The 259,812-nt window shown below is 46.6% G+C and overlaps 6 protein-coding genes and 1 long non-coding RNA gene across 25 annotated transcripts in view; 3 read left to right on the top strand and 4 right to left on the bottom strand.

Annotated features, from left to right (window-relative positions):
- Positions 1-4,033: 4,033 nt before the first annotated feature.
- Positions 4,034-27,433, top strand: MAPK8IP1 (mitogen-activated protein kinase 8 interacting protein 1). Its single transcript, XM_030481691.1, has 12 exons — positions 4,034-4,158; positions 10,953-11,058; positions 18,757-18,990; positions 21,746-21,827; positions 22,021-22,896; positions 23,372-23,447; positions 23,855-24,027; positions 24,284-24,393; positions 24,528-24,647; positions 25,573-25,643; positions 25,902-26,000; positions 26,421-27,433. The coding sequence occupies exons 1-12, from the start codon at positions 4,073-4,075 to the stop codon at positions 26,491-26,493; spliced, it is 2,106 nt and encodes a 701-aa protein (XP_030337551.1). The 5' UTR covers positions 4,034-4,072; the 3' UTR covers positions 26,494-27,433.
- On the bottom strand, positions 26,696-29,311 carry C4H11orf94 (chromosome 4 C11orf94 homolog). Of its 2 annotated transcripts, XM_030481699.1 has the most exons (4): positions 28,259-29,311; positions 27,971-28,044; positions 27,670-27,858; positions 26,696-26,884 (listed from the first exon to the last, which is right to left on the bottom strand). In XM_030481699.1, exons 1-3 carry the CDS (start codon positions 28,510-28,512, stop codon positions 27,722-27,724), a joined length of 465 nt encoding a protein of 154 aa, XP_030337559.1. In that variant the 5' UTR covers positions 28,513-29,311; the 3' UTR covers positions 26,696-26,884; positions 27,670-27,721. The 2 variants fall into 2 exon arrangements, with proteins under 2 accessions (XP_030337559.1, XP_030337558.1); XM_030481698.1 differs by having other exon boundaries at positions 27,971-29,311.
- An 84-nt stretch (positions 29,312-29,395) lies between these two features.
- Positions 29,396-35,642, bottom strand: PEX16 (peroxisomal biogenesis factor 16). Of its 2 annotated transcripts, XM_030481696.1 has the most exons (11): positions 35,474-35,642; positions 35,313-35,348; positions 35,052-35,128; positions 33,689-33,822; positions 33,280-33,383; positions 32,714-32,794; positions 32,112-32,264; positions 31,704-31,776; positions 31,290-31,409; positions 31,016-31,080; positions 29,396-29,945 (listed from the first exon to the last, which is right to left on the bottom strand). In XM_030481696.1, exons 1-11 carry the CDS (start codon positions 35,619-35,621, stop codon positions 29,887-29,889), a joined length of 1,050 nt encoding a protein of 349 aa, XP_030337556.1. In that variant the 5' UTR covers positions 35,622-35,642; the 3' UTR covers positions 29,396-29,886. The 2 variants fall into 2 exon arrangements, with proteins under 2 accessions (XP_030337556.1, XP_030337557.1); XM_030481697.1 differs by lacking the exons at positions 31,016-31,080; positions 31,290-31,409 and having other exon boundaries at positions 35,474-35,641.
- A 30-nt stretch (positions 35,643-35,672) lies between these two features.
- Positions 35,673-59,279, top strand: LARGE2 (LARGE xylosyl- and glucuronyltransferase 2). 4 transcript variants are annotated; one of them, XM_030481687.1, is made up of 16 exons: positions 35,673-35,752; positions 41,175-41,327; positions 52,703-52,876; positions 53,154-53,410; positions 53,798-53,880; positions 54,154-54,277; positions 54,732-54,903; positions 55,032-55,136; positions 55,346-55,458; positions 55,569-55,694; positions 55,823-55,978; positions 56,080-56,243; positions 56,461-56,739; positions 57,049-57,195; positions 57,330-57,525; positions 57,613-59,279. In XM_030481687.1, exons 3-16 carry the CDS (start codon positions 52,777-52,779, stop codon positions 57,808-57,810), a joined length of 2,220 nt encoding a protein of 739 aa, XP_030337547.1. In that variant the 5' UTR covers positions 35,673-35,752; positions 41,175-41,327; positions 52,703-52,776; the 3' UTR covers positions 57,811-59,279. The 4 variants fall into 4 exon arrangements, with proteins under 4 accessions (XP_030337547.1, XP_030337548.1, XP_030337549.1 ...); XM_030481688.1 differs by having other exon boundaries at positions 35,729-35,852; XM_030481689.1 differs by lacking the exons at positions 35,673-35,752; positions 41,175-41,327 and adding an exon at positions 50,331-50,680.
- Positions 59,280-66,489: 7,210 nt separating this feature from the next.
- On the bottom strand, positions 66,490-196,599 carry PHF21A (PHD finger protein 21A). 13 transcript variants are annotated; one of them, XM_030482158.1, is made up of 18 exons: positions 196,159-196,569; positions 166,166-166,206; positions 162,324-162,459; positions 157,747-157,779; positions 155,630-155,716; positions 94,802-95,002; positions 91,080-91,334; positions 89,227-89,313; positions 86,713-87,009; positions 84,738-84,836; positions 83,852-83,903; positions 82,996-83,075; positions 82,452-82,512; positions 79,849-80,012; positions 73,134-73,289; positions 71,499-71,574; positions 71,064-71,167; positions 66,490-69,183 (listed from the first exon to the last, which is right to left on the bottom strand). In XM_030482158.1, the coding sequence occupies exons 3-18, from the start codon at positions 162,375-162,377 to the stop codon at positions 68,929-68,931; spliced, it is 2,061 nt and encodes a 686-aa protein (XP_030338018.1). In that variant the 5' UTR covers positions 162,378-162,459; positions 166,166-166,206; positions 196,159-196,569; the 3' UTR covers positions 66,490-68,928. The 13 variants fall into 13 exon arrangements, with proteins under 13 accessions (XP_030338018.1, XP_030338028.1, XP_030338029.1 ...); XM_030482168.1 differs by lacking the exon at positions 79,849-80,012 and adding an exon at positions 80,090-80,112 and having other exon boundaries at positions 67,578-69,183; positions 155,630-155,695; positions 196,159-196,599; XM_030482169.1 differs by lacking the exon at positions 79,849-80,012 and adding an exon at positions 80,090-80,112 and having other exon boundaries at positions 67,578-69,183; positions 89,227-89,310; positions 155,630-155,695; positions 196,159-196,595.
- Positions 92,153-94,426, bottom strand: LOC115606362. The gene is made up of 3 exons (XR_003990885.1): positions 94,229-94,426; positions 92,612-92,615; positions 92,153-92,163 (listed from the first exon to the last, which is right to left on the bottom strand). It is a non-coding gene; the product is annotated as an uncharacterized LOC115606362 (long non-coding RNA).
- Positions 196,600-238,659: 42,060 nt separating the features above from the next.
- CREB3L1 (cAMP responsive element binding protein 3 like 1) overlaps positions 238,660-259,812 on the top strand; it is a 42,453-nt gene continuing 21,300 nt past the window's right edge. The window contains exon 1 of one of the 2 annotated variants that reach the window (XM_030483481.1): positions 238,660-239,000. In XM_030483481.1, the coding sequence (XP_030339341.1) occupies positions 238,893-239,000 (108 nt within the window). In that variant the 5' untranslated portion in view covers positions 238,660-238,892. The remainder of the gene's footprint in view (positions 239,001-259,812) is intronic. The other variant, XM_030483482.1, reaches the window with a different exon arrangement.

Below are 259,812 nucleotides of genomic sequence, written 5' to 3'. Positions count from 1 at the left end.
TTTTCTGTGATATTTAGGTTTGAATTACAAGCTGGCAGATTGAACACGGCTGCACCTTCCTTAGTTTTCGTGGTAAGCTCTTCCTTAGTTGTGGCTGCTGACAGTTTGAGTTGAAAATCATGGGGAGAGAAAAAGCCATCAGGGACCATTAGCGAAGATACCATCTTAGTTTCAGGAAGGAGCAGAGGATTGCTGCAGGCTGAGATGGAGGAAGCATCATGAAATGGATGCCAGTTTGGGGCTTCCCATTTTCTGGGATAATGGCCTTTTTCTGTGTCTCAGGGCTAGGTGGCAATACCTGACCTGAAGCAGGCACCGTGTGAGCTCTCTGCCTGGGAAGGAGAGGCAGTGGTGAGTGTAACGGCTTTCAAGATGTTCCCCAGGGTGGTGTTGGAGGCTCCTTTCAACTGAGAGGGTGAGCACTGGAGCAGAGAAGTGCTATGGAGCTATGGGTTGTGTCTGGTGTAACCCCAGCCAGCCACTGAGTACCACACAGCTGCTCACTCCCCTCCACTCCCCAGTGAGATGGGGAGGAGAATCGGAACAAATGTAAAACACACATGGGTTAAGATAGGAACAGGTTAACAATGGAAATAAAAGTAAAATATAATAATACAATAATAATAATTAGAAATACAGAGAGGAAGGAATAAACATCACCCACCCCCTAAGAACAAAACAAGCGGTGCCTAGTAGAGTTGCTCACAACCCACTGACTGATGCCCTTCCCAAGCAGCAAACGGTGGCTCCCAGCCAGCTCCCCCCAGTCTCTGTACTGGGCATGACGTGCTGTGGTATGGAATACCCCTTTGGCTAGTTCAGGTCAGGTGTCCTGTCTGCTTCCTCCCGGCTTCCCGTGCCCCTCTTCACTGGCAGAGCATGGGAGACTGAAAAGTCCTTGATTGGGGTAAGTGCTACAGAGCAACAACTAAACCATCGGTGTCTTATTAGCACTGTTCTCAGACTAAAGCCAAAACACAGCACTGTGCCAGCTACTAGGAAGAAGATTAGCTGCAGCCTGGCTGAAACCAGGACGGGTCTGTCAGTGATTGAGCTTTTTCTCTTGCAGTTCTTAAGCTAGCTCATGAGCTGATACTAAAAACACCATTACTTAGCAGTGTAGTAACTAGCTAGGGCACAGCTGGAGTGAAGTTCTGCTTGTGCCTTATGCCATCCTCCTTGGTACTCCTGTGTAGACCCAGTTACTGGATCCTATTTTTTTCCTCTTCGGAGAACTACGGGAGGTACATCACTTTCTTAGCACCCAGCAAGACTTTAGGAAGCGCAAGTAGCCATGCAGTTTCTTTTCCAGGTTTGGCAATGGGTCTGATCCAGAACAGCAGCACAAGAGCCTCAGCTGGGTATGTTCAGGTAGCGCCAGTCAAAACACCAGCTGAGCAGTTACTGCAAACATCTAACGAAGCTAAGACACAGTTCAAAAGTATTCCACGTACATAAGCATTTAAAATTTGGAGTCTTTTTTGCTGGGCAAGTTTGAGGTGCAAAAGGGAGGTTTTGGAGATGCAAATTCAGGTGTTTCGAAGAGGTGCTGGAGATAAAAGGGTACATCTGGTCTGCGAGGAGGGCAACATGTACAGTGCGTTGATTAACTGAGTGGGGCTGTGGTCAAGGCTCATGGTGTTGCTGAGTTGTCAATGGCAAGGCCCTTGTGGGCTTGAGGAAGTAACACTTCAGTGCTCGAAGTGGCTCGTGCTTGACAAAAACCCTTTTGAAATTAGCAGCCTGTGCTTTAGAAGATGAAGAGCCGAGGTGACAGCAAACTCTGCCCAGCTTTCCCTACCCGGAGTGTAATAACGTCAAATAGACCTGGAGAGGTTGGGTTTGAGGCGCCTTCTCTGCACTGGCCAGAACATCTGTTCTCCCTGTCAAAGGAACGACGGTGATGCGGTTAAGGATGGAAACTGGCTAACCTTGGATTGCTAGCAGAGAGAGATGGCCTGCTCCATGTGCTGGTGGTTGGGGAAATTCCCCCTTGTTCTCGTCTGTCTGCACAAAGAAGGAGCTGCAGCAGCTTCAGGAGGGGCTCCTGAAAGGCTGGGAAGTAGAAAACACACCTGGATTGAAGAGATGGAAACTGGAGCAGTGAGCAGGATGGCTGATGGAGAAAGCAGAGTGCTAGTCTGGTGTCACAGCTGCATCTAGGGTGAGATCAGGGGGTTCAACTGGTGGGGAGAAGCAAGGAAACCTCTCTCAGCACATAACCTCTCCTCTCAGCTCTTAAGGCTGAGAACAGTTTCTCTGAAGTGAACCTGATGGTCAGTTGGACAGTTTGAAAGAGACAAAAAGACAGGAGATGTCTTAAAGACAGGACATGCCTTGTGAGCAGAGACACGGGCTAGGACAGAAGTGTGGTCTATGTTTGCAGGAGATGGATGTGCACTCTCACAGAGCCCATAGGCTCTGCCATGCATGTAGAGAGATGGATGTGACTGTCAGTAGTGTAGCCAGAGAGGCCAAAGTAGGTCTCCAGCCAGGCCAGCCTGAGCCAGGGCTGCGATGAGAGGCCTGATGACCAGGCTGGGGGGAGCTTTTGGTGTCCCAGCAGAGGGTGAGATGTGCTGGTGGTGATGCGGCTGCAGGAGGAGGAGGCAGCCTTACCTTCTGCCCCAGCCCAGAGGCTAAATGACAGGAGAGGCTGCAGAGGAATCATGTGGTAGCTGCGTTTATGCTTCAAGACGGAGCTGTGTCAGAGCCCTGAAGGAACGCTGGTGAGTCCTGCATGCAAGACAGTTCAGTCTGTGCATCCAGACGGTGCAGGGGACACCTCATCCCCTTCAGGATGCTGCCCTGGGGTACTGTGTGTGGTGACCCTGTGCGTGTGTGCTTGTTTCCATGCTGGCCCAGGAGTAACGTCTCTTTCAAGCTAGTCTGGTAGGAGACCAAGGCTCCAGAGAGAGAGCAGGGCTGTGTGCCTTGGAGGGCTCTGCTTGCTCTCCTCTGGAGGGCCAGCTGACGGCCTGGGTCTTGGCCAAGAACTAATACGATTGCCTCAATGACAGCTCCGTGCTTTGAGAAGCACTGATATGATCTGCTGTATCGTTAAACTGTGAACTGCTGAAACAGTGCCCCCCTCCCTATCCAGAACTGCCACAGGTGGTAACCAGGAGCATGGTGGGCATGGAGGGAATACAAAACGTTCTCCTGTTCAGGTACAAGAAGTGGCCTTGGCACCTAAAATACCAGCGTTATCTACTTCTGTGCACAGCACAGCCTGCACGCTTTTCTGCCTGCAAAGGATGTGGAGAAGAGGCAGGGGAGGGAAACCTGCTGCTTGGGCTGGTGGGGAAGGGTAGCAGCAGAGAGCATTCACCCAAGATGAGATGCTCCCTGGGACATAGCTGGATGCACGAGTGCATCTGCCTATTCTGGGGAGAGACCTGCAACCTCAAGATATGTTTTTCGTTGCCTTGTGCCCGTGGAACGTGTGTTTAAGCTGCTTTTCACGTCCTCTCTCTGTACTCGCAGCCCCAACAAGCTTCACCAGCGGCAGGGTCTGTGCTGGGGCTGCAGACCTGTTGCCAGCGGGGTGCTGCCAACCCGCGATGGTGGGAGAGCACAGCCCGGGTGTCGCTGCTGCTCCTCCTGCCCCGGGCACGTCCCCGCTGCGGAGACCCTCGATAGCGGCCCCGAGTGTCCAGCCCGGGCCTGGGGGAGACCCGGGCTCCCCCCGCACCGGCGGCTGTGGTGCTGCTGCGGCACATCTGCCTGCGGGGATGTGCCTCCAGCTGCGGTCACAGCTGGGGAGGGGGTCGTTCCAGCTGTGGGCACATCTGCCCCGCCGGCCCCGGCGTTTCTCATCGCTCGGGCGGTGCGGGGGGGGGGGGGGGGTGCGGGGTGTCGCCTCCAGCTGCGGCCACATCTGTCCTGCAGCTGCCGCCGGGGGCCGCGGAAGGAGCCCCCCGGCCGCGCCCCGCGCTCCCCCTTCTCCCCCCACCCCCGGCGGCAGGTATGTCCCTCCCCGCCGGCACCACAGCATCCCCCTCCCTCCATCCCTCCTTCCCTGCCTCCCTCCCTCCCGCCCGCCCTCCGCCTGCATGGAGAGAGCCACAGAATGGCGGAGCGAGAGAAAGGAGCCGCATCCCCGCCCGCCTCCTCCCCGTTCCTGGGGCTGCACCTCGCTTCGCCCCCCAATTTCAGGTACCGGCCGCATCCCCCCACACCCCTCCCGGGACCCCCGCGGGGCTGCCCCTGCTCCACCTCCCCAAGCATCGCTCCCTATCTGCTGCAGCCCCACACCGCCCCACACCGCCGCGCCGGGCCCCCGCCGCCTCCCCGCGCATCCTTCGGTCCCCCCCCCCCCATCCCTGTGCCCCCCACCCCGGGCACCGCTGGACCCCACCGCATGCATCGCTCCAGCCCCCCCCCCCCCCATGTTGCTTCAGTGTTCCCTCCCCCGTTGCCCTCACCCCACATACCACTGCAGGTCCCACCAGCCCCCTGCTTGTCCCCCTCTACCTCCCCGGCCTCCTCACCTGGCTGATCTGCTGTTTAAACACCTTTTCCTCATGTAAAAACCCTTCGTCTCTTTCCCCACCCCCAGAAAAGCCTTTTTCTAGCCCTTTCCTAGAAATCTCAGGTGTTCCCCCTTCCTCCCCACCCCTGCGAAACCAGAATCCTGAGTGAGACGGTGGGAGAGTGCCAGAATTGATCCTTTTGGCAATGCTAAGCACTCCCATCGATTTGGGAGGCAGGGGGCTGTGTCTCCTCCAAAACCCAGCAGGGCTGGTCACAGGGACTTCCGATGGCAGGAGCCAGGCCAGGGATGACCTGGGGCTTTGGAGCCTCCGGCTCTGGGACAGGGATGCACTGGGTGGGAAAGGGGATGCGGTGCCCGGGGTTGTTCACTTGTCATCAGTGGGATGCTCACTGCTTCTGGTGGCCATGGCATCATCCATTGCTCTCTGCTTGCCTCTGGCACCCAGGGGTGCTGCAGGGGAGCTGGCTGAGATGGGGAGATCAGTACCGGCTGCTTAATGTGGTGAGATTTTGGGGAGGGAAAGGAGGGGCTGGTCCGCACTTGGGGCCACAGATAAGCTTACCCTCACCTCTAGCAGGCCCCAGCCCCTGCGGTGTGGTGACCACTGGGTCTCTGTGAGGAAGCAGGAAGGTGCAGTCAAGCTGTGGTGGCTTTCAGACCATTTACCTCTGAAGGGGTCTGCTCCTGGAGCCCTTTTGCTGTGGCTCCGGGGCTTCAGCATCTGCCTCCTCTTGCAGCGCTGCCTGCGAATGCTGCTGGGAGCTGCTACAACATGGCTGGTACATCCTGCAAACCCAGCGATTAAACGCTGCCTCTGGCAACGTCCACCGTGGAGAAGGGGCTTGGCCACCGAGCCAGGGGCTGCAGCCTGAGGGCTGCACCAAACAGCAGCTCCGGGCCTGTGAGAGCATCAGGCTCATCACACAGCACTGTCCTGGATGCAGCGGCTGTCCCCAGGGCACCCTCCTGCTCCCCAGCAAACAGTGATGCTCTGGGAGGAGAATGAGATGCTGCTTCCTGTTGTGTCTCAGACCTTCGGGAAAGAAGCCTCAGGGAAGAACTGACCTCAACTACCCAGAGAGCTGGGTTCTTGAGGCAGGAGCGCAAGAGCTTTCCCATGCGCCAAGCTCAGGGTGTCAGCCTTGAAGTGGAAGGAGATGCTGATGATATCCCTCAGCCTGGGGCAGGGTCTGGCAGAGCAGAGGCAGCGCTGTGGCAGGGAGAATGGTGCGAGGAGGGAGCTCTGTTTGTGACCTGTTTGTGGGCTGGGTTACATGGGTTGTGCCTGACCCAGGTCCTGGGTTCCTGCTCAGCAAGGGGCCATTCCCCATGGACAGCAGTGACGAGCGTGGCTCAGAGTGAAGGCTCAGCCCGTGGCTGGTGGTGAGGTCCTGGCTGAGCCCTGCGCTCTGCCCCAGCTTACTGCCTGCGGGACGAGGTGTTTCAGGTTTAATGCTCTCTGGTACGTTCGCCTGCTCTTTCAGCGCCCTGAGTGGTGATGCGCTGGCACAAGCATTAGATAGCTTGAATCAAGAGAGGACTTGGTCCTGGCGAGCAAGCAGACCAATGGGGTCTGAAGCTCTGAGGATGCCAGGGATGGTGGCCTGGCAGGTCCTCATTTCTAGTGATGGTTTGGTGTTGTCTGAGAAGAGGCAAAGTCTTGGATCCTGCTGCATTCAGAAGGTGCAAGAGTGAGCGGCAGGAAAATCTCCAAATCTATACCAGACAAGCTGTGGGTTTATGTTGTTTATGGCCAGGTTGGACGAGGCTTGGAGCAACCTGCTCTAGTGGAAGGTGTCCCTGCCCATGGCACGGGGTTGGAACTGGATGAGCTTTAAGGTCCCTTCCAACCCAAACCATTCTGTGATTGTATGAGGCGGGAGGAGAAGGATGGTGAGGTGAGCTCTCCTTTAGCCAGGAGGACCTCCAGGGGTGGCTGCTCACCATGACAAGAACGGCATTTTAGTAGACAGCAACAAAAATGTTCATCTCATTCAGCCTTCCTCTTGTCCGTAAACTCCCAAAGGCTCACGTTGGGGGCTGACCCCCACTGGGACTCCTTAGCATCTTCCTCTGGGACACTGTTGCATCTTCTCACCCTGCCAAGAAGCTTTGCCCGTGCTTTGGGTCCAGGCTTTCCTGCGAGGGGCTCTCCGGGGCTGGAGGTCTCTCTGCCCAGCACAAGAGGGGCACAAGTGGGGTTGTGCCTGGTGCCTCCAGGAGTGCAGCTCTGGTGTAGCTGGGACCTGTGTGTTCTGCTGGTTTCCCTAATAAAAGCAAAGAGCATCCATGGAGCTGCTGAGGCAGGAAGCCTCCTCAGGAAGGAAACGCTGAGGGAGCTATTTGCATGGGTCAGGAGAGGGGGAATTACCTCGCTCCTCTGGGAGCACTGTGGGAAATCACAGCCCTTTCCAAGCCATTGCTGGGGCCTCAGGAGGGGAAGAGGTCTTTAGGGGAAGGAGAGGCCTCCAGCTCCTCGGGAAGTTCAAAGCAGCACCTTCAGGCTGAGGCAGAAATCAATCCTAGCACTACGGGTTGTTTTGTGTGTCTGCTGTGCTCATCTGGAGCCATCAGAAGAACCTGTTTGGAGGCGATGAGCTGGGTTTTGGAGTGGGGCTACCTGTCTTCCTGTGAGGGGAGATGAAAGGGCTGTCTTCTTCTGATGGAGATGGAGGCACCTTCTGCTTGGTTCAATTAAAAGAGTCTTTGGGCTCTCCCCCAGGGCCAGCCCAATGTAGGGTAGTACTATTCCTCCCACTGATGCTGGTGACAGCACTTGCACACAGCGCTGCTGGGAGCAGAGGATTGGAGCGCTGCCCGGGCACCCAGGCTTGCTGGAGCCCCAGCTCCATCGCGCATGTTGCCATGGCCAAGTCCCTGTGTGGGAATCCCACGCAGCGGCAGTGGGCTGGGGACACGATGCTGCAGGTCCCCTTTTCCCTGGCAGGGGATGGAGCCAAGCAGCAGCCAGGCTTGGTGCTAAGGCTGTTATTAGGCCTGTGATGAAGCTGCTCCTGCTACAGGCAGGTAACGGCTGCCTCTGCTCACACACCCATGTGTGCTCCATTGCTTGCCCCAAGTTTATCAGTTCTCCTGTGTTCAGCGGGGCTGACAGCCTCTGGATACCTCTTGGCACATCCTTCAGCAGAGCACCCATAACCACCGCAGATAGAGGGCTTATCCATCCTTGCATCTGGGGGCAACCTCCCATGTACCTAAGATGCCATGGTGCCCACTTACAGCAGCACCATGCCTCCACTGCTGCTGCTGGTGAGGGATGTTGGCCAAAATACCCACGTAGGTCCTGCTCAGAGTTTTTCTGGCAGTGAAGGAGCTGAGGGGAGTCAGAGCTGTTTCATTTTGCTGGTATTTTTAGCCTCTTTGAGAAGCAAGAGAGAAAAGCAGGGGTGTTTCCAGCACAGGGAGCGGGGGGGGCTAAGAGAGAGCCTTCCTTGTATCTCCTGGGAAGTCCTGGAGCATCCATGTGAGAGGAGAAAAGGGCGGGAGTAATACGGAGATAGAGATTTCTTTATTCATCGCATTAAGCGAGGAGGTTTCAAGCAGACGAGGTGCCTCCAGGCAGAGCTGATAGGGAAGATGGAGCCCTGGATACCGTTATCGGGGAGCTGAGAGACAATGAACACAGTATCATGAGTGATGGTGATGGAGGATGATAGTCCACTGTGCCAACAGTTTGTTGGCAACACTTGGCAGCCTCTCCTGGGAAAGGTCCCGATCTCCTTCGGCAGCAGGAGAGGGGTGGGAGCTGGCAGAGCAGCTCACCAGGTATTTCTCTGCCTCTTAACAGGGAGTAGAGGCTGGGGAAGCTCCTGAAGCAGGAGCAGATGGGGAAGGGGCAGCACTCCCAGCACTGCTCTCTGCCAGCCAGGCTTGCTCCTTGGTGAAGGTGCTCCTCTTGCTTCCTTTTGCTCAGGGAATGCAGCCAGACACGATGCCGGTTCCGCTGCTGGAATCACTGCGGCCCTTGCGTTGTGAGCATCCCTGCTCTGCCTGGCGGGAAGCTGGACAGATGCTCCCATCTCCCTCAGGAACTCGTCCCATCCCTGCAGCGGGGCAGAGAGGGGCAGAGCCCCTTGTCCCTGGCTTGGCCAGCGATGCTGAAAGGGCAGGAGGAGGCCGGGCGGCATGGGCGCCCGTGCTGGGGTAAGCAGATCCCGCTGCGGGTGCTGGGGAGCGGTGCTGGAGCAGGACCAGGAGCCGGGCTGGCTGGCTGGCAGGGAGGCAGTCAGCATCCCCAGCAGAGAGCAGGGACTTGGCACTGCCTCAGTGGTGAGGTTATGGTTTTTTTCCCCTCCAGGACAGCTGATTCCATCTATTTTTAATGAGCTTCCCCAGGTTGCGCAGTGAGGAGACAGAGCAGTGCCGGCAGCCACAGACTGCGACGGGGCAGGCGGACAGGCAGCAGGCACCCATCGTCTCTTCACTCCTCCCTGCCCCAGGCACGGGGGGTTGTTTATAGGGTGGGAGCGTGTCCCCCAGGGAAGGGGGTTCCTCCTCAATGCAGCTGCCCTTGAAAATGGAGTCGAGCACCGAGGAGGAGAGCTGGCTGGAAGATCAGTGGGAGAAATGGTAGGGCACCGGCCGGGGGCTTGGGGATGGGGAGGGCTGTCCTGTGGGTGTGCAGGGTGATGAGGAGCAGCCCCTGGGCACATCACCCTTCCCGGAGCGATGGCCACAGGACAGGAGCAAACTTGGCACACAGCAGAGCCCAAAGTTTTGCCTGGCTTCACAGGGAGCTGCGTGGCAAAGGTGGTCCGGCAGCATCTGCAGGCAGGACCAGTGCTGGAGACCTGCGCATCCCTGGAAGCAGAGGCAGGGCTGCCGGTCCCCATTCTGGAGTGGGGGGCTCTGTGCTTGCACATCAAGGCAGGTGGAGGCCCTGAGCATCATCGGCGGATAATGTCCCACCCTGGTGACCCGTGTAACCGGAGAAGAAATCGATCTGTGCTTTGCAGGCTCATCATGAGCCTCCTGCTCTGCAGCAGCAGGAGATGGGCAAGGGGGGGTCAGCACATCCCACCCTGTGCTGAAGGCTCTATTCCTGCCCCTCATGGGAGTTGGACCCATGGCCACAGTGGTTCCTGCCCACCTTCAGCCCAGGAGCCCACCGCTGATGGGGTGCTTGGAAACATCAAGCGGTGATGCTGCTCCTCCAATGGGCTTCTCCTGCTCCTTCCCCACCTCTGAGGGGCAGGACAAGGGAGGTGTTACCCCTCCATGACACTGCTTGGTGCCACTGCAGCGGGGGAGCCCCAAGGTGTGCAAGCAATGCTTAAAGTGACGGTGGGAGCTCTGCAGGTCACAAAATACCCTTCTCTTTCCTTCCCTGCTGGTGAAGGCAAGGCTGGAGAGGGGTTATGGGCTCCACATGGTGCTTTCACCCAAGCATCTCCCAGCCCAAGGAGCTGGGAGCAATGGAAGTGGTGGCACACAACACAGGTTAGCAGGGGACTTTTGAGCTGGGCTCTTTTATTTACCCGCCATGGTAATGAATAAGCAAGAGGAACATTGTGGTACCACCATGGAGAAATGCTTTAATGCACAGAAGCCAGGAGCTCCCTGCTGTTCCCCCAGGGATGCGATCAAGGATCAAGCACAAAAGGAACTCGCCCATCAGCACATTTCCAGCTGCAAAAAGGATATCTCTAAACTTTTTGAAGGGATGTAATGAGCCTGTGGTGCTGCCAGCCCTGACGGACCCCAAGCGGGCAGGCTTGGCAGCACCCATGGCCATGGGGATGCCCACAGGCAACCCAGGGAGTGATTTTGGCACAGAGGGAAATCTCTGGCCTCTCCTACTGCAGGCATCTGAGCTGGGACATCCCTCCCAGCCGCTGCTTGGAGGCTGGTGGTGCCTCCTGCTCCTGGATGTTATGGCCAGGGAAGGACAGGGAGAGCCTGGGCTCATGGGCTGTGTATGCTGAAGGAAGGAGGGATAACTGGAGGCAGAACCAAAGGTAGGTTTGTGGTGCTTGCAGGGTCTTGATGAGGTGACCCTGTCCCAGCGCGTCCATCCTCCAGCTGTGCCCTCACAGGACCCCCAACCCTTCCCTGTAACACTGGTCTTTGTCCCACCAGGTGTCTGTGCCCCACTGGAGCAACCCCAGAGCCTCCCTGGGATGGTGGGAGCCAAACCTCCTGGGACAGGGCTTGGCTCTGCTGCCTGTCCTATGCTCTTCCAACCTGCACATCCCTGCTGCCTTTGGGACCTGGGGCTGGCTTGGGGCACATTCCTCCTGCCTCCCCATAGCTGTAGACCATGCCAAGCTCAGCCATTCGGTGGGGACAGACCCATCCCCTCTGGAAGGGGCCTCCTTCCCAATTTTTCTTCACATTAAAGACCAGGAGAGCCTCTCCCCAGTCAGCATGCCACCCTGCACATCCTGCCTGTGCCCTGTGCAGTGGGTGATGGCACCATCTCCTCTCCCTCCAGGCTCACCCACGACATCAGCCTTGAGGAGTTTGAGGATGAAGACCTCTCCGAGATCACCGACGAGTGTGGAATCAGCCTGCACTGCAAGGAGAGCCTGGCCACCCGGGTGAGTGCAATGGGGATGGGGACAGGGTGGGGATGGGGTGGGCAGAGCGTGCTGGTGGGGATGGCTGGACCATCAGGTCCTCAGGCCAGCGATGCTTCCTCAAGGTACCCATTGTCACAACCCCAATGTCCTCTGCTTGGCAGAGCCTTCTCCTCACTGTGGCACAGCACAGACCCTTTCTGAGCCAGCCAAACTCAAGGCACTAAAAAAGCATCTCAAAGCCAGTGCCTTTTAGTTCCCATTGCTCTGGAAGGGTTTGAGTCTGTTCTTCAGGGATGAACCCAAGCGTCTGAGCATGCTCCCGTTTGAGAGGGATGACCAGTGAGCTTATGACACTTGATGAGCATCGTTGGGAAGTGAGGACATGTGTGAGGTGTCACCAAAAGGCCCACATGGGCCTTCTGCTCCCCACATGCATCTCTGGGCCTGGAGGTGCAGCTTGTCTTGTATGGTGAGAGCTCTCCTCTGCTCACCCAAGACATTCCTTCTCGCTTGCTAGCTGCCTTTAGCCCGAGCTAAAGGAAACTGGCCTTTAGGAGGTGTTGAGGAGGCGCGAAACCTGGAGGCTGCTGAAATAGGGATGGAGGAGGTGGCTCTGGCCCCAGCAGGTGGAATAAAAATGGGACGTGGGAAGCCTGTGCGGATGCTGCAGGAGGGTCTCCCATCCACATTAAGCACCCTGGGGCACACTGTGGAGACCCCAGCAGGGATCACACCACTATTTGAACTGCCCAAGAAGGGCATAGAAACGTGGAGATAAACTAGACTTGTAAATATGCAGGATTCTGTGTTTTGCCAGTGTGTTTCATGCTAAAGGGATGCAAATGCTGGCAGAGCAGCCAAATGGTTTGAAAGTAATTTCATCCCTCAGGAGAAGTGTTTCCTCTACAGAAGTGATAAAGGCCCAGAGAGGAGGGGAAAGGCAGAGGAATTTGAAGGCAGATTTAAAATTAGAAAGTGAATTTGTGGTGTTTGGAATCCCTCGTTGCCGGCAGGAGGGTACAGGCAGACCTCATCCATGGAGGTGAAGGTGTCCTGCTGTATCCTGGTCTAATTCGGGACCTTCCCAGCTGAAATCCGGCTGCTCCCAGAGATGCGGCTGCTGCTCCACATCTCTCCTGTGGCCACAACCTCCTCCTGCTCCTGCCCCTGCCCCTCTGCTCTGCTCTCATGAGACCTCACTTGGAGCACTGTGTGCAGTTCTGGTGTCCTCAACATAAGACAGACATGGAGCTGTTGGAGCAAGTCCAGAGGAGGCCACGAGGATGATCAGGGGCTGGAGCACCTCCCATATGGAGACAGGCAGAGAGAGTTGGGGCTGTTCAGCCTGGAGAAGAGAAGCTGCGTGGAGACCTCAGAGCAGCTTCCAGTGTCTGAAGGGGGCTACAAGGATGCTGGGGAGGGACTCTTCATCAGGGACTGTAGTGACAGGACAAGGTGCGATGGGTTTAAACTGAAATAGGGAAGTTCAGGCTAGATATAAGGAAGACGTTCTTTACTGTGAGGGTGCTGAGGTGATGGCACAGGGTGCCCAGAGAAGCTGTGGCTGCCCCATCCCTGGCAGTGTTCAAGGCCAGGTTGGACACAGGGGCTTGGAGCAACCTGCTCTAGTGGAAGGTGTCCCTGCCCATGGCAGGGGGTTGGAACTGGATGAGCTTTAAGGTCCCTTCCAACCCAAACCATTCTGTGATTCTATGACTTTATGGCCAGGGAAGGACAGGGAGAGCCTGGGCTCGTGGTCTGTGTATGCCAAAGGAAGGAGGGATATCCGGAGGCAAAACCAAAGGCAAACCCAGTGCTGAGTGTCCATGTGAAGGCAGGGCAGTGGGAAGATCCTCCTGCCTGCAGCAGGCGAGGGAGCAGGGGCTGTGGGTGCATTGCTGGACTCTTCCCTTTAGCCATCCTAGCTATCTGCTGCTGATAGCACCACTAGGCTCTTAGGACAGGATTTCTTCTTTATGGACCACCAGCCCTTGGCTGAGGTTTGGTGATGAAGGTAAGAGTGGAGGAGATAACTTGCAGCTCAACTGCTGCAGCCTTTAATAGATGGTGAGGACAAATAGACTGTTTTGCCTATTTAAAGCAATTTACTGAGGGGTTTCTGCGTTGCCGCGAATGCAGAGACCTGACCCTCAGTAGACACAGGAGACAGCCCCGAGCTGCTCTGCTCGAACGCCTGGGTGCACTGAGAGCGTGCTGGTGTGGAAGGGGGATGCGCGGCTGCCCCCGGGGGAAGCAGCGAGTTATTCATAAACACAGCAAAGGAAGAAGCCTACCACTCTCAGGGAAAAAAATGCCTGCTAAAAATATGTCTGAATGGTTTATATGGGACATGGAGGATTGCCCGAGGAGCAGGAATGAGAGTGGTGACAGCAACGGCGAAGAGAGGGGGTTTCGGTCCCTAACACTGCAAGAACCAGGGAGCTTTCCAACCCGATTGATGTCTGGAGCGAGCTGGAGGCGACGGGAGTGCAGGATCTGCCTGATGGATGCAGCCAGGCCCAGAGGGAGCAGTTGGCTGGGTCTGTGCACAGCGCAGGGGCCAGTAAATCCGTCCTGACCTGTGGCCAGCGTCAGCAGCTAATTGCATCACGTGGGGATGGATGGCTTGGCAAAGGGAGGCCAGAGCTGGGGGGCCCCATGCTGGTGTCCTGCCTGTCGTGAGCTCCGGTGCCAGTGCTGCAGAGCACCCATGGTGGGTAAGGGTTGGTCCTGGTCACCCCCACAGTGATGGGTAGCTGGTGAGAGCCCTGCGATGGAGCGAGGGATGCAGGGTGAGAGCGAGCTGATGGCTGCTGGGTCATAGCGGAGCAGGGAGCGATGGGGAAAGGGGAAGCATGGGCTCTGGGGAACATGGTGAGCTGCTCCAAGCTTCCTGATCCAGCAGCAAGTCTCCAGAGAGATGGGCAGAGCCAGCAGCAAGCAGGAAAGCAGCAGGAAGGAGCAAAGAGACAAATCCTGGTGGAGGGATGGGAAGGAAGCTGCTGGATGGGGACAGCTTCCAGGATCCAGGCAGAGCTGCTCGGCAACAGAACCCTGTGCCAGGAATGGGTGGCTGGTGCAGAGGTCAACACCCAAACAGAGGTGGGGTTTGGGTTTTATTTGGCCCTGGAAAAACAAAGATGATTTCGTCATGGGCTATTTTAGCAGCTTTCCAGAAATAGTGGCTTAGACACACAGAAACTGCAAGGAGGCGTAGACTGATGTTTGTGCAAGAGGGAACTATCCACGGATGAGGACCACACCTCATGGATAGGAGACCCTGTAGTAAGAATGAGGAATAATTGGAAGTGTGCCTGAAGAACACCTTAAATACAACAGGAAGTCCTGGGTGAATGAAAACCAGGAGTGAAGTGAATGAGAGGGCTCGGGGGAGGAGCAGAGCTGCTGTTGAATGGCAGGGGAGGACGATGGCTGGGGGCTGCTGTGGGAAGGGATGTCACCTCCACCTCTCAAATGGCAGTGGTCAAGCATATTGAAAGGGACAGTAACAACAGAAGCTTTGGGTTTGGCCTCAGTTTGGTGGCTTGGAAGTCTGGGGTGACAATCCCTGGTTCCAGCAAGTTGGATCCCGGCAGACAGCCAGGCTGAGGTTGGTAAAGGCTCGGTGGTGCCTCTTCTCTACTGCAGGAGCTGTGGGAAATGGTTAATGCAGGAATGAAAAAAAAATCAAAGAAAAATAAGCAATACCCTTCCTGGGAATACCTGAGAGCACGAGAACAAGTGCCCAAAGGGAAAGAGCCGATATAGGGCTGTGCTGAGCTTTTGTGGTCCTCTGTGAGGGTGCTGAGGTGCTGGCAGAGGGTGCCCAGAGAAGCTGTGGCTGCTCCATCCCTGGCACTGTTCAAGGCCAGGTTGGACACGGGGGCTTGGAGCAACCTGCTCTAGTGGAAGGTGTCCCTGCCTGTGGCAGGGGGTTGGGACTGGGTGAGCTTTAAGGTCCCTTCCAACACAAACCATTCTATAATTCTATGACTCTATAAAAAGGCCTGAACCAGCCGTGAAGATACAGATATGTGGAGAAAAAACGCAAACCACTCTGTTTTCCCAGCATAAGATGACTGCTGGGAATGCCAGGCTTTCTCTTGATGTTCATTATCACTGATCCAGTGTGCTGCTGGCAGCAGATGCCCTCGGAAGGCCGGCAGGTCCCACTGCAAAGAGGGAAGCAGCTGCCATGAGCCATTCCAACCTACTGATCCAGGGACTGGCGGGGAGCTGGCTGCATGGATTGCGAGCAAAGGATACAGCAGCGAGGTGGCTGCTTATTCCGGGCTTATTTCAAAGGCTGTCCCATGAAGCTGCCTCTGTGACCCATCACCAGCTGTGGCTGTGCCAGGCTGGGGGCAGAGAGGCTTCTCCTGGTGCTTTGGAGCTGGGAGGAAGCAATCACAGGCGGGTGGTAGGAAGAGGGGACACAGTCCCTCTGCTCGGCAAGTCCCCGTTGCTTGCCCATGCTCCTAAAGTGCTTTTCCCAGATGAAGGTTTTGTCACTCCTTGACAGGGGGAGCAGGGAAGAGCCTTTTGCCTGCTTGATCACAATGGGTAGAGATTGGGGTCACCCAAGCAACATCTTGTATATCATCCCCCTCCTCTTGCAAGAGCCTTTCATTCCTAGGGAAGCAGCAGCATCCGTCCCTTCCTGTGGTTAGATCAGCCCGCATGCAGACAGTTCCCTTGTCTAAACCATTGCTCCCATGGGTGCTCCCACCACCTCTCAATTGCAGCAGGGCTCATCCTCTTCTAACCCTCCTTGGGCCCACGGACCACAGCGCTGGGACCATCAGAGACCAGCTGCTGGACACTGGGAATTTTTGCCATTGGGATGGCACCATGTGAGTTGGAGGTAGCATCAGCAGGAGCACACCAGCATCACATCTGTCCCAGGGATGGCTCTGCGATGGAGGTGTGAGCCTCCCCATGACTTGCTCCTAGAGAGCTCCTGAGGCTGTTCTGCTGGGGCAGCATCCTTCCAGTTAGAAAGGCTTCCCAAAGTCCAGACCCTGCCCTCACTTTGCAGATCACTGCAGGTCCCACTCAGATGGTAAGGTGATCTATTGCTGTGTGGCTTCAAAAGGACTTTGTTGTGCTACAGGCCATTAGTAAGTACCTGCAGTGGCTGTAGTTTCCTTCTAGCTATTGAACCAGGAATGGTGCATCCCTCCTAGGGTGTGCGCTTTTCTTCAAAGCAGGGACTATTTTGCTTTTCTGAATCCTTCTGGGACTTTCCCTTTCTCTGCGAGTTTTCCAAGTGATTGCTGCAGCTACAGGATTACTGAGGCAGCATCATTAGCAGCCTAGGTTGAACGTTACCAGCTGACTCAGGTATACCTTGCTTAGGTATAATGTGGTATTTCCACCCAGTTCTTTTCCTGTGGCTCTGTTTCCTTGTTAAAATCCGTGTGATTTGCCACAGGCAACTGGTGCCACAGAAACACAGAACTTGTTATATGATGGCTGATGGTAAAAGCAAGGGAGTTAAATGTTTAAAGCCTCAAGAGGATGGGTGATGGGGTTTGGTGGCAGTGCTCCTCCAGGTGCTCACCAGGACTGCAGAAGGGACACTGAGGTGAAACATCCCCCTGAGAGGGTTCATCCTCTGCCTGCAGCGGGCAGAGCCCTTGTGCTGGCTTTAGTCTGACAGTTTAGGAGCTGGTAGCAGCGGGAGCTCTTGGAGGGGCTGCCAGAGCTGCTGGAGCTGTTTATTTTCTCATGGTTCAAGGAGCATCCTCCGTGCAGCTGGAGACACGGATAGCATCAGCTGCAAAAAAACTCCCTTCTCCACCTCTGCCCGCTGACGAGCTTTCCAGTCACCACAAACAGCTGATAACATGGGAATTCAAGTGACTAATGCCAAGTCACAGCCATTAGTGCTGGCTGCAGCAACTCGTGCATGTGCAAGCTCTGGTTGTGCAAGGAAGGAGGCTGGGGAAGGAAACCACTGACCTTTAAACACCTGGAGATGCAGGGGGATATCGATGCCTCTTCACACAGCAGCACATAGTGTGGTGGCTCAGCGCTGGGATCCAGCCTTGGTGGCGCAATGGGGCATCCTGCTCACAGCCCTCACAGGCCATGGTGGCCACGCTGCTCCAAGAGTGAAGGGTGGAAAGGGAAAGAGTGGAGCTGCGCCTCCCAGAGCACAGCCACCATCAGCTGGTGGATGGAGAGATAGTGCCAGGCTACTGGCTTGTCGGGCATCCCTTCTGCATGGCTTCAGGTCCCAATAGGTGCAAAGGCAGGTGTATGAGAAATGGCTTGTTCAAGATTTCTTCACCAAGAGGGTGCTCAGGCACTGGAACAGGCTGCCCAGGGCAGTGGTGGAATCACCATCCCTGGAAGTGTTCACAAACTGTGTAGATGAAGCCCTCAATGACATGGGTTAGTGGTGGCCTTGGCAGTGCTGGGGTAATGGTTGGACTTGATGATCTTAAAGGTCTTTTCCAACCTGGTTGATTCTGTGATTCTAAGGTGAAGAGGCCAAGGGGGATGTAGCTGCTGTCTTTGGCTGCTCAACAAGCGTTATGGGGAAAAAAGGGCCTGACTCCTCTCAGAGGTGTGCAGTGAAAGCTTCAAACCCTTCGAAGAGAAGTAGTAGCAGTGCAGCACTGGTGCCAGTACCCAGCGTAGTGGTGGGTTCTCCATCCATGGGGGTATTCAGGTGTGATGGGCAAGGCCCTGAGTGACCTGCTTCAGGCAGGGGTTGGACCAAACATCCAACCAAAATATGTGCTTGTGTGAGTCCCGGTTGCCAGGACAGGAACCATAGGACACAGTCTGCCTTGGGAGGGGAGCCCAGTTGTAGGGCAGCCCGGGCTGGAAGGAACCTCAAAAGATCACCTGGCCAAACCTTTTGTGGGAAAAGGAGCCTAGGTGAGATTATCTAGCACCCTGTCCAGTCACATCTTGAGAACCTCCAGTGACAGGGGCTGTACCATGTCCCTGAGAGGTTGTTCTGCCAAATGAGAAGGCAGCTATGAGGTCTCCACGCAAACCTCATAGCAGCCTTCCAATATCTGAAGGGGGCCTACAAGAATGCCAAAGAGGGACTCTTCATCAGAAACTGTAGTGATAGAACATGGGGAAATGGGTTTAAATTTGAACAGGGGAGATTTACGTTGGGTATAAGGAAGAAGTTCTTCCCTGTGAGGGTGCTGAGGCGCTGGCACAGGGTGCCCAGAGAAGCTGTGGCTGCCCCATCCCTGGCAGTGTTCAAGGCCAGGTTGGACACAGGGGCTTGGAGCAACCTGCTCTAGTGGAAGGTGTTCCTGCCCGTGGCAGGAGGTTGGAGCTGGATGAGCTTTAAGGTCCCTTCCAACCCAAACCAGTCTATGCATCTATGATTGTTTGTTCTCACTGTAAAAAATGTCCCCATTATGTCGAGATGAAACCTGGCTGCGCGCACCTCATGGTGAATGTGATGGTCGCATGTACCTACAGCCACCTGCCGGGAATGGGGAGCTGGGGATGCCCCATCACCCAGGGGCCACCAAGCACAGATCCCTGCGCTGGGCTGCGGGAGCGGGGTGCGGAGCTCCCCAGCCTCGGGAATAACATCCCTGCCCCTTTAAAAGGAAGAGGCCGCCGGGTGCTGATGCGGCTGCCCCGGCGCCGGCCCCCCCCTCCCCTTTCCCGGTCGGGAGGCGCGGAGCGGCGGCTGCCGTCCCGGCGCGCTGACCGCGGGCGCTGCTCCCGCAGGGCCATGTGAGCCGGGCGGGCGGCGGGGCCCGGGCGGCGGGCGGCGGGGAGGCCGCAAGGCTGCAGGCCGAGATGCTCCAGCTCGACCTCATCGACGCGGCGGGGGACGCGCCGGCCGAGGAGCAGACGGCGCCCGAGCCGCTGAAGAAGGACCCCCCGGCCGGCACCACCGATGTCTACCGGCCCAAGAGACCCACAACGCTCAACCTCTTCCCGCAGGTGCCTCGCAGCCAGGTAAGAACGGGGCGGGGGTATTCGGGATGCTCCCGCCGCCGGGGGCTTTTTGTCTCGGAGGGATGAAGGGATGGGTGGATGGCGGGGCTCGGATGGAGGGTGGCTGGGACCCCCCTGCCCGCCGCTGCCCGCGTCCCCTGCTGCAGAGCCAGGCCCAGAGCCACCGGGATGTGCTCGCTCCCTGCCGGGCTGCCCCTTCGAGCCGCCGAGCCTGCCAGGGCACTGTGCTTGGATGGGGGCTTGAAGGGCTGGATGGGTCCTTCTTCCATCCCTACTGCCGAGGTGGGGAGGAAACAGGCCGGGAAGTGTGGTGGGACCGAGCTGTGCCCCCAGCAGAGCCCGTAGGGCAAGGAAGGGACCCCATGGGGATGGAGAGCAAATGAGGCATGGTGAATGAACGCGTGAATGAGCCATCACGGGACGGGGCACTGCGCCACGGGGCTGGCGAGGCCAGGGCCAACATCTGGCTGGGTTTCAGCTGCCCCAGGGCAGGATGGTGACACTGGGTACCCCGAGCCTGGCGGTGGGGACTTGGTGGGCTCCACTCCAGAGCAGCAGCGTCTGGCTAAAGAAGCATTAATGTCAGCACCCCGTGCTAAATCTGAGAGACAGAACAGCAACGCCCAAAATGGTGGCCAGGAGGACAAGGGAGATCTGTTGTCTTCTTCACGCCCGGGTTTTGGGCGGCTTTCTCCAAGACTACCCACCCCACCAGCCATGGGGTTGCTGTCATTCCAGGGTAGGCAGTATTTCAGTGCCCCACATGCTGACCCTCTGAGCAGCATCCAGAGTCCTTTTGCCCCATCTCTATGGCAAACTTCCCGAAGCCAGGCAGGCTGCGCGGCGCGCGGGGCTATTTTTGCCACCCTCCTGCGTTCAGCCGTGCCTGCTGCCAAGTAGGAGGATTGTCGTCGCAGTGACGCTGAGCTGAGGAGCACTGAAGCGAGAGGCAGGTGTCCCTGTGGGTGACAGATGGGGAGTAGTCAGAGCTGGGTGTCACCAGCCCGGCACCCGCAGCTGATGCCAGCTCTCTGCCTCAGGCCACGGCTGGGAGGAGGAGGAGGAGGAGGAGGAGGAGGAAGGCACAGAGCCAGGATGGGTGCCCGCAGGGCAGCTGGCACCGGGGACAAAGGCAGCAGGGCTGGAGAGGCGGGGGGAGCCCCACCGAGTATAATGGACAAGGGGACGGCAGCAGCCTGGTCCCACCCTGCGCAGGGACCCCAAGGAGCAAACGGCACGTGGCAGGCACATCCAGCTGTGGGGATGGGGACAGTAAGAGCCCCCTTCTTGGGCAGCTGGTCCTAACAGTGTCCAGGCGTGGCTGCAGGTCTGTGGAGAGGGGTTTGCATAGATGGAGGGCTGGAGCTGATTGTTCCCTTGCAGGGCAATGGTGGAGGCTGTGGGGTGGCACTGGGACCCATGGGCATGGCTGAGCTGAGGACATGGGGAATGGGAGACAGAAGATTTGCCATAACTGGCAGCAGGGATGGGGGCTCCAGACTGGGGCATGGCCAGCCAGGGAGGGCAGTGCTGTTGGTGGCATCTAGTGTGAGGCAGACTGGTTGTGAGGTGCGTGGGGTGCCTGTTCTGGATGCCTACCTACCTAAAGGCAGTTTCTCCATGCCCATGTATGGTGCCCCAAGATGAAGATAGGGTGAGGGGTATCCCTTGGAGATCAGCCTGAGATCTGCCTTTACCTGCGCCAGACCATCCTGGCCTGCTCAGCTCCCTCCTCCTGCAGGTGGTCACAAGAGGGACCATGCCATTTGGCTTCTTTTGAATGCCTAGGCAGATGGCCTGGAAACTGTGAGAGGAACATCCCCAGCTTCCCAAAGGGGAAGAAACAGCTGCTGTGACTGGCTAGGTTCATCTTCTAAGACCCTGTGAATGCCTCTCCACCTTGGCTGGGCATTACAGACCCCTGGCCCTGTGGGATGGATGGGCTTAGTGGGATCTGCCTGCAGCATTGCTGCCTCCTGGTCCAGGCAGCCAGGCTGGCTGGTGTGCTGGCCCTTTGGCACGCAGAGGCTGTCGCTGTGGCAGCTTGCCTGACTGCATCCTGGCCCATCCTTGCACTGGGAAAGGCAAGCAGGGATGCACTGTTATTTGCCTTGGCACAGGAGGGGCTTTGCTGGGATGTCACCAAAGGCCCATGTTGTGGGTCTCTGCCCTCCCTGCACAGAGGCAGGGATCTGGCAGCCATGGTTCAGCAACATGCAACATGATGGAATTTCAGGGCAAAAGCTTGCTTCATGTTGGTGGGGAAGCAAAGTAAGGATGGGGCAGCTCCTGCACTGCTGGTTGTAGCTGCCGGCTGGTGATAAGGCTGTGAGAAAATCCAGGGAGTCCCAGAAGGGCTCAGTAGTTGAGTGAAAACCATGGAAAATGCCATGGTTGTAGCTGGGGGAGAAACACCCGGTGCCCTGCAGGAGGGACCAGAGAGAACTTAGGGGTGCAGGAGAGGATGGGCTGAGGCAGGCAGGGAGGACTTGTCCCCTACAGGGAACCTGGTGGCCTTTGGTCCCTGGGTGTCACGGTGAAGCTGAGCACGTTCCCCCATGCACACACATGTGTGCACATGCATGACCAGCCACCCAGGGCACAGCACCCACAAAAGCTCCAGCTGATCAGGATTGATGTCTGCTGGTGAACTATGTATGTGTGTGTGCATCCCGGGGAGGGATGGGTGCTGCTGCTGCTGCACCACGTGCTGTTTACTGTTCGGGCTACAAAGCAGCTTTGTTCTTCTCCTCAGGACACCCTGAATAACAACTCTCTGGCGAAAAAGCACAGTTGGCAGGAGCGGGTGTCCCGGTCATCATCGCCTCTGAAAACGGGTGAGTTCTAGAGCTGCTGGCCAGGGGCAGCTCCTTGCACCTTTCTGTGGCTCTCAGGAGTCTGAGCAAGTGATGCTGGTGCAGGAGGTTGGGAAAACCATCCCACACGGATGCAGGGTGGGTCTGGGTGGCATCCCCAGCAGGGAGCATCACCCTCTGTGGGGCTGCCAACACTGCTTTTCTCCCCCTCCAGGTGAGCAGACCCCTCCCCACGACCACGTTTGCCTGAGTGATGAGGTCAATCACCAAAACAGCACAACCTCCACCAAAGACCGGGGCACATCCACGGAGAGCCCGTGCCGGCGCACGGCGGCCACCCAGATGGCACCCGCCTGCATCGCCACATCCCGGCCACCCGAGAAGCACCAGGCCACCAGCCGGCCCCCACCACACGGTGCCAGCGTGGTGGTGGTGACATCGAGGGTCCCCGAGGCCCATCGGGACCGCATCCACTACCAGACGGACGTAAGGCTGGAGGCCACGGAGGAGATCTACCTGACGCCCGTGCAGAAGAACTCGGATCCTCTGGAGACTGACAAGCCGTTCCTGTCCCAGTCCAGCGAGAACCGCATGTCCATCAGCTCCGACATCGACACCTCTGGCTACTCGGCCCTAGCAGGGAAAACCAACCCCTCCATCAGCGAGGAGGATGAGGTGCTGGACTACATGTCCTCTCCCGACAAGACGAACCTGCCCAGGGCCTCCTGTGGTGGTGGGAGCAGCAGCTCCCGGCCAGGGCACAACCTCCAGAGAGCCTCGGTGAGCTCGGACACCAGCGCCCTGTCCTACGACTCAGTCAAATACACGCTGGTGGTGGACGAGAACGTGCAGCTGGAGCTGGTCAGCCTCAAGCAGTGCTACTCGGGCTACAGCGATGAGAGCGACTCAGCCACCGTCTATGACAACTGCATCTCCTCGCCCTACGAGTCAGCCATCGGCGAGGAGTACGAGGAGGACGCGCTGAAGCGTGACTCGGTGTGCCTCTCCGAGGACTCCACTCCTGAGGCGGACATCCACTTCTCCAAGAAGTTCCTCAATGTCTTCATGAGTGGCCGGGCACGCTCCTCCAGTGAGTGCTGGGTGCTGGGGGGACCTGGGCAGTGGGCACTCAGCACAAGGCTGAGGGCACACTCAGGAGGTGGAAAGCCACCAGCAGACACAAGCCCCAGTTCTGCTTGCTGCAGCCTGTGGCTTTGTTCCTGGTGGCTGGGGAGCCAGGGGTGGGCTTGGAAAAGCCTTGTGAGCTGCAGGTGGGGTGGCCAGAGGTGTTTCAGGATGCTTTTTTGCCTAGCCCAAGGTATGGCCATGCTGAGGGGGAGAGGTTAAGTGGTCTTGCAGGGGGACAGCATCTCTTCTGGAGTGCCACCCTTCTCCCCAACTCCAGAGGAGCACTGGTGGTGGTGGCATGCCCCAGAGGCAGGGCTTCCTGTAGTTCAGCTGGTCCCACGGTGCTGGTGGCACCGCACAGCTTTGTCTCTTCTGCCTGGGCCATGTCCATCCCTTGGCTGTGGTGCTGAGACATCCCCCTCTGCCTTCATCCCCAGGTGCAGAGTCCTTCGGGTTGTTCTCCTGCATGATCAACGGGGAGGAGCAGGAGCAGACCCACCGCGCTGTCTTTAGGTGAGCTTGCAGGCGTGAGCAATGCCCCCAGCCTCTCGCAGGGGAAAGCCAGTGCTGCCCTTCCACTGCAGTGGGGCCAGACCAAACCCCAGTGTTTCCACCATGGGAAGACCCAAACCACTGCCTGTAGTTCATGCCCTGCTCAGGAGCAACATCAGCCCAGGCTGCTGCAGGGGCAAGACTTCCGAGGGCAGCCAGGACCTCTGGGGAGCAGCAGGGGTGGTGCAGTAGGGGTTATCCTTGCCTTAGGTGCCAGGATGTTGCTGCCTTTTGAGTCTAAACCTGCTCCAATGCTTTATTTAGCATCTCAGGCGCTGCCTGCCTAGGCCAGTGGTGGGTTTGTGTTGGCACCAGTGAGAAGGCCACCATGCTGCTGGCCAGCCAGGCACCAGTGCCTCTCTACCCAGGTTTGTGCCTCGCCACGCGGATGAGCTGGAGCTGGAGGTGGATGACCCTTTGCTGGTGGAGGTGCAGGCAGAAGATTATTGGTATGAGGCCTACAACATGCGGACAGGAGACCGGGGCATTTTTCCTGCTTACTATGCTATCGAAGTCACCAAGGACCCAGACCATATAACAGGTACCAAGCTTCTGCTGATGTCCCCATCTTGTGTCCACCTCCTCTCCACTGAGCAGAGGCTGGTGCTGAGCAGGGGGATGGAGGGAGGATCAAGGGCACCCAGCAGAGAGCAATGGGCAGCTTCTGGTGTGATGCTGGAAGCTGGTACCTGGATGTTACAGGAAGCTTTCCCTGTGCAGGGGTGGGCATATGGAGAGCGGAGGTGGAGTTCAGCCTGGTCATTGGCGATGACCCCCCTGTGTGTTCTCTCTTGCAGCTCTGGCCAAGAGCAGTGACTGGGTGGACCAGTTTCGGGTGAAGTTCCTTGGCTCGGTGCAGGTTCCCTATCACAAGGGCAATGATGTGCTATGCGCGGCCATGCAGAAGGTAATGTCCCACCCCATCAATAGAAGCAGGAGCTCCTGCTGGCAGCAGAACAGAACCTCAATGGGGAAGGAAAGGGGCGAGCCATCACCACTGTTTATGAGTCCCAGGCCTTTTTCTCTCTGTCCTTCCCCCAGATTGCCACCACGCGCCGCCTCACTGTGCACTTTAACCCACCCTCCAGCTGCGTCCTGGAGATCAGCGTCCGTGGGGTCAAGATTGCTGTGAAAGCTGATGACTCCAAGGAGCACAGCAAGGTAGTGCCCCGCTCCCCATTCACCTCATCCCTTCCCCAGCTGCTGCTCTGAGCTGGCTCCTGCCCCCTGTGCTATAGGTCATGTTTGCATATGAAGATTGAGGTTGTGAGAACACCATCATTGGGGTGGTAGGCCCATCATCAGGGTCCTCTGTGTCTCACAGAATCCCAGCTTTGGGCGTACTGCTGGTTGATGCCCTTGTAGCTCCCAAACACGTTGCTGCGCTGGGATGCTGCAAGCTGAGCTGTACCGGTAATCTGCCAGTTGCTCCTAAACCTTTCTGCTACTATTTTGAGTGGTGTCCTCCAGATCTGCCCTGTAATCTCTTTAGCTGGCCAGGGCAGGCTGCTGATTAGCATTTTGCATAAGCAGCCTTAGCAAAGTACGGTGATGGGCAGAGGGCTTTTGCAGCAAGCTGTTGGGAAACCTCCCCTACTGCTGTGGATAGGAGTCGTTCATGGCTCTGAGTGCTGTGATAGAGAGCTAGGCTGGGGTTTCTACAAGCTTTGCCTGTATCTAGAGGATGCCATCAACTTGGTTGCTCTTTAAACTCCCGTAAGTAAGTTCTTATTTCTGCCTGGGCCCTTTGAACACCCAAGCTTGAACGGCTTAGTTCTTAGTTATCCATTCACCTTATATCCACTGGTATTTAGTCAGGGAGCACTGTGTGTGCTGGGTGGACAGCCACACAGACTCTTGCCTGAGTACAGCCTAACCCAGGGCCTCCAGGGAAACCTGGCAAGAGGCAGAGGCAGCTGGGATGGGTGCTTGGGGCCATCCTGAAGCTGCTGCTGGCACCAGCCCTGGATTGGGCTCTAATTCATTTCACTGTTCAATCCAAGCACATATTTCCAGGTCCAGAGCCCTGCTGCCCCGCAGGGTGGTGGGGAGGGAAGCTTTGACAGTTCATTTCTCTCTCCCCCAGGTAAACAAGTGTAGCCATTTTTTCCAGCTGAAGAACATTTCCTTTTGTGGGTACCATCCAAAGAACAACAAGTGAGTACTAAGGAGGCGTGGGGTAGCTCTCAATGCCACGAGCTCAGCACAGAGGCTTTGCTGCTTTCCTGCTACCTGAGAGCAGCACTGGGCTGGGAAGGGAATTACATCCCAGCAATGATCATGGGCCATGGCAGTTGGTGGCCACTGGGATTTGAGGGGGGTCGCAGGTCCCAAACTCCTATATTCAAAGGGATGCTGGGGTACCTGTGCCTATTTGTCTGCTAGTCCAGTCACACCCACTCTCTCTGCCCTCAGGTATTTTGGGTTCATCACCAAGCACCCTGCGGACCACAGATTTGCCTGTCATGTCTTCGTCTCGGAGGAGTCCACGAAGCCACTGGCAGAGTCTGTAGGGTGAGTCCTGGCTGGGCAGGGAAGGTGTGAACCCAAAGGGCAGGAGGAACGAGGCAGCCAGGCTGAATCCTGCCATCTCCCCATACATGTGGGGCTTGGACCCGGCCCCAGGCTGGCACCTCTTCCTTCAAGCGCGAGGCTTGGGGCAAGAGCCAGGGCTAACAGGGCTACAGGCAGCGTATTCCCAACAGCACTGGGACAAGTCCCAGTGCAAGGCTTTGCAGGCAGATGGCTGAAAGTCATGTGGATGTGCAGGGATCAGGGCAAGGTTGATCTGATGGCAGCTCTGGGTGCTAACACAGGGGCTGGGGGACTGGAGGGTCAAACTGGCTGCAGGACCAAGGGTGAGAATGGAAGGGGGGCTCTGTAAATGCCTTGTGGGGAGGACACTGCTCAGCTCTGCCCCGTGCTGTGTTGCAGGAGGGCTTTTCAGCAGTTCTACAAGGAGTATGTGGAGTACACGTGCCCCACGGAGGACATCTACCTGGAGTAGGGGCTGGCACAGGCACCTCCTGCACAGCCAGGGCTGCAGTGTCGCCCCTTCCCCGTGTCGTGCATGGACAAGAGCTGCTTTGAGCCTGGAGGAGGAGCAGGCCCGGGGCAGGGCTCCCCGGGGCATGGGGTGCAGCCTCTTTTCGTGACTCCCCTTCCTTGGGCTGGGGGGGACGGGAGGGGGGAGGGCTGGACAAATTGTGTTTATTGTACAAAATACTCTTAGTTTATTCTATTGGAGAAGTACCTGCTGGGTGCCCTGCCTGTGAGCAGTGGAGCGTGCTCAGGCCCTTTCCTGCTGCCGGCTGGGGTGACAGCATCTCCTCCTTGTGGCCATGGCCCAGCTTCCCGTCACATCCCTCTGGGGTGACTTTTAATGCAGAGTCGGACTCCTGCAGTATGAAGACACAGCAGCTACAGCAAATGAGACCCATAATGCTGGCTTCTGCCTGGGAGATGGGCTTGCCCTGAGCAGGCATCACCTCCCTGCCATGCCCTGGGGATATAAAGGCTGCTGGGCAGGAATGACAGAAGGAACCTCACTGTCCTCTCTGCCAGAAACAGCACCAGGATGAGCTGAGGCAGCTCACCCCTGCCTCTGCCCCCATCCCTCTCCTCTTGTATCCATGCCTTGGGGGGAGAGAGAAATACCCCTCTATAGCTCCCTGCAGTAACTACACCCTCAGGAGGGGAGCCTTTCTCTGCTCCTTTCCCCCTCTCCCCCTGGCTGCAGGTAGCAGAGGCAGTGGCAGGGCTGGGCCACCCCAGGGCAGAACTTGGTGCCTGCCAGATGTGGGGCAGGGAAGGGCTAAAGCCTGCAGGGAGCCGAGCAAAGCACCAGGGAGGTAGAACAGCCCTCCCAGTCCCTGCAGCCAGAGAGCTCTCTGCTTCAGCTGGATCTGCTGTGAGGGCAACAACTATTAAATATGATGGTTCATGGAGCAGGGCTCCTGTGCTGTTTGTGTCCCACTGCAGTGGGTTTGGGCCCTGCTTTCCTTCCCTTGGGGCCCCAAGAGGAGCTGGAACTTCTCGGGTTTGGCCTGAGATCCCTGCTGCAATCCCTGAAGGCCAGAAGTTGTATGATGATCAGAAGGGAGAGCTAGAGGTGACCTGCTCCAGCCTCCTCCCAAAGCAGGGTATACCCTTAATCCCCCCCATTCCTACACGCCACACCTACGCTGTCCTGCAGTGAGGGGTCCCTGAGGCTGGGCTGTGGTGGGCACATTGGTTCACAGACGGGCATCATCGTAGTACTCCTGCAGGTCAAGCTCATCTCTCTTGCTTTTGCCAGCTCTTTGCAGCCACTCCGGCCGCTTCCGTCCCACCTGGGTCCTGAGGCGCGGCTGCTTGGGCTTGATGCCATAATCTGCAGGTACAGGGGAGAGGTTGGGCTCAGCCCTGGGCTGCTCACAGCGCTGGGGACAAGCGCCCACCTGGATGGTGAGTGCAGGGAAAGCGGGTTAGGGAGTGCACTGTACCATCCACCAAGCCAAAGTGCTGCTGCGGAAGCTCCAGGAGAGCAGAGAAGTCCTCAGGGACCGAGTAGCTGGCCCTGTGGAGGAAAAGCAGGGGTGAGAGTGAGCCAAGACCCTACAGCACTCACCCACACTGCAACAAGAGCTCCCAGCACTGCTTATCTTAACCCAGACGAGCCAGCTCTTGAGGCCTTGGTGCCGTGAGCGGCAGCACCCACCAGGAGCCCTGGGGCACCTCTGCAGGTACGAGGGCAGCAGGGAGGAAGGGAAGGAGGAGGGAAATGCCATCACCTCTCATCCAAGGGCCGCGGGAGGGCAGCCCCCAGCAGCAGGGCGAGCAGTAGGAGCCACCAGCGCATGGTGCACCCCGACTCTGGCTCTGCAGCGAGGTCACAAAGGATGCCCCGGGACACCAGCTGGGTTGGCAGGGGACAGACCCCCCCCAGGTGCTGCTGCCTACCCCCTCCTGCTGCATCAGCTTCTGGTCCTGGGCTGTGTGGTCCTGCCCAGGTTCTGCTCATAGTCCTCCCTGCCCTGGTGCACATCCCTCCCGTGCAGCCACAGCTTCAGGGCTGTTTCCCTTCCCTGTCCCTCACCACCACCATGTTCCTCCCTTGCGATCCCTCCAAAACCAAATCTCTTCATCTCATCTCAGTGCCTCCATGTCTCCAGGAGTGATGCCATGCAATACCCTAATGAAGGGAGCACAGTCCCTCACTCATGGCTTTTCTACACTGTCACATTACAGGGAGGTGCCAACACAGAACCCACTGCACTGTTGTCACCAACAGGCCCATAAGGGGCGGGGGGTGGGCTATACCCCCCTATTTCTGAGGCAAGAAGGCTGTGACCCTGCAGGCCAGCGGCCCTCAAGGATGGTTCATGTAGGAATGCTCCCGTCACCCACTTGTGGCCACGGCATCTGGCACTTCGCAGCTCTGCACAGTGCCACCAGCTGGCTGCCCCTTTGTCCTGGCCAAGGCAGCCTCCACAGCAGCACGATGCCTCAACCGGCCCCTAGTTAGCAGAGCTGATACAAAAATATGGCCATGGCTGCCCAAGCCTCTCTTTGGCCCTTTATTTAGTGTGGAATAGCAGCATTTGCTGAATTAATGTCTTCATTTCTCCTCTTCTGTGCCCTTGGCCAAGCCCCTGAGCACTGGCAGGCAGGCAGCCAGCCGGCAAACCCTTTTAGCACACTATTAGGTGCTAGGAACACAGCCTGCAAACCGAAGCTCTGTACTCCTAGGGGAAGCCCAGGAAACTGAGGACTGAACCAGGCACCTGGAGTTAGAGAGGCTACCACAAAGGCTTCTAAAGGACAGCATAACCCAGGGTAGACAACTGCAAAAGCCACTCTTTCTGAGGCAGACCTGCTGGCATGCAGACACGAGGGGATCTCACACAAAGAGGGAGAGGTCCTTCACCTCAGTTCTTTCCATTCAGTCAGTTTATTGACAGACAAGCCCGCTCCAAGCAGATTGACCAGGCAGGGCCAACACAAGCAGATTGACCAGGCAGGGCCAACACAAGCAGGCTGCAGGTCAACCTCAGCGCCATGAGGTGGGAGACAGTGCTCTCCAAAAAACCGCTGTGCTGCCTGGCTTTATGATAGTGCAGCTGTACAAAAGGAGAAGAAAATCAAGTGCTTAAAAAAAGAGGTTGTCCCATCACCATCACTGTAGCCACAGAATGGTCCAGAGAAAGAGGTGGCCAGGGTCCTTCCACACATGTAGTGTCCATCATTCACAGCTAGATCTGTAAAAAAAATTACATACACCCCCCTCCCCACCCTGCAGAATGGGAGCTTCTCATTCACGGTTTGAAAATTAGACATTATCAACATCCCTCCCAGCCTGCTTGCCCTCCTTAGAAATGTCCAGTCACAATCTTCACAGAAAACAATCATCATCTTCTCATCAGCCCCAGTTATAGAAATAGATTTTCTGCCAAGCAGGCAAGTAATCCATCAGTGGCCCTGAAACAAGAGAGCAGAGGAATCACACATAGAAAGGCAAGAATTTCAAGCTATATATACAAGCTGTATATATATCCCCCCCTCTCATGATACCAAACAATCCCAAACCTCCAGATGAACCCAAGAATAGAACAGTTACTTTTGTCAAGATGGGAGACAACTTTGGGCTGTGGTGGCAGAGATGAGAGCAGGACCAAGTGGGGTGTGAAACAGGGCCATGGTGTGGGACACCATTCCCTCAGAGCTGACACATCCAAGATTGAGTGGGAAGTGGGGTCTGCAATGTGCAAGGGGAAAACCTGGATGCAGTGAGTCAGGAGGACACTGCTGTGGCACAGGGAAGACAACTCAGCAATAACAAGCAGGTGCAGACACAGAAGCAACTGCTGTAGAGTGAAAATGCTTATGTAGCACGTGGCTTAATGCAGGCTCCAAAGCCTCCCTGAAAGCACTAACTAGAAGGAAGCAGCCCCTGAGCTAGCCAGCTTTGTGACCTCCCCAAAGAAAGGACAATGCCACGATGCCAGGCTGATCTAACACCGCATCACTGCCATGAATCCCTCCACAAAAGGCTTCACATCAGCAGGGAAGAGGGGGAGGTGGAATTGTGGCCCATGATAAAGGGATCCTCTGGTAAAGGACGAGAAGACAGACCTAGTTCACCCCTTTGATCAGTTCCTGCCTGGGTCAATACCTCGAGGCACCCATTTCCCCCTTGTGTGTGCACTGCAGACTGGGGATCAAGGGTTCAGAAAAAGGGCTGCAAAGCAGGGCTCTGGTGAGGTGCAGAAAGGGAGCCCAGGAGAACAGGCCTAGGTGGCAGAGACCAGGCTCTGCAGCCTGGGAGGGCACACAGAAGTCTACCACTGTGGTCGAGCCAGGAAGCAATTCATCCTTTCCTGTTCCAGTTTAAAACACACACACCAACACAGGGTGCACCCGTGCTAACCATTTGAGGGACTTCCCAATTCCTTCGTCAGGTTGGAAACCAATTAACAAATGTTCTGCACAACTCCCCTGATTCTTCTCCACCCAACAGAGGCAGGGATGTAGCAGTGGGGCCCACTTACGTGTGACAAAGCCAACTCCAGGCACATAATCAGCCAGCAAGCGCAGGAGGAGAAGGATCCTGCCCCTAGGAAGGGAAAGAGTATGAACGAGTCCAGCAGGACACCTCCTGCCCTGGCTGTTGAATGCACAAACAGCAATGGCAGCTGTTACACAAGGGCTCAGATTAACCTGGTCACAGGCACCCAGACCTCTTCAGATCTACTCACCCTGTCCCCTGATGCTATTTCTGTTAAAAGGGAAATTTTCAGCTAAAGCCCAGCAGGGGCCCCTTACTCTGAGTATCGGTCATAGAAAGGAGATCTCAGCAGGTAATACAGCAGTAGGATGGTTCGTCGTCTCAGCTCCGCTCGCTCTCGCCTGTTCAGGTCTTTCAGATCACTCAGCAAGCTCAGACTGGAAGGAGAAGGGCACAGAGCTAACTCACAGCAACAGCAGCCAGCAAGAAGAAAGTGTGTTTCTAAATGCTCTCCCTTCTCAGCTCCATGCAGAGCAGGCTGCACCAGCTCAAAGCAGAGAGCACTAAGTGTTGCAGAAGATATCTGAATGTGTCAATCTCCCAGCTAAAGACTAAAGCCCATGTGTGTATTTCTCTCAGTGGCGCCTGCCCAGGATTGGAGAACAGGGGAAAGTGTGATGCTCGGCTACCACTAACCTCAAGCACCCACAAAGCCTCTTCCTGAGACTGACCTTGAGATGTCCAGGACTGCTGAGAGGAGCCAGGGTTTCCACGATCTCTGGCCCCACACTCCTAAACTCAAGACTAGGAACATATAGTCAAGGAATGGAAAGAACCAGAGACACTTAACAGGAGTCATGCAGATAAGCATCCCCCTGGGTACCAGCAAAGCTCTGCAGAGCACAGAATATACTCTATGGCAGTGCTGGGGGGGCCAAGGAAGGGGCTGGAGGACTTGCACCCACAACTCCAGCAGCTGAGGCAAGCCTCCAAGACGGAAGAGAAGGCAGGAGTTCCGAGGCCCTGCCTATACAGAGCAGGACAGGGAGAGAGGAGCCTGGCACCAGGGCTGAGCCCAAAGCACCCTCTGCAGGCACCCAAGGCATGGCCTGAGCCTGCCCGCAGCCAGGGCAGGATACGGTGGAGCAGAGGGCGGGCAATGTAGAGAGATTCTGCGATGGTTTCTTGAAGACCCAGAGGGGTGGGAGGCTGGTTCATCTCCTCTGCTCTTCGGCTCTGCGACTCCTCCCTCTGCTGGGGGGATCCCCAGTGCCGGGACTGCAGGGATGGGGCTGAAACAAGCACATCAGGTCACTAACACAAATAGAACCTTCCTCCTGTGCCTCCCTGCACCACCACCCTGCTGCTTTCTGCACTGTGAAAGTGTGAAACGGGAAAGCTTAAAGAACTGAGCACACAGCAACTGCTGTGGCTGACCTGCACCCTCACAGCTTGCCTCCAGCAGGCACAGAGCAGGGAGAGGTACTTGTAAGGTCTGTGCTTCCCAAAGCATAACCGAGCTGAAGGGCTGTTTCCATCACACAGCTCACTTGGGAAAATACAATTTAAGTGCTAGCTTTGCAGGGATCCCTGTTGCTTTGATATCCCCCCACCCACAGTGACTGACAAGATAAGTCCCAATAGAAGGTTCTGCTCTTTACTGCCCACACCCAGGTCACACATAAAGGGTGCAGAGCAGAAACAGCTCAGGCAAGGACAGAAAACAGGCTCAGCTACTTACTGCTCTGGAGAGAGCGCACGACACGGCTGGAACGCTTGCCAACATAGGTCTGATCCTTCCCTGAGGAGTTGTCTTCCATGTCTGCAGGAGAAAAGAGGCACAGGGGTGAGGCTTTGAAGGAACATGCCTGACCCCAGAGCTGGAAGCACCCTGCCCTACGCTGCCATCAAGAAGACAAAGCCAAAAGTTTGATCTAGTGCAAACCAGACCATGCTAACACTATACATAGGATGAAAAGCTAAATCTGCCTGGCATCACCTAGGCACAGGATCTCTTTCCTCACTGCCAGACCAGGGGACACACAGCTTGACTCAGTTCAGCCAGTGACTCACAGTTCCAGGCTTAGACTCCTCAACCCCCTCCTTCCTGATGGTAGGCCAACCCTGTCACTATGCTAATTCATGTTCTGCAGACGGTGGAAAGTTCAGTGCAGCTCAGCCTCGTGTACTGAACTCTTAAGAGTTCCCTGTGCCACCCAAACTGCTGCTTTGAGGAGTAATTCCCAGCAGGACAAGACACGTGGCCCAGCGAGGCACCAAGCCAATGATGGAGCTCCAAGGGCTCACCTTGGGGGTGGAGAGGCTGCTGCTCCCTGTTCAGCGGCACGATGGGAGGAGACATCTGGATGCCAGCTTTGTACCACAGCAGGAGCAGGAGGCGAAGGATGGCTCTGTGAGCAGACACGTGGAAGCCTTCAATACCAGGCTACGGAGGTGGGTTCCTGGTGCGCTGGAAAGGTGGCTTCCACAGAAGAGGGAAACATTCAGGTCTGCTCAGGACAACTGGCAAGGTGAGAGGGGGAAATGTCCCCTTCTGTGGCACAGTACCCACCAAACTGTGGGGCTCCAAATTCCCCCAGCCTCAGGGACTGGCAGCTCAGTCCTGCTTGGGCTTTTTCCAGGGGTACTGCTGAGTCCCCTCCAGATCCCCTTTCCGAGCACACGCTGCCCCTTCCCCTCCGCCCGCAGCACTTACTTAGCCAGCTGGATGAGGACAATGATGGTCCACCGGCCCATCTCCCCCCACACCCTGGCTGTCCCCATCTCTGCAAAGACCTCCACGCATTCTAGCACACTCAGCCAGGTCAGCAGCTTCTGCTGGGGCAGCGACTGCAAAACACAGAGGGGAGGAAGGGGACAGGATGCAGGTTCTGCTTTGGAGTTAAACAGGGCAGAAGTACAGCCCAGTCTGGTGGGACCCTCAGAAGTAAGCACAGGACGGGCTTGGAAGTCACAGCCCCAGAAACAAGAAGTGGTGCCTCCACTGCAGCAGGAGTCTATGAACAAGGCCACTTCTCCCAGAGCAGACTGAGACATCACAGTACCACACAGAGCCACTATCCCAGAAACAGGGAAAACATCACGGCTGTATCTTGGATTGGACAGCAGGACTGTCTGTTGTGCCGTGACACTGTGCCCAAACTCCACACCAAAACTCTTTCCTTCTCCTTGTCCCAGAGCTGGATTACACAATGAACCTCCTCCCTTGTTAGAGTTGATGAGGGTGCATGCTCAGAGCAGAGGGAAGGGGACCCAGAGTCACACCAGAGTGGATGCCTGCTGAATACAGCATCAGTCTAGATTCCAGGCATCCCAAGACAGCGGATGCTTTTCCAGTCTGGTCCCTGCTTCCCATGCAGGAACTTGCTGGCACCATCAACCACAGGACTAACTCATCGAAAAGCACCAATAAAGACAATGCAGCTGAAATTCACATCAGCCTTTCACAACCAGGGAAGGAAATCTTCCACATTACTATTTGTTACACACCTGTGGGTCCAGCCAGACAGCTGCCTACATCCAAACCCACACAGCAGGCAGGCTTGCAACACAAGAGGCCTGACTGGAAAAAAATGCCCTCCTCCTCATTCCCCAAAGGGTCTAACAAGGGCTGGGAGCCAGCCTGGGGCTCTTGGAAGAGAGACACAGAAGCAAGGTGCTTACATTTGGTTTGCTTAACAGCATATGCTAAAGAAAAGTCTAAGGGATGGAATCAGAGCTTCAGTTCTCCAGAGCCCCTGCTCTGGCACAGCGACAGTTATTTGGCAACACCTTTGCCCAGCTCAAGTTCTGAGCTTCTCAAACAAAACCAGCAGAGCTCCTAGTGCAAGTCAGAGGCTGATTTTTGTGGTCCAGGGAGTGTTCTGGCCACTCCTCCAAGCCAGGAGCTTGGGCAGGGCTGTTGTTTACCTGCATTCAAATGTTGCCTCCGGCCTCTACATACCTGACAGCAGAGAGACCACAGCAAAACCTATTAATTTCTACAGACACTCCCTGAACTCCTCTGCAAGGAAGAAACCATGTGGCCCAAATCCTCTTCCTACACACTGCCGCCTTACCACGGGCAAGCTCTGCTGCAGCTCCTTTCGGAGAATCCAGTCGTTTAATAGCACCAGGAGGTTGGAAGCAGAGTACACTAGAAAGGGAAGAGAAGAACACCGCAGTTACGCGATGCACAGAACGCAAACCAGCCCGGCACTGCTGCCTCTTCCCTGGGCGAGGCGGGGAGGACGAGGGCAGAAGGGCACCGAGATGCACAGATCCCTCCCGCACGCTGCGGGAGGACAACACACGGGGTCGGGGGCACGGCTGCCACCTACCCAGCTCCGACAGCGCGTGTGAGTCCGAGAACCGACCTGCGAAGGGAGGACAGCGGCTACCAGCCAGCGCCCGGCCCCAGCGCCCCGCACCCCCGGGAGGGGGGGGGGCAGGCGCCTCAGCGGGGCCCGGGCCCGGCCCATCCCCACCCCGCATCCCGCACCTGGCAGCAGGTAGGACAGGCCCCGCACGGTGCCCTCCAGCTGCGCCGTGGCGGCCGGGTGCCGCCGCACGTACTCCTGGTAGCGCTGGCACAGCAGGCGCAGCCGCCACACCGGACCGCGGCCACCCACCGGCTCCGCCGCCGCCATGGCTCCCTCAGCCCCGCGCTTCCGGGCGCCGGCTCCGCCCCAGCCGAGCGGAGACAGCGAGCCAGGCGCCGCGGCCGAGAGCCGAGCGGCCGATGGGCCGGGTTAAAGGAGCCGGAGAGGCCGGTGGGCAGGTACGGGGCGGGCTGCGGGTCACCGGTCCCCGTGAGGAGCCTGTGGGGGGCCCGGCTCCGGCGCTGTGGGGCGTCCTGAGTGGGGACGTGATACCGCAGGGTGAGGAGCCGGGGTGCGGGTCAGCGCTGGGGGCCCCGGAGGGACCCGTGGTTCGGGCGCTGCAGCGGGGCGGGGGTCGGTCCGTGCGTGGAGCCGCCGCTCCGTGGGTCTGGGAGGCGGTAGTGCCGTGCCCGGGGTGTCCGCGGCCGGCGGTGCGGTGAGTGCTGGCTGCCCCGGGGGGTCGAGGGAGGTGGGCTTGGGGGGGGGTGTCTCATGGGCATGGGAGGTCCCGATCGGGTGGCCCCGGCACCGTGTCCCTGCACCTTCGTGTCGGGAAGCGTCTGGTGGGACGGAGCGGGCAGCGCAGCCCCGCTGTTGACCGGGCGGAACGCTCCGTGCTCGCTGGGTGCGAGGGGGAGAGGGGAAGCTGCCCCCGGGGCCGCAAGCTGCGGGCAGGGCATGGAAAAGGATCGGGAGGGGACGGACGCGACACTTGGGGACGGGGCTGGCAACGTCGCTTTCGCCTTCTGTGGTGTGTGGCGGTGCGTGTCCCCCCGCCCGCGACCCGGGGCTGGAGGAAGCTTCGGAGGGCAGGGAAGGGAAAAGGAAGGAAGGAGGGAGCACTGAACGGGAGCAGGGAGGCAGCCAGGACCGTGCTGTCAGCGCTTCCCGGATCTTTCCCGGAGCCCAGCCGTAGCCATTCTATCCCTTAGAGCACTTAAGCCCTAATCCCCATTTTCCAGGCAGGGGGCAGAGGTGTGGGACCAGCCTGGCTGCAGCGTGGTGCAGGTGAGGGCTCAGACCTGTGTTCAGGCCCTCCATTCCTCTGCTATGCCCGGCGGTGCTGGGCTGCATGGATTGTGCTCCATCCAGCTCTGTCTCCTGCTCACCCGAGGAGAGTCATCCTGGTGCCCTCGCTGCCGTGCACTGCTCCCCTGAGCTGGGCCTGGCCCTCGGCACATCTTGCAGTGCAAAGATCAGCAGCGGTTGGTGCACATGGACACAGCTCTGTGCCTCCCCGCTGCACCTTTGAGGGTGAGGAGGGTGTTTTGTGGCCTCTCACAGAGCACAAAAAGCTCTGCCAAGCTGCCCCTCCTTCCTCCTGTCCGGTTACCTCCACACAATAGACACAGTGTGCGCCTGCAGCTTCCTCTGCAAGAATTACAGTTGCATGGGCAGGCACTTTATCCCTTCTGATCTCTCCTCTTCTCCCCCCTTCCCCTGAGGGTTTGTTTTCCAGCAGGCTGGGTTCAAAAAGGGCACGAGATACTGCTGGCAAACAGTCTGGCGCTAAACAAACCTTTCTAGTCAGAATCACATGGATTACACCCAACTTTCCATTCACATGCAGTGCTACCTGTGAGCTCCTCTGAATGTCTCAGTGGCAGAGCTGCTAGTGGAAGTACCGAGGTGGGTGAGACAGCATCTGAAGCCTGTGACAGAAGTGTGAGCACAGCTTGCTGGGGGTAGGTGTGTGCTACCAGTGACTCTAGGGGCATATCCAGTGCAGACTGCTGGAGCTGCTCTCCTTCAAGGAGGAGCTCTGACTCTGCCAGACAGCAATCTGAGAGCCGGCCGCCTAGGAGACTGCCAAAGACACCTTGTCTTCAGCCAGAGGTGAAGCCTGATGCACAAAGTCCTTGGGCTGCTCTCAACAGCATAGCCAGATAGTGCAGTTCTGGCCCTGAGTGAGAAGCTTTTTGGCAGATGTTTCCTCTTCGTCCCTTGCCCACAGCTTCCCTCACACCCACTGTCTGCCCTGTCCTCCTTTCTGCCCATCTTCCTCCTGCAGTGAGTGAGTTTGGAGGACAATCTGGGTAGCATCAAGCTGCCTTTTTATGGTAAATAGGTTGTGAGGGAGCTCTGTAGGAAGGGTGATGTCTCAGAGCAGCAGCGAGCCCATGAGACTGGGTGAGACTTAAATCTTCTTGGCTTATGGTGCCAGCGGGGGGGGGGGGCGGGCAGGAGGTGAAAGGCTGGGATGAGAGGCTAGTTTCTCTCTTCACTGTACCCAGGAAGGTCTCTGAGCAGCTCTTTTCTTAGCCCTTACTGTCAGTCTGGGTGCCAGGGGCTCGTGCTTACTGGAAATCCACTGGCTGTAACCGAGGCCAAATAGTTCCTGTGCTCTGATGACGAGGGGTGCAGGCTCAGCACTAATGGTAGGAGAAAGAAGCAAACCAAAAAAAGCAAACACTGTGCCAGCCCATCGCTGGGTACAGTGCTTCAGTCCAGCTTGCTTGGCTGCCAGCATCTTGCTCTGAGCTGAGATCTGCGAGATCACGCTGTTTCTGGGGAGCCTGATTCCAGACCCAGCTGCCATGGGTCTGAGGCAGCTCATCCTAAGGAAGCCTTGCTCCAAACATGCCTTGCAGGGTGCTGGGATAGGTGATGGTGTGTTAGAGCTGGGGAGCGGGATGCGGAAGAATAGACTCAGTATATTGATGCTCGGCTCCGTCTTGGGAGGTTGGTAGTTGTGGGGGAAGTGGATGCTCTCCCCAGCCATGTCCTTCCACTGCTGGAGGGAAGGAGCCTGGCAGTGTGAGGTGAGGGATGTGGATCTTTCCAGCTGTGGTTGGAAGGGAGCATGCTGTGGGATGCGATGGCCTTTCTGGCCCTGTCTCCTTGGGGTATCCCTTTCTGCACTGTTCAGCTCCCACACCATGCTGTGGCCGTCTATTTTCTTGCTTCTGGATGAGCTCAGCCAATACTTTGAGATAGCTAGGGATAAATTGTGACTCGCTCCAAATAACCTGTAGACAAGGCATATCCAGGGAGTATTTTAGTCCCTGACACATGAGCCCTGCCTAGAATGGAAGGCCTGAATCATTCACGGTGCTGGAGGCCAGCACCTTTCAGGAGAGCTCCAAATCTCTGTCCAAATGAGGAGACAAGGGCGATGCAGCACACCAGGCTCTGTGCATGGCATTGCTGGTGGTGGCAGCTTGTGCCTCTGATCTTCGACAGCTCTCCTGGGGCCTGGAAAGGCAGCAGCTGGCTGAGGATGTTGGTGGTGTAGTCCTTGAGTTCCTGAAGTGTTGCTGACAGGTCTATTGCTTGAAGCGGTAGTCTGAGGGGAAGGGAAACCCAGGTCAAACAAGGCTAAGGGGCCTTTTAATGTGTGTTTTGACTTGGAGGGGTTTTGTTGCTGTTCTCTGTCAGGGTGCCCCTGCCCTTCCCAACTTAGCTGAGACTTGACATCTCAGGATAGAAGCTGTTTTTGGCTTCCCAGGAAGAACAGCACGTCTGGCAATGTGTGCAGAGCCCTGCTGCGAGATGGTGACTGCCTCCTGCCTCCCGATGCCTTTTCCAGAAAGCCATTTAGAGTCCCAGGCTGTTATTTGGATAACTCCCTTCCCTGATTCATGAGCAATGTGCAGTCTCTCCTGTAACATCCCAAATCTGCCTGTGCTAAAGGCTGAGAGGGCGAGGCCATATCTTTTAATAACCATGTGATGCACTTGGAAAAAACTTCTGGACATGCAGTTCTCTGGTGGCTTAAGTTAATGGAAGCACTCCAAGGGAGAGATGCAGCTTGGCCCTGAAGGAGAGGCAACTGCTTTTGGGTGAGGGGGGCAACTGCTTGTGGTTTCTCATCTCACCTTAGCTCCTCTGACTCCACGTGGAGAAGGCAGCAGACTTGGAGGTTGGTCCCACTGTGCTGCAGGTCTTGCAGGTCCTATGTGTGATTCTGTGTCAGTAGCTGGTGGCTGGGTTGCAGCCACTGAAGGTGAGCTCTCCGCTCTGGACGTGAGGCTCTTGCCATGTGCCCACGGGAAGTCTGCTTTCCAGTGATGCTGGTGGCTGTGCTGTGTGGCACAGCTCTATGTGTGGCAGGGACATGCCTGGCTCTTCTCACTCAGTATTAGCAATGCTGAAGGTGCTTTTGCTTTTCCAGCTCTTTACTACTGAAACTACTCAGCCTTGTTGCCGGCAGCTTCTGCTTCCTGTCTCAGGTGGGTGCCAGGGGCTTGGCTCTTACCTGCTGAACTGCCCCCTGGAAATGCAGAGCTCTAGTGGCACCAGAGGGAGGGCTGTGACTGCAAAAGGGATGTGTGCCAGGTGGGTGCAGCACCCTGGTTCATATCCCGTTTGTCCTGCTCCAGAGGTATCCATTGTTTGAGGTTCCCCCTTAGACTTCTTTGGTCTGAGGTGGGAGCTGACAAATCAGGACAAGCAGAGCGGGGAAGATGGAGGGGATAGATGTCTCTTTACTGAAGTGTGCTGTAGTATCCATACGTGTCCACCTTTTAGCCAGATACTGAGGGAGACTCACAAAGCAGAAGTAGTGTCAGGCTTTGTTGCTGGAGGAGGGTTTTGCTGTGCAGTTGTGGTGCTCTACTACTTTGTTGGAGTTGCTGGGTTTCGCTATTCAGGTAGCAGCTTTGTAAATGATTTCTTATTTCCAGCCCTTGTTGGGATTGATGTTGTCTCCCTTGTTTCGTGTTGTGCTGTACCAGGCTGACCCGGGTTTGCTGTGGCTAGAGGCCTGAAATAGAGCTGGTGCCCAGCACACTGCATGCATACTTCTCTGTTTGGGGTTTTAAAACAGGTGGGGCAGACCAGAAAGATGGTTTTGGTTGGTTTGACCTGCTTTGAAAGTCCTGTTCCTCCTGCATCTTGGAGCAATGATGTGTGGAGAGAGGGGCTTCAAAGCAAAACTCCCAATTCTTTGATTCCTTTGCCCAGCTTATTTGTGTGGCTCTGTCCTTCTGGTTTGGGCTTTCTCTCCATAAGGAGGTGATAATCCTTGTAGCCTCCTGTGAGAAGGGATCATCCATTCCAGCCTGCATGTGCAGGGTGCAGCGCAAGTTGCATTGTGGTTTTTGCCTGCCTTCTCTCTCCTCTGCCTTTATCCTTCCCCTCTCCTTGTTGTGCATCTATCTGGATAGACTCTCTTGATGCCCCTTTTGGGACTGCCCATAGTATTTCACAGAGGCTCAGGTTACTGGACACGATAGTTAATCCCTTCATTGCCTCACAAGCTAAACACTTGCTACTGCTGTCATGTTTGGGAGGGGGCCAATCCCTGCCCCAGCTTCTTGTCCTGCTGCAGTCAGCGTTAGGACTCGTGTGTTGTGATGGACTGTGTGTGTTGCACACTGGTTGTGGCTTTGCCAGCGCTTCTGGGGACACGTGTACAAGTCCTTGCATGGCTGGGGAACGTGCTACAGTGATCTGGGAGTAGGAACATGCAGCACACAGATATTCTCCCATGAGGTAGCCCTGGGTGATGCTGAGCTGTGCATTGTAACAGGCTGGAGGAAAAGGACAAACCCAAGGTGCTGGGTGCTGCTGATCTATGACATTCTTGGCTGTGCAAGGGCTTGTCCCCAGAGCTCTCTTATGCAGTAGCTCTTCATGTGACTGTCTTTTGGGTTTCAGGTGACAGCAAGCTCCCTCAAGTACAGCTGAGATGTGCTATCTGCCCTTCAAGTTGAGAATCCCAGGTTAAAGGGTGGTCCTCAGCCACCACCAGGCCCTGCCAGCTTCTCCAGCTATTCCCAGCCACCCCTGCAACATTGGCAGCCTCCAAAGGTTAGTTGTCTTGCTTGTTAAATAGATGGTTTACATGTACTTGCTCCTTTTCTGTCTTAGTGTTGCTGTTCCCAAATTGGTAAACTAGGGATAATTGCAGGGCAGAAGGTCTCGACTCTGTGGGTCTCCTCTCTACTGGGTATGTGGGTATTTGGGACCTCTGGGGAGGTTGTGCAGACAACACTGGCAGTTGTAAGCCCCTGTGGCCCAGTTCTCTGTTGGGAAAGGCCAGATTCACTGCATGAATCCTTGGAACAAAGTGTGGTCCCATCTCTGTGGCTGTTTCAGTTGAACTTCCCTTGAACATGCACGTCTGGATCCTTCTCTCCAAACACTACTATGGTCTATTGCTCGTTTCTAGTGTAGTGGGCAGTAGGTGACTGGGACCTGAGCTGAGAAGCTGGAGCAAGCTCCCTGGGCCAGGGGAAGTGGGAGCTTGTGCTGACATTGTTCTGCCCTAGAAGCTTCTTTTCTCTCTGTCCCTTACACTGAGTGTTTCTCTGGGGCCGCCGCTCACAGCAGCCACCTCTCTTTCTCCTCTACCCCTCATTAGTGCAGGGCTTGGCATGCCAGCAGGAGGGGGCCTCAGCGTGTCTGCGCCTTGATCGGATTTGTCAAGGCTCCTTCCCTTTTCTTCCTGTTCATTGAAGGCTGAAACAAAGCAAACAGAAGAGAGGAATGCCAAAGAATAGGAGCGAGGGAAGAGAGTGATGCTGGAGTGACAGGCTGCCCCTGCACACACGCACCCCCCTTGGTCTGGTGCGTTAGAGCTAGAGGCAGAGCATTTTGGGAGGAGAGGCCATTCCCCTGCACTCCTGTTCCTGGCTATGCCTTGCTCCTTGTGCTGCAGCCCAGAGAGCTCCTGTCCCCACTGCTCAGGTAATTTCCCTGGTGAGCACTGTCCTGAAGCAGTGAGGAATGGAGGTTCAGGCTTGCTGCCTCCTCCGCAGAGGCACGTGGGGCTGAGCACGGCTTGAGGGAAGCGGGCCATTATTTGAACTGCTTTGTTTGTCATGGGCTGTGGTTAAAGGTTTCCCTCTTTACCTGTGCCAGGAAACCTTCCCCTGCCAGGCAGCCCTGAACGAGCCTGGCAGAGCTGAACATCCTGCCTGGGTGCCAGGGCAGCGAGGCACCAGCTCCTCCCCAGCCTGGAGCCAGATAAGCGCTTGAACAAGGCTCTTCTGTGCAGACAGGTCTGTGAAGTGGAGACAAGCTTGTTCTTGGTGCTCGTATTGTTTCCCAGGAGGCAGGGGACCCAGGAAGGGGAGTCATAACCAGCCAGACAAGGCTGCCACAGGTAAAGCTTTGTCTGGCCTTATGGAGCCCCTTGCTCCCTCCTCTACCATGCCCAGGCCATCACGCAGGTTCCCCTTCATCCTTCTATGGATTGGACTGGGGAGGCAATAGGTTGCTCAGCAGCTCTTGCATAAAGTACTTGAGGTGAAATACATCCCTACCGGTGCCCGCCACCCCCCGCCTTGCATATAAGCCACTAGGAATAGCCTTTAAGCCACAGCCTCAGTTTCCTTTCCTTCTTCCTCCTTGTTCTCTGCCTTCTGGCAATCTCTGCGCTCTGTGGTTTAATTAGAGAGCACAGTAAAGTGCTTAGACTCCAAAATGTGCAGATTAGGGGGTTACTAATCCTCTTCCTAAACGGGTGCTCACATCCTGCCCAGTCTGTTATCGAGCTTCTGTCCCCAGAGTGGAAACTCAGCCAAACTCAAAACCTCTTCCTCTCCTCTTGCTCGCTGTGCAGAGGAGGAAGGATGAGGGGTGACAGGAGAGCTGTGGGGAAGGAGGGAAGTGAGCTGTGGGCTTCCAAAATTCACAAGGTGGGTTTGTAGTTTGCACTGGTCATCTTTGCATCTTGTGTCCTGGCTGGATTTGATGCTCCAGGAGCAACAAAGCGAGGGTTTGGTGTTCTGGTTTGGTCTTTTTTTGAGTGCTGTCTTCCTGTTCTGATGGAAAAACCTTTTCTGGCAGAGGAAGTAACTGCTTCCTTCTGTGTGCGTTTGCATGTGTTGATATGCTGGGTGATTCAGTTCAGGTCTTGTGCCTTCCCGGTGTATATACACCTCTCCCTATGTTCTCAACTGTCTCTCCTGCACTCTTATTCCCAGTGTACTCCCAAGTGAGCTGTGCTGCAGCACTGCTGAATGTGCAGGGCTCCCTGCTGAGAGCAGGAGGCTGGTGCCTGGCAGTGCTGTGTGAGGCTGGTCGTATCCTCATCTTTGAGGCTTAGATCCCTTTACGGGACATATGCTGTCAGTGTGAAGGGGAAGGTGGAGTATTTGCTGTTCCAGATGGAAGCACCAGCAGGGAAGAGGGAGTAGGTAGCATGAGTGTGGTGGGAAGGGCAAGACTCTTCCTGGAGGTTAGGAGGGAAACTTGACCCTGATGGTCACAGGATGGGCTGAGCTCTTATGCCTCTGTCCCACTGCTGATGCAGGCAGGGCACTGCACAAAGGTTGCTGTGGATTGCAGAAGACGTGAGCTTTTGTCCTGAGCCACTCATCTGTTGCTTGGCTGAGCTGGAGGATGATGTTTCTTCCCTGCCTTTGTCCTTTGGTGTGTGAGTTCAGGGTTTAGCTCAGCAGCGTGAGAAGCCACAAGGATGAGAACACAAGGAGCAGCAGGAGGGGAGCGTGCTGGGAATGGCCAGTACGGAGTTTGGGTGTTGGGAGCATTCCCCTTTCCGCTGTCCGGCTTTGGGAAATGCCTCGCCTCTGGAATCCACTTCCCCTCTCTTTTTTGCCCCTATCACTTGCAACTTCATTCCCAGTTTGCAAAATGCCCCGTATGTTTTTTTGCAGGTAAGTTTGCAGTCCCTTAGCCTGGCCAGCAGCTCTTCCTCCACACTGTTGTCAGAGCCTGTCTGCAATGTAAGGCTCTCTGTAGCTCAGGTATCACTTCAGGCCTTAGAAAATGCTCAGGGCACCCTGAGTGGACAGCACTATCACTGCCTGAGTCTTTCAGAGCCTGCCCCGAGCCATCCTCCTTTGCTATTTATAGTGCAGTTGTTCCATTCCTCTGTGGATGAGCTCTGCTTTCAGCCTTGCTTGGGCACTGAGGGCACCAGTGCCAGGAATAGCTCTGGGCAAGGAAGACACGGGAGTGGCTGCTTGAGCACAGGTCCCAGTTTGGGCCAGTCCAGGCTGCATCCATGAGCTCTGGCTCTCAGTGAGCATCAGCCTCCTCTGTGGCACAGCTGCTTTTCATGCAGGGGAAGTGAGGGGCTTGCCTTTCCTTGCCTGTGTGCGTGCCTGGCTCCTCTGAGATGCTGAGTAGAGTTCAGCACTGCAAGAGATGGCATCTGGAAGAGTTGCTCCAGTGCCAGGTACCAGCGGGACTAGAGAGGGACCTTGGTGTGGTGTGCTTCCATTGTGGAGGACAGTTGGCATGGAAAGCCCTGCTCCTAGCATGTCCTTCAAGCAGTGGCTATGACCTCTTGTGCATCCTGAACTGCTGCCCACTAGGGCAGTTGCCTTGGGTGGTTACCCATCAGGGTGATGTCTTTTTGGTAGGGCACCGAAAAGGTCTTGCTCTGTTTCCCCTTGGGCTTGCTGGCCTTGAGGGAGCTCCAGCTAAGGTCTGAAAGGGGCTTGTAGCACAGAAAACACCAACAGCCTCCTCAGCACTGCTGCCTGGGCAGAGCTGCTCTGGCCCTTTGGCTCGTGATGCTCAGGAGCTTATCTGGAGAGCAGAGCTGAACAAATAATTAATTGCTTGATTTAGTGCCCAAAATGAAAAGCTGGAGGGGAAAAAACCAAAACTCAACCCAGCCAAGTCTGAGAGACCCTTCAGCTTTTCTTTTAAATGTAACACAGTTCAGTTTCAAACAAAACAATGCAAAATGAGACGACTTCTGCTTGGAAAACAAAGCCTTTTGTTCCTGTCCAAAACTTGTCGGGAAGTAGCAAATAACTCTTGAGCTGTGTGTAAACTGCAGTTTTCAATTAGTAACTGTTCACCCAAAACCACTCGCCCAGCTCAGGGTGACCATGCGTGGCAGGCACCTGAAGGCCTGGATCACAGCCATGTCCTTGGCACCTTCCCAGAGGTGGTGGGGAGGATGGTGTCCTGCCTCTTGTGGACTTTTCCAGGCAGAGCACTGGTCTGGGGTGGTTGGAGTCCCTTTGCCTCCTTTATTTTGCTGTAATTAACCTGGTTAATTTTGCATGAGATGATGCAGACTCCACAAGCATATATAGGGGTTAGGTCTGGTCCAGGTGTGCTAGGATATGGTCTCCCTTGTCCCACCAGGGGCTGGATCCTGGTGCAGGTTGTTCAAGAGTGTTTCAAGGGAGCAGGGAGATCTTTGGGAGGCTCTGCTGTCAGTCCCTACCTGTGGGCTCTGCTAGCTGGAAACTAAGACATCAGGAGTTCACAGGGTGGAATTCCCACCCCTTTGCTGTATGGGGCATGATGCCTGCTGGGTGCTCCAGCTGTGCCAATGGCAGAGGAGCATGTCTTGCTCCAGACTGGGTTGGATAGAAGAGGGAGCTGCTGACCCTTCTCAGCTCTGACCCCAGAACTGTGTCTGCTGCAAGCCCACGGCAGTGGAAGCATCGGGAAATGGCAGGGGTGAACAGGTATTGATGCCCGGAGCACATCCGGAGACCGGGACACAGTGAACCTAATGGATTCAGAGCTGGCCATTAGCTGCAGCACAGGCGTCAGCAAAAATGCAGATATTAGAAACCTAACCCCAGCAAGAGGGAAGTGAGCTGGAGATCAGCCCAAATGCTGTTCCTTTTCTGTTTCAAGAGGCAGGTGGGTCCCTTGTGGTGCTCCTGCAGAGTGCTCAGGCTTGGTCCCTCCTGTGCCTAGCTGTGCTGGCTGGGGGGCATGTAGAAGAGATTTGATCCAGGATGCTGCAGCCTCTGTATTAGTGTCAGAGCAGCTGTCCTGAGTCAGGCTTATGCTCCATCAGGCCCAGAAAAAGGCCAGTCAGTGTCAATACTTCACCTGCTGAGCATCCACTTGGCATCACACAACTTGTAGTCCAGGGAGGTAAAGCTGGAAGCAGTGTATTGGACAGGTATATCCTCCATCAGCTTGTTGGAGGGGTCTCAGCAGCACATTGCAGTGCGACCCATCCAGTGGCGTTGGCATGTCTGGGTGGGTGTCCTGGGCATTGCATCCGGCGTGCTGCAGCTCTGCTCACACACAAGCTTTCAGGGTCTATCCTGCTGGTCCCCTGCTGCAGTGAGGGTCCAGTGCAGCACATGGAGAGGAGTGCAGATCAGCACCCTGCTTTCTGCTGCTCTGGTGTCCCCACAGATGTCATTGAAGGCTATTGCCACCTGCATCCTTCCAGCTTCCTCTTGGACCTAACAGGAGTGAGAGCATTTAGGGACTGTGCTGCTAGCTGGGTGGCCTGAGAGCTGTGGCAAAATGCAGCTGCCCAACTTGTAAGCACTGCAAGATGTCTGGTAGAGTTAAGCCTCCTACACAACACTTGCATGGTCTTCTGTGGCCCTGGACTCCCACATTGCTCTGCACAGCCCTTCTCCATCTGGGTTGTGGACAGAGAGACTGGCTGCAGTGCTGCTCTGCAAAAGCAGCCTGTGTCTAGCAGGACCTCGTGATCAGAGTCCCTGCCAAGAGGAGTTGCTCCCTGGTGCATTCCTGGGGTTTCAGACATGGAGAGGTAAGCAGTGAGGCATGTTCCTGTGTCAGATCCAGCCTGAACTTGCTTGTTTCCTCTGGAAATAAGGAATCAGTCTGGTGACGGAAGTCCCTGCTTCAGCCAAGCTCAAAGCTTCAACCAACACCCTTCAGAGCCTGGTAGCTCCTTTCCCCAAGTGCTGTGCTTCTGTCAGAGATGGTGGTTATTGAGTGTGACCTTTGCAGAATGAAAAGCTGAACCCTTAGAGCAGCAGAACTGCCTGTGGAGATAATCTTACAGGAGAGCTCGGTGCACAAGAATGAGCCATACCTGAGGCACAGCTAACTGCTGTCCCAGGAAGGTCTTCACCTTTCTGGGATTTTCTCTGCAGCTTGATGGTGTTGGGGGCACTGGGGAGTTGGGGACATCTTTTCTTTCACAGCTCATGTGCTGGTAGGCAACTCCATGGCTGCTGCTCAATCTCATCTCTAGAACATGGTGCCTGTTTTGCCACAGGTTGCTCTTTCCAGGGAAATACAAAGGTGGAATTCTCACTGAAGCTTTGCTTATCATGAGACTGGGGAGGGAGGTATGGTAATCCGGAGCATGGGGTTTTCATCTGCTCTCCTGGCTGAATTCCATTCCGCCTCTGTGCATTCCAGCGGCTGCCCTGCTCTGCGCTGCCTGTGTGGTATCTGCTGGCTGGCATGGCCCCCTTCAAGTGGCAGCAGTTCAGAGGGGGACAGAGAAGTGACTCTGAATCATAAGGCACTTTGTCAGATGTGTGCTGTGCTACATGCTTTAAAGATGATCTGCTGAAGGAGGAACTAGCCTGAACCCTCCTTGCTCTTTGTAAGAGCAAAAGAGAGTGTTCCCAGTTGCCTTTCTCAGTTCTTGCTGTGCAGCTCTCACCATGGCTGTCAGGCCCCTTCTCGCCTCCTGCGAGCCTATGAAGCTGGTGTGTTGTGCTCCTGCTGTGCCCCAGTCTAAGCAGGTCAGCTAAACTGTTACTGCTCCAAAAGTGAGATCTGGGAGAAGATTTGCAGTTTCTGTTGCCTACAGCGAGGTAAGACAACAGGCATGGCTCTGAAATCACTCCTCTCCTGGCTGCCCTGCAGCTCTTCACTGGGAAGAAGCCAGGCCATCCCATCATGTGTAATGGGGGGGACGTGTCATATGTCCCTGGGAGGACACAGTAAGGGGCAGCAAGACCTGTAGACAGTCCTGCTGTGCCTCAGCATCACCTCTGCAGGTGCACATTAGCTCTAGGGGAGACAAGAGGTTAAGATGCCCACCCTGCTGTGAGCCTTGCTGCCAGATCTGGTGCCGTGGGAAAACAGGGCTGCTCACCTCTGTGCTTGCAGGGCTGGGGGAAACCTGCTGATGCAATGGAAAGCTCCCACTGCCAGCTCTCCCTAAACATTAACTGCTCACCCGATAGTTACAGAGCCAGGGAGAGCGAAGGCCAGCTAAGCTGTGCTCCTGGAAAAAGCAGGGGTCTTGGAGGAGCAGAGCATCAGCACATGGGCAGCTCAGGCAGGGAGCCTGGGGCTGGAGCGAGAGAGGGGACCTGGGTACCTTTCTGGTCTGTTTGCCATGTCCCTGATCCCTGCCAAAGCAGGAGCTGACCTCCTCACAGGAGAACGTGGGGGAGGAAGGAGAACCTGCTGCCAACAGCACTTCTGCCCTGCACTCCTGTGCTGGGGTTGGGAGCCGGCAGTATTGGGAAACCTCTCATCTTACTGCTGGCTGCGCTCATCTGGCGTGAGCAAGGAGACAGAGCATGGAGGGCAGAGAGTGCCGTGGCTGCAGGGATGGGTATGGAATCATAGAGTGGTTGGGTTGGAAGGGAACTTAAGGATCATCTAATTCCAGCCCCCTGCCATGGCCCTGTCCAACCTGGCCTTGAACACTGCCAGGGATGGGGCAGCTGAAGCTTCTCTGGGCAACCTGTGCCAACACCTTAGCACCCTCATAGTGAAGAATTTTTTCCTAATGTCTAGTCAAAATTTCCACTCTGTCAATTTAGAGCCATTCCCCCCTGTCCTGTCCCTACAGGCCCTTGTCCAAAGCCCCTCTCCAGGTTTCTTGTAGCCCCTTTAGGCACCGGAAGCTGCTCTAAGGTCTCCCTGGAGCCTTCCCTTCTTCAGGCTGAACAAGCCCAGCTCTCTCAGTCTGTCTCCATAAAGAAAGGTGATCCAGCCCTTGCAGCATCCCCGTGGCCTCCTCTGGGTTCACTCTGGCAGCTCCGTGTCCCTCTTGTGTTTCGGGTACCAGAGCTGAACACAGGACTGCAGGGGGGGATCTCACCAGGGCAGAGTAAAGGGGGAGCAGAGCTGGGACACTTGCTGCTGTACCTCAGCTGCTGGTACTCACTGCACCGCTTGCCTGGGAGCTGCTTCCAGCCTTGCCCTCCACTTGCTGTGCCTTTAACATTTCACGGGGGAGGAGAGGCTGTAGCTGCCTTCTTGCTTGTCATCTCCTCCCTACTGCCATAAACATCCTAAAGCAAACACCTCCACCTCACCTGGGCTCCCCAGCAGCCTACCTGCTCCTGCCCTGGGTGGGTCTCACTGCACTGGGCCTTCCTGTGGGAGTGGGCAAGATAGGGAAGCCAGGAAAAGTATATGGAGAGGCAGTGGTGGTCAGCCAGAGCAAGAGGCAGTTTCCTCCCCCAGGCAGTGCTGTTGGCAGGTCTGGGCTTCCCCAGGAGCATGGGCAAGCCCATAGCTCAGCTGGAGCACTTGGTTGGTTCAGGATACCACGGGACAGTCCCGAGCTGAGCTCCATGAGCAGGGGAGCAAAAGGAGAGCTCTTTGGGAGCTGCTGGCTCAGGGGATCAGTGGGGCAGCCCCGGGGTTCCCTCTCCCTGCTGGGGCTGCGCTGGGCAGGAAGGTGCTGCTGCGGAGCGAGTGCCTGTTGTAGGCACAGCTCTGCGAGGGCAAGGAGGAGCTGCCCGAGCGGGAGGTCGATGCCTCGGAAGGCAGTGATTTCAGCGCAGACCCAGCCCTCCCCTGCAGCTCGCCGGGTGCCTTTGCAAGCGCTGCGCTGGCGTTGCCAGGCAGGCTGGGGCTTGCTGCCGCAGCTCGCCCTTGGGTTATGGGGTGGAGGGGCAATTTACATTGCATCTAAATTGCTATGCAGGCAGCTTGCATCCTAATCCCTCTGCGTGCTGTCGGTGGCAGCGTCCTCCCATCACACTGTGCCTTCTCCAGGCACCCTCCAGCGGGATCCCACCAAGGCTGACGCAGGCAGAGGGCTTCTCCTGCCACTCACTCAGGGACGGAGCCTGTTGCCTTTCCCCAGTCCGGGGGCCAGGCGTGGGGGAGCTGCAGGTAGAGCCCGTCTCCACATAGTTAACATTCCCAGCCTCCCGCTCCTCCTGCTGCCATCCTGCTTGCTCCCGCTGCGCTGGGCAGGTCCGGGGGACGCTGTGCTTTTGGGGGAGCACTGCTCTCCTGGGTAATTGGGGGCAGCTCTTTCCTTTTCAAACCTTCAGTGGCATTTGCACCCTGTCCGTGTGAGGGGATAGTGCTTGGATGATGATGGCTGATACCTCCTCTCTGGGCAGCAAGGACTGTACCCCAGCCCTGCCATACGTGCAGCCTCTCTCTGTTTTGAAGAGAATCATAGAATCAACCAGGTTGGAAAAGACCTTTAAGATCATCAAGTCCAACCTTTACCCCGGGACTTACACACTAAACCTGCCAGCGAAGTCTTTGCTGCCCTCCAAGTCTCCCCCGTAAGTGTCTTTCCATATGGACAAAGCCCGGGGAAAGGAGAATGCAGGTGCTGGGTGGGGGGTAAATAATCCCGATGCTTCCCTTATCTCAGCAAAGGAGGGGTATTTGAGTCCTGGGAGCGGGAAGGGGGCTCGGAGGGACGGCGGATTCCTCCCCGACTTACTTCGGGCAACTCCGTGCCCCTGGCGCTGGGGGCTCTTGAGTAGAAAGCGAATTTAATCTCTTGTTTTGTTTGTTCTTTCCTCCTCCCAAAGGGGGGCCGGTGCGGGGGGAGCTTGGGTTTGAGAGCGGGGAGGAAAGGGGGGGAGAAGTGTCAGATCCGAAAGGGAGGAGTAACGGGAGGACGGGAACGGCAGCCCCGGAGGGAGCGGGAGCAGCAGCGGGAGGAGGAGGAGAAGGAGAAGGGGAAAGGGAAAGGCAGGTAAGGAAATGGCCTCCTGGGGGGCAGGTGAGGAGGGGGAGAAGGCATGGCAGTAGGGGTGAGGGTGCTGAGGGGGTGCATGGAGTCCTTGGGTGCTGAGGGGAGGGTCTTTGGCAACTGGCCTGCTGCTGGCTCCCCAAAACTCCTGTCCGGTAGCGTGCTCACATACAGGCTGGGGACAGAGTGCTGTTATTTTGGTGAGGCCCACCCCGAGGGGTCCCGGGGGAGCAGGAGGGGTGCTGCTGTGTGCCACCACCTTCTCCTTGTCCATGCTGAAGTCCCTTTCCTGTCCCTTGGCTTCCCAGCCTGCTCGGTGCTGGCTGAACCTTCCTCATCCCGCCTCACCCCAGCCCCTCATGCTGTGAGCTCCACACAGAGTTTGGGGGATGCCCGGGAGCGGGGCAGAGCAGCCTGTGGGATGGAGCCAGGCTGGCAGCAGCGGGCAGACACCTCGCCAGGGCCAGCACGGCTCATGGCGGGGAAAGTGTGCCTGGGCCTGGCGTGCTCCACGCGTCAGCTCCCTCTTCCCCGCCATGCCTGTGCTCTATGGAGCGGAAGAGCAGGAAAAGCAGGGCAGCGTTGGGCCCCGTTGCAGGGAGCTGTGGTGCTGGCAGGACCCCTGCTCCACAGGGAAAAGGGGTGCAGCCCTACAGTGCTGTGCCTCCTGCCACAGGGGCATCCCCCAGTGTTTGAGGGTGACCATGCTCCCCTGGCTGGCCTTACAGGACCTGTTGCTGCGTATCCTTTGCTCCTAGAGCACTTCCCATCAGGCGATCCCTATGAGGGTGGTTGCACCCTGGCCCTGGGGGCTGCTCCGGGTGGTCTCCCTATCCCAGCCCCCAAGCCTGGCGGCCCCAGGGGCATCTGCACATCAATGGGCTCCAGCGGGTGTGTGTAGGGGGAGCAGACCCTAATCCGGCCCATTCATCCCGGAGGCAGCTTTTGTTGAGCCTCCAGATGTTGTGCGGAGGGCAGGGGCTGTGTGATGAGGCCAGCCTGCCGTGGGGAGGCTGGTGTTGCCTTGCTTTGGGGGGGTCATTGTCTCCTGGGGCAGGGCTCCCTATGGACGGACTGTTCCGCTGCTGAGGCACGTTTCACTGGAGCGTGTGGGGTTTTTCCACCACACTTTATCAGGGCAGGTGGCTGTGAATGGAGGAGGAGGAGGTGTTGGGCCTGCGGCAGAGCTGGGCTCGGGAGTTCCCCCTGGAAAGAGCTAGGAACCACCCCAGGACTGGCCACCCAGTGTGAGGGGGACCCTCTAGCACAGCCTCCTTGCTCCCCCAGGGGCCCTTCACCCTTTCCCCTTCGCTTGTGGGATAGCAAGGAGCAGAGCTGGAGTGATATCGCTCGGAGGACTTCTTTCCTTCAGTGTTTGAGGTCCCCCCCTTAGGGCTCTATAGCTGTGGCAGGGTGGTGTGGAAGCCTGGGGTGGTCCAGATGCCCCAGCACAATGCAGGAGGGTGCCTGCCAGGAGAGGCTGTTGCTGAAGAGGTGAAAGGCATCTCTCACCACTGGAGATGGGGAATGTGCTGCTGGGGGATGTGGAGGCACCTGCAGCGCTGCTGGTGACCCCACTCTCTGCTCCCCTTGTCCCTCGCAGGCTCTAGGATGCTGGGGCCAGCCGGGCTGGGGCTGCCCACCTGATCCTCACCGCCCGTGTCCCACCGGCACACCATGTTTCGCTCCTGGCGCATGAAGCTGAAGGTGCTGCTCGCCACGGTGACCCTGGCCGTCCTCCTCTGCTGGCTCTACCTCTTCGTGGGCCGCCTCGAATGTGAGTGGGACCTTCTCTTCTTCTTCATATCAAGGGACAGTCCGTGACAGAGGGTGGCGGCGGCCTTGGAGTGGTTGCTCTGTGGCTACGCAAGTCGCTGCGGGTGTATCCGAGCTCTGCATTCCCGGGGGCATCCCTGGGGATCAGAGCTGTGCCGTTGGCTGGGTGCACGTGGGGTGTGCACGGGCCTTTCCGCTGGGGCTCTGTCCCACCATCCACACATTATCCCTCCCTGCCGAGCTCTGTGCCCATCGCATGCCCCATGTCCCCTCCGCAGACGGCCGGTTCCTGCTGCTGCCGCCCTGCCTGAGCGAGCAGCCGAGCCGGGACGTGGAGCGGGAGGCGCTGGCATCGCGGGTGCGCCGGGTGGAGGAGGAGAACCAGCAGCTCCGCCTGCAGCTCAGCCAGGCCCAGGCCGAGGGCAGCGATGGCAGCCCGCAGTGGGGGGTCTCCGCCGAGGATGGGGACGCCCCCGGGGCCGACAGGAGCAACCGCACGGCCTGCCGCAAGCAGCGGACGGTGCACAAGTGTGAGGTGGGTGATGGCACTGGCTCCCTGCATAGGGGATATTGGATGGGAGGCTGGGATCTTGGCTCAGCGTGGATGTGCAGCCTGCTTGGCACTGCTCACACTGTGATCTGTGGCCATGCTGGGGGCTCATCCGGCTCTCCATGGTGCTCAGTGAGCCACAGTCGGTGGGTGAGGGTGCCTTGCTTCTCCAGAGAGGAAGGCCAAGCAGCCAGATCCTTAGTCCCCTCTTCTGAGCCATAGGGATTCCCACCTCCCTCTGGGGCTCCTTCCCCAGGGGAAGGGCTGGGTTATGGAGTCTCTCCCCATAGCACAGCCCCAGCGAAGAGCTGATGGCTCCCTGTGAGGTGCAGGTTGTCCAGGCTCAAAAAGGCACCATTTGTCTCTGGGCAGCTCCTGCACATTGCGATCGTGTGCGCTGGGCACAACGCAAGCCGGGATGTGGTCACCCTGGTGAAATCCATCCTCTTCCACAGGTAATGGGGAGGTTCTGTGCCAGAGGCCCGGCTTGGGGTTCATGGATGAGCTGCTGCAGGGGGGGCGGTGCTGCAGGAGAGGGGCTCTGTGGCCTCTCTCTACCCCATGTGCCACTGCTTAGAGAGCCAGAGGGGGATTTCTTTCCCCCACATGGCTGGTTCTTCTCTATCTGCCCCCTCAGCTGATGTCTGTCCCCTGGCAGGGGTGGGAGGGATGGGGACCATGTCCTGTTCTGCAGTGTGCTGAGTGCTGCTGTGCTTTGTCCTTGGCAGGAAAAACCCTCTCCACTTTCACTTCATCACGGACTCAGTGGCTCACCGGATCCTCCAGACACTCTTCCAGTCCTGGAGGGTGCCTTCCGTCCATGTCAGCTTCTACAACGCTGATGACTTGAAGGCAGGCACTTGTACTCTCTTTGCCTTGTCTTAGCCTAGTGCTCAGAGGGCCAAGGGGAGCAGGAGGGGGGTTTATTAACTCTGTTCCTGATGGTCCCTCACTCACCTCCTCCTTTCTGGACTTGTTGCTGGTCCAGCTGAGAAGGGGGGCACAGGGCTGCTGCTGGAGGGGTGGCTCTGTGGTGGAGCTTGGGTTCCCCACTGAGCATTGAAACACTGGGGTTCAGGTGAGGGTTCTGCTGCTGGAGGAAGAGCCAGGCCAGGGTGAGAGCAAAGGAGAAGGGGATGCAGTCCACATGCACCTCAAGGCTGCCAGTGGTGCCACTAGAGATGCTCCAGGCTGGGCTGGCTCCACAGCTCTGTTTGTGCCCCTCTGCTTGCCTCTAGGCAAGCATCCTACCTAGGCAGGGGAAGGGCATGGCTGTGCCCAGCCCTGAGGCCATGTCACCTTGCAGCCGGAGGTATCCTGGATCCCCAACAAGCACTACTCCGGCATCTACGGGCTGATGAAGCTGACACTTACCAAGGCACTGCCCTCCAACCTCTCCAAGGTCATCGTCTTGGACACCGACATCACCTTTGCCACTGACATTGCTGAGCTCTGGGCTGTCTTTGGGAAGTTTTCTGGTGAGGACAGGACCCTGGGTGCTGGGCTCAGGGTGGCAGTACCCATCTGCCACAGCACCAGCGCAGTGGGTTTTCTTGGGCCCTCTGAACCTACAGCAAGACAACATCACATCCCTCTGTTTCCTCAGACAAGCAGGTGATTGGGCTGGTGGAGAACCAAAGCGACTGGTATTTGGGCAACCTGTGGAAAAACCACAAACCCTGGCCAGCCCTGGGACGTGGCTTCAACACGGGTGAGTGTGGGCTGCCGGGGTGGGATGGTGCATCCAGCTGAGGCAGCACTTGGCATGGGGAGGCTGGGGAAGCCTGAGGCGAGGCAGGAGAGTCTGCTGGGCATGAGGGGCATGTCCCAGTGGCTGAGGGCATGCAGGCTGCTGTGCTCCAGCTGTGCAGTGGCTGGGTGCTCCCTTGGTAACCCAGTGTCCTCCTCCCTGGCACCCAGGGGTGATCCTGCTCCTGCTCGACCGCCTGCGTCGCCTGGGCTGGGAGCAGATGTGGCGGCTGACGGCGGAGCGGGAGCTCATGAGCATGCTCTCCACCTCGCTGGCCGATCAGGTAATGGTCCTTCCTCTGGGATGGTCGGCCCTGCTGTGTTCCCACTGCTGACACAGGGAGGTCATGCTGTCTTCTTCATCCCTCTGTGCACTCACCTTTCTCCCTCCCAGGACATCTTTAATGCAGTGATCAAGCAGGACCCGTCCCTGGTGTACCGGCTCCCCTGCTTCTGGAACGTGCAGCTCTCTGATCACACCCGCTCAGAGCAGTGCTACACCGAGCTCTCGGATCTCAAGGTATGTGGGTTTCCTGCCTTTGAGTCTGGAGAGGGTCTGAAGGACAGTGCAGGCACTGGGATGGGGTCTTGGGGAGCACTGGATGCTGCTGACTTCCCCCCTCCATGGGGTCACACCACTGCCCTCAGGTGATCCACTGGAACTCGCCCAAGAAGCTGCGGGTGAAGAACAAGCACGTGGAGTTCTTCCGCAACCTCTACCTGACCTTCCTGGAGTACGACGGGAACCTGCTGCGCAGGGAGCTCTTCGGCTGCGCCAGTCTGCCCAGCGCACCCAGCGACCAGGTGAGGGGATGGCAGCTCTGCATGAGATGGGCACAGACCCCATGTAGCTGCCCCAGCTCCCCGTGGGTCTCCGGATCCCCCTCACCTTTATGGCATTGCAGCTGCAGCAGGCGCTGGAGGAGCTGGATGAGGACGATCCCTGCTATGATTTCCGGCAGCAGTACCTCACGCAGCACCGCGTCCACCTCTTCTTCCTGCAGTATGATTTCCTGGCCCTTCTCAACCCCACCGATGTCACCCTCGTGGCACAGCTCTCCATGGACAGGTACTTGCTGGTGGGAGGGTAGATCCCAACTCCACTGCTCTGGGGAGGCTCAACAACTTGAGAGCTACCAAGGTTCTCAAAACATGGGTTCCTCACCCTCCACAGAAGCAGCAATTCCTCCTGCTTTCCCTTGAGCTGCCTGGCATGCATGTCACTGGCAGACACTCTGGAGACACAGGGCAAGTCTCCTGCTCACGCAGTGCCCTCTGCTTCGCAGGTTACAGATGCTGGAGGCCATCTGCAAGCACTGGGCCGGCCCCATCAGCCTGGCGCTGTACATGTCGGACGCGGAGGCTCAGCAGTTCCTGCGCTATGCCCAGGCCTCGGAGGTGCTGAGCGCCCGCCGCAACGTGGCCTACCACATCGTCTACAAGGAGGGACAGTTCTACCCCATCAACCTCCTGCGCAACGTGGCCTTGGCCAACACGCAGACGCCATACGTCTTCCTCACGGACATTGACTTCCTGCCTATGTATGGCCTCTACGAATACCTCAGGTAAGGCTTTCTCAAGACGGTTCTTGCTCAGCCTGCTGGGCTCCCCAAGCACCAGGAAATGCCCTTGGTAGCAGTTCTCAACATGCAGAAACTCTTTCCTTTGTATTCAACCCTGGGATCCTGCCCTTCCTTTCGTCAGACACCAGTGGATGGGGAAGCAGCTGTAGGTGTGAGGGTTGCCTCGTTCCTCCTGCTTTACAGTACAAAGTGTCCAAACCCATTAATACCCTTCTGGAGGGGCTGAGGAAAGGGGCTGTGGCCATGTCTTGCAGCCAGGGAGACCTCATACCTTTCCTACTACCACCACAGGAACTCCATCCAGCAGCTGGAGCTGCCCCAGAGGAAGGCAGCTCTCATCGTGCCGGCGTTTGAGACCCTGCACTACCGCCTAACCTTCCCCAAATCCAAAGCAGAGCTGCTCTCCATGCTGGACATGGGCTCCCTCTACACCTTCAGGTAGGGACTGGAGCTGCCCTGCTGTCCAGCAGGGCTGTCACACCCAGCACAAGCCACTTTTGTACCCTTGTGCCTGTGGGGCAGCTGGTTCAGAGGATCCTCTGCTTGTCTCTCATTCCCATCTCTCCCCACAGGTACCACGTGTGGCCAAAAGGCCATGCCCCAACGGACTATGCCAAGTGGCGGACGGCCACCGTGCCGTACCGCGTGGCATGGCAGCCGGACTTCGAGCCTTACGTTGTAGTGAGGCGAGACTGCCCCAAGTACGACCAGAGGTTCGTGGGCTTCGGCTGGAACAAGGTGTCGCACATCATGGAGCTGGATGCGCAGGTGGGTGATGCTGGGTGTTGAGGGGTGGCAGAGATATGTTGGTACCACCAACCCAATGCTGACCCGATGGTGCTGCTCTGCCCCCAGGAGTATGAACTGCTGGTCCTGCCCAACGCCTTCATGATCCACATGCCCCATGCCCCCAGCTTCGACATCTCCAAGTTCCGCCTGAGCGCAGGATACCGGGGCTGCCTCCAGACGCTGCGGGAGGAGTTCCACCAGGACCTGTCGCGGCGCTACGGGGCTGCTGCGCTCAAATACCTCACCGCCGAGAGGAGCCTGTGACGCCCGGGGACAGCGGGCATGGGGTGACAGCAGCACGCTGGAGATGGGAAGGTGCAGGGCTTCCCTCTGCTCTGGCCCACCGCAGCCCGGCCCAAGGAACCGAGCTGCTGCACAGCCTCGTCAGCCTGGCAAAGGGGTGCCTGTAGATGAGATGGAAGATGCCAGCTGAGAACAGGCAGTGCCTGCAGGTCATGCTGCTGCGGTGTGGCCACGGGGTTTCTGGAGCAGCAGCAGCAACCTCCCCATGTCAGGGGCCAGGGGAACAATGGGTGTCCTCCCTTCGCTGTTGGTAGCAGATGTGGATTCTCAGCCTTCATTAGTTCACCTCACCTTGAGGCCTGGGAGCTTTACCTTACCCTGCGCTGCCTCTGATCTGTGGTTCCAGGTCCCGGTCCTCTGCACACCCCTCCAGGGCTTTGACAAGGGGGAGACAAGGTTGTAGAGCATCATTTTGCATCCTTTGCGGAGCAGGCTCAGAGGTGAAGCATTGGCACAGGTTGCCCAGAGAAGCTGTGGCTGCCCCATCCCTGGTAGTGTTCAAGGCCAGGTTGGACACAGGGGCTTGGAGCAACCTGCTCTAGTGGAAGGTGTCCCTGCCCGTGGCAGGGGGTTGGAACTGGATGAGCTTTAAGGTCCCTTCCACCCCAAACTATTTTAAGTCCTCCCAAATCCATGGGAGGTGGGGCCAGGGAGAACCAGGAATTGTGGAGACCTGGTTCAAGCCCGGATCAAGGCTGGCTGGTTAACAGGGCAAAATAGTGTTACCCCCCATCTGTATGGATGTGAAGTCTCCAGTGGAGCTGGCCCAGCACTGGTGGTGCGGCAGTCACACAGAGCAGGACGGGCTCTCTGCGGTCCTCAGCAGTGGAAGCAGCCATGCCGGTGAGTGGCCCCGTGCTGGGGCTGGCAGCGCCCCGCAGGGCAGGGCTGTGAAACAGCCTCATGGGCCAGCTCACGTTGGAGACATCCATGGCAGGGCCCCCCCCCGCTCCTCCCCAGCTCTGGGCAGCGCAGACGTTGCCATCGACAATCAGGGATGTGGTTGACACTGGACACGACCGTGGCTGAGCGCTGTGGCGGATCCCCGTGCCGGGGGCACTGTTCCACTGCTGTCACACACTGGAGCACAGAGGATGCGTCGCTTTCCTCACGCTATTTAAATTATTTAATACTTTCCTCCTAAGAATTAACTGATTTGGGGTGTCCGGGGTTGGTTTTAATCCTTTCTTCCTCCTGGATGATTCTGTTGGTGGCCCTGGAGGCTCTCCAGGCCCGTTGCTGCTGCAGTCTCTGCTCTTCTCTCCTTAGCGTTGCTCTGGGCTGCAGGAGCCAGCTCTGTGCAGGGATGAGGATTTCCGTCCACAGTGGGAGCCATACCAAGTGCGGGCTATGGGAAGGGCACAGGCGCCTCTTGCTTAGTCTCTCTTTTTAATTTAATTTTTAAATTAAAGCTTTTTTATTCTTTTTCATGTCCTTGTTAGAACTGCCTGGTTATTTGGTTCTAATGCTGGGAGCCTGCGCATGTCCGGCAGGAGGAGAGCAATGCAGGGGCATCCTGAACCTCAGCTGAGGAAAAGCATCCCTGGGCTTGCTCTGCCTGGTGTGGTTGAAGCCTTTTCCCTGTCTGGCTCACACCTCATGGCTGAGGCATGTAGTCAGTTTAATCACATCCAAGTAGAAGGGATGTAGTTTCTTCTCCTGGTGGTGCTGTGGCTCATCCCCAAGGCCATCATGCCAAGCAGGGATCTTCCCCTTGCCCACCAGTGGGGACAGGCACCCAGCTCCATCCGCTATGTAGGCAGCAGGACCAGGGCTCACACACTGCAAGACTTGGGAATCAAAACTGGCTCTTACACCACACGAGCTGCCAGCCTCACATCTGCAGGGAGGAAGGACAAGGGTAGCGTGCCAGGAACAAGTTGTTGAGGCTTTATTTGGGAAAGGGCTGGGAAGACATTGCTCATCACTGTGAAGCTGGGCGCAGCTCCACCCGAGCAGTCCCTAGGAGACAGCTTTTAACACAGCCAACGCTCACCAGAATGGCTTTGCTTCTGCACTGAGCAACAAGACGGGTTTAGATCAGTTCTAAAACTGAGCCTGCTCACGGCTCGAGGCGTGCTGGTGGATCAGTGCTGGGATGGAGCAGGCTTATTCTGTCTGTTTCTTCGATGGTTGATGACAGCTACAGAACCGCTGTCTCTGCAGGCGTTTTGGAAGGTGCACTGCTGTGCCTGCAGCAGGAGGACTGCGTGCCACCCTTTTCAGCTAATCCTTCCCAGCCTGGACAGTCCTGAGCCCAAAACGTGCCCACGAGGACGTAGGTACAAGGACCAGACCCCGCTCAGTGTCGGTCTCTATGTGCCCTCTGCCGGGCAGCATCAGTGGGAGGCAAACACCGAGTCAGAGCCTGTGATGTTCTTCACCCAGCACAGCCTCTGCTAGAGCTAAAATGCATTTCTACCACCGCAGCACCCTTCTCCCTGCCCAGAGAGCAAGGCTGGAGCCAGAGGTGCTGCAGCCACTGCACAGAGACACGCTCTGAAACGTCCTATGGGCACCATCCCCTGTGCCCGTGGCCCCACTGTCCCCGCCTGGTACATAGAGCTGAGGAGACAAGAGATTTGATTGTGATTTATTTAGTAAAATGTTAAAATAAATAAATACAAATTGATCAGGTGCTCTGTAATCCCCCCACACACACACCTCGATTTACTAAAATCTAAACACATCTGTACCAAAACTGAAACCACAAAGGACTCAAAGGCAGCAAAGAGACTGCAGAGCACTATGAGCATCAGGCTTAAAAAAAATAGAGATATTTAGAACCCTCAAACCAGCTCATGAATCGGTGTTCTCATGGTGTGAGTCTGTGACAGCACCGCAGTACCAGTCAGACAGGGCATTTTACACCAGGGCCTGCAAGGACAGAGGTTGGCAGAGCCACGGAACCCAGCAGGGAGAAGCTGCCACTTGTCCCCTCGCAGCACCAGGCCTGTGGCTGCTGGGGCTAGGAGCTCCCCACCTAAAGCACCCAGAGGGGTCAGGCAGGCTGGGGAGGGACCAGGGCTTGGATATGATGCTCTTCAGCACCAGCTCCTGGTCCCACCCTGAGCTGTGATTCCCACTTTACAGCTCAGTTTTGGGGTGTGGGGGGACAGGAGGAAGCACATGGGGTGGTGATGGTATCAACGAGTCTACTGAGATGGTGTCACCACGAGGTGAAACAGTGATTGAGGCCTGTTTTCTCTATACAAGGAGAGCTGCTGTCACAACCCTCAGCTGAGGACAGAGAGGGTGGTTGTAGGTTAGACCCAGTCAGCCCCCAAAACACAACACACTGCATGGGGACCTGCGCCAGACCTACCAGTGCACCACCGTCACTGCACCACCGCTGCTGATGCAGCACTGTTGTTCCCTTCCTCCGCAGGAGCCTCAATAGCAGTGTCATCCCCCCCAGACCCCAATTACCTTGCTTTATCCTTTAATGGAGCTTACAACCTGTGCTTTGCTTCTGTGGGGCTGTGAGAGGTGGCCAGGACACCTCTGCCAGTGTTGGAGGGTGCCTGCAGGGCCCTGCAGCTCTAACTGCTGTGAAGCAGCTCCTGGGACATGCTGCCTGTTGGCTCTGGTTGTGTGGGGCTGCAGAGGCTTATGTGGTACAAACTCTTCTTTAACGAGGGTCTTGGCTGCTCAGCACACTTGGCATTGGGGATGACTTGGAGACAACGTACCTGCTGTAAGGGGGCTGCTGGGTAAGACACTACTCCTGGCTCTAGAGTCGATCACTGTTTTGATGCCAGGGATGGAGAAACACACGAGACTGTGGTTAGCAAGTATACATCAGCCCAGGGCAAGCAGGAACATGCAGCCTCCTGCCGCACCCAGCACGGAGCACGGCTGTGCCTCTGCCTTGTGTCTGCTCCCACTGCCTGCCAGCCCATGAGCAGCTCTTACAGTGTCAACACTGCCAGTATCTGCTCTGTGGAGGGGAATGGGAGGCACAGAGGGATTTCTGTCTGTCGTTGTTCAATAAGCACCTTCCCCCTTAGCTTTGGGATGTCCCACCTGATCCAAGGAGCAAGGGGAGCCCCTGCCCTTGCTTGTTCCATGCACTTCCTCAAGTGCTGGAGATCCCAAATCCAAGCTGGCCACTGAACACAGCCTTGTGCCAGTGCTGGACCTGCTTAAGCTCAGCCTCAGGCACCCCAAGGGCATCCTGGTTGCTTGCTAAGAAAAGGGCTTTCTCAAAGCACAGAGGCAACAATCTCGGTTTCTTTTCCAACAACATGGCTAGAAGGCGGCAGGCGACCAGAGGGGCAGGGATGGGTCAAAGTCTGTATTTGACAGTGTAAATTTAGGGAAAAGAAAAAAGATGCAAATTCCCCAGAGTGAAAACTCTGCTGGCACCAGCAGATCAACACAGCTCCCTGCTCCCTGCTGCTGCTGCCTTTCCCCGCCACCTCTCCACCCAGGACAGAGCGAGCCAAGCTTACAAGGCCTTTGAATGCTCCAGGCACTCCTGATAGTAAACATGCCCTTAAGTACTTTTCCTTCCTAGACAAGGAATCGGGCTGTTTGTTTGAAGCACTTGACATCTGCTTGGATAGCACAGGGTGAAGAAGAACAGACACCGAGCTTGCTCCCTGGTTACACATGAGAGATGGGACAGGCACTCTCCCAGGAGGGCTGCAGGCCCTCAGCTCCTCAAGGGCTACATTAAACTTACCACATGCCCATGTCTGGCTGCACTGCGAGGTGCCTCTCTGCATGTGTCCCTAAAGAAACCAGATCCTATGTAAACAGGGAGGCATTGCTGCATGGAGCAGGTTTGGGACAGAACTACTGGATGTGGCAGCCCAAAGGGCAGGAATCTCCATGGACAGATACTCCATGGGATGGCCGAGGAGTACCCGAGCCACAGGTCCTGCCCAGCATCACCTCCTCCACTCACCCGGACCCAGGACCTCTGGAAGCTGACACTGGCTTCAACCAGGCTGATGATGGCACTTGAACCAGAGAGGTGCAGCCACGCTGGTGAGTGGAACCTTCAGCAAGTCTGGGGAGTATTTCCAGCCAAGACCATTGTTAATGTGGTTCAGATCTGAGCAGGCCCCAAGATCTGCTCAATCTGCCTTATTCCATGCTGCAGGATAGAAAACCACTGTCAGGATGGGATGGCTCGGCAGCAGCAGCAGTGTGAGGGATGACTTGGTGTCTGCTCCTTCACCAAGTAGCTCTTTTCTCCCACCACACTTGGTGCTTTAGGAATACAAACCAACCCTGGTCAGAAATCCAGGCAGGACAGAGACCTTTTTGTTCTGGTCTTCCCACTGTGTTTCCAAGCCCTGTGACTGCAGGAATACCTGTCTCCTCACAATGGACCCTTGTTTCACTCCCCGATTTTTCCGACCCTCACTTCCCCTCCTTCTCATCTCTTTCCATTTCTTCTCTCTGCTCTGCTTTACCCCATGTAATCTTCGTGTCCTTTGATCCTCCTGCTTCCTTTCTTCCTTTTCCCTGTCTCCAGCCCTGTTCTCTATCTCGCTGCTCTTGCTTCTCAGGCTTGTCCTTTCCTTTATCCCTGCAGCACCCACCTCTGGCCTGGGGAGAGGAGAAGCCCTGTCCTGGCTGTTCTCATTGATACACCAGGGCCTGGCACAGCACCGATGCTCTCAATGAGCCTCTTTACCACTCACTACTCAGTAGTTCAGTAATACTGACAGGGGATACAGACAGACTCTCACACAGGTAAGGTCTTGGTTTTCTGAGACAAGCCCACATCTTAAATGAACCTCCAGGAGAGGTGTTTGTCTTTTCATGGCTCTGTAATTACCAAGCTTACCAGTGCATGGTATAAATAATTCTCTTTATTGGCAAGTTTCAACTATGTGCTCAGCCTATACAAGACACAATGATGCAGAAAGTTCTTGTCCCAGATAAAAGAGAAACATGGAGGGAAATGGGAGCTAAAGGTAAAGGATAGAGAGAGTCATATTTTTCAAGTATTACATTCCATTCTGTAGGTGTTACAAACAGGACGGAGGCTTAAAGGAGGATCTGAGTAAGACGGCAATAACCTGGAGACAAGATGTCTGCAGCTCTGGTGTTCTCCTGATCCCACCTGGGTCTTAGGGCATTCCCTGGCCCAGGTCTGACCATTGACAACAAGGATCCAACAGTGTGTCACTGTGAGGCCCTCAGAGCCCAGAACCCTGTTGGCAGGGTTCTCTGGAGACCTTTTGCCTTCTGAATGCCATAAACTACAGGATCCACAGAGCGCTCGGGAATGGCCTTTGCTGAGGTAGTTTGTTGGCCAGGCAAGCCTAAGTGCCAAATGAATTAGCTGCACGACAGAGCATCCTCCTCTTTCTCCAGGTTCCTGACTCTTGCACATACTCTCTGCAGTAACCCAGCAAGGCTGAACTTCCGAATCCCAAAGGGAGGACAAACAGAGGTGAAGAAGGGTCAAAACAGTTCTGAAAAGACACAACAGATTCTGCCCAAAGGGGCACGGTCCACAACGAAGTGTAATACCAGTGTTTCAGTGGTTATCTGAGCAGCTCGCTGAGGGAAGCCCCAGTAAAAGAGTGAGTTTTGGTTTGACATCTCAATATGGTACCTTAAAAACATGTGTCATTAAAAAACACGCATTCACCATCAGTGCTTCAGAAGCAAAGAGGGCAGGGTGCAACCCAGCTGGGGGAAATGAGAAACATGTGCACTGCAAATTCACCACTATTATTTTCTACTGGATCCACATGGGAAGGGAATTCCAGAGTTTACTCCCTGTATTGTGGTGGGCTGCCACAGCTTGGTGGGGCTAAGAGGGAGGTTTCACTCTGGGTCCTCCTGGTCATGCTGCTTTTCAGGGCTGTCTCTGCAATGGTACAGGGAAGAAGATGATTTGAAGCCAAAGAGGTCAGAATTGGGGTTCACGTTTCTAGACAGCTGGAATACAGATTTGCTTTCTTAAGCCTGGTCAGTTAGGAAGGATCACATACAATACTGTGCTTCCTACCAACAGCAAAACCAACAGATCTGCCCATAAATTACCACCTCTTTAGTTTCTAAGTTAGCAGCTTTTTATTCATATCCCCACTGACACAAACTTGCTTGCAACAAAGTCCTTGTTTTGCTCACGCAAACCATTAGCTCATCCTACTAATGTGGTAACTCTTGGCTAATGATGTCCTCACAGAATCGCCCGTGCTGCTCACCCTACCTGCCAATCATCCCTGGAAGCTCTGCCTCTGCTGTGCTTTGTACAGCACTAAAACCACTGCTGGCTCCGGACGAAGGTCATGAGCTTACTAATGATAACGCTAATTCTTTTAGCCAGGTCCCATGCTCCCTTTCCCACTCTGACCACAACACACCTTTCCAGCTGGTTAAAGAAGAGGTTTGCAAGGAGAAGGGAAGAAACTACTTCTGCAATCCTTACTCTATTTCTGAGCAAAGCAGGGTGACTTCTTAAAGCTCTTAGCACTGGGCTGAGAGCCACGAGTGGCTCCGATACAAGCTTCCTCTGTGGTCTCATCTCCTCCTTTATAACAGAGATTTAAAAGCTACTTATTTCCCACCAATGACAAGCAATGACATAAGAATTAGTTAATATATTGATGGTGACTTGGAAATGCAAAATGCCAGAAGTTTTAGTACGAACTCACTCTGTGTCAGATATTACAGGAGAAAAAACAAACCAATCCAAACCCAAGAGACAAGCTCGAGCTTTAAGCTGTCAAAGGGTTTAGATTTCTTCCTTGATTGGAACCTCTTAGAGGTGCCAGAAAACCCCCATTTTCTTCTGTATTTAGCAAATGCCAATTCCCTGACCACCCCATTGCTGCTAATTGGGCAGAGAGAACCCCAAATTACTCCTGTCTATGTGGCAGCATCATTGCCAGTGGCAATGCTGGGAATGCTCCTTGCCTATTGACTGATACAGCTGCAGAGCCAGGAGGGAAAGCATCCAAACAGCCAGAGAGAGATGAAACTAGCTAGCAGCATCAAAAAGTCTAAGTTAAAATCATTTCTCTGCCTGGTAATGATTAACTAAAGGCAACCTTTAAAAGTCTGGAACACAAATGCTGTAACAAAACGGACATAAAAGTCTATACTTATCTACTCTGATGCTGGAGACAAGCAGATGCCTCAGAAAAGCAGTAATACCCGTTTCAACATCTCCTGGCTGGTTAACTGCACTCACATTTACATATGAATTTTGCTTCTATCCCCTCTTGAACTGGCAAATAAAACAGAAGGACTTTCAAGTCTCCAGGCATAGCTGCTACCCCCAAATAGTGCAAGTGCTTCCAAGTGAGCTCAGAAGGTAACACCTGAAATAAGAACATGAGAACCATGAAGACTCAGTGCACCTATCCCTAGAGACTGTCTCTTACCAGGAACATACTCGATGCTTCAGAAAATGATGTTAAGAGGTACCCAAGTGACCAACTACAGAGAACAACCTGGCCAAACAGGCAGTTTCTCCTGTATCTGGCCATTAGTCGCTGGCTTCCTAAAGAAAGAAGGCTCACATTCAGTTTGGTTTTTCTCTTCATGCCTTGAAATGATCAGCCCTTTGTTTCAATGCTATGGGTTGCTGGCCCAGTGCTGCCCTATGGTAATGCCCCCCCACTGGTAACTGAGTTGATGCAAGGCCATTTTTAGTTTGATCAGTTTTGACATCGTCTGCCTGTCTCCCTGCCACTCAAGCTAACTTTGCCTTCCAGCTCTGCCAGCTCCAGAACAGAACTCAAACATCAAAAGACAGAGTCAAGGTTATCACAAGCTCAGCTGAGAAGTGCTCGTAAGAGTCACTTTCCCAACTACAGACAAATGTGAGAACTCGGGATATCAGTTCTGAGCTCAGAGCTGAAAATAGCACACACTCCTACAGGAGGAATAACAGTCCTTAAGGAGCAGAAGGGCATCCTAAAGGAGAGTGAAGAAAACGGCTCCAAGGATCCCACAGAAGCATACTTGGCTGTGGCAGTAAAGAGACTCTCTCAGGCTCTGTAGTGCCTGGAGTATTCACTCCTTCTTGCTCAGAAATGCATCCTTGAAATCCAAAGCTCTTCTATCTTCCACTAGGAACAGCCCTGCCTCGCCACCCAGCGCATGCTCTCAAGGGCACTACACCAGGGACTCACGTTGTGTCTGTAGTGGCTCAACTCTGCTCCTACTGGAAGTCAAGGGAGTTTTCCCAGTCCTTCCAGTGGAAACAGGGTTTGCCCAAGTGTTTAAATGCTGTAGTGAAACGAGGCAGCTCTGGGACACAACCCTAAGCGACCAGAACCTGCACTCTAAACTGAGACAGAGCCCACAATAACAGGGAGCACAAGGCAAGCTCTTGCTATCCAGAGTGAAAAGATTATACGTAAGAGATGAACTTAAACAACAGGATGTGACAGAAGGTGATTTCAGTCCAACCAACTTGCTGTCTTTCATTCTCAAGCTCTGATCAGTCCGTATCACAGAACTATAAAAGCCTTACCCGAGCACACTACCAAATGCTTTTCTCTGGGTTACAAACACAGGAAAGAATGGGGGAGATATGGCAACAGCAGAGACAAGCCTGACAGATCCTCCAGGTGGGGTGAGATCCAGCACTGCAGGATCGGATCCTCTTTAGAGTTTAGCCAGTGGCACGTATGGTATAAGCTATGGAAACTGTCCCATTGGATTTTAAAACACAAACACAGCAGAATGTCATCATAAAGAAGCAAAGTCTGTGTTAAAAAATTCTAAGGACACAGCATTTTCTCCAGTTCTGACACCTTTTTAATAGAAATCACTTGTTTAGGAAACAAATAGCACTTTTCGTAGGTTTTTTTTTTTTTTACAATGTTTCTTACCTTGATCTTATTTGAAGTAACACTAGGAAGACCTCAATAGCTTTTATTTTCCTTTTTAATTTAAAAAAGTTGTTTGTTTTTTTTTTTCCCCCAGATACAAAGATTTTGCCCTTGCATAAAAAAACAGTGCCCAAAACGATGACACAAGGACTCACAAAGACTCACTGTATCTCACTGACACTATTACTTCTAATCTATACCATGCAAGGTCCCATCTACCTCTTTAATTAGACTGTCAGCCTGAAAAACAGCTTTTCTATTCCTTATTTAGTTCTTGTTACCAAAAGAAGAGAAAGGAAGTGAAAGAAAAGGACATTTCTCTGTTCAGTTCACACATCTGGGTCATGTGCTACTTTGTTCAGGATACCTTTGTTGTTTATAAATATAGAAAAGGGTTGGAATCTCATTTTCAAGTAATCGATGCACATTTTCTCTTGGGACACCTCCGTCCAATGCTCCAAGCTGACCCTGGATTCTGGCCCTCTTGTCTTCCCATTCCCAACATAGGCTTTCTGGATGAGTGTGAGGACCCAAACCAATTCTGCAAAGCGTGTCTTGTTGTTTAATGTGATGAAATAGGATTAACCCAAAGCTGTTGGGACAGTAGATCCTCAGCCTGTACATGTGCTGGTTACTAAGTGAAAAGTCCATCTCCTTTCCTTTTGTATATCTCCTGTCTAAACAATAGTAAATACTGCTTATTTGATAGACTTGTCCCTTCTGGGCACTGGGATTTGATAATTTATATTTCTGGTTTTTTTTGGTTTAATAGTACTGAGAGTTTAGAAACAGGAAAAGCCCACAGGCTCTTTGGATTTGTTTTTGTTTTCCCCTAGCTAAACAAACTGTTCTGCAAATAAGGATTTGAAACCTGCTCTCCTCCCTCATCCCTGCTCCTCACCCCGAACAAAAATAAAACAAACCTATAGTGGCTGTGGAGGCTGCTGCAGGCACACACTGGTGTAAAATATAGAGAGAGTAAATATATTATTTCACTTGGCATGGTGCTGGCAAAGAACCCCCAGCTGGCACTATTCATGTAACATGATCCAAACTTTGCATGTACACACAGAATAAGAAGGATCAATTGGCAAACTCCGGTGCCGCCTGGCACAAGCATCTTCACGCTCTCTCTGGAACCAAAGAACTAAAGAATTCTGCACTTTCCAGAAGAAATCCAGTTTTGCTTTACTAGAGTTTTCGTTATTTTGCTCTTCCTCCTCGCCGCCACCTCCCTTGGCTCCTTCTTAACTTCACTGTGTTATTTAGTCTCATCGCCCTTGTTACAGTTCACCATGCAGCTCTGGGAAGGGGAGGGGGCTAAGGTGGAGGTGGCAGCATTAGTATTGTTAGTGGAGTCCATGCCGTTGGAGATGGCTACTGAATTGACCTCAGAGTTTATGGGTTTTGAAAGGTCGATGCCTTGGATGAGGCGGATCAGCTGTTTTACCTTCTCCAAGGAGCTGTGCATCTCCTTTTGTTTTGCAAGGATGGTATTCTTCATTTCCATGCATTTCTGCAGTGAGACAGAAAAGCAGTAATAAGTTCAAGCTTATGAACAAAAGAAGGCAAAAGAAGGAATATGAGATTCAAAGATCTAAATCCTAAGTACAGAGAAAAGGCTGCAGCTACACTTCCACTTTCCCAGCCCAGAAGAAAAAGAATCTTAGGGCTGTGTTCACAAGAGAATTGATATTTGCAGGCTGCTGTCACCTGGTATGGCCCCCTTTCATCCCAAGGTGTTCTGCAAATGAACACAGACAGCTCCATCCTTTTGTGTTCCTTCTGAAGGGAAACTTCCAATTATATGTTCTTATTATTTTTTTCTATTAGTATTACATTGCTGAAATTTCTTTAGCTCAGATCTGCAAACTCAGGCATCCTACTGCAGCTGACTGCTGACAGTGTGTGTGCATGCTGCTAATGGATACAGCCTTCGCTTTCACATGCATTTTAGCAGGAACATCACTTCCTCCTCTCAACAAATAAAGGGGCACTTGAAAAGAAAAACAAGCCCTTCCTCACTTGAAAACCTTATTTTGTGGCCACTTCTTTCTCTTAGAAGGGGTAGTAACCTAGCCAGCTTATCAGTGACGAGCCAGGGTAAGGTAACTTTTAAAAAAGCCCACAAATGATGTTTCAAGGGTGAAAAACTGCTTATATCTGAATTTGAAACTCTCACGAAGGAGGAGATGGTAGCTATGTCTGTAACATTCAGGTTCTTACATAAAGATGGCAACCTTCCTGCATTTTTTAAACCTCTTCATGCTGATCTCCAGACCCTGTTGGTTTCAGCTTTACTATTTTCACCCACAGCTCATGGCTTCATAAAAACACCACAAAATGTAGAACTAATGTGTCTTTTTTGGACAGTTCCAGTGAAAGTATAACCAATTGACTTGATCATAGAAAATAAACCACTCTCCTTATCTATTGTCAATCCCTCATGTTAAGGGCTTGCATCTGCCTGGGTACATCACTGAGAAACAGTGTTGGTGCTCTAGAGCTGCTCAGGTTATGTCCAGCCACTGCTAACCAGAAGATGACAATCTCCAGAACTTCTACCCAACACCTCTCACCACTTTTTTGCTCATGGTAATTTTATTTGTATCCTCAGCATTTATAACGGGTATATAAACATGGGACACTTACTTTTGTTCTAATAGGTAAAGACAGGCAGACCAGCAAGTGCATCTGTATTTAAAAAGTCTCTACTTATGCATCCAGCCTTACGGATGCTGCCACATGAGAGACTGAAATGAATGGCTCCAACTTTACACTGGCAACTCAAGAGGTTGATTTGCATATTAAGGTGAGAAGAGAGAGCGATTTAAGATGTATACTCCAACTACTGTGATAAACTAAGGTGGAAACTACAACTTCTGGTTCAAATATGACATTATCTAGTAAATATTATGCAGAGGCATGCACAGTGTCCAGCTGCTGACTGCCAAGGCAACATGTCAAGAGCCTGAGAGTCAGTCATGAGGAAATGGTCACCTCTGTATTAGCAAGGTCTGGAAAGCACACACCAAGACCGTAAATCTTATTACACATCGAGGCCCAACCATTCTTATTGAACTAAGCCACTGGAGAATTTGACTTAATCTACTGCCCACACATCATAGTGCTCTGGGTCATGCTGCTGATATTATAGGTCACTGTATGTACAATATATGGTCAGCATGGATCAGGTATAAGTGCCTTAATGTAAGTGTATGTGCCTGTATTTCATTCCTGCTCCTGGAAGTCCTAAAAAGCACAGGAAAGAGCTCACTCAACTCTCAGTAAATCCAGTGGAAGACAGGTCTAGTACATGGAGTCACTCTACAGTTTTCCCTCTGCATTCTGGCACCAGAATTCAGGTGCAGAATTATTTGGGAGGGCAATACTCACCGTTATAGAATTGCTGAGCTGTTTGACCTTCTGCTCTAGTTGTTCTCTTTCCTGTTTTAAATCTGAACTCCATTTAAGTAGTTTCTGTTTTTCCTCTTCTTTTGCTGCAAAATGGAATATGAATCAGAGTATTTAAAATGTTCCTGATACAACAGTGGGTAGAGGGTCTAAACTGCTTCATGTAAAGAGGGTAATTGAAGTCAATTCAATAACTTGTGCACAACTTGAATCACCCCAAAAATTTCACTTGCATACACAAACATCATTTGTTAAGAAGGCTTAACAAATATTTAGGCTGCTATTTTCACTTTACTAGTGATTAAGGTTCTTTCCCTTCAATTTCCTTTTGTAAAGAAAGCACCATTCTATCCCATTCCTGAAATAACATCTTCCATTATTAAAAGTGAAACAAAGTGTTGTTCTCCATTTTCCTACCTGCTTTATATGCAATATATGAATGAACAATTGCTAAAGTTCCTGGCCATGGGATTGCTTCTTCCTTCTTTAGCATCTGAAAGAAAAGTATTTAGAGATTTAGCTGGTACCTCTAAGAAAGCAAAAAGGAAAAAGATGCAAAGACTGAGGATTTTCTTTTATGGCTATCATTAGCCTCAGCCCTGTTGACATGAAGCTTCGCAGACCTGTTTTGAGATTTAACAGAGGGAATTATTCACAACTGTATTGTGGCTCCCACAAAGCAGGCCTGTTTCTTACAAATGTCAGCGTTTTCTCAAATTCCCTCCATAGCCACGGATAAAGTCTACTAATGAAACTGAACAACTTAAAAGAGGGATGAAAAGATAATGTATCTGAACTCAAACTTGCCAGGAGACATGAACATTATTTCATAGTTCAGACAAATTGCTGATCTTAGGTGTTCTGGGAGAAAAGTTTCCATGGCACTGAACAGTCTCCACACCATACATTCAAACGTCACGCTTCCTGGCTAGTAAAACACGAAACCTTCCTATCTTTCCCTTCTTATCAGAATCATCTTAATAGAGTTGTCAAACCCTCTTTGTAAGGGTAAGCACCATCCTAACAAACTTTATTTTGAGAGGAAGGACACGTATTTTTAATGAGTGAATCAGAAGATAGAGGACTCGGTCACTTTACAGTGAAATTACTCAGATTTCCCCCACTAATTTTGTGGGAACCTATCGCAGAAATATGAAGAGGAGGGATAAGGTGAGAGCAGGCAAGAGCAGGAGTGGCAACACTCCCTCCTCTCTTGTAACTACTGACCAAGTCACTTGAGTTTTGCGATTTCATGCTGCTGAACAGCAGGTCAGGCTGTTTTCTTACACTACCATCTGGCTAACTGAAGGTCACATGAGTGATGAAGCAATATGCTCTATTAGACAGAACACCAACAGCTTCAGGCTGCTGATTATCAGCAATCCTTTGCAACTTCTGCAGCTCCACTTAAGGGTTAGGAGTATAATAGTTTACTTCTCTGTCTTGCAATCTCAATGCAATTATAAACAGAAGGTTAAAATATAATCTGTTCACTTCAACTGTGTACTTTCAGCGAGGGAGCTGGAAGGAAGAACCACCAAACTGTTCATATATCCTCATTATACTGATGCTGGATGATATTATCAAAGACATCACTGAAGACAACCTCTCTAATATTTGATTTATATAAGCAAACAGGGGCTTGTATTTGCTCTATCTACTGAGGTAGGATGATACAAATGTTTTGTTTATTTGTCCAGAAGAATATACTAACAACTTTTGAAGAAACAACAAGCTTCACATGAACAGCAACAATTCTATGGACCATAGAGGACCTTCCCCAAAAGTTTGCATGCTTTAGGCCAGAAAAAACACGAGTAACATATAAAGACCCCAAATCTGGGAGCAAGACCAAAGAGTTTTGTATTTACATGCATTCCAAGAGAGGTAATTTGATGAAATTCACACAAGCCTTATTACAGATCAAATTGATCTGCCCAGTGTCAGGCTGTCCTGATCTAAGTAAGCCAAGTGATCTCCTTATTTTCTTTAACACCCCAAAATCTTTAGAGTGCATTGTATATAACTCTCCCTTTGTCTGTCAAACAATACCTGGTCTTGACATTTGGGACAGATCCACATGCCCTTGGGAATGGTTTTCAGAGGTGGGTCCAGACAGTCCAGGTGATAAACACGTGAACATGTATCACACATCAGCAACTGCCCGCTTTTTCTGCAAACACTGCAGAAATCCTCATGGATATCGCCCTGTGAAATTGAGGGGAAAGGGTGTGGGGGAGAGAAAGAGACAGAAAGCAAAAAATGAACTTTCACCTTTGACATCTACAACCCAGTTGAATGCAAAGTTTACAGCACAAACTATTTCTAAGGGGATTCCAAATGGTCAAGCCCTTTTTAGGCTGTGAAACAGGAAAACCAGGCAGGATGTCAGAAACGCTGACATCTGTGCTCCCAAACACTCCCTCTGTCCTCCCAAGGCAAAATGTTACAGCAAACACTTATTACTATAGCTTCTCTTAACAGCTGCTACCCCATAGCTTTTCTTCTTTAAGATTCCCTCCTTACCCTGCCTTTTTTCTTTGCCTAAAGTGATGAGCTACCCACTTTCTTAACCCTTCTTATTTCTGGATGTAAGCCCAACTCCACTTCAGGAATGCTGATGAGGCTGTCGCTTGCCAGTAATACTATGTAAGAAACCCCAACTGAGTGACTTAAAAGAACACTGTCAAATATTTAGGTCACCTTTAAAAAACTGGAAGGAAAAGGTGTTGTGCTTGTAAATGAAAAAGAGCAGCAGGAATTATGCTCTGAGACAATTCTTTTTACTTCACTTGGGTTACCTCAACTTGCACCAAAAAAGCTGTGACTCGAAATTTTCTCATAAACTACTATAGAGTTGTTTATTTCATCACTAACAAAGGCTGAGAGCCAGGATGAAGGAATACCAAGAGAGATTTTCTAAAGAGGTTTTTAAAAGGAAGAATTGAAAACATTACTGGCAGTGTCTCTTAAAAATAATAGATTTTGTTATTACTGCATCACCCTTGGAGAGAATTTTTTTATACAGCCATTAACTTCCCAGAAAGGCAAGTCTGGTTTTTGTCACTTTTTCTTCTCTCTCTCTCCTCCTGTTACTCCCACCTCATGTTTGGAGCAGTGGTGGTGTTTCTGTTTGCTTTTCAGATATTGGAACACAGAGGCATGAAAGAAAGAGCTCAGCATGCACAGAGGAGGAGAGGGGCACCTCAGTCCTCTCCTCAGACTGCCTGTGGGCTGTCCTGGCAATATTCAAGGCTCCACTTGGTCACTGACTTTGGTTGAAGTTTCACACAGACACCAGATCTGCAAGATTGCGACCGTAAGATGTGTGTGTGAGTCAAATTGCATATATATAGAATCACTGAATCACAGAATAGTTTAGGTTTGAAGGGACCTCAAAGCTCATCCAATTCCAAACCCCTGCCACAGGCAGGGACACCTTCCACTAGAGCAGGTTGCTCCAAGCCCTTATGTCCAACCTGGCCTTGAACACTGCCAGGGATGGGGCAGCCACAACTTCTGTACTCCCCCTGTATGAATTATCAACGTGTGCAAGGTTTCATTTTGCCCTGTACAGTCTTTCCACGTATGTGAATAAGTTTTATCAATTTGGAGGGATAGCAGATTTGGCTGTGCGCTTACATATTAAGATGCCAGGCAAGAAAAATGACACTAATCTCTGCTATGGATAAAATATTAAACATATTAGAAGAATGACACACAAGCAATCTGCTCAGGTTTCTACTTCCCAGCTCTATTGCTGATGAGGCCTTTCTTCAAAGGGAAGGCTATTCTTCTCTTAATTCCCAAGGTTAGCACTGATGTCATGTTTTGTAAAGGATTAATCTTCAGTGAATTTTCAGTGCCATGTTTTGGTTCCCTAACTCCCAGGGATCATTGAGAGCTGGGTTAGGGTATTACTTCATCCTCTAACACAAAAGAGTACCTCATTGTTAAATGAAGAATTAAATGAGTGACATTTCATGCCTCTTCCGAAGTGATCTGTGTATCCAGGCTGGGAAGAACTACTTTTCCTCTATCATGCATTCTGCGAGTATAAGGAAAAGGTGGCAGCAGGAGATGTTGTGTAAGCTAAAACAAAATCCTCTGCAATCTAAGGACAAAATGAAGAGGCAAATTCTGACATTTTAGAAGAAAATCCTTGTTCTAGAGAATGACGTGTTAAGGTGATTTGGTTGCCACAGACTACACGATGGCACTTGGTGAGTGGCTCAGGTGCAAAACTATTGATGTGTTGAAAACCAAACCTGTTTTGTCTAATACCCTGCAGAAGAGACTGACACAAGTGACACCTGCAGTTGCTTCTTGAGGGAATACATTTACAAATTTAGACCTGGAACCTTCTAAATTCAACTGACGGCTGCAAAAGCTGGTCAGCATGCAGTGTGGCTGAACGTGTTGAGATGACCACACACAGGCACAAAATCCACAGTCCTATTTCTGGTAATGCAAAATTCAGGGCATCTCCTCAGAATTAATAACTGGCCTTACTAAAACCCCAGCCACTGTTTCGATTCCAAAGAAATGTCCCAGGTTTTATGGGTAGTTAATAAATACATGCATAAAGGGGGGCTGGATTTGATGTTGTGACATGCACCCCACTAATCCCCATGGCAGAGGGGTTGGAACTAGATGATGTTAAGGTCCCTTCCATCCCTAACCATTCTATGATTCTATGAATCTCAGGTTCTGGACAAGCTCTGTGAAGGCTATAGGCAGCCAACTTATGCTAGAGCAGAGCTCACTGAAGCTGCTCTATCGCATGCTACAGGCTGAAGAGTCTGAAGAGTAATTTCAGAACAGAGACTGCAAAAGGTGATTTAACGTCACTTTTTGCTCTACTTCCTCTGCACCAACAGACCAGGAAAATAAATGAAAGCTTTCTGGACAGCTAACAGTTTTCTTCATTTTTATAAATGCCTAGAGCAGCAGGGCCTAGCTTTAAGCAGTAGAATTGAATAATACAGTATCAAATCAGAAGTATATCCAGTTTGTGTGCTTGAATATGTATTATCTATACTTATATGTACATTTCACTGGAACAACAAGGGAAAACTAAATATTCTGCAACAGGAATTGTTCATGACCATATAAATAAAGATGATCACAATGATGTAAGTGAATTAAGTTATGAGTAGCAATAATAATTCTGGCATTTCCTAACTTCTATGGGCTTGACTTTTCAATCTGAATGTTCTCTAGTGCTCCTCTCAATTAAAACATTGCTTTGATAGAAAAAGTTTACTAATAAAAAGGTATTCTGTGACCACAGACTTGAATCATCACTAGAATAGAGGTTTTTGCACTATTACTACTGCTAAGTAATTGACCTTCAAAGGCAATCCCTATCTTCCAGGTGAATATACCACTACTGCATGAGGGAGAATCACACATAACCAAGGGGGGAGAGGAAAGAGAAGTCCTGCTCATTACTTCCCCGGTTTTATTCCCACTTTCTACCCCTCTATCCTTATCACCAATCCAATCTCGAGTTCCTGTTTTATCCTCCCTTCAAAATTTATCCCTGTCATTCAGAGAATGACAATTGAGGAGAAAGGCAAGAAGGCTGTTCTGGGCCATGGTGCCAAGTGCTTGGCCTGATTTGTTATTTTCATAGGCTTGCTAAAGACAAAGATTACTCAAGAGCTAAACAGCAAATGTCCATTCAAAAGCCTCTGTGAATTAGACCTTCCCAGCAAATTAATGCAAAAATACTTTGAAGATGGGTAAACTGCAGTTTTCTTCTGCATCTGTGAGGAACTGCTCAACTATTTTAACTGAGACTTCTGAAATAGCCAACTTAGACATGCACTTGTCATGTTTTCATTTTTAAGTCTCCAAAAGCTGGAGGCTGTAACTACAGAAATTGTCTGTCCCATCTAGAATAAATAGATCTTTCTATATTCACATCATCTGCTAACAGTGTGCAGCCTCTTCAACATGACACAGAATGGCCTCACCACTGAAAGAAACAATCCTGCCGCCTCTATATGCCCAGACATTCATTTCTGCTCCTGCATGAGGCTGGTACAAGAACCTGTGTGTCTATAAAATTAACTGTATTAGGGCATGATCTTGGCTAAGACTAACAATTTTTAGCTATGCCAGTTCCCTTATGCAGATCACAATGAGGCCTCAGATAAATCTGTGCTGGAACAACATAGAAGACACTTAAGGGATAAGAACAGGCTGATGGTGACAGTCAGGACAGTTCTTCTCAGTGATAGCACCAGCCATAAACTGTGGCATGAGCCTTTCAGTGTATTCTGTATCTAATTAAGCTGCAAGATCCTTAAATGCCAAGACCTAATTCTCCTTTTTGTCTTCACCTCCAGCACAACTTGTACTGTTGGTGTTCAAATATACAGTCCTTTCCCAGCATTATATAGCACTTTTCCAGCCACGGATGCTAAAGGTTTTTACAAGTCTTGCTAAGTTCTCAAAACTCAGCTGGGAAAAGGAAGAATCATGCCAAATGTGTAAGTAGGGGAAGCCAAGTCACAAAAAAGGGATGTGACTGCACAAGCTTGTACAGCAATTTTATGACAACATATTAAGAGAAAGCTACCTTCCAGTTCATGATGGCAATGGGAAACTATTCCTCTATGATGAGCAAGTAAAACTTATAACATGTAATGACAGAAGATCTCATATTTACATCCTTTCCAATATTTTTGCTCTTTCTGCAGGTTCAAATTTTAATGGTCCATTTGTAATTAAAAATATTTTAATGAGCACTTTGAAATATATCTTCTACTTTTACATGTATTTTACATGGAATTCAGTATCAAATATTTCTGAAAAGTCTACCAAATTAGGCCAACTGATAGAAAATACGCACTGAATGTGACTTTGGGATAAAACTCTTTCAAAAAATTAAACCCACAAAAATGGTAGCGCTGTTGCATCTTTATAAACTACATGACTTGTCTAAACGTCAGAGATTTATATGTGATTCTAAAGGGGAAAGAGTGCTACTGTGCTACATTATAATATCCTCAAGTAACAGAGAATGTTAATTACCTGCTGTTTAATCTTTCATTGTCTCCTTTAAAAGACTTCTATTGTCATTAATTAATGACTATTAGAGCAAACCAGAGCCTAGGCCTAAATACTATCCAAATTCAGAAAATTCAGCGCATTCACAACTAGATTTGAATGTTAGAGAAATACACTATTCTTTATTTAGCTTGCTGCTATCAAGCGCTGCAGAAAACAGGGCAACAACTCATTATAGTGTTTTGATTGCTCTTGCACAGTGGGAGAAGACTCCCAAGTCAGAGATGGAAAAGACCCCCACCACATTATCCAGTCCTTCTCTTGGGGCCTATGTAAAAAATGTGCTCTCCAGCATGTTTGCCAGTTGTTTGTGCTGCTTACTCTCATCCCCAGAGCTGGAGCTGCCCAACCTTCTCCCTGAGGGGCTGTTCCACAGCCCCATTCATTTGACTGTCAAGAAAGGGTTTTTACAGTGCTATTCTGCTCTCAAAAATGACTATATAAAAGAGAACCTTTTAATTTCACATACATATTCCCTGGGTATCAGAATTGCATCTATTTATTTCAGTGACTCAGACACACTTGTACAATTTCTATTCCTGTTACCTCTGCAGAACAAATACAGTCCAAAAGAAGCTGGCTTTTATTCCCTAATGTGCGTGGCCAGCAGAGCTGGTGTCTCAGTCTGTGTATTTACAGTGGTGCAACTGCATAGATAAAAATAGAGGGAGTAGCCCATCTCTTTCTTAAAGCCCATTTCAAATGGTTTGGCCTCAGTTATATGTGATAATATGTTTAAAAAAGGGGAGAGGGGGATACGACTCTGACTCAGATTGCAGAAGGAGTTTGGAGCACTGGTATGAAGAAATATGCAATCACCTTTTTATTTTTAAACTGTGCCCACAAGCACTTTACTGGAAGTACACAACTCCAGAGAATGTGTGTGCAATGAATCCTTTCACCCATACTGAACAGCCACAATACACTTCCAGACAAACCATAGTGTCTGTCCCTCCATAATGTCATTTTGGACCTACAGAGTGACTCAGTCCAATTCTTCCCACACTAGTTTATCTTCTAAAGTTTATGACCTTTAATCTTTTACATCATGTTTTTGCAAGACACAGGAACAATGAAGTAACTGGATAGTTCTCAGCAACTTAAAAAATGTTGTGCTTTGAGTAGCAAATCTTATCTTTGAATTAACTTAAGGACACTCACTTCCTTATGAATTGTAATGATACAACCAGATTGCACTCCAGACAAATTCTGTGATCTGACCAAGGGGTGATATATTCAGCTACACCAGTACACAAGAACTGCCAAGCCAGTGCTGCTCCTGGCTGTTGTGCATGACCCAAGCAGTTTCCCTCCTTCTCTTGTTACAGAAACATCACAACTTTTGTTATTATGGTCTATAAGCAATACTTTTCATTCTCTCCTTCCCCCTTTTTCATGGATGACAGATTCAATTCAGTCCGACAAGATCTCACACACTGCACAAAGGAAATGAACTCATCTAGCATGCCTGGTGTCTCCCAATGTTTCAATCCACTGGAGGAGTTATAAATACAGGACAAGAACATAGGCGCAGGAGAAGGGAACGGTGTTAAAGGAACGCTGGCCTGTTTCACTATGCTGAATAAGGACAAATGCTGAGTGAGACTATAGAAACAAAATCTGTGACCATTTTCCTTGTGGCTGTTTCTACTGTCTAAAAGTAACCCCCTTCCCAAGAGTTACTTACGTCTGTGGAGCTGGGGCTAGGCAGGGACACAGGCTGAACAGCTGCGGGAAAGGTAAATGTGGTCTCTGTCTTTTCATTTTCGGGGGAGTCAGGATAACTGGACAGAGGGGACGTGGGGGTCAAAGCCCCGAACCCCAGCACCGTGTTGTATTTGGGTGGACGACCTACATATTAACAACAGGGAACACACAAAAAAAAAAGAAAAAAAGAAAAAAAAGAAAGGAAAAATGATCTTACATACCTTTGGCCAGTGGTCCTCATTGGCTAGCATGAAAAAGGAAATGATGTAGCACAGAGAGGAAGTTAATATAAAGGTTACAAGTGGAAGGACAGAAGCAAAGATTTAAACATTTCTTTTTTAGAAATCTTTAAGTAGATTTTGCAAGGAAAGAACACTTAAAAGATGTATTTCAGAAGGAAATAGAAATAAGCTCTGCAGAGGGTCAAAGAATCACTGCCACAAAAGCAGCGTGGGGATGCTTGCCACTCCTAGAAATGAGGCTATTCAGTTTTTAGGGGAAACATGTTGGCATCAAAGCTGGAGAGAAGCTACAATAACTACTGCTAAATCCCTTCTACTGTTATCCCACACCTCCCTATCCTTCTAGTGCCAGCATAAATCTACACAAAGGTTAAGTCCTTTATCCGAGGCCAGCACGCACCAACTCTCATTTTCCACCCCTTTTCTTAAACCCACTCACCCACGGATCAGCACTTTCTACTCTACTGCACCTTTTCTTAAATTAGGCTACCTCAAGGACAGGTCCTGTTGTCTGACGTGTAACTACTACCAGCTGTAACCTACCATTAGTCTTCCACTGTAAACCCCCGCATATTATCTATCTTTCTGATACTTTCTCAGTTCAAGTATGTTTGATTATGCACAACTCCTATGTAGTCCTTTAGACCAGCAGAAGTGCAAAATGTGTTTCTAACCACTTTCATAAAACTATGTCTGCAAAGCAGCACAGCAAAAAACCCAGTATGTAACCATCAGTTCTGCCTCCCTTCTCCAGGGTAATTTATGGACATGTAAACATAAAGGAGTTAGAATCTAGGAATAATTCCCCAGACCTTATGTTTACAGATTGTCAGTCTATACCTATTAACATGCTAAACCTTGCATTTAAGGCCTGGATATGTTCCAGAACTAAGTACGTCCTTGGAAACGGATTTCTGATAGTGATGTCCATGGCTGAAATTTCTGACATGCTCAGCACCATCTAGAATCAAACTAAAGCTCTCAAGGGCACATGCTTGCATTAGCTTTTCACCTAATACACTGCTATCCTAAATCACAAAACAAACGTATACATCCAAATCTTCTGTCAACTGAAAATGTGTGCTACTAATTTGGTGCCAATGCAAGGTACAGGCTCACAACAGGGTGTGAAGAAAAAAAAGAAAGTATAATAGCAGTCAGTATGCAAAAACAGGCTAAGAGAATATTGAGTACAAAAGCATGCAATTGTTTTCATTGATATAGTAATTGTTCACAATGATTTATAAAACAGAATTAAGAAATCATTACTAGAAGAAGGAACATTTACTTATGCACAGAGTAAATGCAAACCTCTCTCTCTCAAATCTACATCACATCATTTAAAAAAATACATTTAATGTTTTTAGAGGATGGCAGTAGAGACTGATGTCTTTTATTTAAAAACAGCAGAGCTGCACAAGTGTCAGCTTTGCCACATTGCCTGCTGGACTGAGGAGGTGTATCAAGGAGAGCATGTGTCAAATGAATATTCGACCTTGCAGCCAAAACCCAAAGATAATGGAACTGGTCAGTGTTAGGTAGGACTGTGGGGCTTTTAATCTGATTGATGACTTTTTTTTAGGCAGCAAACTCAAGAGCAGAGAATGTATTATGAGTCTTTAAGGACTGTAGAAAATCATCAATACCAGGGAAAGACTGTCATACGTGTGTGGTTGATGCCATGCGCAAAAAATGGTACATTCTCCTCTATGCTGTTCTGACTCATTTGTTTCACCATAATCTAAGCCTTAAAATTTCACGTGTTCTACAGAAGAATTTCTACCCAATAGTAGTGCACACCTATATGAAAGATCATCTCTCATTTTAGGATAAGTGGCACTCTGGTTGCAGAAAAGTGCTCTGTATAAGCACAATAGCCTTTCTTGATCAAGATAAATTCTTTTGAAGGACCCACCTCTACTCCCATTAGGGAACAAGGCTTTTGTCACACTAAGTTTCCTCTTCACAGACACTTTTTCCATAACCACCTTCTTCTTGACAGTAACAATACAATCTAGTTATTAACAAGAGGATCTTGACAGCAGCTTTATACCACTAAATGATGTTCAAACATCTCACCTTTCACTTTGCGCTATTGTCTTGGTTTTTTGGGTTGGTTTTTTTTTTTGAGAGAGAAACTGAAATGAAACCTTGAGCTGCCTAATAAAACCAGCTATGCTAATGCCTAGAAGCCATGATCTTTGTCTACCATAGAAATTTACAGTACAAAAAAGTACTAGAGGGTCCTTCTTTGTTTCGCTCTTCAAATCAACAAGAGCACTGCAAATGTAAGATGGAAGAAGAGGCATTCAACAGGAAGGCAGGTCTAAGTATACCTCACCTCTTTTACGTGTCCCAGGATGCATTGTGCTGTTCAGGTACGTGACTGCACTCTTCTTGCGCTGCAGGGAAGAATATGACAATTTATGTTGGCTACCATTTTTGGCAACGACTCTATGCAATAGCTGACGAACAGCACAGTAGTACTAGGTGAGATTACAGGCTGTTCTGTTTTCTGAAGCTGTGCTTCAGAAAGGTTAGCTTTTTTACACTGCTTCTGACATCTGGATTGCTTCAGGCTTATACGCAAGCTGACCTAATGGTAAGAGTAACACACACTACCATTTAACATCAGCTTTACATAGGAGAAGGCAGAAAAAGAACATCCCAATGCATTCACTATTTTAAAATCTGAGGGTTATATCATTGCAATGGCCTTCTGAATTATAAATGGTAGCTTGCCTGTCTTGTTAGAACTGAGAAAACTTAGGAGGTAGTGTCCTGGTTTCAGCTGGGATAGAGTTAATTTTCTTCCCAGCAACATGGCAAAAAGACACATAAACTCAGAATGAAAATACTAGCTTCCCCCAGCAAAAAATTAATACCTCAGGCTCAAAAACTGCTCCACTGTACACTGGATTTGCTGTTGTTCTTCTTTTCCTCTCTTGTCGCTTACTTTGGATTTCTTGTAAAACAAAGCATTCAGGTTAGAAAACAATGGGTCTCTGAAATATATAAAGTCCTCAGAGTTCAGTTTGCATGTGAGGAGAGCTGTGAAGGTTTCTACAGAACACCGGTCATGCTGAATATAGGTAACTTTGGTTTACTTCTAATTTCTAAAGGTTTGAAAACTAAGAGCTGACAAGGAACACAAATACAGTGCTCAACAAAGTAATGAAATGATTGCCACCTTCTCACCAAATACTCCATGACTAAGACATTTTAAACTCATGGTCAGTGTAATTGTGGTCTAAATTCAAAAGCCTCTGGCAACATTGTTGATACTTGAGAATAAAAAACACGCAAGCCATTGTAATGTTAGGCTGTATTTCACTGTATAGGATTAAGGAATTTAAATTCTAAACCAAAGTATAACCTATTAACTCATTCATTACAGATTTACAGTCCCATAAAATTGTGAAATAAAAAATCCAGATGTGAGTTATAGTAAAATTATCCCTGGTGTAACTCTGCAGCTGCAGGGGTTGCCCAGAAACCAATGGGATTGTTACAAATCTCTTTCCTACCATCAGAGGATACACCTTCCTCCCAACCACTGATCTCTGCTGCATAAGAAACTGCTTTGTTTCAATGTAATAAGAGGAATAAAAAGGTATGCACAACAAACTAAGTTAGACTCAGACTACAGACATCCCAAATGGACTATATACTGCAGTTAATCCAATTCAGAACGGCCAGGAAACAGGGAGTTCAAGAACCAACTTCAGACATTTTCCCTACCTTCCAGATGGTCATGAGTAACTAGTCCCAGAGACACCATGAAGGCAAGTTTCTGTGAGGGGGGAGAAGAAAAGATTATGACAAGTCCAACCATTAGGATGAGCTATGTCACCTAGTCCCTCTAAAGTCAGTTGACAGGTATCTAAACAGCAACAATGTAATTAGGAATACTTTGTTTCTATAAATCACTGTTTATTCATATGTCAAACTGCTTCAGAAAGGACAGACAACAGTCCTATTTTCTAGATGGGAACCTAGGCTGAGATACAGGGAAATGCCAATAGGTCATGATCACCGTGTTGGCAGAGCTGGGAACAAGAAAGCTGGTCCTTTACTTCATGCTCACACAGTAGTCTGAGTCCATCTACAAAACCAAATGTAGTACAGCACTTAGCTGTAATCCATTCCAAAGCCCTGCATTCTGGAAAGGCTTTAAGAAACAGCCATTCTGGCCACTCTTTCCCCCCAAAACAACGGGATCCAAACTAGAATAAAACCCAGGCAGAACGAGAACATACATGACTCTTTCCGTCTTGCTCACCAAAGCAGAAGCATTTTATAAAGCAAAACAAACACATTTCAGCAGCATTAAAAATAACTCCAGAAGTCTAAAATCTCGAGGAATAGAAATCAACACTTTAAACTAAGCCTCCTGGTTGAAGGAAGTACCAGAAGTCAAATGCATTCCAGGACTGAAAAATGCAACACATTACATATGTATTTAGATTTCTTAGTCTGCAGCCTTATCAATTACTGCTGTCCAACAGGAATGTATGGAATGTTGAAGTTAAGGAGTCTTGAGGGAACAGAGGGGGAAAAATGTTTTCTGAAGGACAGAGTGTTTCCTTTATTTTCTTAAAAGAAAGCTCTGGGTGTGTTCTGATACCTGTGGATTTTCTTCTCGTTTTGGCTTCGGTGCAGCAGGTGGAGTAACTGTACGACTTTCTGTTTGCTTCTCTTCTGCTTCCACATGTGGTTTAATAGTCTGAAAAGAAAGTGTTTATCTCATTCAGTGATAAAAATGACTTCTTTGACTAGTAAAGAAAAACAAATACTTTTGCAGACAGAGGAGAAAATCAGTTTAAAGCTGGTGGTGTACTAACAAAGACTTAACTGAAGAACCTGACGTGAGAGGAATGTTAAATAAGGTGTTTTCTTTCAACACGGGATAAAACACCCTTCCCTAGACTCATGCAGCCAGACAAGCAATAAAAGTCATCTTAAGAGTTAACTCCACTACTATATAGTATGGAAAACTACCAAACACTTGCAGAGGAATCATCCCATGGAAGACTCCTAGGTAGAAACCATTCTGCATGGCACATGCATTTGCTAGTTCTCACTCCTCAGTCTTCGTATTTCATAGAGTTATGAATGGCTCCAAACCTCGCTCTCTGACTCCTACGATCTCAGATGTTTCTGAAGCTTTTTTCTTTTCTGAAGTCTGCAATGGTATCACCAACCCTGCATGACAATCAATCCTCAGCCCACGGCACAGCTGCTGAGGCTGCAAACTGAGTGAGGTAAGCTACAAACTTTTCTCCTTTAGGATATGGAGAAAATATAAAGGAAAAACTGATGTATTATTAAGCCACCACCGTTCTTCTGTATGTTTTTCAACAGTTGAATTGCCAGTAATTATTTGAAGAGCAAATGAATATTGCTGACATCAAAAGGAATAGGCATCAAAAGTACAGTACTGTAGAAGTACAACTTTAGATCACAGAAAAAGGGCACACATTGCCGAGTGACTTGTGGAACAGCCTGGGGGTATGCAAGAACCTACTCAGGAGAATTCATAAGCAGAACTGAACATGAGCGTATCTTTCATGCCCATGATTATCACAGTCTCCAAAGGTGACTTCAAAAGCAGAAGGTAACTTCAAGGCACATTAGTCTATGAAAAGAGTTATAACTGAAATATATACTATTATTATTTATCTAAGTTACACAAATGTTGTATGTTATAATGTGTTATATAGTATACAATATTATAGTATTACTAACAGGCCACATTGGATGGGGCTTTGAGCAACCTGGTCTAGTGGACAGTGTCCCTGCCTGTGGCAGAGGGTTAGAACTAAATGAGCTTTAAGGTCCCTTTCAACCGAAACTGATTTATGATTTGTTCTATGATTCTATGATATTATATATGAAAGAGTTAAAAGTGAAACAGAATATTGCTTTACTTGAACTGAATGGCAAGGACTGTCAGTTGCAATCCATACTGACTTAAGTAATGTCTAAGTTTATAAAAGTCTTTTCTGGAGAGAGACTTTAAAACTAAACATCTAGAATTCTCCATTTCTGAGGGTCTCATTTCCACTCAATCAATCCAATTTAGCCACAGGGAACTATCAGTCTCCAGAAGCTGAGTGAGCCTGTTTTGTCTTCAGTCACAAGACTACAAGATCAAGGAAGAAATTACTACATTTATTGTATTAAATGCCCCTACAGTTCTGTGGAATTTTTGCCTTTCACATAGTCACCCTTTGATAAAACAGAAACACAGAAAATATTTTCCCAGTGTTTTTTAAAGGCTTGATACGAACATAGTGTTCAGTTTGTACTTGGTCTCCAAGATACCAGTACAGCCCTGCAATGTAGCTTATCAACTACTGAAGTTAAGACAGTAGGGGGAGCATAAAAACACTGAAGCATGAGAAAAGAATCTAATGGCCCATATTAAAGAAAATGGTAACTTCTACCCCAACAGTTGCAAGTCATACCATAATTTGCACTATTGTTGGAACGTGAATATCTCCACTACACAACCATGGTTGTCAGTCCTCTCCAAACCAACACAGCAAAGCAATAAAGCAAAAGGTGTGTTGCATCAATAGACACTTTCTGATCTGTACCTGTTTTTCAACGTTTGGTTTGCTGATCTGTACAGTCTGAGGTCCAGCGAGCCTGGTACCCGGTGCTGCTATCACGATGCTGGTGAGCTGTGCCATAGGGAAAGTTTTGGCTATGGTTGCTGTCTGCCCGTTAACTACACGAACGGGATGTATGGAGTTCTGAGAGTTGGGTAAAGAGGTGGGTGTGAACTTTGTTGTTAACATCACAGGCCTCTGAATAAGCTGGGGAGCTGCAAGCATTGGAGGAGGTGCTGGGGCAATAGGAATGTTATTCTGGGCAACTGGTTTAGGTCGAACCTACAAAAAAAAAGAGAGAAAAAAGAGAGATTTTAATATATCAGTATTTCAAATGAACTTTTTTAGTAAGTCTTTCAATTCAGCCTGTATAATCTGCAGAATGTTGCTTGATTTTTTTACTGAATGTAATTTTCAGCATAGTGTCCTAAGGATGTTATGAGAAGGAAAAGCCACATTTTCAAACCTACTTGCATAAACGCATCTGTAACATCTGCATAGGCAGTCACTGTCCCTGAAATGGTATTTGGATGCACAGACACTTATATTGTATGTTTATTGCCAAGTGCCTTATCTATATGTAAATCTACATATTGGTTCTGCAAGCCAAAACATTCATGTCATATTTACAGGCACAACTGAGGCTTTCATGTTCGAAGTGTGTCTCAGGGCTTTATACTGAGCCTCCAAGAAATCATGAACAGTTGATTGTGCCCTGAAAGAAATAGTAATTTTTTTCAGCAAATACCTGTTACCTTTGTCAACTCTATATATTATTTAGACACCTGCACAACCAATCTTGCTAAGCAACAAAATTGTCAAGATTATACATTAATCCATCACTGAAAGTGCTAAAAGCTACAGGTAAATGCAGTCATTGCACTTTTCTTCTTTCAGAAGAAAGAAAAGAGCCACAAGAATCTTCCAATACTCCACCACTAATACTTCCTTATTTCTTGCCCATTGTTAAGTTTGCATTTATCACATCATTACAGAGAGCAGAAATAGAATACGTTACTCTGAAAAGAAAGTCCTTTTCCTTATTTGATTCCTGTTGTCCTATCCACCTTTAATACTCCATGATGTATTTTATCATGGAAAACTAGGTCACATTTCAACAGATCTTACCACCCCCAAATCTTCATCAGATACCAGCCTATATTTTTGTAAAAGAATTAGACTTTTATTCACAGCACCATGTATTTCTTACAAATTCAATAGTTCCTCTATATGTTTTTTTCAATGAAGAAGCAATTTTTGTCTTTCCCAAACCATGAAAAACAAGTAAACCACAAGTTTCACTGCTCAGCTGCAAACAGAAGTTGCTCTCTGTTGCAATATAGAAATATTTGAGAACAATCTAGAGACATCTTCTTTTTCCTTCTTTACTCATGAGCTGCAAGCAACAATTAGAGCAATTTAAGGCCTTGGATGATGCTTTGATTTTGATGACACCAGTTCCGTGGGTTCATTTCATTTGGTGCAAACAGGATCATATATGATCACCATACATGAATTTCATAATCACAGACTCATGCAGGTTGGGAGGCAGCCCAGGAGGTCTCCAATTTGACCTCTTGCTCAGATCAGGGCCAACACTAAATGTCGACAAGGTTTTGGTGAGGGTTTTGTTCAGGCAGGTCTTGTAAAACTCCAAAGATGGAGCTTCCACAAAGTCTCTGGGAAGCCTCTTCCACTTCTGATTGTCATAAAAGAGAGAAATGTTTCCTTATACACAGGCTAAACCTTCCCCATTCCAATTTATGATCATTGTCTGTAACTCTGCCAAGCACCTATGTCTCCATCTTCTTGTTAACTTCCTTGTTGATACTGAAAATAAGTCTGCTGTTAGGGTGCCTCCAAAATCTCTTCTCTAAACTGAACAAGCCTAGATCCTTCAGCCTTCCCTTGCAGGTCTTATATTCCAGTTGTGTCCCCATCCCATGTGTTCTCCCCAGCTATTTTAGTGGCTTCCCTCACTCAAATTTTTCAACTAGGGAGTCCAAAATTACATGCTACATATCAGATCCAGTTTTATGATTGCTGAGGAAAGATGAATAATCTCTTCCCTTAACCTACTGGCTGTGGTCCTGTCTTTACAGCCTAATATGCTGCTATGCTGCTTTGTTGCCAGGGCACACCTCTCACTTAGCTACTGTCAACAAAGACCTTTGAAGCAGTGCTGCTCCCCAGCCAGCCAGTCTATGCAGGGGGTTAGTCCATTACAGATGTAAGACTGCCCTTTTCCATGTTGAAGCTCAAGAGATTCCTGCTGGTCCATTCCTCTGTCGTGTTTAGAGGCCTCTGAATGTCAGCACTGCTCTCAAAAGTATTGACTGCAACCGCAAATGTGGCATCATCTGCAAACCTGTTGAGGATGACTTGTCTCCTTCACCAGGTCACCAAGACACACTGACAGAAATCATATTCACAGAATGCATCTCCCATCTATGCTGTAATTAAATTCCTTCTTCTATTGCTTATTCTCTTTACACTCACCTGTGGAAGAAAATTTGGACGAGGAGTAAGTCTGGGAGGAGGGATGAACTGCGGCACTTTTATGGGCTGAGGCGTAGCCTGAACCTGCTAGAAGAACATAAGAGAGTTCAGAACGCAAAAGAGCTTTGAAGCTGTTCATCAAAATCAACATCCTGAACGTATTTTCAGACCTGACATCCCTGGTTTTCCACTCTGTAAATAATTTTTTCATAGTAACAGGTTCCTCACTAGAAATATGTTAAAGACAGAGCTAATTTTACTTAAACCTTGCTTCACAAATTGCAGATATCTTCCCTTTTAGTTCAACTGTACTAGCTACCGTGCTCTGCAATCTAAAACCATTTTGTTTGAAGATAATGAAAACTCCAATTTGTTTTAATAGTTAAAAAATGGCTTTACAACAGGTGGAAAATCATAACAGACTTCGATGTCCAGCTATATGAACCACTGTCCTTTTATATTGAACAGCATACAGAAGAATGAAAGAGCATCTCATGCAAACAGAAAAGATCTGGAAGTTCCAACTCTTTTAGCAATATTAATGACACTCTGAGTGGCTCTAAATACACAACTTGAATTTTTCAGAATTAGGCCATTTATATGAAACACTAAGATCTGATTTTAAGGCATCCCTTAAAATCAGTACTAGACTACCTAAGTACTTCCCTGTCTAACTGAAATCAGTTGGATGGAGTTGCCACATGATTAACCACTGAATAGCAATATTAGGTACCCTAAATTGAGCAGCCGGTGAGATTCTCTGAAATGAATGTCCATGTTAGTTTTCATCCTTCTCTACTTCTGTCCACCCAGGTAAGATTGCAATTTACTTCAAAAAGGTCTTGTACTGATTAATACTGGGGAAAATATTCTGAGATTTTGGATGAAATTTGCTACAGAAACATAAATCATGGACTGTTATTAAAACAGATTCACCTCCCCAAACTTAAGTTATTCAGCAAAGAAATGAAGCACAGACACAAAGGACAGATGAGAGTGGTGCAAGGGATGACATGGGAAAAGAGAACAGTAGAAAAAACTCCACTCAAATAGTCTCTTCTATTCTGATTGCAAACATATGCCTCACTAGGAAGCAAAATTCCTTCCATATGTATTATTAAACTGTATTTTTTAATAAAGATAAGTTGGATTTATGTTTAGTGAAGCCTTAGCCTTTACTCCAGAAGTAAAATCTCCCCGTCATGATGCTATACAATGTCTGGTTTCCAGACCAAGAAGCCTATATAACCCAATCCTAAAACATTGCTTCTTTTATTTCTAGTTGGCCAACTATTCTGGAAAAAAACTGTGTAGTGTTAATCAAAGCACTTTCCAAAATACATGCTTAAAGAAGCAGGATCTGTGTATGTGTATGGAAAAGCGGTGAGTGAAGACACGGTAGTGGGCAGAGTTGTTTAATATCAGAGACTTTATCATGCAAAGGGAATGAGAGAGATTGTCTCAAAAAAATCTAAGATGAAAACCCCAACTGATCAAATGAAGAAAGCCTGACATCTCCTTTACCAAAGAAAAGAGTAGGAATTCCACATAGGTTAGGTAGGGGTGAAACAATCATTATTTCCCCATGCCTAACAATTACTAACAGGGGAAACTTTACACAGGGGTGAGGATAGCACTGATGTAATTCTATAAAGCAAAATAGTAATAACAACCCATCTAGATAGTAAATACTTTTCTCGTAGACTATCATATTAACAATGTCAATTAGTGAAGACTCACAACATGTCCCTACTATCCTCCTTTCTGTGCAAAAACCTGACTGTTTTTTCCCAATAGCCCTCTGGTAAACCAAACCCACACATTGCTGCAGGGCAAACACACGAAACGCTTACCAAAGTTACTGTGTTTTTTGCCACTATTTGGACTGCCTCAGCTCCTGGCCCAGTGACCTTATTTGTTGTCTGGAGGTTGACTGGTGCATTCTGCGCATCAGTGCTGAGGACTGCTTTCTGATTGTTGTTGATAGCAGTAACCATGGCAATGGTAGGTCTCTGACCCACAACAGAGGCAGGCATGGTCGCAGTTGCTGCTTTCAAGACGAGAGGTAGTGTCTTAGTGGTGATCATAGAAGCTGTAGTTACAGTTTTCTAAGGAAAACAGAAAATACACTGTAAGAGACAGAGACACTTCGTATCAGACAGGACGTGGGTTGGTTAGTCAGAAACAATAGACAGTAAGAGAAAGAAAAGGCAGCACTGAGTCTATCTACCTGCTGTTCAGACAAGCACATTATCTTCTGCTTCTGAAAACTGAATAGCTAGAAAGGATTCTCATTTGAGGCACCTGTTGGGTCTATTTTAATCATCTGCAGCATTACAGATGGATTCAAAGCAAATTCCCAAGAAAATTATAACTAAGCATTAGTAGTGGCATATGCAGTTTCGGATCTTTTAGTTTCATATTACTACCAAACACATACTGTCAATATCAAACCTATAAGGTGGAGGTTTATGAAACATACCAGCAAACTGGCTTCTCACCAATTAAAACTCAAATTTCAAGTGGAAACTCTATTTACAGAGATCCTCACAATCAGAGGAAGAGGGAAAAAACACATTCATGGTTTCTTTAAGAACAAAAGCACATTTTGATTTTGGGTATCTCAAATTTCAGTTTTAGCCGTACACACAGTTATTAAGCCCTTACTTTCTTTCTTAAAACTCTGAGTAGGACTATCCTGAAGTTCTAAGAGCTGGCTATTAGTCTGTCAGCTGCAGCAACTAAGTTTACCTTCTGTGAAATGGGCTGGGTTTGGAACATATATGTGATGCCATGATTGCTCTTGGCCTCTTTTAAAGAGAGTGGTTTTGAATCAGTTAATGCCAGCATTTATCTGAAATGCCTGAATACACTATGCCCACAAATCCCGAACTTAAAACAACTATGATTTCATAGTTCTATTTTAAAATTCACTGTCTTCTACGATGGTAAGGGAAATGGACAATTACAAATCTTACTCAAAAAGCAACAAAGCAAGACAGTCTCCATATAAACCAGAACACAACGTGCACAGAAAACTCATGGTAAGTGACACTCAACAGAATGGCAGGTGAGCTTATTTCTTTTTGGTGTAAAAAACCCCATTGTACCAATGGCACTGCATCTTCAAAACAGTTACTGGCATAATCAAATGCTCTTAGCATGAAATAACCACCATTCCCTCCTGATGTCAGCGCTAGGCTCTATAATGGAACAAAAAAGGAGAACCAGGGATGAGGCAGTCTTTTCCATGTTCTGAACATGCCTGATTGAGACTGCTTGATTTTAATCACACAAGACCTTTCTCTTCTTTGTAATAAAATAATGTATTTCCAGTTGGATTCTTCATATTATTTCCTTAAACAAAACCGCACTTTACCTTCACACCTCTAATTTCGTAATGCTTAAACTATACCTCCTAACTTAATTATGCACAAGTGTGAAAATAATTCACTGTATAATGCCGAATCAAAGGATAATTCATGCTTCAACTTTATACATTTATACAAAATCCAGACATAATTAACTTTTCCTTGTTGCAACATGAACAACTTTCTTCTATGAACTTTTGATCTGAGATTCAAGAGCTTCCTATCAACCTCTGCTGCACCTTCTCCAAAGCAAGAGGATCCCTTCACCTAATGCAGTAACATTAGTCAAGCTTTCCCAATGAGATGTAACGTGGTATCATTTTCATAAGCACTACATTCATCCATAAACATTTTAAAGAAAAGTATAATCAATCATGTAATACAAGACTATGACTCTTCCAAGGGGTTCTATTAAGTGTGTAAGTACTAAGAGTATGGTTTCAGTCAGCAGATCACAGAGCTTGAATATCCGTGTTACTCTGCTGAGCATTAATTACCTTGGTTATTCTAAAAATGTTCAATGCATGAATTCATACTGAAATGGCATTTATAGTAAGTCTGCATTTATTTCACATAATAACATTGCAATAATATGACCTTTTAGCAGGGCTGGTGCTTTATGAAGATTTCAAAAGCCCTTCTTATTGGGCTATATTAAGTATATTAAAATGTCACTATTAAGGCAGCACATATACCTTGATTCTTCAATTGAATTACTCTGAAAATAACCATTGAAAGCACTCTCTTTACTGACACAGCCTTCAAAGGTGTATTCATTACAAAAGCAGGCACCAAAAAACTTTCTAGAGACAAAAAGTATTTGACTTTTCTTTGCTGAAAGGGATTGAGGGGCAACAGGACAGAGGCACAACCTCAGATGCAAAATGAGGTTATGTCAGAATTATACCAACATAAGTAAAAATAGAAAAGCGTTAAGAATAAAAGCTGGTTTATTTATTCAAGTAAGAGGATGACCTGCCTTTCAGTTTGCACTTTCCAAGTTCAGCTGTATCAATGATACTCAGAAGGGTGTAGCAGTTTTTGACTGTTTCACTAGAGGGCTCTTTAACTTTGAACAAAACCTCAGCTTTTACAACCCAGGAGATGACCTGGAAGTTAATGGATGAATGCAAAGTGTGGAATTCAGAGAAACATACGACACTGCTCTTGCAGTCATGTTTCCTGACTGAAAATAGTGATACAGCAAAGAATGATCCATTGTTTGCCTGTTAAGTATCTTAGGACACAGTAATATTAACTTATTTGTTCTGATTTAGCTTTGATATTAATGTTGCTGCTCAGAAATGTCTTTTCCTTCGTTGAGTTTCCTCTGTTTCTGCAATATTCTTTTCTCAAAAATACAATTACCTAAGCCTCACAAATACATTTTTAGAGCACATCCAACACAACTTGCTGCATTAATGAGAGAACTAACAGCTCAACCATTTCTCCCTCCTCTACTTCCAGGAAAAGGGAGTACAGGAATCACAATCGGTCAAAGCTGTGGTTGTGATTCACTGAAGTGTGCATAAAGTAAACTCCATGGGTAAACTCTGCCATCTGCCTGTCCAAAATCCCAAAACTCTGGTGAATTTGGGGATTATATCTCTAATCCTATACTATACTGAAACTCCCAATAAAGACACTAGTTACTAAAACTCGAACTTTACAATCAACATTGTACACTTCTAGATGAATCCTTGCAAACTCTGGTATGATTTGATATGAGTTACATCTGTTTAAAACGAACCAAGCAGAAAGAAGAGGGAGCTGTTTTCTGACATTCTGTTCACAGATACAGTGGGCACTCTGTCAGTCTTTTAAAAATAAAGTATTTTAATCATACGCCTCATACAGCGTGTGCAATGTCTTTACCGGTTCAAGATCTACTGGCTGTGGACGATCATTCCTGCACATATAGAAAAGACAGGTTCATTTGGTAACTTTCACTTATGTTAAAGAAAGGTGATACTGCCACCCTTCTTTTCTGTGAGGTTATGATTTGAATTTTAGACACTACATAATTTGACTCAGATAGGAAGTTATTGCCAAAAAAACCCCCACAGGACCCATACCTACATATGCACAGAAGGAGAAATTCATATTGGTACATTAATGGGCATAAGTGAAAGTTTGCAATTTCTCTCTGCACTTTTGGTTTTTTCACCTTTAGCAAAGAAAAGAATTATTGTAGAGATTTTTACCTGTGATCCAATCACGTTTGGAGAGGGTGCAGTAGACTGCTGCTGCTGTTGATGGTGATGCTGCTGGAGCTGTTGTAGTGGTTGCGGCTGCGGTGTCTGTAGTTTGTTTTCTGACTGTGCCAATGGCTGAATTTGAAACTTACTGTCTGGCTGTTCCTGCTTCACTATCAAATTCTTTCGAAGCTGTTCCACCACTCTTTTCTACCAGATAAACAAAAGCACAAACATAAATGATGGCAGTTATTTAGCTGCAAAGATTAGAGGAGATAAGAACTCCTAAAGTTACATTTATTTAATGGAAATAAAGAACTGCTCAGAAGCTTAATGGGATTTCTCTGTTTGGAATTTTAAATACTGGTGTTATCTAATAGGCACAGTGTCAAAACAGGCCCCAGAGGAGTTCTGCTGCCCAGCAGGCTGACCCTGCTGTTCTTGCAGAAACCTACCCCCCAAAATTCAGCCTGTTCACAAACCACTACAAGACCTCATTAACCTATATTCACTTGAGACGCATTAGCATTCACATTGGAAAGCTTCTGACTCCTTCAAACATACACCATTCCTAAACAGTGATGAAAAAGGACTTCAGGTTGAAGCTTCAAGGCTGACTTCAGGGCAATGGGGATGCCTTTTTGTACCAGGCATCGAAACGGAGTGGAATGCAAAGTGGGGAATAGGAAGGCATGAACATGCAGTAATCTGTTCAATATTACTGTCACCTTAAAGAAACCAGACAGGGCTACCTATGTGGGAAGGAAATGGCACAGATTTATTTCTCCTGGCTTAAAGGCTTCCTATTATGTTATAGGTTCCATGAAAGTTTGAAATTAATTAAGAAATAAGTTTCTTCTCCTGGTAGGCATTGTGTATCTTTTCCTATAATCCAACTACCCCCAAGTTAGGACAGCTTTAAAAAGATATAGATATATGCTTAAGTCCTTTGAATCAAGAGCATATGCATACTCCAAAACAATTATACCACATGGCTGGCTTCAGAAGAGGACAAGGAAGTCACAGATGCGGTAGGGACTCAACTGAGAAAGTTGCAGTGGAAACAGAGATGGTCAGGATACCTCTAACAGAGCCAGGTGCCAACACTGGGCTGCCCAAACCAGTTCCACTTACACAGAAAGGGAGAGAAAAGACCCACATTCTGACAACATCAAATGTTTTGATTTTTGTTTTGAAGCATTAGCATTAAGACAACACAAAACAGAGAGATGGAGGGAAAAAATAGTATATCCAGCTATTTACAACCAACTGAAATAATTTTTTCCCTCAAATTCCTTTCACATGGGATTATGAAACTCTGAGCTAACAAAATATCTGCTCTCTGCATAGTTCTTGTGGACATACTGTAGAATTTTGATTCCAAGTATCTTGCTTATGGTGAGTTAAAACTATATGGTGCTTCACACACTGTGTACCTCTAAGCCCAGAAGATGACAAAAGGCGTAGAGTCCCAAATCAGCAGATTCGAGAACTGGAACTTTAAAAAGCCAAATAAACCCCACAAGCAACCACACCACCCCTGTTTCATAAGATTGAAATGTGTAAGCTCACATGACTGACCTTTCTGCAAGAGACTGCATTCAGAGACTCAGAAGTGTGCACAAGGAAGACTGACTGGCTTCTACAAAACCTTCTGCCCTGGCTGGGAATACACACTCAGCTCCAATGACAGGAACAGTCAGGGAGCTGGTAATGGACGGCAGCATGAAGGAGCTATTTTACATTGCATCCAGAAAAGTGCTAAAAGCTCTAAATTGTTTGTTCCCTTCTACAACAAGGCAAATTATAACAGGAGTGTAGAAGGCATTTTTCTAATTCAGATATTTTACATAGTTTTAGATGGCCTGTGTCTATCAGCTCGTTTGTATACGTAGTAACTGAACGAGCATTTAAAGCTGCTTTCTGCAAAGATCCACCGTGTTAACATGCAAACCAAAGTGCCGTGTCAGCAAGCAGATACAAGAGCTGAAAAAAACATTTCCAGAGAGTAACCCAAGGGGGGGGGAGAGGAAATAATGCAACATGCCTATGGAATACCTGCCAAAAAATGGACTGCACATACACTGTACACAGGAGGCTAAAGAATTACTGTAACCGGCACGAACAGGAAAGGAGGTTTTGTCTTCCACAGCTGCCTGCATGGATTTCAGTGATAATGGTGCTGCTTCTACTGATTCCCTGACTGGAGGAAATCAGCAGCAACGGCCCAAGAATTCGTTTCGATCTTCTTTACAATGGGATGAACATTAGTGAAAGGATTTTTAAAAGAATAAAAAGAGGGAGAGAAGAGAGGAAGAGGCAAACTGAAGGACTTCCTTGCCATAGTGCTACGGCAGGGTGAGTGCCAGCGAGGAGCAGGAGGGAGGTGAGTCACATCACACTCACATTGCTGCCTGTTCCACTCCCTGGGCCCAAACCACAGCCCGCAAAGCTGGGCAAAAACAGGACCAAAGCACAACTTTTGTTAGTGCCTTGTGCACAAACGGAGGCTCAGCACATTTGGCACAAGATGGATAACGTGGGTGGAAGAACGCTGTTGCTCTGGAAGTCTACGCTAGCCTGTTAGAGGCTGCTGAGAGCTGCCTGGCAGCAGCGTATCCTGCCATGCATATCCATTATGCAGATATTAAATTGGAAGAAACATCTAATGCTTTTAAGATTCAGAGAGTAAAACTGAAGTTTGCAGTGCATGCCAATTGCTTACGCGGTTTATTAAGCTGCTTCTACCAACTGTCAGTAAAAACACCACGCTGCAACTCCAGAAATCATTTCATGACCTGCAAGCCTGTTGGGATTATGTTTGTAAGTAGTTACCAGGAGGGAGACTCTAAACAACATATTCCGAAGTTGCTTAGCTTAATTAGCAAAACCAGATGAGACTCCTAAGTGTGGCACCTACACAAGAACTAAGAGTAGATCTACACCTATTTTCAGCACTACTCTCTGCTGCGTCCTTCTCACCCCACACCGTTGGTCTGACACCATACAGGGCTCCTCCACAGTATCCTGCTGGAACCAGCATCCTGCTGGAACCGCTGCTCTGCAGCTGCACTAGAGCCCTGGCACGTGTCTGCCTGCAGCAATGTTAGCAGAGCCTCACGTTGTAGGGGATGAAACAGGAGGGCAGCATGAAAGAAACTCTTGTCTACTGTCAGACTTGATACGTCATGAAAACTGCATTTTAAAATTGCTCTTCAGTTATTTGACTGTTCTTCATCAATTTTGAGGGCGGTTTGTGCTGCAGAAAGTACAGTCTGTATGACTGAAATTTGCCAAGGCTGGTAAAAAGTCCTACTTACGTGCCTTAGAGATCGAGTGTCAATGAGATTGAGGTTATCCAGAACTACCACAGAACTCTAAGAAAAATTCCTACTTCTTTAAATGTAATCATTGCCATTTTCCCTTCCTACTCTCATTTACGAATATTTAATTAAACTCTTACTGACAACTTCAAACTTTTAAATTGAGATTAACTCGATCATAAACACAACATGTTAGTTTTCTACATGTCAGAAAGCTCTAACTCTCCCCGTAGTCCTAAAATAGTTTTGTTTCCTGCCACACCACAAATGTATGAAAAGCACTTGCCTTTCAAGTTCACTGAATTTCCCTCCAAGCTGAATGCCAATCCTCTCTTTACAGTCAGAATGTGAAAGAAATTAATAACCACGTCCTTTCTTTCAAACTGTATTCTACCCAGAAAGTAACTGCTAGTCCTCTGCAGGGGTTACTATCAGACTACTTCAACATCCACTGTTGAACAGTGCCCAGTAAGCACACTACATGATCTCATAGCTCTTGCTGTCTTGACATCTTTATCACTAATCTCATCAAGAACTGTTCACACCACCAAGTTCACAGAGCCCCAGACATCCTACATGACCCGTTCTTAATGGTAATAATTCGAATCAATATTGTGACATTTAGTGATACCACTTGCTCATTCATGCCACAGGCCAGATCCTAACACAGCATTAGAAGATTATTTTGGTTTGATTAAGCAGAAAATCTGCCTCTGTGTCTTGTGGGCCATGTATCTGTGCCAAAAGGTGTCTTCTCTGTGCTCATATAAAAAACTATCACGAATATGTTGCTGTAAGATAAGAAAAGTCCTTGGAGCAAACTTAAAGCTTAGTAAGGTTTCAGTATAACATTATTAGCTAAGCATTATTTCCATTTTAATCAATCAATCAATATCAAAGTAGTTCTCTGAGTACAGCAATTTTTTATATCCTAGATCAACTGTTATATTTGGTGACACATTTTCTTCTTCACCCAGGAAACTCATTCAGAAACGCATACATATCTAAAGGAGGGTCTGGTTTTAAACTTCAAAAATCTGTAGAAACTAAAATATAAATATCTTCCAAAAATGAGAGAGACACGTAAGTACTAAACAGCTTTGTAACACATACACTTCATATCACAAAAACAAAGCTGATGTGGCTTGAATTGCTCAATTGCTCACTTAGTGACCTGCTTTCCTGCTCCACCAATTCCAGGAAGTCAGCTATTATGGATCCTCTGCTACCTGTTCCCTCCAATGACCAAGAAATGTTCTCTGGGATGTAAAAGTTGCCAATTGCTGCTAATGAAATAGTAGGAGAAAGTACGGATTCCAAATAAGCTCCAGTTAAGAGTGGGGAGAATGGCGGGGATTTCACTGCTTTGCAATCTTCCTTCCCATCTCCCTTCTGCATTCCTTGCCAGCCCCATTCGCTGTTGGTACCCAAAGAGAAGCGAAATACCTCTGCTTTTTGACAGAACAGAAAGATACCAAAACTTCTGTGGTGGGAAGAAGCTAAAAGATTTTGGAGCCCTGACACAGTTAGTCTTTAAACCGCAAAGAGCATGCATTTTGGGAGTGGAATTTGGGAGTGGAAAGATTACCAGCAAGGAGAATAATTGCACACTCCTCTGCTTCTTTAAGATAGTATCTAAAATTCAAAATAGTGAAATCCAATTATAGAAATTGATGATGCAGAATCTACACCAGTGAGGAAAGAAAACCTGTTGTACAAAACAACTTGAATTGAATTCCATTGAAAGAATGATCAAAGGACTATAGAAGTATTTTCAGCTGTTTCTGTGGTTATACTGTGTTTTTATGGAATTTTGCACTTCTGGCTGTGCTTCACTCATACCCAGATCTTTTAATCAACAAAAAATCGAAGCCAACAAAATTAGAAAGAATTTTATTCCAAGAAAAATAGTGTGGTACAATTTCCTGCTTCAGAAAGTGATCAAACTGGCACCTGTATCTTTCAGTCATAAAAGACTCTCTTGGGGCAGGAGCTTTTGTGTGCTGAATGGGAACGTAGCAGTGCGACTGGGAGACCACCTGCACCTCATACCTGAATGCTTTAGCTTCTGTTAATACACAGGTATCTAACCATACCCAGCCCCTGGCTGCACTGCCAACACTCCACGAGCTGTTCCAAAGGGCACTTGCTGCATTCAGCCCACAGAAAACACAGCTAAAAGCTGCACAAAGATACAACTTCTGCATGTCTAACAGGAGTTGCAGTGCATGTTAGGCCAACTGAATGCTTCTCCTCCTTCTGACACGATGGTCCTATGGGATTAACTGAGCAATACACATGATGCTGATGAGCACTAGAGATGGGGACCAAGACAGTACAGTTGATTTTGCTATGACTCGCTTTGCAGTCCTAATATGTTTAATACAATTAAGAATTAGTGGTAGGACAAGGAGTAATGGGTTCAAACTTAAACAGGGGAAGTTCAGGTTAGATATAAGGAAGAAGTTCTTTACAGTGAGGGTGGTGAGGCACTGGAATGGGTTGACCAAGGAAGTTGTGAATGCTCCATCCCTGGCAGTGCTCAAGGCCAGGCTGGATGGAGTCTCGGGTGACATGGTTTAGTGTGTGGTGTCCCTGCCCATGGCAGGGGGTTGGAACTGGATGATCTTGAGGTCTTTTCCAACCCAAACCAGTCTTTGATTCTATGATTCTAATTACTGAATACAGCACGGGGTACTTTATGTAAACTTGTGTAAATAAATCTTCATTCCATAAAAATCTACTTTGACATTTTTTCAGATGAATACTGTTACATAGTGCTGGCATGGTGTGAAAAGTATTTTTGTCATTAAAAATGCTGGTAAACTTATTACACCTCATTATATTTTAGACTATTTTAAATAATTACTGCAGGTGTGACTCAAACAAATACACAGTTCACACATGAACATACATATTTTGAAGAAGAATGTGAGATTTTTCCGTTATGATACAAAAACTACTTCAAGTTGCTAGAAATCATTCAGAAGTGAGTTATCTAAGTTCCGAAAATAATGTTCCTTCATTCTTAACAGGGAGAATGCTGATAATTTTTTTTATTTAAGAATATAGCAAAAATTATAAATGAAAATGACCAAAAATAGCTGCTGTGCCATTCTGCTTTATGTGACTTCTTGATTGCTTTATTTTCAGTACCGTGTCTTTTACCATTTGCAGCATCACAAGACCAATAAATTTTTGGACGGGAACGTTGTACTGTGAAACGCCTTATGCATCACTGTCTTCTCGCTTTGGAATTGTTACTCTTACACAAAGTAGGGGATAGAGACTGAACTATTAGGAGCAGCACACAGACAATGCCTTCCTGCAGCTTGTATATGAAATAAATGTAATATCTACCTTCTTATCCCAGTACTTATGTTAACGGAAAGAAACTTGCAAGAACAGCTACAATAATTAAACAATGAAGCAATTAATGAATGGAGAATTAAGTGTATGAAAACAGGCAAAACAGAACAGGAAAACCAGTTAAGTGCTGTACTTTGAATGCAATTAAGGAGGAATGGAATGAAAGGAATTAAATTAATTTTTTTTAGACTTGACAAGGTTTGTTTTGCTTTGGGTTTTTCTGCTTCCCAGAAATTCTTCTGAGTACAAATACAAAGGTAAAAGGATGTGGGGATCACCTCAACACGAAGAGTCTGAAGAAATGAAAAAGTAAACTGCTGACTACCATGGGAAAGGTGCTCATTTTAATTATATCTTGCCCATCTCTGTATTGTTGCACCCCCATTTGTCTGTTTTAGGGAAAAAATATCTCCTTAGGGGAAAAAAAAGCCACCCAAATTGTGCAGAAATGAAACAAGGGTTCTTTTCTACTTCAACGTAAAGTATGTTTCTATGATCTCTGACTTAACCTACTATTCCAGAAGCTTGTAACGTGGTCTTGTAAAATCTGTCATGGACCAAAGCTTGGGACATAAAATCTCAGCACAAAAAATACTGTGGGTTATTATTCCTATGCTGGAGAACACACAAGAACAAACACCCCCATGGGAAATCCATTCGCATCTATACACAGTAGCCAATTGCCTGAACTAAACATCTCTACCAGGAAAGTCCTGATGCTTCTCTCCTCCTACCTCTGGTTTACCTCATAATGTGACATAGAATCACAGACTGGTTTGGGTTGAAGGGACCTTAGAGCTCATGCAGTTCCAACCCCCTGCCACGGGCAGGGACACCTTCCACTAGAGCAGGTTGCTCCAAGCCCTTATGTCCAACCTGGCCTTGAACACTGCCAGGGATGGGGCAGCCACAGCTTCTCTGGGCACCCTGTGCCAGCGCCTCAGCACCCTCACAGGGAAGAACTTTCTAATATCTAATCTAAATCTCTCCTCTGTCGTCTTAAAGCCATTCTCCCTTGTGCTGTCACTACAAGCCCTTGTAAAAAGTCCCTCTCCAGGTTTCTTGTAGACCCCTTTAGGTTCTGGAAGGCTGTTATAAGGTCTCCCCTGAGCCTCCTCTTCAGAGTGGATTTGTCTGAATTAAGTAAGCACAGTAGAGCAATCTAAATTAGTAAACTTACTTCATGTTTCAGAAATGATCAACCTAAATAGAAGTCTACTTTCTAATCTGGTAACTCCTCATATTTTTTAATAACCCAAGTGAAAGGATAGTCATCAACTAATTTTACAGCATACTACTGCACAGTCACACAGTCCCTTGACTAAAAATGGACCAGCTTCAGCATGATTCTTGTGCATCCTACAGCTATTCTCACAACTGAGTCACACCTCCTCTCCTCTTCATGAAGGGAAACACACACAGGTCATGCTCATGCGCTTCATGCACGATCAGAAGTACCAAGCAAGATGATCAGTTTTATTGCACCACAGAATGCAAAACTTGTTCTTTTGTGAACAGAAAGATCTGGATGCTCAAACTATATTGTACAACCACCTGTTGAGTACTCTGATGTTGTCAACAGCATCTAATACTTAAGCTCCACAGTTGCTTTACACACATCACAAACTAGCAGCAGCAGACAGGCTTTTTCCCTATGTTGTTAACTAAATACTGTTTAGAGCCACTTGAATTAAAGCCCATCACTAACAACATCACATTGGAATTCACTGTTGATCTGCACTTCGTAGCCAGAATGAGTTATCAGAGCAAAAATTCAGTTTCACTTCACTCAAATGAGATTTGCTCTTCCTAGTCATTTGAGCAGTAGATCAAATACAGGTATTCTGTCCACCTAAAGATACCTGCTGTATTATTCTCTTTAGCTAACTGAGCACGATCAAACCCAAGAAAAATGCCTGCTTCACAGAGAAGACATCAAATTAAATCGCTGCAGAAGACTGAAATTGCTGGTCTTCAACTGTATCAAGGTCTGTGGATCAGTCAACACTGACTCTGAGAAACAAAGCAATGGTTCTTCCTTAGCCTCCCCATTTGAAGGCCATGGTGAGGGGGACTTTGTCCCTGTGCTTATTTATCCCAGCACAAAAAGCGCCTTCACTAAGTAAGGCTGAAACTACTCGTCAACTGCAGATATAGTGAACTTCCACCTCTCTTAAAAATGCCCAAGAACAGGCATTTTGCCAAAAGAATGGAAAGTGACTCTCTTCGTGAGGGCTGCAGAGATACTGGAGGCAGTTCAAAGGAAAACCACAAACATAATCAAGGACCCAGCAAACAACACTGTGTAATGTGAGGCTTACTGAGCCTCAGCATATCCAGTTTTTTGAGGTGACTTTTGAGTATAGATATTTATACACGGAAAAGAAATCTGATGCTGGGAGGGTTTTTAGTTTCTTTGAGGAATGTAAAATGATGATTCTGTGGCTGCAAGTTGAAGGTAGACCAACTCGACCTTGAAATAAGACTCAGAGATGGTTAAAAGCTAAAACAAACTATGAGAGGCAATGGCCTACCATGGTTTCAAGTCTTTAAGACAAGGTTATACAGCTTTCTAAAGGAAATACTTCATCTAAGTTTTGGAAGAGACTGTACAGTACATGTGAGGGGGAGAGGGATCTGGGAAGCCTTTGCTCATTCTTACCAAGGCCAGTGCAAGTGCCAGCACTGATGCCAGCATGCGTCTCCAGCATAACTGTGTAAAGACAGCCCTACTCTTCAGAACACGTACATATCCAGAGCATAAACAACCAGATATACTCAAGGTTGTTTGTTCACCTTCCTCTGAAACACAAGATATTTGCCATAGCCAGACAAAAGAAGCTAGCAAAGCTTATTTTCTTCCTTTGTTGCCTTTCATTGTGTGCCTTCTTTACATATTTAGATTTTTATTGATTTTAGACTTGGAATGGAAAAAAAAAATTTCCCCAGGTCAAACTTGCTGGGATGTTTTTCCCCTTCCACTGCAATGCAGGATTGTGGACTACCTGCTAGGATTAGCTGGGCAAACTTCCCCTAATCAGCCTGCTGACATTGCAAGGGCCTTCAGAATAACTGGCAGCCCAATCCACCTCCTGCTTCTGGAACACAAGGATGTGGAAGAGAAAAACTTAGTACCCTAATAACCAAACTGTCCTTGTCTCCCTGAAGCTAGAAGACGTCACACAGGAGTAGCAGGGTAGAACACAATGGCCTCTAACATGCAGGAAGTTAAACTGATTAATCTCCTTATCCTTTTTGGATTTGATGTGTGATGTCTTTCCTCTACTAAAGTTTATTAGTGTTCTTTTAAAAGAAAAAGTAATTTTCATGCTAGATGAACAACAAAAAAGCATTTTACAAACATGGTAGTTTTCAATACATGTACACAGTACCTAAGTTAAGAGACAGGATCAGGCATTAGTATCTAATCTCTACTGACATATGTAATCTCAAATTCTGGTTAGTTCCTGGAATGTAAACCCCAGGAGCTGTTCTTGCTCCCACCAGAACTCTTCTCTATGAAAGCTTAATTCTTTTGCATCAAAATGTCTTAGGATAGTGCCATCACTACTTCCTGCAAGGTAACAGTTATGTGAGGCACAGACACGAAGAAGTTACGCATAGAACACAAAGATCTTCCTGGCTTTGATGGACATCTCCCAGGAAAATGCATTTGAGACCTGCTATATCAATATGGACAATAACCAGCATGAAAAACAGTATTAAGAGAGACCACATAAGGGAATGTAAACATTCCTATCCATAAGGTCATACTACTTCTTCACAGTGTGCTTGCTTGTTTGACAGCTATACTGTCATAATTTTACACTGTTAAGCCTCTGCTCTAGGGTTTATAAAAGATCAGAGCACTTGTCACTCTCAGTGCAGGTAGAGTGAGATAGAGTGGTTGAGCAGTTCATTCTTCTTTCTAATTACACTCCATTAACCTTCCACATGAGAGCCCCCCTGTGCTTTCATACCAGCAGCACCAACTGGCTGTATTTGATAAGGCTCAGCAGAGGCTGCAAGACCAGCACGTGTAACTAAAGGAACACTTCAGCACTGTAGACGTAGCAGAAGCTGGGCTGAAGCTGCAGTCATATGCAGCTAAATTACACACAGATGGACACCAGCTTCAACCTACCCACTTCCCTCACAGCTCTACTCCTTGAACTTGATAGAGACGTATCTGAAAGCCAAATGAAGAACTGGGGAATTATTCTCTATAGGGCACTGAATGGTTACCATGCTTTCACCTCACTGTGGAGACCTGCCAAGAGAAATGCATTTAGAGCATTAAAGCATGCAGGGCGATAGAAAAGAAGTTGTCGTTACATTATAATTAGATCATGTTAGTGTATGCAGCCAGAGTGCAGAAAAAGAAAATGACTTTGGAAATTTAAATCTTTTTTAAATGCACTTTCAGTATCTGGGGTTGGTTGTTGTATGTTCTGAAGACCATGCTGTTAACAAACAGCATTATGTTTATCTATACCCTTCTCAACGGTGACCACATAAATGATAGGCTTTTCTAAAAAGAGAGACTTCTTCGATTAATAATGTATTCTATGGGAGTTTTCAACTCAGTGCCAGGAAAGCTATTTTCCATGTGCACGAAGGTAGATTAGCATTTGTGTATACTGAGTAACAGAGTCGGCACATGCTTACACAGATAAAAGGGAAACAAATTTGGAAGGAGGGATTGTAAACAATCTGGAACAGAATCCAAATTATTTTTAAAATAAATGAAACACTACAAAATCTGCACTTTCAAGTGACATTTTATACTATCCATCAGAATTTTTAACTGTTTCAAATGACTTTGCAGCATAAAGTTGTACCTGGAACTGGCCTATATAAGTGAGTGATGGTGATACTGCTTTTGCTATTACCTCCATTATCCTCTCCCACCCCTCTCCTGTTTGTTTAATGTATTGTGATACTCGCATCTGCATGCATTTCCATAAATAAATATAACTTCTTTTCTATGGTAAGTTTCCAACCTTCAGCTAATATTTTGAAATGAGCTGCTCTTTTCTAAGTCTTGGTAACTTTGAAGTGTCTGAAACAAAATCTGTTTGCGCTACAAGCCAAGCTATGAATCCAGCACCATCCTTGTCCAGAATGGTACAGAGTTCTGGCAAAGATCCCCTCCAGTGCAAAGGAAACAGAGGTGGCCCTTCTGAAAGGTAAATGCTGCTACTGAACCCACCTAAAGTACCCTGAGGACACTTGGTTTTCAGTGTGATCATTGAAGACCTTTAATGTAAGACCTGTTTTCTACATCTAAGTAATTTCCTAGCAGATTTCGGACCACCTTTCCCAAATTTTCTTAAGTTTAATGTAAAGATGACAATTCAGTCTTTAATGCAATTTAACTTGTGCCATCTAAACCTATAACAATTCAGAATTCACGGATGTGACTGAACACAGTAATTCCCAGTCAAGCTGCTGAGGTTGCCTCAGGAAAGCTGAACAGTCAGAGGGCAGATAGTTCTTCCCTCTAAGGCAGGCTTGCTCAAAGTGCACACTCAAGTACCTTTGTAACAATAATTCCTTGGATGAACAATGAACGCTGTTGTTGGGATGCATCTGATATCAACTAAGATGCAGGATGAATTTTGCCAGATATAATTCCTCTCCTAAAAATCATGTTCACTCTCAAACCTAATAAATTTGAAACAAATGTGATCAGGGGGTTGAACAGAATTACCTAAAACATCCATATCTCTTGTTTTGGAAAAGCATATCTATAGTGCTCCAAGGCAATGAAATCTTGTTTGAGCTGGGATTAAAATTTGTCAGGACAGTGCTGTGAAGGAAGGCAGAACCACATTTTTATGCCATACTTAGCTCTTCTGTAAGAAAGAAAGTACGTAATAGAATTGTGACTGAAAGCTCCAAAATTCCTGGCTGTAAGCATCTAGTGTTGAAACTGCTTTCAGAGTAAAGCATTGCAGAGGGGCTTCCACTTCCCTGAGCAGCCAGCCATCACTGCTAACACCATTTGGAATATTGTTTTCTGTCAAGTGGGCCAACTCACCTCTAAAGAGTGCAACACTGGAGTTGATGGGACCTTTTTGCAACTAATCACCTGAGAAATGTGCCTCTTCAGAACTTTCTGTTTGTTCTTTTCCCAACACCCTCTTAGGAAATATTTTAGAAGGAAATATTTTGCTCTACGGTGGCTCCTCATTCTTTTTTTACATAAGACCTGTCAAAAGTAATGCAAGTACTTTCCTTTTTTATTACGTCAATAAAGAAGATCTCTTGAGGGTTTCTGGAGGGCCATGAGGTGGGTGAACAGATCTTTTAACCTAGCACATCCAGAAGCATGCAGTCTGGTCAAGGACTCCTGGAACAGAACTGCTGAGGCTTTTTAACCCGTTTTTGTAATAATCCTTGAAGACTGAGGGACTGTTGACATCACAAATATAAATGTGAGAACCCCATTTTAAATGGTGGGAAAAGAGCCCGCATACAACTAGCTAAATCTGTCTGTATTTTGGAGGTTTTTTTGGAGGGGCTATTTTTGTTACTAGTGTTTTGTTAAAACTTTTAAAGATAGTGAATCCTACAGATGTAAAATGAACTCTGAGGAAGCCTTTGATGAATTCCTGTAATTCTCCAAGGAGTTCTCTGTCAAAGAGATGTAAGAAATAGAAAATAAGCCCTCTTGTAATTCCTCCTTATGCAATACTAAGCATACATAACAAGTATGCTTTTAGGGGAGAGCGAGATTTCTTGACCTCTGCAGGCCTATGTTAGATTTGACAGGCAAATTAACTATTTTTTTTTTAAGGATTAAACAAAAACTACTGTGTATTTTCATCACATAATGAAGTACAAGTTCTTTTTTTCACACCATATGCTTGACTTGCTCCTTATTGCAGAGAACATGCAATATATTGCCAGATGAACACATTTCATGCTACAAACCGGTCTGACCAGCTAAACCTGCACTCAGAGGTATCAGACAGTGTTAGTGAAACTCAGAAGTATTATTCCATTGGCCCTCACTCAGCATGTGTTGCGTGACAGTTCAGCTGTGAATATGTTTGGAAGCGTTAGCTCCGAACACAGGGACTTCTAAAGCCAGCACCAGAGGGTCTCTCTCAGGTGTCTCCATCAGACCTGTCTCTAAGAGCTGTACATCACAAAACAGTAGTTTTCCTCCGCATGGTTTCACACTGATGGGTTTATTTTATTTCTTTTTAAAGAAAAGACATGTTGCACTGTTGAGAAAGGCTGAAAGATTACAGAAACCTAGCAACTGAAACCCAGGCTGGTACAGCAAAGCCATCTTGCTTTGTGTCCTCAGGACTGTTAACTCCACTCATACTGGGATCTCTAGCTCTGTTATTAACCTAAAGAACCACCTTAAAGCTGCACTGTCTTTGCAACCAGAGTCTAATTAAATTTCATACACATAATGTCATAGAATGATAGAATGGTTTGGGTTGGAAAGGACCTTAAGATCATCTAGTTCCCTTTTAAATTCCAGTCCATAAAAATAAGCCTCTTTCTCAGCAAACCTCCACAAAATGAGAAGCAGAAGGGGAGCTTCAGCATAAGGGAGCAGGTTCTGTGGGCTCTGAGGTAGGGGGGCCATTAGAGGAAAGAAGCAGCTGAGGTAACATTTTCCCTCCTATTACCTCTGAATAAACCAAAGTGACACAGAAATGCAGGGGGCTTTGGGGAAAAAAGCTTCAGGGTTTCTTTCTGTTTTCTAACAAATATGACAGGGCACATATTCAAGAAAATAGGGCACGTTTGTTTGTTTTGATAAAGCTATCCTCTGTTGTATTTGATCTGCAGCTGGGGCAGGATGTAAGCAGAGGAAAAAGGCTTTTAAAAGATCTATACTGCAGACACACACATACTTACATCAGTAAATATACACAAGGGCATGTAAGTAAGTAGTGATCTAACTTTACTTCAAAAAAAGAAACACCGTGAGCAAAGGCTGAGAAAATATGAACCAACAGTAATAAAAACGTCAGTGTGTGATAGGTGTTGCAGAAATAAAACACACCAACAATGTAAAGATTTTAATGTGCAAACAGGAATACTTGACTGTGCTCTCTATAGGCAGTATTCATGACAAGCAGAGTAGGATTTTCATGGTAATTGTCTGGAGGATCATATAAATGTTGTTCGTATCAAAAGCACACTTAATCCAAAACACGTTTGTCAGTTTGCATAGGAAGACAGTCAAGCTGTCATCGATTGTGAGGAAGCTCAGAGGAAAATAAAAAACAAGCTCAAAAAGCCCCATCAGGAAACATAGAAGAGGAGTAAGAAGAAACAGGTTCACACAAGCAAAGGGCACTCACAGACAATATAAAGCTGAACCAAAAAGTAATGAAGTCTGACAAGCAAAAATTAGTCCTTTCTCACTGGCAGGAAAAAGCATTGTGTTTTATCAGATTGCCTTGGAAAACAGGACACACTTCTGGTCACACGAACCCCTTTTAAAGCCCCTTCTCACTGACACATCAGGCCTATGCCCAGAGGGATGTCTGAGGTGACATGAGTATTGCAAGGCCCATGGTATTAGAAATAACTATCTCATTGGAGAAATGAAGCCCACGCTTCATACATACACATGCAAATAGTGACCAGCAAACCATGCTCGATTTAACCCCACAAACCCACATTCTTAACTGCACAAGTGGCTTGTAGGCTCTGCAGGCCAGCCTGCAAAAACCTTCTGAAATATTTACTACATACTAGTACTATGTAAATAGTAATAATAATTCAGTGACCTTTTCCTGCTCTGCATTTCGAATGTATTTATTAGGAGCTAGACAAATACTGCAGGCTTGCAGCATTCTGCCTCCACATTCCTCATCTTCCTCTTCCAGTTTACCAGAGCAATGAGGAAAGAAGTTTTTGCTCCAAGCTTTTAACACTTCCAGCATAGATTCTCACTCTCTCTCTCCAAACTGGAGGATCCATCTTTTAGCACAGGGCCAGACAGTGATTTCCTTAACCAATTTAAAGCAGATCAGTGACCCACATTGCTGGAGAAACCACACTAGCAGCGGAGGCTACAGAGGCAGCTGCTTTCAGGCCAGCAACAGCATGCTCAGCATGAACAGACTGTACTAAGATTTTTCTCCCACACACAAAACCAAACTGTTCCTGTGCCCCCTTTGTGCTGACGGAGCCTGTCTCTTGCTTGATGAGCAAGTCGCTATTTAGGAAACCATTTCTCAACCGATTTTGGAGATCCACAGTCGTGCAGAATGGGCAGCGTTGGTTCGTATTCAGCGGCGATTTCAAAGGTTCTTTGTCCTGGGGAGGAGATAGGACCATTCACCAGCACACAGAAGTGCTGAGTACACAGCTGGAGCGCGCATGGGGGAAGGGAAACAGTGCATGATTCTGCAATTCTATCTGTTAAATCCATGCAGTTTTGAACAGTGACCACTTGGCTTTTCCACTGTTTTGCAAGTGAAACTTTTTAATGTGTTTGCCAGGATTATTTGGCTGTTTTTCTGAGAAAGGATGCATGCAGGGAAATGTGAAGCCACGCATACGTGCTACATAATTGGTTCTTTCAGCCCTTTGCAGCGCATATGATTTGCAGTAACATGCTCTGCACCTCCTTACTAGTTAGCAGCCCAATCCAAGACAAATACATCAAGAAGAAAGAGAGAGGAAAAAGCTGTGGACACGATTAACCACACAAGCTTGGCTTTTTTGTTCTCCACGATGCTCACATTTTTGCTACTACCTAGCTGCTAGATATTCAAGAGAAAATAGGGTGTGCTATAACAACTGTTATGACAGGCCACAAAGCATAAAACCAGTAAGAAACCTTTCTGCTTGGCTCTTCGCAGGGCTCACACTTGTACTAGGAAAACGTCACTTTGATGCCCTGTTTGCATTCCATTTCCAACAACAAGGAGGAGGATGGAGGTCTCTGGTTTCTATGACAACCCAGATGGGCCACAATACAAGATACTTACAAACGTTCCACCGCGGGGATGCCAGATCAAATTAAGCCTGAGTTTACACTACTTCAGAGAAACTAAAATGAAAGAAAAAACCCAAACAAAACATGAATGTCAGAGGAAGGATGACATTTCCTCAGCACACTGCGAAAGATTTCTGAAAGTAGATGATAAAGAAAGGAGGGATTTTTCCCTACTAAAATAAATAATAATGTCAACGCAAACAAACCAAACCCCTCATTTACATGAGTAAATGTTTTCATTAAAACTAGGCTACTGGGAAATCACCATCAGACGTTAAAAGCAAAAAGCAGGCCCCCAAAATAACATGATTTTATTAATTTACTTAACTCATTATAAACTGGCAAATTTGGCATCCCACTGTTTCGTAGGGCTTGTTTAAAGCCCTGAGTTATATTCTGTGACATGGTTTTTCTGTTATTTATCCCTGATTTGGTCTTCTATGACATTTTGCAGGTGGAGAAAACACTCCATATTCTACCTGAAGATGTGAAATTAGTGAGATATTTCAGTAACACAAATGCAAAAAGATTTACTGTGTGCTCTTAGTATCCCAACTGGTCACCGTTAAAAGGGTGAGGTGAGGTGACTTCTCGAAGGCACTGACTCAGTGTGCTGGGTAACTGCAACAGGGAAGCCACTTTAGGCAACAGCAGCAAAATGCCTTCTGAAGAAGCACCTGTAAAAGCTTTTTGTAAGCTTTTCAGATGTGACACACATAGATGTGGTTCCCAAAACAAATCAAGTTAATGAATTTCTTAATAAATGTGTATTTTAAGGCACATTATTTTGGTTTTTAAATCTTCTGATATAAGCTAGGTATTGTCTTTTCTTTTTAGTCACTGCCCTATTTCAAGTTACTTGCCTTTCTTTCTTTCAACTTAATCACCAGGTAGTTAATAACCTTCATTAAATATGTGACAGGCAGCAAGGCTCACAGTAAGACAGATAACCATGGACTTTTAGAGGCTTATGTTCTTTGGGAGAGGAGAGGCAGAAGAGGAGAGAAAGGCTTAACAGCTGTGCCTAGTCAAAATAATCCAAAATTAGAGGGACTGTAACATTTAAAATTGGAACAGAGAGCCTTGAAATCCGGGTCTGTGCAGATATCTTTAAACACTTTATTAAAAACTGCAGACACTCACTCTTCATAAATCAGCACTGCTAACCAGTACTATTTACACAAGGACTAGCCAGCCTGCCTTGCAAGTGCCTCCTCATCACCCAGGAGAACAGCACCCCTCACACCATCAGCTGTGCCTCAGCCTATTCCCCTATTTAATACATAACCTGGGGACTGTGGATTTTGGGAATGTGCCCAGGGTGGGCAGAGACCCAGGTTGGCACCTGCCTGCCCCCCTGCTCCTCAGCACTCCTCTTCCTTCCCCTTCCACCCCAAGCCCTCCTGTTTAAACCTGTCTACCTTGTGAACATCACAGCACGATGCATGGGGCGAAGGAACTCAGCAGAGCGGGCAGCTTGTGTTCCTGCCATGCCACATGCCACCAGTGCTCCTGTCAGCAGCAGTGAGAGGAGCCAGAGAGACACACTGCAGTGATGGTATCAGCAGAAGTGCTTTGGGGATTTGTGAGGAGCTCCTGCAGGATGACCAGAGTGCTGAGGGATTAAATCACACATCTGTAATACATGTTAAAATACCTGGTGACTCCTCAGCTAGTGGGCATTAACTGGAAGTGATGAATCAGGATGGAGAAGTGTGACTAAGGACACAAACTGGGCATGACTGGCTTAAACTCGGACTACATTGCTTAAACCTTGGCTATAGTCATATCATATATTCAGCCTAAAGAGAAGCTGAGTGGGGACCTCACAGTAGCCTTCCACTATCTGAAGGGGGCCTACAAGGATGCTGGAGAGGGACTCTTCATCAGGGACTGTAGCGATAGGACAAGGGAGGATGGGTTCAAACTTAAACAGGGGAAGTTCAGGTTAGATATAAGGAAGAAGTTCTTTACTGTGAGGGTGGTGAGACACTGGCACAGGTTGCCCAAAGAAGTGGTGAATGCTCCATCCCTGGCAGTGTTCAAGGCCAGGTTGGACAGAACCTTGAGCAACATGGTCTAGTGTGAGGTGTCCCTGCCCATAGCCCGGGGGTTGGAACTGGATGATCTTAAGGCCCTTTCCAACATAAACCATTCTATGATAACTGCTACATGTGTTTCACATATAAAACAAAAGACAAGGAATGGCATGATGAAAAAGAGAATTTGCAAAGTGCTAATGCTTACTAGAATTGTAACAGTATAATGGGAAGAACAGAATGAACCAGAAATAACAGCAGGAAGGAGCTGTAAGTTGTAAGGGAAGGTAGTATGCCAGTGCAGAGGCTGCTTGATGTCACACAGTTAAAGTTACTCTATTCATAATGTGGTGTACGTATCAAGAGACCGGGTCAAAAAGCCAGGCCAGTGGATTCCTCTCACAGACTCTATTGCCAATCACATAGCCCAGACATTTCAAAGCATGAACTTCCACTCTGCAGCAATACAGCACAGAAGAAAGTTGTACTCACAAATTGCACAGCATCCGCTATTCCACCACATCTTTCAACTATCAATTCCATGCAACTACAGCACCATAACTCATTACTGACCCCTACAAGGAATACTTTCTTAAAAAGAAAAACAAAACCCAAAACCAAACAGAAAAACCCACAGGCAAAAAAAAAACCTGATCCAAACCCCACAAAAACCATGGATGAACACTAAAGTTTTAAGGAAGTTCAGCAATATAAATCTTCATATAACAAGGAGTTATAGCTGCCTGGTGCTCCTGCTGACTATGAAACTCAGTGAATCCCAACATCTGAAACTAAGAAAGTGTTCAGGGTATATATCCATGCAGATTCATTTTGTCCTCTTGAGATCCTGATGCCCTGGATATCATCAACACTAAGTAGCTGGGAATGTATTTGCAGTCCTCCAGCACCTTAGCTTACCACAGCACGGGTACCTTCAGAAAAGCCATCTACACTTGTAGTGTAGATCATCCTGTGTACCCAGTTGTAGTGTGTCATCCTGTGTACCCAGGATGATAGTCAACTCTTTTAATACTGTAATTAGAAAAATAAACCAACCTTTGGTTCCATGTGTAGTCATCAGAAACAGGCAGTTGAGTGGCTGGATGAGTGATGCTCAGCCTGTGCCCTGTCTTCACTAATTCTGGACAGTTTAGACTACTTTTTACACAGATGATACCAAAAACCCTGAGCTGACTTTCTAGAACATCTCTTCCTCAACTCCACAGACCCCTCTTTTACTGCCCCATTACTTTATGCATATACTGCTGTTTGATAGTATAATTTCGTCTGTCCATCATTAAAACCAGCCGCCACACTTACCCTGCACCTTGCTGCTGAGAGCAGCAGTCACTTACAGCTGCATCTCCCGATGCTAACGCAGGCGCTACAGCGCAGCACCTCTGCCCTTGCTGACATCCACTCTGTTTCACAAATACCACCCACATCTTCCTCTCCGACTGACAGTTTTCAATTAGAACTGAGTGACTGTTCTCAGCGTGTTCATCGCTCAAAATGTGCTTTTTCCACTTTGCAGCTATAAAAGGCTTGTGCTCCTGATTTGGCATAATTTCTCTGAATCAAAGAATATTGCCGCTTCCTACCAACTTCGCCACAGTGAAATGACTCAGAGCAGATCTCCCTGGGGATATCTGCATCTTGCTTGTTTGATTCTGAACACAATGGAGAAACAAAGGGGTTATCTCATAAAATGTCTAGGAAATCCCCTTAAAACAGCTCTGCCATATGATCCAGCTCAATATTAACCACTTAGAATTCTGTTTTTACTTACTTCAGGTTAAGGAGCCTACAAGAAATCTGGAGGACTTTTTACAAGAGCATGAAGTGATAGGACTAGGGGGAACGGCTTTAAACTGAAAGAGGGGAGATTTAGACTAAACATTGGGAAGGAGTTCTTCCCTGTGAGGGTGCTGAGGCGCTGGCACAGGGTGCCCAGAGAAGCTGTGGCTGCCCCATCCCTGGCAGTGTTCAAGGCCAGGTTGGACACAGGGGCTTGGAGCAACCTGCTCTAGTGGAAGGTGTCCCTGCCCGTGGCAGGGGGATTCTATGATAATACTAAAGCATTTGCAAGTAATTCCTACACAGTCGCTCCAGCATCAGAGGAGCCCTAAAAGGGAAATTTGCTAAACTTCCACATTCTGCAAGGACCCAAAATACTATTGGGAAACTTGTGCTAAAATTTCTAACACTGTTTTTATTTTCAGTACATGTACCAGAACATATTGTCAATTCAGCCAGAATTGACTCACTTTGGGGGGAAGGGGAGAAGAACCAAAAAAAGTAGATAATCTCTCCTGGATTATTAAAGTACATGAGACTAGAGAACTAAAAATCACCAGAATTAAAGCTCTTCCATTGCCTTGACATTATGACTATACTGAAATAAAGAAAATCACCTGCACAAGAAACTAAAGCAACATGTTGTTTAGCAGCTGGTAAATGATAATTTTAGAACTGAACTAGTATTATCAGTCTTGAAGATAACAGAAGCAATGAAATAAGAAGACCTCTGCTAAATTCACATCCAATAAAATCACATGAAATACATCGAAGTTTGCTGAACAGAATAAGATGAAGCGGATGAAAAGCAGCTAACTTCCCCGCTTCTAACAGGCTTTCTACAAACAGATTAAAGCCAAAATATATTAACATTTATAAAACCAAAAATAGTTAAAAGTAAGCTTTTACATGCCAAAACATTTAAGTGGTTGCGTCTATAAAATGCATCCTTCCTTTAGATTTGACATTTCAAAGGTATCAACTCAATGTTCGTGTTTTCAGCTATGTGAAATCTTAACACTGATACCAGATTGATGTTCCTGTTTGCAGCTATGCAAAGTCTTAACAACATTGAGCAAATAAGTATTGTTCGAGGACAGGTCAATACTTTTGCTGCTGTATGTTGTTCAAAACCCAATTATAGTACCAAGCTCTTCTGCCTATTGTGTTCTGCTGTTGTACTTTTCTTTCATATCTACTCAACTATACCAAGTCTGCGCACAGAGGAAAAACACATGATCTCAAAAACTTCACTCCACAAATGTTTCTGTATTAATTTTCAATTAATTAGGGTCGGAATGGTCTTTAAAAGTAAGAAAGCTGAACATAACAATCTGTCAGTGCAAAACAAGCCCTAAAGATAAGCTCATGCTGTTCAAAGCACTGGTTGTTCTGTGCATCTGGAAGAATTCGCACTCATCAAGCGTGTTTGAACAATCACTCAAAATTACTTTAACAGAAGAACATGGAAGTTAGCAGCGGGAACCCTGACATCCTCAAAACCTGGTCTTCCAAGAAATGACCCACTTCATCCACATAAATAGGTATTTTACATTAAACCCTCCCAAAAGAACCCCCTCCACCCCCCAAAAAACCCTTGCACTAAGTTTTGCATTGTTTAAAATGAGCTGAAACAGCCACAAAACCCAAAACACCACCTCGCAAATTTACCTGTCTTACACAGAATTAGAAGTAATAGTGAAAAAACAAGGCAAAATAAGAAAACCCCAAACAAAACCAACCAAAAAACCCCAAAACCATACTAGAATAAGTAAGAAGCATCTCTTCCACTTCACTTTTCTAGTGGCCAAGCCACCAAAAGTGCTAACAAATAACTTAGTTGTTAATTCAGTTAGTATAAAACTTTCTTTTTCTCGAAAGACACTTGAGAAAATTGCTATTTCAACAGCAAAAGGCCATATTCCACCTTCAATTTCTAAACCCATAACAAATCAGAGATTACCACTGATATACATCACTGAAAGCTGCTACCACCGTGACAAGCGTTTCCCCCCACCCGTGTCAGTAGGTACGATGCGTGCCGCGGCGCTGGTGTCCTTCAGCGGTACGGGATGCTGAGGATGCAGAATTCCACCTTTATCCCGGTGGATAAAGGAGGCAGGACCCGGCCCGCGGCCCGATGCCACGGTGGGGGCCGGTGATCCCGGTACCCCCCTCCCGGCTGAGCCCGCCGTGGCGGGAGTGATCGGGCGCCACCTTGCGGGGCTGGTAGGTACCGCTCCGCGCTCTCCCTGTCGGTTCTCACCCCGCATCAGCGGAGATGGCAATTTGCAGCAATGTATTAATAAAAACAAGCCACCGCCGTTAAATTCTTCAGAGATTTCCAGCTCTCAAAGGCCATCTAAATCTGCCCCTAGTGAAATCGAAGCGCTACGGTTACGCCGTAAAGTTTTCATTCACTAAGTCTCCTACCGAAGCTGTTCCCAGGCTGAGCTCTGTGCCAGCACTAAACCTTTAGAGCGTGGTGTTATTGTTACTTACTCCTCATGCACGCATTGCAAAGGCTCTGGCTGAAGACCCAACAAGACTTTAGAGATTTCCATTGCCAATCCCACTCCAGCTGCTCTGCGCTGCTCCAGTGGCTCCAAACAGCTGGAAAGCCAGTGGGAACAGCAGCTCAAGCACTCCATCCACCAAGGCGGGGGGCCCTCCCCAGATGTGGCACAGCTGGCACACCAGCTCAGGCACTGCTCACTGCCAGACACAAGCAAACCAGAACTTTACACCTGCTCTCAGACTTAACCATGAGCTCTTGTGGCCAAAGGAGCCACAGGCAAGCAGAATGTCTGGCAAAAGGCTTTCAGGCTCCTCTAACTCAGAGCAAAGACCAGCCTATTTAGATCTGTCCTCAAACGAGAACATAACCAAGACATACACACACATACATGTATTTACAAGAAATCTGGTTCTTCATTTCTGTGAGTTATGGCAGAGGATGACTTAAACATGCTCTGCATTACGTACAAGGTCTGAGATGCCTGAAAACAAATACCAATTCCACATGGTCTGTCTAGCCACATTCATGTGACAAAAAGGTTTTCATGTTCAAGTCCAGCAGACCTCTGACAAGTGCTGTTCAGAGCTGGGTACCAGTGGTCCAAAAGGTACTCCAGACCTCTCAAGCATCACAGATTCCAATGTTTCAAGAGCTTGAGTCAATCAATCACCTCAACATGGATCTCTGCTAGACAGAAATTGTGAAAAAGGGTATTGTACAAAATGCATGCCTTAAAGGAAAGCACAGTGAACTATAAGGCAAGGAACACTCACTGCTATACATGCCTTTCATAGAATCATAGAATGGTTTGGGTTGAAGGGACCTTAAAGCTCATCCAGTCCCAACCCTCTGCCACGGGCAGGGACACCTTCCACTAGAGCAGGTTGCTCCAAGCCCCTGTGTCCAACCTGGCCTTGAACACTGCCAGGGACGGGGCAGCCACAGCTTCTCTGGGCAACCTGTGCCAGTGCCTCAGCACCCTCATAGTGAAGAACTTTTGCCTTAGGTCTAATCTAAATCTCCCCTCTTTCAGTTTAAAGCCATTCTCCCTTGTCCTGTCCCTTGTAAAAAGCCCCTCTCCAGATTTCTTGTAGCCCTTTTAGGCACTGGGACCTGCTCTAAGGTCTCCCTGAAGCCTTCTCTTCTCCAGGCCAAACAAGTCCAGCTCTCTCAGCCTGTCTCCATAGCAGAGGTGCTCCTGCCCTCAGAGCATCTTTGTGGCCTCCTCTGGACTCACTTGAGGAGATCCATGTCCCTCTTGTGTTGTCTTTGCTCAGTTCTAACATTTTATGATTGAACCTGGCCACAAACCACTCAACAGTTTATTCTGCCTTATAAATGAATAAACATAGATTGCACAAGAATATCTCTGCAATATTAGAACTGAAACACAGTCCTAATACAAAAGAAATACCCAGTCCAGCCTTCAAGACGACGTGCCAAATCCATATATTTGACTATCTTGCATAAAACCACAGCTCTGATCAGGTCCCTCTCCTCAAAATAGGAGGAGATTCTGGGAAATCCAATGCACATTTAAATGTTACTTCAAAAATAGCTGTGTTTTTGGCAAAAACACCAAGACATCACTTTTGTTACTTCTCCTTCTATCTCATTAACTCCATCAACACAGAGCCATGCTGAGAGCTAGTGAAAGGTCCTTGTTTCAAACCTTTCTGTCCCCATGCAAGTGGATTACAGGGAGTAGCAAATATGTGATAGCCAGTGGCAAAATCTGTTTGTTTCCAGTTTTCTTTCATAAAGACCTGATTTAATTCACATCAATATTTTCTTCCAAGAACCATCATTGACTAACATACCATAACTGATATTACAAGAACATGCAACAGAAGACAAGTGTTGGACACTTCAGTCACTTCTCATGTATTCTGATGATGTCCCACGCACTGTATGTCACCATGTGTGAAGGCTGAGACACACCACCCTCCACTGTCCCAGCAGCTCTCCAGGACTGGAAGCCCAAGGGGCCGGTGGGGCAGCAGAAACCCTGGTGTCATAGAGAACAAGAACTGATTTTTCTTAACTTCTTAGTTGTGAGATTGTTCTGCTGCTCCTGAACTTCATAAAACACTAGTGAAATCATAGAATGGTCAGTGTTGGAAAGGACCTTAAGATCATCCAGTTCCAACCCCCTGCCATGGGCAGGGACACCTCACACTAGACCATGTCACCCAAGGCTCTGTCCAACCTGGCCTTTGAACACTGCCAGGGATGGAGCATTCACCACTTCTTTGGGCAACCTGTTCCAGCGCCTCACCACCCTCACTGTAAAGAACTTCTTACTTATATCTAACCTGACCTTCCCCTGTTTAAGTTTGAACCCATTCCCCCTTGTCCTATTACTACAGGAAACATCTCCACACACTTTGAAAAAACTCTTCCTTTCCTCTCTCCTGACACTTTTGTACTGCTTTCAGGGAAAAACCCCAACTGTTAGTACAAATGTTTAACACACTAAGACTTTAATCTTAACCTGGACTTCTGGCTGTTCACACTCATGAGCAAAAGTAAGCCTTCAACAGGCAGAGGAGCTAAGCTAAACTGATATTGGTGAATGCTAAAAGATTGCAAACAGTAAACTTTTCTTCCTTCAGTTTGCATCTGAACACTGAAGGAGGGATACGCTACCAGAAATCTTACATACAACTAGAATTGTGTGAAAAGTTTCAATGAGGAAAGTGCAAAGACGAACTTAGCTAAAAATCACAACACAGTAATTAAAAAATGTATCAGAACACCGGGAATCAAACAGAAATGTAACATTTTTTTAGTCTCATTTCGGGTCAAGAGCATTTCCCTGCCTAAACAAGCAGCACTTTCTTAAGAACTCGTGGAAACAGAACAGAAGTTTTAAAAATGAGAATACTGGATGCTGAACAAAACATTCTGCTAAACCATGTTCCTGGATGCTACTGGAAGTCACTGAAGAGCCTTCCTCCAGCGACCTTATTTCAGGAAGCTCCCGTTTTTCTTCCAGTGCATTACTGACTTTCAGAGGTGTTATTAATAATTAACCTTTTCTTTTAAAATTATTCATTAATATTAACTTTGTCTGAAATCTTCCTGGAAGCTAATACTTTTAACAGAAATAAAACGGTAGAAATACACTAACCACAATAGTTAAATAAAAGAAAGCATTTAATTTGAGACAGAAGTTACTTCTTGTAAATTCACTTTCCACAATTCATATTGGGTAATACAGTAATAATGCTGTACAAAGAGATTTCCAGCCTTCCCTTTCTACACCTATGAGAAACTGAAAAGCAAGAGCCATCTACCACCCCAATCTTCTCTTTTGCTTTTGATTCCCCTAAACTAATAGAAGGTAAAGTAAGATAAGAAAGTAAAACAGTTTACAACACTTAGAGTCCTGTTAGTCCAACTCTGCCTAAAGGAAATCCTGACGAATGCCTGAAATCCCATCTCTTCTGCACACTCAGACATCTACCCACATTACTCCGGCAGTGCTTGGCTGCACATGTCCTTGTGGTTGGAGTACTTGCCCAAAAAATGACAGATGACATTAATTTCCCCTTTCAGCTTGAGATAATACAGAAGTACATCTCTTTTTCCCCCCAAGAGCTTTCTAAGCGTCTGGTAGTATGTGAGGTTGGGCCAGGGACACTTCTTATCTCCCCTTCTTAGTCACAATGTAGAGAAGAACCCAAGATTGCCAGGGATGGAGGAAGAAGGGAGAATAAAGAGGAGGAATTTCCCCTGGGAGAGCATGCTGGTCCTGCACCAGCATCTATTTTAATCTTGTGTCTGAACCCCCCAGATACCATATAGATGCAGTATTCCCATACAGTTTGCCTTATCGGGACCCCATCTCTTCCACTCCACTGCACACAGACTATAAAATTTCATCTTCTACAATCATTCAGACACTGCCACGTCTCCTCCCCCAGAGCAAACAAAGCTCTGCAAGACATCCTGGGGGCAAACCGCTACCCGGATTCCACCAGGAAACACACAAGGGCTTCTGCCATTGATTTAGGAGGAGGAATGTGTCTTGAGCCTCTACCTGGAAAAGCTCCATGTTCTATCTGCTCCATTAGAAGAACCAATTAAATCAATATTATTTCTAGGTCTTGTTTGGGTTAATTTATTAAATTCTGTATCACATATTTCTGGTATGTTTATTTGACTTTCCTCTTGAAACACTGTATACAAAAATCCACACAGTGTGTACTAAGGAGAACTGGGTTCTTCTCTAATATCACAGCTCCAAATTCTGGTCTGCAAAACCCACTCTACAAACTACAAGCAGAAAACAGAACATTAAATTGTTTAAAGCTGTTCAAGTAAGTCTCAGCCTTTTTCTACCCTGAGTTGCCTCAGAAAAAGAGAAATGAGCTTGTTATTTGGGTGTAACTATACCCTACTTCTACAAATATTTCCCCCCATTTTTTAAGGAGGGGAAAAAATGCTACAGAAGATGACAGCATCCAGCAAATAAGCGCTGCCAGATGAGTCCGATGGGCCTTCTCGGTTACATTCTGCCTTTAACAGTCACTGAGCACTCTCACGTAACGCCCGCCTCTAACTGCTGTTCCCCCCCCCCCCAAAAATCCTTCTCTCCAAAGGCTGATAAGAGAACAATTCCCTTTTCTTCATCTCTAATAACCCATAGGTGTCCAAGCCTGCTTCTTACCGAGATGACAAGTTATAGTAACAGAGCTCAGTGGAGGGCACTGGCAAGAGTTACAGGACTTGTCGTGACAACTGCGAAACCAAGGCATATCAGGTGTATCTACAGTAAAAGCACATCTTCACTGTGACAAGATCTCAGTTAAAGCTATGGAAGAACAGGGAGAGTAAGCAGTAATTCAATCTACACTTCTAGTAATGTTCAGGGGCTGGAATTAGAGGACAAGGGGGAATGGTTCTAAGCTGAAAGAGGGGAGATTTAGCTTAGATACTAGGAAGAAATTCTTCCCTATGAGGATGCTGAGGCACTGGCACAGGGTGCCCAGAGAAGCTGTGGCTGCCCCATCCCTGGCAGTGTTCAAGGCCAGGTTGGACACAGGGGCTTGGAGCAACCTGCTCTAGTGGAAGGTGTCCCTGCCCCTGGCAGGGGGTTGGGACTGTATGAGCTTTAAGGTCCCCTCCAGCATAAACCACTCTATGATTTCCTATTTGAAAGTCAGCTCCTAGAGGGAGATAATGACATTTTGGAAGTCCAGGCCTACCACTGGGTATCGAGACGTGTTCTTAAGTTCGACCTGGGGCACACCAACACAGTATTATTTTTTTAAATACCCATTTTCAAAGTTCTTCTCATGGTATCAGCTGTGTCTTCAATGATTAAAAATTAATACATTTCGTTTGTGTGCACACTGAGATTCACATTATATTGTCCGAGGACCTGCAATTTCTCATTTTAAATAGCTGGCTTTCACTTTAACTTCTTGAATACCCAGAGAAAAGCTACTCCTCATGTTTTTGAAAGCCTTCTGAAGCATTTCTGGGGTGTCAGCATTCTCATTTGCCACAAGAAGTGCTTTCTGATGAGCTCAGGACTTCAGCTTCAAATCAAGTTACATCAGAATGACATCAGCTGAATATTAATCAGGGCAGCACACACAAACAGGTGTGACAAAACCATGCTGTGACTAAGATGTGAAATCCTAATTCATACCAAGCCCCCCCAAAAGCCTACATTTAAGTCCATCCAGTAAAAACAGACACAAAAACCTATCAAACATATTGAAGCAGAATTGTTTGCTAAAAAAGTCATGCACTGTAGAATCATCCTCTCGAAAAATCGAACAGCAAAATGTAAACTCTCAGTTTAGTGTAATTTGAATATGGAGAGTTACACGTTCACTTCTGGATGCTGATGGCAAGGCTGTGGTTACATCCTACTGATACACACTACTCCATTACCGATAAATTCCACCTTTCTGGAGGCTCCTTATTTCTTCAGCCCTGGTAGTTCAGCTGTGGCTGGAACAGCACACACACGTGGCACAGGGAAGGCAAGGAGGTAATCTAACAACCAACAGAATAGTAACAAGAAACCGCTCCCTACAATGCTGCAGCAAAAGCACAATGCTGCTGACCTTTGCTTGTAACATACCTCTCTCTCCGGGTATTCAGACATAGAAGGGAACATCCACCAGTGACATTATAAACAAAACGGATCACACGGATACAAAGAGAATGACCCGGACAATGCTGTCACTCCTTGTGACTCCTAAACACAAAGATCTATAGGTACCCCTACACCATCAGCTGAGTTAAATCAATTATAGTCTAAAGGTACATTTTTCTCCATTAGGGCACACAGGGAAGTTAGTGAGCTTTGATTTTGAGTTTTCCTTTGAACAGAAAAATCTTCACTTTACCAGCTGGGTTTTAATCTTTTCTGACTTTGGATTTATTTTTTCTTTTAACTTTTTAGAAATAAATCTGGTTCTCACTGGCACTGAATCTATAAAACAATGCAACAAGAACAGTCCCTAAATTTTTAACCTATTTTCACTAATCAGAAAACAGCTTAGATCAATGTAATTTTGAAGTAAAAATAAACCTAAACATACATTCATTCAAATTATTCACGTATAGATTACTATGTTCAAAATGATTATTTAATAGATTTTATTCTTTTAATCTCTTACTATAATTTGTGGCAAGGAGAATACCAATATTGTACCAGGACACTATACATTTTGAAACAGATCAGTACCAATATATTGAGTGTGTTGTGTATGTGCGGGGAATGGAAGTTTATCAAGGCATGATTTGCATTTAAATCAGATGTATTAAACAGAGAAGGGTTATCTGGTAAGAAAAAATTGAACTGGTTTTAGTGAACATGTCCTTCAAGAGTTTGGAGTTAGTAGATCTTGCCCTTCTCCAGCTGCTTTTTACTTATACATTAAGGCAGGCAGATGGAACTAGATGATCTTAAAGTCCTTTCCAACACCAACTCTTCTATAATTCGATGATTCTCCAAGATTGTTTTTCAGCTCTTTATGAAACAATTATAAAACTAAATTAACTGAATATGCATAAATGAGGAAATACGCTCTTTACCTGCAGAAGGGACTACGATTGTTATAATTCAATTTAATACATACATACAAATTCCAGCAGTGTACCAAGCGATTTCCGTGAGGTGGTTCATTTGACTTCTTTAAGATGTCAGAAACAGCCCTATATTGTTTAATATTATCTTCATTAAAACTAGATTTATTCAAATTGAAACAGGGCATGACATTGACTTGCAATAATTTTAAGTAGGTACATTTTTAAATAAAAGGAGGAATTTAAATGAACAATCTTTTTTTTTCTTCTTTTATAAACTATCAACTGCTAACTACTCATCATTGAACATTACACATTTATTTATAGGATGAACCATGCAAATACCTAATAAAGCACAGTAATACTGCTGGCAATATTTAGGCTTTATATAATGTTTACAAGCATAATTAATCTTCACAATAACCTTGTAATGTTGGTAGGGAGAAAAGCACTCATTATTCTTTAACTTCACATATGGGAAAACTGAAACAGAGAGATTAATTTAAAAACAAAAATGCAAGTGTACGTCCCCCAAATGCAAAGTCAAGGCCTAAGCAAGAAAAAGACTAATTTTAAAGGCATTAAAATCAATAAAAGCAGATGGGGCTCTGAGCCTGTGAAAACAAGTTCTCTTCAGGAGTGTAACATTAGACATTTGACAGTCTGGGCTAACATTTTTATTAAAATGCTTGCATTATTTTCCATAATTAATGAAATGTGCGTCCAGTTCTGCAGCGAGATCAGCCAGGCCCTGTTACAGCTTCCAGCCCAGCATCTTACCTACCTTTTTATAACTCATTTCAACTAAGAATACATACTAGTTTTCCAGACACACACACACACACACGGAGGCCTTTACTTAATATTAGAAAGAATGAAGAAGCATACACGGAGTCAATACCACCTTTGTCAGAGTTAAGGCATCCAAGGACTGCCTGGGCCCACTTCTGCTTTGGTTTTGTCATGAAGCAGGACATGGGTGCCTCCAAACTTACACTGAGAGGCCACCTTCCTGCATGGATTTTTATCGTACAGAAGTAGAAAGAATACCATTTTCTCCTTCAGCTATTCTGATTATTCACCACAGGGAAACAGACTGCATATACGCTCCAAATCAGTCCAAAGTAAATAACTTCCTAGCAGGACATTGTTGCTCTCAATTTGGCTTCACTTCCCTTGAGGGCACAGTGCTTTTAACAGTGTAATTCCTAACAAGGGAACAAACTTTCTCTCAGCTGATACATTTTACACATGTTTAGATATTTCAGAACAAAATCTGCTATTGCTTTAGGTCAGCACTTTCACTGAGACTTTCACTTACTCCACCTCCCACAAACAAAAAGTTCATGAAAATAATGACAGAAGAAACTCTTTTTCATAGGTCTGACTGGGGAGCAGTGAAAGGAAATGCATTCCAACATGCAGCTGACGTTTGTGAGCACACGCAAAGGAAAAAGACATGTACTCGCCCAGAGCTGGTCTGGTCTTTGTTCCTGGGTTGGAACAGATTCCTGCCAGGGACACAGAATCCAACAAGGCAAGGCAGTGCAGTAGCAGAAAGACAACACAAGGTAGTGGTCACTGAAGCATGGAGGAAAGGAAAAGGGGAAGAAAGGAAAGCTGACTGTGGAAGGCCATGAAATGGGGATGTTGGCTCCAACTGCGATATCTAACTGTTGGGCAGGGGATGCTCTAATGGAAAGCACTCCCTTTGACTCTCAGCCAAAAACTTAAAAGCATCACCACAGCTGCCTGCATTGTGTTACTTTAGGTTTCAAAAGGGGAGGGAAAAAATCCAGAAGTACCCCATGGCTCAGTGTTCACAAGCTCCCAAAGTTCTCTGAGCATGTTTGGAAGCCCCTAGAAAGCCACTAGATAGCTGAACTGGACACTTGTACACAAACATGTACGAATACTGCCCAGAGAGGATCCCTGTGGGAAAGGGCAGCTGGTGTACACCTGGAATTCCAAACACTAACTGCTAACTTCAGAAAAACTATGTGGGTCTAAACGCTTTATGACTAAAAGAAGGGAAACTGAACTCCCAACACTTACCAGAAAGCCTTTCACCAAGCAAAAACCACACTCACAGAAGCCATAAAACAAAAGAAAAAAAACCCCATCTAGAACAGGAAGCAAAAAAGTGAGAGATCAACCAATTCCATCAATGGTGTGATTGAAGAGGTTATTAGAGGCAAACACGTATCCTTCAAAAGGGAAACTCAATCCTAGCACACCAATAGCAGGAAGCATCAATTATGACAGGTGAAATCAAAGATGGAATAAGAAGACACGAGAGGAAATGTGAACAGCAAACAACAGAGCTGCACCAGCACTATCAAGGCACTCCTGAGATGCACCAGAGCAGGAAGCACGCCAGTCTGCTGGGCTGCTGAAGAATCAGTGGACAGCTCAGGTCTAACATCTGCAGAGGTCTTCTTCACAGGACATGAATACGTGCCTGTAACTTTACTTTTCATGTATCTTCATACGGTGAGATGCCAAAGAGATGATGTTGGCATCAAGTTAATAGAATTAGGGGAGAAAGTCACTGAGAATATATATAAAATATCTTTATATGAAGATGAAGGAATTTAATATGAAGTACCTGAGCAAGTAACAGAAAGAGGCGTTTTATATGCACCAGCATATTAAAATGTGAACACTATAACTATCTTTGAGATGCAAAAGGAAATCCTAGAAATTACAGCTGAACCAGCTTTACTTCTATGTAAGGCATTCTGAATGCCTACCACAGACAATCTGGTCAGCAATGAAAAATAAAATTAGACTGATATAATTGATTGAGATGAAGTGAGCGAATAAGTGCTACAGAGAAAAACCAAGTCCTCTTAGCCCTTTTAAAAACTGAAAAGCAAAGGAATACTAAAAAATAAAAAATTTTGATTGAAAATAAATTAGTTTTGTTTAGTAAACTTTTAGAACTCACAGTCACAAAGCAGCACGGTGAAGTCCTTACATTCGTGTTTCTTTACGCAAGGACATCACTATGTAAAGAAGAGACTCCTCCTACACCCTTCATTTCCCCTTTTCTTCCCCAAAGGACAAAAGATCTCATTTTTCTCAAGAATTAAGGTACCAAATCAATTTCAATCTCACAGCACATTTTGATGAAGAAGGAAAATGAACTACACTATCTCAATACTTAAAAACATCTCACCTATCTCCTTGTAAGGAATACTCCAAACAGCAGATTAGGTCAAGATGTAACACAACACTCTTAACCTTCTTAGTTGAGCATCAGCCTGGTTGGAATAATCTTACCACAAAACAATTCCCAATATAAAAAATTAAGATTTTTTTTTAAAGGTTTCTGAAATTTGCCAGAGTTTCAGAGTAAAGCACCTGTGAGCACTGCAAAGGTAAGCTGGAGGGAATTCACCTTTCCATGAAATCAAATCAGTTGGTAAACTCCTGCATCTGAGTAGCAAAACAAGTCGCTTAGGCTCTATGCCCTTGCGTGTTATGCAGATATCTAGCCAGAAATCCCCTCCAAGCAGAATGAATGCCTGCCTTTATAATTCCCCCATGTGACTTATGAATGGAATTGCCCTAATATCTAAAAGGGTAATTTTAAGGCAATACCACTGCATGAGTTTAAAATGCCAATTAAAAAATAAGGGAAAAAAAAGCAAAACACGGAACAGGCTGGTAACTATTCCAGACTTATTTTCATACACAGCCAAGATTGATGTGACACTCAATCTCACCTACCATTATTTCAGATGGCATTCACGACATGTAAACAACCTCTACTATCCTATCATGTCTGAGTCATGAGAAAATCCAGTAACAATCTGTTAAATCGAGTTTCCTGATATAAAAGCACTACACCCTTCAAAACTATTTACAACGCTGAAGATTTGGGTTGGTCCATTTATTTCATTTCTTTAGTATGTGAAAAATATGCATGGCTTTAAAAAAAATAAAATGCTTAGCGTTCTATGCAGTCATCACTGGTATCTGATGTGTTAGAGCCAAGCACAGCAATCTAGCTACCAGCCTGCCCGATTATAAATAGGCTGCCAATCTGGGCAGCAGCAGCAGCAGCAGCTGTCTCTCATCATTCCGCTTTCTCCCTCTGTTTCTATTAGATTACTAACATGATAGAGTGATTTCTGCATATTTCCTCCACGTTCTGTAATATGTGTGACAGGCTCAAGCACAAATACATTTGTTTTTAAGATTACTCACAGTGAACGCAATTCTGTACTAACCTGTTACTGTTTACCCGATTTATACATGCGCACAACTGGCCTGCACACTTGCCTTGTCTGTTCTAAAGCAAATGTTTAGTGTTACAATTCAGCTGTCTTTAGAAAAAACAACTGAACTGCCTGTCCCATTAGACACTGGGAAAGAATATGTGCACCTGAGCACTGAAGCCTGCAGCAACAACCCCAAGACATAGTCCAGTCTGCCTCTATCGCTCAAGCAACACGAACTATGCAACTCACTGAGGTACTTCCTCAAATTCCAACATTATGAAAAGCAGGCTCAGAAGTCTGCCAGCTCATTTTTAAACTACAAACTAAAAATCAAAGTTACAATTAAAACCAACTTACTTGTTATACACAGAAATGCCATCAAAAATACTTTATTGTGATTATATAAAGGATGACTCTCAGAGTACAATTCTTATCACAAAAATTACAAGTGGTCTCTGGTTTTGTATTTGTGACACATTGACACTGTTCCCACTTGAACAGTTTGACTTTCTGTCCTTAAAGTATTTTCTCTTAACTACAGAAAAATTACTTTATCAGATAAATATTAGTTTTATCTCATCCTGTTGGCAAACCTGTATGTTCAGATGTCACTATATCAGACTGTATCCTTACAAGTAGCATTGGTATTTTTAAGACAAAGTACACCAGTGAAAATGTTCTTGAAGGGCTGTTAATGGCTATAATGCTCCAAGTAATTGGCAATGCATTCACAATTCTTCTACATGGGCTCCTCGGCCAAAAAGTTCAAAGTCCAGTTGCTTTAGTGGCTATTTCCAGTAAAGGCACATCATTTCGTTTCAATACACACGTATGTTAGTACACAGCCTATATTTGAGAATATTCAGTGGGATCAATTAAAAACTACCTTTCCTGTTGCATAATTCCTTTAAAATATTGAAATCAACATGGGCAATGCATCTACTGGTGCTTCAAGTTCAGTTCAAGAAAGCTGGAAGCAGATGTTCTCAGCAGAAGAATATCAAGCCTCAACATCAGAACATCATCAACCCTCGGTCGGAGTTAAACTTGTATCTTCCTTCTTTTAAAGTGAAACAAAACAGATCTGTTTGCTTCAGATTTTTTTCAGACAGGATCCTACACTTAGAGCCAAAACAGAGTTGTACTGATTAAAAGCAAAACAATACAAAAAACTAACAAAAGCAAGCCAAAAACTCAAACCCAACTACCTGCACTCTAATATAGTGTTAGCAAGATCACGCTGAGCTAAAGTTTTCAGTAGATGCCTAGATTTTGCCATGACTGCATAGCAATATAGGTGACACAGACATGCTAAAACATTAAATGCAGAGTTTTACACTTGTCCTTGTCAGTATCAGCATGTACAGACTCCTATTCCTGCCCAGGCGCTTACTGATACCACACATCACACAGGAAGTCACCTGTGATCTTTGCAAGCACAATGTTTAAACTCCTTGCACAGCACTGGTACACAAACAACATACTAGCTGCTTTCTAGACAGCCTGGGCTCCAGCAGATATCATCTTTTAAGTCTGTCTACAAGCCTTCCAGAAGTTGTTTTTCCCCACTCCTACTTGTATGATCTACTCTTCTGCAGATGGAAACTTGAGGCCACTTTGCCCCAAGTTTTGTCACTATCAGCTTGTAAAATGCTTCAAGTATTTGATTAGCTGGGGTGCAGGACACGCTGCTGCTGGTAATGTGTTGAATTATTCTAGACATTTTAGCAACAGGGTATCTGTCTAGGCATTTAAATGGAATTGGTAATATGAGCAATGCACACTTTATAGATACAGCAAAAGAAGTTACAAGAGAAGGAATAATAAACAGAAAAGATTGTTTTTTAAACATAAAATCCAACTCAGCTCCATAAAAGCAACAAAGAAGCGCACTCTTAAATGGGACTTACTTGTGGCCAAGCTAAGCACCTCTACCGATGAGTCCTGGGAGGTCAGAGGATGCATAGATGGTAACACAGAAGATGACATGGAAGCAACTGCTAAAGAAGTGACAGATGGATGTGTGGGAACATTAAAGAAGTGGAGCGAGTGGGGGAGAGACAGGAAACTCAACAAGAGAACATAAGTAAGGAAGGGCAGAATTATATAGAGCTTTGAAAGTACCAAAAGGAGCTCAAATCTGATGCTAATATGGGTGGGGAACAGTAGGGGGAATACAAAAATAAGAGTGACAATTAAATCAGCAAGCAGGAAGCATTATTTTAACAGCTTCATGTTAGGAAGTGAAAGAAGTCTCCCTTCCTTCTGTCACAATAGACATGTCTACAAGGGAGCTAAAGACGGTGCAGTGGTTAAGACATGGCATGAAATGAGGCTTGCCCTTAACATGCTAAGAAAGCAAGGACCAGATTTATAGCTGACCTAGATGACTACAACCAATGGAATGAACAAACACAAAAATATAATCTAAAAATTGCACACCTGAATAATATAGACATGGAAGACTGTATTGTTGGTAGCAGAAAAAGACAGAAAACTAAGAATCTGGGACAGAAAGAGGCCAAGAGATGAAACTTTCACCCCAATGAAATAAATAGCAAAATGTACACCAGCTTCCCTGCTATCTGGATTTCACAAAAGATGATGATTTTTGGCCATTTTTCAGCTGATGACATGCTGTCTGACAAGCATCATATGAATGACTGCCTAATACTGGAAAATGGATTGGAGATATCATGAATAAGCAGTATAAAACATAGATTCTGAACATCTTAATATTAGTAAGACTTCATCACGTAACTGGGGAGATTCAAAAGGTTATGAAAGGTGAAAAAAATCTTTTCTGCTTTCCATCAGACAATTTTCACTGTGCACATTCTAATTTAAAGAAGGATTCTTCAGTTTTATTTAGCCCATTTAACCAATGTTTAGAAACAAACAAGACTGCATTTGTATCAGTCCAATAAAAGATTAAAATGTGAACACTGAACAATTTTACTAAAGGTCTGCTCTGTGTTCTATTCGAAACAACTCCAGAGACTGGCTATAGTTTTACACTCCACAGTACCTGCTCCAATCCTTAAAAATAATCCAAAAGTTAAATAAAGACCAATTTTCCACAATGGCCCAAATACCTACAAAGACTGTTTTCCACTTGCAGAAGGTGAGAGGGCACTTCAAATCTGCACCTTCATAGAAGTCAGCAAGTCGTAAGTTTGGAGATTTACTCCATGGCTCCTTTCAAACATTACATGGACAAACCCTACAAAGAGAGAACTAAGACCTAAAAAACCAAGAAACAACTCATTCCACTACTGGCCCCTTCCCCCATCAAAAGCAGTTGTGTTTGGGCAGCAACTCCTGTGCTTGCAACACATATAACAGACTCAATAAAGCTGATCAGAAACATATATTCTCTTCATACAACTAGGATGTAATACAGAAGTTGGAAAAAAGATTAGTAAACAATGTTATTTCATAAACTGCCTGGTTTAAATACTCTTAGGGCTGTTGTCAATGGTGTGTTTCAAAGATTTTTCTTTTACTTTCTCTTTTACATACGGACTAAATCCCTGAACTACTCACTGGTTTCTCCTTCCCAATATTCTAAGACCAAATTCTTACCATATTCTTACCAAATCAGTGGGTAACCACCCCAAAGAGCACTTCAAGAATAGGCTCTATTTTCTAACTAGCATCTTTCCAAATGTGGTTGGGAGTTTTACTTTTTGAATAGAATCACAGAATCAACCAGGTTGGAAAAGACCTTTAAGATCATCAAGCCCAACCTTTACCCCACGACTGCCAAGGCCACCACTAAACCAGGTCACTGAGGGCCTCATCCACATGGGTTTTGAACACTTCCAGGCACAGCGATTCCACCACTGCCCTGGGCAGCCTGTTTCACCAAAGAGGTGAAAAATGAGAGCACGACCACTAAAAGAACGTAAAAACACACTCAGTTCCACTAAGCCTGCATTTTTACATTGATGAAAGAAACAGTTCATGCTGACAGTTAACTACGTAGTTAATTCATGCCTTACATGTATATCTTACATCAGGTCATTAACAAAAGCAATTTTAAAATATTCATAAGGTTCTGTGGTTGGTGTAGTGATTATAAGTGTTATGGACACTGTAACCCTTCTACTATTCAGTATCTTTAAGAGTAAGCCATCAATACTGTTCACGATGACTCTTGGGAATACCGCTCTGATGGATGCTTTGCGCAGGCTGCCTGTGGTTGGAGCATGTTTCTGGGTTCTCCTCTGGCCATTTGAAAATTTGTTGTTGCATTTTCTCTGACAACAGAGGTAAATCGACTGTTTAAAACATGAAGGGAGACTGAGAGTTCAACTACTTTATTTCTTAGTGATATTATTCAGAAAACACAAGAGTGTTTCACGGGAGGCTTGATGCTGTACCAATTCAAATGAACAGAATTGATTTCAACTGATGAGAATTAAGCCTGGGAAGGGGCTGGAATATGTTACACATTGTACTAATTAATTATAAATACCCACAGATAAACTCTTTGATACATTACTTATGTAATGTAAATATTCTGGCCCATTGAGCAGATCTGACATTTTGTAAGTTACAATAGTTAAATAAAAGTTTTGTAAACTTTCGTTAAATACTGCTGAATCCATCCATGCAGAATTTGTTCCATAAAAATTACGTATTTCTACTTCTTGTCAAATTCAAACAAACTTTGAAAGATACTGTTCAAGAATTCTGATCTAACTTTTTTTCTAATCTTCCATTATTTTAACTCAACTTGCTTTAAAAAGCAGGAAAACATTTGGGCTTTTTGTCTAGAGCTTCTCCTCTTAAATTGAAGTTAAGATGACTGTTTTTAACCAAAAAAAATTAGGCTGTCCTTTTGTAAAATGAGCTCAGCTTAGTTTCTGCAGTAGCAGTACAGAAAGGCATCCTTACAACTGATGGGAAGTCAATATTCAACAGTTACCAATGACATAAGGGTAGTAGAGAGAGCATAATACAACAGTGCTTGTGGCAACTAACTCCCCCCCCCACACACACTATATAGCATATTTGGCTCTCCCATCATATACACCAGCAGGTATACAGGTCAGGCTTTCAATAAAAGAATCTTTTGAGTATCCTCTTCTGTACCATTTCTATTCTGTCGTTCATGAGTGGTCTGGAGTACACTGAAATCTCCCGAATGAGTAGTGTGAATTGATGTGCAAGTCAGGCATCCTGTGCACTGCACCTATTATTTTTCCAAATTTAGCTAGGAAAGATAAATCAATCGATAGGAGATAACTCTGCTCCTCAGCCATGCCTGTTCACAGTCTGACATCTTGCTGTAAATTATTAGCATGAGTTTGAGATGCGATATGGGACTGAGCTAATACAGCCTTAGCATGCAGTATGTTCCTCCTCTCTACTGTCAGGGCAGTAACTTGCCAGAGGAATACGCTGGCTACCTTAAGGCAGAGTCCTACCTGTAGAGCTGCCACTCACTCTTCTTTCTTCTTCTGTTCTTCTGACACAAAATATGAGCACTCCCTCACTAGCAAGTATCATTATCTTCTAAGAGTTTCTCTCAAAGCAAAGGAAAACCATCATTAAAGAGAAACAGACAAACCAAAACCAAAGAACCACTGGAAGATACAAAAATCTGGATTTTTTTTTTGGAAGAAGCTCAAAACCATCTAAATAAGATTAAGTAAATATGTCAGAGTGAAGATTACCAGGAGTAGATCTGACTTTTTTCTTCCATTCCACACTTCATTTCACAGCAAAACAAAGCATGAAAGTATGTTCCGGATTCACATGTGAAATAATTGAACATTAAGACCTTGTCCTAAATAGGTGTTTATATTTGTAGGCTTGTCTCCACAGATGGTTCTCCACCTACACACATCTCGATGGTGTCCAGACATGATGGCACTCTACCAAACCAACAGTATTATTAACAGCAGAGTTTGCTCTTCCTTGTGCATGAGCAACCAAAGTAGGTTGTAACACTGTTTTGTCCCTACTGCTTATGAGGCAATTTAATACTTCAAAGCACCACACAAACATTAACAAATTGATCTGGAGAGTCTTTTACAGCTTGTTCTACAGAAGTAAATTCTACAAAGTAGAAATTCTACATTCTACAACTCTACACGTTTTGTGCCTTCATTTCATGCACTGGGGAATAAAATCTTCATTTATGTGACTTCCAGCGTAATTACTTCTGAACGAATTAGTTAAAGGGAATAAGAAAACAGCAGAACAAGGCAAATGATGTCCGTGGCACAACACATTCGCAGCCGCCTTCACACGGCTGTGAACAAGCTCTCTCCTCTCTATGAAAGGGTTTGTTAAAGTATCTAAATTTCAGCTGAATACATTGACAGACAAACACTGCCACGTAATTCCCAAGTTTTGATGTAGCATTACATCCACACAATGAAAACTGCCAAAAGATTCCTTTTCAAAGAAAATGACCCACTTCCAAAAATCAGCAGGTTTTTGTTCCAGGTGGAGTATGAATATTTATATCTAAAAGTGATGTTGCCAGAAGCAAACATTCCGAACAGGATTACTGACGTGAGCATTTCGGCATCCTGAAGGACAATCCTCTAATAATTTCTCTAGCTCTTAGAACTATAAATTGTAGATCGGATGGCTACGTGTGGGGAGAACAATAAAAAATTAATCTCTTTTAGAACCTTAAAATGTGCATTTAATGATTTATATCCAGCCATTTAATAATTGAATTTGCAGTATATCAAGGGAACTGGGCAAGTCTGGGCTTGAGGTTAACAGCTTTAAACCTGTTTCTATCTTTGCCATACATTAACAAAGTCTTCTCATTGGGCACTACAGTTCAGGCCAGCATAAACTTATCATGATGACACCAAAATCCAGTTCGAACCTGAGATCAGTTGCTCAAGGACAGACTGATTTTGACAACTCTTAATGCAGCACACTTGAAGAAAATAAGCCCAGAAACATTACATCCTACCCAAATTTGCACAAATATCCCTTACATCAAGACATTCTTTCTATCTAGATTATGCCTGCTTCAAATTCAACAGAAAGTAAAACTTTGCTAGTCTCTGATCAGCCTTCTTTGAACTGATCATCCTGCTGCAAGGAGCTTTAAACAAGCTTAAACCCTTCCAGTTTAATACTAAGGCACATTTGTTTGCAAAGTATGTACTGTTAAAATGATGCATCTTACAAAGTTTAAATTTACAATTAGCTTAGAATTGATTCTAACTGCTTTTGTGGGGAGAGGAGCAGGGGTCCTGCAGACGTTCTCTTTCTTCTCTTCCTTAAATACATCACTTAAGCAATGCCACTCCACAGCACTTGCACAAACATTACCGCCTAATGAAAAAGCTTTTATTGCCTTGTGCATGTTTCCCCTTGGAAGACCAGAATATATCTATAAGTTTTTCCACATATAAGAAGGATTTAAAAACCCACAATCCTAAACAAGAAATCTTCTCAAAAATTAGAAGGCATACTGGGGTAATGTTTATACACAGCTACAGGATACATGGACAGCAGGGGTGTTTCTGTGTCCCTGCCCGTATGTGCAGTATCAGATTGTTTAGATTCAACAGTAACACAGCTCTTTGCAAAATCTAGGTAGTTTGTAAACAGAAATTAATGTACCTTCAGTTTTTTAGTCACTTGATGAAATACTCTGAGCCATGTTTAATTGAGCAGCGATCTGGCACAGAGAAGCAAAAGGGTTTTCTAAGTACATCCAGTGAATGACAGGAAAGAAGGAATTAGAATTCAGAGCAGTTCCTAACTTCCAGACTGTAATTTTTTTTTACCTACTCACTGAACAGGACGTGCTGCAAAAGTGTTCTGTGAAAAGAGAATATGATGAAATAGTAAGGGGAAAATAGACAGTAAACATCTTTTCTTCTGTCTTTTGATAAACTTCATAATGAAGATGATCAAAGCTGTAGTCTTCCTTTCCCTCCTTGCTTTCAGAAGTATCCTCTCAGCTCCTTCCTCCTCCCAAGCAACTGAAAATCACCCTGTGATGAGCAGCTTGGATGGATGCTTTAGGGTGAACATGAGAGACCAGTGTATCGCAAGTGTAATTAAGTTTTAAACCTGCCTTTTGGGGACTCCAGTTAAACAGAAAGCCACTATTTCCCTTTGTATTTTTCCAATTTCAACAGCGCTAGAAATTAGACTTTCAAATGTGCACATCCCTGCTCTGAAGGTTGTCCACATTACAGAGCACCCAGGTGCCCTCTCTACACAGCCACAGTGTGCCGATTCACAGCATCTGGGGAACACCTCCCGGCTCTTTTTACTGAAACTCTTCTGACTCCTCCTTAATCAACTGTGCAAAACCTGGAAGCATTTGCAGATGGAATAAAGAAGTTACAGGAAAACACTGGAGATCGTACGATACTTAGTGTGCATCCTTAATTACAGACTGGCATCTGCTAGCTCACGGTTAAGCAAAATTCACTGAATCCACAGCTCCAGTGAGCACAGAATTATCTCCCATAACATGCTGGACTCAGAATAAACTTTAAAGTTCAAAGGCCAATGTGTACCCTTCCATTAGAGAACTATCACAATGCAATGACTACAATGCCATTCAGAAGCAGCTAATTAAAAGGATAAGTGTAGAAAGAGACTGCTTAATTCAGGCTCTTTGAAGCACCAAAGGTGATTTTCAAACCTTGCCCAATCCAGTGAAAGTCTGGTGTGTGCATTTGTGTCTGTAAGGAAATAGGGGTAAGAAAACTTAGAATGAGCCAGGTCAATTCTGCAATAAAACTACACACACAAAAGAACAATTTCATTTCTCTATCATTAAATATCACAGGAACCTTTGCTATTTTGAAGTTTTACTGACTTCGAGTTTGCATCTTGTCTTGTCTTAGGATTACACGTAGCTGTGTTTTAAGAGCACAAGCCCATTCTTTAACAGTTACTTGTATGAGATCATGTAGTTACTCGAGAGTTTCCAAATGCTTGAAATACTGCAGAACGTTTCTAGGTTATTGATGCTACCATCTATTATTGTTGTTCCTAAAGTAACATCTTAAAAACTGACTAGCCGTTACCACACAATGGTAAGCTGTACCCTTCTGTAGTTACCTGTTGTAACTGAAATCCCCAATTTTTGCAAGCTTTAGCTTGTATTCAGCATGACAGATCACGAAGCCACATGCTATCTCATCCTCTTTCTCTGTGTTTCTTGAAGGTTTTCTCTCTGTCTGCATACTTCTGCACAGGAGTGTATGTTCTTCAGTCAATTCACACTTATCATTGAGCAGGAAGAGCACATACCTAGGCCCACAGCAGGGGGGTTAATTAACAGTACAAGGGACAGAGCTAGCTCTAGGGCTATCTTTTACATGTATACAGACAATAAACAGAACCGACACTCCAGGGAAAAATGCAGTAGGTTTTGTGCTCCTCACTTCCTCATAAAAAGACGAGTTTAGCAGCAGCTCTCAAGTTGACTAAGAAAGATCTTATCTCAAACACTGACACTGGAACACTCAGTTTAAGGCTCTTTTAGACTGGAATAAGAGCTTTCAGATGGACAAATGAAAACATTTACCTCCTTGTCATAACGCCTGCTCAGACCTACTGCAGTTACTAATGGCTGGATGCACAAGAGAAAAGCACTGGTTATTCACTTTCACATGAAGACTTAGCAGACAACACAGTAACAAAACCTGTTTGCAGACAGCATCGCTCCTCTTGGCCTTAGTGCCAGCAGAGCTGCAGCAATGTTAACGCCCTGGAAGAGCTTTAGGGAAAAAACCCAAAACAACCATTTTAAAAACATCTTCCTAAAATGCTGCAATGAAAGGAGTTATCTAGCCCAGAAAAAAGAAAATTGTCAAATATACAAGTGAACACATTAAGACTGATGGCACATGCATTGAGTTTAGACAGGGATATTAAGTGATATAAACAGGAAAACATGTTAGACTTTTAGTCAAATAATAGAAGTCCAAGCCATCAATCCCTTTTGTGAGGCTGGTATCATCCTGTGTTCATGAAGTACATATATGCCTTAAGGAGGAGTTTGGACTAGACAACCTCTGGAGCTCTCTCTGTAGCTACAGCTTTCCATTTACCATACACCATCAAACACCAATTATGGTATCAGACATAAAAATATAATAGAAGTTTTACACTCTTGAGTATACCCCATGCCTGAACTTCTCCATCTTTTTCACAACCTTATGTCTTATCACTGAGGCATAACTCACTTCCAAGAAGCATCCTGTAGGAGTTTGTGTCTCTAGAATTGAACTATGTGCTCTACGAAGGGTGCTCTTTGAGGGGGGTGGGATACAACAAGTGTAAGATAGGGTCAAAGGATGTTTCCTACTTCCTCCACGTAAAAGAGCCTACCTCTGCCTACTATCTGTGAGCTTCTGAGAGTTTCTCAGTCTTTAAGTTGAGGGAAGGAGGAGACAGTTTTCCTGGAGTTTCTTTTTTTCATTGTAGTGGTTGTGGTAGCTTGGTGGGGGAGAAGCGAGTTTTTAAGCTCCATTATGTTAGTTTTGGTCATTTACAATTCTTTTCTGGCTGACCTGGCTGCTGGTTTGTCCAGAAATAACCTGACTGAATCAGCACACCAGTGAAAAATAACTGAACATGTTGTGGGTTGGAACTAGGTGATCTTTAAGGTCCTCTCCAACTCAAACTATTCTATGATTCTATGTTAAAGCTTCACAGATGTCTTTCCTCTCAAACATATTGCCCATTACCTTGCAACCATATAAAACAATTATGATGGGGGATTTGCAGGGGGCAAAGGAGCAGAAAAGAGATCAGAATACCTCTTATAAGTGCCTGTTCCAAAAGGTAATTTTTTTATGTATTTAAGTTTTTTAAATCCACACTTGGGATCAACTAAATCAGAATGCCCATATTCTTATCCTTTAGCATTCTCAGTGTCTTTAGCATTTTTTAACGATCAAATGATAAATGTCTTAATCAAAAGCAACTGCTGTGTATTGATCCCAAATATAAAGATGCCCTACAGCATTAGACTGAAGTTACCCTTCAGAATTCTAGATTCCAAAAGTGATTTTGTGGAAGCCATAACGCTAGTTTCCTGTTATAGACTCCACTACACTTTGAAACATGAGTGCAGAAAAGTTGCCTTCCTTAAGTAGCTTGATCCCTCATTTAAAGTCTTAACAAACCACACCAAAAAAAAAACAAACCACACCAAAAAACACAAGCAACAGATAATTCTACTGATTTTTTGCTTGTGTTGAATCAACTCTGCACAACTTAGAAGGAAAAAGAAAATGTTTCTATTCCAATTCATGCATAAAAAACAACCTGATAGCTGGTCTAACAGACCAAATTCTAAGTACAGGACAAATTCTCACTGTGCCTATGCCTGTGTAAAACCACTGAAAATAAAAGCGGCTGTGGAAAATTCACAGCCTTTTTAGTACTATTATTTAGGGGCTCCCTCCTTTTCCATAAGTGGTCAGCAGGAGTGCAGATACCCGCCATGGACTATCATTGGGTCTGATTTCCTGTTGTCCATGAATAGTTTTATTCAAAGCCAGAGATTAACACATAAACAAAGGCTTTGCCTGTACAAGATTTCAAAGACACCTCACTGCTTTCTGCTGGGCTCTGGCATACATGATCTACATTGAAACACTCAGGAATCACAACGTCAGTGCTCAGGCAGAATTTAAAAGTTCTCTCTCCAACTAATTCAGTTGGAAATTCACTGTACAAAAATCATAATGCCTGAGGAGTCAGATTGCTCTCTGCTGTCAAAGAGCTCCCAAAAACCCTTCTCAGCTGTTCTTCCTATGCACAAGTCAAGTGGTACAAATTCACTTCTCCAAAGTACACTCAAGAACCATTTCAGATTCTTTTTGTGCTTCATCTTCATACTTCCTGTGTTAGGTTATTCTGAAAATAGTATCAATGGAGGCAAACTAAATGCAAAGCTTTAACAGGAATTTTCCATGTGCAACTGTAACAATCACCTTCCCTTATACGCAAATCCCACTCGCCCAAGAGTACTGAACACGTGTTGTGCCTGCTTCATGCACAGGGCTAATAGGTGGATTAGGTATTCAAGTGGAAGAAGACAGACACAACCTGCCTTCCTTTCTGCCATTCAGGAGCTGCAGGTACACTTACTGCAGCAGCATCACTGAAAAAGGATACTACCAAGCCACAGACTGGGTTCAAGGTTTTGGTTACACAGCTGTTTACTCCAGGATAAATTCAGGCAACTGCCAAATGAAAGCTGTTTCACACTTTCTTTGTTTCAGCCCTTCCTTTCTGCCACCTCCCCTATGCCAAAAGCAGCATTTGTTGAACTGCACACAAGCCAAGTGAGCAAACTGTATTATACTCAAAACCCAGCACATCTCAGAAATAAGTCTTCAGCCAGGCAACTTTTTGACTCCAGTTACTGCACAGCAACACAAGCACTAATTCTGGCACAAGAGAGGACCAGAATCAAGCAGTTAGACCAGGCAGGAGGCAAGTCAATACTTTCACCACAGTAATCTAATTTGAAGCTTAATCAAAGTGGCAATATAATCACAACCTACAACACCACAAGGTACGGGATCCTAACTCAGTTTTGCCTCTGAAACATAGTGAATTTGGTGTCTTGGAAGCACAGCACTGGAAGCACTGGTTCCAGAGGAAGACAAAGTAAAGAAGTGCAACCTGACTTTCCTCGCTCCTGCACATTGCTTCAGTAACTCCAGATAATGACACCACAAAGTGTTATCACCAGCCCAACCACAAGATGCTCTTAAATAGATATTTCTTCAGCAACCTGCTCACGGTCTTTCAAGGACCATTAGGAAGAGACAAAGAAAACAGCAGCTTTGAAAAAGTAGGTTTGGGGGGATTTTTAGTACAAGACGAACATCTATTAAAAGAGCAGGTACTTCTCTAGTCTGAGATACCAAAGGCCTGTTGCAAAAATAAAAGTACAAAAGCTTATTAAATAAATGTTTATCTTTTATAATGGGCAATACAGAGATGAACTCTTTCTATAAATTGTACGCCACACATCAATTGATTAAATGATTCACAGCCCTACAAAAGAAGAGATTTCAAAACAACCTGTATTTTTAAGGCAGGCAAGGGCAACAGAATACACTGGTGGGGGGAAATACTTTTAAAGATAATTTCTTATTACCTCGTTTCCTATAGAACTTAATTTGACTCCTTACCAAAGCAGTTTAAATACCAAAAGCAGTTTAAATACCTGAAACCAGTTTAAAAACTAAAACCAAAGCAGCTTGAATACCTGAAACCTTATAATAGGCAATTTTTATTTCCAATGACACTACACTTGATGCCTACTGTCTTCTAGCACATTGAAGGCACGGACCTGCCTTGGGGACATCACACACTTGCAAACCATGACAGCAGCCTACGTCAGCACAAACAGGATATGCACAAGCTGCACCATCCTTTCAGGTGATGCATCCCACTCCTCTCTCTGCAGTTTCTCCTCTTTGCTGAGTTCCATAAACAAGCAGACTGCAAAAACAGCTTCATCTCCAGGGATCAGGAATAGTCTGAGTTGGGATGAGGTAAACACTCCACACAGTTGGATAGCTTCTCTTAAAAGCAGGTATGAAAGCTGTGATGGACACTGGGAAACACTGAGCAAATCAAGATTAGATGGGCAAACAGGACTGCAAGTGTTCTGAAGAGTTTAAAGTGCCTTTGGGTGCAACTGCTCTTACAAACCGGATCCATACACAGAGGCAAATGTTTCTCCTGGCATCAATAACGATCTTATGCTATGACTTCTTCACTATGGGAGAGTAACCTACAGTCAGAGACACAAAAGGTGCCTCCTCCCCTGCTCCCAGTGCAGCAAAGCAGACGAAGACCATCTGAGAACGCGCCAAGCTCCTACCAAATCTTCCAACAGAAGCACACACACCCCATACCCATACCTCAGCATCGACCTCAGCACAGCTTTCTCATCAGAACTGGCTGCTAACAGGGCTTCCCCCAGGGCCTCTGCAGTCCTGCCTTCCTCTTATTTTTGGTTCAGACACTCTCCTGTCCCTATTCTGGTCCAAGTTAATTGCATTCATCTTTCAGCCTGACGTGGCAGCAATGACACCACAGCTTAGCGTGGAGTTTCACAAAGTGAGCCCAAGATTCTTACAGCGCTCAGCATTTCTGTGTGGCCTTAGAATTTGATGCTGTTAGAGGAAACATTAATGTTTGATGCTGTTAGAGGAAAAACTAAGACACTGTTAGAGGAAAATTTAACTTTATAGATACTTATACAGCTTACTTTCAAAATATAAGGTGGGCAAGGGCTATTTTCACAGATTCACTGGCTATCCCAGGCAGTCCAGAAGAGCACAGACACTATCCTGTGTGTGGTAGGTACAATTTTAACAAATAAAACAACAAGAAAATACCACCCACCCCTCTGCACACCTGAGACTGGGTAAAATTTAAGTCCACAACCCACTTCTCATACAGAAGTTTATGAGAGATTATGTGACCAATTAGCCAAACCTTGTCTTTTCACAAACAGACTTCAGCTTGGGTGGTCTTAGAATATTTAATAGGGTTTGAGACATGGAACTAAACACAGAGAAGCCCTGAGTACCATAAGTGGTAAAATGAACTTTTTGTCTCAGCATTTTCTAGTCTTAATCAGCATTTTGCTCGAGCAGATCATTAATATTTTAAAGGCAAATAAAGGATGTAATGAAATTTTGGAGACATCTGACCCACTAAAATATTTTTGAAAGCTAAGGCTCAAAATGACTGTATGTATGTCAGCTAAGTGGGTCTCCTGCTAACTCAGGAGAGGTCAGAAGGGAAACTAGCTATCTGCTAAACACAATAATACACATACTGCTTAAAAAAACCCACATTCCTGAATATAGAAATCATACATACTTTAAAAGCTAGCAAAACAGCCACCATTTAAAGATATAAATGAGTGAACTATGAAGGTGAAGGAGATTCTATCATCTGCAAGGCTTCAAACAGTCAGTGATTTTCATTCCAGCAATTTTTGAATAATTTGGAACCCGCAAAGATTATTCTGAGAAGTACATCAAGTTTAATTCCATGTAGCTAAATCCAAATTATGTAAAACCCATTATGAAATGATGGAATAAAAAGTGTTTACATCATTTAATACAGTGGAAAGAGATAAGCAGGATAAAGAAAGAGGAAAGGGCAAAAGCTGTTTATTTACCCTTTACCTTCTACAAGCGCTACACAGATTACTTAATATGCACTGTGCACTATTACCAGTTCTTTGAGAGCAGGCCTGACTGCCGCAGAGGATGTACAACCCTAGTAAATACTAACTCTTGTTCTGAAGGAATTTAGTTTAGAAGTGGCATTTCTACTCAAAACTATGTAAAAGAACAATGTAATATTTTAAGTTCTAAACTTTCTTCTTGAACATGAGAACAAAAACTGTCTCTTACTATTCAAATATAAAACCTGACATATTATACATGGAGTTAAATTGCAGTTCAAGGTGACGTTACCACGTTAAAATAAGCAGGTATACTGTATTAGTGTCCCACGTAGTGCCACAACCCCGCTGCTACAGGGCTGTCCTACTTAACACTTCAATCACAGCCTGTGTTCTGGACAGAAAAACAAAGGTTTAGGGATAAACCTGACACATTTTTATATTACCATAATGCACCTTACTAATGCAAAGGATAAAAGCAACGCATTTGGCATTTACTACAAAAATAAACATACAACAAAACTATCAGCTGTGTGTTTACCTGGTTTAACCAGGAAGAATGCATTGTGGAGAATCAGTAAGATAAATGAAGCTAGCATAGCTGTTTCTAAAAATGTTCGGCTATTTTTTTTTCTTTAAGTGCTTAGTTTTATGACTGACATTATACCTACCAATTTTTGGTGACCTCAGAAAAGCCATTCTGCCTGCAGATCCATCTGGCTCACAGGCTAGTTTGCCAAACAGCCTACTTTGCTTGCCTGCAGTTGATGTATCTGCTTGACTTCTTGTAGTGCCCAGAGATGTTTGCATTCCAACTGCCAATTTCTATGGGCTCTTGACGACTTTTCTGTTTATAGTTCTCCATGTAAGTGGGATTTAAAGGCCTTCAGATTACTAAACTAAGAATAGAGACACAGCTAAAAATTAAAGTGGCTTCATATATTAAGTTAATGTACTCTGGCCATAGAATTCTTTGGATTTTAAAGCTGAACTGACATCACTGAGGGCCTGACCCAATGCTGCTGTTAACAGGAGATGCACATAACTCTAAACTCCAGAGTGTAGAGAATATTCAAGCATCCAAAGTGATACACAAATTCATAGTAGCTCGTAAAGACACAACTTCATAAGCAAAATTCCTCTCAAAAAGATCTTTCCATTAACGGATCAAAACCAAATCTGTAGTATCCGCATTTTTCATCTGGCTGTGTTCTATTTTGCTCAAAAATTAAGACCTTTGCAGAAATTTCATTCGTGACTGTTGAAACTCTGTCAGACAAAAGCTATGAAGCTACTTGAATGCATTTAAAAGTAATTTGGGAGAAATTACTGAGTCTCTCACCAGTTCTCCATAAAGAAAACTGTTATAAACTCCAAATCTGGTTTGTGATAGTCATGTCTAAGTGAATATTTAAAGGAAATTAACATACACTAAGTTACACTTAAAGACAAAATCTTTCAAATCATTTCTGTCTGTATCTATAAATATAAATTAGTCTCATTTGCTTTTGAAAAAGACTAGGATCTGATTAAAATGAATCTTCCCCACTTCAGCACTGTACTGTGCACCAAAATCCTTTACACAGGAACTTCTGTAGTTCCTAAAGCCATGTTAAAAGCAGCTCTACAACAAATTTTTGTCCCAAATAACAGCACCTTGATAGGTAACCAAAAAATAGGGTATAAGTTTAAAAGAAGGGAGTAATATTCAGTTCTCTAAACAATAGTAGTAGTATATGACACTTAACATGATGCCCAGTTCCCCAGAGGAAGCAGGAACAGAGGGCCATTTTCTCCATAAGATAATAAAGCACCAGTCCTGGTCTGCTAGCAGCAGAAATTCTAACATTTAGACAGAGCAATATTTTGCTTCTTTTCATCCATTTGAAATGGGCGATTTCAACACATTAAAGCATCCAAATAACTCATTTTTTTAAGAGTCTCATCTTATGGAGCAATCACCTACCAACCCAGCCATCAAGCGCAGGATTCCTGCACATTACAGAAGACAAGATATTGAGAGGTAGTTCTTACACGGCAGGTAGAACTGAATCCTGGAACATCCCATAAGTTGTTCTCATTTGAAAACAACTTAGAAATTGAAAAGCTTCTTCTGTTTCCAAGTTTCAGAGAGCACAGCACCTTTAGGCCACACAGTTCTGACTGCCCAGCAGACAAGTGTTAGGAGCTTAGTGTTCTGGGCTGCTGTTAAACTGCTTCCCCCAAATGATTTAATTGGGGAACAGGTTATTTCTGTTTCTGGAGATATATGACAAAATTTAGAATGAGCTGAAGAATTTGAGAACATAGTTTTGTCCAAGCTGATCACTGGAGCACTTATTACCAGCCCAAAGGTGTGAGCAGAGGTTTTGATGCTATAGAATGCTGCTGACAATCAGGCACTTCCACACTGCCATGGGCTGGCCACAACTCCAAAGGACAAAGCACTGCTCCGAAAAGCTGCCATACTAGAACGAAAATGAAGCAATTTATAAAGAGTTCATGGCTATGGAGCAAAACTCCACAGGCTTAAACACTGCCAAGTACCCACATTTTCAGAAGTCACTTGCTGTTGTGCAGGACATTAAGCAGCTCTAAAGCATATGTCCCAAAAATTCACATATTAAGAGCTCCTACGTAGTTTTTCTCTGTTTATTTTTAAAGGAAAAATAAGGTAAACAAGTTCTTCCTTCTATAAACCATACAACCACTACCAATGAGGCTTTACTTACTGGGTAAAGAAAAAGCTGGCTCATTTCTCCTTGCTATGTAGGACAGCCTGGAACCAACTCTTTTACACAGTAATGTCCTTATACTATGACACACTGCCAACATTTACTGAGGAAATCTTGAAAAAGAAGAGGGGGAAGGGAAGGAAACGAAAATAAATAAAGGAATCACAACTACTAAACTGTTTCTAACTCACCTCACCTAACCTTGAAGGGAGTTTACAGGACAAAGAAGAAACGCCCATCACAACTCAAAGGGTTTTCTCCCTGCTAGCTTTCAAAAGTCTACTGTAAGAAGATAGCCAGAATTTCTCACTATCAAAAAAAGGAAGAACAGAACAAGAATTCTTTTCCATAGAGTAGATAAGATAAATGTAGGGAAAACAGGTAACAAACTGAAGCTGACCTCATAGTCAATGGAGTGATGGGTTGGGCCCTCACAAAGGCAACATGGAATGGGAAGAATTAGGTTCCCCTGTCTGAATTGCCTCCTGGGAAGCATCCTCTCTCCAGTTCTCTATTGATCCCCCTAGTAATTCAAACATCATTCCAGCAAAATTTCCACCAGAATCCTGTACTCACCAGTGCCTAAACCTACCTGCTCCGTTACAATAAATGGGGAAAGTTGAGAGAGACACCTTGCACATCAATACCATATTTTACAAGACTTAGCCTGAAGGGAAAAACAAGGAAAGCTCAGAGAATAATGGATCTAATTAAAACAAAAACCTACACCAAGAAAACCTACATGCTGTCTGTCCTCCTATCTTCCCTGACACCCTGTCAGGCATCTCTGCAATGCAACAGCAAGGGAAAAGTTGCTTTAAAGAGATTATACACTTTTTGGAGTTCCTGAAAGTCAGAACAAGTATTTTAAAAATTAACCCAGAAATGAGTGCAACACTTAAAGAAACTGACTGTACTGCCCACAAACAGTAAAATTTACAGTGACTTGACCCACATTTGAAAAAAATAAACCACTCATTTAATTCTATGGACAGAAAATGCTTAGCAGATTATAACTTCAGTGAACAGTGATGTTTGCTAAGGATGAAGGCTGCATTCCCTCCCTACAACATTACAAGTATGAGTGTCTAAAATAGGTAACATGGCCAGATGAACTTCAAACTGACAGAAAGTAGATTTAGATTAGATCTTAGGCAGAAGTTCTTCCCTGTGAGGATGGTGAGACACTGGCACAGGGTGCCCAGAGAAGCTGTGGGGGCCCCATCCCTGGCAGTGTTCAAGGCCAGGTTGGACACAGGGGCTTGGAGCAACCTGGTCCAGTGGAAGGTGTCCCTGCCCGTGTCAGGGGGTTGGAACTGGATGAGCTTCAAGGCCCCTTCCAACTCAATCCATTCTATGAGATTTAGTGAAAACCCATCAAGGGCATTCTTACCCTTTAATCCTTAACGTTTGTTCCCTCTTTAAGCCCTTTAAGGCGCAAGCCCATCACAGTCTCCACCATAAAATGAGAAAAAACCCTTACAGTGACTAGAGCAAGAAGGGCAGATAACATTTCTTCAAATAGAAAAGTCAAACCCTAAAACAACTTTCATAAACATTGTACGTGCATTTGGTCCTCTCATGCTTCCTTAGTATGCCAAATCCTCTCTACACCACTCCCAGAAAGGCACCTTTCCTCTTTATTTATCCAGTGCCCACCATGAAGGACCCCTGGTCCACCTGTAAAGGCCACTGCAATGAACAGAAACCAATTCCAAACTGGCAGTATGGAAGCAGTGTAATAATACCACATCCACCTCAGCCCTTTTCAAAAATAAGCATGAAGAGTTGAACTGAGTGGATTCACAAAGCACTATGAGGGTGTAACATGTAACCCAGATGTTGGAAAATACCCCCTAACACTGACTACCCTCGTCAGCCTTGTTCTTGGCATAGTACCATTAAATAAGATAATCTTTCCTAATAAAAATATTTTAGCCCACAGCTGTACTACATTCAGTAACCCCTAGTTCAAAAAGCACAATCTCAGGAAGAAGCTTATTTTCAAATCAAGTACCAGGCAACAGAGAACAAACAGCAAAGACAAGTTATTGCCTGCATTCTAAGCATTAGGCACACTGTCTTTCTTCTCTCTTCTGAAGTTCAACAGTTTTCAGAGGAGCTGGGGACCAAAAAACTCCAATAGGAACTAAAGATCCATAAGGGTCCAAAAAGCAGATCCCTGGATTTGATTCCCCTTCTAACACTGATACACTTGGAATAAATAAAAATGCTGTTTCTGTGGCTCTGAGGTTCCACCGAGGCATGCAGAATGGACCAGAATGGGTTATTTCATCTGATTTCACTTACAAAAATTCATTAGTAGATTTAATCCTTTTTCCCAGCCTCCAACTAAGACGCCTTTAAGGGCACTACACAAAACATCCTAAATCCCAGTCACCACAATCTGATGTTTCACTTGTCTTTCCTCCAAGTATAAAAAGGAAAAGGGAATAGCAGGCCTTGAAATAATGAGCAATGTGTGAGGTTATCCAGCAAGTCAAGACATGCAGGAGCACCTAATAACCAACTCTCACCATTAGGATGGGATTTTGAAGGAAACACGGTGTTTTCTAGCTACAATGTTGATTTTCAAGCAGAGCAGGCTATTTTGGAGTTATGCCTCGGCTTACATGAAGATGAAAGATGTAGCCAATGAGGCTCAATTAAAAAAGTTCTCCAGCTGTATCCAAATCTGGCTTAAATACAGCATGAACTCAAAAATTAACAAGTTGTGCCAAAAAAATCAGTGCTAAAGGATGGGGAGCAGGGGGAAGGTGCGGAGGGTGTTTTGTTCTCTTTAATGATACCATGAAATGGTCACTCACATTTCCTAAATTAACTTACTCTGGTGCTAATGTATATTTAGGTATGCAAAAATGAAGTTCACAAACCAGCAGTGAGGAGTCTAGGTGGAGTTACACTAAGAGAAGAATGGGGAATCCAAGTTCAGATGCCAGTATGGGTTTAATCGTGATTTAATCATTACAAAAAGGTCTGAGAAAGCTTAGCAATATTTCAGTCATATGCAGATGATTATAATATCAGTTTTGCAAGAGAATTCGGGGCAAAAGAGGCAGCAGGGAGAGATGCATGCACTCTGCCTATCTACAATCATCTGTACAACGTTCAACATTTGCTTCAGCCAGTATATCTTGAGAATATGAAAGATGATAACTTAATGAGAAGTCATTATATTCACATTTTCACACAAAATTTGGATGCAAATTAAATAAATACCAAAGATTAAAATAGTAAGCTCATGCAGATTTCTCAAGCAAACATTCACCTTCTGAACAGGTGCTGTTCACACTGATCAGAGGGTTCAAAAGGGTCTGATGATTCACAGAGGCTGTTAACTTACTCCTCCTGACATCCAGATAAACCAGTAGCTTTTGACAGGAAGAGTGACTACTTCAAACTGTCTAAGAAAGGAAACTATAAATAGTCAATTACAGGAGGAGGAGGCAGATCTGAGTGTATCACTACAGGGTTTCATTATTAAAACCAAACTCTGTGAAGGTACAAAATTGTTTTTCATGTATTTTAAGACTGCTTTATAAACAGTTGGCACAAATCAATGCTTGCAGTTACATGGAAATTAGCATATCTTTATCATTCGTGCCATTTACTTAAAGAAGATAGGTGTTTAGTAATACATACAGTTAGGGATAAACAACTGGAACTGAAATTAAGCATCACCTGCCTCGAGTTATTTGTTACCACACATTCATATTGCGCACTTTCTCCATTACTGACAGAATAACTGGCATTTTAATATGCCCTTGATGGACCTTGGGGAAGAGAGGGATTAGAAACTCCAGACAAAACTGGTAGGAAGAAGGAAGTGACTTCATTATTTATTTCCAGCCCTAAACTTCTCATGGTATTCATTAGGTGTATCTACAACATACAGGCATATCTTACCCACCCTCCTTATATAGAAGCATTTCAAAGTGCTCTTTCCTACCCATTATCTGTACCCGGTTTCCCTCCTGCTCTCGAGCTTTCCTGTGCTTACTTTCCCCTCACCAAAACCCTACCTTTCATCTTCACAGAATACGATGGAAGATGTTTCAGGTACAATTTTCTGATAATGTCTTCAAAAAGCCTCTATAAAAATTCACCTTTACTATGATTGACAAGCATTCAAGAAGAACAGTCTCCCAGGATGAATTTATGCACATTACCAATCTTTTCATTACTCAGTTATGGTACCTGTAATAAATATAGCAACATTAATGCTTAAATCTATTCCTGACATCTTTTGAAGACTTAAATAACAAGTTTCCTTTGTCAGTCTAAACCACGTGTTTACATTTATTCAACTATATAAAACTATGGTTAAGTTACACTACCACTCTTAAAATCTCCCCCGAACTCCCTATCCCATTACTTACTTATTTAGAGGCAAGGTTAAAAGGAGTCTCACCCTGAACACGCAGGATTTAGAATAACCTCAACTACCTCCATTTGCTGTAAACTTTAAATAGAAGCAGAATTCACTAGATTTGCCTATTCATAATAAAAGAGATAAGCTCACTTTTATAGCGTGCTTTTTTCTCATTATATTCTACAGCTTCAACTACTCTCCACAATAAAGTGTGTTCAACTTTTTCCCCCGTGAAACATAAACACACAAGTATCCCTATGCTAACAACTATTTGAGTACTTTTCCATACAAGGGTATACAGCTCTTCAGAAATCAGAATAACAAAAGGATCCACTTTATTCTTTCCATGTCAAGAGCAAATGCATTAGAATACTAGTCGAGATTTCACAAGACTGTTTTCTTGAGATTCAATGAATTTCACTGCGACTCCACTAAGAGACCTTTTCATTTTCCTTTCAAACACAAGGGAAAGAGCCACGCTCTTACTTTAGGATACGCTTATCACATCTTTACCGTAAGGTCAAGAGACCATCCTGGAAGCTTTCTTCCACATTTAAGGTAGAATGTTGACCCAACTTTTCCACAAAATGGGGATAAGGACAGATACAGAAATTTCTCTGCATTTACCATGATATTCCTAAAATGCGTTTGTTTGCTGCCCACTTCTTTCTTTATGTTGCTTTAAGCAAATACACATCACTTCTCCTTGTCACTGGAAAAAAGTGCTGTTACAATACATACTCAATGATGACATATTACAAGATCATATTATAACTTTTTAATTAACTATGGAGAGAAAGCAGCAGAAAAAAAGGTGTTACTTCAAGATTACATCTCTCCTGCTCCTTTACATTAGCCCTGCTCTCCTTCCGTCTTTCACTGGCATCACTTAACAACCTCCAGTCCACCTCTCCAAAGTAAAACGAGTGCACAGTGGTAAACTTCCTCATGGAGAAATTCAGGAATACATTCTTTATGTGAGCATATTTAACCCAGACAAAAGAGGAGTAGTGATAGGTAATTATAAAAGTCTACAAAACAGAATACCAAAGGAAGACACTCTCATAGAATATAAGGTGAAAGAAAGAGTGCTGAGTCCTAAAGACTCCGACTTTCTTACAAAGACATGAAAATATAATAAAACAGTGCTACACAGCAAAAGAATTAATTCCTATTTACAACCCAAGCTTCAACTTGGCAATCAAAATTGTTTTGCAAAAAGTGACTCTTGACTTCTCTTTATTGGAGAGCAGGATGGGGGAAGAAAGAGAAAACCAGTTTTAAACCCCCTGCATTCAGGTTTCCAAACTGCAGCACTCACATTTATAGCTGAGGAACAAGACCTTATTGCCCCCAGATTAGAAAAGTAAGGCAAGCACGGTTTAGAACTCCACAGTAATAACAGAGACGAGCAGAGGAAAATTACTGTCTGAAGGATTCATGTTTACTTGCCTTTAAATGCAGGTTATCGTCAAGTTTTTTCCTCTTTTTGTAGTTTTTCTTCCATAAGCTACCACAATCAGCATACACTGCTCCATCAGCTCAGGTGAAACAAATCAAAGCATTTATTTTCACCTCATTCACATTTTCAAAAAGCATATGAACATACGACACCTTCTACCGTAACAGTTGAACCCTGCATCAGCTAACAAACTCCTTTAGGTTTAAGCCTACACACTGCACAGCCTACTTGCTCTCTTTTTGTCCTTTGCCAGATCTCTTCAATTTCACAAACTTCCAAACAGAGCTGCCATTATTAATTCTCAGCAAGAAACCTAAGCCACACTGAATCACTGCAGCGACTGGCAGCAAGTGTCTGTGCTACTCTCACAATGCTTCAGAAATGGAGAGAAGTCCTAAAGCAACTAAAAGCTTTTAGCTAACCTACCACTGACTTGGTTCTTGCACAAGTCTTCATGCAACTTCATTAAACAAGAGAGCAAAGAAAAGGCGTTCATTAGGCTGACATAATACTGCAGAAGCCAGAAATACTGCAGTATTCTGCCTCTCAACATCAGGATATCAGCTCTACGACACTGTCAAGGAGTAGGGACAACCACACAGGCTGGAACTTGAGCTTTTAATGAAGTGTGAAAAACTAATCAAACAGTGACACTCATGCCTCCTGTCACTGTCCAGAGTGGAGTTAGGCCCTCAGAGTTTATTCTTTGGACGTCACACATCAAGACTACTTACTTGGCTCTAAACAAGAGTAGAGATAACACATTTTGCACTCCTCCTTAGAAATGCACTGCACGACGTAAAGCATTTATTTACTATGCAAAACTGCACATTTCTCCATGCTGTGTGCAAATTAAATTGTTGGATAACATTCTCCCCATAAAACAACTGATAATAATTATTTTTCCTAAAGAGAAAATTAAGTGAGAACAGGAGGAAAAAAAAAGGGCTTTGCTGTAGTCTCCGAGATGCTGCTCTGCACTGCTAAGCCACAGATGTCTAAACTACAGAGTCCTGCAAATACAAGTGAGCATTTCTCTGCACTGGGAAGTCGTGGGGCTTTCTTCTAGAACTCACATTTGCCATGCTCAATGCGTTTTAGCAGCCATGCTACTTTAACACCACTGTCATCTGGGACACTGGCAGCTCCGTGATCCAGTGGTAGATATAACAATATATTTAACCATCAACAGAGAAGTTCACTGTTCTACTGATAATCAAAACCATAAAAATACAATGAAGGAAGCTGGACTGTGACTTCGTATTGACTGTATTTGTTGTGTGGTAGAAGAGAAGTCAGAAACTTGTTTTTCAAAGTCTTTTGGAAACTTAGCCCCTGTTCATCCCACAAAAAAGTGTGCTTTAGTTCACTGAGCCATGATTTTCAGCAGAAAAGATAAAGTTGTATTAGTGGTGATGGGTAATTGAAAATACATGTTAGTACAGACCAAAAGTTACAGTAGGAGACGCTCACTCCTTTCTTACCTTCCCACCGCACTGCCTGGCCCTGCTGATCATGTGAACTGGTAGTCAATATGACTTGCTTTGTGGCATCAAGGCAAGCTAATTCCGAAATTACCATGGGCCTCCAGAGCTTACCAGAGAATTCTGAAGTCTCTTGCTGTGAGACACAGCCACATGCAGAGCCTCATGCTGGTTTTAGAGAATAAATCGTCTTCAGGAGAGGCATGCCACCACATCAGCAAAACCTCTGTTTTTATTGAATTAGTACTCTCATTAAAAAATCATTTTCTTTATTATCCTTACATGTTCCTTCCTACACTCACTCTTCCACTACTAAAACGTACTATAATTGTTTAGTAAACAATTTGTAGATAAATGTTAATCACTGTCTGCCCGTTTCCTTTGGAAAGGTAATTCTCAGAACAGAACACATGCAGATAAACACAGATGAATGCAGGTATCTACATGTGACACGGATGCATAACTCTATGCTTACCTATGCACACGTTCTTTCCCCTCCTCAAAGGTGTTATCTATTAACCTAATGGTTCTATTACTCACATAATAGCAATAGAATTGACTGCTCGAGTCAGTATAATTTTGGAGGGCAGTTGTGTATGAGGATTTATTTCACGTGTTGCTGTTTTGTTATCTTAAAAACATGAGAACCAGTTTTGTGGATCTCTCAATGTTACTTATTTTCCTTCTAGTTACCCACAAGACATATCTTCAAGTTCCACAATCTTTCTATTAAGTATTCGGTTGTAATTACTACTTACACTTTAGACCTGTCAAAGCAAATTCCTACTAAATAGCAAATGTAAGACAATTGTAGTATAATTTATCATGGTAAAAGCACACAACTGATTTCCAAATGTCTATTATGTACCCATAACCGACATCAATTTAGTTGATCTAGACACAAAGAAAAATTCCAGCATACTCATCCAGACAGTGTGGACCAACTTCACCTAAACCAGACCAGTCTGGTTTAGAACACGTTTCAAGATAATAATAAAGGAAGTGACAAAAATCATTCATTTTCCCAGCTCCCTTAATATAAAACATTAGTTTCAACACAAGAAAAACTGAAAATCAGCTGCCACTGATTACTCTAGTTGCTTGTTGGATAGAGTTGCAATAACTCAAATCAAATATAAATCATCAGTGTCTGTTTGCCCACACTTACTTCTGCACTTAAAAATACAGCAGCTCTCTTGGAAGCTGGGAAAAGTGAAATCTTTGGAACAGGGTGTTAAAAATACATCTCTGTTTCCCTACCTGTTTCTCACTCAGAGCTGTGATTTTGGCTTGAAGTTCATGAAGCTGTTTCTTCAAATCAGCGTTCTGATTAGAAAGAAAAAATATCTGTGAGAAAGATATTCCATTTGTTAACAGAGAGTAGTAGCAGGAAGGTGGTTTGTTTTTTGTTTGATTTGTTTGTTTTGCATACTGTACTACAAACACAGCACCTCTGGATGTACACGTACAGCCAATAAAATTCAAGAGGCTCAACAAAGCCTTGCTTAAGTCACTGAGTGCAACGATAACCAGAGGACCTTTCTAGCACTCAGAGAGACAACTCAGTTTGGAAAGAAGATTTCATTAAAACATCCATTAGTGCTTACCACATTATAAAGCACGTTTGCACATTTCATCAAGCTTACAAATTAAATGAGAAATGTTTGTTAAGATATAATACAACAGCATTATATTGTTTACAGTAGCATGCTATGATGTATTAGCTAAAGCATTCTCACTTATGCTACTTATACAAAGACATTATCATACATCTGACTGTGTAGACCATCAGCAAACGTATCTATTAAATCTTACTTGACACACGTGTCAAACGAAGGCAAACATTTCTTTATTTCTATGTACATTTATGCCTTAGACTGTATTTAAGAGAATTACATTTGTATTAACACATCAGTCATATCAGCACTTTGCTTACAATAGCACTTTCTTAAGTTTAAGATATGAAAGCCATAAGCATTCACTATAAAGATGCAGTCAGAAAACTATTTTACCAGGATTATTTTTTTCTCACTAAAACTAAAATATAAAAATCTGTCTTCACTTTAAAGCCTGTGAAGCTCTGCAGAAACGTGACAGGGAAGCGAGATTCCCTGAGTTCTTCTCTTTCCCCCCACTATTTTTGTTCTCATTTATGTTGTAAACTCTTTACACTAGATTATGCAGGTTTTCTGTGCTGCACAGAAATACTAAAAAATAGTTCCTGTCATTAGTACCCTTAAAGGAACTTCGTGCTCAGGACAACTTCCCTATTTTTATATTCCTCTATACAGCTTTGAAATGCAGCCTCAGCTTGTAGAGTCTTCTCCAATATAGACACAATTCTAGCAAAACCAGATACTGTCCAGTCATCCTCCCTTCTTCTACATTCCACTTAATAATCAGGGATTAAAATGCATTATAAGCATTGGAAGCAGGGACCAGATTTACTCTTCCTGAACTGAAAGCAAATTGCCCTGCAAGCTTACCATTGGCAGACTTGCCCAACAAGTAAGAGTAGCAGACCTTACCCAGATGTCATCAGAATAAGTTAGTTCTAGAAAGCAGATTTTCCAATACCTCTCCCTGCTCATCCCTCCCTGTCAGGGGTCTACCTACTTAACTGTCGCAAAAAAGCTGTATTTGCACTCCACTGAGCTCAGAAAAATATATGCTCATAAAATTACAGGACATTTAGTGTCGTATGGGGATGGAAAAACTTCATAGCAAGCCTCAAGTGAGCTGCCTTTTTCCCTCTAGTCAACATTTCAGACTGGTTAGAGAACTCCACAGAACTCCTCATTCAGCACACTGGAGTGCTTAATTGCTGTGCAAGACAACCCGGTCTCCTTCCACAGCCACTGGGAAAGGGATGAATTCTGCTGTCTATGTAGAGCCTAGTTATCCAGCTTCAGTAGCTGAAGTTGGACACCTAAAACAGGCAATTTGAACACAGCTTTAAGCTACATGCTCTATTTGGACAAAATTTCTTGGACAGAATATCCTATCTCTTCTTGTACAACCTTCTGATACTCAAAAAAAAGTGAGAGCAAATTCTAGTGCTGGCAGATTTTACAGAGAGGAGCTACCAATAGAATCAGAAGCCTACTGCTAATTTAAACTGCACCATAGTCTGAAAGAGTCGCATGATTTAAACTATTAAGAATATAAGGCAAAAAGCTCCATAAAGGTAAAAGTTTTGGGTTTGTTTTGAACTATCAACAGTCATTGTTTAAAGAGTTATTCATAACAGTTTTCTTCTAAACACTGTGACAGCAGGAAGAACATGATTAAGAAATACCTACAATTTTCAAGCTTCATGCACTTTTATTTCCTTTATTTTTAAGGCTAAATAATGCAACATAAAAATCAATAGTTACCTGCGGATCTTGCTTCATTTGGGCAACCAATTTCTAGAAAGAAAAAGAGATGCGACACCACAATGAAGATTTTCATTACGGATGTTGTTTAAAATTCAATATTTAAGAGTTTAAGAATTTAAAATGCAACATTTTTAAGAACTTTTGTAAAAGCAAAATATTCAGTTTCCATCATTTCAATAGCAAGGCCTGTAATCCATCATTTCCAAACCCATTCTAATTAATATAGTAAGACTATTGTACTAAGCCACCACTTTTGCTCTTTTTCCTAAACAGCTCTTGAACAAGCGATGCTTTTTTAAGGACAATTTAAGCCAGCTGGGTAAGATAATCTAATGGCTGTGTCTCCTCTAGAACTGCTGCTGCCTTTGCTTGCAGTCACAAGAAACACAAATCACAAATAACTGCTGCAGGCACAAAAGCTGTTTGTATATTCAAGAGCAGAATGTTTCAAGTACTAAGGGTCCGTCCATGTGTTGGCTTGGCTGGTATCACATGGAAGACCCATGTTCCAAAGTATCTTTGCCACTTTTCTCCCTCAAAGAGAGATTGAGATCATTGTAGAATAGATGCCCTCCACATCCAAAGGAAAGCAGACAGATGGTTACCATTCACTATTCTTCCTCCTTCACTTCCTTCAGGCAGCTGCAGGAGAATGCTGTGTATTGCTAAGCAAAGAAGAAGTTACCAGACTGTCACCAAAGAAAACCAGAGCGCAGGATGAAGATGCACTGTAAACAAAAAATTCCCAGTTTCTTTTTTGGTTACAGCCGCGTTTATTCATCACATTTCCACGTCCCTTTCACATATGCAAAGAACCATATAAAGTCTGTACTTTCTTCCCTATTTGCTCTTCAGAATCAGGAAAAAGAGTGAGAAACAGAAGGACAAAGCAAGAAAAATATGTTTCATTCCACCTGCATTGATACCACTCAGAGAATTCAGACTTCAACAACTAATTAAAGTTTATTTCATTTCCCATCCTAAAAATAGTTTTAATTAAAAAAAGCATAACACAAAGATAATTCTGCATCAGACCACAGGTTTACCTGCTGCATTTTCTTTTAGTACTAGCCGATAGCAAGCAGAAGCATCAGCATGATGCCTGTGCTGGACAAGCACACAGCGTTATCTCCCATCTTTAAGGAATCTATATCTCTGATGTCTCTAAAGATTATGTCTTAGGTTTAACAGCTAGTAAGACATTTCTTCTTCCATTAATCTGCCTTAATTACTTTTGGACTCAGGAAAATACTCAAGATTCTGTGACAATGAGTTCCAAAGTTAAAGCACAGGACTCTTACGTAAAAGCACCTCATTTTTCTTTTCAGTCTGCTCCTGACAATGCAAGTGTGAGGGCAAATAAAACTATGGAAAATCAGCTTTGACTCAAGTCAAGAGGAGTTGGAAGTTGGACTCAATGATCCTTATGGGTCCCATCCAACTTGAGATATTCTATGATTCTATGACTGTTCCTCTATTCATCTTCTTTCTACATTTTTTTCCACACCACATATTCCCCCCATCAGTCATTGCTCACCACATTGGAAGTCTCCTCATACACCAATCAACCCATTGCTGTGCTCTCTCCTAGCACTCTTCCCTGCACTTCTCTCATTTGTTTCTATCATCTGGAGACAAAGTTTAAAACTGCAACATTCAAGTACTCTGTACTGCAAGAACTCCTTCGTATTGCCAATAGCTACTTCACAGCCTGCTATTGCAGATGTAAAGCCAGGACTGCTTTTCCAAAGTGCACCACTTGGCATTTATCTACACTGAATATTATTGTTTTATCATGCTGCCATTCAGTGTCACAGAGCTAAGGTGCTACATTACCCTTTTGCTTGCATGCTTAGCTTGTTTTTCCTCAGTGCTTTCTGCCAGATCAGAGTTTGAAGAGCAACAAATCTGTTAGTTTTTATACAAAGTCCTTGTACAGACTCAGCCACAAGACAGTACAGTCAGTGACTGTAAACTGTTCATCAAATATTGCTAAATCTACGGATCACACAATACTGCATCATCCAACCATAAGAAAATAAAAATATAATGTTCTCTTGCACTGACCCCAAACACAAATAAATTTAAGGTATTTTAAAACCTACTGATCTTTCTGCTATGAAATGAGAGAAGCAAAAGGATGTTTTAGGTTCTCTCTGCACATCAGCTCAAGGAATCATCCATGAAACCCAACCCTTCTATGAGAATAGCTAAATACAACTCCTTGAACATCTCTTGTGATCAAAGCTGTGAAGAGCAAACTGTTTCAAAATAACATTCATTAAGCCAATAAAGTATCAGAATTAACCGTTTGTCCTGTCAGGACAAGCAACACAGCTTTGACATGGAAAATGCCTGAATATTCAAGTTGTGCTCTGATATAGCAAGTGACCTGGTCAGACTTCATTTACGGAGGATTCTTAAATCATTGAAATGAAACAAAAAAATGAGCTTTTTTGTTTCATTTGAAGAACTCAACACCTCCTTTGGGTCCTTACTGGTAGTTCAAGATACACTTTGCCAAAGCAGCAGCATAAACCTTCAGGCAGAGTTCCGGAGGTGAATTGGAATAGGCAGGAATCAAGGAGCTATTCTACAAGCAGACAATACAGTCACACTGAGCATCCTTTCCACAGCTATATGAGCAGTCACAGCAAAAGCTGAACTCTGTATGCTCATCACAGACACTCATCCACCACTTACAAGGGGATGGCAAACTATGGCTGTAGGAGTGTTGGCAAGCTTTTTTAGAGAGTCCTCAGAAAAAGAAATACTAGATAAGTAAAAGATGACAAGTGAGACAATTCTCCACAATCCTGAGCACTGCCAGAAGAGGGTATATATTGTATTTCTAAATTACAAAATCCAGCATTTAACTTGAAGATTTCTTTTTGTGTGTGTGTAAAACCAGTTTCATTTCTATCAGTGGCCATTTGACAAGCAGAGTAGTAACCACTCCAGCACAGTTCAAGAGAAGTTTACTGAAGCACCCAACATGTTGCTGCGAGTGTTATTTTCCACTGTAAACATTTAGACTTCTTTTTTCTTAGCCTTGATTACAGGAACATACAGTATCTTGAAGAAAAAAAGACAGCTTTCTGCTATAATGGCTTGTCTCGTTTCAGCAACTAAATCTAAATTTAATTAAAGTTGATCTCAGTGCAGAGCTCACTTCTAATGAGGACTGGGCAAAGCTAAGACAAACAGGGTCAAGTAACTTTGAAGTTGTTAAAAAACTAAAAAGTCCTTTTGGACATTTTCCAGTCTTCATCCCTGTTTGTCATCATCATTATGAACAGATGCTAAAGATTACTGAAAACTCAGAGTCTTAAAGTTTTTTGTTGAGCATAAAGGGGAATGAAGATGCACACGAGGCAAATGCTGTTCTACAAACCTAAGTATGACTAGTGTTTTGATCACCATACAGCAGACAAGACTTGGGAAAAAATACTTACTGGCCTTAAGCATTTTAATGCCTGCGGCAAAATGCCACAGGCAATCTCTGAATTTCTTACCCAGAAAACTTCACTGAAATTTTGAATGCAAAGGCCTTGGAGTTTGAGGAGAGCAAAATACTCTGTAGTTCTGGAAATTCATCTTTAGCTTTTTCAAGTTTTCCCCCCTAGCTGAAAGTTGTATTTAGTTAAAGCAGACAACGCTTCAGTTTCCTAACCCACCTATTCAATTTCTTGCACTCTGCTCATCATTGCAGCAACTACTAAACAAGCCATCTAGAACACTTGTTTAGACAAGCTACCAGGTAATTTGGAAACATCTTCCAACTGTTATATGATAGGTTACACTAATCAGTATAACTTATCTTGTATTTCTCTTATCCACTGTGTAACAGTTGTGAGCTTCAGATATCCAACAGAAACACTTGGAGAACTGTCTTTGGAAAAGGTCTCATTGATAAACTTAACATTTCAAGTTGGCAGCTACTCCGTGTTTATGGCTAGAGGAGTTTTGTTCCAGGAATTAACATGTGTATGTCCTAGAATCATAGAATGGTTAGGGTTGGAAAGGACCTTAAGATCATCTTAAGGGTACTGGACCAGCTACCAGTAAAAATACCCAAAACAAAAATTAGAGCCCAAGCACTACATTTTGGTTAGCAAAACAACACAATTACAAGTTTAGAAGGTACTACAGTAGAAGACACTCCAGAGAAGCACCAGGTGAGACTACGCAGCACTATGTCATTTCAAAGTTCCTCCACCCTATTCTTCCACTGCCAACTAAATGCTGAAGTTGGCTTCAGAACATGAGAAAAACCTTCCAGACAGCAATTGCTGAATATGGAGTTTTCGGGATGTTTTTATCACTGGTGCAAAATATTAAAAGGAAAACAATGCCCACCCACAGCCTGATATAGAGATATTTCACAGTTGCTAAAAAGCCAACAGGTGGTGGGGTCAAAATGCAGAGTATAAAATCCTAAAGTAGTTTCCAGCTTATAAAGCATTACTACAGCTGTAGTGCTATTACTTAATGCTACCGTTAGTAGTAATACTATCAGCAATACTAATGCTGCTTTAAGTTGAAACTATAAAGCAAGAAAGAATACAAATTACCTGGTGAACCTGAATTTCCACTTTCAGAGCCTCCTGTAGAGTCTGCAGCTCCATTCTCTACCTTCTCCACTTTCTCTAAAAGTGTCTTTGCTGATTCCAGTGCCTTTAGTTTCTGGTTTCCTCTTTAACACCAGTGCTATAGAAAAATAAAGGTTTTCTTTTGGTTAGTGAAGGGCAGAAGTCAAGAAGGAGATGATAACAGAGCAGGAATTCAGTAGGGAACTATATTCAACTGCAGCTTTCTAGCCTAAACACAAACAATCTTTCCAACACAAGAAATCTACAGGCTGTATGAAATGCCTGCCTTGGAGTCATTTAGCCAAATTTGTTACTTCCCCCATATCCCAAAGTCGACATACTTGTCCCTTATCTAAGTTTGCAGGCAGCTATTTCCTACCAATATCTTATTGCAGTTGCATATGAAATTAGAAAAATTTAACTACCGAGAATGTTTTAAAAATCTGGGTAGATGAGAAAATATTCTGGAGACTAAAATTCTGCAACCCCAACAGCAGTCAATTGTTAAACAGAACGTACTGCATTAACATACTTCCATGATACTATAGAGCTGTTCTTAAATGGGATGGTCCGCATGCAATTTGACAGAACAACATTAATATATTAATAACCCACTGCCCAAAGTTTGTGCTGAGTTAGTCACTTCTGGTGAAAGCTATTTTGAAGGAACACAAGATTGATCTACAGCAGCAGAAGACTTTCTCAAAACCATTAATTTTTAAGTCTTCTTAATCCTGGAAGTCTACTTGTAGAACGTGAGTATGAGTTTCCCATCTTCATTTGTACTACAAACAAATTAATCCCTCCGACCTCTGACATAGAAAAGCTTTATCAGCCATACTTCTAAAAGCCTTGGAAGTTGGACAAGAGATTTTTTGCTCAGAAATATGTTAAATGTATCAGCTTCTGAAATAGGATTAAGACTCCCATATGCTCACACATCACAATGGAACCGGTGTAAAAACATCTCTAAATACACACACATAAAAGTCATCAGAAAACATACTATAGCAATATTTCCAGCCACCACCCATTAAAGAAAATTGCTGGAGTGTTAAAATAGTTCCTATTCTTTTATTTTTTTGAAAATTGCTCCCAATTATTGCTCAGGTATTGTAGCCAACTCGGAGGCTTTCATAATGGAGCCTTATTGTTTTCAAAAGGATATTGACAGTTTAGATTAGACATGTAGGCTGTAAAAAGAGAATAATTCCCATAAGTTAAAGACTTTTAACGTTGTCTCACCACAGTAAATTGAAGTGCTGGACAAGTGGGGGTGGGATGGGAGGGGGGGTGTTTGGTTATTTAACTTAGTTATTTCTCTTTCCAAAGAGAAATATGTTACAAAAAGAGAGGACTACAAAGGGGTTTAAAAAGCATTATATTTAAACTCATTCTGTCAGTGCTGTCTGCTGTTGGCTTAAAGTTACTTATTTAAATCACAAAGGCTTGATCAGATTTTCTAGTCAACACATGAAATGACCTTCTGCAAGGGCCTCTCCCACATGTGACACAGATGAGCAAAACCAGCTGCCTTTGCAGCACTACCCTCTATAAAATTGTAATTTGTATCAAGGGATACATGGAAATTACATATAGTTCCCTGTTCTATTACCACAAACACTAATGAGAAAACAGAATCCTGGATTATTACTTCCACTCACTGACAAGAACAACTCTAGCCTGCATCAGGACCCTAGCACTGCAGTTTTGAAAGAAACCATGCTTCAAAAAACCACGTGGGAGGCTGGCTAATGAAAACTGAACCTACTCCAGAGGGAAAAAAGTCTTTTAGAAGCCTTGGAAATTCAGTTTTGGGGTAAAGATACAGATATGGCCAGTTTCTTTCTCTGTGTATCTTCAACAAATGAGAAGGCACTTGTGATGAATAGACAGAATAGTACCACTCTGTAACTACATAACTTTAAAGTTCAGTGCAAAACAGCAGAAGAGAGTTACCTCAACTGAGCATGGAAACAATATCTGTAATTTTAATACATGTGGCTGTAAAGCTCAGAACTAGTTCATGGGAAAAATGACACGGTACTTCTGTAAAAAAACATGTAAAGATTGAGCAACTACTCTTAATTATTAATGCACAACTTGACAGATAGAATTTGCAATATTGATGGTTCATAAAAACTAATCCAACCTAATTTCATAGATACCTGGAACAGCTAGAAAGGTTTTTTTCCAAAAATCAGTTTGTAAGAGGTTTAAGAAAAACGTGGTAGTGCTTTGCAGAAGGAAGTGGTTGCTCAGCCCAGGGGTGAAGACATGAACAACCATAATTCATTTAAAACTTCAGTCAAGGTGCTGATTTCTAAACATGAAATATATACAGTTGTTATTCGATTGTACCCCTCTAGAACTGAAACACTCTAAAACATGCACTTGAAGCTTTCCTTCCCAAGCAATAAGTATCCAGAGTTATTCCTGTCCAATAATTTACCTATTGTACCTTAATCACTTACCCAATGTGATCATTCCTTCCCTCCAACAAATCCATGACTGTATTTTTCTGGTTTATATAGACTAATGTCTAGAAATACCTGTGAGGGCAGCTGATGAAATATTGCTAGCATTTCCTTTGAAAGCAGGTACATAACTACATGAACAAGCGGTCATACACATCATGTGAGTGCAAAATTCCTCTGTATTTTTGAACTTTTACACTTTTAGACTTAAGTTTTTTAATCTTTCCTTGAAGTTAAGTCCAGTGACATTATAAACTACCTAGAATACCACATCCAGAAAGGTATAAACCCATCCCTGGATTAATCATAAAACATACTGCATTTTCCACTTTACTCTTATGACAGTGGCAATATTTTAATTAAAAAGCTTGTAGATGATTGAAATCGCATGGATGGGTTGGTCTGCAAACATCCTTCAGCCCATTCGTTTTTAAAGGAAAACATGCAAATGCCTCGTTCAAATCAGCTGTTTCCAAGAGGAAAGCAGAGGATTGTGGAGTAACTGCATCCCTTGCACACCCAAACATAGTTTCAAGCCTCAGCCAGAAAGAACACTGAGAGCAAGAGGCAAATTTGCCATTCCTTGGATTGATTTCAACTACTGGAGGCAGCAGTCCTCCATTCAATTTCTTGTTGGCATGCATTTGTTACAAGTAATCTCTTATTTCTTATGTGGTTGCTTCAGGACTTAAAATTTCATACCCAGATAAGTACACCAATGCACTGCAGTTAAGGTATTAGATACTTATATATTATATATATCTTCAGAGACTGACTCAAACCTTCAACTTAATAATCACCTAAGTGCATTAGAACTTCTCTATGATTATCTCAATTAACTACAATCCACACCAGAACCTCTAAAACATCACAACAGTATTTAAACCATGGCTATTTTGGAAACTACACTAGAAATACAGCTGATGACAAGGTGTATAGGTAGAAAAACAAAAGGTAGGACCCACACAAAAGCCTTGAATGCCTTCTGTGTGCATGGAAGGACTCTGAATAACTTTGAATTTTAGACAGAAGTCTTTCTGCACCAAAAATCCCTTCAAATACATTTGTTTTCCACATTACACAGGGGGGAAAAAAAAAAATATTTAAGATAATTATTTTTGAGTAGATTAATTTAAATATACTCGGTACTTACAGACCCTTGGGCCCAAATCTCAGCCCTACAGTGATTTTATTCATAGGACTGGGGCTTCCATCAGTAACATTTACTTCTTATTTTCTGAATATAAGAACAGAGAGGATTTCACTTTCTGTAAACATCAAACTTTTCCAGCTCTCCCTATCATCTATTCTTAGGTAAACCATCTTAGCCCAGCAAGGAGCACTTACCGGTTTGGAGGAAGTTTTTCCCTTCAGCTCTCTACCTCCTCCTACAAAAGCAGAACAACAACAACAACAAAAGATTATTACAATCAGCTTAACTACAGTTTGAAAGAGAAAAAAAGAAAATTCAAACATTTGGAAAGTTGAGGGAGGAGTTGTTTTGGGGTTTGGGAGAGGGTTTTTTGTTTGGTTTTTGGGCATTCGGGTTTTGGCAGGTTTTTTTTTAAGTACTGAAACTAACTATAAAATACCACTTGGAATGAAAAGCTGTTTGGCATGGCAGGGAAAGCCAAGGAGACCGACAATTCTAATCTGGATTAGAATACAAACTATTACTGTCTCTAGGGGAAGAACAGATTACAGGTACAAGCTTTTCTAGTTCTGTGAAAGGCCTGTGTCCCCTTCCCCGGGGGGAAATACCCACTCTCCATCACATTTAACATCTAAATCACAAGCCCTGTCAACTGCCACAGCTAAGTATGACGAGGTTAGCCACCCCAGACACTCGCCCATCACCTCTGCTAGAGGCTATACCAAGACAACAAAGATGGTAGAGCAGGTGGTGTGTCAGCAGTCACCAGAGCTCAAATCCCAGAGCACTAACGTAAACTGAAATCAATGGCAGTTTAAGCTAATACTTTAGGTCATGAACTGTGGAGGCTGAGAAGATACACTGCCCGTTACACTGCCTGAGTCATGGGAAGAACAACCTTTAACAGCAGAGCAAGGTAGTACGTCTTAAATCATCCTCATATGAATCATAAAAGACTCGTGAGTCAGAGTCCTAAAAAGATAGCTGAAATATAAATGATAACTCATTTGCTCAATTACTTTCCCTGATGCTAAAAAAAGCCTCCAAAATACTCCAATTTTCTAGTAAAATACTAGAATATTAGTGTATTTTAAGCTTCAACTCCACACCCAACAAGATCCTCGCAGATATGTTTCTATCCACACACAAGTCGTCACAGAGCTGAAGTTTAAGTCCCAGCCTTATAAATAGACACAGCAGTAGAAAGCCACATCATCATCTCTCACTCAGTGCAGACCAGCACAAGTGGAGGAGTTCACATTTCCTAACCAGCAGAACCAGGGTGCTGATGAGCACCAAGAACAGCAAGAGAACAGGAAGCGTATTGCTGGGAGTGACTGGAAGTTGGGTCACTCTCCCAGCCTCAAATCTAGTTGTGCACTTGGAAAAACAAAATATAACAGAAGTTCTTAAGTTAATTCTAGAGCAATTTGAGGTTAGTTTAAGTAACATCCAGCTGCTAACATGGCAGGTTATGAACCGGTGAGTATATTTTGGGGCTATATTCACATTAAGAGCTTTTGCTCTGGATGCTACAGAATTTAAAAGCCCCTCATTGTTGAGGGTGCTGAGGGTGTGATTCTCAAACTCTAGTTGTTTCTTCAATATTAAAACCTTAGTTGTTACCTCCACGTCCCACTATCAGTCACTTATTTAACTGACCCAAAAAACTACAGAGGAAGCTCTTTCGTCATGCAAGCACTGGGCATCCCTCTTCAACAAGCCACTACAACTCTATCTCCATGCTACTAATAATAATAATAACTAAAAAGAAGTCTCACTGCTGTAGTGACTAACTCTGGAAAGCTGAACAAACCAGTTGGTACTACACATCTGCAAATACAGCCTGAGAATAAAGGAGCATGATTTTTATTCTAAACCACAAAAATATCAATGTACTTGTAGCACAAATACACACATGAACTGGAGAGAAAATTGACACTTAAAAACAACAGCATGATTAACTGCTCCTTCCTTCCTTTTCTCCCTTACATAAGGGCTCTCCTCCATAGCAGGGCACTACCTTCATCAAGACTGAACTGTGCAGAATAAAGCTGCACAGTTACCAACCTTCAGATTGTATTTAACCACTCTGAAGGGCTGCAACCCCAGACTGAGAGCCCAGGGACCCACGAGGATGAAGTTAGGAACACCAGGAGTTTAATCGTGACTGACCAAGTGATTTGCTGTGTTGCCTTGGAGAAGTCACTTAGAAGGGACCTAGATAGGGAATGGAAACATATTTGCATCGTCCTCTGAACATAATTTACTACAGGTTTTTTTCTTAAGTGTTTAGAACAGGTTAATGTGTGAAAGTCAAGCCTTTGGAAATACAAAATACTTTCCTTCTATCCACACGGATAGTGTAGGTTTTTTACTGGCATCGCTGCCTCATTTAGCAGAGGGGACAAGCTTAGAGAATGAAGTAGCAGTTGAATAATTTCTTTTCACTCCGAGTTTTCAGTTTGCATGCTTTTTTTTATTCAGCATCTAAGCTCCACAACAAAGACAATGGTTTCCTCATAAGCAGCACAGTAATAAGAGCCACAGGAAAAACTTGTGCCTGACACAAGTTTTCTCAGATAGGGAATTGAGACAGAGAAAAGAAGAATAAACATACAAGACTGGCAAGTCCAAGCACCTTAGACTTAAGTTTTCCACTGCTCTTAACATTTTTATGGTAAAGAACAGTTTAGGACCAACTGGCTTTGGTTCTTGATTACTCTCTGCATTTGTGGCTACAGGGAACCAACCCGTAACAGTATTAATGAAAAAGGGACCAGATAAAATTTGCTCTAGAGATTAAATGAGATAATTTCTTTGCAGCAAGAGTACACATACAAACTCACGCCTTCTCACCCAGTACAAAGCACATTAGGCAGGTTAAGATCACACAGCTCACAATCACCCATATCAATAGAGAAATCTGAAGAGTTTAGCATTTTGCAGGGTTTCTTAACAAAAACTCCAGCAAGCAGAAATATATCAAAATCTCAGCTATTCATTTTACTGAGGTTGCCTTTAGAAGGCTCTAGAAACACATGTTGCAAAAGCTGTGGAGGCATGAGTCTGCATGGCTCACTCTCAGATTATTACATTATATTCTGCAACATTTGGGGGTTTGTAAAACCCAAGCCCTGGAAGCCATATTTCTCTATCCACTTCTGCTTTCTTCCCAAAACGTACACAGGATCAGAAGAAAGGCTTGAGCAGTGCTTTCCTATGTTTACTGCAAGCTAAAAAAGCAATGAGAATTAGCATTAGCCAAATAAAATAGCAAAGTTTTAGAAACAAGTTTTTCTCAGTGAGACTGTTGAGAATCTGATTAGCGTTGAGAATCCTCTTAGTGTTACTAACAGGAAAGGCAGTTTGATATATACATACACTTGAAGAAATATTCTCTCCTCCCACTCATCAGAAAAAGGCTCTTGAACCTTTTCAACAATTCTATATAAGATATGTAAGGAAAAATATGCCACCATTACCAAAACGCTCATATTGTGCAGATCAACTTTAAACTTCTTGTTGAAGCCTGTAAATAAGGAGAAGACTCACTTCATGGGACTGTTACAAAAACCTCAAACACAAAACTGAGGACATGAGAACTACACATGATGGTTAAACATTTTAGCATACAGAACCTGAAGGTTTAAGACTATTTAAATGCTAAGTATCTGTATACCAAGATGTTTGGTTACATCCCTCAGATTAATTCTTACATTCAAGTTATACAATAAAGCTTATGCCTCTGTAAGCAGAGACTCACTTGGAAAAAATGGGAGAAATGACAAGTCATGTTTAGCCAACTTGTTGGCATTTTTCCTAACTCTAGAAGATAGCACATGTTTACTGTTAGGTTACATACATATAAAGTTCCTGATTAAAGTTATGTTTCACATTACAATATATAATCATGCAATTTTTCCTTTTTACCAATAGGACCTTGGTCTTGTTCAAGTGCAGAGGATGGACTCGGATGAGAAAGGACTAATTGCTGTGCACAGGCAATTGTGAGCCTGACATTCTTTCACATTTCAGAGCTTTGCTTGGCAGCATTAAGGGTAAAGCATTAATTAAAAACTTAATTTATTTGGTGCAAAATACACCACACACAGAAAGCATTAATAGTATTGTCTGGACCTCTGTCTTTAGATGTGAACTCCTCAAAGCAACAGATCTCCTCCCTGTATTTGAAAGGCATCCTGCATATAGAGAGGACTCACTATCTTATAGGAAAACAAGTCGTAACCGTTACTTCACTGTGATTTTTAAGTGAGAAATGACAGAATTCCTATTCCTTAACAGGAGAGGATTTGTGCAGTTTCAAGAAGACAGAGCAAGCACAGCCAGACAGGGGGTGTACAAGCTCTTTCAAATGACATTATTACAAGCTCACGTTTCAATGACCATCGTTAGCAGAGCCGGGGCTGTCGCTTCTGTGATTAAAAACAAGGCTCCCGTGTGCCAGCGCAGGGAATCTGACCTTGCCGCTGTGCAGCAGCTGGGAGAACTCCCAGTCAGCCCAGTAACACGTGCCAGGCAGGTGGTAAAGGGACAACAGGATTGCCCAAGAGAACTGGGACTGCAGTGTACCAGCCATGCCTTCCAGCTTGTCCATCTGCACAGCTCCCTTTAACTTCTCCTTCCTTCTCCCTATCCCCCCACAACCCCACGTTTAGCCTACTGGAAAGTTAGCACAAGGATGTTTTAAAATCCCAGGATCACCTCTCTCTCACCTGAGTACATTTAATGTACGTGGCTTTGCACTTTTTACTCATGCACAAACCCCTCTTCTTCGAGGAGTATTTCTTGAATCACAGAAGCGCCTCCTAAAGCCACTTACACTTGAAAGGGAAAAAGGTAGCATAATTTAACACACCAAGGATTAACCATTTAAGCCATCTTTAAAATCAAACACTCCTGCTCCCACTTCTCACACACATACACCTTCTAAAGGAAAAGGAGAAAGGTGCTGCTGTCAAAATAGCCAACCAAACAAAACAAACCAACCACAAAACCCACAACAAATTCAACTCCCTGCTTTTCTCTTTCCTTCCATAAGATAAATAAGACATTCAGGGAAACTGTTTGTTTGGGGGTTTTCAATAAACAAAAACTAAACTAGAGGATTACAGTAAATCTGTTTCTCTAACATATGACTATTAGTAAGCCTGTCAGAAGTTCTTCCTGGCTTGATATCAAGGGTCCCATCTAACCGCTTCTGACATTCATAAAACCATCATCAGTATATTTCAGCTTTTTGTACCCAGAATGTTCTACAGCACTTGTCGCATTCGAAAGTTCTGGTACTGCAGGCAGAAGTCTGAAGAAGAACATTAGGCCTCACTTTGCTCACCAAGTTATTATTCACCAGTTCTTGGGTAAACACAAAACCACCTTCGATGCAGCGTGGTTAAATTCCTGCTCATGTCAAAAGCTGGATGACCTCAACTTTTATTTTAGTGGATTACTTTGCTATTTGGGAGGACTGGCTACCTATACATACACTAAGAGGAACCCCCAGGCCGAATTATGTCTGTAAGTTTATGCTTTACTAACAGTGCAACAGCAAAGTGTCACATCTGAAGCAAGGAGCAAGGGAATTTCTTGCAAAAATTAAAAGATTTACATGATGGAAAGATAGAAATCAGTCAAAGGCAGAGTTTGGAGTTCTGTTCTACCACATAAAGTTGCTCAAAATGTGTTATTGGGTGGTTGTTTTGGGGTTTTGTGGGGTGGTTTTTTTGTTTAGAAAACAAAGTTTAGTAATGGAACTTCCAAAAATGTTCATTAATCTGAAAAGTCCTAAAACTCGAATTTTTCTTTTTAAATCGTTTTCAATATATTTACAAAGTGTAAGTACAGCTGGGAGGGGAAAAAAGATGAAAAGGTTAATAAAAAACAGGAGTTGTGTGCTCCCAGCTGTACCAGCCCACTGTTTTGCCTCCAAATGTGCAAGAAATTCAAAGGGAAGTTATTTGGAGGAGGTTTTGTGTTGTTTCAGGGTGGTTTTTATTAACACGCCTAAAAGAATCAGTTCATTAACCTCTACTTAAGGCCCATTAACCTGTTCCTAAGGTGCGCTGCAAATTGCTCATTCCAGCCACTGAGAAGTTTCTGCCTCCCTTTCGTACTCCAGAGACAAAAGAGTATTTGAGGAAAAAACGATAGAGAAGGAGTTTTGAGGAAGAAGGAAGATTACTTTATAGAGAACACATAGAGTAACATTCCTAGTAATTGATTTAAAAACTGAAGGTGCAAGGAACAAGAAAAAACTTAAGGAAAACCACTCCAGTACTGATTAAAGTATTTTTTCCCCCGTCAAATTACAGTAAGAAGGGAAGGAGTTCTGATTTATTTTATTCTTTCAAACACAAGGAGAAATTTCATCCTGAGTGCCAAACTATTTTTCACTTTCTAGCAATCCACTTTATCTTGGAAATAATTGGCTTGTGGGAACGATGTGTTAGTGAGGCAGACGCGCCTTAAGAGTTTTGGGAAGAAGTCCAGAGTACAAAAGGAGATGATCTGGGTAGTGCTGCAAGACTGCAGGCATGAAATGCAAAACCAGAGGGATCTCTGACTAGCACTGGAAGTGCTACTGCACTTGTGGCGGGGAGAACTTCAACCATGTGCACATCCCCTGCTTGTTCAAACTGTTCCTCAAACTTTACCTACTAGAGACGTTCAGAATACAATCAGAAAGGCAGCCAACGCCTCAACCACAAAACAGTGACATTCAAGGACAACTTCCACCTCTACAGCAGGAAAGTGCTATTAACTCGGTTTGCCAGCAGGGGGAAATGCCAAACAAGTGAAAAAAAGTTAGGAGAGCAAAACAGGAAAGATGAGGAATAAAATTAAACAAAACAAACCACCATCGCCCCCTCCACGCACGCATATTCTCGGCAGATAAGGAAGGGAAAGATTGTGCTCCTGAGAGGAGAGGCAAGATAAAGGAAATACATATGACTTAAAGCAACCAAGTATTTTGCATGTTTTTCCAGGCTTTAAGAGAGGAAATAGTGAAAGTGCCAGTCCAAAACACAGCACCAGCAAACACAAGCTTTCGGTTTCAGTGTTAGCACAGAGTGACTGCAAATCAAAGTCTTCTTAAATCTAGCACTTCGATGAAGAGCAAAGCATTGCGATTGCACATCTGAGAGCGCCAAGGTGAAAGAATATGAATTTTTAAAGGACTATTCAACATGAATGTGTGAACTAATTTAAAGTGAATATATATATTCTAGAAAATCATTCTGCATTACAAAAGACTTCCTATTACACTTAAACAGAATCCCAAGAGTCTGGACTTTCTTCCTGAAGAGATTTCAGGACAGCAGGGGTCCCATTAGACACCCTGGTTTACTCCTACCTTAAAAATATTATGTCTACGCCACTTCCATGCTTACAAAGTAGAATAAAAACTACTTAAAGGGAGTATCAGAGTTAAGGGAACAAGTAAGTGTTGAAAATACTTTAATGAAGGGCAACTTGCATGCAACAGGCAGGAACCAGACACAATTATATGATGCAGTTTAAAATTAAGAAATAGAAAACCAACATATGAAAATTTGTTGAACGAAGAAATTTAACATCTACAATTTAAAATAATAAAAATACAGACAAGCACTGCAATCACAAGGACTTTCTGTTTGAAGCATCACAAGGAGCAACAAGGAGATTTTCAGTGACAGATTTATAGAGATGAGCGACACAAGTTTCTACTGTTACCTTCACACAAATATCAGACATTTGCTAGGTACACATGTAGCAATAAGCAAACAGTTAAAAATGCAGGTAAATTGTGGTTAGTGATTCTATGGTGAGTACCTTACAACAACAGGCAATCGTTTATACTTCCGTATTTAAAAAGCTCTTCCCAAATCAGATGCGGTACTTTCAGTAACGCTCTTCTCTCAGAGTAGCCACGAAACCTGCCGAGTTCCTCCAGCATGCACAAGGAAAGATTAGGCTAACGGTACATCAAGAGGTTTAACTAAATCCCAGCTCTGCTCAGAGTTTATAGTTCTGCCTCCCGTTTCTTCATGTAATTCATCCTGCAGCTGGGACACTCCCACGGGCAGCTAATCTATCTAACCAAGGCTCTCTCCTTTACGCTCTCCTCCAGCTGCAAGGTCCTACCATCAGCAGTCCCCTCTCTTTCTATGGGGGGAGCGGTGGGTGAGTCCACAGAAAGTTGAAGTGATCCACAGATAGGTCTGGGGAGCACGAAGCACAAGCTTAAGCACCAAGAGCACTGGGCTAGCAGAATGGAGACCTCCCCTCAGCAGCCGAGTTCCAGTGTGCGATAGCGGGTAAGAGACTGAGCACTTTGCTGCTTTTGTTTTTAACTAAAGCAGTCATGTTTCACTTTCCCCACCTGGTCAGAAGTTTGGCTTGAGAGTTATGTTTTCAGTGATCCGGTCACAGAGACACATTCTTTTCCTTTTGAGACTGGGAGATCTACGTGACCACTGGGAAAAAAAGAGGCATCCGAGTTTGCCAGGCATCTGAATTCTCTATGTGCTGCTGGTTACTCAGGCAGAATAGAAATCACTATTTTCTGCTTATCCTCATTACAGCACAGCGATAACAGTTCTTTACTTGTTGACTCCATCATCCAGGAAGAGACTGCAAAAAGGCTAAAGAGAGAAATTATCACTTAAGATGTACTTTAAACACTAAAATTAAACCAACCTGTGCTGGTTTTGCTATGGGTCAACTCCCATGTCAATATGCTGCAACAAACACTGGTCCAACACTTCCTGTTTGGCACAGTTCTTATAATAAACTGGCCCCTTCACTTTAATTCTTTTAGCAGATGCATTAAAAAAAGGCCATTTTATGTATATAAAAACCAGCAGCATAAACTTGAAAATTAGCTGCTAATGTACATCTTTGTGCTCTGTATTTTATGATACTGAAAGATACTTTAAGGAATACAGGAGTTCATTTTATCTTCTGTAGAACTTCTGTTGTAACTTGAAGCGAGATGGCTCAAAATGAGAAACTCTAAGTAAATCCTTGCCTTTACAACACTACAGATCACTGGCTCCGACGTGTCACTGCCTTCTCTCTCAATAATTGTCAGAAGCCAACATGAAAATGATTTGTTAGTGAACAGATGTTCACATGACAAAAGTATCAAAGAACAAGCGTTTGTTTCTTAATCCCTCTTCAGATTTTCAGAATGAGATGAAAAAGGTAAAAGCCTCTCACCTCCTAGAAGTGATTTATTTTTTTTTTCTAGACAGAATACTGGCACTTTAATTTCACACAGTTCTATGCAAAATAAGTCTCAGACTTCTGTTGATTCAGTTGGGTGCTCAGAACCCTACGAAAGGTGGCTGGGACCCTCTGCTGCTACCAGAAAGGTATCACATTTTCCTCTCCTCTTGAATAAATACCACACATGTTCTAAGTACAGCATTTACTAGAAAACATTCTCCATTTGAATTTGATTTGCTTTTTAGTCAAGCTTACTTTATTTCACCAGCTATTATTTCATTATGGTATGCTGGCATTTTGGCATCCCTGATCTCCGGAGCACAGAGACCCACAAAAAAACAAATATAGATCAGCTTAAGAGCCTCTAACAATAAGTACAGTCTGCTCTGGGTAAAGATTGAATTAATAAAATAAACAGCATTAGGTTTTTCACGAGTTTCTAGTTTTGTGGACTGCTAAATTATGATAGAGCACTTACAGGCATCAACATGTTTTACAAGTAGTCTAAATAAAAAGGCAGTAAACAGAATTAGGCAAAACACGCTTGTACCAAACTCAGAACTAGACAGAACATAGAGAGCTCCTTTCTCTCCTCCTCCATCCCAAAATAAAAGCGTGAGCGAGAAGGGATTTCATTACATTCTCAGAGCTGTTAGAAGGGAAGTCAGGCCCAGCCCCTGGCATCTCGCATGCAGGCTGTACACACTCCCAGGCACGTCACGCTTCTGAGCGATCTGCCTTCCCAAGGCCTCCAACGCAGCCGTCGCTAGGCCTAAATCAGGTAGGCTGCGTGCAGTGCTGCTGCAGAGGAGCCCGAGTCCACCCCTTCTCCCTTCCCATTTAAACCACCAGATCTGCTTTTCCTCTCTGCTCCCTTCAGCTGTAGCGTCTGTATTTAAAGACGAGGGAATCACAATTCGTTGTGCAAGATGCGGCTCTGGTTTTTCCTTCTTCGCTACATCAGCTTCCCTGCAGCATCTGAGCCATCGTCGGCTGTTGGGTTTTGTTGCTTGAATGCAACAGGACTTCGGCTGCGGCACTGCTGCCACGGCATACCACTAAGGGGAAAAAAAATCCCTCTTCTCACTCGCTTCCTGCTGGGCTCTGAACATTCCCATCTCCCCATTCTCTCAAACAGACACCCAAGTCCAACACTGGCTCAATATTCACCCATTTCTCTCTCTTTCAATACTAATTCCTGTTTATTTTCATACAAAGCTATTAAATAAAAGTGCAATGAAGTGATGGCCCAAGTACCTCAAGTGTTTTCTTACAGAGAACTCTATTTCTCCGCCAGGTTAATCCCATTCTGACAACTACTTTGAGCCTTTTACTTCATCTAATTCAGCATTTTTCTGCTCTTAGGATTTCTAATCTACCTTGTCACTTTGCAACACCCAGGATCAAGACAAGCAAACACAAATAAAGAAGTTTTGTCTCTATACAGCATGAACTTTCTCATCCAGGCAAGAATGGAACACTGAGATAAAAACCACATTTTCTAATAGCTTTACCCTGAATGACATTTTGGGTAAAGTACTTGATGCAACACGGTCTCATGAGACTGACGCAAAACTACTGGGGAAACACAACAGCATGAACTAAGGTACAGATGAAGTCTCAAAATTCATCTCGCCAGGCTACACAAAAAGGGGTAATGTTCTGGAGGTCAAACGTGTATCAAAACCCTGCATAAAAACACACAGAGGACTTGAAAGAACACTAATACTCAGAGGCAAGTACAGAAATACATGCTTTACCTGAATACTGGAGGCAAAAATGGTTTCATTGCACTTTTTCTTTTAAAAAAAAGAATAAATTTAGAAAATCCACATCAAAAAATATAAACTTCAAACCCAAACTTCCCCCCTCCCGGTATCACCAGTTTGTCCCTTCCAGGGAACACTCCACAGCAATTAAAAGATTTCCAAGACAATTCATAGTCCATGAAACTTCTTTTCTTTAATAAATACGTAATTATTTAAACAGTGATTTGACGAGCATATTGCAATGGAAACCCTGACAACACTCAATACATGAAACATTTATGACAGAGTCCTAAGGAACTCGGTATTAGACAACAACCAACACAAAAGAGATGGACAAGTGAGAACAGCTGTATATACAAGTTTGCTCACGCACCTTGCAAAGACCTGTTTTCTCTTTCCCATTACAGGTTTGTTTTCTGATCTCAAAATCTGAGCAGCTGTTTCCCCCTCTCTGTTCTGCACAATAGACCTGAACTGAATTACAAGGTTTATTTCAGCCCCTTGTTTTCCAAGAAACACCTGCCCTAGAAGGAAGGAAAAGCAGAACGCTACCACTCTGCACACCCTTTGCAGCCCCCCTCTGCTGCAAGAAAACATACATCCTGCACCAGGCAGGATTTAAGTTCTCAAAACAAACATAAGCATTTTAAAGAATTCTAAAACAAGAAGCATCTAATGTCTCAGAAGTCACTCCTAGTGAATAATAGTCCCTATTGTCATTTTAACCTGCACTAAATAGCATATTTTCAAGCCATCTATTGGAGAAACATTAAGAATTTCAATTATTTCAGCCTTTTCTGTTTTCTCAAGTCACATTAACAAGCACATAATATCTGGCACAGGTTCTGGGGAGGAAGTGGCCTCTATATCTTCCTTTCATACACAGTACAGGCTCCAATCCTGGAAGAAGGCAGAATGATAAGTACTTTCTTTCTGAAGAGCACAGGATGGTTGTTTAGTGAACAGACCAAAGGCCCCTGGATCAGCAGTAGCATGTCTTGCCAGTTTCAGAACTAGCTCATTTGAATCACCTCTGTCAAGCCACTTAAAGCATTTCAGCTTCCAAACACAAGTACACAATAATGATAACCTGGTTTAGAACAACGCAAGTATTCATTTCTTGGCTTTGTATGTTTTAGAAGTGTCTGAATAAAGTTCACTAAGGTACAGAACAATGATTTGTCCAGGTAGAGGCAAAGAACCCAAGCAAACTTCAGCTGCTTCGGTTACATGTGCTACAAAACCAAAACACATTCATTCATGAACATCTGTAACTGTCAGGCTTACTAGTTCCAAAATCTGCATAGAAGTTCTTACACAAGCAGTCAAGATAACATTAATTTTTATGAATTAAACTTTTCGCAGTTATTAACTTCCTGCTGCAGTCACACAAGTACACTACAGACTGTTCAAATTCCACAACAGATTAATACTAACCTACCAAAAACACATTTTTTCCACAACTTGCAAAGCATCACAAGATGCACCCACACAAGAGCACAAGCTGCTAAGAGCTGCTGAATATAATAACACAAAATTATCCTTTAAATTCCCAAATGCACAAATAGCAAGGAAGTGGAAAGGGGGTTGGTTCCCCCAACAATAATCTAAACCACCCAGATATCAGTGTGCACAATCCGTACACACTGAGCAAAGCTGAAGTAAAGGATGCAATTCCTACAGTGGGTAAATTGTCACAGTCTGGATGTCACATCTGCATGTTCACACATGACTCATTAGTCATCTTGTCCTTCAGGCTAGAAGTCTTCTGGACAGAAGTGTCTGTCGCAGCCCTTCTTCCTACCCCTCAGATATGATAAGAGCAAACACATGTAACTACTCTGTCAGTCTAATTATTTAATCCCCAATCAATACTTTGAGCAGCGAGAGAAAGGTAAATTCACATGAAGAAACATAACCACCAAAACAAGCATTATTTTCTAGCAATATTTCTGCTCTGAAAAGTGTCTGTTTCCAGTTACCTAAAAGTTCGACTAGTTAATAAAAACTCCCCCAAACCCAAGCTGAGATGTTCTAGTTAAAGAAGGATTAAACTTATGAGAGTTAACACCTGCCCTTTGCCTCTCGAACTGCCTTAAAACTGATCAGAATACCTGTCACTGAGATCGAAGCTGAGCGAGTGAACCAGATTTTGGATTTCAAACCAGAGTTTTAAATAAAACAGATGAAAATCCTACCAAGATGACAAAAAGAGATAGCCAGTGGATTCTTGGTATTTATTCAAAACAATAAACTTACAACCGGTCGTTACAAAAACATGACAAACTTGATATAATTCATGGTACTAAGCTAACAAAGCACTGGCCATTGAAATCATCATTAAAAACAAAACAAACCCAAACCCCCACGTTTCTGAAGAACATTCTCTTCCGAGCATTCATACTGAAGATTGCAATCTTAATGAAATGAAGCTTTTGGACATCTAACTTCAAAGCAAAGGGACACTGGAATATACACATCTGGAACAGCAAAAGCTTCATACACCACATTGCATCAATAAACTAAAAGGAAGGTGAACCCATGTGTACACCTCACACCAGCTTAGAGTCAAATCCAGGAGAGAACCTCCCCCTTCCTAAGAATATATTAAAAAGCTGAAAATAAATAAAACACTAAACAGACAAAAGGCAGGGATCCATAGAAAGGATGAAGGTTGAGTCTGTGAACGTACTTTTAACTGATCTGGCAAAAAGGGAGTTTGCAGACATGATGATGCTTTCCATTATTCCAGACAGTTAAAATTAAAGCAAACTTCAAAGAGTTGGGGGGGATCTGATAATACCGAATGATTTTCATTTGTCATTTTATTGTCCTGTGTCGACAAGTGCAAAGTAACACACTCAGAGGCAGAAATAGCTCTCGCTATAAATACACAATGATGAGTCTAAACTAGGCATTACTACTTACGAAAAAGACTGAGATTATTGCAAGCAAACAGTTCAACTCCCAGCAGCAGAAAAATCTCAGAAGGGATCAGAACCAGAACAAGCAGGGAACATTCTGCTGTGATGCATGCTGCATGTAATTCTGGCTGCTCCACCTCAAACAGGGGAGAGCTAGAAATGGTACAGAGAGGAATGACAACTAGGGAGCATGTTTAAAACAAATGAAACTGGGTTTCTCTCATCGACCCACCATGTTCACAGGAAATGCAGTTAAACTGCGTGGAACTTGCTGCTCTGGAACACTATGGAAGCCACAGATAGAAATGGAGTTCAAAAAGGCAGCAAACAAATTCACCTATAAATAGTTTGATGTTGCTATTCACAGTGCAATAGCCCAAATGTAGCTTCCATCTCAGGCAGCAGCTAAACAAGTGTCTGTCAGAAATTTACTGTTAATATTTCAGCAGCTGACAGAATTCACCCATTTCCTACGCCGTTCAGTCAGCTGCTGCTGCTGGCCACTGATAAAGGCAAGATGCTGGATTAGATGGACATTTAGTCCAGCACAGTATGTTAGTTCTTACATTTAATCACACTGAGCAGCCATACCAGTATATGCTTTGGGTTGTTCTGGAGGTTGGTTCTGCTGGTAAATAAACCAGGCTATAATTCAAGCATGTAATGTTAAAAGCAGGAATTGTGACTTGTGAAGCAGAAATCAAACTGGTTTATGCTTATTGTGTAATATAACGCAACACTGAAATAAAGACACAATCAAATATTCAAGGGTACAGATTTTCTTTTACATAACACTTCAGACTGCTGAAAAATTCTTCTATAAGCCCCTCACTCATCAGAATTTCAACCCAGGTTGACCCAGGCTGTTAGTCTCTCCTAACAGAGAAAGACCCAGAAAGCTGGAAAGCAGCACTGAACATAAGCCATGGATGTTTGCTGGAAAAACTGCCAAGACCCATTTAAGATTGGCAACAACTTGGCTTTCACCCAGCTGACCAGAGGAAAGATCTCCTGAACCAATGGATTCAAAGGGAACACGTAGATGAATGTCTGACTTCTCTCCAAGAAAACTCATCTTGCCAAAGTCATCAGGTCCTGTCTGACCCCGGAGCAGTACTGGATGCTCTCCTTTTTAATAAGGAAGCTTAGCTGAAGTACTGCTGTCACAGAAAATGCATAACCTCAAGCTGAGGCCCAGGACAAACACTGAAGAGCATTCTGCTAGGAAGTACTGCTAATCCTGCTAGAAAGCACTGCCTGAAGAAATTGGTGAGTGTCCGCTTTCCCATCACTGTCAGCTTCCTTCTCCTTGACAGATGAGTTTTTGAAGATAGCCAAGCTGAAAGCCATGCAGGATAAACAACCAGGTCTCAATCTGTAAGAAACACAGTTTTATTTTCTAGAGCCCAAATTACAACAGGTCTGGAAAACAAAGCAAGTGGCCAGTATACACCACCTTTCAGTGCTGCTGTAGGCAGTAAGATGAAGACAGATGTACCCAGTAAGCGTATCATCCTTATCAGGAACAAGCAAGTATCAAGGATTAAAATACATATAAAAAAGCAGAAGCTCTGTGATCAGTTTCATGAGACACAGACAATGCCTCAATGACATTATTGCTCAGCTACTCTGGTAAGGAAGCTGACCATGACCTGGTTTACATGAGAAATCTCTTAAGCCACACAAAAAGACAACAAAATAAGAACTTCAGGGTGAGCTACATTTCGTTTTCATTTCACATAAGGGCTAGTATCAGGTTGGTTTGGGGTTCTTCCAGTTTGTTTTGAGAGGGAGGATTATCTAGGCCAGTAAAACATTGAAATCGGTCCTGCTGAAAGAAAACAGCAACGTAACACCCTCATCATCCTGAAGATCACTTGTGCAAACTACACCTGCAACAAATAGCACAACAAACTAGCAATTCAAAGAAATTGGCACTTTTATTTGTAGTTGGGAACTTCAGACTTGCTACATGTTTTCTCACTCCATGGACTGAATGTTTCAGCTTGAACCTGTTGGTAACCCCAGGAGAACACAAGCAGATTTAATCATAACATGTGTGCGTGTACCGAGTATATTCATGCTTCAGTGCTTCTGTTGATCATCCATGGGACAACATTTCTCTCTTCTCCATCCCATTAATAAAGCCCATCACAGGTGCAGAATTTGTCTTCCAGATACATAACTTGCAAAGTTTTCTTCTGAAGTGCCCCATCTCTCACTGACAGCAAATTCTAGTACTGAGCAAGGTATAAAGAGCTTCGAGCAGTGCCAAGAAGCTTCTCAAATCTCACTCATACTTTGCTCACAACAAAGCAAAAATGCTTATCCTCTTGTTCTCCTACTAAGTTCAAGGGGACTTTCTGCTCTCCCTCTTATCTGCTGATACTTCTTCAACTATTATACAGGAAAATTCAGTTGATTGCAATAACACAGGCAATGATTTTGATCCATCTCTTTTTCCCCTCACGTGTTATGCTGCATGGAGACCGAGGAAGAACTGGGCAACTCTATGGATGCCTCCAGGTTTATGCCCATTTGCCTGCAATTCCAAGCCACTGGTCTTAGTGATGATGCAGGCTGTCCCTTCTGGTGCAATAGAGTTCCAATGTTGGGTTACTTCACATTTCCATGACACTTGCATATATACAAAGCAGAACAGCTTCCTTTGGCAACATGCAGAACAAGAATTGAAAGTCTTCTCTCTGAAAAACGCAGTGCCAGCCAACACTCTCTCTTTGGATCTCAGGACTTTAATGCCAAGGCAATATACCTGAGAATTATTTTATAAATCATTCACACTCATTATTTTAGAATCATTTCATTAAGCAGTGATGTAAGTGGGGCTAACTGCACGTGAACAGAAGCATGCCAGTCACTAAATTGTTAACACCAGAGGATACTCCACAAAGTTTCATTACACCCATCTATAAATCAAGAGATCACCAAAACCAGAAGTCTGCATCACAGAAATCACATTGTAGAGTATGAGACACAGTTGTTACTGAAGTTGCCTTGTATTTGGCCTTGAAGCTGTCTCCACAGTTACAGAGTTGAGATGTCACAGCATAAAAACACTTCAGTAAAAGAGACTGCACTAAAACCCACTTACTGTGGAAAGTCAAGCGAGGCTTACGCAGAAATGGAGTCTTGAAACAGGAACTCTTAGGAGACATTAGGGGGGCATATGCCAAAGTTCCCGAGCTCTGCAAATACTCTAAGACACCAGCAGACACCTCAAGCAGTGCCATTAAGGGTTGGAACTGGAGATACTGGAGACTAAGAGACATGCACTTAAAAGATCATGATTCAACATCCCACCAGAACCCAAAAGTCTGATGTTATGGGTAGTCACAGAATCAACCACATGGAGTTCTAAGCAGACTCACACTTTTAAGTGAGCTATTTACAGCAGACAGCGAGCAGAAAGGGAGCTATACCTTTCATGTTTGCACTGGAATATACCATCCTTATTAAGCAGCACCAGAAGAGTTAGTGGGAGCAACGCTGGATTCAGCCAGCTGGGATAGATGCAGAAATTTGGGTATCGCTGACTCTGCCAATTTTCCACTTGGAAATGGTGTTTGTCCAAATTAACAGAACAAGATACCTGTCTCTGAACAGTACTCACTTGGGAGACTTGGAGCAGTCTGCCCCCATAAGCTGTACACAAGATAGTTTTAACATCTGGTTAAGACTTCAGCACTGACACTAGTTACTCAGAGTTCAGTGTGCTGCACATCAAAACACAGCCACTTGTGCGGAGTGGTAAGTCCTTTGTACCAGACTCAGAAAGCACGATGCAGAAACAGTGATATTAAGCAGTAAAGCTACAGGAACCTCACTCACACACTGGTCATAGACCAAGTACATTCTGGGGATGTTTCAGGTTGGTAAATGTAAGCACAACCTTAACTTTGACCCTCTGGAGACATTTCGGATGTGTGCCCATGTAACATGATTATGATGTAAAAGCATAATCATGCCTACATGGTAACATGCAATTTCTTGTATTCAACGCAGTGTAAAGCAAGGGAGCTAGAAAGGTGGACAAACACTTCCAACAGCCACAACTGTCACCACCATCTTTTTTCTATGTTTTTTCAGGTTGTGCAGAACTTAACTCTGGGCTGTTTCTTGGCGCCAGTGCTTACCCATGCAACTCAGACCTCAGTGGATTTCAAATTCACCTTCATTAATCATTCTCTCCCCTGAGCATCAGGTGGTCTCCCATCCCCATTCAAACCTCCACTTTTCTCCCAACCCGAGATAACCTAATATAAAAAATACATCCCACACTTCAAAAACCAAAGTACCCTATTTATTTTGTACAACCAGTTTTACAAGCATCTCAGCTCCTTTGGGACAAGCTCCACTTACTTGTACACCGCTCATACTTAATCAGTAAATCATTTTTAGGCTTGTTTTTGTTTACAAGGTAGCAACATTCCGGACTTGAAGGAAGCAAGCAGTTCACTGGATTAAACACACAAGCGAGGGCCTCTGTTCCTAACTTAAAGTCCTCAATAAATCTACTGCAATGCAGAATAAATCAATTTCTCTCTGCCTCAGTTTCTAATCCGGAACATGGGAATACCACTACTTACCGGAGTGACCTGTTATCTTTGAAGTGGAGCAGATTCTCAAGTAACAACAGGCACACCTATACTCAAGTGAATAAACTATGCTGATTCACAACAGCAGATTGCCTGGGCCAAATTCCATGCAGTATTAACAAGTCAACAGGAAGCACTCCAAAATTAATACACTGATGTGCTCTGATCTTCCTTCCCCTACATTCCAGTCAGCTGGCACTCTCACTGTTCCCTGTAAACATATCGCCACAGGTATCAACCTCAAATTCTGCCTTCCCTTCCCCTTTTATTACATTCGCCCTCCCTACTCCTTAAAAGTGCTTTATTTCCTTCTCAAAAGCACACAAATGGGAACTGTAGCATCTGGAGAATGGTATTTGTAGCTGGGGTAGTCACACTCCGTGTGGGAGTACTGATGGTAGTCACTAATCTGAAAGGATGAATTCAAGTAACCATACACTTAACAGAAGTTCCTTTATTCTCAAAACCATGATTATTCAATGTAAGTAAGATTTACATGCTATATCACACAAGCACAACACTGAATCACTGTGCCAACCTAACATGGAATCACAGACACATAAATTCAGTGTTTAACAGAAGAAAAGCTAAGGGCAAGACTGCTGTGCAATGAAAGTAGACTTCCAAAGTAGCTACAAGCTCTTCTCCTTACATTGTCCTTACATATTCCTCTCCTTGCTCTTCCAAGGATTTTAAAATGCCTTTGAGAAAAATCCCAGCTCCTTTCAATTTAAGACTCTGGTTAGTACACAAGAGTGAGGGGTGGGAAAAAAAACCATATGAGGAAACATCCACGAAAGTTTATTGTGTGATTTTAAGTCTCTACTAATACAACTTCTGATCCCCAAGAAGCCCATATGAGCCTTACTGCTTACTGGACTACCAAAGACATGGAAAGCAATGTAGAGGAAACAAAATCTAATAGCACAGTGGAGGTTGCACAGCTGAAGGCTTAAAATGTATCCTGCATAAGTGGGGAAGTGGCATTTTTGCCATGGAAAAATGCGGAAAATGGAAAAAAATATGCAGATAGTATTTATCACATTTCCCATATTATGCAAGAGTTTCTGAAGAGGCTGCAGAAGTCTCTGATAGACCTGAAAGAAAAATACAAGCATGTCTAATACTGCTTACACACAAACAGGGACTTAACAGATACTTGCCCCCTTCCTCAGTTTAAGTTTTCAAAAGCCTTAGGGTAAGACTGCTTATATGCATGATCACCCATTATATTAACAATATACTTAACATAAGGAAAAAATCAGCATTTCTGGACAAAACCAATCATGGGCAGAGAAGTGTAACATTAAGTTAGAAACGGGAAACCAGAAAGAAGGTCCCAAGTTTTGAGGAATCACACACATTTACCTTGCATCAGGAAGAAGCACACTTAAGATCTATATTTTCACTCATGCGACTTTGTAGCAATGGCAATGTCAGTGCAAAACAACAACCTGAGGTATTCACACAGTCACAGAGCTGTGCTGAACTAATCAGCTCCGCAGCTGAGAAGATACTGCACAGCGAGGCACTAACCTGGAGCATGCATTTAACAGGCCAACAACATCAGGTTTTGACTGACTGCAAAACCTGCAGTGTTTCATTAAATTAAACACTGCACAGTCTATTAGGGTTCTGCATCAACAGCCAGGCATCCAAATGTAATTCCTGCAAGAAGGAAGGTGGGAGAAGACACTGCGAGTTTTAAGCCAAGAAGAAATTGCCATACAGGAATGCGAATTACGCGAACAGGGGGATTTCCATATTTACTTGAGAGTATGAAATTCAAAGGAAAAGTGAAATATGCCAAAATGCAGGTGGAACATGGAAGCTACATCTGAAAAAAGTTTCATTATAACAAATACACACTGATATCAGCAGCATTCTCAGAGAATGCAATATAAGGGGTATGGTGGGATTACTCCATGGGAGAGGAACTACAGTTGACTCAAGGACAGCTACGTGGTGTTCAGAAACAGCACAAACCTTGCTAGCGCTTCCCCATTTATTCCTGACCAGAATGTACTCTCTGAAAGGGTAATAAGGGAAGCTCAGGTAGCCACATCCTTTCCGTTTGGGTTCGCCGACAAGAGCATCCTTAATACTGCAAATACATGCTACACACAACAATAGATTTACATGATAAAGATGCTTATCAGAGACAATTCCTGCAAGCTAAGCAGCAATGTAACAGTAAGGTATCTGGAGCTCCAGCTAGATGCAAATTAGCTAAAAGCTTTGTTATTAGTAATATAGACCATTGTAGCCCTTTCATAAAGTTATGAAAAAAATCGGGGGGGTGGGGGAACTGTTTTTTATTGGGATTTTGGTTTTTAACTATTCACATGTCAGGTTATTCAAGTTTCAGACTGAACATCTCAACTGGGGCAGTTTGGTCACAAGGGCAAGAAGGAAAAGACAGAGTATTCCTTGGATACATCAAGGACTAATTTCTGGCTCTCATATAAAATATTGTTGTGTTAAATTAAGCAAAAGCCCTGAATAAATAGATTTCAATTCTTACGAAGCATTACAAGGGCTCAATATTATCCACTTCTTCAAGGAGCAGCAAAGACACTAGGAGACAAAGTACCCAGTGTGAGATCCCCCAAGGGCCAGCAGCAGCATCTGAAACAGACACCAGATTCTTCAAACTTTGTGAAGTGTTTCAGCCCTGCAAAATCCATTTTAAACTACCTTTTTTGGGAAAAACAATGAAATCCTGGTACTCTTGATTCAACTGGGAAGCTTCCCATCGACTCGAGACGGGCCAGGATTTCTTCCCACATCAGGCCACATTTGCTCTTATGAGATAAGAAGTACTCATAGAAGAGTTTTTCTTTACAACTATGCATCAAACCCTTCTGCACATCCCTCTTGCCCACATTCCTTATCTAGAATACCCTGATACAGCAGTGTTACAAAGGGCACTGTCACAGGCTCTCCACAGAGGGTAAAACGTCCTTGGAGGACAAGATACATCATCTTTCCACTACATATAGATTTATCTCAGTTTCTTCTCCTGCCTGTTGTGTAGGCCCAACCAGCCAATGAAAGGGAACTTCATCCTTACACTACAATGACAGCCTTTCTAACCACATCAATATACTAACAGTAACTATTTCAACTAACTGTGTGTCCTGTCAGCAATTTGCTCCACATGGGTTGTGAAGGGGCAAGGAACACTTAAAGAAAACTGTATTACTATCCGTTTACAAACTCTCTTACAGTACATGTAAGGTTTTAGATGAATCTCTGTATAGATTTACCTTTCTGTATCAGTTTTAAACAGAAGTGTCAGCAAGGTACACAGTGTACAATGCATCAATGCTGACAAAATATGTTCCCTGCCTCAAAGAAGCTACAACCACCTAAATATCTGTCGTATTTATCATCTGTGCAGGTGAAGGAGAAAGCAACTTTTTGTTGGTTTTAGGGAGGGGTGGCACAACTATGAAGCAAATATGAACTTTAAATTTATACTGAGTGGAATTTCCAGACACTTACTACAAGAATTTTGCCAAACGGAAATAGATATGAGCTAATTATGGTGAATACAAAGAAGCTACTCCCCAATATTAAAAGTTCAGAGGTCTTAATCATACTACTATTTATATAGGTTCCGATTTTAGGCATTCAGATATTCCAACTTCTGTGGGACTTAAAAGTAAAACACACATGACTTTTTCCAAGACTGGAGCTCTAATTAATTTCCCCAGAAACATCAAACAGGTTTACTTCATCCTGTTTGGCACTTAAATATAAATCTTTTTTTATGATTCTCCCACACAAACTGAAGAACAAAGAAATTGACTTGGATCAGTTAGTTTCTAAGCGAGCAAGCACTTAAGATAACTGCAGTATCCAAAACACGGCACACAAGACTCTGGCACACACCAAACTTGCTACTAGGCTAACAACTGAAATCATATTAACATCTAGGTTAACTTGAGCAAATCCCACTGAACACTGTTAGTTAACATCTTGCATGAAAACACACAGTTCCTCATAAAACACAGTTCCTAATGGATTTGGAAAAAAAAATAAGCATTCTGAAAGTTACTATTCCCTTACCCCTACTCCAGGAACACTTCACTTTCAATGCGAGTTCAAGCGCAGTGGTCAGGGCTGAAAAACACAGGCCAAAACCTGCCAGATGTACTGAAACATGCAGGCCAAAACCTGCCAGATGTGCTCTGCGGGTGGTTGCAGCTGCCAACACTGGAGTCTGAGACCCTGCGTCTCCCTGGTGACCAGTGATGGTGTCACTAATGCCCACAGCAGCCTCCCCGGTTCTGTTGCACACAGCAACGTCATCATCACTTGACCCCAAGAAACAGAGCTGAGAGGTCAGGAGATAAAGAGCCATCCAAATCCCCTTTTGCTTTGACAGAAACCCCCTGTGATGGTTGGGCAGCAGTTTGAAGGGTGAATGTGGCAACCACATTGCCTCCTCCTGCTGACGGAGAACATTGCCTTGGAAGATGAAAAAGCTTCAGAATATCAAACAGGATACTTACAATCACAGCTGAAGCCAGGTGTAAGTGCAGTTATTAATATACCCTTTGTACAAAACCACGCACGCAGTTGGAAAACTTCTTTCATTGACTGCTTTTCTCCAACGGTCTTCAGCTTGTAGACAAAAATACATGCTGCTGCACAGCGATAACAGCACAGGTTTAAGCTGAGCAACTAAGCACTGCAAAAGGTGTCAGCACCTCAGTTTCCACAACATCACAGCATCTTCCACTTGTCACTCTGAATCTCCAACTTCTGCTGAGGAAAACTACAGCTCCCAGGATGCATTAGTACACAGCAATCCAAGCAGGCTACTCAGATAAAAACACAGCACTGCATACTGGGGCCTGTAGTTTCCAGGAGCCACATTCTTACCGAAGATGAGACCAGATGTAAGCCATATTGCACACTTCCATGGGCCAGCAAACAGCACACACGTACAGTACAGGGAGCCTGCTGCTAGTAGCCATCAGGTAAAGCTGGATCGATATCCACTCTCATACGTTGAACTTAAGCGGACAAAGACTTCAGTAAAAATAAGCATCAGCTAACCAATAATTCCCAAAGCACCATCAGCAGTTTAGCTACTTTCAAACATGTAGAATGGGCCATAGTTTTTTAACATCTTTATGCTAAAGTACAGTAAGAATCTCCCCTGCCCAAGACCGCTACATTTACTATTAGAGTGCTCTTCTGAATATCAATAGGAAAAGTATGTTTGGTATGGGGCATATTCACCCTGTCCAGAATTTAGTAATCTGAAAACAAAATACTCTCTTCCTCCATTTCTACAACGTGCTGAAGCAGGAGCTTGCCTCTCTTCCAAAAAGCAGCAGAGCTTAGCTGAAAATTAAATAGCTGTATCTCAGCGTAGGCCTCAGAGAGGAATACGCTGTACTTCAGTAAAGGGAAGGGCAGCTCCCCCTACCAGTCTGTTCTAAGAAGGTTTTAATCGAGGAAGGAAACAACCAGGGATCAAAATGAGTAAGTCCTCCTTTCTTTTCCCTCTCATTTCCCCCGAGCTCTGGATTATTATTATTAAAAAACAATAATATGCATATATAATTCCATCTAAGTCCTTATATGTTTCACTAGTCCCTGTTGAACAAGCAGGGTTTCCAAGCTAGCAGATGGCGCTGCAATAGAAAAAGGATCAAGATTCTGACCCAAGAGAAAGACACCGTCCCGCTGCAACAGAGACACAAACAGTGATGCTCCAGTCACCCGAAAGTCATCCTGATGCACTTCCCTACTGAGGCAAGAGGCCGCAGGAGCATCTAAAGGTTTTGTCAATACAGCAATACTGTCCACAGGCCAAAGACAGCTGTTGCCATAGTTACTATCAGCCAGCTTATCAGAAAATAATTATTGCGATTACTCAGAAGTTTTGTTAAAACAATTTAAAGCTTCAATATGATACCGCTTGATCTCCCAAATTAACTGTTCGCAACTACGCTGCTTTCGGGATCCACACAGTTAACGATGCTTGGATCTGCAGGGTTGGAGGGGAGCAAGGGAAGGAATCAATGCTCCTTCTCCCTTTCACACTGACAGCTTGTATTTCACAGGCAGGAACAACGAAACCAAACCAACCATAAGCTGTGTCAGAGTTCTCTCTCGCAGGCCTGGAGACCAAGTCCAAGCACAGGCCATCTTAGAGCCACAGCCTCCAATCTGCCCTCACTTGCTTTAAGCATTCACATATCCACGCTCCCATTCCACAAACACACGGGCTACAAACACATTTCTAATCACAGATGTGACGGTAAGAGCCCCTCAGTGAAGAGGCACACACATGATTTCCGTAGCAAGTGAACTTGGTAACATTCCTTTTGTCCTACAGGCGCAGCGCTGTCAGGTGGAAGGGCAGATCTGTAGAACACACGATTTAAGAGATCCGACATTAAGAAAGCACAGAACTGCGTGAACATGGCCTGTAACAGAGCTCACATTAGGCACAGCCTCACTCCTCAAGTACTATCTATAAACGCATTCCATTAGTAACAACAAACACTAGGTTAGGGTTGGGGGGAAGACAGTTCTTTGGGGGGTGTATGTTTTCTGGTGTGGGTTTTTTAAAGCATGCTTTGAGCGTACAATCTCTGATCAAAGAGGGAGTGTTTGCAACGACAGCGAACGTGAAATCTCAGGTAAGAGGGAATGCATGAGAGGTCAAACCATCTCGGCAAAGAGCTTTTAAGGGACAGGGTGCTTGCTAATTCCAACTGAGATATCACAACGATGCAAAGAGTAAAACAGAAAATAAATGCTGCAGAGAAGCCAACATCAAGTAGCACATTCCTTCCTCAAAAGCCGGGGATGATCAAAGTATTAAAACAAAAGATGCTGTGCTAAGTTGGGGCTTTGTCAGGGCAGCAGGCATGGCAGTGCTCTCGGACCGAAGGGACCTTTCAGAACTTTCTACAGCTTTAAGAATCATTTTAAGGACAGGGGATTCTGTCAAGTCTGGTGGTCACACAGTGCACCTTCCCTCAGCGCTAAGCACATTTAAAAACTCTTTTGATCTTTGTACATGTTCTCGCCATTCTACATCTGCATTTGCCATTTTGCTTTTGTGAGGTTTTGACATAACAAAAGCAGACTCAAACTTAAAATCACACTTCACCAATTTTAATCCGGTGAGGAACTTGGTAAGATGCAGGAGCCAAATTTTATTTAAAACTTCTTAAAGCACACAGGGGGTTGTGTTTCTTTTTTTTTTTAATGAGACTGTATTTGCAGTAAGAAAAAAGGAAAATAAGAAAATACAAAGTTCCCCCCCCCCCCCATTTCCAAATGTAAATAAACTTCTTTTTTTGCCTGTGTAATGCATATCCTGCCACTGGCACAAGCCAGACATCAGCTTTGTGCTATAATGAACATGAAATATTAATGCAAGATACCTATAAAAACTATCCTTCAGTTTACCCTCTATGCACAGGGTACAGAAGTAAACATCTTGCCCCATGCATTGGGCAGACATCTCAAAATCCTCCTGCGCACTGCTCCACCTTCCCAGTGTGTGGTTTGTTCCTAAAAAACCTTTGTGCAGTTCAAATACATCAGAAACAGGATGTGAGCTGCTTTCTGGCACAGAGTAATTGAACAAGGGCAATTCACAAACGTACAGGAGCCAGGCCTTTTGTGGAGTCTTACACTTCTAGTATACAGCTACACATGTGACTGCACAGTTGTGAACATAAAGAGTGAAGGGGACACTGAAGAAATACTATTAGAAGCTTAATAATAGGTTTTCAGCACTGCCCCTTTTACACGAGGAGCCTCTCCTGAAGGCTGGGCTGCGTTACAGCTCGCATCACACTGCGATGGCGCTCTGAAAAGCAAAGCCCTATCACACTATGAAGGTCTTTCTGGAAGATTTTAAACAAGCAAAACCCAACAAACAACAAACCCGAAACAAGAGTAAAAAGGTTAAGTCACCAACATGTGTTTCTCACATGACATTCATCTTGAGTTTCTGGTACCTGTGCAAAATGCCCATAACATAGGAAGTAAGATCAGTCCATCAAGGTTCCTACCAACTGGTATTGAAATGAAAGAGAAATCTCCATCCGAAACAAATTCCAGTACTATCAATTCACTTGACCGAATAAAGTTCTTCATGGCTCTGACACTAAGTAGATAGGAACTGAACAGCTACGTGTTCGTATGCAACCACGACCATTATAAACAAACTGCATGAACAACCCAAGTGATAGCCAGGCTCACTACTAAAGCATCCCAACTGCACACAGAATTTAACAACTTTTTTTAGGAGCCATTAAAACACTTATTTAAAAAAAAAAAAAAAAAAAAATAAGAAAAATAAAAAAAGCAGGAAAATTATCTCCTTTGTGCAGATCCAGCCCAAGGATTTGTTATTTCTTTTTAATTCTAATTTCTACAGTGAAGTTTAACAGACACATACATAAAATCTCATATCTAAAAAAGAAAAGTTGTAACAGGAACTATTTAGGCCCAATACTTGAATCACAGCTGAAGCTGAATGGCCTAGGGCGAAGAGAGATCTTCACAAAACCTAAACTGAAAGTAGTGATCTTACTGTTGAAGCAGGAAAACACAACAGTATTTTTCTCTGAGCAGCCTAAGTTTCAGTTTCCAACTTTTGCTTTAAGTTCTTTTGAAGGGAAAGTTTTGTATTTTTATTCCCTAAAGGAAGAAAAACATTTTCAAATGCCTTCTTCGGCCTCACAACAAACCCAGGACGCACACAGGGAAGAGCAAAGATTAAAAGCTTCCAGGTAGAAATCTTACGATGACTAACAGTAAAATAATAATTAATAACAAAACATTCCTTAACGGGACATTTTGAATTATACAGCACATCAGCTTTGTCAGGTAACTGAAAAAGAATCGCTAAAAATCACCCTAATGGGATCCACTCCAAGTTTCCTGCCGCTCAGGTCAGTGCGACTCAAAACTGGGCGTATGACATAGTTGACATCCAGCAAGCACTTGGTGAGCAAGCACCTACCTGGACAAGTCCCTTAAGACCTTGAAGTCATACTCCAGACATGCCACTATGCAACATGAAATCAATGGATAAAGAGGTTGCTTCATACTCCCTTCTCTATCAGCTCAAACTTGTAGCTGATGTAACTAGCATAAAGTAACCTAATTTCTCTAGCACAGTAAGGTTGAAAGGTTTAAAAACATGCGAGAAGCACTTCATCTGTTTGGTTTTTTTTAACACAGTATTAAAGTTTCATTCACTGAGCTAGAAAATTCCTTTCTAGAAAAGAATCATTAAGAAAATGCCCCCACAGAAACAGTTTCATACAGCTATCATGAAACATGCCCAGATACAAGTAAAATTCCCAAAGCCTGTGATCTTTCCACTAAAGCGTGGTGATTAACTTCAACTAACACGGGTAGTTATGCACGTTTCATTCCTTTCTTTCAAGATCCAGTTCTCGCCAGTAAGTTAACAACACTATTTAAATATAAATTATAAAACTGTATTGTACACAATCACTAAAAAGCTCAGTATAAAAGTCTGAGCATTACACATTAACCGGGTAGAAGTTATGATTTTTAGATTTTTAGGGGTTTGGGGCTTTTCTCCCGAATTTGAAAAGCATGTTGTTTTTTTCACAAATTAAGCTCCAAAAATAAGCCTCTTTTCATCCAAGTTAAACATTCCCCTGCTGTGTAGCATACCCAGCTCACCAGCGAGCTCCGGGCAAGCCCAGGAAAGCAAGAGGAGGCTGACTTCCAAAACTGAAACTAAGCAGGTGCCTTCATTGTTAGAAGTGAGCACAATGGGAAAATAGGAAAAAAGTAAACAGGCAGCCAAACCCCTTTTGCTTTCTAATACCTGAAAACCTACAGCTAAGCAGAAAAGATGCATCTATCTACATGGATGCACAGGAGTATGTGTCCTCTAACCTGATAACAAGCAACAGCATATCTAGTTAGGAAAATGCCACTGGCCCAGAGGAGCCTGCCCCTTCCCAGAGCCCTGCCATGAGTGCCCCCACGTCCCCACCGCACTGTTCCACGCTCAGACCCACCGCACATCACTGCACACAACTTCCTCGTGACACGCAAGTTATTACCCCCAGTGGGACCTTTCTACACGCAGCCTCCACAGTGAACAAAAGTTCATTGTCAAGCTCAGCGCTTGGGTCCAAACAAACATCCAAGGGGGCAGGAAAGGGGGGGGGGGGAGATGGGAATTGTGCTCCCTATCCACAAGTATAATATTTGCAGGATAAGAATCACCGTTACTTACAATTAAAAAGTGGGAACAGGTGTAGTAGATACCATACTTTGATAGCTGAACAAAGAATATTACAGCACGTGACTGAAATGTGATGACATTTGTTCACCAATCGAAAACAAAAGCCACTCTCCAATGGCACTCTTTCCTCCACCCCCAAGAATTAGGAACTTGGAAATCTCTCCATATTGAAACACATCTGTTCATAGCCTCATTTTTTGACACTGAGAAGAAGTTGAATGAAGAGCTCCATGCATTAATCCAATATGAATTCACCTAAAAACCTCAGTGTACAATCCACCGAACTGCAGAGGTGTTTCGGGGGAAAAAAAAACAAAACCAAAAACAAAACAACTCTAGTGATGGAGAAGCTTGTAATAATAAAGAAAAAAAACCAGCACACACCACCATCAAAATAAAAATAACAATAAATCCCGCAGGAAGGCAAGTGAAGAAAGGAGCATGCATAAGAGGACTAGACCAAATGGCAGAGTCCCACATAGAGCCACACTCCACCTACACGGACGCAGGAGGGAGGGAAAAAGAATAAGAATGAAGAAGTAGCCGCGGCCAAGGCCGGGAGCCGAGCGGGGCAGGAGCGGGAGCCCCGTCCCCAGCCCCGTACCTGTGCGGGAAGGGCAGCCCCGCTGCGGGGAGCGGGGCGGGGGGGGCAGGCCCGGCTCCGGAATAACAAGTTGCAGAAGAAACGGAATTTTCCCGGCGCTGCTCGGGCCACAAAGACGAATGAAAGGAAGGGGGGGGGGGAATACATAAAAAAATACAAAAAAATCCACCGCAGCAGCAGGGTTTACTACGAATTATCCATCACGGAAAGCGGCATCATTTCCCAGATAATAATAAAACTTCCCCAACATCATCGCGGCGAAAGGACCCGACCGAGAGAAAAAGGGCCTGGAAATAATCATCCTGAAGGAAACCGGAGGGGAGGGGATAAACCTCCCTCCCCCAACCCATCCCCAGTGCAATGTGTCATCTCCTTCCCCTGCTCCTCCCCCCAACCCCAATGTGTCACCTCCTCCTTTCACCCCAAGTGTCACCCTCCTCCACCTCCACCGCTCCCGCTCGCAAAACTTCTGCCGGCGCCCGCCGGGGAGAGGCCGAGGGGGGGAACCGCGGCGGTGCCCCGGGACGCTCCGCTCTTCCCCACCACCACCAACACCCCCCGAGGGAGGGGACGGGGAAAGGAGGAGGGGGGGGGGGGGAGAGGGAGCTGCGGAGAAGTTGCTGCTCCTCATCGCCAAGTTGGCCCGGAGAGTGCGGTGGCCCCGCGGTGGGAAGGATGGGGGGGAAGGGGAGGACAGGGAGGAGGAGGAGGAGGAGGAAGAGGAGGAGGAGGAGGCGAATCCGAAAGGTGGGATACTACACCCTGCTGGCGGCGGCGGTGCTGGTGCGGGCCGGCCCGGGTCCCCCTGGCAGGACCTCTGTGGGAGGGGGAGGACTCTTCTTCATAGGGGGAGGGTGCCGGCGCCGCCGCTCCTCCGGGCCTCCCTGTCCCCCTCTTCTGGGCGCCTCTCTCCTCCTCTCACTTTCTTTAAGCTAAGCGGGGAGTGGAAGATGGTAGGTTGCTCCCTTCTCCTCCTCCTCCTCCTCTTCGCTCGCTCTCGCCTCTGTGGGGTCCTTTTCCTTCCCCCTGTCCGCGGGGGGCTCGTCCTGCGGCGGGGAGGAGGGTGCGGGCGGGGAGGGAGGCACGAAGCCGGCGAGGCGCAGGAGGAGACAAACTGTGACACAAAAACAAGCCGAGAAGCTGAACTCTTCTTCAATCCCATTCACCCGGCCCGGCCGCAGCACCGCTCGCTGGATCCCTCCGCCGCCGGCCTCCCTCCCTCCCTCCCTGCCTGAGGCGCGCTCCCGACACGCCGCCGCGCGCGCCCCCGGCCCGCCGACCGAGACCCGCGGGGGGAAACGAGGGGAAGACCGGACCGGCGGGTCCACGCCCTCCCCTTCATCATCCTCTACCGCCATAGCGGGGCCGGGTTGAGGAGGATAAGGAGGAGGAGGAGGGAAAGGGGAGGGGGGGGTGTGTGTATAGCGGAGTAGAGGGCGGGCTCAGCGCCTTCTCCTGAGGGGGACTACTTGTCGTGTCGGTGCGGCGAATTTATTTCCCTTTGCCTAAGGAACGGGTAGTGCTGCGGCACCCATTGCCTAGGGAAAAAGCCCGGATGTAAAGTGAGTGAAACTAAAGTAGAGTGAAGTAGGGCACCAAACTCTGCCGGAGCGGCGATGGGGGGGGAGGGGGGGGGAGACACGGCACCGGGCGGCCGCACCGCACCAGCACCGCACCGCCGGCACCGGGCGGGGGGCGCACGGCCGAGGGAGGGCAGCATTGATGGATGGATGGAGAGGGGGGATTGAGGGGAAAGGAGGAGGGGGGGCTCGGCCGGCGCACGGCGCTCCCCCCCCCCCCCCCACGCCGCTTCCCCTCCCTCCCTCTCCCCCCGCCCGGCCGTGCGGGTGCGCGGGCGCGGGGCCGCGCGCAGGAAGCTGGGGCGGGAGGAGCCGCGCGCGAGGGGCTCCGCACAGGAAGTTGATGCAACAGGGCCGGGGGTGCGGGGGGGGGGGGGGCAGGAAGCTGCGGCGGGGGGAAGAGCGGTGTTCCTCTCATCCCGATCCTCATCCCCATCCCTGCCGCCGGCACTGCCATGTTCCTGGCCGGAGCCGCGCTCCCGCTCGCCGTGCGGCCGGGGAGGGTTTTCCCTCTTCTTCTCTCCTCCCCTCTCTCCGCCGCCGCTTTTCCGCCTCATGCAGCGGGGTTCGCTTATTTATTGATTAACTTTACTCCGGCGCTGGGTGATGCTGCCATTTGCTTTCGGGCGGCTCGTCAGCTTTCATCGCCTTTTTGCTTTTACCTTTTCTTTTTCCTTTTTTTTTTTTTTTTAATTCTTCCTCTTTTAATCCCCCTCCCAAAAAGACAAAAATAAATCTCGGCGAGTCACAAAGTTTCCCAGGCAGGTTCCAAGCGGGGAAGTTACACATCACGCATCTCAACCCCAACCTGCCGTGCCTGTTGAGGCGAAAGGCAAACAACCGTGCGATCGGCTTTGGGGGTTGCTGGCAATGGGATCAATATTTGGGGTGCACAAGGCTCCTCGGGTGTTTCTGTCCCCCCCTTCACATGAAAGGGCAGCTTGGGGGCTGCAGTTCCCAGGCATTCAGCTGCTGGGGGCTGCCCAAACCCAAGCAGCCAACCCAAGCAGGATCAGTCCTTACCTGCAATAAACCAGCTTAACTTCCAGCCGTGGTACATGCCTCTGGCTTCTGAAAGTCTTTGAGTCCCAGAAATACCCCAAACCTCTCCTTTATCTCAGAGCCACCACTGCTATAAAGCGGTGGGACATGTTCTGGACGCTGTGGGATTTGCACGAGCTCTCACAGAAATCTGGGGGTTGATGCAATGCAAACCTGATTTATTTCTTCTTTTTAATATCCTCTCACATCACTTTATTCCTTCAAAGTGTTCACAAGTTGGGAAGAAAAGTAAGTGTTTGCATTATCCCTGCAGATGCTTCAGGAAACTGCGATGAACTCATTATTATGTTGTGAAACTAAATCCATAAAGCAGTCTTGATGAGTAACTCGGGGACTCGTCGTCATTGGGCAGTAATGCGCAGTGTTATCATCTGGAGGATTCTGGTGTGCTCGATGTGAGTGGGGATTTACAGCAAGGTTCCCTGTCCACTGTCAAAAAATGAGGCTACCAAGCTGTTGTTTATTTAATAACTGTTAATTTTCCACCCGTTGGTCACCAAGTTCTGTGGGATTTTAATTGTGAACTTAGTTGGTGCCTTTCTTAAAGCTGTAGCTCCTGGACTCCTACAATTATGCAAGAAACTTGGGGTTATTTTTGTTTCATTAAGCTTGTAGCCTGTGGGTTTGTAAATAAGAGCTTGAAGACACAAACCTTAAGGGCACAAAAAGGAAAACTTACAAAGTAAATGGAGTCCTCCAAAAATGCCCTTGTTTTTCAATGCAATGTCACATTGTTTGGCTTTTTGAGGGAATTTTTCTTACCCCCTGTTTCTTTTTAAACTTGTTCTCTTTTTTTGCAAGCCTGAATCTGAAAAGCAGAGTTGATGGGGCACTGAAAAACATAAAACCACAGAAAATACCATCAAATAGTTGCTGGTAGGTGCACATTATGGGTTAACAGGTAAGGCCACATGCCACTGGACTGCCAAAAAATCTGATGGCCATCGCAGTAGGTTTTCTAATATCTCCAACTGTAACAAGAAGTGTTATGGTTAGTGTAATAAAAATATTAAATGATTTTTAATAGATTTAAATTTGCTTTTAATACTTCTTTCTATTTTACAGCCACTCAACAGATCAAGTAATACCAGGGTCGGGTTGATTGCTGTCCGATCATACGTTAGTTTACTGCAGTTACATCCAGCCCCTTCCCTCCGCTCACCCCTCCAGCCTCAACTCCATAACCAGTTCCTAAACTCCTCCAAAAATCCCAGCCCCGATACTCAGATTTCCCCCCCTGTGTAAACTTTTACTACCGGTGGTTCAAGCTGAGAGTTAGAACCTGTCAACAGCCTGGATTTTCATGTTACCTTTAGTTAGGGTTTGAAGTAAGAAAAGGAGTCAGCTTACTCTGAAAAGTAAGGTTTTTTTTGTCCCTCAGAGTCTTTGATAGAGGCACCAGAAAAACAAATCCCGAGTAAAGGCTGTTTATTTCACTGCTTTTTATCTTTCTGGTTAATAAGCAGGTTAAAAGAGGCTAACACGAGTGCCGAAGCACTATTAGAGATTCAGCATGTTTATTCTGCTGCGGAGTCAATACGCGCACTTTGACTAAAGTTTGTTTTCGAGATGAACTTTGGACAAAGTTCAAAGCAAAAAAAAATAATCATTAGCTGTTGCTGTAGATGTGCAAAGAAATTGTACATGGTTTGTTTTAGATCTCAGGCTGTGATGGGCATCTCGGGATACCCGTTACACTCAGTGCACACTACCCACAGTGATCTTCAGGTCACAGGTAGAGTGGCTCAGCCCCTTTTATACCCTGAGTTTAGCAGTTTAAGCCACAAATCCTGAGCGTTACAGACATGCTGAAAGTTCTTCCTTTAACAACGGCACATGTTGTTAAAAGAATTCCTTTGTTCAGACTTGTGATGATGGAGTGGTCCCATCTTCTGTGGTACTCGGCTTCACTTCCACATCAGCAAAAAGGGCCTCCATGGGTGTACGTGTGACCTTCTAGCAGCACTAGAAGTGATTTCATGCACAAGATTGGAAGCAACAGGGCCATCGGATGCACAGCTACGTGCTTGAGTTAACTGGTTGGTTGTTGGCTTCATGCAGAAATCCTGAGCATGCTCTCCTTGCAGTGAAAGGAAATCTTGCTAGAAGCCTAAGAAAGGAATTCCCTCCTTGGTTTTCTGAGTCTTTTTGCACAAGGTTGCCCTCCGTACCTGTGCCTCCAAATGTGGTGTTCATGCTGCTCATCAAAAGTCGTATCTTGGTTTGGCTTTTCCACTGTCTGCTTGATCGCATCACCCTGGATGCTCACTTTGCCAAGTTTGTTTCCTAGGAGCTCTTACAAGTACAAGTCAACTCTTCCCAAAGTTAGTGGAAAAGTCACAAAAATCAAGAGGCTTTCAATGAGAACTTGCAAGCAGCTGCTCGATGGTGCTTCTCATTGAATGTTGTTTCACCAGTTTGGGTGAATTTCAGAGAAGGAAGCACAGTCTGTGTAAAGTGTTCATGGAGGGGCATCTCGAGAGTAATCAGCTGTTATTAGTGATGGTTACTGTACTAAGTGTTCAAAACAAGTTGCATCATAACGTGCTAGCTTTGCTACAGCCAGCCCATCTTACAGTGCTCTTTGCTGAGAATACTTACAGCAACATCTGAGAAGACATTAGTCGCATGCAGAAACAGTCTTGTAGCAACTCACATTTAAAGGAATTAGCAGCAAGTGCAAAGGCTCCTGAGCTACAGGTTACACAGATCAAGTTGACAGTGGAGCAGCCATGCAGCACTTTCTATTCCCCTGGTTTTCTGCAACAAAACTACCTTAGAAAATAAACCAAGAGTTAGTTACTTGCCTATTGCTGTTTTTCACTGTGCTCTTGGCAGAGTTGCTGGACGGCTGCAAGTAAGAGGGGAGATAACCTGTGCAGCCATGCTTAAAAGAGAAAGCTGTAAGACCATTTCAGGCAAGACATACCCCAGCCTACGAAAACAGTCGGGAACCTGCCTGGTTTTCTCATCAGTGTTTGAACACGGGGTTATCTCTGCAGCGGGATCCAGGCAAAGAAATCCTTCTACAAGCAAATACCTTCCTCTTCCCGGGGTCTGGTAAGGATAGGGCATCACTCACTTCCAGATGATAAGGAAAATTAAGCAGATGGTTTAGACCACCAGTTGGGGCCACAGCCTGAAAGCATGACGCGCACAAGGCACTTGCCATTAAGGACATCAGCCTAAGTAAAACTGCGTGGCTTAACACAGCAACCTCTGACTCCAAGCATGGATTATTGCCTTACGCAGGAGCTAATGAAGCAGACCCCTACTTACCCTGGCCCATCCAAAAGGACTTGCTCACTCGGCAGTGGTCCATTGGTCTAGCCAGGAGCGATGCAGCTACAAACCTCATTCCTTGGATGCTCAGCCTGGGAGGCAGCAGGTGACTGTGACTATGAGCTAGAACAGTCATAGGAGTGCATTGCCTGGGATCTATATTCCAGGAAAGGTAATTCAGCCTTTGTGCTGCCCTGTGCCTTTTGCAAAATTCATGTTTTGCCAGGTAAGGCCTGTGAGCACAGCACAGCATCGTGTCTGCAGCGGGATTTCACTGGGCATGCGAACTCTCCCAAGGTTAGCCTTGAGAGGATGGCTCTGTCTTGCTTTCCCTTCCCCTTGTCACTTACTGTTTTGCTTACCAGAGATACTGGTTATTTCATACAAAGCAGAGGACTGTAGCACAGAGAGTAGCCTGGCCTGTTGCACCAGAGAGCAGGGGGGAAACTGTGAGGAGCCACTCATACCTGCTGGCAACCCTCAGAGCTCTCCCTTGGCTCCCGTCTCAGGGTTTCAGTCACATTAAGGTTTCGGTATGTGAAGTTCGGGAGGTTGGCAGCTCCTTATCTGCTGACCTCCAGCAAAATGTTGGCTATTTCCACCAGTAATTCTGTATCAGATCTGCAATTTGGGAAGGCCGGAGTGCCTCTTGTCTCTTACCCTTCACAAGCCTTTGCTCTTCACTTCTGGAGGTGCATCTGCTTGCAGAGAATCTGGTGGTCTGGCTGCTTCCAGATTGAAGGCAGATCTGAGCAGCGATACTGTCTCTGGGAATCAAGAGGAATGGGTTTCCTCACCCTTTTTTTCATCTTTTCCTCTTTAAGTAGATGTGAGCAGTCATAAAGGGGACATTGCTTATGGCTCTCAGGTGGCTGCCTGGGCTGACTAAGCATGCTTACAGATCCCGTACACTGTTTAGAATCACAATGAGCTGGAAATTGTGTGCCAAGATGCAAACGGTCCAGGGAACAGTTTCTCATTTTTAAGCCAGCAGTATGAAGTATCCTAGGAGCAAATGCAGCTCATCAGGTGAAAGAAGCTCTTTTTGGCTCATCACCCTTTTTAAACCATGTAATGCCCCTAATTCAGGCTGATCTGTTGTCACGTCGGTCACGCCACTGTTTCACCTGGAGACTGTTGCACCATCAGTGATTAGGGATATCTAGTCTCCATCAAAATACCCTTTTCCAGATGCCTTCAGCAGAATTCTCTCACTTTCATTTTTGAGGAGCTCGGAGGGGATGCAGTTTAGTAGAATTGGAAAGCTGTGGATGGAAATGAAGCTGCCGAGAAAGTTTTTAAGGACCTACCAAAAGGAAATTACACCAGCAACAACACCAGTAGACAGGATATCATGTCTTTTTAGTTCTTTTAGGTGTTAGTGGTCATTTTGGCACCTCACAGGAGAGACGTGATAAAGCAGAGCCTATACCCCAAGGAACATACAATGTAGAAGGTCACTACAGGGGAGAGGCAGGGAAGCAAAGTGCCTTAGGAAACTACATGATGGTGATAATTTCAGGATGTTAAGCACCTCAATAAGAAATAATAATTATGGTTTTCAAAAATATTTACATAAATTTGGCCCCTAAATCCTTCCATATCACTAAATACGTGTGGATGTCCCATCCCTGGAAGTGTTTGATGCCAGGCTGGATGGGGCTTTGAGCAACCTGGTCTAGTGGAAGGTGCCCCTGCCCATGGCAGCGAGTTTGGAACTAGATGGTCCCTTCCAACCCAAACCATTCCAAGATTCTGTGGTTCTATGGTACACAAAGAGACTGGGATTTCAGTGGATGGAGCACCTAAAAATCAATTAATTTCTCTTGAAGTATTTGCCAATGTATACGTTTGAGCTGCCAGTTTGGGACTCCCAGCTGAACAGCATCTTCTCCTATAGAATGACATAGCAAGAAGAGTACTGGTGTTTCAGAGCAATGCAGAAGTAGTAAGCTTTGGGGAGTATTAAACTATTGAAATCCCATGTGTATACTACGTGTTGTCCTGACTTCACTGTGCTGAGAAGTGGCCCGGTGTAGGGTCAGGGTCAGGGAAGGGAAAAGGAGCTGTGGAACTATGGAAGAGGGATAGGGAAGGGGAATTCAGGAGCGGAGCTGCGCCTGGCTTTGCATGCAAGAATAAGCGTTAACGATGACTCAGTGGACAGAGAGGTCAGTGCCGGTGCAGGGATTCAGAGTGGGCTTTCATGGCCTAACAGCAAATAGTGTTAGTCAACTCTAGATTATCTGGGATTAAGTGTATCATGGGTGCAGATACCCCTGAGGTGACTGACACTGAACTAGTGTGGGCTTGTGGGAGCACTGCAGTGTTCCTGCAGCACCATGCCACAGTGTTGTATCTTCTGGAGCTGTGGTCCCCTGCCCATCACAGCCCCTGGGGTCACTAATCCTTCCCAATGGCATAACAACCTCTTCGACCTTCCGGGCATGCCTGGCTATTCCTGGCTTTCTGCTTTGGCTGTGTTATCTTGTCTTGCTGCTTTCTTGGATAATCCAGAGTTGAATCCAGCTGCAATTTGAATGGAGTGGGAAGGAGCAAAGTAAAGATCAAAAAAGAGTCAATAAACCTGATAGACATGGAAGGCATCTGCACCGCAAGATGATGCTCTTTTTACTTAGTCATGTCTTCCAATACAGCTACTGCATCATAAATCCAGAGGCACGTGTATGTAGAGAGAGGTCTACACAGATGCTTTATTTATGATTGATTTTAATATCTTCCACTCAAGTCTTCTGTTGTTTGAGTGATAGGCAAGTTGCAAAATATATCACTCAAGAGTTAGGGAATTCAGCAATTAAGCCTGTTTGTACATTCTTTGTGTTCAAAATTGATTAATAACAGTAAGATACATGAGCATTATGCTTTTCAGCTAAAAGACAGTTAGATAATGTCAATATATTCACAGATCTCATTGGCATCGCTTCCCTATATGAATCGTACATGTAAGCATAAATGTTTTTTTCTCTTACTAGGAGGGACAGAATGAAAAGGCTGTTTCTTTCAAAACTCTGATAGGCAATCAAGTGGAAACACGACATAATTTGATTAGTTTCTCTTGCAGTGGACTTGGAAGCACTGTAGTGGATAAATAAAAGCCTGTGATAGTTGGAAAACATTGCAAAGTTCCAGGTCACCTTAGTCTCACTGCTAATATCATCAGGGCTTCTGAAAGCATTGATGCGGTGCTTGCCATCAGCCAGGTAGTTAAACAAGGAGTTGGGAGTGATCTGAAGTCTATAAAATCCTATTGAAATTTGTATTTTGCCTACTTATGAAGCCATCGTGTGCCCACCACCTCAGAGCAAGCTGAAGGATGGTGTTTCAAAATACACTAGAATTAAGCAACAGAAGGGATAAAAGAATAACATTCACCTTGAGGAAAAATAATGGGGGGACTAGGACTTTTCAGCTGAAATAAGAGAAAACTGAGAGGGAACGTAAGAGGCCTGCTAATGGAGAGTGGCATGGAGAAGGAGAATAGGGAGCAATTGTTCACCGTTCCTCAAGATGCAAGAGTGAGTGGCGCTGAGTGAAACGATCAGACAAGGTTTCAAACAAAAAGCAATACCTTTATGCTCAATGCACGATTATCTTTGGAACTCATTGCTGCAAGATTTCATGGGGCCTGAAAGTATGAATGTGTTCAGAAAAGGATGAAACAAATCTACTGGAGTCATCAAGCCCTTTTACCACTGATTGCCAGGGGCTTCCAGGAGGAAGATCCTTCTGGATGCACTCCATTTCTTACAGTCCTCCTAAGTACCCAAGTTGGGATGTTATCAAAGAAAGGCTGTGATAAATGATGCATCTTTGTTTTCCTTCAGTATTGTCACTTTCATGGGTTCAGGAATAAAGGAAGTAGTAATATTTTGGTGGAGGATAAAAAGAAATCAGTGCAAGAGGCTTCCTCTCTGTTCGTGTGTGCCAATGGCATATAGACTTTGCTCTTGAATAGAATGAAAATTCTTGTACTGTGGGTTGGAGTTTTTCTCTTCTGAGAATGAAAACAGGCCTTATATTTTCAATCATATCACCTTTATTGGAATGAGAAGCAGTTTATCTTTTAATAAAACACACTGTTCGAACAGGAATCACATAAGGGGGCTGTTGGAAGGCTGTGGAGGAAACGGGCTGGACATCCATCTCTACTAAACAAAACAGCATCCTTGACAACTCCCATCCCAGCCAACCTCTTCCCTGGGAGAGACCAGATACGGAGACCAGGGTCAACTCACACAGCAGCTTCCACTAGGGGCCACTGCTACATAGAGGAGGAGGAGGAGGAAGAGGCGAGGGGAGAGTTCAGAAAGCATCACAGTCTTGCGGTTTTGTTTCCAGGCATGAGGACATCTGCTGTAAACGGCTTGACTAATGTGTATGAAGTACAGCTGTTTAGGATGCCCTCTGGGCTGGTTCATTCCCACCTCAGATGTTACTCTCAGGACTGAAAAGTCACCTTCTCCCTGCACCATGTGTACTTAGAGGAGCAGCAGATTCCTCATTCCTGGTGGGATATCTGAAGTCGGGGAAATGAAATGTCCTGTGTGACAGCACTTCAGAGAGGAAGCAATGCATATTATAATAAGAATAAAACTCTATTTACAAATATCTGTATGAAATTTGCAGCTTCCAGTTTGGACCTAAAGAAAGGCTTTTGTGCCTAAAAGCTTGGTTTGTTTTCCAGCAGTACTGGTTGATCTCATAATAGATATATATTACCTTCAAGACTTGCCCTTCTTTATCCTCAGACCATGGCAACGACAGCACTACTAAATATAATATTGAGACTTGGCAAAATATATTTTTAACTCCCTAGTTTCACATGAACCATGTCTTCCCTCGCTCACATAGGATGCTTGCTGCTTGCTAGGGCTTCGGTATGAGCAAAACTGAACTTATAGGGCCAGGGAGTAATTATATCAATTAATATTTCTGGGGAATTCACTCAAAATTTAGGAATTCTTTAGGGAATCCCTCCTGGCAGAGATGAGAAGACTGTATGAGGAGTATTAACCTTGATGGATAAAATGAGAGACCTCGAACTCTACCTGCCCTCGTGGAGAAGAAATGCCTCCTGCACAGATTGAAAGTCAAGGAAAACGTCCAAATCAAGGTGCTAAAAGCCCATTCCCAGCCCGTTGCACCCCTCAGCAGTTCTACTTTCACAGAGCTGAAAGAAATTAATTATTCCCCAGAAACAAACATTTCTCTGCTGTTTGTAAAACGCTGAGGGATAGGAAGTGACACCCCTTCTACCGTGGAATCCTTAGAGGGGATCGAATAGCCTGTGTTTATTTATCTTTACTAGCATCACCGGCTGTCAGCGGATTATCTCCTTCTGGCATTGTGATGGCTCCTTTTCACCATCAGGCAGCTGCAGAAGCAGCAGAGATGGGGGTTTTTTAGCTGATTTTTGGCTTCCTAGTTCATTGTGTCTTTTCCTTTGGTTGCTGGTGTGAACTGCTTGGGGGGAAATCTGTCTCTGTCTGTCCTGCTTCTCCGCTACACATCTGAAAAGTTTAGCGGCTCCTTCTCTGTTTCAATATTGAGGCTAAAATGGTGTGATTAGAGATATAAATAATAGTGTCATTTTGCATCCTCTGGCTCAAGATCCAGCTGCCCCCTAGATGTGCTTTGAAATGATAGAGGCACAGGATCTTGTCCTGGGAAGCAGGGGGATTCTCCACTGCAAGGTGGGATTGTCCCATATGGGACAGCATCAGCAACATCTGATTCTGATGGGAATCATGTTTTTCTTGGGCACGGTGCAAATAACTAAGGAAAAGACTATTTCCACCCCTGAAAACATAATATGCAGCATCAGCATTAACAAAATCCAGCCCTTATCTCAGTCTGAAACTGCACTCAGTGAGGAAATGTGCCCTTTGACATTGCCTGTCTTACTGTTACTGCCACCCCTGACCCTGGGCTTAAAATCTGCAGAGGGGATATGCCTGTGCCAGAATAGAGCTGCATTAAGATTATTCAAACACGGTCCTTATCTTCACCTGGAAGAAGAAATTGAATACAGCAATAAGGTGTCTTCTACAACTGCTGGCTGCTTCTTTCCATGTTGCATGGGGGCATCTCAGGCTGTGTCACTTTGGGGGAGACTCCAAGTGGTGTGAGGTGAGGAAGGTCTTTGTGACACTTTAATCTGTGGGGTTCTGGGGTATCTCAATAGTGTGTGGGCTGGGGCAGGATGGTGCCTGGGGATATAGCAGCATCTGGAGTGGTCTAGGGTGCTGCCATGCAGTGAGGCCCAGTGTGTCATTTGGAGACTGAAATTCCTCAGCGTTTTAATGTGAGGACCAGTCACCTCAATTTCAAGGGGACTGAGGTGCTTGGTTTGGGACCAGCTGAGTTTCCGCAGTCTCAAGGATACGGATGATGCTTCAAGAAAGAGACCCCAGACTGCTGCAGTTCAGAAGTGTCACTTAAGTCTCCATTTGGGATAATGTGGGATGTCTCCATTTAACATTGACAGGACACCTCAGGTTCGCTGCAGTGCATTTATCCTGTGAGGAGCGCTTACGGCGCACTCGGCATTCAGGGAGGTCTCCAGACCTCAGTCCACTGGCTTCAATATGCCAACACTGAGGGTCAGGGTACAACGATGTGGATGGTGACTTAACTCAAGGCACACCAGGTTTTGGAATGTAGGATTGTGTGATATAGAGGGGACCAGAGAACCTCACTTTCTAGAGGAGAGGTTGCCCAAGGGGCTGCCAGGATACCTGAGTATGGCAGGTGTCAGAAGAGCAGAGTTTGGAGGTCTCTGGGTGTCTGGACTTGGGAGGGTACCAGGCAACTCAGCTGGAGGCACACATGGTGCTGAGCACCATCTCCACTGTGTCGCTATCTTCTTCATTTGAGAGGATCCATTGTGCCTTCATCCCCTGTGAAACTTCTGGTCGAAGCAGTACTTCTGGCAACCTTTCACGCAGTTGATGGAAGGAGTGTAGGAAAATATCCAAGTCCTAATTTATATGGGCTTCTCATGTCTACACCCAGGCTGTGCATTAGTGCCCATGCTGCAGAGCAAGATAGAGGCTTGCACTGCAAGCTACAGTGCCTCACCACCCTCATAGTGAAGGATTTCTTCCTAATGCCTAATCTAAATCTCTCCTCTGTTATTGCAAGTGTAGTTCTACCTTTACTTACTCCCCTTCATGAAACCTCCAATCTCTCCTGCCTCCTAATGCATCTCTCACATCCTCCTACTTCTCCTTGCTCTTGCTTATGCTCTTCCCTAGCTTCCCATCGTTTTCCCACCATCCTTCCTTGATACTTTTCTTTGCTCTCCTTGTTCCTGCCTGTATCCTGGTGAGTGTCCCTTCCTGCCTTCCTCTCCTTCCATGCTCTTCTTTGCTTGCTTGCAACTCGCCTGACCCCCAGCTTTGCCTTCCTGCCAATGCCCTGCTCCAGCCATAATGTCTCTGTCTCTCCTTGTGGGGAGTCAGGCTTGGGTTAGCCTATGAGAGGGACAAGCTTGGAAAGAAGGACTTACAATGAGAACTTGAGAAGAACAAGCCACAAGTAAAGCTGAAGAGGAAGTGAAGTGTGTAGGAAGAAAGAAAAGGAAGGGAAATGAGACCAGGGAGGCAAAATCAGAGAGAAGAACTAAGAGTCACAGAAACACGCAGACATAGTAGGGGGAGAGAGAGAAAGAAGGGAAAAAAGAAAGAAAAGAAGACAAAATTCCCAGCTGGAAGACACAGAAGAAAAGAAAAGGGTGTTCCCAGTTATCTGATGCTGTGGCAATGAGTCAGAATCCTGAGTTTCCGATCTCCTATTCAAATGTAAACAGATATTTCTTCCTGTTCATGTCAGTGGTGCCCAAAGTGTGCCAATCAACCCACAGCACAGCAAGGTTATTCACACACGAGGGACCTCACAGGCCCGGCAGCACTTTTGCTGTAAGGCAAAGGCAGAGAGCAGGAGGAGGGTACAGCACACCTGCAAAGCTGTCGGGGGGGTGGGGAGGGTGTAAAAACTGTTTGGGTTTTGGGGTTTTTTTCCCCACCAAACCTAAAACATGAAGATCCTTGCCCAAAGATGAGCCAGGATGACCCCTCTGGCAAGGCAGCCTGGCCTGCACCAGCTCTGGTACTCTTTGGCCTGAGAGATGTCCAGCAGCTAGATACTCTGCTCTTCTACCCTTTGCTTCCTGTAGCTGAACCCTATGCACTCCCAATAACTCTTATTTTGTGTATTAGGCAAAGTCTAACCCCTGTGTTTAGATATGTGGGCTAGAGAGAAGTGCTGGACTGACCCTTGTTAAAGATTGTTATATCCTCAGACTGTGAAGTCTGTAAGAGCTACCCATTTTGCTCTTCTCTTTGGACCCACAAAGAGAATAAAGAGTGATTACCTTCCCTAGGTACATTTTGCCTATATCTGGCCATATGTCAGCGTGAGACTGCCTCACCCTTTACTTTATATTTGTCAGGAGAAGCTAAGTAAAGGTTGTGTTAACTGCTATTTGCCCTGATTCTGTGGTTTGCAGCCAGTGTGAAATTCAAAGACATTTTAGAATGCTATCACAGGTACTACCGATGATGTTTTGCACTCCCTTTATTCAGTACAAAGCGAATTGTACCTCAGGTGCTTCATTTTCTTCTAAAAAAATTAAGACATTAAACATATTTGCTTTTCAGCTTGTGAACGCTCCATCCCTCTGATGCAGTGATTCTGGCTTCCTGGGGACTACCTGTCTGGAAATGTTTGTGCAGAGCTGCTCACTGTACAAATACACCTTTAGGATCCACTCATAGCGAGTACTCCCCATCTGAATCCATGTAAGTTGGTCATGGAGCAGAAGGGTCACTGAATATTCTTTGGTCATTACAACTGGAATCCATTTCTGAAGAGCATAAAGTTTCCTTAAGCAGCAAAAAATATGTTAGCTCCATCAGCAAGACAGCACAGATTGAGGCTGTTGGCACCTCGTGTATCCCAACTCACCATCCAAACCAGCTCTTTGGAAGGCAGTGCACTGCTCCCTGTCTCTCTTAGATCCACCCCAAGTCTTGACCAACTCTTGTTGGCTGTTTCCAGCATGAACTAGTGAAGCCCTTACAGAGCTGTTAGTACTGGAAGGGATCACACCTTTTGTAACGCTGTATTTCAAACACGTAGCAGAGAACAGGAAAACAAGGTGCAAGAACAGTGATCTACGTTCAGCTCTTTTCTCTTTCAGTGGCTTGCTGGCGGTGCGCTAGCCAAATCACTGGATTTCTCTGCCTACTCTTCCTTATGCAAACAAGGGGAAGTGATACTTAGTCATTATTATAACATCTAGGGATGCAAATTACTGTGTCAATGATTACTGTTTGTTCTCAAAATACATTCCATTTCCCTTTATCCCATTTACAACACTGGATTAGTCACTTCCAATATTACAGAATCATAACCATTCATTCCTTCAGATGAAGTACTAGTTTCCCTAAAAAGAAAAGCATCTCTGAGAGGTGAGCCACTCTTTAACACAAGGATATGTGGGATGGAGTTGTTCGGATACTGGGGTGATGGAGGCTACTAAGCACATAGATGACCAATAAACAGCACAAAAAAGTGCATCATATACTGATGATATAGCAAACACTTGTCTAATGCAACATCTGATGGCTAATGAGGACTTGTAACTCATCTGTAAGAACAGCTTTACTTTCTTGCAATGATACTGATTGCATCAGGTTTTCACAGTAGTGCGGAACAGTACATAAGTCATTAGACGGATGGCATACACAACTGTTACCACACATCAGTGTGCTTCCTTGAGTGTGGATTTTACAAAGTAGGAAATACCTTCAAGAACCTACCTACATCTCCATGGCTTTGCAAAGGAGTTTTGCATTGCTCTGTGTATGTTAGTGCCAACTTTTCCCTCGCTGAATCTGGAATGATAAAAAAATCCCTGGTCTCTGACTATATATTGTTGTAGCGAGGGAGGAAAACGTTGTATTGAAGCTTGCTGGAATTCTGAATGAGCTTTAATCATTGAGATACTGGAGACAATTACTTGGGCTATGGCTACACAAAAGAATTGTAGCAATTGAACTGAAGATTGGAAACTGATAAAGCAGTGCAAGCCTGTAGAAAAATACCTTTCTCAGCTTAGTGAGTGGGGGCTTTATAAACCCTTCATCACAGGCAAGGAGGAAGTAAGAGTTGTCATACATCTTGATTCTTACAAGGGTTTGACACCATTCCACATGACTTTCTCCTAAGCAAACAAGAAAAAAACCCCAGCTTAGATTAAATCCACATAAACTAGGCACATGACTGGTTAAAAAATAGCTTTACAACCCAGTTCTCAATTTTTCACTGTGAGGCTTAGAGGAATTTTCAAACAGGGTCCTTCCAACATCTGTGTGTGGAATCCATTTTATGCAGTATTTTCATTAACAACCTGTGACGAGGGAATAAAGAGTACTCATAAAATCTGCAGACATCATCGAGCTGGGAGAGGATGCAAACAGTTTGGCGGATGGACTGAGAATTCAGAATGATCCTGCTAAATTGGAGAAAATCAACGACTCAGTAAAGAAAAGTGCAAAGTGCTACACTTAGGAGGAGGAAATCAAAAGCACAAAGAGAAGATGAGGAATAAGTGGCCAGGCGGCAGTACTGCAGACAGGCAGATCGGGGTGTGAGCCATGAACTGAACAGGAGGAAAGAGTATGATGCTGTTGCATAAAAAGGGCAGAGCTAATGCAGGGTGCTGGGTGTACAGTGCAAGTGACCAGTTTGGTTTTCCTGGCATGGGCAAGGCAGGACACAAAGTGAAGGTTTCATAACTGAGCAGCAGATCTGAGAAGAGGCCTTGAAAGCACGTCCTGCAAAGAATCATAGAATCATAGAATAGTTAAGGTTGGAAAGGACCTTAAGATCATCTAGTTCCAACCCCCTGCCATGGGCAGGTACACCTCACCCTAAGATTGAGAAGGTTTGTTTAAAGACAAGCCTAGAGAATGAGGTGGTGGCTGTCGGCTTGTAAAGATGGAATGTTCTCACTGACCATGTGAGCGGGACAAGAAGAGGTTTCTGCTGTCAACACGAGGAGATATGAAAGTCCCTGACATTTAGGTATAAGGGAATGAAGTTGTGGAGCTAAAGAGGTGGCTGTGCATGGTGTCCTTCACCACGTTGTGACCAACTTCATCCAGGGATGCTGAAGGTATGGCCAGGCTTGCCAGTGGGCAGCAAATGTAAGATGCAGATGGAAACGAGCTCAAGGCATCTGCTCAGGGTGGCCACAGCTGAACTGTGCCACCCCAGAAATGAAGACAAAAATACTATTTTTGCTGTAACCTCCTGAGATGCCAGCATACAATCTGATGGTGAAAGCAGAGCAACTTCCTCCTACCGACCAAGTTACAGAGAAACCTTGTGGCAGCTGATGGAAAAGGCAATGAATTATGTCCTGTTGAGCTGTTCCTGAACATCTTGGTGAGGAGATCCTGGAGGCTTCCAGGAGGCAATACAAAGTGCCTAAGCCCTGTCAGTGCAGCAGTCTCTGCCTGTCTGCCTACATCTATGTGGACATTTTGTGTTTCGGTAGCTGTTAGTCTCTGTTGTGATTTAACTGGGAAAAAACATTGACAATATTTTCCTCCGTGTTTTCAGTTCTCCCTAGAGTTGGCTGCATTGAATACCAGAGCTTTGAATTTTATTGAGAAAACAAGACAACCAAAAACTCAGAACCATTCTGGAACCCACAGAGTTTTTTACCCTGTTTCTCAACCAGGGGAAGGAAAGCATAGCCAATGAGTGGCAAAGATGGGTTTGCTAACCTCCACCAGCCAAATTTAGTGTCTAATACCTCCTTTGTTTTGGATTAAATGAGATTAGCAGATGTATACTGGTCTTAAAAATCAATCAAGAAACACAGGGTTCTAGTAAAAGTTGGGAAGCTCTGTGGAGATCCATCATTACTTAGGAAGCTCTGCAGTAGACTGTAGTTGGAAGGATGCAACAAAACTGAACTATCCTGTTTGTTGTGGAATTGTGGGGGGAAGAAGAATAAATAGGAGGAGCATGTGGCTTAGTGGGCAGAGGGCTGGATGTGCTGGGACTAATCGGACTTGCTGCAGGGCACTGGAGAAGCTGTTTCATTTGTCCCTGTGCTACAACATCTCCAACTATAAAATGAGATAATGAGCCTGGTTTTTCCTTATAAATAACACAGACTAACTTTCCTTATGAATGACTCTCCTTATAAATAACTTGCCTTATAAATAGCCTAAATGGCAAATACTACATAGGACATAACAGGCTCTGTGGCATTTTTTGTAATAAACATATTTCCGAACCCAAATAGCTCAGTAAAACAGTTACAGATGCTGTGCTTCTTAAGGGAAACACGTGCTTTCAGAATGTGTTGTTAGTATAAAAAACCAATTCATTGGGCTGATTTAAATGTATTAGCAAGCATCAAACCTGCAGTAATTTAATTGCAAAAATTTAATTACAAAATTAAAACAATTAGCAAGGCAGCCCTCGATGCTCATGATACTGTATCTATTTTATACAGAAATGGATAATATCTATAGCACCCAATAAAATGAACAAAATAATCACTAGCTAAAGATGGGGAAGGGTTTGGCAAACCTTTTGGTTTAGAGTTAAAACATTAGTCACAGAGTGGCTGCTTACTTGGACTGGAAGCCACTCCATGCCAGTGCTTATTGGATTAAATCCACTTGTCACAGACCAACAGAGATCCCCCAAGTGACAGTGACAAAGAGGTGTCTTGTGATCCCAATTCATGTGCACGCAGGGCAAGATCCACATCTTCCAACAGTTAACAGATAAACAAGCTGCAACCACAGACTGAGCTGGTTCACCCGGGCAATTGTTTCACTTAGAAGACCTGTCCACTCTCCTTTCTTGAAATGCTCTTGCAGGTAAGCAGCTTCTCGTATGGTAAAGCTTCTCCTCTACTTGCACGTTGAAATTCATACCCTGGTCAATGTTTGTTGGTGGACCCAACATGCTGCCACTTGTTGGAGAAGATGAAGAATATTGATTCATTTTCTGCCCATGGCTGGACAATGGTGATTAGTTGGGAAATGTCTGAAGGGGTGTTGGCGACTGGGCGCCTCTTTGCAGGATGGATGCTTTGGGTTTCTTCCTGACTTTTGGTGGGCCTGGGGCTTTGTTCCCAACATCTTCCAGTAACCACTCTTCACTTCTGAGAATTACCGAGTGCTGAGACTGAGGTGGTTTCTGGTGGAGCAGGCAGAGCAGATGAGCTTGACCTGGTTAGCAGGAACACACTGATCTTGTCAGGTATTTCTGACAAAGTAACCAGTGGTTTCATTTCAGTTGGGGTCAATAAAACTTCGCTTCCACACGGTGAAAATGTCTCATTTACATTACCTTAAGAAGGCAACTGTGAAGTTCAATTCTCCAGCCTTGTCAAAACAAGGGTCTTCAACCAGACTGCTGCTGGGCCTCCTGGTACCACCCTACTGATGGGACTATATTTCTCTGTAGAGGCAGTTGTTTGGGAAACCCAGCTTAGCCCTTTCACAGCACCCTCTTAGCACTTTCCAAGAGCCATTTAGCACTTAGCACAGCAAGCAATATGTGGCCAAGGAAATGGGAAGAGAAGAGGGATATATTAGGGCCAACTGCTGTTTGAGGGAATTTGCTTATTAAAGCAGATGATAATATCAGAAACAGTAATCAGGTACTGTGGTAGGCAGGAAAAAAAACCACTTCGAGGCTAAATATCTTCAGGCTCTGGTTCTGACTAGTTTTTAAACAAATCAAAATCCACAGTCATTGGAAGCTCAGTGGAATCTATGTCTTTATTCAGTATATAATTTGTTTGAACTTAGTTGCCATCTCTTGCAGACCTGGCCAATCATCCAGATATCTCCCCCTTTGAATGAGCATGTGCTACGTATAAGAAAGAAAGTGCCCATGGAGTATGTATTAAAAGGGTTTGGTGAACTGTTCCTGGACAAGCTGTCCTGTGCAGCTTCCTGGTTCTTTCTTTTACATCATCAGCTCATGTATCCATGATTTGGACTCCAAAGTGAACTCTTCTGTGTCTGATACTCCACTCGCTGCACTTGGCTGCAGTCTCTGCAGTGCCTTGTGGCTGGGAAAGCTGTGCCCGTGCCCTCCATGGAGCAGGCAGCTCAGCCCTGACGTGCCTTTTATAATCCTTTATATTTCTGAGCTTTCAGTCCACAGACAATTTTCTGTATAGTTTCCTACCAAATGCAATACACAAACTTAGTGTGCTCAGCTTCACTGGCACATCTTGAACCCCATTTTCCAGCAGCTCTTTTGTAAGTTAGCATCCCTTTATAGATTTTCTGCTGATTTCCACTCCTGTTTCTGTGGATGTTCCTTCCTCTGCATGAGTTGGAGACAGCTTGGCAGCCCAAGGCAGCCTAAGGAGTTGCTACTATGCAGAAACCACAGGTCCTAGATTATGCTGAGCCAACATCAAAGATAAAGCATTAAAGATACTGACACAGCAATGGCACTGGCGATCAGCTCTTGCACGTGTGAAGAATATGTAAGCACGTCTTTATGCACCTCCTTCTTCTATCCATCTCATTAAGGTGATCTGCTACCATTTGCATCACCTTGCCAAATGCATATATGTATTTGCCAGTTCTGTCTGCTGACACCGAGAACATTAACGTCTGTGAAAGTTTCTATGTTCTTAAAATTATCCGCTACCTGTTACAAGTTTAATCACTTCTTTAATGTAGTGTTTTTAGTTAAATGCTACAAACCCCTTATCAATCCTAGTTTTGACATGGGCAGGGAGCTAACCTGTGTTAACTCACTGTGTTAACTCACTCACCTTTTGTTTCCTAGCTCTGTTTGGATTTTGGTTTAAAAAGACTAGGTGGTTTTGCAAAAGGTGGGTGTTTGATGCAAATCAGAACATGAGTCAAAAGGCTGCAAAAGGGGAAAGCGTGAATTCCTCGCTTATCCCATCCTTCTGCACTGCAACCCCGGGCTCCTGCAGGGAACAGATGACATGACATCATCAACATACTGGCGCACAGTGAGCAGGAGAGCTTCTCACTGCACGGCCACCCTGCTGCCAGGGCAGTGGAGATGGACCTGAGCCAGCTGCCAGCGAGCAGCTCCTACCAGTATAGCCACGGATACTGGGGTTCAGTGCCCAGGTCTTTTCCCAGCCTCTCAGTGAGTTTGTAGTTGGCATGAAACATCACACTGCTCACAACATACTGGTTAGGAGCCAAGCTGTCAGTGAAAACCAGCTCTACGGTACGAACTGCTGTTACGTCTGAGTTGTAGAGTCAGCTTGTTCAGTAGGAAACAGCCAGATTGGACAGCTAATCTACATCCTCAGTTATCGCTTCCTTCAAGATCTTCCTCCATATTTACATCTTGGACCTGTTTGGGCATCGGTATGAGGCTGGTGCTCATGTATCAGTGCAGTGATACAAAGATGTATCAGATCCCCCATGCAAAGACCTCTTGCTATGAGAGGCAGCTTTAGTATCACCTCTGTCATAGAATCCTTCAGAGCTCATCTAGTTCCAATGCCCCTGCAATGAGCAGGGACATCTTCAACCAGATCAGGTTGCCCAGAACCACATCTAGCTTGGCCTTGAATGTCTCCAGGGATGGTGCATCCATCACCTCTCTGGGCAACCTGTACCAGTGTTTTACCACCCTCATTGTAAGAAATTTTTATCTCACATCCAGCCTGAATCTGCCCTGTTTTGGTTTAAAACCATCACCCCTTGTCCTATCACAACAGGCCCTGCTAAAAAGTCTCTCCCCATCTTTCTTACAGGCCTCTTTTAAGAACTGGCAGCTGCTCTTAGGTCTCTCCTGAGCCTTCTCTTCTCCAGGCTGAACAATCCCAACTCTCTCAGCCATTCCACATAGGAGAGGTGCTCCAGCCTCTGATCATTTCTGTGGCCCTTCCCTGGACCCTCTCCAACAGGTTTCCTATACCGAGGACTCCAGAGCCATCCTACAGGCCTCTGTTTTCTTTCCTCCAAGGAAAATTTTCCTCTTGGATGTCTCAGTAAAACCAGCATATTTCGAACTGGAGTTAAGGAGTTGGTCTCTAAGCCCCAGCAAGTACGTGAGGACTCAAACAGGCTGAGAAAGTTGGGGCTGTTCAGCCTGGAGAAGAGAAGCTGCATGGAGACCTCAGAGCAGCTTCCAGTGTCTGAAGAGGGCTACAAGGATGCTGAGGAGGGACTCTTCATCAGGGACTGTAGTGACAGGACAAGGGGGAATGGGTTTAAACTTAAACAGGGGAAGTTCAGGTTAGATATAAGGAAGAAGTTCTTCCCTGTGAGGGTGCTGAGGCGCTGGCACAGGGTGCCCAGAGAAGCTGTGGCTGCCCTATCCCTGGCAGTGTTCAAGGCCAGGTTGGACACGGGGGCTTGAAGCAACCTGCTCTAGTGGAAGGTGTCCCTGCCCGTGGCAGGGAGTTGGAACTGGAGGAGCTTTAAGGACCCTTCCAAACCAAACCAGTCCAGGATTCTATGACTCTTCTACACCGCTCTGAGGGTCGGGGCAGGAGCTCCCGGGGCAGCACCTCCCTGTGTGTCCACCTTGGGGCGAGCCCTGTGGCAGGTTTCGACTCCCGAGGTGCCGAGCCGCGGCGCTGCGGGCACTCAGGGGGCACCGCAGTTCCCAGCGGGGTGCCGGGGCGCTCCGTTCCTCCTGTGTAAAACCACCCCCCGCACCGCGGGGAACCGGCGCCTCCTCCGCCCCGCGCCGGGCTCATGGCGGCGGCCGCGGCTCCGCCCTCCTCCGCCATGGCCGCGGCGGCGGCTCCCTCTGGCGGCCGTGCGGGGTGCGGGCGGCCCCCGCTGCCGGTGCTGCCCCGGCAGGTTGTCATCGCCTCCGAGTGCCGCAGGGACACGCGTGTGTGTGAGTGAAGTGACAAACACCAGCGGGGCACTGGAAATTGGGCGAACTTGCCAACAAAGCCACCAACGTCGCTTGGGGACGCGAGGTGATGCGGAGGGGGGGCGGTTACCGCTCCCTGTGAGACGGGGAACGGGTCCTTCCACCGAAACCATGAGCCAACAGGCTGCAAAAGTGAAAAGCGTGAATTGCTCGCTTGTCCCATCCTTCTGCATTGCACGGGCACGGACAGGGACACGGGCATGGACACAGACACGGACAAATACAGACACGGACAAACACAAACGCGGACATGGACACGGGCATGGATACAGACACACACGGACAGACATGGACACGACACAGACACGCACGGACAAGACACGGGCACACACGGACACGGACATGGACAGACACGGTCAGACACGGACCGACACGGACACAGACACGGACAGACACAGACATGGACACAGACACGGACACAGACACGGAATACACGGACACGGACAGACATGAACACAGACACGGACACGGACATGGGCATGGACATGGCCATTGACACGGGCATGGACACGGGCACACACAGACACGGACAGACACGGACACAGACACGTACACAGACACTGATACAGAAACAGACACGGACATGGACACGGACACGGACGTGGACACGGGCACACACAGGCACGGGCAGAGACACAGGCAGACACGGACACGGACATGGACAGGGGCACACACAGACACGGACACAGAGACGGACACGGATACAGACAAGGACACGGACACGGGCACACACAGGCACGGACACAGACACAGACACGGACACAGGCACGGATACGGACATGGACACGGGCACACACGGACACGGACACGCACACGGACACACGCGGCAGTGCCGCCCGCCCGCCGCCAGGGGGCAGCAGCGCTGCGGGCCGGGCCGGGCGTTGCGAGCGCGGCGCCTCGTCAGCGTCAGCGCGTGCGGAGCCGGGGCGGGGCTTCCCCTCACGGCGGCCCGGGGCCGGGGCAGCCGGCGGAGGGAAGGGGGGAATGGGACCAGGGCCGGGGCAGCCGGCGGGGGGAGCGGCCTCCTGCGCCGGCAGCCTGCGCTGTCCCCGCTCCCCTCTGTCAGTGTGCCACCCACCGCCATGTCAGTACTTGGGCGGTGGGGTGGGAGCGGCCGCGGCTCGCCCGTTCCCTGGTGGGCACCATGGCGGGAGGGCGGCGGGGCAGGTGGATCTCGCCTGCCCACGGCCCGGAGAGCCGAGCCCGGGCCTGCGCCATCGCCAGGGGTTGCCTCTGCCAGCGTGAGGAGAGCAGCACCATCTGCCTCCCGCCTGCCTGTTGCCTCACCAGTTGCCGACATTCACCCTGTGTCAGCTGCATGAGCAGCGCTCCATACTGTGTAATCTGCCTCCCTTTATTAGTTCTTTCTCTGCCCCACTGCCGTTTCCTCCACTCTGAAGAGCAGTGAAGAATGAGTGGAGTTGGGGTCCAAAAGAGAAGATCACATCACATCAAATAGGAGGAGGGAGAGAACGAAAATACAACTTCTCAGCTCTCATCGTGATTTTTTATGTTAATAGCTGTGGGATGTGCGAGGCTCTGGCCCACAGGCTCCACCAGCGCAGGAGGTGGCAGGTTTCAGCACTACAGCAGCAGTCAGTAAGTTCCATCACAGCAAGTTCAGTGTTCTTTGATTAAGAGATTGGTTTGCAAAAGGTCAACCAGCCAGTCAATTCTGCGGGGGGGGGGGGGGGGGAAGAATCCATAAACAAAAACAATTTAAGTGATCCATTCATTTTAAAGATAAAAGGTGATACTAATGTCACCCAAATTGCTGAGCATTGCATTCACAGGTCAAACGCACTGTGAAGGCAACGTGAAAGTCTAACTGCCAAGGCATCTGGGCTGTGCTGGAAAGACTTGCTGCACTCTGCTTTCTTGGAGCTAAAGGAAAATTCAGTAAGTTGTTGAGCTGAATGCTTCATCCTCCTCCCTCACAAGCTTCTGGAGGTGACAGATGTTTCCTCAGGGCCTGTTATTTTAGACACCTCCATGATTTATATATCTCTGCAAGCCTGGTGGGTGGAATTTTGTGCCACAGACAAGCTGAAAATAACTTGTATACTCAGACTCTGATATCTGCTGGCCCATGTAGAGTAGAAAAACTCCCAGATCAAATTGAATCACATTATATGTGCCTGGCAGCTGCATTGAGATGTACAGGTGGAGCAGTGGTGGGTTAAAGTGAAACTGAAATGTTCTGTGGAGAGTGCTGGTAAGGGCTCTGCATTAGCACTGTGCACAGCAGAAGAACCATGGCTTAGCCCTCGTGATTGTTTTGCTGAGATACACAGTAGCATACAGAGGAAAAAATCATATTTACAACAATATTTAATTCCCTGTGTCATCATAGAATCACAGAATGGTTTGGGTTGGAAAGGACCTTAATATCATGTAGTTCCACCCCCCTGCCACAGGCAGGGACACCTTCCGCTAGAGCAGGTTGCTCCAAGCCCCTGTGTCCAACCTGGCCTTGAACACTGCCAGGGATGGGGCAGCCACAGCTTCTCTGGGCACCCTGTGCCAGCGCCTCACCACCCTCACAGGGAAGAACTTCCTTATATCCAACCTTAATATCCTGTTTTAGTTTAAACCCATCACCCCTTGTCCTATCACTACAGTCCCTGATGAAGAGTCCCTCTCCAGCATCCTTGTAGCCCCCTTCAGACACTGGAAGCTGCTCTGAGGTCTCCACACAGCTTCTCTTCTCCAGGCTGAACAGCCCCAACTTTCTCAGCCTGTCTCCATACAGGAGGTGCTCCAGCCCCTGATCGTCCTTGTGGCCTCCTCTGGACTTGCTCCAACAGCTCCATGTCCTTCTTATGTTGAGGACACCAGAACTGCACACAGTGCACACAGTGGGGTCTCACGAGAGCAGAGCAGAGGGACAGGGTCACCCCCTTCAACCTGCTGGTCACACTCATTTTGATGCAGCCCAGCACACGGGTGGTTTCTGGGCTGTGAGCACACACTGAAGTGGCTCATGTTCAGATTTTCGTTGACCAACACCCCCAAGTCCTTCTCCACAGGGCTGCTCTGAATCACTTCTCCACCCAACCTATAGACGTCAGTCATGACGCAGAACTGGACAGAAAGCCTTTGGCCTCTCTGTGGGAGGTTCAGGAGGGTACCTGCACAGGCAGCCTTGCAGAGCTGTGCTCGGGTGTGCCTCAAGTGAGGCCAAGGAGCTTCAAACCTGCTTCAGGGTCCTTCTCACTAGAAGCAATACTTGGTGGGGAAATACTGCTGTGGGACCTTGGAGTCTCCAGCCATTAATGCCTCATGAGGTATTTTGGGATAATCTAGAGGAAGAGGCAGACAAGCAAATATGCTACTTCCACATGTGCCTAGCACTCCAAAAATATAAGTCAGGGGACACTATAGTTGTGGCACATAGGCAGGTACCGGGCTGAAAGCACAGTGTCAGGGCTCGGATGTAAGGGAATATTCTCAGGTGAACTTCTCAGAAGCTGATGTCTCTGCTCCTCTCCATGTGTAGAGCCCAGGGAGTTTCACCCAGCCATTCATCAAGTTTTCCCCAAGTGCAGCCTGGCCTCCTTTGGGTACAGCACAGAACCAGCATTCTCTGGGAGGTGATAATATTTTCCAAGGCTGGGCCATTCATCCATGCCAGCCTCTTGGGGATAGGGAGAAGCTGTGCAGAAAGGGCCTGGGCACACCCTGTAGGCAGCAGTAGGATGTCCACAGCCTGCCAAGGTAAACTGCGTGAGTAGTACACCTCCATTTACAGCCAGATCTCCAGAGCAGAAGCAGGGAGTGAGGAGTGATGCAACTTTCACTCCATGTGAGGAGCTAAAGATGGAACTCACAGTGGAGGACCCAAACTCCTGGAGGATATCCCCACCTCTGGGGAACATGTATCTCACGGGGTTTCCTGACAGCTTCTGCCACAGCACAGCTTTGGCAATGTGTCATCTCTGCATTTAAAACCACCTCTGGTTGGTTTTGTTTGCTTGTGGGTTTGTTTTGGGGTTTCAGGTATTGTTTCTACTTACCTGAGTGCTTCCCGAACACTGGGCTTAACCTCACTTCTGTCTCTAGTCCCCTTTGAGTACCAATCTGTGACAACTCAGATCTCCTGAGGCCTAATCCAGTGCTTTCATCCCAGAATCATTCAACCTACCTCTTTAATGCACCAGAGATTATTTGGATTCAGGGTGTGCTCCTTTCTTCAAAGCCACATGACTTCCACTCCTTCGTTGCATCTTCCAACTTCCCTGTCCCCATGGTTGTTTCCTGTTCCTTTTTTGTTCTTTTGAGACTTTGCCATGAAGTGTTGCATAAAGTGACACTTTGGGATGTACAGTAGAGTGGCCAGGGGACATTGATCCTGCTCTCAGAGGTCCCTTTAGGAAAAACATCTTCAAAATACCAACAAAGATTTAAGCCAAAAGGCGTTAATTTTTAAGCTGATGAACAAATTATTTGTCCAGAGTTAAAATATTTGTGCTGATAATGGTGCTGTGCCCCGAGGGAATTAATTTGCCTGTCTTACATTACTTGACTTTCCTGATCACAGATACTTCAGTCCAGTGACATCCCATGTCCTAACCCAGTCCAAGACTCCCAGCCCCACTCTTGGAGGAAGAAAATGCTGCATCTTTGGAAAACCTGGGTGAAATGTTAAATGTCACGAGGCCTTGTGCTAATTCACTGTTACTCAGCACATTTTGGACTTGTCTGTCCAAAGCATTGCGTGACATCAGTGGGATAGGTGATATAAAATTGCCATTCTGTCTGAGAGGATGTTAGATCCATTTGCTCTCAGGTTGTCCTGCTGCGTGTGGCCATGCAGGAGTGTGGCAGCAACTCTTCTAATCTTCAGCCTATTACTGTAGTGGAAAATATAGCATAGAAATATAATGTAAATGTGGGTTGGGTGTTTTAAATGTTGAGGGTTGGGTTTCTTTAGAGGCCTCCCAATTCTCCTATCACTAGTTGCAGTCCAGGAAACTTTGTGTTTATTAAGCACTGTGTAAATTTGCGGCTCTCTATAAATGTAAAATCAATAGCAATGATAACAGCAGCAAAGTGCTTAGTTCAGCTCTGGTAATAACCCAAGACTGCTGACTTCTTGATAAGGTCGCTTGCTTTACAGGGGCACCTCCTCTCCATGTGAAAACACAGGGTGCAGAACAGAAGATACTTGTGCTCCCTGGCAAGAACAGAAACACTGAAAACATGGTAACACTGGCAGGCAACGACCTGAAGGATTCTTAAAATCTGTTGTGGGGGCCTTTGCCCCTCCACCGAGCACTGCAAACACACATCCTCTTCTAGGAAATTAAAATCTTAACAGACATCTCCTCGCTGATGGTATCATCTTTTATCTCTTCTCACAAGCACACGAGAAAGGGGAGTCTCCAGTAACCTGGCAGAGTGAGCAACACTGCATTTCTGGAGGATGAACAGAGCGATGAGATGACAACATTTGTGGCTGACCCCTCTGAGCTGTGGCCTCCAGCAGTGATGCCACCACTCAGCTGCTTCTAGTAGGGGTTAACCTGGCCTGAGGTTCACAGCATGGCTCGTGGGGGTGTTTGTAGGGACCACGCTTCCACCCCTCCCCAGGCATCTCGCAGCTTTAGTGGCAGCTCTGCCTGCTCAGCATACCCTGCTCCTGTGCAGACAGGCAGGTAGAAGGACTTTTATAGCTGGGGTTTTATCACCACTGGCAATAACTAAGTCTCTACTATCTATAAATACTTGTGTAGAGCTAATGGCTGATAGCCCCCACTACCTTCCACCGTGGTGATCACATTAAGGGTGGAACTGCTGCAGGCAGCTGTGGTTGGCTCCATGCAGTCCGCTCCTCTTCCACAAGGTCCTCTTTAACCCTGGTTTAGGGTTTCCAGATGGCTTATTGCCATCCCACCAGCCTCTGTCATGACCTCCCCATGGAGTTCACTGATAGACCCAGGAGTAACTCCTCCCTCCTCCCTGCCCACCTCTGTCAGCCAGCCTCGCCTTGTCTGGCTCTGTGGTAGATCTACAGTCACCTTTGGCCTTGTTTTTAACATGCTGCTTTGGTAAAGTCCATCTGCACATCGGTTCCCTTCTGTTTTCTTCTTCCCCGACCTCTGCCTGCTAACCTATCCTTAGGTCCGGTGATCTCCACCGCAGGAAGGATCCTCCTTAAGCCCGTATCCCAAAGGCTGCACTCCCGCTGTTAAATAATGACACAGTAATGATCACCAGAGGGCTGGCAGGGACTTCAGGAAGTCTCTGAAGCCATTCCCCCCTCTCCTAGGTGGAGTCACCCAGGAGCAGTGCCTGACACGTGTGTGAAATGCTTCCAGCCATGGGGATGCTGCAGCTCCCCAGCAGCCCCCTGCGGCCCAGGAGACCTTCCTGGGGTTAAAAAAAAAGCACTTTCTGGAGCACAGCCCAAATCTTTTCTCCTGCAAATCAGGCTGATTATTACTTGTCCTTCTTCTGGAGCAGAACTGATCACAGTCTGCCTCATTGCAACCTTTTATATAATAGCGAGACAGCTTTTAGAGTAACCGAAAAAGAGGCGTTTGCTCACTTGCAAAGTCAGGAAATTCCCTGCCAATGGACATTCTTTGTCAGGGATCCTTTGCCAGCATAGGCTGAGCGCTAAAGCCCCACAATCTGCATTTTCCTTTTGAATGACTCCCGCAAAATAAACCAAATACACATCCAAGGAGATTTATGACATCCTTTCCAAGGGCGAAGCATTCCTCAGCTACATTCCACTTCTGTCTTTTGTGCTTAGGAAAGGGGAAAAAAAATTCTCTGTGATGCCTCTAGATCCCACCCCTCGAGGGCTTCTGTCCTTAATAAAGCCGAGCAGCTGGAGCCAGATTTGTCAGACTAGTCCTGAATGGCTGGCTCGCTCCTGCTGCACCATCGGAGCAGCGCTGGGATTCCTGCCTCTGCTGGAAGATTAATAACTCATGGCACCACGTTTCCTCAGTAAAAACACCTTTTGCTGTTCCCAGTGTCACCCTATCCCCGTGGCAGCAGCTGCCAGAGTGGATCTTCTCACTTCCGAGCCGCTCTGGCTTCTCCTGCCTCTGTATGATGCAAGAGTTTGCAATGCTTTTCGGGAGCTCAGATGTGCTCTCCGGGACTCTCGGCTTGAAGCAATCGCTCTCTCCAGGCTTTGCAGCGAAGCTTTTATCCAGATGTGTAAAGGAGGCTGTGTACAGAGGGAGGCTGAGGGGCTGAAAGCTCTGTTGTGTTGTCTGAGCTTAATTAAGCTTCTACCCGGGCAGTCACTAATTGATTGACCCCAGGACTGCAAAAGGGAGCAAATTTACTGGAGCTTGTTAAAAGAGCAGAGTTTTGAGTTAGAATGGTTTTTATTTCAGAGATGAAGACCTTTGACTGAAGTATTGCTGACTGATACCAGGGAAACAAACACATTCGGCAAATGTTGGTAGGTGGATTTGGCTTCTTAAATCCAAATGAGAGAAGTGATTAGTCTTCAGATGCCTGTTCATAATCATTGTGTCCCTTACCAGCATTTATAGGTATCACTTAACTGGAGCTCGGCTACTGCTTTCTGCCCCAGCCTGTGCTGTGCTAACCAGCCTGTAGTCTGTTCCAGTGGGTATCAAATCCGTTTCAGTTTCATGGGCTCCAAAAGCATTTCACAAAATCCACCAAAATAAAAAGCCCCCACCAAACCAAACATCAGTTCACCCACTGTAAAGTGCAGCCACTGCAGGTGAGAATGAGGCTCTGCCACAGCACAGGGCAGCATCCCAACACCACTGTAGAAAGTGGAGAAGGGGAAAAGATGCTGTGTCCAAGGGGAACTGCAGGAAGAACGAGGGGAAGAGGACCAGCCTTCCCAAACGTCTGGAACACTGACTTTGCCAGAAATGCTGCTGAGATTATTTCCATTCTGGTGATGTTCAGATCTGTCTTCACAATTGAACCCCCAGCCAGAACAGGGGTTCAGGCTCACTCACCTGAGTGACAGGTCCCTTCTTCTCAGGTACACAGCTGGAGGCTCTGTTTGCAGGTCTCCTCTGCAAGTACTACTCTTGGCTTTGTGTTGGCGAGGTTTGACACGATGGAAGCTCACCCTGGCAGGACTCAGATATACCAGTGTGCAGCAAAGGCTACAGGAGGATAAGGTGTGCAGAACAGTGTGGAAGCGATATGCATGCCTGAAGATGAAGGAGACCATTATGAGCAGAAGGTGGCTGGAAGAGCAGCCACTGGCCAGGTGACAGAAGGCTGTTAAAAGGCCAGCTTTCATAACCAGTCCAGCCAAAGCTTCTTGTATCACTTGGAGTCAATTCATTGTGGCTCAAGTCAGCCTTAAAACCATTTCAGCTGGGCTTTAAAGCTATTTAGAGCGTGGAGGGAAAGCCTGAGTTTGTAGCAACGGATAAAATTGTGTGTGCACCCAGAGTGTGAGATGCTGCTGATGATTTGAAGTTTCTCCTGTCAGCCTGTGAGTTGCTTCCCTTTCCTTCCTTGCTAGGACAGACCTGTGTCCTATTCCCTCCACTCTCCATCCTCAAAGAAGATGCTCATCTCTCCTCAAGAGGTTTCTATGCACTCTTTGAAGTTTTGCAGGGATTTGATGGACTGTCAGCAGCAACACGGACAGGTGACACCTATCCTGCATGGTTTTCACTGCGAACACATCTCTACAGTCGTGGCTGCCTGTCCCCCTTGTAGGCCCGTTCACCTTTAGGCCCTTCAGAGCACTTCTGAGTTGCTTTTCTGTCTCTTCTGTTCAGAAAACATTCATCATCAGTGAGCATTTACAGGAGAGTCCCAATTTTGACGCCCTGTTTGAAGGACACTGGTTTGTTGGGTCTCTGAGTTTAGGTAGCGGTGCGAGAATAAGCCCCTACATGTAGCTATGAGGAAGAGGGACTGTCACTGTCTCTGTGGTAAATGACATTTGTCAGCAAGGAGAACTGACCCTCCAGAAGGTGCTGCTGAGGAAAAGGGGGAAGCCAAGTGTCTCCTCTGGAGCACATGGACTTCTCTGTCCTGAGGAGGACAGTTGTGACCCCCACAACCTTCCCCCTCACTGCTTGCTCTGCTTCTTTCTCTTTCTTCTTTTCCTCTCTCCTCAACCACACCCATATTTAACCATTTAGATATAAAAATAAAAAATAAGAAAACCACCCAAGCCACTAGACAGAGGGTTTGCTGAAGAAGGGTAATTTGAAAAGCAAGTCTTTGAGGTCAGCGTGTAATTGTAACATTGGGACTGTGTGATCCAAGACAAAAATAATCCACTGGATATCTGGTCAAGGAGGGAGAGGATGGCAGCCTGCACTGAGGGAAGAGTGACTTACATAGGATTCATCAGGTAGCAGAAGCCCAGGAAGATACTTGCTGGCACCAGGACTAATACTTCTGCAAGATTTTGTGTCTGTGATGGGATTGGAAGGGTTGTGTTCAGGGTCACAGCCTCCCTTGGGCAGTAGCTCTGCCTCTGCCAGAGGTTGGCTTCCCAGGAACTTAATGGTCTTCCACAGAAATACAGATCTGGTGTGAAGTATATTTATACATCAACCTGCTCATGAGGAACGTTGCTGGTTTGGTCTGCAGTTCAGGGTGCTGAGGTTTTTTAAATGCTCTCCATTTTCAATCCCTTGCTTCAGGTACTTAATGAAAACCTGTCTTCTCATGGGGCTGCAAGCTGTGCCTTTCGCTTATGTGGTATAACAGAGGATGTTTTCACCCCTATAAATGTAATCTCCTTTCCTCACAGTTCCTTCTCAGTTATAACTGGCAGAAGTGAGTTATGTGGGCCAATAATACAATGTATTTTACCAGTATTTCCTCTAGAGTATTTTAAATAAAGAAGTGAGCCTTGTAAGTGCCCAAATATCTCTGGTGTCTGTACTGAGAGTACAATACAGGGGGTAGGAGGACCACACCACAGCGCTGGTTTTGTTATCATTCTGGTGAGAGACAGTGGCAGGCCCCATCACTTGGAGGTAATGATGCTAATTCTTGTATTGGGGCAAAACACCAACTGTCCACAGAGGACCATGGTTTTCCTGGCTCCAAAGGTGGCATGAGTAGGACACCAAGCAACCTTTCATCTCTCGTTACTGAGTTGCTTTCACATTTGCTCCTAGGTGAAAGAACCATAAAAATCATCTTTACTGTGAAAGAAGTTAAGTGTAAGAGGAGGAAACATGCCTGTGCATTGATGCCGGTGGTTGGGGTATAGAGCTGTACCTGAATTGGTGCCACTTGTGTTTCCATTCCAAGATTCCCAGCCATTAACTCTCCAGGCTTTCACCGCAGTTCAGTATTTCCCCTTTTCAAACCACTGTCTGTGCATGAAAGGGATTTATTTTAATCAGAGGCCAGGGCTGGTTGCAGGGGTCTTTACTTTGTGACCTTCAATTCTGTTCTAGGAGGAGACAGTGGGTTTCAGTACCTTCTTGCTGTGGCTGTCTCTGGGTCAGCCCTTCCCAGAACAGATACCACTGATTCAGGAGGGCTTGCTGCCTCCCCTTTATTTAAGTGCTGGTTACACAGCTCCGGCAGGATCCATTGCAGTCGTAAACCACGCTCGAGGGATGAGCAATTTAGGGTTTGGAGTCATTGTGGACCAGCCCTGGAGACCTCATGCAATTGCTTTTCATCTCTCTTACACCCACAGTTTTGCTAGATTAGAGGTACTGCAGAACCCGGAGAGTTTCTGACTTGGATTGCAGTTGGGAAAGACACACAGAAGAAAAAGAACTTGTGTTGTAAATTAGGTTTCTCAGATTTCAGTGATTTGTCATGGAAATGTGGCTCAATCTGTGCAGCCATAAAAACATTTCACATGTTCAAACTCTTCTCATGCTATTAACTTCAAAATGTGGCTGGGTACAGTGACTGTAGGAGGTAAGGTTAATTCCAAATCAGCTCTGGTAGAAAAATGACTTGGCACTGCAGCTGGGGAGACATCAAACCTACCAAATGAGGATTAACCTAGAAACCATTCCCCAAACTTAGTCATCTATGTGAGGAAACTGGATTCTTGGCTCGAGTTGTTTTCTGCCCCTTCCAAAGTGTCCATCAGGACATATGCTGCCTCCTGGTGCAGCTCAGGTCAGCAGGAGAGCACCCAAGGACCTCCCTGTATGCGCTGTGCTCGCCCAGGATCCAAAATGAAAGTGGTAATTCAAAGCTCAGTCAATAGGGGTGGTCTAAAAATAATAGGATTGAAACCAATAAATGATGGTTTCTTAGATTTGCCCATCTGTGTCACAGCCAGGGAGGTGCATTTGCAGCCAGTTCCCTGCAACCATCAGAAGTCAACTAAGAGCAGAGCAGGGGAGGTGAGAAGCTTCCATGTTCCCAGGACTCCAGGTGCTCAGGCTTTAAGGAAACCACTAAACGTCCTGAGATGCTGGAGAAAGAAAGACCTGGCAGCTCTGTTAACCCCATTTGCCACACAAACCAGAACCTCTCATTTCTCTGGTACATCAATGAATGTTAGAGAGGCACAGGCACAGTGCCACAGGTGGCGAGTTCTTCAGCACTTCAGAGAGCCTTTTCCTTAGTGCTGCTGCCTTTGGCCATGTTTCATGCTTCATATTTTGGGCTGCTGCCATACTCAAGCTCTCGATGAATCAAAAGCTTGTGTACAGGACACAGCAGCACCAATGGGACCATGCTCAGCATGTCAAGGAGAGGGGTACTGTAGGTCATAGAAGCCAGGGACTCTACTGCCTTGCCTTGCCTAACCTATCTACCCCCCAATCAGCTGGAGAAACCACATAGAATCATAGAATGGTTTGGGTTGGAAAGAACCTTAAGGTCATCTAGTTCCAATCCCTTGCCATGGGCAGGGACGCCTCACACTGGACCATGTCATCCAAGGTTCTGTCCAACCTGGCCTTGAACACCACCAAGGATGGAGCATTCACAACTTCCTTGGGCAACCCATTCCAGTGCCTCACCACCCTCACTGTAAAGAACTTCTTCCTTATATCTAACCTGAACTTCCCCTCTTTAAGTTTAAACCCATTTCGCATTGTCCTTTTGCTACAGTCCCTGACAAAGAGTCCCTCCCCAGCATCCTTGTAGCCCCCTTCAGACACTGGAAGCTGCTCTGAGGTCTCCACGCAGCTTCTCTTCTCCAGGCTGAACAGCCCCAACTTTCTCAGCCTGTCTCCATACGGGAGGTGCTCCAGCCCCTGATCATCGTCATGGACTCCTCTGGAACTTGATCCAACAGCTCCGTATCCTTCTTATGCTGAGGACACCAGAACTGCACACTTCTCTGCGTCTCTATTTCCTTGCTGGGCATCTGTCTAGCAAGGGGTTTCTTTGCTCAGAGGAGCTTCTGGAAGGCAGCTGATAATTTTTATCTCGTCATTTGGGAACTTGATCAGTTCATGAAGTGTTACACGCTTGGCTGCAGCTGTATGAGACTTGTTGACCCAGGAATTCCCTCTCTTCCTTTTTGCAGGTTGAAAGAGCCACACAAGGGCTTCTCAGCCTGGAAACGCCAGTCAAGCAGGGAAGTCTGCAAACACCAGAGCTTCCCCAAAGTGGTTCTTGCCCAGTGAGAAGGCTCAGGTGAGCTCTCCTGAGGCTGTGAGAGCAGCAAGGCTAGCACCAGGCTGCTCCCAAGAGCAGCAGTATGCCCAAGGAGCACGGGCAGCGCCAGCTTCACCCTGCCTCCCTGCAGCCAGCCCCTGCACTGCATGGGCAGGGAGAGCCAGGCCGCGGAGTTCTCTATGAGAGTGACATGTCTGCATGTGCCTGACAGCATCTGTTACCATGGCGATGCGTATTTGGGCCTGAGCAGAGCTGCATCTTCCCTGAAGTTGTGAATTGAGCTTAGCTTTATTTATTTAAACCCACACATAACGAGTGGTAGAAGGAGAAGAGACACGCTACAAATCCCCCTGCGCAGGCCATAGCCAAATGAGTCAGAGGCACTGCAGGCTTTAATCAGCCCACCTGACGTCAAAGCTCTCCATCAGAGGAAAGTGCCGCCTGGAAATGTCAACATGCACAAATAGAAAGGCCAGAAGGTAAATCTTTTCCTGTGCTCACCGAGTAGGAAAGAACAATTAAAATTCAGCCTGTTCCCCAGACACATCTTAATAGCAATCTGATTGAATGCTTTTCTCCTCCCAGTCCTCTCCCATCCCCGCTGTTAGCTGCCAGGGGACAAGACCCGTTGGTTTGAAGGATCTTTCTAATGCAGCATCAAGATCCTGCAAGAACAAGGTGTTACCACCAGCAGCAGGTAAACTCTGTCACTGAAACGAGCTCCCCCCCAAACACTGAGCTAACCATGCCGTGATAGTGGTTCCCAGTTTCACATTGTGAATGCCCAGGGGTAGGAAGAGCAACTTAGCTTGGAACTCTGTCACTTGACAGAAAGTTGGGATAAGGAAGAAAGCAGCAGGAATGAGATGATGTTTTGCCAGAGGTGTCAACCACCTGTGGGCAGGTCAACACCAACCCTGAGAGGTGCACCAGAGTGATGGGAAACAATTGTAGACTGTAACGGGGAAAAAAAGTCTGCATCCTTCCTGCATCCTTTCTAACGGAGCTCAAACTTTGGGCCCCTGTGATATACACAAGGTGAGAAGGACCCCCCAGGAGAAGGACTTTTCACAAGGGCATATAGTGACAGGACAAGGGGGAATGGCTTTAAACTGACAGAGGGGGCATTTAGATTAGATATTAGGAAGAAATTCTTTACTATGAAGGTGCTGAGGCGCTGGCACAGGGTGCCCAGAGAAGCTGTGGCTGCCCCATCCCTGGCAGTGTTCAAGGCCAGGTTGGACACAGGGGCTTGGAGCAACCTGCTCTAGTGGAAGGTGTCCCTGCCCGTGGCAGGGGGTTGAAACCATATGAGCTTTAAGGTCCCTTCCAACCCAAACCATTCTATGGGTCTGTGATAAAAGAATCCTGTTCTTGAGTGCATACGGTAAGTTAGATGTGCAAAGGGGTCAGCCAAGGACACCTACAGCTTTATCTGCTCCTTTGAGAAACATCAAGCTGGGAAGGCAAACCTTCCTAGCCTGCTGCTGTTTGCCAGGGGTGACAAAGGGACACATGCAGACATCAGGGGACAAGAGCACGCAGAGAAGGAGGAAGGAAGGAAGAATATAAGATGCAAACCGCACCACTTAAAAGCAGGGCAGCTTTCCAGTTCCTCCAAACTGCTCCCCACACCCAGCGCTGTACAGCAGCCAACCTGGTGGGCTTCTCATCTTCCCAAATCACTTAACACTTCTCCCTCTTTTATTTTTGTCCGAAATGTCAGCATTTTGCTTTGGTGGCTGATGCTGGCAGCGTGCCCCAGACATTACACTGGGGTTGCTTTTGCTCTAGGAGATAAGTCTGTAATGAAGGTTTCCTCCGCTGTGTCTCTCTTTCCCCATAGTGAAAGTCTGTAATTACCACTGAGGGGCGAGGCAGAGAGTGCTCAAACAATGTCATTTGAACGGGGGTGAGACATGCCTGAATTGCTGGGTTGTGCTTTTCTCCTCACAGGACTGCTTGTGGATCCGGACCTTGCTTTTAACCCTTGGAATGCTGTTCCCTCGCTCTTCCAACCAGCCTGCATGGGCTGGATCTGCTTGGCTGCCATCAGGGCAAATCCTGTTGCAGGTAGCCAAGATGTGAGTGTCCAACTTTTCACTGTCTCATGGCATCAAGTGGCACAAACCAGCAGGGATTGCCCCCAAGTCATCATGTAGGTAAGTGGAGTTGACTCTGCATGGTGCATGGCGTGTGTCAAAGCAGAGCTGTTGCAGTCTCCTTACACTGTTCAAAGAGTTCTTGCTCCTTGATGCAAGGTATCTTCTTGGCATAAAATTCAGTCAAATTTGGGTGTGCAGCTACACCCCTCATCCTTCCTAGGAAAAGGTTTGAAGTGTAGGAAATGACTAAGAGCAACACAGCCCCCTCAGAATGACTCTTCAGGTTGTCTGCAGCCCTGTGAAGGTGGCATGAGGCCCTTCTGCAATCTGGCCTTGCAACCATGCAGGATAGAAACCGAGTAGAGTAAATACAGATTAGTGCATGGGAACCTGAGGCAGCCACCCTCCTCTGCTGTCCTGCAGCTTCCCATTCGCCTGAGTTTCCTGAAGGGGTGTGATTGACAGTGTCTTCAAATGCTAACAAACAGGAGATGCCCTCATACTGAAGTTCCTCTTTATTCAGTTAGTCTCCTTGAAAGTTGTCTGGTCTTCAGGGAGATTGACAAGGGAAAATAAAGGGTTCTGGGGATACTGCTCTTTCTGAGGTACACAGCAGGGAGGGCAGATTGTGTGTGACAAGGCAAAGAAACAGTCTTAGCCCCCATGAAGAGGTAAAGGAGGTACAAAGAGATTTTTCCCCCTCTATCAGTTGCCTTCAAAGTGGTGAGTTTTCAGTTCTCATCTTTTGTTCTAGTACCCATTTACTATTGTGGAGCTTTGCTTTCTGACATACCCAATCCTGCCGCAGGCAGCTCGGCTGCGTTCCCAGGAGTTCTATGGAGGGATGTTCCTGGGATCAGGTGTCTTGTGTGCAAGGATTTCCTTCCCCTAGGTCTTGCATTCCCCGCTTCCCTGCCTGTCACTCACTCCTTGTTTGCAAGGCCAATTTAGATCTATCCAAGGGCCTTAAGTTCACCCCAGAAAGAATAATAATTGCAGTGCTGAGCTCTGTGGCTTCCCTTTCATTCCCCACATAGCATTAGGGTGCTCACTGAAACTGCAGCATTCATGGATCTTTGCCATATGCAAACATGCAATTAATATGCTCTTCACTTTCCCCTCTACTTCCTAAGCAAGAGGGGAGGGAAAAAAGCACAAGTCATGGTGTACATTCCCTTAGCGCACAGGAGTGCCCCAGCATGGCTCACACCTCTCTCAAGTTGATGGTTACTCACGTGCAGGCAGATGTGTCATTTGATGCAGCACTAGTTCTGTGTAGCCACACATGAAGCAACACTCAGGACACAAATCACTCCCTCTTTGAGCTGTGGCAGCAGATTTATGAAGGCTCTGGTTTCACAGGTTCTCTGGTTCTAGCAGGGAGCTGGGCTAGGGGTGATGTTCTTGCTGGCTGGCTGCCCTCCCAGTCCTATGCTGCTCACTGGTGGTGGGATCAGGTGTGCTGGGTACCTGGCTGGGAAGGAGGAAATGAGAAGTGACACTGGCTGGAGGAGGAAGTGTATGTGAGAGAGAGTTTAAACCAGCCACTGGGAGGAAATCAAAAGGGAGCCAGATTCCTGGGATGAGGTGGGGCTCTCAACAGAGGGCTGAGAAAGGCTCCAGCATCTGCAGGTCCTTCCTCAAAAGCTACCTTTAGCTAGAGGATGTTTTGCTGGATTCTTCCCCTCCTGTCTTGACTTTTTCATGGGTTTTGAATTGTTCCCGCAAAATGGAAATGGAGAAATCACAGCCCAAGTGTTGGATATGTGTCTACTTGTGCCATCACATGTGGCCTGGCTCCTAAAGGGCTCTCTGGGGACTACAGTGCCTCTTTGAACTAGGTTGAAAGTCCCATTTCCATCCTCACCTTGTTCTCAGTGGGACTTCATGAGCAGAGGGGACCTACAACTCAGCAGTTGCTCTCTCTGTGTTGCACAAAACAGAGAGCAAAACCACCCCCAGGCAATATACTGAGAGGTAGTTGAATCCAGGGAAAAGCCAGAGAGAAATAAAGGCAGGAGTGCTATAAAGAGCTACTGAAGAGCTGAAGTATGGAGCCTACATGGCTCCAGAAAGCCTTCATGGCTGGGAAGAAGGCTTTTGGCAGAAACCAGCTATTCCGTCCATAGGAACACCAAAGCTGGAAAAACAAAAAGGACAAATGGTATTTTTCACTAGATTTGAAGTAAAAGCTCTACTGTGGTGAAGTCCTAAAGAGCCTGGCCCCAAAAGCAAGCAGCTCTAACAGTGTGGATCATTCCCATCCCAGCTCTCCAGCTGCAACCCCAGGCAGACAACCCCTTCTCTAACAACAGAGCCTGCATGCAGCAAACCAAAAATCACCAACGTAGGCAATTCACCCCACATTCCTCAGGAAACACTCATCCTCGATGAGTTTGTGAAACCTCAGGCTCTGTCTGGGTGGGGGAACCGAAAGCTTCAGCTTTGCAAGCTGGATTGCTGGCTATGTGTGCAAGCCCAGGGGCTGCTTCCCTTGCTGTGCTCACAACAGTGCAGGGTGAAGGCAAGGGGGGACAATGACAGACTTGCAGTTCTCTGTCCATGGGTATAAAGGCAGGCAGAGGCAGCAAGACAAGGCAGGATGGAGCATGGGCAAGCAGGATCCCTTTCTTATGAGAACAGGGTTGATGATTCACTTCTCAGCGCTGATAAAATGAGCTTGGTCATGCATGTGCATTTACAGTATCAGATGTGAGGCCGGGAAGGCTTATCTGCTGTCAGTTTGAGACTTGTTCAACTGAAACATACTCGGTTGCTGTTTCAGTCTCCTGCAGTGATCAGATTGCAAATAAATCTAAATATAAAATCAGAGGAAATAGGAATGAGAAGAAATTTGAGCAATCGCGTGATTCCAAGTCATAGAATCACAGAATGGTTTGGGTTGGAAGGGACCTTACAGATCATCCAGTTCCAACTCCCTGCCACGGGCATCTTGTTAGACCAAAGAAGCCCAATTCCAATGTGGTATTTCGGCTAACGCCAGATTCTGCACCGATTCTTTGCAGAGCAGAAGGGGAACTTCACATGGTGAAGGCTTTGTAGGAGGATTCCTACGCCTCTGTCCTAGTTTGGCATTTACCTTTTTCATGGCCAGGTGATGCTCTTAACACCGTTCATGTGTTGCAAGCGCTGTAGTTGCTGGGCCTCTGCTGCAGCAGTGCTGCCCAGCCTCTCCTTTCCCCATCATTGTAGCAGCACATCTGAGTCTTCCTGAACTGCAACCACCTCCCCTCTCCTCATCAACATTTTCCCTGTCTGCAGGTCTCTTCTGGAGCACAAAACTGCAGAAATACCTCCACTTTTTGGCTCCAGGGGCTCAGCAGCGACACCCTGATCACAGAGTAACGTTTGCATTGCCTTCAATGGACTGCACTCGTGTCTGACACGGGGGAAATGTTCGTTCCAGTTCTAGGGATGGGGGTCCCTGTCAGAGCTCTGGGAGATGGGACAGAGCAGCTTTGCAGCACAATAACAAAAAGGGAGGTTGGTTCTGACCCTTTCTTCCCTACAGAGGTGCAGCAGTGATAGAGGGGAGCTGCAGCCAGACAGCTCTGCTCAGTGCTAGAAGTACTAACTAGAAGCAGGGTCTCAGAGGAGGCAGTTCCATTTCTTCCCGAGCTATTTTAATCTTCCAAACAGACTTTGCAATCCCTATCTGAATGTGCCGAAGCATTTCTCCTTCAGAGCACAGTCAAACAAGTGAGGTTTACTTTGCTTGACCTCTCCTGTGACACTGCCACCCATGCTGTGCAAACAGGCGTTGGGGCTGACACCATCTGAGCTTCCTCGGCCTGGTGCTGAGGATAAAAACAGCGTGTGGCCTGAGAAGAGGCTTCCTAGTGTTAGCTTGGAAGTTAACTGAACCAGAATCTCTTGGTTTCATCGGTGAGCCTTCTCTGTCAAGGAAGTGACATCCGTGTTTGGTAAGTGGCAGGAGGTGAGGCTGCCCCTGGTGTGGCTCTGCTTGTGTTCTATGACTCTGGGCTGTCACCTCACTGCTATTGCAGAGCTCACCTCGCAGCTGGGAGCCCTGAGGAAAGACTCCTTTCTCCTTGCTGGAGGTAGAGGTTTGCTTCTCGATGAAAGATCTGGATGTATTTCTTCTCCCCATCTTCCCATGGCAAAGGTTACTGTGTTTCCTCCTTTAAACCTGCTGGCACTCACTTACACTGACACAGAGGTTTCTTCACCATTAAGGAAGGAGGAACAGCATTATTTTCTCAGCACAGCTCCATCCTGGCTGAATTTAAGTCTGTGACCTTTTACCCAAAGGCTCTTTACACTTGACTGAAACACAAGGTAAAAGGAAACGTAACTGAAAGAGCCCATTGTGTGTGCAAGTATAAAGGCTTTTGTGTGCAGGAGGCAGCACACGGAGTCGCCAAGGAGCACCTTGAGTTGTGCTGTTAGTCCTGAGACCCATGGAGTAAGAGCCTGGGTGGATGGAAACCCCAGTGTCTGGTGCAAGCACAGGCTCAATCAGCACTTCTCCATCAGGACCCTCACCACTGGCAACTTTCTGACAGGTTTCTTCCAGGAGAGATGTGCTGCTGTCCGTGAGCTTTTTCTCCACACTCCTGTGACCAAGAAAGCCACTGCTCAGGGCTGGGACTCCAGTTCTCTGTGGAGCCGTGAAAGCAGGAACATTAATAAAACTTCAGGGCTTCTTCAGCAGGATTATTATAAGTGGTTTTCCTGGGTGTTGGTTGGAGTGAGGATCAGAGAGGAGAGGCATCCATAATCCTGTTTATCTGAAGCCATATAATCTTCCTGAAGCTCTTTAATGGTACCCAACTCTTTAATGACAGAGCAGCCGCATGGGCTGCTGCAGCCAGGCCTGCCTGCAAGCCAGCTTTGGAGAGCAGGAGCAGGGGGATCTCCATGCGGCTCCCCCTCGGGCATGGACCTTTCTCTGCTCCAGTTGCTCCCCGAGGGAAGCTCATCTGCAGAAATACCTCTCCTTTTTGGTTCCACAGGCTCAGCAGCAACACTCTGAGCACAGAGTGATGTTTGCATTGCCTTCAATGAACCGCACTTGTGTCTGACATGAGGGAAATGTCTGTTCCAGAGAAGAGTCTGGAGCACCGGTCTGATGAGGAACAGCTGAGGGACCTGGAGGTGTTTAGTCTGGAGAAGAGAAGGCTCAGGGAGGACCTTATCGCTCTCTACAACTGCCTGAAAGGAGGTTGGAGTGAGGTGGGGACCTGTCCTTTCTCCCAAGTAACAAGTGATGGGACAAGAGGAAATGGCCTCAAGCTGCCCCAGGGGAGGTTTAGGTTGGATATTAGGAACAATTTCTTCACCGAGAGTGTGCTCAGGCATTGGAACAGGCTGCCCAGAGCAGTGGTGGAGTCACTGTCCCTGGAAGTGTTCACAAACTGTATGGATGAGGCCCTCAGTGACATGGTTTAGTGGCGGCCTTGGCAGTGCTGGGGAACAGTTGGACTTGGTGATCTTAAAGGTCTTTTCCAACCCGGTTGATTCCATTATTCCAACCCTAGGGATGGGGTCCTCGTCAGAGCTGCGGGCAGGGACGGCTGCTGAAGCGAGGGTCTGCTCAGCCCATCGCCCTGCCGGGGTGCGGCATCACCCTCGGGCCCCTCCGCAGCCGCGGGAGCCGCGGGCGGCCGCCGGGCCCGTGCTCCCCGTCGGTGCGGGAGGATGCCCGGGAGGCGGGCGCGCTGCCTTAAGGGGGTGTCGGCGAGGGAAGTCCCGCCCCGCCGGCTCCCGGTGCGCGGCCGGGGCCGTGCCGCAGCCCGCCCGGCGCTCGGCAGCGGGGCGCTGACAGCTGCTGCCCCGGGCGCTGCGGGCCCCGGTGCGCGGCTCGCTGCCCCTTGGCCCCGCCGCCCCATGGACCGGCGCCGCCGGGGCGCGGGCCGGAGCGTGCGGCCGCAGTGAGCCCGGGCGGGCCGGCGGAGCGCGGCGGGCGGCCGAGCCCCGGGCACCATGGACAGTATCCTGGAGCCCTTCCCCGCCGAGCGGCTCTTCCCCGCCGCCGGCACCGGCTTCCTCGACCTCAGCGACTTCAGCGAGGCGGACTTCCTCAGCAATGTGGTAAGGGACCGCCGGCAGCCCGGCACCCCCCTGTCCTCCCCATCCTCCCCAGTGAGGACGGGACATACCGGGGCTGCGTGTGCCGGGGTCCCGTCCCTGAGCGCGGGGTGCGCGGGGTGCCCGCACACAGCCAGTGCCCCCGAGACCGGGACCGGCCCCGCCGGCGTCCTGCCGCGGAGCGCCCGCCGCGGAACCACAGGGTTTTCTTCTTACAACGCGCTTCGTTGGGACTTGATGATCTTAAAGGTCTTTTCCAGCCTAGTTGGTTTTGTGGTTCTATGACTGACGGCTAGGGGCGAAGCGAGCGGTCCCGGGCGGGGAGGGAACAACCTGCCGCAGCTCCGCTCGGGCAGCACCGGAGACACGGCCGGTGCCATCGGGAGAGCTCCGGGCTCAGCGCCTTCGCTCCCGTTTGCTTCTAACTTTCCATCAGAGTGGCGTTTGGGAGATGAAGCATCTCCTGCTTGGCGCTGGGGCCGGGCTGATTTACTTTGGAGAGAAGGGTGAGGGAGGGGAGAGTGACTTCGGAGGAAAATGTGTTGCCAGTCCCAGGAACCAAAGGGGCATTGTTCACCTCTGGGGAAACTGCCCAGCCTCTCCGAGGAGTCAGGCGAGTCCCCACACCAGCAGCTCTCCCTGAGAGGCGTTTTGCTGCCCTGCCCGAGCTCTCTGTGGAAGTCCATGCTGTGAATCCTGCAGCCCCTCTGCCAGAGGATCCAGCTCGGAGGCAGAAGGGGGTCCCGGGCAGCCTCTGAGCAGCCGCAGCCACGGGGCAGTGTGCCTGCCCTGGACACGGGTTTTAGCCGTGGTTTGTGACTCCCATGTCACAACCCTTCAGCGATCCCACTGTAGTGCTATGGGTGACTCTGGTGACTACCCTTACACCCGGAGCAGGGGAGATGCCAGCACCGTGGCACAGGAGCAGGGGACAGGGAGAGGAGGGCTGTAGCCATCGAACATCTGGTGAATCCGTTTCTGCTTTGCTACCCAACAGATACCTAAAGCCTTTTATGCTGCCTCTCTTGTGGAGGAGACAGTGGAGATGCAGGGTTTGCATAAAGGTTCAGTGCACCACACTTGTGGTCCAAGATCCCTCCGTGCCTCAAGGACTGGCTCCGGTTGGGCTGTACGGGCAGAGTCCTGCTGTGTCCTGAAGGGCTTCCAAGGGCATGTCAGCCCAGGACTGTGCACTCAAGGCCTTGCCTGAGAGACCTGTTGTTAGGAGACTTGTGCTTTCCCTACTTCCATGTACATCCAGCATGGACGAAGCTGTGCTGATACAAAGTGCGTTATGCACTGACCATTTATTCCCTTATCGAAGTGAAAATAGTATGTATGGGCACCAACCCTTTTACCTGGGTGCAACATGGGCTGCAGTCAGAAGCCACGGAACCCCTGACCGGTGTAGGTGGTACCTCTTTATAGCTTAAACACAACTTCTGCCTGCGAGCAGACCCTGTGAAGAGAAGCTTTTGTGTAAGAGTGCCATCTGGTGCCACCTGCCAGGATAGTGTGTTTAAAGAGTGCGGTGGCCATGTGCGGGCTGGCTCTGTCCTGCCTCATTTAACCGGCCCTTTGCTGCTTCTGGGAGTAGCCTGCCCTTGCCTTCATGTTAACTATGTTGCGTGACTCAGGCATCGTTGTGCTCAGCTTACAAGTACAAAGGATTATTAATTCTTTGTGTAGGTTTTTTCCCCAACTGCCAGCACCACAAACTTCTGCTGGAGTGTGAAAGTCAAGCTGATACTTTCTCTTCGTGCAGATGAGAAGGGATTCTGTAGCTGCTTCTCGCCTACCAAATCTGTTGGTGATACAGGAGCCAGAACATAATACATCACCCTCTTTGTTCTCACTCTGCATGACACCATCGGAGGAAGGAATACACTTACATTATCTTACTAAATCCAGCAAATCATCTGGGATCTTGAGATGTGTTGAGAAGTTCTTTTTGCATGGAACTGTGCAAAGCATCACCATGCACAATAGCTCACAAAGTTGCCAGTGCCTTTGCTTCAAAGATGGGCAAACTTTTCCAGATATTGTTCAGCAAGCATTTTCTTCTTAGAGCAGGCCAGGAATTTTGGCTGTAAAATGCCAGTATGAAACTTATTCTGAGGGTAATGTCTTCTGTTCAGAAAGGAAGCGGAAAGAAAAGATGGATGGACCTTTACTGCAGAGGCTGTGCTCCTTTGGGGCAAGATTCAATGTCTCTAAACTACTCTCCTTTCCTGAACATTAACACTCCTCATGAGTCATCTTGGTCTTTAAAAAATGGTTCTTTGTATTGTTCGTCTAAATTGTGACAAAGAAGTAACAAAGGCAAGTCTGCAGATGCATCCTCAAAAAGGTCTGTGTGCTTGACACTGAAACAAATAAATACTATTCTGAATAAGTGTGGGGCTGCCATTCAGAGGGAAGGAGGAGGAATGAGTTGACAGAAACCTCACAGAATTCAGCAAGGACAAATACTGACTCCTGCCCCTGGGATGGCTGCACTGGCCCAGTGCATCTGCCCCAGCAGCAAAGGCAGCAGCTCGCAACAGGAGGGTGGTGGTAGACAGGCAGCAGGAAGGGATTATCCCTCTGTTCCTGACAATTGTAAAACTGTCTGAAATACAAATCTGTGTCCAGTTTTGGACAGAAAGATGCTGATAACTCGGAGTGCATGGAGGGGTGGTCACTGAGATAGCTGGGGCTGAGAGCTTCTCCTCTGAGGGAGCTGGGCTGGCTCAGCTGAAGGAGAGGCAGCTCCAGGCGGAGCAGGAGCTGCCTGCACTGGTGAGGAAGTTACTGAAGAGATGGAGCCAGGCTCTTTCCATAAGCGTAAGGCAGGAGGATGAGTGGTCATGAATTGGAACAGGGAAGGTTTAGACTGGGTATAAGGAAACTATTTCTCACTGTAAGGAGAATTAGGAGTGGATGAGGCTGCCCACAGACACAGTCCTGGAGGTTTCCAAGACGTATCTGGACAAAGCCCTGAGGCTTTGGTTTTAGTGTTGAGCCTGCTCTGAGCAGGAGGTTGGATTAGAGACCTCCTGAGCTTCCATCCAACCTGCATGAGCCTGTGATTATATGATGGGTTTGTTTTTTTGGGGAGGATCTTAAGGAGAGTGATATCTGCTTGGAGGGGAAATCTCCAAAGAACACAAAATGCTTCTTTTATTTCACTTAGCCTCTGCTAACAGGACTTACATATACAATGATTACTAACAGCATTGTCAGTCTCCTTTCGCTCAGGAGGCCACACACTGCTCTTGAACTTAGGCAACTTTGCTCATCTTTTTCTGCCAGAAGGACCCACCATCAATGAAGCTAACCCTCCATGCAGTGCCTGCTTACCCATTTCATCTGCTTGTCTCCTGCCCAGTCCAGCATTTCTGTTCCTGTGGGCACCCATCTCTTCACTTATGGTCTATTACAGCTGCACTCAGAGAGCTCTTACTTTCTCTCTCAGCTCTTATCACTGATGTGAAACTCTTCAAAAGCCTTATCTTGTGAGTCACATTCACCACTGTGCTTTACTGGTGTCAGAATGAAGCCAGAATAAACCAACCAAACAGGAGCTCTGTTTCCTTTTAACCCAGTACCCCAGTGGGTTTGTTTCTTCACTATATTTCTGTATTTCATAGTATGAAAAATACCTTCAAAGATGACTTTGGATGTTCATACAAACACAGCTCTGTTTTGACTCTATGCTTTTCAAAGCATCATCTTTACCCCCTTTTAAAAGAGAGACATCAAGACAAGAAAATAGCCTACATGCTAGTGGAGGTCTCCACTGTTAGAAGTTGCAAAATGGCAATTCAGGCTGTCTCAGTAGCGCTAACCCAGCTTCCCTGGGGAATGCACAGTGATGTGCTCCCTCACTGTGTGATCCTGTATGCCTGAGCGATGTGACAAGCAGCATCTTCTGGAGCTCATGGTGGGGGACAGCAGAAGGGAAGCTACTTGTCTCTGTGGGCTGCTGCTTGAGTGCAAACTGGGTTTAGTGCCTACTGTGTGCTTTCCTTTAATATTGTCCTGGCCCAGAGTAGCAGGACTGTATGTAGCGAGTAGGCTGAGAGTACTGCTGGTACAACTTGTAAGAGGAGCTTCCCCTGAAGATAAAGAGAGGCTATTAATGGATGAGTATTACTCTTGAAAGAAGCCTGTACACACTTCTACCCCTCTTATGCCTACAAAAGGAACATAAATAGCAGTTAAGTGGTGTTTAGGTCTTGGACTAACCTTTGGTCTGAGTGAGTTTCATGCTGTGTAAGCTGCTTCTCACCATCTCTGCACACAGGGAGGACGAAGAGCTCAGGCAGATGTGGTCATCCACTTCTTATCTCTTCCAGTTGCTAGACAGGGGAGCTCTCCCGTAATGGGAGGCTGGGTCTCTGGGACCGATGGTAATCCCTCATGGGGACACATACAGCATTTTGGGCCTCTATTCCCATGCCTGGTAAACTTGGTCAGTGACATATCCGTGGTTAGTCAGCCAGGTGCTGGGTAAGGCAAAACTTTTTTCTTTACATTTTGCTTGGGACTTGCCAGTCAGAGATTCCAGTGGGGTCTGGAGCACAGATACAGAGAGACCTGGTGCAGCCAAAAAATATGAATCCTAAAATAATAGTTCCCAGATTTTCCTATTTCAAAAGTCTATAGGCTCCATCTCATGCTTACTCCATTTCATGTCTGTGCTGTTCCTCACTGTCTCAAAGTGGTACTTACACCTGCAGAAGTGCTAGCAGCAGGATGAAACCAGAGCTGAACACACAGTTCCCTGAGCCTACAGCATCATCACTGCAGGGTCATCACCAGGAAACAGATTTCCATTGTGGCAGGGAAGACAGGGAGAGACTTGAACTTCTTTTGGAAGACTCTAGGTCAGTACTTTCTCCACAGAGGCTGAGGCTCATTTGTATGTCCCCCTGTAGTGGCCAAGAAACTGATAAACATTTGAGATACTCTTTCTAAATCAAAACCTTCATCTGTTGAGCAACTGCCTGCATGTGCTGGGGATCCACTGGCCTAAATGCTCGTCTCAGCAGAAGTGGGAGAACCCTTTAACTGCACTGTAAGGCCAGAGCTAGGACAGAGGTTGCAACTCAGAGCAGGAGGGCAGGAATGTATGCATCCAAAGCAAGGTTAAACAGTGGAGACAGAGCCATCATCTTGGTGGGGAGAAGCAGGAAAGACTTTGGTGAAGTGCTTGCAGAGTAAACAAAGGGAGGGCTTGGCAGGAGGTGGAAGCACATCTGTGCATACGGTCTGCTCCCACTGAAGGAGGATGTCAGCAGCACCGGATGGGAGATGCTGGAGTCGTGTACAGCTCAGGCCCTATCTTCCAGGTGATCCTCATCCCCTCTGACATAAGGCAGCCAACCACTGCTACCACTTTCAGAGGGGAGGAAACCTGAGGTCCCAATGTACAGATGAGATTGTAGAAAGCCTCTAAGACTGGTCTGTTGGACCAGTACTAGCGCCCAAGCATGGTGTCTGGTGGCTTCCGAATCCCGTGACTTGTGTTGGGTTCATCAATGCAGTGTCTGCTGCTGCCCAGGAGCCCAACTGGTGCTACACTGCTCCCGTCCCATGCTGCACTAGTCCCATCCATCACTGTGCTCGTCTCATTCAGCACTGTGTGGTCCCATCCAGGACTGTGCTGGTCCCATCTGGTGCTGTGCTGGTCACACTGAAGCCTGGAACAGAGCTGTCTGTGCTAGAGAGGGATATTTGGAAAGAAGAGTGTTTTCTGCAGCAGTCCCTTAAAGGAAATTTGGAAATAGGGATTTCATAGCCATGGGTGCAGCCCCACTGTTCAGAATGTGGCCAGGCTGACAGCTCTGCAACATACTCCTGTTCTTCCTCTGAGAAAGGTCCACTCCTGTGCTTGCTCCTTCATGCTTTGTCTCAAAACTTCCCTGTAGGTTTTAATTCTGTAGCATTTACTTAGCATTTAGTACATTACTTCTTTACTATTCTCAGTGTTAAAGGAAGCAAATGAGAGCACCCAACTCTCTGGAGCAGTCTTTATGACGACCACAAGGCAGGGCCTCTTCTCATAGCCACAGGTAGGATTGTGCTGGATTTGAAGATTTGATCCTCAAGACTGACGTGTACCAGTCATTTCAAGGAAGGGATGAGTCAACCCATTGAAGCCTGTATGTGCTGTGCATCCTGCTGTGGACAGTCTACTGCAGGAAACCAGATGGTTTGCAAAAGCCTCTCCTTGCTGCAGAGTCACAGGGGAACAGGTAGGGCATGAGGGGTGAAGCAGATCATTACAACGCAACTAAGAAATGGCCAATCTCTTAACCTGATCTGGCTCAGAGATTTCCCAGGGAAATCCCATGTCTCTGCTGCAAGGTGATGCCATCACCTATGCTTCACAGGCAACCTCTTGGCCAGCATGGTTCTTCTTCAGGAGAGGTGTCTCTTGAAGGAGCCAAGTGCGTTAGTCCTCACTTCCAGCCAATTTCAGTCCTGGGGTTACTACATCCCACCAACCCCAGCCTTCTGCTGGGGACTATATTTATCCTCCTTCACACTTCTACACTGCTGGGACTTCATGTCTCCACATAAGATGAGAAGTGAGAGCAAGAGTGGCACCAAAGCTGTGTGTCTCATCTGCCCCCATGCTGGCACTGTGGCTGTCCTGCTGCAGCAGATGACTTCTGTGCATGCAGCTTTAATGTCATTTGGTGTCCTCTGGCTAAGGACGCTGTTTTCAGACTGACAATAGGACATGGTGGGTGCTTGCATGGAGCCCTTTTCTTACTCTTTCCTATCTCTGGAGCTAAACTTGTGAGTTATTGGGTGTTTTCTTGGGTTGGTGCCTGCATGTTTTGCCTTGTCCCTCAGATCAGAAATAGCTGAAGGGTTGTGAAGAGCTGAGGGCATGGCTGGAGTGGCAGGGGACTGCAGGTAGCATCCTGCAAGGCAGGCTGTGTCTTTCAACTCAATTGCTCCCTACACATCTGCCAGGAAATGTTCACATCTAACTTACTCCCAGCTGCTCAAGAAAATGATTTCTTTTTTGCTTCTGCTTTCCCATAGGGTCACATCATTTAAGGTTTTCCTTTCCCATAGTCTCCTGAGCTGACCTGAATGCCCCAGCCTTCCCCTCTCACCCAGCCCTTTCTAACGTCTTAACCCACCTTCTCTTTTCTTTCTTTGCATCAATCCTTTTATTCCTATTTTCTTACATCTCTCCATGGGTTTTCTGCCTTTGAAGTCATGTGGAACTGCTCTGCTCTGGTCAGTGTCCAAGGGACGCTCGACACTGATCTTGACACATCTCATGAAGGTTGAAACCGAAGATATACAAACACTCTTTCACTCCTTTCTTTCTCTTCCTATTTTATCTTCTCACTTTCAAGGATTACAGCAATTCCTCATTCAGGATGGAAGCAATGTGCATGGCTCATCTCCCTCAAACTAGTACGTAATTAAAACCAGTGCTGGGGTAATTAGTACCATCTTTAGGGCTCAAAGGTGATGCCTTATGTGAGGTCATTCATTATGATCACTGTCCAGCCTGTTCCAGAGGAAACTCACCCCTGACTACCTCAGCAAAGTTGCTTTTGGCTTCTTCACACTGTGACTTTGTCTTGATTAGGAAAAAATGCTTGTTCAGGGCAGCCTCACTGACCTGATGAGCAAAGCTCAAAACTCACTTAGCACTTTTCCTAGAATAGATGCAACGTAACACGTTCAGCTTCAGCGATCCATATCAGGAGTTCCCCTGCAGCTGGAATGTCGGGGCTCCCTTGGGAAGAACCTGGCAGCCAAGGCTGGAGGAGAGATACAGCTTGGGTCTGACACCAAGCACGTTACACAGGAGGGAGCTAGATACAGCATTGGTTTTGGATGCTCATAGTGGATTGTCAGCATCCCTCCTGCAGGTGAGCTTCCACAGACTGATGCCCGAAGAACTTCCCCCGTGCTGGGGGGTGCTGGCTTCTCCTCCTGATGCCACAGCACATCCAGGTGGGAGCACTGCTGCTCAAGAATAACACGTCTCCGCTGGCCAAGGGTCTACCTTGCAAACCTGCTCCTCGCTGCAGTATTTGAAGCCCTCTCTCTCCTGGGAGGAGAGCTTTTGCATCCAGAAGGGAAAAGGGAGACCACGATGAAGAAGAGGACCCAGGTCCAGAGCCTTGATAGTTAATTGTTGTATGCCGGTGCAGCTTGATGTTAAATGGGTCCAGTAAACCCATGACAGTTGAAGGAAGGAGCTGGGCAGGTGCTTTTGGCTGGGCTCAGTGCTGCCCCAGGGGAGGGACTGCAACCCAGGCAGTGCAGGGAGGAGGAAACCAGCTCTGACATTTGTAAAGGCTGTTGATGGAAGGTTTCTTTCAAAGCCTTTTCAGTCTTTCGATCCGACAGCTCTCTGCCCAGGGAGTGCTGGAAATCTGGCTCTTCTTTCCAAGCAAATGTGGCAGACTCTGAGAGTTGATGAGGTGCTGTTGAGCCACAGATATTGAATTGCCAACTGGATGATGTTGGGTTTGTTTTTGTTGTGTGTTTTTTTTCTCTCCTTATGGACAGTGGTGCAGGGAGGATGTCGGGAATGGGAGAACTGTATTTTAGCCCCAGCTCTGCCAGTTTCTTAGTGCATGATCCTTGCAGTGTCACTTGCAGTGATGCAGTTTTGCTACTATAAAATAGTGCACACGCTATTCTTACTGACATGGGGCTCTGCCATCCATGGGTCAAGCAGATTAATGAAGAGTTAGGCTGAAGTGAGGTTTTACTAGTAGATATCTGCTGGGAAAGGGCCATAGGAGCTATTACTTTACTTCCCAGATTGAAGTCTCTTTGACTGACTTTGCAGCTATACGTGCTCTTTGGAACGTTTTCATTTTGGTGGGTCCATCCTCCACTGATGTCCCAGCTATCCTTCACCCCTCTCCTATTCTTTATTCCTGGGGACTGCACATGTCTGATTCTCATCTCAGATGCTTCAAGCTAATCCAGAGTAATCTTTCTGTGTCAGTTTGAATGGTCAGCATCAGGATTTAAAGCACTTGGTCCAAGGCTGTTGCTGGTCTGACCTCTTTGGGCCTTCCTGAAAACCAAACAATTTGTGCTTTATAAATCCAGTGAATGGGCTGTGCTTATACCTCCTCCTCCATTGCACAACCAGATCCTGGCTCAGTTGCGAAACCCAACTTCCCTCTGAGAGCACCCTGTTACATTTCTGCCCAAAACTGCTCCATGGTCAGGGCTGCGCCGAGTTCCGAGGCTCCCAAACTGTGTCTCACCAGGTTGGTATCTGAGAAGGAGGTAATAACCTGAAAGCACCAGAGTGCCATGGCTTTATCAGTCCCCTAGCAGGGCATTTAAGTCCCGTGTCAGTCCCTCTTGCTGCTCAGTGCATGGTTTTGCACTTCCCCCTTCTTTTTGGAGGTGCCTTTTCCCCACAGTGAGTCTGCCTGACCCGTTATAAAGTTAGTATCGCCATCCTCCACTGGGAAGAGTGACGCAAATGTTGCTTTTCCATTCTCTGAAGCTTCTCCTGCTCTTCAGGATTTGTCAGATACAGTTGGCAGCAGCCCAGCAGCTGGATTAGCACCAAATAATGAGCAAAAGGCCTGCAGCCCTTTTTCGCACCCAGCAGAGCACACACACCTTTCATTCTTCTCATACATGTCTTTGAGCCCTGTTTTTATCACACTGGGGGAGAGCTGAGTACCAGATGCTGCTCTGGTCAAGGCTGAGGACAGAACAGAGGGTGCTGCACTCCTTTCTTTGTCACTAATTGGTGCCAGGGTGGTAGCTAGAGGCTGCTAGCTGCGAGAGCAAAACTCTTTTCTCCCTCCCTTTGTAACTGCAGCCAGTGGCAGCTGGAAGCAGCTGGGGTGAGCTGCAGCAGAGCAGGAGCAATGCTCATTCCTTAATTTCTCTGCATGCTTCAAGCTCTAAGGGAGCAGCCCTGGCAACCTCCTCCTTTGCAGCCAGGGGCTAAAGTGCCAGGTGAGATGAAGGCACACATACTGTGTCAACCCCAGCAGCTACGTGGTGCCGTGAGGTTGCCCAGCAGCCTCCATACCGATGAGTAAGTGCCAGAGCCCCATGCCCCATCCACTGGTCTCAGATGCCTTTCTGATATTCAATGAAATTGCATTATGTAGAGTTGCCAGAGGATTTATTTATTTATATTCTGGGAAAGGGAAGAGGGAAGGAGGCCAGGAGTGATGGAGAATAGGGAAAGAAAGAGGGAATAGCAAGCAAAGACAAGAGAGAGGTAGCTATGCAGTTAGCATTCCTGCGCCATCTGGACCTGTTGGCATGGCCCCAGCTGGACAGGCTCACAGGTTTATCCACAGCATGATGTAATCTCCATCGTCCAGCGTTTTTCTCCTTGCTCTGGATGGCTTTGTATCTGGTGCATGTCTGGAGCGGGCATTTTGATTTCCTGTTGCTATTTGTGGACTTTTCCTGGCGGATCCTCAAGAGCAGCTCGGGCAGTTTGCATTCCTCAAGCTGCAGAAGCAATGCCACCCCGCCGGCACAGAGCCTGCTGTCCAGGGAGGGGGAACCGGCTGTGGTTTGCATGGTGCTGTGCTTGGAGAGAGTGAGACACCTCTGCCTGGTGATTGGGCTGCTGCAGCTCAGCTCAGGAGCCAGTTCAGCCTTCAACACCAACACAGAGAGGGCTGGTGGGTCCCCTTCCCACCCTGCCGTGATGTGTCTTGCAGCAGGACAGGAGGAAGCAGAATGGTACTTGGCCCAAGACCTATTCCTCCCTTTGGTAGATGTCAATAAAAAGCAACTGATGATCTCAGCCCTTCTCCCTTGCTAACACCAGCACTGGGGAGCACCAGTGTTCTTGGCTGCTCTGTGAAGCAGGGGGGAAGGGGAGCTGGGGAGATCATGGTCTGACAGTACCATTGCTAGGGGAAGGCCTGTGATATTCTTTCCTCCATCACTCAGTGCTGTTTCCAGAAGGCAGTGCAGGGAAGGATTCAGACTCGTGTTCCCTCCATCGTCTGTGGGAGACAGCCATGCCTCACCAAGACCAGCCATCTCTTTTTATTTGAGTCCTCCCCAGTGCATGAAATGAAGAGGGTTTGCACATCCACCTCCATAAAAGCACACTGTTTGAATATATTTAAGTTACAGGATCCATGCAGTAGCAAAAAGTCGTCTTCTTCACTACATAAATTCAATGTGTGGAGAGGCAAACAGTAGAGCCATAGGTCTGCCTTTAGAAACAGAGCAACTCCCACCCTCCCACATGGCTGGAAAGGTCTGAGATGTCCATAGGATGAGGATGGGATTACTCTACAGTGTACCACTGCTGCAAGCAAACCTCAAATCCGGCCATCCGAGGGGCCTGCTTCAGAGTACACCATTCTCTACTCTGACTCAAGAGATGTGGGTAGCTGTGAGATGAGCCATTAAGCAACAGTACTCCCTCCTTCATGATGCCTCATCCTGCCCACATGCCTCGCTTTGCTTTTTTTCCTTGAGGGGCTTGGGAATGGGGAAGTTGAGTGCAGTGACCTCCTGGGAGAAAAATCTAGTTCAGTGGAGAATCCTCCTGCCTGGTGCAGCAGTTGTCCTGGTTGCACCCGCAGGGAGCAGGGCTCTGCTTTCATAACACCCCAGGGATGGCCTGTCCAGCAGGGATGGACTCACTGGAACCACAGAGCTGAGCTTTTCCAACCGGCTCGGCTCTGCTGAGCGAGAGAGTAGCTGAGGAAAACGATGGCCTCTTTATAAACCAACTGGCAAAACTCTTGCATCTCTCCTGGGAGCAGGCCAGGGATTCTGAGTCACTGCTCAAGTGGGTTGCGGCCAAGGTAGTCTTACCCAAGACATTAAGTGAGAGAGGAGAGATCCACCCAGGAGCGCCAGCAGAAAGAGAAACAGGCATGACCATAATTAATAATAATATAATGAAAAGATTCAGAAATGCATTGCCCACTCCAAAAATAAAGTTTGAGGACAATTCAAATGCTATAAAGAAAGGAGAAGAGAGGAAAGAGTTGAGAAAGACCGCCAAAGCCTGCATGTCAGCTGCAATGCGAGGAGTCCCATCCAGCTGGCCTGGGTTCAAAGAGCTCCTATTGTCCAACAGCATTTCCAAGACACCATTCAAAACTTTCAGAAAATGAACCCAAGATGCAGGGTAGATTTATCACACAATAAAGGCAAGCCAGATGTGTGCAGCCTTTCAGCGAGAGGAGACAGGAGGAAGGCAATGGAGGAGTGAAGCAGGGAAGAACCAGGCAGCAGAGGTGTGAGGGAAGAGGATGGCATGAGAAGGTCTGGTGCTATGAGCATCAGACGGGAGCAGGGGCTGGGTGCGTCGTTGCTGAGACACACACTGAGCACTTGTGAAGGGTTTCATGTGCACAAGAACTCCATACTTAGGAAAACTCACTTGGTGTCGGGATTAAGGGACAGGAAGGAAAGATCTCGCTGATGCTTTTTCTCTTCTGTTGCATGTAAATCCATGATGGATACTAAGAGGTTATTGTTGCTTCTGGTCCTGGATTACACCTGCATAATAAAGCCATGTCTGAAAGGATGCCCTGAAGCCAAACCACTATAGATTTTATCTTGATTTTCAGAGCTCACATCCTTCATTATTGCTTTGCAGCAGTGGCCACCGTGGCAGGGCTGTAACAACTTTTGCCACAGGAATCACTCACTTCCACCTGTGATTTGGTTATGTTAAAATCTGGCAATTAATTATAGAGAAAGATAATTTAATCTTTGAATCTGCTGCTAATGTGGAGTTCCATGACTACAGCCTGCCATCATTCAGTAAGTCATCAGGTTCTCCCTGCCTGCAATGAGACCAGTGTGGTTTCTGCTGTCTGCAGAATAGCCCAGTAGGGTGGCCATGCCATACCACACTCCTCAGCTTAAAAGGTGACTTGGTTTTGTTCTCAGGAAGGTCTCTGGTAGTAAGGACTTGTTCATCTAAGGGCAAAAAGCCTGAGAAAACACTTTGGAGGCTTAAGCTAGAGAGTCCCTCTTTGCAGTGACTCATGTTTGGTGACTGTAGTTAGCTTCTACAGCAGGGTTTATTTTAGAAAGGGGTGGATTTTTCTGAAGCCTTTAAACTGAGATGAGATGTTTCTTTCTGTGAAGCTCAGTTGCAGATGATGAGATTGAAGCAGGAGGCACGAATATAGGTCCTGTACTCAGCTATGTAAGCAACCATGTTTGATTACCAGGCTGGTTCCTCCAGACCCTAAAACCCATGAAGCCATTCACAGTCTCCTTGTGCTGCTCCAGGGATGTCCAGAGAATGGATTTCCAAATCCACCAGTTTCTGCAGACCCCCCTCCAATGCTGGGGTGCAGATGCCTGCGTGCTCTCAGACACAGGAGCTTTCAGGGCATAATAGGTTTCCTGTCTTCAAAGGAACATGGGATCTCTTCTTTCCAGGAGCTTCTGACTTTACTTGAGCTCACAATCCCAGGCCTCTTCATGTTTCTACTTCTTTTTACCAGCTACAGAGTACTTGGCTGCTGGGCCTTGTCATGTAGGAGTTCAGCTTGGGATAGCTAGAGAGCCAGGTGTTGGGAAAGGGTTTTCACAGGCTGCCTTTCTCCTTCAGCCTTGATTTTCATCCCATGGTTGAAGTGACTGCATTACCTCTGACCAAGCAGATCTGCAGCCTCATCTTTGGAAACACATGACGTTAATTCCTTCTTCACCAACATCGCACCTTCCTTCTCTCCCCCCCCCCAGGATGTCAGGATTAACAACAGGATGGTGTTAATCCAGGCTGCCCCAGTAGTGACGAATGGTCTGAGAGGTGTTACTGCCCTTTGCGGGTTAGGAAGGATTTCCCTATTCTCTAGAGACTCTGGTTTCTGCAGCTCCACCGCTGAGGTGAAAATGATACCCTCAGCATTGGAGCTGAAGTTTAATTTCCTATCTGCTGCTCAGGGCACAGATTTTCCACTGCGATATTGGCAGCGGGTCAGAAATCTGCATTCCAAGCTGAATTGCTTTGAAAACACTCCTGGTGCGGGACCCCATTCAGTCTGCTGGTTGCAAAACCCAGCTCTTACCCAGTCTGGCCACTGAAGAGAGTCCTAGCTCTTGCTCTCTCAAGATTTTGGATGAAAATCCCTCACATCCTTGAGTGACAAATCTGCTGGTCCAGACTTAGTTGCTCTGTAATTGCCCTTTACAAAGTCCCAAGGAATGAAAGCCACCAGTAATGTTTGGTATTAGCTGCATGCCTCAGCTTCGGGACTTGAACAGAGCACAGCTATCTCCCTCTTCCAAGGCCTGCTTTTCTTTATGGGTCTCCAGGGACCTGCTAGGGGACAAAATGTGAATTATCTCTGATTTTGCTCTCTGAAAACTAAAGAGAAACAGTTTCAATGAGACAAATGAAGCTGATTGTAAAGATAATACCTCCTCCTCTGGTTATCTCCCAAAGCAGATTTCCTCTATCTCCCAGGGCACCTTTCTCATTGCTTAGATTGCCTTTCTTGCAAGATACAGAAAAAAGGCCCATAATCATAGACTTGCAGAATGGTTTGGGTTGGAAAGGACCTTAAGATCATCCAGTTCCAACTGCTCTGCCATGGGCAGGGACACCTCACACTAGACCATGTCTCCCAAGGCTCTGTCCAACCTGGCCTTGAACGCTGCCAGGGATGGAGCATTTACCACTTCTTTGGGCAACGTGTTCCAGTGCCTCAGCACCCTCACAGTAAAGAACTTCTTCCTTATATCTAACCTGAACTTCCCCTGTGTAAGTTTGAACCCATCACCCCTTGTCCTATCACTACAGTCCCTGATGAAGAGTCCCTCTCCAGCATCCTTGTAGGCCCCCTTCAGATACTGGAAGGCTGAATTGAGGTCTATGGTGGTGACAAGTTGTGTAAGAGCAAAGATCTGCCAGCTCTGGTGGCTCCAACCCCATATTGGGCAGGGCCAGAAGCTTTCAAGAAAGATGGAAGAAATGGTGGAGTGGTGTTTATCCCAGTTAATATTGGATATTAAATCAACTTCCCCCTCCCACTGGCTGGTGACTGGCTTGAGTTGCACCTCTCTAATTTATTTTCAGTTATATTGAACGTTCCTGCTTTATTTCATGTCTTTTGGTGGTACTGTGACCTAGCTTCACTGCAGCACAGCAGTACAGTTCACAGAGTCACAGAGAGTAAACCAGTGTTTTCTTTCATTTGCCCTGCCTCCTGCCTTTCATCGCACTGTGTGTCCCTCTCCATCAAGTAGAACTTTTCCCTCAGCTGTCCAGGCAGACATACCACACACAATTCAATCCATGTAGGCTTTTTCAGGGTAGATTTGCCACTAGATTTGCAGGGCTGGGCTGGAGTTGCATTCCTAGGTTGTTCAGGAGTGCCACACACCAACAGCATGGCTATGGAAACCCAACTGTGTTGTGGCTGCTGCGGCTCTGTGGGGATTGCAAAGGGATGGATGTGTTTGGGCTCCACAAAGGGCATACCTAGGTGGAGGCGGATCAGGGTAACAGCAGGATGGGTCTTCCCAAAGATGATGGTTTATATATTCACACTTAAGGAGATAAAGTTCACATGAACCTCCTTCCATACCTGCCCCTCGTCATAGTGTGGAGTTAGGGTGTCACCAGGAGCCTGCTGAGGCTGCCAAGTCAACACAAAGAGGTAAAGCACCAATTCGGACGAGGGCAGAGACCTGGGGGCAGTGATGATGATGCAACTTCTCTCAGAGCTACTGCTCGTGTGAAGGGTACCTACCTTCCCACAGAGAACACTTTCCACACATCTCCTTTCGAACGTGGCCCGGCTGCCACCATGATGGCTCAGAAATAAAGGCAGCCTTGTTCTGCAGCAAGCAGGTGTCTTCTTCAGTTCCCTGAGCTCAAGAAAGGCCTTAAAGGACAGACTTTTTATTGACCTTTCACGAACTCCTGGAAATAACCCCTAAATCAGCCAAATGAGGGCTAAGAGCAGCCGATCTCCAGGTTTCATCCTGAGAGGGTTGTGTCCACTTCTGCTTATGGTTTAAGTCCTGGTCTAATATTTTTTTTATCAGAGTCAGCTGCAAGGCAAGTTGTAAGCCAAAAGAAATGTGGGACATTCATTGCATATGTAGCATACACGCAGCAAAAGCTTGCTGGAAAGCAGAGGCATTCCTCTTTAACCTCCAGGGTGCTGCTGCTGGGAGGAGAGGTGCTCCTATCTCTGCAGATTCAGCAAGTCTCATGCAGGAAGCAAAATGTACCATAGCTGCTTTCCACCTCAGGCTAGCAGAGCCTCTTTTGACCTAGGAGAGGCTGACGTGCTCCCTCTCCTCCCCTAGCGCAGGCATACCTGCTCTGCATCCTGGCATCTGCAGGCAGTTTGAGGGCACACAGGCAGCCACACCACTATGGCCACACTGACACACGTCTTTTGGATCACCTTGGCTTGAGCTCTGCCCTGCTCCACAGCCATTCCTATTGTAAGGTGCTTCCAGCGACTCCCATATCAGTGCCCACAGTGGCTGTTAATCCCACTTATGCTGAGCACATCAAACCCGGTGGGTACACCAGTGTCTGGACTCATCTGCCACTGCAGCAGCAAGTGCTGTTGGTGCCTTCTTCTGGGCCACTGGGAAACCCAGGCACAGACTGACAGATTTCAGCTTTCCATGTACCTTTTTCTCCCTTTTTTTCCTTCAGGGGCAAACCCATTTAAGTCAAAGACCCACTCCCGGGTGTCTCCCAAGATTCCTCCCCAGAGAACAGCAAGCTCACAAACTCTGAGCTGGGTGTTACAATCACAGCTACAGAAGTCTGATGCAGTCTGTGTGTGTGTGTGTGGTGTTAACAGCATCGCCCTTCTGTCAGCTGATAGAGCAATGGAGCTGGTGAAGGGTCTGGGGAACAAGCCTGATGAGGAGCGGCTGAGGGACCTGTGGGGGTTTTAGTCCAGAGAAGGCTCAGGGGGGACCTTATCGCCCTCTACAACTGCCTGACAGGAGGTTGGGGTGAGGTGGGGACAGTCTCTTCTCTCAGATAACAAGTGACAGGACAAGGGGAAATGGCCTCAAGCTGCACCAGGGGAGGTTTAGATGGAGATTAGGAACAATTCCTTCCCCAGAGGGTGCTCAGGCATTGGAACAGGCTGCCCAGGGCAGTGCTGGAGTCACCATCCCCGGAAGGGTTCAAAACCCATGTGGATGAGACCATCAGTGACATGGGTTAGTGGTGGCTTTGGCAGTGGTGGGGTAATGGTTGGACTTGATGATCTTAAAGGTCTTTTCCAACCCGGTTGATTCTATTCTATGATTCTCATTATTACACACACACACACTGCAGTGGTATGGGGGGGGGAACCCCCCCACAAAACCTTTACGCCTGCCAGAGGTTACTGCAAACCGTGGGAGCAGCATGCACCCTAAGGGGCATCTTCCCAGCGAGGCGATGTCCTCTGGGGCACTCATTAAGACATCCCAGGATGAGAAAGACCCACGGAAGGGCAAAGGCGAGGCGTCCCCTCCGGCCCCAAGCGCCCCGCCGAGCCGTGCGGCCGCCGGGCACCGCGGGGAGCCGGGGCCGTGATGAGCCGGGTCGGTGCCTGAGGGGCCGCGGCCGCTCCGTCCTAACCCTGCACTCCTCCCGCCCGCCGCGCGCGGCTCCGCTGGCAGCCGCCTCCCATTGGCCGCCGCTCGGCGGTGTGGGCCAATGGGCGGCCGCGGCTGCCGGCCGTTGGAAGCGTGCCGCGGCGGCCGTTAACCGCCTCACGGGGCTGGGGGGAGGGGGGGAGCAATGGCGGAGGGTACCTCATCGGCCCCGCGTTGCTGTTGCCTCCCTTCAGGGCAGCCGTGCCCTCAAGCGCCTTCCCCCGGTTGTGTCTCGAGCCTCTGTCGTCCCTCCTGAGGTCTTGTGGCGCCTAGTGCTGGAAATTGTAAATCCAGGCCCTTGGCGCGGATGTGCAGTGGAAGGAGGTTTCCACAGCGAGCAGTGCCTCAGCCTTGCTACGGCTTCGCAAGGTACTGAGGACATGGCTGTGGTTGACACCGAGGGCTTGTGGCACCTACGGTCTGAGGGGAGAGAACTAATGGCACAGCAGGCCTGTAGGGAGCAGGTCGCCATGACCATAACCTCTCCTTTTTCTGTCATTCTGCATTATTCTACAGACAGCAGTAAATTCTGGGTCTGGTTCCAGATCAGGTTTAGCCAAACCCATCACTGTAAGGCTGGGTGTCGGGGGAATGTTTGGTTCCTGAAAATAAAGACTGGTGACTTGGCCATTGGTGACATTCTCTGAGAAGGACCGAGAGGTGCTGTTGGTCAGGATGCTGCCCCACTGCTGGAGGGAAATAGGGGGGTTTGCAGATGTTTTGGGTGCTTCAGCCATGCCATGCAGAAAGCAAGGGGGTAGCTGGTCAGTGGCAAGCTATCCAGGCAGTGGATACCAGCAGGGAGCCGTCGGGGAGAGACGAAGAGCAACACGGGTCAGGATGGAGGGGTTTGAGAGAGCCAAGAGCTGGCTGGATGATCACTTGTGCCCCTCGGGGTGCACATGCACCGACTAGACTGTGAGAAGTGTGCAGAGCATCTGTCCGTCCTGCCTGGATCTTGTTAACGCTGTCAAGATCTTCCCTTTCATAAGGTCTAGAATCCACTGTATTTTAAAGAGAGCAGAAGGACTGTCTGGAGTGTACGGGCTCTTCTTTCCTGGAATGTAAAGGAAACCTCGGCTGTGCAGCTGGAGTGCAGGGGGCTTCATTCCTTAGTGAAAGCAGAGAAGGGAAATGCAGATGTCACAGCTGGGACAGGAGATTTATCTTGGCAAGCAAAGAGGAAAAATACTTTCAAAAAGAAAAGAGAAAACTCAGAAGAATCCCCTCCCCATCTGCACTGCCTGCCAGCACGAGCAGAACCTCCAACCTGCAAAGGCCCTTCGTCTCCTGGGCCTGGGCTGCCGCCCAGCTGGATTAGCCCCTCGCCGCGTTCTCTTTGGAGCGAGACCATTGTGGTGGGAGCAGGGAGGCTGTGAGAACCAGGCTGATCCTGACGGGAGATCGTCTCCAAACAACTCAGCTGGAGGTGGGAAGGGGAAAGTCACAGTCCAAGGATGGAAGCGTGAAAGAGAAAAGGAGGGATAGATGCAGCCAGGGTGACCACAGAGAAGTGGATCCAAGGGAGAGGAAATCGTTCCTTCCTCAGCCATGCATGGTGCCACTGGGCTACGAAAGTGACGCCCTTATGGCCTTCCATGCACAATGGGGCAGGAGAAAAGGCTTAACATCTCAGTCTGTGCTTGGGACCTCCAGAGGTCTAATGACAGCTCCAGGTGGGGGGGGAATGAAGAGCTTGCATTTGGATATCTGGATGCCTTACATTAGCTCCCAGGATAACTGTTGTACAACAGGAAAGGGTGTTCAAATGAGGAGTGCACGCACGCACATACAGTATGCTATTTAGACAACCCTAAGCATGAGGTCAGGATGAAAACATGTGGTGGAAATATGTTTGGAAGAGTCGGTGCCTGTGTCGGTCACCAGGAGTGGGAGGGAGCAGGAGCCAGCAGCTGACAGATTTGCACTCTTTCCCCATGGCTGAGGTGGCCTCAGCCACAGCAGAGTCTCCTGTGGCACCAGAGCAGCTTAATGCTCTGGGTTGGGCCTTGGAGATGCGTTGGTCATTGCCTGCCCCATACCTGCGCATGCTGGCTCGTCCCCTTTGGGTGCTGCCTCCTCATCCTCCCAGAACTGATGTGGGGGGACGGGCAGCCAGAAGTGGGGCTTGGATCAGGAAATCCAGCACATCCTCGCCATTGCGTTTCTGTCCCTTGGCTGCCCCCTCCCTGACCGCTCACTGGTAATACAGCTTTGGAAACACATCTCGTGCTATTTCTTGGCTTTGGAGCATAGTTAGAAAGAGAAGGAAGGAGGGTGTGAAAGGGAGGGGGAGATAGCAAGAGCGAATAATGCGAAATGAGACTGTGTTGTAGCTTCCCATCCCATCTGGAAGCTGTTTTCCCCCAGTACACTTCACACCCGCTCCCTCTGGGACAGGATGGTAAAGATCACGTTTCCCAGTTGACTGGTCTCCCTTCCTTAAGCCAGGCCCATCTGTGTGAAAGCTACTTGAGATATCTTAAAGGAGAATCTCAGTAGAGTTCCAGAGTCCTTCATTGTCACGATTAGAAATTGTTGGCCAACTCTCTGAGGAGCGGGCGCTGACTGATCTCCTGGCTGGAAGGTGCTCTCAAGGAGAGAGCCTTGAAGAGGCTGTGAGAGGATGACCCTGCTCTGATCATGCATCTCAGTCCATCCCACCTTCATTCATGTCTGAATCCTGCTGACTCTTTCTTGGACCTTCTTGACCAACAAGTGCCACAGCACTGGCAAAAGTCTTCCCAAAGCCCAGCGCAGTCTTTTCTGGCAGCACATGAAGGCCTTTAGCTGTGGGGGAGAAGGGAGAGGTAGTGGCTGCCAGCACGTCCTTTGGCATGTGAGCTTCCAGCCAGGAGAAAGCTACCATCCATCTGGCCAGGTGATAAACCTGCTTCTGTTTATTGCTCAGGAATTTAGAGCACTGACCCTTCTATGCTCTATCATGATCCACACAGGCCTGAGATACCATACACTGGGATCTGCAGCTCCCTGGAGCCTTCTCTCTCACATGCATTAAGGAAGAGCACAGCTGAAGCCTTCTCTGAGTGTTGCCAGATAGGAGCAGCTACTCCAATGAGGGTGGGACAGAGTTTGCATATTCTGGGTTAGCAGGCTTGATCTAAACTATTTAGCAGCCGTTTTGGTGGCATCTATCCAAAGTAAGCTCTGGGCTGCTCCTTATTGTGCCCATCACAGTTGGATCTGGACAAGAGGACACATTTTCTTG

Source organism: Strigops habroptila, chromosome 4, assembly GCF_004027225.2.
Source record: "Strigops habroptila isolate Jane chromosome 4, bStrHab1.2.pri, whole genome shotgun sequence".
Classification (NCBI taxonomy): Eukaryota; Metazoa; Chordata; class Aves; order Psittaciformes; family Psittacidae; genus Strigops; species Strigops habroptila.
The sequence above is the reverse complement of the archived record's forward strand: the minus strand, read 5'-3'. Positions and strand labels throughout refer to the sequence as shown.

What these genes read in the sequence shown, in the direction of transcription:
- LARGE2 (XM_030481687.1), top strand. Translation starts at nt 52,777, where the DNA reads ATGTTTCGCTCCTGGCGCATGAAGCTGAAGGTGCTGCTCGCCACGGTG. An exon ending in GGACGGTGCACAAGTGTGAG is followed by an intron (nt 53,411 to 53,797) that starts GTGGGTGATGGC and finishes GTCTCTGGGCAG; the next exon opens with CTCCTGCACATTGCGATCGT. An exon ending in AAATCCATCCTCTTCCACAG is followed by an intron (nt 53,881 to 54,153) that starts GTAATGGGGAGG and finishes TGTCCTTGGCAG; the next exon opens with GAAAAACCCTCTCCACTTTC.
- C4H11orf94 (XM_030481698.1), bottom strand. Translation starts at nt 28,255, where the DNA reads ATGGCATTTCCCTCCTCCTTCCCTTCCTCCCTGCTGCCCTCGTACCTG. An exon ending in GCACTTTGGCTTGGTGGATG is followed by an intron (nt 27,859 to 27,970) that starts GTACAGTGCACT and finishes CTGTACCTGCAG; the next exon opens with ATTATGGCATCAAGCCCAAG. An exon ending in ACCCCTCACTGCAGGACAGC is followed by an intron (nt 26,885 to 27,669) that starts GTAGGTGTGGCG and finishes TTCATACTGCAG; the next exon opens with GAGTCCGACTCTGCATTAAA.
- PHF21A (XM_030482158.1), bottom strand. Translation starts at nt 162,377, where the DNA reads ATGGAGCTGCAGACTCTACAGGAGGCTCTGAAAGTGGAAATTCAGGTT. An exon ending in CTAGCCCCAGCTCCACAGAC is followed by an intron (nt 73,290 to 79,848) that starts GTAAGTAACTCT and finishes TCAATTTCACAG; the next exon opens with GGCGATATCCATGAGGATTT. An exon ending in GTCCCAAATGTCAAGACCAG is followed by an intron (nt 71,575 to 73,133) that starts GTATTGTTTGAC and finishes CTTTTCTTTCAG; the next exon opens with ATGCTAAAGAAGGAAGAAGC.
- PEX16 (XM_030481696.1), bottom strand. Translation starts at nt 35,621, where the DNA reads ATGGCGGCGGCGGAGCCGGTGGGTGGCCGCGGTCCGGTGTGGCGGCTG. An exon ending in CGTGCGCTCTCTCCAGAGCA is followed by an intron (nt 32,265 to 32,713) that starts GTAAGTAGCTGA and finishes TGCTTGTTTCAG; the next exon opens with CCCCATCCCTGCAGTCCCGG. An exon ending in TGGAGTTGGCTTTGTCACAC is followed by an intron (nt 29,946 to 31,015) that starts GTAAGTGGGCCC and finishes CTCTTGTTTCAG; the next exon opens with GGCCACTGATGGATTACTTG.
- MAPK8IP1 (XM_030481691.1), top strand. Translation starts at nt 4,073, where the DNA reads ATGGCGGAGCGAGAGAAAGGAGCCGCATCCCCGCCCGCCTCCTCCCCG. An exon ending in CGCAGGTGCCTCGCAGCCAG is followed by an intron (nt 18,991 to 21,745) that starts GTAAGAACGGGG and finishes TCTTCTCCTCAG; the next exon opens with GACACCCTGAATAACAACTC. An exon ending in CCACTGGCAGAGTCTGTAGG is followed by an intron (nt 26,001 to 26,420) that starts GTGAGTCCTGGC and finishes GCTGTGTTGCAG; the next exon opens with GAGGGCTTTTCAGCAGTTCT.